This window comes from Salvia hispanica, chromosome 3 (assembly GCF_029641045.1).
Source record: "Salvia hispanica isolate PSC_SH4W2 chromosome 3, Shi_PSC_v1, whole genome shotgun sequence".
NCBI classification, from domain to species: domain Eukaryota; kingdom Viridiplantae; phylum Streptophyta; class Magnoliopsida; order Lamiales; family Lamiaceae; genus Salvia; species Salvia hispanica.
The window spans coordinates 43,397,580-43,680,749 of record NC_142694.1 but is presented as its reverse complement, the minus strand read 5'-3'; the positions used below and the strand labels follow the sequence as shown (position 1 = coordinate 43,680,749).

At 34.6% G+C, this 283,170-nt stretch overlaps 34 protein-coding genes, 3 long non-coding RNA genes, 1 other non-coding gene and 6 pseudogenes across 52 annotated transcripts; 19 read left to right on the top strand and 25 right to left on the bottom strand.

Annotated features, from left to right (window-relative positions):
* Positions 1-16,277: 16,277 nt before the first annotated feature.
* Positions 16,278-19,800, bottom strand: LOC148930886 (uncharacterized; annotated as a pseudogene).
* Positions 19,801-22,712: 2,912 nt separating this feature from the next.
* Positions 22,713-25,787, bottom strand: LOC125211519 (uncharacterized). Of its 3 annotated transcripts, none has more exons than XM_048111348.2 (5): positions 25,577-25,787; positions 24,644-24,800; positions 23,442-24,414; positions 23,164-23,267; positions 22,713-23,079 (listed from the first exon to the last, which is right to left on the bottom strand). In XM_048111348.2, exons 2-5 carry the CDS (start codon positions 24,775-24,777, stop codon positions 22,968-22,970), a joined length of 1,323 nt encoding a protein of 440 aa, XP_047967305.1. In that variant the 5' UTR covers positions 24,778-24,800; positions 25,577-25,787; the 3' UTR covers positions 22,713-22,967. The 3 variants fall into 3 exon arrangements, with proteins under 3 accessions (XP_047967305.1, XP_047967307.1, XP_047967306.1); XM_048111350.2 differs by having other exon boundaries at positions 22,713-23,076; positions 25,577-25,786; XM_048111349.2 differs by lacking the exon at positions 25,577-25,787 and adding an exon at positions 24,880-25,535.
* Positions 25,788-26,399: 612 nt separating this feature from the next.
* Positions 26,400-27,559, top strand: LOC125213648 (TLDc domain protein). Its single transcript, XM_048114303.2, has 2 exons — positions 26,400-26,721; positions 26,977-27,559. The coding sequence occupies exons 1-2, from the start codon at positions 26,538-26,540 to the stop codon at positions 27,498-27,500; spliced, it is 708 nt and encodes a 235-aa protein (XP_047970260.1). The 5' UTR covers positions 26,400-26,537; the 3' UTR covers positions 27,501-27,559.
* SEX4 (dual specificity protein phosphatase (DsPTP1) family protein) lies at positions 27,507-30,859 on the bottom strand. Its single transcript, XM_048114302.2, has 14 exons — positions 30,658-30,859; positions 30,460-30,529; positions 30,285-30,335; positions 30,021-30,120; positions 29,761-29,837; positions 29,598-29,674; positions 29,378-29,458; positions 29,036-29,168; positions 28,766-28,825; positions 28,542-28,598; positions 28,374-28,469; positions 28,148-28,207; positions 27,918-28,025; positions 27,507-27,814 (listed from the first exon to the last, which is right to left on the bottom strand). The coding sequence occupies exons 1-14, from the start codon at positions 30,681-30,683 to the stop codon at positions 27,683-27,685; spliced, it is 1,128 nt and encodes a 375-aa protein (XP_047970259.1). The 5' UTR covers positions 30,684-30,859; the 3' UTR covers positions 27,507-27,682.
* A 602-nt stretch (positions 30,860-31,461) lies between these two features.
* On the bottom strand, positions 31,462-34,908 carry LOC125213646 (SEC12-like protein 1). The gene is made up of 10 exons (XM_048114301.2): positions 34,665-34,908; positions 34,355-34,452; positions 33,931-34,063; positions 33,737-33,828; positions 33,073-33,172; positions 32,924-32,996; positions 32,704-32,824; positions 32,161-32,280; positions 31,880-31,950; positions 31,462-31,784 (listed from the first exon to the last, which is right to left on the bottom strand). Exons 1-10 carry the CDS (start codon positions 34,824-34,826, stop codon positions 31,591-31,593), a joined length of 1,164 nt encoding a protein of 387 aa, XP_047970258.1. The 5' UTR covers positions 34,827-34,908; the 3' UTR covers positions 31,462-31,590.
* Positions 34,909-39,426: 4,518 nt separating this feature from the next.
* LOC125216646 (uncharacterized) lies at positions 39,427-41,273 on the bottom strand. Its single transcript, XR_016137352.1, has 2 exons — positions 40,236-41,273; positions 39,427-39,716 (listed from the first exon to the last, which is right to left on the bottom strand). It is a non-coding gene; the product is annotated as an uncharacterized LOC125216646 (long non-coding RNA).
* A 148-nt stretch (positions 41,274-41,421) lies between these two features.
* On the top strand, positions 41,422-43,701 carry VTE5 (phytol kinase 1 VTE5). Its single transcript, XM_048118402.2, has 6 exons — positions 41,422-41,831; positions 42,614-42,681; positions 42,768-42,899; positions 42,961-43,076; positions 43,151-43,265; positions 43,432-43,701. The coding sequence occupies exons 1-6, from the start codon at positions 41,562-41,564 to the stop codon at positions 43,616-43,618; spliced, it is 888 nt and encodes a 295-aa protein (XP_047974359.2). The 5' UTR covers positions 41,422-41,561; the 3' UTR covers positions 43,619-43,701.
* Positions 43,702-48,594: 4,893 nt separating this feature from the next.
* Positions 48,595-48,697, top strand: LOC125217303 (U6 spliceosomal RNA). The gene has a single exon (XR_007175716.1). It is a non-coding gene; the product is annotated as a U6 spliceosomal RNA (small nuclear RNA).
* A 9,147-nt stretch (positions 48,698-57,844) lies between these two features.
* On the top strand, positions 57,845-62,465 carry LOC125209314 (glucosamine inositolphosphorylceramide transferase 1-like). The gene is made up of 4 exons (XM_048108915.2): positions 57,845-58,517; positions 59,262-59,384; positions 60,378-60,545; positions 60,629-62,465. The coding sequence occupies exons 1-4, from the start codon at positions 58,269-58,271 to the stop codon at positions 62,315-62,317; spliced, it is 2,229 nt and encodes a 742-aa protein (XP_047964872.1). The 5' UTR covers positions 57,845-58,268; the 3' UTR covers positions 62,318-62,465.
* Positions 62,466-63,768: 1,303 nt separating this feature from the next.
* On the top strand, positions 63,769-69,145 carry LOC125212733 (3-phosphoinositide-dependent protein kinase 2-like). Of its 3 annotated transcripts, none has more exons than XM_089067046.1 (12): positions 63,769-64,444; positions 65,551-65,731; positions 65,830-65,882; positions 66,363-66,464; positions 66,528-66,636; positions 66,726-66,804; positions 66,913-67,078; positions 67,514-67,651; positions 67,884-68,020; positions 68,159-68,381; positions 68,681-68,771; positions 68,854-69,145. In XM_089067046.1, the coding sequence occupies exons 1-11, from the start codon at positions 64,274-64,276 to the stop codon at positions 68,762-68,764; spliced, it is 1,443 nt and encodes a 480-aa protein (XP_088923172.1). In that variant the 5' UTR covers positions 63,769-64,273; the 3' UTR covers positions 68,765-68,771; positions 68,854-69,145. The 3 variants fall into 3 exon arrangements, with proteins under 3 accessions (XP_088923172.1, XP_088923173.1, XP_088923171.1); XM_089067047.1 differs by having other exon boundaries at positions 68,850-69,145; XM_089067045.1 differs by having other exon boundaries at positions 63,770-64,444; positions 68,681-69,145.
* A 203-nt stretch (positions 69,146-69,348) lies between these two features.
* On the bottom strand, positions 69,349-70,486 carry LOC148930885 (rust resistance kinase Lr10 pseudogene; annotated as a pseudogene).
* Positions 70,487-70,551: 65 nt separating this feature from the next.
* On the bottom strand, positions 70,552-72,421 carry LOC148930884 (uncharacterized; annotated as a pseudogene).
* An 823-nt stretch (positions 72,422-73,244) lies between these two features.
* LOC125210107 (rust resistance kinase Lr10 pseudogene) lies at positions 73,245-74,239 on the bottom strand (annotated as a pseudogene).
* A 304-nt stretch (positions 74,240-74,543) lies between these two features.
* On the bottom strand, positions 74,544-75,758 carry LOC148930883 (LEAF RUST 10 DISEASE-RESISTANCE LOCUS RECEPTOR-LIKE PROTEIN KINASE-like 2.1). The gene is made up of 4 exons (XM_089066641.1): positions 75,077-75,758; positions 74,831-74,890; positions 74,696-74,748; positions 74,544-74,564 (listed from the first exon to the last, which is right to left on the bottom strand). Exons 1-4 carry the CDS (start codon positions 75,756-75,758, stop codon positions 74,544-74,546), a joined length of 816 nt encoding a protein of 271 aa, XP_088922767.1.
* Positions 75,759-79,545: 3,787 nt separating this feature from the next.
* On the top strand, positions 79,546-81,713 carry LOC125212010 (V-type proton ATPase subunit G 1-like). Its single transcript, XM_048112010.2, has 4 exons — positions 79,546-79,693; positions 80,579-80,685; positions 81,054-81,154; positions 81,335-81,713. Exons 2-4 carry the CDS (start codon positions 80,601-80,603, stop codon positions 81,476-81,478), a joined length of 330 nt encoding a protein of 109 aa, XP_047967967.1. The 5' UTR covers positions 79,546-79,693; positions 80,579-80,600; the 3' UTR covers positions 81,479-81,713.
* A 2,886-nt stretch (positions 81,714-84,599) lies between these two features.
* Positions 84,600-93,000, top strand: LTA3 (Dihydrolipoamide acetyltransferase, long form protein). The gene is made up of 23 exons (XM_048114349.2): positions 84,600-84,816; positions 85,655-85,702; positions 86,481-86,535; positions 86,618-86,651; positions 86,972-87,021; positions 87,112-87,156; positions 87,532-87,605; positions 88,109-88,178; positions 88,635-88,823; positions 88,936-88,980; positions 89,062-89,135; positions 89,817-89,886; positions 90,014-90,394; positions 90,826-90,886; positions 90,973-91,017; positions 91,098-91,181; positions 91,415-91,491; positions 91,578-91,640; positions 91,766-91,836; positions 91,929-91,989; positions 92,239-92,299; positions 92,383-92,463; positions 92,608-93,000. The coding sequence occupies exons 1-23, from the start codon at positions 84,716-84,718 to the stop codon at positions 92,664-92,666; spliced, it is 1,899 nt and encodes a 632-aa protein (XP_047970306.1). The 5' UTR covers positions 84,600-84,715; the 3' UTR covers positions 92,667-93,000.
* Positions 92,927-95,283, bottom strand: LOC125213680 (3-oxoacyl-acyl-carrier synthase-like protein (Protein of unknown function DUF455)). The gene is made up of 4 exons (XM_048114350.2): positions 95,022-95,283; positions 94,816-94,935; positions 93,552-93,782; positions 92,927-93,463 (listed from the first exon to the last, which is right to left on the bottom strand). Exons 1-4 carry the CDS (start codon positions 95,214-95,216, stop codon positions 93,101-93,103), a joined length of 909 nt encoding a protein of 302 aa, XP_047970307.1. The 5' UTR covers positions 95,217-95,283; the 3' UTR covers positions 92,927-93,100.
* A 1,041-nt stretch (positions 95,284-96,324) lies between these two features.
* Positions 96,325-101,180, top strand: LOC125211830 (S-adenosyl-L-methionine-dependent methyltransferases superfamily protein). Its single transcript, XM_048111768.2, has 11 exons — positions 96,325-96,482; positions 96,564-96,642; positions 96,747-96,841; positions 96,912-96,983; positions 97,054-97,163; positions 97,549-97,671; positions 97,763-97,855; positions 98,348-98,416; positions 98,944-99,032; positions 99,109-99,206; positions 100,877-101,180. The coding sequence occupies exons 1-11, from the start codon at positions 96,375-96,377 to the stop codon at positions 101,033-101,035; spliced, it is 1,095 nt and encodes a 364-aa protein (XP_047967725.1). The 5' UTR covers positions 96,325-96,374; the 3' UTR covers positions 101,036-101,180.
* Positions 101,181-104,488: 3,308 nt separating this feature from the next.
* Positions 104,489-105,755, top strand: LOC148930882 (protein ACCELERATED CELL DEATH 6-like). Its single transcript, XM_089066640.1, has 2 exons — positions 104,489-104,548; positions 105,243-105,755. Exons 1-2 carry the CDS (start codon positions 104,489-104,491, stop codon positions 105,753-105,755), a joined length of 573 nt encoding a protein of 190 aa, XP_088922766.1.
* Positions 105,756-117,138: 11,383 nt separating this feature from the next.
* On the bottom strand, positions 117,139-120,252 carry LOC125215367 (protein CHAPERONE-LIKE PROTEIN OF POR1, chloroplastic-like). Of its 3 annotated transcripts, none has more exons than XM_048116765.2 (6): positions 120,118-120,252; positions 119,070-119,137; positions 118,885-118,970; positions 118,154-118,536; positions 117,482-117,558; positions 117,139-117,393 (listed from the first exon to the last, which is right to left on the bottom strand). In XM_048116765.2, the coding sequence occupies exons 2-6, from the start codon at positions 119,126-119,128 to the stop codon at positions 117,243-117,245; spliced, it is 756 nt and encodes a 251-aa protein (XP_047972722.1). In that variant the 5' UTR covers positions 119,129-119,137; positions 120,118-120,252; the 3' UTR covers positions 117,139-117,242. The 3 variants fall into 3 exon arrangements, with proteins under 3 accessions (XP_047972722.1, XP_088924344.1, XP_088924342.1); XM_089068218.1 differs by lacking the exon at positions 120,118-120,252 and adding an exon at positions 119,443-119,636; XM_089068216.1 differs by lacking the exon at positions 120,118-120,252 and adding an exon at positions 119,469-119,635.
* On the bottom strand, positions 119,937-122,905 carry LOC125199771 (type-1 restriction enzyme mjaxp r protein (DUF668)). Of its 2 annotated transcripts, none has more exons than XM_089068215.1 (2): positions 122,721-122,905; positions 119,937-122,189 (listed from the first exon to the last, which is right to left on the bottom strand). In XM_089068215.1, exon 2 carries the CDS (start codon positions 122,093-122,095, stop codon positions 120,320-120,322), a length of 1,776 nt encoding a protein of 591 aa, XP_088924341.1. In that variant the 5' UTR covers positions 122,096-122,189; positions 122,721-122,905; the 3' UTR covers positions 119,937-120,319. The 2 variants fall into 2 exon arrangements, with proteins under 2 accessions (XP_088924341.1, XP_088924340.1); XM_089068214.1 differs by having other exon boundaries at positions 119,937-122,186.
* Positions 122,906-132,102: 9,197 nt separating this feature from the next.
* LOC125213101 (transcriptional activator DEMETER-like) lies at positions 132,103-143,806 on the top strand. 2 transcript variants are annotated; one of them, XM_048113461.2, is made up of 22 exons: positions 132,103-132,246; positions 132,745-133,897; positions 135,009-136,658; positions 136,760-137,107; positions 138,758-138,848; positions 138,942-139,384; positions 139,460-139,921; positions 139,997-140,301; positions 140,391-140,470; positions 140,635-140,719; positions 140,808-140,899; positions 140,972-141,040; positions 141,156-141,192; positions 141,281-141,363; positions 141,505-141,942; positions 142,043-142,079; positions 142,168-142,225; positions 142,483-142,622; positions 142,709-142,774; positions 142,948-143,062; positions 143,140-143,178; positions 143,263-143,806. In XM_048113461.2, exons 2-22 carry the CDS (start codon positions 132,814-132,816, stop codon positions 143,355-143,357), a joined length of 5,817 nt encoding a protein of 1,938 aa, XP_047969418.1. In that variant the 5' UTR covers positions 132,103-132,246; positions 132,745-132,813; the 3' UTR covers positions 143,358-143,806. The 2 variants fall into 2 exon arrangements, with proteins under 2 accessions (XP_047969418.1, XP_047969417.1); XM_048113460.2 differs by having other exon boundaries at positions 138,942-139,921.
* A 1,287-nt stretch (positions 143,807-145,093) lies between these two features.
* Positions 145,094-145,638, bottom strand: LOC125213105 (18 kDa seed maturation protein-like). The gene is made up of 2 exons (XM_048113465.2): positions 145,519-145,638; positions 145,094-145,455 (listed from the first exon to the last, which is right to left on the bottom strand). Exons 1-2 carry the CDS (start codon positions 145,591-145,593, stop codon positions 145,231-145,233), a joined length of 300 nt encoding a protein of 99 aa, XP_047969422.1. The 5' UTR covers positions 145,594-145,638; the 3' UTR covers positions 145,094-145,230.
* A 2,940-nt stretch (positions 145,639-148,578) lies between these two features.
* Positions 148,579-150,242, top strand: LOC125213103 (cytochrome P450 77A1-like). Its single transcript, XM_048113462.2, has one exon. It carries the CDS (start codon positions 148,625-148,627, stop codon positions 150,134-150,136), a length of 1,512 nt encoding a protein of 503 aa, XP_047969419.1. The 5' UTR covers positions 148,579-148,624; the 3' UTR covers positions 150,137-150,242.
* Positions 150,243-150,839: 597 nt separating this feature from the next.
* LOC125213104 (RING-H2 finger protein ATL38-like) lies at positions 150,840-153,722 on the bottom strand. The gene is made up of 3 exons (XM_048113463.2): positions 153,015-153,722; positions 152,490-152,587; positions 150,840-151,366 (listed from the first exon to the last, which is right to left on the bottom strand). Exons 1-3 carry the CDS (start codon positions 153,171-153,173, stop codon positions 150,979-150,981), a joined length of 645 nt encoding a protein of 214 aa, XP_047969420.1. The 5' UTR covers positions 153,174-153,722; the 3' UTR covers positions 150,840-150,978.
* A 3,448-nt stretch (positions 153,723-157,170) lies between these two features.
* On the bottom strand, positions 157,171-162,807 carry LOC148930881 (F-box/LRR-repeat protein At2g42720-like; annotated as a pseudogene).
* Positions 162,808-163,675: 868 nt separating this feature from the next.
* LOC148930880 (uncharacterized) lies at positions 163,676-164,772 on the top strand. Its single transcript, XR_016136498.1, has 2 exons — positions 163,676-163,792; positions 164,397-164,772. It is a non-coding gene; the product is annotated as an uncharacterized LOC148930880 (long non-coding RNA).
* Positions 164,773-170,141: 5,369 nt separating this feature from the next.
* Positions 170,142-171,125, bottom strand: LOC125210103 (F-box/LRR-repeat protein At3g03360-like). Its single transcript, XM_089066639.1, has 3 exons — positions 171,078-171,125; positions 170,896-171,002; positions 170,142-170,682 (listed from the first exon to the last, which is right to left on the bottom strand). Exons 1-3 carry the CDS (start codon positions 171,123-171,125, stop codon positions 170,142-170,144), a joined length of 696 nt encoding a protein of 231 aa, XP_088922765.1.
* Positions 171,126-176,801: 5,676 nt separating this feature from the next.
* LOC125211995 (auxin-responsive protein SAUR32 pseudogene) lies at positions 176,802-177,624 on the bottom strand (annotated as a pseudogene).
* A 12,174-nt stretch (positions 177,625-189,798) lies between these two features.
* On the top strand, positions 189,799-190,709 carry LOC125198793 (homeobox-leucine zipper protein HOX6-like). The gene is made up of 2 exons (XM_048097063.2): positions 189,799-190,193; positions 190,267-190,709. The coding sequence occupies exons 1-2, from the start codon at positions 189,879-189,881 to the stop codon at positions 190,423-190,425; spliced, it is 474 nt and encodes a 157-aa protein (XP_047953020.1). The 5' UTR covers positions 189,799-189,878; the 3' UTR covers positions 190,426-190,709.
* A 1,188-nt stretch (positions 190,710-191,897) lies between these two features.
* PLR1 (NAD(P)-linked oxidoreductase superfamily protein) lies at positions 191,898-194,571 on the top strand. Of its 2 annotated transcripts, none has more exons than XM_089069047.1 (7): positions 191,898-192,113; positions 192,186-192,414; positions 193,321-193,468; positions 193,571-193,694; positions 193,792-194,045; positions 194,120-194,213; positions 194,292-194,571. In XM_089069047.1, the coding sequence occupies exons 1-7, from the start codon at positions 191,994-191,996 to the stop codon at positions 194,475-194,477; spliced, it is 1,155 nt and encodes a 384-aa protein (XP_088925173.1). In that variant the 5' UTR covers positions 191,898-191,993; the 3' UTR covers positions 194,478-194,571. The 2 variants fall into 2 exon arrangements, with proteins under 2 accessions (XP_088925173.1, XP_047968074.1); XM_048112117.2 differs by having other exon boundaries at positions 191,900-192,113; positions 193,375-193,468.
* Positions 194,572-194,878: 307 nt separating this feature from the next.
* LOC125212078 (ubiquitin-ribosomal protein eL40 fusion protein) lies at positions 194,879-196,067 on the bottom strand. Its single transcript, XM_048112118.2, has 5 exons — positions 195,910-196,067; positions 195,686-195,772; positions 195,504-195,606; positions 195,159-195,225; positions 194,879-195,066 (listed from the first exon to the last, which is right to left on the bottom strand). Exons 1-5 carry the CDS (start codon positions 196,010-196,012, stop codon positions 195,040-195,042), a joined length of 387 nt encoding a protein of 128 aa, XP_047968075.1. The 5' UTR covers positions 196,013-196,067; the 3' UTR covers positions 194,879-195,039.
* A 1,695-nt stretch (positions 196,068-197,762) lies between these two features.
* On the bottom strand, positions 197,763-199,991 carry LOC125208902 (F-box protein SKP2A-like). 3 transcript variants are annotated; one of them, XM_089066853.1, is made up of 4 exons: positions 199,843-199,991; positions 199,313-199,552; positions 198,814-198,898; positions 197,763-198,364 (listed from the first exon to the last, which is right to left on the bottom strand). In XM_089066853.1, the coding sequence occupies exons 2-4, from the start codon at positions 199,360-199,362 to the stop codon at positions 198,098-198,100; spliced, it is 402 nt and encodes a 133-aa protein (XP_088922979.1). In that variant the 5' UTR covers positions 199,363-199,552; positions 199,843-199,991; the 3' UTR covers positions 197,763-198,097. The 3 variants fall into 3 exon arrangements, with proteins under 3 accessions (XP_088922979.1, XP_088922980.1, XP_088922981.1); XM_089066854.1 differs by lacking the exon at positions 199,843-199,991 and having other exon boundaries at positions 199,313-199,638; XM_089066855.1 differs by lacking the exons at positions 198,814-198,898; positions 199,313-199,552; positions 199,843-199,991 and adding an exon at positions 198,508-198,799.
* A 13,157-nt stretch (positions 199,992-213,148) lies between these two features.
* On the top strand, positions 213,149-217,938 carry LOC125213566 (rab GTPase-activating protein 22-like). Its single transcript, XM_048114187.2, has 5 exons — positions 213,149-213,872; positions 215,295-215,430; positions 215,587-215,636; positions 216,062-216,115; positions 216,415-217,938. The coding sequence occupies exons 1-5, from the start codon at positions 213,715-213,717 to the stop codon at positions 217,649-217,651; spliced, it is 1,635 nt and encodes a 544-aa protein (XP_047970144.1). The 5' UTR covers positions 213,149-213,714; the 3' UTR covers positions 217,652-217,938.
* Positions 217,939-217,947: 9 nt separating this feature from the next.
* Positions 217,948-219,776, bottom strand: LOC125213568 (cytochrome b5-like). 2 transcript variants are annotated; one of them, XM_048114191.2, is made up of 4 exons: positions 219,644-219,776; positions 219,402-219,507; positions 218,428-218,494; positions 217,948-218,348 (listed from the first exon to the last, which is right to left on the bottom strand). In XM_048114191.2, the coding sequence occupies exons 1-4, from the start codon at positions 219,724-219,726 to the stop codon at positions 218,092-218,094; spliced, it is 513 nt and encodes a 170-aa protein (XP_047970148.1). In that variant the 5' UTR covers positions 219,727-219,776; the 3' UTR covers positions 217,948-218,091. The 2 variants fall into 2 exon arrangements, with proteins under 2 accessions (XP_047970148.1, XP_047970147.1); XM_048114190.2 differs by having other exon boundaries at positions 219,402-219,518; positions 219,644-219,765.
* An 8,388-nt stretch (positions 219,777-228,164) lies between these two features.
* On the top strand, positions 228,165-228,971 carry LOC125213567 (uncharacterized). Its single transcript, XM_048114189.2, has one exon. It carries the CDS (start codon positions 228,219-228,221, stop codon positions 228,834-228,836), a length of 618 nt encoding a protein of 205 aa, XP_047970146.1. The 5' UTR covers positions 228,165-228,218; the 3' UTR covers positions 228,837-228,971.
* Positions 228,972-230,931: 1,960 nt separating this feature from the next.
* On the bottom strand, positions 230,932-233,466 carry LOC125213565 (metal-nicotianamine transporter YSL3-like). The gene is made up of 6 exons (XM_048114186.2): positions 233,109-233,466; positions 232,849-233,021; positions 232,676-232,773; positions 232,456-232,590; positions 232,188-232,377; positions 230,932-232,071 (listed from the first exon to the last, which is right to left on the bottom strand). Exons 1-6 carry the CDS (start codon positions 233,464-233,466, stop codon positions 231,040-231,042), a joined length of 1,986 nt encoding a protein of 661 aa, XP_047970143.1. The 3' UTR covers positions 230,932-231,039.
* A 1,773-nt stretch (positions 233,467-235,239) lies between these two features.
* LOC125214936 (2-hydroxyacyl-CoA lyase-like) lies at positions 235,240-238,262 on the bottom strand. The gene is made up of 2 exons (XM_048116173.2): positions 236,659-238,262; positions 235,240-235,789 (listed from the first exon to the last, which is right to left on the bottom strand). The coding sequence occupies exons 1-2, from the start codon at positions 238,060-238,062 to the stop codon at positions 235,475-235,477; spliced, it is 1,719 nt and encodes a 572-aa protein (XP_047972130.2). The 5' UTR covers positions 238,063-238,262; the 3' UTR covers positions 235,240-235,474.
* Positions 238,263-248,209: 9,947 nt separating this feature from the next.
* On the top strand, positions 248,210-251,577 carry LOC125213473 (uncharacterized). The gene is made up of 8 exons (XM_048114041.2): positions 248,210-248,501; positions 249,048-249,192; positions 249,276-249,444; positions 249,732-250,002; positions 250,272-250,537; positions 250,618-250,836; positions 250,990-251,092; positions 251,176-251,577. The coding sequence occupies exons 1-8, from the start codon at positions 248,351-248,353 to the stop codon at positions 251,238-251,240; spliced, it is 1,389 nt and encodes a 462-aa protein (XP_047969998.1). The 5' UTR covers positions 248,210-248,350; the 3' UTR covers positions 251,241-251,577.
* Positions 251,578-251,878: 301 nt separating this feature from the next.
* LOC125213474 (F-box protein SKIP31-like) lies at positions 251,879-253,446 on the bottom strand. Its single transcript, XM_048114042.2, has 3 exons — positions 253,204-253,446; positions 252,607-252,766; positions 251,879-252,294 (listed from the first exon to the last, which is right to left on the bottom strand). The coding sequence occupies exons 1-3, from the start codon at positions 253,280-253,282 to the stop codon at positions 252,090-252,092; spliced, it is 444 nt and encodes a 147-aa protein (XP_047969999.1). The 5' UTR covers positions 253,283-253,446; the 3' UTR covers positions 251,879-252,089.
* A 4,685-nt stretch (positions 253,447-258,131) lies between these two features.
* LOC125208930 (uncharacterized) lies at positions 258,132-262,121 on the bottom strand. Its single transcript, XR_016136474.1, has 5 exons — positions 262,028-262,121; positions 261,858-261,939; positions 261,318-261,438; positions 261,077-261,202; positions 258,132-258,799 (listed from the first exon to the last, which is right to left on the bottom strand). It is a non-coding gene; the product is annotated as an uncharacterized LOC125208930 (long non-coding RNA).
* Positions 262,122-264,978: 2,857 nt separating this feature from the next.
* LOC125211699 (protein yippee-like At4g27745) lies at positions 264,979-266,887 on the top strand. Of its 3 annotated transcripts, none has more exons than XM_048111603.2 (3): positions 264,979-265,482; positions 265,571-265,678; positions 266,524-266,887. In XM_048111603.2, exons 2-3 carry the CDS (start codon positions 265,586-265,588, stop codon positions 266,752-266,754), a joined length of 324 nt encoding a protein of 107 aa, XP_047967560.1. In that variant the 5' UTR covers positions 264,979-265,482; positions 265,571-265,585; the 3' UTR covers positions 266,755-266,887. The 3 variants fall into 3 exon arrangements, with proteins under 3 accessions (XP_047967560.1, XP_047967562.1, XP_088923377.1); XM_048111605.2 differs by having other exon boundaries at positions 264,980-265,256; XM_089067251.1 differs by having other exon boundaries at positions 264,985-265,678.
* A 2,284-nt stretch (positions 266,888-269,171) lies between these two features.
* Positions 269,172-271,546, top strand: LOC125212545 (uncharacterized). Its single transcript, XM_048112748.2, has 5 exons — positions 269,172-269,613; positions 270,403-270,608; positions 270,787-270,885; positions 271,025-271,098; positions 271,177-271,546. The coding sequence occupies exons 1-5, from the start codon at positions 269,334-269,336 to the stop codon at positions 271,400-271,402; spliced, it is 885 nt and encodes a 294-aa protein (XP_047968705.2). The 5' UTR covers positions 269,172-269,333; the 3' UTR covers positions 271,403-271,546.
* Positions 271,547-273,135: 1,589 nt separating this feature from the next.
* LOC125212382 (dof zinc finger protein DOF3.7-like) lies at positions 273,136-274,230 on the bottom strand. Its single transcript, XM_048112543.2, has 2 exons — positions 274,110-274,230; positions 273,136-273,878 (listed from the first exon to the last, which is right to left on the bottom strand). Exons 1-2 carry the CDS (start codon positions 274,131-274,133, stop codon positions 273,372-273,374), a joined length of 531 nt encoding a protein of 176 aa, XP_047968500.1. The 5' UTR covers positions 274,134-274,230; the 3' UTR covers positions 273,136-273,371.
* Positions 274,231-283,170: the final 8,940 nt, after the last annotated feature.

Genomic DNA, 283,170 nt, shown 5'->3' with positions numbered 1-283,170 from the left:
ATCCATCGAGAAAGGTTGCGATGTCAGTCCGCATATTTCTAAGCCTTACTGAAATAAGATGACATTGGTGTGGTATAGCACTGAACGGATCTAACAGCAAGACTTGTCCTTAGGCTATCTACTGAAAGGCGAGGTCATGATAAATATTTGTTTCTTAATCAATGTAGGTTAGCATTGAGCATACGGTATTGATTATGCATTACTTTGACTTATCAAATTGTGCAGGTTTTTCGTAACCCAATGATCCTGATATATTGGGTAGTGGTGATCAATATCTAGCGGTGCTAGGATTGCTATTATATTGAATCGTGCGCGAGCTGAGTCTCGTTTGATAATGTCCTCAAGAGGAGCGCGAAACAAGGTTTTATTATTCGGAACCTAGCTAGTTGAAGTTTGATTACTCTATGAATAATAAATGAGCGTTTCATGCTAAGTCCACTCTTGGAATTAATAAGAAGTTAATTAATTAAGTCCATAACAGATATTAATTAATTAATGGATATTTTTATCTTAAGCGCGGGAAATGAAAGTTAAACGGAAACCCGGATTACTTATAATTTCGGATTTGGATGGGGAGAGTTCAATATTACTTCTGTAGTGGCTGCTCGTAATATTCCAATTATAACTCATATTAAATTGTGGGTTCAATTTAATTAGTAAAAAGTAAATTGGATGAGCCCATATCCAAAACCTTCCATAGATCCCTGTCTAGGTCCAAAAGGAACTTAATATAGATAAGAGAATAAAGGAGACAGAATGATCACAATTTTATACTTAAAATTTTCGAAAATTTCGACTCCCTCTAGCTGAAGAGGAATTCGAATTCTACTCATATTCCCAAAAGGATTTCTTCTGTCTTCTTTATTTAAGTCCTAGTATTCTGGTGAGATCAGCCCACACTGATATCAGAGTACAGTTCGGGAACCAGAGAGAAGATTTGTGGTCTAGTATTCAAAGCGTCACGTGGAGAAGCAGCTAGCCATCTTCAATTCTTTGGAGAATTAATAAGGTATTTTTCTGCTCCGTAGAAAAGCATGTTTTAGGTTTCAATATTCTTAAAGCATGATCAATTCAAGTTATGAGCATGATACATGTAAGAATTACGCGAATAGATTTTGTCTAAATAATCTGCTAAATAGATCTGATTATTATGTGATTTATTGGTGTGATTAATAATTGTTAAATTATGTTAATCCATGAAACACCGCTTCCGCTGCCAGTTCCTTCACTCAAACCACAATAAAAGACTTTTTTAACATAACTAGTTCTTAATTACTCTAATTAGTATCTATTCTCGTGCAATGCACGATTCAATTAATTTTATAAAAATTATTAAAATATATCACTTTATTTGAATTTGAAAAAAACACTAAGTTTGCAAAACTTAACATCTACAAGATATTTACAATTGGCATATATATAGACTGAGAGTTGATCTGCTGCACACCCATTGTGAGCGACTTATATGGGCGACAGCTGACGTGGAGTTACATTTTTATTCTTTTACTTATAATATTTTTCCCACTGTTTTCAATTTTCATCGCCATCTTCCCCTTCTGCTTCCCCTTCCCTATCTCTCTTAACAATTTATTTCCCTTCCCTATTTCTCCTACCTATTTCCCTCATTAATCTGTAAATTTTAGTTTTATTGGGTCTTTCACAAAATCATTTTCTCAATCTCTATTACTCCACTTCCGATGACAGAATTTGCTTTATCCATAGCTGGTTACGGTGACTATGAAATTTTCTCTGCAATTTAAAAAAAAAAATTAAAATCCCTCTTGCATAATTGAAATATTTGCTAAAGCTGTTTGACTTTCACAAAATTTGAGAAAGCATTTGCAACAGAAACTCATTTGGTGAGAAAAAATATGTGCAGAAACCCATTGATGATGTGCGAAATTACTAATTCTGCAACAATCGTAAGAATAGTTTGATTCATTAAATTGAGGGAAGTGGCGATCTTATGGAGAAAAAATTCATTGATTACATTAATATATTTAGTGAGGAGGAGAAATTTATAGAGAGATTAAAGGTTTGGTGCAATCTATCTACAATGGCGGCGACAAGGTCACAAGAACAAGAATTTGATAATGGAAGAAATAAATATATTATAGAGAAAATTAATGATACGAGACAGTGGAAAATCGAATTTGATAAGGGAAAAAAATTAATTGTGAGATTGTCACGTCAACTGTCGCCCATAAGTCGCTCACAATGGGTGTGCAGCAGATCAACTCTCTATATAGACTACCTATATATTTGCTCTAAAGTGCTCATCCTATTTTTTTTTTCTTCTAGAGTTCTCTACTTTTTTCTTATATATTCTATTTATTCCTGGATATTTCTATGATAAATTATCTTCAATTTTTAATTACAAAAATAAGGTTTATTGTTTATTTGAACACATTCTATACAATGAACATACTAAAATAAGAAGATGATGAAGCGAAACTCATTTGATATCAATCCAATATATAAGGATTTCAAGTTATCACGAAAATAAATAGGGAACCATTATTGATCTTTTTTTGAAAATAAAAATAAAAATGTTAATTAAGTAGGTTTTCAAAAGCTTAAAAATTTAAGAAGGTTAATCTCTCAAATGTATTGCTACCACTTCAAAGTTATAAAGATTGCCTCACTTGCCGCCCCTCCTAGCCCTTATCATCAGCCTTCCTTATTGCTCCACCGCCATACCTTGTCGCATTGCCGCTCGCCTGCCTCGCCAGATCTCCTTCCACATTGCTTGGCTGTTCGCCTGCTTCGTCGGGCTCGTTGTAGTGTACTGCAGCAGTTATTGATATTATTTAGTTCAAGTATCCTGATTTTACTGTTTATGTTCGAATGATTTTATTTCTATTTTAGATTACGTTCCTGCTCATTTTTATATGGTATTTTTAGAGATTTAAAATTTATTTGGGAAGCCATTATCTCTTTAATATATGTATTAGACAATTATCTTGCCCATAAATTTCGGCAATATTTCTTCACAATCATAACTTTTTTCTTACTAATAAATGATTATATCTTACTCTATTTTTAATTAATCTATGTCTAACTCAACTTTTGATAAATCTATGTTTTGATTTTAAACTAAATTTATACAGTATGCTTCAAATATAATAACCAAACTCTTTTAAAAATTTATAATGTTTCCTTCCAAGATATATGTCACGACCGCCCTTTCTAGGGTTAATAAATGCGGGTGGTCGCGACTAATGGGACTTTAAGAAAGGATAATTTTCTAGGGTTTCAATAAAGAGTTTGACAAAGATAATTAATATTCAAATAGCGAGGGAAAATCAGAGTAAATGCTTAGGTTTTAAAACCAAAGTCAACACTTATCATAATTTATAATCCAAGAGTGAAAGGGGGTTCAAAACATAATGGAGAAAAATAGTCATAATTCAGCGGAAGCATCCAAGAGTAAGAGTGACGCCATGTATGAAGACACGATGACCCTCGGAGTTCAAAATAAAATCCAACAATAATTCAGGTTTGACTCAAAACCACCCCAAGCTCGTCGCCGCTCAACCTGCACATAAGGAAAACATATGCATGGTTGAGTACTATAAAATACTCAGTGGACTCATGCCGAAAACAAGTTATCAAAATTATTTATATTCATCATGCCACTGTTAGGTAACCATCGGGGTTTTAGCTTTTGAAAGGCCCGAGGCACCAAAATATTCCATTGTTCAAAATTACGACTGCGTAGTCATTTTCCCATAGACGTTTACCATATCTGCTCATACATGACTTGGAATGTGGCCACAAACCAAGTCACTAGACCAACCAACCAGTACGCTGACACACGGTCTACCATAGGTGTACACTAATCCAAGTAGGGTTTGCGGCCCTACAAGGAGGTGATGAAGCATCACTTAGGGCGGGCTCAACGTCGTATAAAACACCAACACGATAAGCATCGCTCAGAGATGAAGTTTTCTTTGGGGGATTGGGTATACTTGAAGCTCCAACCATATTGCCAAAACACCCTACGCGATAGGCATTTCCAAATATTGAGCCCTCGTTACTTCGGCCCTTTTAAAGTCTTGGATAAATTTGGCGAGGTCGCCTACAAACTTCAACTTCCCGCTGACTGCAAGATCCATCCGATTTTCCTTGTATCTCAACTGAAGAAGAAGCTAGGATTTGTGGATCACTTGCATGGAACTCTTCCATCCTTGGGGAACTCCACCTTCTTAGAACTGGTCCAAATTCTAGAACGTCGCTTGGTGAAGCGCGGTAATCGGCCAGCTACACAGGTCCTAGTTCATTGGTCCAACTCCTTTCCCGAAGATGCAACTTGGGAGTATTTGCATGATCTTCTCGATCGCTTTCCTCATTTTAAACCTTGAGGACAAGGTTTATTTGAAGGGGGGGGGGATTTGATACGTGAAAGAGGCTATCAATAAGTACTCAAGTTGGATTAGTTATAATAAAGTGTGCATGGGTACATGCACACCTGGATTGTAGTGGCGTATCCAGGATTTTTAATCTGGGGATGCAAAAATGAATTATGACTTAAATTTCAAATTTTGACTAATTTTTTTGTTTTCTTTGTTATATTTTTTCAATTGTTATATTTTTTTAAAAATAAAATCATTTTCTTTATTTTTATCTTTTTATCTAAAAACTTAATTTTAAATAAAAAACAAATAAATTTATAGTATCACATAAATTACACATTCCATGTATATTATATATTTGCAATATAAGTATTCATATTTTGTTAGTACCTAGCATATATATATATATGTGGGTGTGAATATAATGATTAAAGCAAAGTTGAATTGTAGTACTTAGTATAGATTAAAGCGAAGTCAAGTTTGGAGAAGAAAAAGTCAAAAGTAAAACTGTCCCTAAGAGTATTCGAACCCAGGTCTCTGCATAGAGAAGGAGCGAATTTACCACCAGGCTACCGATGGATCTTATCAAAATATGACTACATATAGTATTAAACAACAAACTTTTGGGGGTATAGTTGTACCCCCTTGTTCCAGTGTGCATACGCCACCGGTGGATTGTGAGAGGATGAAATCACCATGGACGCGTGATAGAGGATTAGAGAATCAAAGTTGTTAGTTTGTTGCTTGTTAATTGTTATTCCATACGTAAATGCTAGCTATATGAGTGTGATGGTAGAATGTATTAAAATCATTATGATGAATTAATGCAAACTCCTTGTCTCTCGAATCCTCAATCTCCTTCACGTAGTTCCTTTCATATCGGTGCTATTTCGGTCACCATTTCCGACATCGGAGACCCCAATATCGTACCATGTTTCATATTAGTATTCAGGCCCTCCAGCTCAAAGATCACTGCTGTGACCTCCTCATAATTGACATTCATTTGCATCAGCAGTCTAACGCTTCCATCATCCATGGTTGATTGAGCGACAAAGGGGAATTATGGGACTTGGGCAAGATTGAGATTTGAGCGAGGAATTGGGCAAAGATTGAGATTTGAGAGAGGGAATTGGGCAAGATTGATATTTTATTGAGTAGCGAGAGAGATGAATTTTAGGGCTTTTTTTATTTAAGCGATGTAGCTTTAATATACTATGAGAGTTTCCAACGGTCTAATATAACGGGCTTTTTTAATTCAAACGTTGTAGACTGTATTGAATCATTATGATGAATTAATGCAAACTCCTTCTCTCTCGAATCCTCAATCTCCTTCACGTAGTTCCTTTCATATCGGTGCTATTTCGGTCACCATTTCCGACATCGGAGACCCCAATATCGTACCATGTTTCATATTAGTATTCAGGCCCTGCAGCTCAAAGATCGATGTTGTGGCCTCCTCATAATTGGCATCCATTTGCATCAGATGTCTAACGCTTCCATCATCCATGATTGATTGAGCGACAGAGGGAAATCGGTGGAATTGGGCAAGATTGAGATTTGGGCGATGGAATTGAGCAAAGATTGAGATTTGAGCGAGGGAATTAGGCAAGACTGAGATTTAATTGAGTAGCGAGGGAGATGAATTTTAGGGCTATTTTTATTTAAGCGATGTAGCTTTGATATACTATGAGAGTTCCCAACGGTATAATATAACGGTACATTTTTAATATTGACTATACACTAAACCCTAATCCTAATGGTACATTTTTAATATAACGGTACATTTACTTCTTTGTCCCCCAATTTTATTTGTCCCAAATGATTTAGTAATGGAAATAGTAAAAATATGGAGAGTGTTTTCGTCTATTCAGTAAACAATTGAGTTATAAAGCTTACCCAAATCACGCACCATATCTGGCATACGGAATGTTACCACCTTAGCTCGTGGCTTCCCAATCATGGAATCAACTCACAAGCAACACACACAGTAACACTGAATTACGCAGCATAATAAGATGACACAATCAAAGATGAATTGTATTGCGGAAGATAAACGATAATGAAAGATTACAATCGAAATGAACGAGCGATAATTGCCTCAGATCCACAATCCAAAACACATGAACAATCACACAACACACCCAAATGAAAATGGCATGGTCCCCCTTTTATACTTTCTCTTCCCATGCATCCCACACCTCTACTGCCACCTCACTGCCACATCATCATGTCTATTCGGATGAAACACGTGCTCCCTTATTGATCACCAATGGCTTATTTAATTTCATACCCCACACAAGTGCCATCGCATGCATCTTATGTTGCATGCATGTATATAGAGTGATGGATTTCCATGCATGCAACAACACTCTCCCCTTAAGGAAGGAACCACGGAAATATTCCCTTAATCACATCCGCAAATTCCCATGAAGCATCGGTTGGTGATGTCCCTGCACAATGGATCAACCACTTAGTAGCCGTTTGGTTATGTCGCTTGAGCATCTTCCTATCCAATATAGCATGTGGCATTGCATTATTAATAAGAGAAGGTGGAGGAATATCGGCTATGGGTCCAGTAGGAGCTGCTGCAGGCTTCAGCAAGGACACATGGAAAACATCATGTATAGCGGCCGAAGCTGGAAGGCTGAGCTTATAGGTCACCTTGCCTACCTTGTCTACAATCCGATAAGGCCCAAAATATTTAGGTTCAAACTTCTGGTGCTGGCCTCAGATGGATTTCTGCCTATAAGCTTGTAGTTTTAACCAAACCCAATCTCCAATGGTGAAGTCTTTATCCAGCCGCGTGCGATCAGCTTGTTTCTTCATTCTAGCAGCTGCTTTCTGCACATTCCTCTTGAGTACACCAATCATATCCTCTCTATCACATAGAGCTATGTCAACAGCCTCTGCGTTAGAGTCACCAGGTAGGTAGGGAACTGTTAGGTTTGGTATACTGAAAAGCATGTTTCGAGCAAGTTTCGCTGGAATAGAATCTTGCTTGTATACGTAAAACTCTACAATCCACTTTTAACCCGATTCAGTATTATTCGAGCAGTCTCGCACGAATAGAATCACTATTATTATTACATTGTGTTTGCTTGTGCATTTATAAGATGTCTTACAAACATTTAAATGCATAAGAAGTAAACAAAGCCTAAGTCTTTTGCTTAGTAGACCGGTTGTGGGCGTCGTCCACTTTAAGGTAACACGGTCAGATCTATGCAATGCTTTGCAAAAGAAAAAGAAGAATTTCACAACCTAGATAGGCTTTGGCTACCTATCGTGAAAGGTTGCAGTGTCAGTCCGCATATTTCTAAGCCTTACTGAAATAAGATGACATTGGTGTGGTATAGCACTGAACGGATCTAACAGCAAGACGTGTCTTTATGCTATCTACTGAAAGACTAGGTCTTGATAAAATACTATTTCTTAATCTACATATGTTAGCATTGAGCATACGGTATTGATTATGCATTACTTTGACTTATCAAATGGTGCGGGTTTTTCGCAACCCAATAATCCTGATATATTGGGTAGTGGTGATTAATATCTAGCGGTGCTAGGATTGCTATTATGTTGAAACGTGCGCGAGGTGAGTCTCGTTTGATAATTTCCTCAAGAGGAGCTCGAACAAGGTTTTATTATTCGGAAAACTGGCCAGTTGGAGTTTTATTACTCTATTAATAATAAATAACTGTTTCTTGCTAAGTCCACTCTTGGAATTAATAAGATATTAATTAATTAAGTTCATAGCAGACATTAATTAATTAATGGACATTTATATCTTAAGCGTGGGAAATAAATAATAAAAGTGGAAACCCGGATTACTTGTAATTTCGGATTTGGATGGGGAGAGTTCAATATTACTTCTGTAGTGGCTGCTCGTAATATTCTAATATAAGCTTGTATTAAATTGTGGGTTCAATTTAATTAGTAAAAAGCTAATTGGGGGAGCCCATATCCAAAACCTTCCATAGATCCCTGTCTGGGCCCAAAAGGAACTTAATATAAATAGGAGAATAAATGAGACAGAATCATCACAATTTTCATTCTCTAATTTTTCAAAAATTTCGAACTCTCCAGCTGAGGAGAATTTCGAATTCTACTCCCTTTTCTAAAAGGATTTCTTCTGTCTTCTTTATTCGAGTCCTAGTATTTTGATAAGATCAGCCCACCCTGATATCGAGATACAGTTCGGGAACCAGAGAGAAGATCCGTGGTCTAGTATTGAAGATCATCACGTGGAGAAGGCGCGAGCAATCGACGATTCTTTGGAGAATCAAATCGGTAACTCTAAACCATAGAAAACATGTTTAGGATTTATTTTCTATGAGCATGAATTATTTGTGTTCTAGCATGCAATTATCTGTTTAACATGTGAATTGATTAATCGCATAATCGGTCAAATAGATCCGTATCTGATTTATTTGTTTTGTACAAGTCTTCCGCTGTGCAAGGGGCACCAAATCCCAGAAATTGGTATCAGAGCCAATTTTTGGCTCTGATTATATGGATTAATTTTATGTGAATTGCTTGAGTGCATATATTTAATTGCGGCGTGAATCCATTACGTGTACATGTTTTGTGAGATTCAATTATCATGTTGCGTAATCATTACCTGATGTTTAGTTTTACCAATTTATTTGATATCTTTTATCAATTGTTTGGTTTGGTGATACGTAAATTCCATGTAAATACGAAATTGGATTTGCGGGTTTAACCGCAAGAATTCGGTGGACCTTGGCGTGATCGTTGCAACTCCGGCGGTGGGATATCGACGCAGAAGCGTCGGGAATGTCCTGCGGCAGTCACTGAGAGTAAAGGCAATGGCGCAGCAGCCACTGCGAAGGCGCCGTCGCAGCAGCGACGACGACGCAGCAGCTGCGCCGAAGACGCAACAACACTAGGCAGGCTACCGGAGGTGACGCTGCAGCAGCAGCGGCAAACGGGCAGCGACGGTGCGACGACGCTGAGACAGCGGCGACGGAATCTCGCAGTGCAGCGCCGGAGCTGTGACATCGACGCAGCAGCGTCGGAGATGTCCAGCAGTAGCCGCTGTACGTGGAGTTCCGGGCAGCAGCGGCTGTGCTCGACGGCGGAGAGCGCACAGCAGCGCGATGCCTACGGAGGACGAGCATCAACGGCTGTGATTCGAGTGGGAGTCCTTCGCGGGCAGTTTCCCGGATTCGAGTTCTATGTCGCTTGGCCTCGTTCTCGTGACTTCGCTTTCCAAAATTGAATTAGGGTTTTCCTAACCCTTGGAATTAATTTTGGAGATAATTCAAGATTAAATTTAGAAATAAGATTTAAATATATCTTGTGGATTTTATATATTATATAAGATTTGATTTTGTATTAAATCATGGATTAATTATAGATTTTATCCTTATTTTATGGATTTGTAGGGATTTAATTCCTAAACGAATCCTAGTTAAATTTGGATAATGACAATCTAATTTTATTTATATCCTATGGATTAATGTGGATTCATCCCTAGACAAATCCTAGTTGGATTTAAATAATGACTAATATTATTTTATTCTTATCCTATGAGTTTATATGAATTTATTCATAGATAAATTCAAGATGGATTTGGATAGTGATAATATAATATTTTATTCTTATCTTATAGATTTATATGGATTTGTTCCTAGATAAATCTTGGATAGATTTGAATAATTATAATATAATATTATTTAATTCTATGGATTTATATGGATTTACTCCAAGATTAAATCCTAGATGGATTAGAAATAATATTAATATTAATTTATTTTTATCCTATGGATTTGAATAGATTTTATTCTATTAAGACAAATCCTAAATGGATTAAAAATAAATATTAATCCAAGTTATTCTTATCTTTTGGATTTATATCCTAGATAGATTAGGATATTGATAATATATAAGAAAATCCTTATTTAATTGGATTTAGATAAATTTATTTATCTAAGAAATCCTAAGTAATGTTTGATATATCCATGATGTCTATTCTAGATAGAATTGAGATTGATATAAATCTTGGTTGATAGGATTTTATTTTTATCTAATGGATTATGATGGAATTGTTTCTATCTAGTAATATCCTAGTACGATTTAAATAATGATAATCATAGATCAACGTTATCTTGAATTGTAGGATTTGATTTTATCGAAATAAAATCTTGAATAATCCTAAATGGATTTAGATAGTTAACTCTATCTTGATAAATCCTATCAGTAATTGGATAATTATGATCCAATATAAAACTTAATTATTTAATTTATTCTCCCTTGACTAGATTAAATAATTTTCAATAATTATCTGGTGTGTTTAAATGCCATGCATTAAATGGATTTATCTGTTTATTTGGTGTTTATCTATTTTAAGTGGATTATCTGCTTTATCTGCTTATGTGATAATTATGCAAAAACCATATAAAAATATCTAAGTGATGATTACAACAAGTGCGTTGTATACGGTCTCCATCGGTTGAACTGCCAAATTTTGTGAAGCTGATTTTCTAATATTATCGCCACCTACAAAGTAGTGACAATAATCCTACGAAAACAGTAAGTTCATAAGGGCGGACTTCTCACATAATAAATAGAATGAACTAGAAAGTGGTTCCCAATATTATTGCCACCTGCAAAGTGGGGACAATAATCCTAAGGAACTGCGAGTTTCAGGGTTCAATCAGAATTTATGAGATAGCTTGGTTTTGTTATCAGCACATGAACATTGTTATGGAAGTGTGTTGTAGAAATAAAATACAGTAATGCTAAATCTGATGGTCGTGCTTAGGCAGCATTAGGCGTGTTGACCTCCAAAGGAGGAAGATATTGATGCGTCGGTGTTGTGACCAGTAAAATTGTCAAAATTTTAATGCGTATTAACCTCCAAAGGAGGATACAATTTATTAATTTTGCTGTTGTAAGATACATAATTGTTTTGTGGTTATTTGTGATTATGTATTGAGCATGAGTATGTGATAATAAGTTTATTTGCCAAATCTTCATTATGTCATTTAATATTTGTCTGCGATCCTTAAAGAAAGATAACTCGAATGCCTAAATTATGTAGACCGGAAACGAAAATGGATAAAATTCTCATCGCTGAAAGCTTGGAGTTTATACTCAATGATTCATGTCCTCCATTTCCTCGACATAATCCCACGAAGAATGTTCGAGAATGCATTATGCATGTACTTGACAAGCTCTTTGAGGAATAAGGTCAAGCTATTTTCCTTTAAGTGGCTTGACATGTCTTGGTTGATGACGATGAAAGATGGATATCAATAGAATCTGTCAAGATGATTTGATTGGAATATCCTAAAGTGACAGAATGTTTTGAGGATCTTTTGATCACTCAAATAGTTTCTGACACAAGTCATCGCCTAAAGTAACAAGAAATGACTATAAGAAGGTTTAACTGAAAAGTAGAAAATCTTCAGAATAATAGTCGTTGTGTTACTATTAGAGGAAAGTAACATGATAGATGACGAATTCATAAAGGCTGCATTTTTCTTAAGTCCTAGTTCATTTGAACAAAAGACTAGATATGGAAATGGGAGAGCCTGGATTGTCATCGAAGTTTGTTTAAAGCGAGAAAAGATGCTTTGTGAGTTGGATTGACCTATTTTATAGAAGGACAATGACTTACATGACAATGCAACTTCTAAGTAAGAGATCTTGATCCAGTTAGGTTTTTGTTGCAGTGGGAGCTATTAATGCTCAACTATTGTTTTATGGTTGATGCTTAAGGCATCATAGTATTAAAATAATATAAGTGCGATAAGGTTGAGTATTCAACAACACATCAACTTCTTAATCATTGAATGATAAAGTATTTATGGCTCTTAGCCTTAAGGCCAAGAAAATACTTAGAAATTGTTCGAACTGATCTAGAATATCAAGATTTTAACATTTCGTTAAATAGCTTGAGAGTTGAGAAAGTCTATTTGATGCACTATGAGTTACAATCCTTTGATTTTTCAAGAGATTCAGAATACTTATAGAAGTGCAATATAGAAAGACTAGCGAGTCTTAATGGTTTACACCATAAGAAGACGAGCAAAGGATTATGATCAGTAGTGGGAGTCTAATCTCCATTAACGAATCCAAGCATTCATCTAATGAATGGGATAGTTATGTAAGAAGGAATCGAAGTCTTTCTAAGACAAGTTTGATTATGTGATGAGTTGTACTCATTAAAATCTTATCATTGATGGGATAAACATTAAAGAAACTACCAACATCAGTACCTTCTACAAAACACGAGTTGTGGACTAGAGCGTCTCTAGTCTAGCACATCTCAAGGTGTAATGTTGTTCCAACACGTGTTGGAAAAGTGTCCAAGAAATTGGAGATGTGTACTGAGGCATGTTTTAAGGTTTTTCCCAAATGATGTAAGGTTATAAGTTCTGTAATCTTCAAAGATATAATTCTTGTATGAAGATCTAGAGATGAACTACAAGCCTAACAGCGTGATAACTCTCAAAATAAAGAGATAGATATCGGAATTTCCACATTACCAAGAAGTCATACCATTAGAAACTTTTGCACTAATAAAATCAACTTCAGTACCTAAGATTGTAAGGACCATATCGTAGTGGGAGCGTTCTACTGGAACACAACAAGTTCATAGGTCTAAGAGTGTCGTAAGACTCAGTCTTAGATTAACTTGAACATAATCCCTTTAACTACAATGTAGTATTGGTTAATTTGGATAATCATCCTTGAAAAGGTGATAGATTCCATATTACAATATAAGATAGACAACATGTTTTACAAGACTTGCAAAACTACCTATAGGTTGTGTCAGTCAGTGGGAGCTAGTATATTTGCAAGTGTAAATATGGATCTCAAAAGGCTAGACAATGACAATGAGTTATGCCCAAAGAGAATTATCTTCTCGCTATCGTTGTGCCATGATTTATTCGAACTTACATATTGTCTATTAGAACTTACATAAATTAGAATGTATGTATTATGATTATCAAGACAGCCTTCAATAAATAGAAGTCTTGAGGAAATCATCTACTAGAACATTCTAATGGATATGTAATTAAGGGCAAGAAACGCATGATTGGAAGCTTATAAAGATCTTCGTGGTCTTAGGCAAGCATCTAAATCAGAGTATATGTGTTTTTATCAAAATTGTCAAATGTCTGGAATTTGACTTTTGCCCATAGCAGTGCTGTAAGCACCAGGAAGTTGAAAGTGCATTAAATGTGGTATTATTGGTACTCTACGATGATGAAATCTACAAAAGTTGCAAACAACTAAGATTGGCATCTAGCGTAGGAAACTGGTTGTCTACCCAGTTTAAGATAAATGATTTAAGAGAAACTAATTACATTCTTAGCATCTAAGTCCTTTTAAGATTGCTAGAAAGAATGTTGAGATTCTCTTAGGAATCCTATATCTACACATTGCTTGGAACATTTAAGCATTAGAAATTCCATGAAAAGGTTTATACCTCTCAAGATGGAATTGTCTTGTCTCTAGTCAAGTGTCGTTTGACGCTTAGTGAGATCAAGAATTATGAGACTAGTTTCGGAGATAGTTGTCTCATGTATACTATAATGTGTACTAATTTTGATATTAGTTGTGCTTATGCATAGCAAGTATATATCATATTAACCATGGCAAAGGATTTTGATTGAGGTAATGAATATACCCTAGTGCTTGAGAAAGACTAGTAACTATATTCTAATTTACCAGTCATTCATGTAATGTCCTTGGGGTTACACTGTCTTAGTTTTATGACTAATCAGTGATCGAGTAAGTCATCCTCTGAATATGTATTTACCTTAGGAATATCTTCCTAATAGCTTTAATCGTAAGTTTGAGTATGCCTATGAGTATTTTTTTTTTACTACTCTAGTGAAGGCTAACTCAAGGGACACACGAGTTTATTAAGCTAAGCAATCACATATGGGGATGAAATTAATTAAAGATCAAGTACGCAACAAAGACATTATGGTGAAAAAGATATTATCAGAGAACAACCAAGCAGATTTTTCTTTCACTTAGTGAAATGAATGGTAGTTCGATATATCTAGAATCAATACCTGCTTTGTGTATAAGTGGGAGAGTTTTTGGCAGTGGGTATACTCGAAAGCATGTTTTGAGTATAAGTGGGAGATTGTTAGGTTTGGTATACTGAAAAGCATGTTTCGAGCAAGTTTCGCTGGAATAGAATCTTGCTTGTATACGTAAAACTCTACAATCCACTTTTAACCCGATTCAGTATTATTCGAGCAGTCTCGCACGAATAGAATCACTATTATTATTACATTGTGTTTGCTTGTGCATTTATAAGATGTCTTACAAACATTTAAATGCATAAGAAGTAAACAAAGCCTAAGTCTTTTGCTTAGTAGACCGGTTGTGGGCGTCGTCCACTTTAAGGTAACACGGTCAGATCTATGCAATGTTTTGCAAAAGAAAAAGAAGAATTTCACAACCTAGATAGACTTTGGCTACCTATCGTGAAAGGTTGCAGTGTCTGTCCGCATATTTCTAAGCCTTACTGAAATAAGATGACATTGGTGTGGTATAGCACTGAACGGATCTAACAGCAAGACGTGTCTTTATGCTATCTACTGAAAGACTAGGTCTTGATAAAATACTATTTCTTAATCTACATATGTTAGCATTGAGCATACGGTATTGATTATGCATTACTTTGACTTATCAAATGGTGCGGGTTTTTCGCAACCCAATAATCCTGATATATTGGGTAGTGGTGATTAATATCTAGCGGTGCTAGGATTGCTATTATGTTGAAACGTGCGTGAGGTGAGTCTCGTTTGATAATGTCCTCAAGAGGAGCTCGAACAAGGTTTTATTATTCGGAAAACTGGCCAGTTGGAGTTTTATTACTCTATTAATAATAAATAAATGTTTCTTGCTAAGTCCACTCTTGGAATTAATAAGATATTAATTAATTAAGTCCATAGCAGACATTAATTAATTAATGGACATTTATATCTTAAGCGCGGGAAATAAATAATAAAAGTGGAAACCCGGATTACTTGTAATTTCGGATTTGGATGGGGAGAGTTCAATATTACTTCTGTAGTGGCTGCTCGTAATATTCCAATATAAGCTTGTATTAAATTGTGGGTTCAATTTAATTAGTAAAAAGCTAATTGGGGGAGCCCATATCCAAAACCTTCCATAGATCCCTGTCTGGGCCCAAAAGGAACTTAATATAAATAGGAGAATAAAGGAGACAGAATCATCACAATTTTCATTCTCTAATTTTTCAAAAATTTCGAACTCTCCAGCTGAGGAGAATTTCGAATTCTACTCCCTTTTCTAAAAGGATTTCTTCTGTCTTCTTTATTCGAGTCCTAGTATTTTGATAAGATCAGCCCACCCTGATATCGAGATACAGTTCGGGAACCAGAGAGAAGATCCGTGGTCTAGTATTGAAGATCATCACGTGGAGAAGGCGCGAGCAATCGACGATTCTTTGGAGAATCAAATCGGTAACTCTAAACCGTAGAAAACATGTTTAGGATTTATTTTCTATGAGCATGAATTATTTGTGTTCTAGCATGCAATTATCTGTTTAACATGTGAATTGATTAATCGCATAATCGGTCAAATAGATCCGTATCTGATTTATTTGTTTTGTACAAGTCTTCCGCTGTGCAAGGGGCACCAAACCCCAGAAGGAACATGTGATGGGAGGGGGGTGAATCCATACAATGCCTCAAAAGGGGTCATCTTAATACTTGAATGATAGGTTGTGTTGTACCAGTATTCTGCTAAGCCCAACCAATGTATCGAAGAGTGAGGCTTCTCTCTAATCGAGCACTGAAGATAACATTGAAGACATCTATTGACTACCTCGGATTGCCCATCTGTTTCCGGGTGGTAGGCAGTACAATAAAGTAGATCAACACCCAATAATGCAAAAAACTCCTTCTAGAAAGCCCCCACAAAGATGGCTCCTCTTTCACTCACAATCTTAATAGGCATCTCGTGAAGCTTAAAAACAGAGTCTAGAAAGACTTCAACCACCTTTTTTGCTGTAAAAGGGTGAAATAAGGCCATGAAGTGAGCGTACTTACTTAGCCGATCAACCACCACTAAGATAGTATCCTTCCCTTGTGAAGCAGGCAGTGCCTCAATAAATTCCATAGTTAGATTAGTGAATATAGCCGTAGGAGTTGGCAGGGGCTGCAACAAACCTGCAGGTGAAGAGTTCCCCAATTTATATCTCTGGCAAGTAACACAAACGCGCACAAATTCCCTCACATCCTTCACCATTTTAGGCCAATAAAGTAGAGCAGAGACTCTTTTGTATGTAGCTAAGGCTCCAGAATGTCCAGCCAATGCAGAATCATGAAAAGTAGATAAAATTTTGGCCCTCAATGGTATGTCACTTCCCACCACCAATTTACCATAACTCTTGAGTTCTCCATTACTCCAAGTAAAAGAGGGATGTGAAGCAACATCTTGCTGTTTTTCAGAGATCGGTTGTTGTATTTGAGAGTCAGCCTTAATTTAAGTAATTAACTCCAGGGGAATAATAAAAGATGTGAGAGCAAAGGTCATAACCTCAGGAACACGGGATAAGGCATCTGCAGCAGAATTATCAACTCCCTTCTTTTACTTATCTCATAATCAAAGTGCATCAATTTAGACATCCATGCTTGTTGTGTAGGGGTAGTTAGTTTCTGTTCAAGCAAGTACTTCAAGATTTGGTGATCTGTCAGAATAATGAATCTCCTGCACTGAAGATAGTGATACCATTTCTTCACTGTCATGAGTATAGTAAGCAATTCCTTCTCATAGACTGATAGGGACTGATATCTGGGAGATAATGCATTAAAATAGCTCCAATCCCCACCCTTGATGCATCTGTCTCTACTACAAAATCCTTAGAAAAATCAGGCAAGGCAAGTTCTGCTACCATTGCAGCCTTTAACCTCTCAAATGCAGCTTGTGCCTATAGAGTCCATTTGAACACTGACCCCTTTGATCACCTCCACCAAGGGTGATCACCTCCACCAAGGGTCGAGCTATAACTCCATAGTTAGACACAAACCTCCTGTAATAACCAGTTAGGCCCAAGAAGCTCCTAATATGTTTGATAGATCTAGGTTGAGGCCAATTCTTCACTGCATCTATTTTCCCAAAGGTACACTTAGACCTCTTAGCCAATAAACAATGCTCTTTCATTAATTCCAACACCACATACAAATGAAGCTCATGTTCTTATTTGGTGCCACTGTAAATCAAGATATCATCGAAGAAAACAAGTACAAACTTCATGAGCTGCTCTCTAAAGACAGTGTTCATAAGATTTTGGAATGTAGCTGGCGCATTTGTTAAGCCAAATGGTATAACTAGAAACTTATAGTGGTCAGGATGCGTTTTAAAAGCAGTTTTGTATATATCCTCGGGCTTCATTCTCATCTGCCAATACCTTGACCTCAAATCTACCTTTGAAAACTAAGAAGTTGATCCCAATTCATCTAGAAGCTCCTCTATGACAGGAATATGATATTTATCCTTCACAGTAATGGCATTTAATGCTCTGTAGTCCACACACAGCCTCCAGGAGGAATCCTTCTATTTAACCAAGGGACTAGAAAAAGGACTTTCACTATGCCTAATAATCCCAGCCTCCAACATTTCAGCAATCATAGATTCAATAGCATCCTTCTGTTGGGAAGCATACTTGTAAGGCTTGATATTAACTGCCTCATAACTTTCCTTCAATATCATCTTGTGATCATGATCCCTCTGAGGTGGAAGAGATTTGGGCTCCATAAATAATTCTGCATGTTTCTCCAAAATTTCATTAAGGTCGGACCAAATTTCCTCCACACTGATCTCACAACAGATGCTCAACTCAGACTCCACAGCAGGCATTAGTTGGTTCATTTTCCTCTCAGCTTCATCAGCCTCTTGCTGGTTAAAAACATGTAAACAATGGAGCTGCTCAGTTTTTGGGGACCACAATTCTCCCTGCAATTTAATCTCTCTGTCTTCCAGCTCAAACTCCATGCTCAATTTATTGAAATTCCACCTTATTTCCTCCAATGTAGATAGTCATTCTCCTCCCAAAATGAGATCATAAGTTTCTATATTGATGACATAAACCTCAGCTTGAAATGTAGCTCCCTGCATCTCCCACTCCAAGTCACTACACTTTTGCTTACATTGTAATATCTGACCATTGGCCACTTCCACAGACCACAGCCTTGGAGTCCATATGGATCAGCTCACAATTGATTTTCTTAGCCACTCTAGAACTCAAGAAGTTGTGTGTGCTTCCAGTGTCTACTATAATTTTCAGAGCCTTTTTCTGACATAGTCCCCTGATTCTCATCACTTGAGGTCCATCCTTCCCCCAAACGGCATGTAATGATAGTTGTAGATCCAGCTTCTCTTCTTCACAATTCTCACTCTCCTCCTCTGGCTCCTCAGGTTCCAAGGTTCATCCCTTCGTATAAGTTGTATCACAAATGATTTTCTCATGGAACACTTATGATTTGGAGTAAATTTCTCTGTACACCAAAAACATTCCTTCTTTGCCCTCTTCACATCCAGTTCCTTTGGTGTTAAATATGCACTAGCTCTGACTCTCCCAAACTGAGTGTTATCTCTGTTATTTCCACCCCAGTTACTAAAGTTTCCCACCGGCTTATTGGTGTCCGTCACAGCTAAGGGCTTGCTACTTGAGTGATAACTATTACTAGAGTATGTTCCACCTTGATTCCCTTTAGACTTCCCTCCTCCTAACGCCTTGACTGTAAGTTCATGCAATTTAGCCAACGAATAAGCTTCAGCTAACCCCTTCGGTTTGAACATTCCCACAGGCATCTGCAACTCATCTACTAAGCCTGATAGGAAAAAACTTAAGGCCTGATCCTCCCTAATACCAGCCCTCGGGTGTAGCACATCAAAAACATCCATATAAGCTTGCAATGTTCCCCCCTGTTTGAGATTTCGAAGATCTGACAATGGATCTTCAAATGCATTTGCTCCAAAGCGAGCAAACCAGCCCAGCGATGTAACACGCCCAATTTGCATATGTCATATAGCCGTGTAGACTCTCAAAGCCTTTATGCCATTGCATCGCCTTCCCCTCAAGATGGATCGCAACCACTCTTACTCTTTCCTCCTTCGGTACCTTCGCAACCTGAAAAAAATACTCCGCTCGCAACACCCATCCCTCGAATCCATCTTCGTCGAACTTTGAAAATTCATATCGCGTGGATCGCCCCCAATCATTCCCCTCACTCCAACGGTCATTGCCTCTACTACCTCCTTACCCATTCTCCAACGCCAGTTTGTTCTTCTGGTTCTGCAGATTATTCGCTGCGATCGCATCCGTAATCTGATCAAGTTTCCCATTTTGAGCCTGTGTCGTCTTCTCCAGCAACTCACCCACCCGTTTCTCCACCAGATCCATCACTTTCCTTTCCATTTCCATGCTTCGCGTCACCGATCCAACGCTCGGAGATCGAATGCTCTGGATACCACTTGTTACCACCTGAGCTCGTGGCTTCCCAATTATGAAATCAACTCACAAGCATCACACACAATAACACTGAATTACGCAGCAAAATAAGGTGACACAATCAAAGAGGAATTGTATTGCGGAAGATAAACGATAATGAAAGATTACAATCGAAATGAACGAGCAATAATTGCCTTAGATCCACGATCCGAAACACATGAACAATCACACAACACACACAAATGAAAATGGCGTGGTCCCCCTTTTATACTTTCTCTTCCATGCATCCCACACCTCTACTGCCACCTCACCGCCACATCATCATGTCTATTCGGGTGAAACATGTGCTCCCTTATTGATCACCAATGGCTTATTTAATTTCATACCCCACACAAGTCCCATCGCATGCATCTTATGTTGCATGCATGTATATAGAGTGATGGATTTACATGCATGCAACACGGAAGAGGGGATTTAATTCTACTTGGTGAGCCACACCATACTAATTCTTGAATAGTTTTGTAACTGGCAATTTTTGAATATGGAAAAGCGAACGACTCCAATTTGCCGTCCAATTCTCTCGATATAATTCACACCGCTCTCCTCCCCTTCCCCAATTCTCACGGATTCTCCTCCCCCAATTCTCACCGCCTCCCTCTAATTCTCACCGATTCTCTGCAGTTTTCCAGCAGTTTTTACAGCAGATTTCACTGACCTCGTTTCCCTGCTCGATCATCTGCAATAGGCGATTCCTCTATGCTCGACGACGACGCGGTTTTTCCAGCAGAAGACAAAATTTTCGACAGTTTTTCCTCTCACTGACTTCGTTTCCCTGCTCAATCATCTGCAATAGGTGATTCATCTCTTCCTTTTAATGGCTTGCTTACGGAATTCTCCACATTTTTCTGCTTTATTTGTTACAATTTCCGGCAAAGTGTTGGTCAGCATTTGCTTGCTTATTTTCTATTTGCAACTCTTTAACTTGAAAGAGGTTATTGATTCTCTCACCGATTCACCGATTCTCACCGATACATAATAGTTGCTGAATTTGATTTTGCAGATCTTAATCAAACATTCATAGTTCTGTGTGATATTTTTACTTAGGCTACCGATTTAGTTTGAACGCCCTTAGCCTATAGATAAAAAACTAAAAATGCAGCTGGAAATTTATTTCTGAATTACATAAGTCAAAAATATATTATTGTACCTACTATTATTTTGCACAAGAACAATACCATCATCTCTCTATGTGTCTATCTAAAACTAGAACATTTTTGCATTTTTGGTTGTCGCCTTCAAGCAGGGAGAATTCAAAGAGTTTAGGGTTTAGGGTAACATGCTACTATAACTAATCAGAATTATTGGATGAGACAAGCTAACAAGTTATCCATACATTTGCTTATGGAGTATAGTATAAAGGACTACTTACTTAAACCATATTGAAAAAGATAAATCTACATTGGTTGCTCTGGACTATGCGTTTATCTCGCCAATGAACTCTGGACTTTCAAAATAACCCCAGACAATCTTGAACTAAGCGTTTATCTCGAAAAATTATCCATTTTCACTATTTCATGACGAAAATACCATTTTGGGGGTTTGGGCAATTTGGTCTTTTTACATTTAATATCTGATATTATTTCAGTGATGTACTAAATCTGATATTATTTCATAATTATCATTCTTCCTCCATTTTGCCATCCTTCACTTTGTTTCTTTATTTCAATATTAGATTTAATTTTATAAAATTAAAAATTTTAATTTCAATTTTTAAATATCAATAAAAAAATTTCATTATTAAAATTACTACTATTAAATTAACAAATTAATAGTTTTAATCAATATTTGATAGTGTCTAATATTTAATCAATAAAGTACGACGACTCTTTTAAATCAATATTTAATAGTTTTAATCATAAATAGATCATATAAAACGATTTATGCCGAAATAAATATGCATCTAATTTAAGACTAATATAATTTTCGTTTATTAATTTGAAAACAATAAAAGATAACTAGAAATTTTCAACAAAAATTCTCCTATATCAAATTTTTAGTAGTATCAAATTTTTAGTCAACTTCATAATATTTAATAACAAGCAATTATAACAACCGAACGAAGGCTAAATAGCATAGCTCTTATTTTTTCATCATGATTAATCCGTACTTCTTCAATTTAGCTGAATATTATCTTAAATAACAAAAATTAATAGTTTTAGTCAATATTTATAGTGTCCGTGAATTGATAGTTTTAATTAAAAAAAATTATTGATATTTGAAAATCAAAATTTAATTTATAAAATTATATATAATATTGAAATAAAGAAACAAAGTGAAAGATGGCGAAAGGGAAGAAGAATAATAATTTTGAAGTAATATGATATTTAGTTACCACTGAAATAATATCAGATTCAAAATGTAAAAAGACTAAATTACCCAAACCTCCCAACATCCCCCAAAGGGTATTTTCATCACTAAACAGTGAAAATAGACCATTTTCGAGATAAACGCTTAGTCCAGGGTTGTCTGGGGATATTTTGAAAGTCCAGGGTCCATTGACGAGATAAACGCATAGTCCAAGGACTACTTTTGTAGTTCACTCAAAAATAAAAATCAAATAAGATTATAAAATTAATAACATCTTCTCATCTTCTAGCATAAACACTACGCCTTGCATTCGGGATGAAGCCGTTTTCATTTTGTAATTCTGTTTGATTTTTTTATTTTTTGCGATAGTACATACTACTCATAGACTAGGGACATGTATATCCAATCGTTCAATCGTTCAAATTTTTTGAAATGATAAATACTACTAATAAATTTCCAATTTAACCTAGCATCATTTGTTCATAAAAATAATAGTCCATCAAACATAAATATCAATATGATTCGCCAAAAATATAGCATATAACTATTTCCACTTAGAAACACACACCAAGTCTTGTACTCCATATTGAATAACAAACAAACAAACATCTTCTATTTTAACATGGCGGAAAATATTCCCAGTAAAAAAAAGACCATCTTCTTCAATCCAAATCATATAACTACCAACAAAAAACTACTCATGAACCATCAAAACCACTCCGAAGACATCTAAAAGGCGGTACTGCTCAAAGGAGGGCACGAAAAAATGACAATTACTCGGTCCAAAACTTCACAAACGAAGAGATAATCGATTTTACTAATGCCAGGAGTGGATTACTTTCAGGTTGAGGAGATTTCTTCGCTGCGCCATCCCAAGTTTCACTGCTAATAAAACACGAAACAGGGAGATGTCAGAAGCTGAAGGCCATAAGACACTTGCACATTTTGAACTAAAAGATGACAACTTACATATTGATTCGGTCCAGTGTGGGATTGTTTCCCTTTGCATCTGTCGATTTTCCTACAACTGCGGTGGAGTTTTCAGACATCATCGTTTTAGTAGAACTGCTGGCCTGCAGGAGAAAAGGTTGTTGAAATGACATCAGAGGCGTAGTTCCAAGCTTGGGCTAACTTGCCATTTATATTATTCATGGCAAGGATAGAATGTCACGAACATGACATCACTTAATAATTCACCATGTCGTTATGTATACATACGTGAGCTTATTTGAACAATATAAACATACCTTGGCACCATCAGGCAAGGAATCCTCCGATTCAAGCTCTCCAATGCTACCTGCATCGAGCTCACTGGGTTTAGTTGCTGATGTATGTATGGCGTTTTCCATTGAGGGGCCTTGAAGATTTAGCACCACTCTTGCATCCCTATTTTCACCATTCAGTTCCGCTGTTGAATGTGGAAGCTTATTGTCACCTTTCTCACTGACAAAACTCGAAGGGCTCTGCGTAAATGTCTTCTTTTCTTCAGTTTCCCCTTGTCGTTCACCAGATTCTCCCGCCATTTTCTCAATTGTTGTAGGTACAGGCCTCAAAGGAAATGTTTCCACCACTATACCAGAGTTAGTCAGAGATTTAAAAGATGGAGACGGTTCTACATTTCGAGCTTCGAGTTTCTCTTGATTCAGCGTCTTGATTGCTGTAGGCTCAGTATGAATTATTTCCCCAAATTCTTTCTTCCTGTCAACTGTCTCATCATTCTTAATGTAATATTGCTCGTTACTATGCATTCGACTCCCTGACCCCTCGTCAATATCTATGTGATGATCAGCCACCACAAATCCATTCACATTGTTTTCCTCAAAATTGTGGCTGTTCATTTGTGGTAAGTTTGAAACCTCTTCCATGCTTTCATCATGATAATCATTAGGTACATGAAGGCTTTCACTGGTCCGATCAGAACCTCCATCTTTGTCAGCCAACTCATAAGATTCACTGGAAGTGGAAACATTTTCTGTTACCTCATCACCTCTATCTGATACTGACAAGTCGACATTCGATTCCATTGATATAGATCCAAATGGCGCTGTTCTAAGACTCCAGAATAGCCCATTTTCATCAGGACACTCTTTAGGAGGAGCTAAGACTCGATTTTCTTGAATGATCTCTCGAACAATCTCCCTGACTGTATAGAATGAACCACCAACTTCTTTGTGTGTAAGGTTGAGGGATGGGAAATTTCCATCATTCGAAATCTGATATCTGAAAAGCAATCCAAGTTTAATACACAAGCACAATATTAACATTCGACATGAAATGTTAAACAAGTAAGCAATCCAAGTCTATACTCCTAAATTTACACATCAAATATTGGGGGCTGATATTAGTCACTCCGAAGAGTTTTTCAATTGCCCTAAAAATGCCTAAAACATTAAACAACACATAACAATGGAGGGGGTATAAAGGATAAAGAGAGTATTGTGATATTTACTTCTTTATGAAAGATTCAGCTATGGATTTCCTCTCCTCTTTTGACCGTCTAATTCGGGTCTTCTTCCCACCCGAGTCACTGCTGGAGGCAAGAGCAAATGCTTGCCCGGCCAAGCCAACATTGCCAGCTTGCATGACTTAGATATAGACAGCAAAATCTGAAGAAAGTAAAGCGGATGTCTCATTATCTTCACATACAGACACAATGAATACGAACACAATACCGTCAACACTTACAGAAACTACATCATATTCGTTCCACAGGCGGTGCCTTCCAATATACAATACAATAAGTCAAGATGAAAAGGTCTACACATTATAAATACTTGTGTTTCAATCTTCCAATATTTGTTCATGGATTTCCATCCCTAGATGAGTTATCACCTCTACCAAACATGGCCTAAGTATAGCAACTATCTCTCGATAAGGAAAACAGAAACAGTCAGGTTGCTAAGTTTTCGTAAACTGAACTAAAAGAACAGACAAACACACAGTAATTACAATGTTGTTCCAAAACACTTCAAATTCCATACTACAAAATTCGAAACACTTTCACAGAGAGACTACAATCAAGGAACATATACTAAAGCTCAAATCTTGGAAATGGAAATCACAGTAATCCATAAAACTAACCACACCACAGCAGTCATATACACAATGTCAAGAATCTCTACAAATAGCAAAACAGTAAGAAACAGAGGGAATAAGCCAAAAGGCAATATAGAAGTGAAGCTCAATCCAATTCTGAAACTAACATAACAAGAATGTCAAAGTTTGCATCTTTTCTACATAACACGAAAGTGGAAAAGCTAGAAACCATTATTCAGCCAAAGAAATCAAACCCATCAAGAAAATCAGTCGAACAAACAGCACAAGAGCGAAGAAATGAGAAACGCGAAGCTTTGATTAGAAATTGTAAAATAAGAAAGTTTACCTGGTGAGTGTAGATTGCTGGGTTTTGGAAAATTGGGAGACAGAGTGGGTGAGTGAGCAAAGTGAGAGTGTCGAAATATAATAAACCCTACTACTTTTCCACAGAAATTTGTCTAAATTCTGCCCAATGATTGTCCTAGCTTTGTAAATTGTTTGTTTAGAATATCGAAATTGACATTTTCTAAAAATAGTTTATTTTTAATCTAGTGTATTAAATAAAACAAAATAAATTGGCACCCAACATTTTCTGTAATAGAGGGAGAGTGGATTTGTCACATTCTAATATTCATCATTTAAATAGAGGGAGAGAGAATATTCATAACATTCAAATAGAGGGACCGAGAATTGTTCACATTTAAATATTCATATTTATCCGATTAAATTTTTAATATTTGCTTTCTTGGAATCCTGACAGCATAAGATAAAGTTAATGAATTGTTTCTTGAGAATCTCAATTGATAATATTTTCAGTGTTTTTTTATTTTCTCAATTAAGTAAATATTTCAATCGTATAATACATCCGAATTACATGTGCATCATGTAAAGTAGCACAATGATGGAGTTCTTGATTTTATTATTTGAGAATTTTTAGTTAGATGGTGAATATACAAAGCTTGAAATTAATCAAATTGAAGTTAGAGTAAACCCGGAAAAATACAAACAAATGCTGTGAAATGTGGCTTTTAGACTTTAGTTACAACTATAAATTGACTAAACGTAAAGAAGAAGAAATTTTTTTACTAATTATCTATTTATATATCTGATTTTATTTGCATTGCTGTGTGGTGGGACTTCATTCCTGACCATTCATATGAAACATCACCAGCCACAAAACAAAAAATTGTGAATAAAAAGGGAAATACCAATCGGAAATCCTATAAAAATCGATATGGGAAGAACACAAATGAGAGTGAAGATTTAGTTTTTATTTTTGTTGGTATGTTTGACTCTTTATTTCAAAAATGAAGTGTTTGTGTGTGTCAAATTCAGCATTATTATCCTATAGTTATGGAAGGAAGAAGAATGCATTTCCACAGAGCTTATTCAATTGGGATTTTGGTAGAAGCAAAAAAGAAGAGCCCAACTATTATGAAGATATTGACCTCCCATTTTCACCTTCTCTTGTTTCCAAAACATTCTTGAAAGGTACAAACTTGCTACACTCAATTCAAATATAGTTCTTGATTATGATCATATTTACATTCACTTTGTTGTGTAAATGTTGTTAAAATCGAAAAAGTTAGTGTTTACACGGATTTGTTTTACTTTGAGGGATAAGATAGATTGATATAACGTATGTGATTATTTGAAGGATAACTTCATCAAAATGAGCAATAAATTAGCTTGGATTATTTTTATTAATTTTTCATATTTATCAATTAACATAGAATAATTTTTTAGGTAGGGAACTGAAATGTTGCTACAAGGCAAAAACGGATGGATTCAGCGCCACAGACTTCCATGTCAAATGCGACTTTAAAGGGCCATGCGTCATCATTGGCTACACAACTAGCGACTTTAAATTTGGCGCTTTTAACCCTGAGGGCTACCGGAGCACTGACGATTACTATGACTCATTTGATGCATTCCTCTTTTACTGGCCCGACGACGGGGCCAGGGATGACCCCGTCGTCCTGCCGAAGGTCGGGGGCAGCGGCGCGGCCCTCTTCGACTACGCCCGCGGCGGCCCCCAGTTCGGCGCCGACGGGCTGCTGATAGGGCCGCCGCTGGCCCCCGTGATGGGCGGGTTCGCAGGGCCCGATACGAACTCGGGCGTCGGTGATCTGAGGCAGGCGAGGTCGAGGCTGGGGCTGTCGTATGCGAAGAGGGCCGATGGGAAGGAGTCTTTGTTTGGAGATGAGAGTAGAGTCACTCTTGATCAAGTGTTGGTGTTTTGTAGCCCTCAAATTGCTAGCTTGTATTAGCATCTATTGAATGAAATTCATATAATTAAACACCAAAAAAAGGAAATTATGTCACAATATGTTAGATCTACATAGTCATTTATATTGATCTAAAAATAGTCATTGTGAAGAAAACATCCCTTCAAAGCTTTACACTATATTTATGTATTATTACTATAAGAAAGAGGCTCAAGCAGAAATAATCAGTCCTCATCTGCAAAGCTTTCAAGAAACTGTCTAATTTTAGCTCGCTCGTCGCTAGAAAGGTCAGGCTCGTCGCTGGTTAATCTACTCCGAATCGCATGCGCGTTGCTATCAGGGGTATCATCGAACACCTGCAACACACCAGTAGGTTGTTATAGTAGTTGAGTTGTTATAGTGACCAGATGTTATAGGATTTCTCGGAATATGCTCAAGAAATGGTGCGAGTAGACATACCTCGATGTAGTTGTTGACATGACCGTCTTGGTTGGGGCTAGTGATGAGTTCGTGCTCATTGCACATCCATTCGCCATCGACAATGTACTTGTATTCATAGCGTCCTTCCTGTTCGTGAGGAACGCAAAGTGCTCGTATCAAACTTCTTTGTCGAATTTTTGATCGATTTTGAAGTTAATATAATTCTGCCATACAGTTCACTATTACTGACAAAAAGATAATGTACTCACAGGTAGGTCTCTGTGTAGGATCCATAGACCTTCTTCTTCACTATACGACAACGGCATTCTCTGCCAAGAATTTACAGAGTCGATGGCTTTCAGAAAGCTCGAATTTGAAGTGATGGTAAGTAATTCAGTAATGCAAGGTGCACATTTAGCATATTCCAACAGCCAAATCTTGAATAACCGTTGAGAGTTACACAACTGGGAACTGGGGTTTTATTCGAAAAATTACCTGACCCCAGCCGATGTCGAGCCCAGAGATTTCCACTGTCGAACAACCAGTACCATGCCACTTCAACTTTACAGGTTTCCTTGTGGTGCCTGTCAGCTTTGAACGAAGAGGGATATATTAACACAGACTTAAATACCATTACTAGACAAGGAAGAAAATGAGACTCACGATATCAGCAGTTGCACTTTTTATAGCTTCTAACTTCGGGAAGCACGATCGCTTGCTCTGCAGATAAACAAACGAGACGAGTGGTTTTCAGAAAGACGAACTAACTGAACATAGTAAGACATTTTCCCCATAAGGGAAGTGTCAGTTACACAACTTGGATCATACACAAAATAATCTCAACTAAATAAAAGACGTAATAACAAACAGCGATAAGTAATGACTACCAAAAGTAATTCGTGTGCTCCTTTGAGTGTGTAGCCCTGAATCCAATACATGTAAGCCACCTATAGATTCAACCGGAAACATATTAGTACAATCATAAAACAAAATAATAGCAGAACACGTATTTATCACAATAGTAAGACGTGAATGATGTAACGCCGATATTTTAAGTTTTCTACCTCAAGAACAAGCAGAAGTAATAGCAAAACAGAAGAAATCTTAAAATCTCATAAAATCGGTCAAAATGAATCAAAAGTATAAAGTTCACATACAGCAGTTGCAGGTGCTCTTCCGAGCCCAGCGGTACAGTGTATATAGGCCACGCCTCCATTCCGAGTGACAGCCTTGTGCAATTTACTTACGACTGCTGGAAGCCGAAATCGCAGATCAAATGCATCAAAATCCCTGATCCCAGACAACCATTACAAGTTAAAAGTGCAAGCACATGCGATTAGCCTAAAACTACGCTTTAAAGGTTCATTTAACAAGCTATAGGCTTACATATTAAACGAAACAGAAACATTGTCCTTCAACTTAACTTATACACCAGATAATTATAAGAATAATGTTTTACGAAAATGATCACTTTTGTAGAGTACCATTTTGTCACCCACCTAATTTTAGCACGCACGTGTTGGATGTCATCGAAGCTGTTGGCATATTCGCGGATGGCAGTTATATCAACCCCGAAGTACCTAAAAAACTCTATTTAAGGGCTGAAACAATATACATCGCCAGGAGCGTACCAAGGATATAGAAGAACAGACCCCAAAATAATAGGCGAACTTAAAGAAAATGAACTGAATCAACTATTTTACGACCATAGTTGGATACTCAAGATCTGAATTTTCCTGCAAGCAGAATATAGTTTTCACTCCAATGGCACGGAGCTTGTCAACATCAGCCGGAGTCTGCCAAGGGTTCAAAGTAAAGTTAGACTTCAGAAAGAACATACAGCCCTTGAAACAAAAAAAACCAAATGCTTACTACGAGTTACCTGCAGGCATGAGCCAACAATCAGGTCTGGACGAATGAAGTTGTAGTTCATTCCAAGTTCGTGCCGATAGGTTAACACTGTATTCCAATGCAATTACACTAGCCAGATTAGCCAACTTACGATAAAAAATGCTAAGAACCGATAGAAAATGAAACACAAAGTAAAAAAGCAACATAACTTAATATAGCCACTGTCCCACTGCCAATATAGACTAATTGAACATCATAATACAACGAAAATATACAGAGTGTTGAACATACCAGCACCCATAGCTGCAGTCATGTCATGACTGTATGTTTCAGATTTGTCATCGATTTCCGTCGTCTCATCTGCTGTACTTGGAACAGAACCAGATGCTGCCTATATCATTCTCAAAACAAAAACAAAAAAAAAGACACCAAAGCAAAGATTTCACAGATCAAAAGGGCAAATTCATATCAAAACAAGCATAATAGATACATAATCAAGCAATAAGAATCAAGAACCACATCTAATCAAGTGAAGAGCAACACTTTAATTCTGACCTCCGCAAAGACAATGGATCTTCGTGATAAACCAGTTCCTTTCACCATAGCCTGCATCAAAAAGGTTGAAGATAATGAAAAAGGAACAAAAGCATTGTAAAACATCACACACATCAGCATCAGCCATACCATCAAAACGGAGAATTAAAAAAAAAAAACATTCTCCTAAACTTACCAATGAAGTAGCAACGCACGATGGCTTCCCAGAGTAGCCACTCAAGCTCTGCAGAGGAAAAGCCGAGGTTCTGCGAAACAGACCAATCAACAAATAGGTTGTGTGCAATCCACACAAACAATATCAAGATTGCATCTTTAACTAAAACCCATCATGAAAATCGGTGTAACTGATGAAAAATCATGATTGAAGGAGAACCTCGGAAGATGCTGGAGGCAATTCATCTGGGCCGGATAGAAATTCAAGACCACTGAATACAATGAGCTCGAAAGTTTCAGCTGTTGCGAGGGTGGTGAGATATTTTAGCAATGATTTGTGTTTTTTTATGTATAGAGATTGGCGTATAGCTCAATCGATCCACAAAGATATCAACCTTTTGGTAGATTCGACATGATGCCATGTGTGAAAAATGTGAAGCTACCTTTTTAGTTACTCCTATTTTTTGTTTAATTTTATATTGGTTTTTTACCCTTTTTTGTAGGGTAGGTTTCAGCTTCATTCACCTTATTTTTGGATGTCGTGTTTCTGCTACTACATTTTTCAATTAAACATATTTTCGCGTTTTTGAATATTTTGTGATGATATTAAAAGTGACAATTTTAATATAGCATGTAGTTAAGATGGGATTCACCTTATTTTTGTGTTGTTTCTTGATGTTGAGTTAGAAGCAATTTTAGTAGTATATCTTTTGTTTAATGACCGTGCTTTTTTTTTTTTTTGTTACAAGAGAGGGCATAGCCCTTAAGAAGATACTACGGCCTGTCCAACTCGAACATATGAGGTTCCCAAACGATCGTCCAATAACAAGTTTTGTACCCCAATTGGTGGCTCATCATGTAGGTACATACCTGTATCCCGACCTGACGACCAGCTTGCCAAGAAATTTGCAACTGTATTAGCCTCACGATATGCTTTAAGTGACCTACTTCAAATAGTTATGATATTTTTGTAGGCACGAATATTAAAGAATAAATTTTAGTTAGTTAAATTGAAAGAATAAGGTAGAAAAAAAATAAAGTACAACCCTTGCGCAAAGATAGCCAAGAACAAAGTATACAATCTTAGTTAATCTAAATAAAGTAACTGAACACTCCAAAAACAACAGATTACGTAATTTTTGAGTTAATCTCATTAGAATTCAACGTAATCAAGGTCCAAATTTTCGCCAAATGGGTCACTCCCCACGACAGATTCAATGACTGGCCGTGCAGCTTGATCTTGTGCGACTGGAAAGTTCCAGAAGGAATCAGAGTTCTCGAAGATTACATAAAATGCAACGAGTGATGCCAGAAACAGCCCCAACAATAGCATGTAGATTTGCCAATCTGCGAGCAGAAGCAAAACAACGTTAAGACGGTCTATAATCTGAGATCAGTTCGGTTGAGAGAGAAAGAAGTAGAGGAGAATCAGATATAGGGACCTTTCCAATCAGCAGGAACAGTGAGCTTTGTCGCCATAACTCCCCATTCCTTAGAAGTGGTAAGTATTACCCTGCAACGCCAAAAGCAGTCGAATTACTAACTGGAATGAGTGAATCAGATATGTTTGATAGGTTTAGAGAAGATATGTATTGTCATGATTTATGTCTTAATTGAGAATGCCACAGGTATAGACAATACAAGAGATGGATAGAAATTCTGGCTTTTTTAGTAACAATAATCCCTGAAACTTGTGAATTGACTTATTTTTTCTATAGCTTACCTTTCACTAGGACAAAACTCCAATGATGTGATTTCAGAACCCAGGTGTTGCCTCTTACTCCAATGGTGGACCTCCATATTTTTCACTTCGACAACACATATATCTCCATCCTTGCTCCCACTAAGTTAAAAAAGAAGGTGAATTTTCGTAGTAGAATTAGTGACATGGCAGTTTTTAGTTGATAGCAGAAAAGATATCCAGTCATTGTACAAGCAATGGTGAAACTAAAAACTGTGAAGTTCAAATCTCACTAAATTTATAAGCATGTGAAAAATCCATATGAAACAGGTCCCAAATTGAGCAAGTTCCAGGAAAGTGAATAAATCACGAAAGTGTATTGATTGTTCGCCACATTAAGGCTGTGTGCACTAAACTGCCCCTACAACTCATGAAGTGTATATTTCTAACACAAACCAAACTTTCTAGTTTTGAATACTTCTGTCTTTTGGCAAGCATATTAAACCAGTCTAAGCATTTGCTTCCGATGTACATAATGCCAAAAAATTATAAAATAGGAGATATAGAAAGTGGTTAAGCACTTACAGAGAAAGATATTTCCCATCCAAACTAATAGACATTATCGTAGCTGGTTTTCTAAGTAACCTTTTGTGCCCAACTTTTTTCCAAGTGCTTATATCATAAACAGCAGTAAGTGGCTTATTTCCTGCACAAAGAACATTGCTCATCAAGAATCATTCACAGGCCTTCAGCTAAATAAAATCATATAAATGAGTGCTTTCTCTATGGACGAAAGGTATCATACCTCTTTGAACAGAGCAAAATAAAAATGGTTTTGTCCCATCTTTAGAAAACCTGCAGAGTTCAATTTTCTCATCCTGCAACATGAGCCAAATCAGAACCTCAATTGTGTGAGTATTTGATGCCTAGAACTTATGGATAAACAAAACATACAGAATTCCGTGTCAAAGTTGTAACTGGAGTTCCATCACTTGTGTTCCATATTATCGCTGAACCATCAGCTGAGGTTGTAGCTAAAAACTCTGAGTCTAAGCTGTGAAAGAGCAATACGAAGACCCAACATTAAATTAGCCATCAAACATTTTGAATTGCTTGAAATACATCCATATAACCAAAGAAAAAGAACAGAAACAAAGGAAGGGTTATAATCAGACAGTTAAATGCATAGTAAATTAGAATATAAATCGGCGTCAACAGTCACTTCCAATTTCAAGTAAGAGAACCTTTGTTAATTTTTTATGAGCCTCAGTTGATTACTCCTTGTCATGAAAGGTTACTCATTTTCAGATAGCTGTCTGCTAAAAAGGTAACCTAGAATACACAACCTTCCCATCATAAAGATGGACCCAAAAACCGAAAAATGCAGACTAAAAAAAAGGAAAACCACCATGTAGACATGAGAGTCCGAATACATTTGCTATAAGAACGGAATAAAACAAAAGGCAAGTTCAGTACTTGCACATTGAGATTCTAAATTGTTTGTGTTTTGCACATGATCATGTCCCTAGAGTAAAAAATAAGCTAACAATTCTAGAAGATTATTTAAAAGATAGTTTCTCATATCACTGCTAAATATTCAACTCAATACTCTTTATACCTAAAATCCATGTCTTGAAATGATTTATGAGCTCTTGGTTCTTCCACAATGGCTCGCATTTTTGGCCACTCGAATAGCCTAAGGCATCCATCCTTCAATTTGAAAGTAAAGAAGGAAATACAAGATAAATATTCCTCAACAATAATAAGGGCATAAATTCATAGACATAGTATCCTGATAGAAAGAAGGCTTACAACTCCACCAGTGGAAAATCTAGTTCCATCAACACTAAAAGCCAAACATTTCTGTGGGCCAATCCCCTGCAGTAAAAGCTGTTCTTTTGAAGTAAGTTTTATTTTGTCTTCACGGACTTCCAAATCGAACAATCTGCAGATGGCATGAAGTAGTCAGTCAATATGCAGAAAATGAGACACAAAGTTGTGGTAGAAGTGTCATCACTCATCAGGCTTCTCATGCATCGAAAGAGGGAACTCTTCTCAGCTCTTCAATTGCCATGGAAGGATTAACACCAAATACTCAGATTTTCTATCAATTACATAACTCAATAAGTAGATTCAAGTTTTTCATATTCCTTTTCATCAATTACATAACTCAGTAATTACGGAAATTTTCTATCAGTTATATGTATCCCTTGTTCAACAAATTGCAATTTCTTACTTGCAATCACCAGCGCTAGTGGAACAAACTAATTCATCTCCACTAGGATGCACCGCAATAATCACCGGATCATCGCCTTCCCCAATTTCATACTTAGCCTACAAAAAAACGCCAATAACACTCGTATAAACACAGCAGCAACTTACATACGCTCATAATTCAGCTCATGGAAGATTAATCCGCCTCCAAAAAATGCATAAACCGATCACTTTCGAAAATCAGCCTTTGAGATCATTATTTGCATTATATTCCTAATAAATGATTAAATAATTTCTGGAAAAACAGTCCAAAAATATGAAGTAAATTAAACCTTGGGAGAGGAAGAGAGAGAAGTGGTGATAGGATTCCATGAGAAGATCTCGAGTGAGGACGGCTTCGATTTCCCCACCACCACCAAATGCGCGTTCTCCGGCCGCCGAATCCAGGCGGCGCACGTCACTGTCCCCTTCCCCGGAGCATCCACACCCTCCATTACGCAAATTGTGGGTTTGGTCGTTGGGGTTTTTGAGGCAATTTTAGGTAAATCGAGATTTTGTTTATTGAAATCAGTTGCAATTGGAAATTGTTCAATTTCTATATATATATTGTTAAAATGACCAACCCTGTTAAAGTGACACGGTGACGTCACTTACATAATAATATTATAAATGATACATTGCAATATTTTAGACAGCCATCTATAGATTATTGTATAGCGTGTTGGATATTGCTGGACAAGAAAAATTGTTGTATAAAGAGCAACAAATTGTTGCCGGAGTTTTTCAATTTTTACTTCTTTTTTTTTGCCATATATCAGCTTATTATTCGTCCACGTATATAAATGATTAACTATAAATAATGGTATGATGTTATTTTAAAGGGTGGTGGCACCTAACATGCCGATGTACTAGTATTCACGTATGGTTGACTGACTTATTAAAAAGAAAAACATGAATTCATAAAGTCAAATCAACAATGTCATCAAGTGTAAAACAAAATTAATTAATGTAAATAAAACATAAACAATAAATTACAATTGCAAATGAAAATGCTTTATTTCATCTGACGTAATAAGAAATTTCAGATGAATAATTATATTTCTTATTACGTTATACCAGACTCAAGTAAATAATATATAAATTTTGAGTTTTGAATTTTGTTATTTTATGTGCTATTGTGGTGTCTTTTTTGTAATTTTGAGTTTTTAAGTGAAATTTTTAAAAAATTACTAAGATAATATTATGTGGAGTAATAAATGTTGTAAAGTGCTTAGTATTTATTTTTTCAGGCGGTCAAGTGCTTAGTGTTGAAATTAAATTAGATACGACTAGACCTGTCAAATTGGGTACCCGCGGATATCCGATCCAAAATTTTCGGGTACCCGATCCCGAAATTCCCAAAATCCAATACCCGACCCCGACCCGAATTTTATTTCGGGTACCCGGATACCCGACTCGGATATCCAATCCCGAAAAATCGGGTATCCAGTCCCAATTGTGATTTTGATTTTTTTTTTTTATTTAAATTAACTACAAACTTTTAGAATTTATTTAATATTATTTATCCAAATTTTATACAATGTTGAAGTAATAATATTCAAGTAAAAATAACTACAAATTTTTAGAAATACAAAATTGTTATAGTAGCTCGAATTTAAGATAAAATAACTAATTCTTGTAGTAGTTCGAATTTAAAAGATAATAACTACAAACTTTGAAAAATACAAAATTCATAAGTTATACATATTAACATCTCTCATCCATCCACAATTAGTCAATAACCATCAAAATTCATAAGTTCAAACATCCATCCTTTATAAATATCACAATTCAATAATTCATAAGAATCAAGATCTAACAATAATATCATCAAAAAATTCAAAATTACAAATATCACGAGTCAATGAAATTAAAATATAATTAAAAAAGTAAATTACATACCTTATATGCTAACTATTAAGTAGTATTAATTAAATTTTAGTTAAGAAATTTTATTACATTTAATTATAATAAAAATATAATTTATTAATTTTAGAAAATAAATCGGATAATTCGGGTATACCCGATCGGATATCGGGTAATTCGATACCCGATCATCCAAAATTCTCACTACCCGATCCCGATCCGATACCCGAAAAATTGGATTTCGGGTATCCAATTATTCGACTTTTTTGGGTTTGGATATCGGATATCCAATACCCGATACCCATTTTGACAGACCTAGATACGATTATTTTGACAGGCCTAAATACGACTATTCGCCCAAGAATTAAAATCATCATTGGATATAAGTGTTCCTTAAATGACAATATTTTGGAAGTAAATGCAAAAGAGTAATGGTTATTTCAATCGATCGCAAACATTTCTCTCAATTATGAATTATGCCTCAAATATGCACTAATCTACTCATTTAATGAGTTGACAAATAATTAAACACAATAAAAATCGAGGGTTGATTAACTAGTGGTGCAACTTAAAAGTCAATGCTACGCGGATGTATTGACTAAATACAATGACGATAAGAATATGCTCATTTTTATTCCAATTCCATGGATAAACAAGAATATATCGAATGCACGTCCCTTTAAAATATTGCTTCATAATTAAATATATCAGCTCTTGTAGTTGCAGGCACAATAAATTGGATTTTGCGAGATTTCTTTGTTATGGCAAATTATGGATTTTGACATTTTGTCTTGTTTATTCGAAAAGGTTCTATTTTATTATTTTTAGATAAAAAGATGTCACACTTTCGGCTAAGACGCTAAAATGATTGGACATAATTATTTATACACAGAGAGAAATAAGTTTCTAATAAACATAGTGGGGTGAGATATTTATTAATTATTACGTACAATTGTAGTAATAGAATGAGACATTGTAAAACATAATGCTAAAATGATGGTACAAAAGTAATAATTTACCAATACTGTTGATTGTGTAGTTGGGCCCAATTTATTATTGTGCGAGTACCTTTTTTTTTGTATTTTTGTGGTGCAACTTGTATCATTTTGATATTATTTAAATATTTCAAATTTAGAATTAATAATAACTTAGTGTATGAATAAATGAGGCTATGGATTATTATTACTAATCTTTAAAACAAATTACGACCTACCTCACGAATAAGATATTAAGTATTTTTCTTAAATTAATATATGAAGAACAAGTTACATTTTTTTTTACAAAGAAGAGGCATCGCCCTATATTTCTAACATTGGCCACATACGACAATGTGTTATCATTGGCCGGTCATTCAGTAACAAATTTATCGTCTCACTCGGTGCCTCGTCAAATACCACTAGCCCAGGCTATATGCTCACACCAAAATTTATCATGGCGTCTTCAACTTAATTGTTTCCTCTAAACAAATGAGCAATCTTCACATTCCACTATCTTTGCATGATAATTTTATACTTCTAACAAGCGATAAAGCACTAAAATCCAATTCTCTGTCAATAAGCAAGTGAACAATAGCCATAGTATTGCGTTCCACAAGGATATTTTTAAGTCTTCGTTGTCACACCAACTTAAGTCCATCATATCACATATTTTCCACAATTCAATTTGCACAACCGAGCATCTTTCATAATGCTTTGTGTAGCCCAACATCCACTCACCAGTTGAGTCGAGCTATATCCTTCCTGATTCAGTATGCAACTTAATTTACATGATCCACTTGGGGGGAGCATGTCACTGTTCATGCTTAAACACCTTTTGTCGATTAACATGGACCAATCTCGCCCAAATTCTACACTGTGCAAATTATAGCATACGATGACACAAGCTCACCCTAGAAGACTAATTAATTCTTGTTCTCCAACAAATCATACTGAAAATAATGCTACTCCATAACATATTCCACTACAATATGATAACATGCCAAACTATTCACCGACCAATTATCCCGATTCATGGTAAGAAATTATTTGTATCTCATAAAGATAAAACTGTAGGCCCAATTATTTGTTTTAGCAATAACTCCAGCCCAACTTTCTTGTGCCCAAATCATCGACTCTCTCAATATCAAAATCAGTGTTTGTCACTATCAAATCAAATGACATGTCACCAGTCAACACGTGTAGCCAGCTCAATTGAAAATAAAAAATGCGAATATAAAATTTTATTTTTCTATTCACCGTATTTATTACTCTACAATCCCACAAATTTTATTTTTCTATTTACGTGTGTCACCGTATTTATTACTTATATTTGGTGTGAGTACAAATTTTAGATAATGTAAGAAATAGTGGATTGAAAAAATTCTAAAATAATGAATATGAAGCTCATTTTTTATATTAATTTTATAATAGAATATGAGTAAAGTGAGTTGGTGGAATGTGTGACCTACTTATTATATATGGTAATATGTAAAATGTGATTTTTATGATGGGACTGAAATGATAAAATATAATTTTTATTGTAGGAGTTAGGTAGTGAGTATTTAACATGAGTATATAACTAAGAGTATACCATATGTATATACTTTTTCAATTGATATTATGTACTAACTATTTTATTTGAAATCAATACAATACTTTTTTTTTCTATAGGGAGTAGTACTACAATTGCAAACTTTTTAAAAGGTTGAAATTGCAAATTTGAATTGTTACATCGATCAATATAGTACTTGTACCACAAAAATAGGACCATTGGCAAGTTGGTGAACCGCATATGAATATCTTTTATTAGTGGACGAAAATAATGATGATAAATTGTTAATGATAACGATGCTTGATCTAAACCATTTGTGATTGGTCACTTCGTGATCATCCTCAAATTAGACTCATGGACCAATTTTTTTTTTTTAAATCTTATCATTAAATACGGATCCTTCAAAAATCAAATGTTAGGACAATTTTGACATATAAATGATTACAATTATTTCTAATGTTTGTTGATTGTGAAAATTTCATATATCAAGTAATGGTCCTCTGGCATCTCGTAGACTGTTGCTCCCCACGAAATTTATTGTGAATAATAAATATTGGATGTTAAGCTATATGCCAAAATGTTGAGCTTAATCTTTAATTTTTGAAATTAAGAGCTCAAACGATAAAAAGTCGTTTTAGATTAATATTTATCGTACTATAATAAATAAAACAATCATTTATTTTAAGAATTGAAAATTAAGAAAAGTCATCCGCAACTGCTAACACAAATAGCAAAAAATAAAATGTATGGTCTAAAAATGATAACAAAATAAATAAAAAATTAAAAAACTGATTTTTGTAAAACACAATTCCAACATCGCACACGCCACGTGATTGGCCAAACATCACGGGTTAGATTGAGTGGCATGACAGTTCACGACCGTCACCCTCTCCCCAACCTTCTTAGAGCATCCGCAATAAAACGCACGCCCTAGTGACCGGCCTGTCACGCTGCGAAGTGATTCAATCAGAGCGAATGGTGTGTGCTTATGTGCTCATTGAGCTTATTTTCAATCGAGCAATGATAAACAACCAAATTTTGTACAACTAAAATAATATTATATTAGTAATTTTGATGTGTTAATTAAATATTAAATTAATAGATATAGTTAGTTAACAAATTAAAATCAATTTATTAGTCTTTGACCTCATTTTCAATTTTTTATTTTTATATTTGAATTATTTCTTCATTATTTTTCAAATTTATATTAAAGTATGTATTAATTACCTTTTACGGTTCAAAAAAATTTAAAAAATTATACACAAATACCATAATATTATGCACATTCCCTATACTGTGTATATGTCTATATTTTTTAATTAAATGCATAAATAAATTATTTTTTTATTCAAATAAACCAATTTTTGATTGTATAAAATTTGGTTGCATGGACTTATGGTTTTCAATAAGGGATTACAGCCTTTATCTAGATCAAATGTGTTGACTAGAATAGTAGAATGTGTACCAACCATAACAAGCTTTTTATATCTATCTCGGTTGTGGCCAAAAGTAGTGAGGAATCTTCAAACCTGTGGTCTGACAGACTCCAGTAACTTTTATTTATTGCATCGATCATATCGTCGTTGATTAAAAAGTTGATTAACTAGGAGTATCTGGAAACCAAATGAATTTAATGATAAGTTAATAAAAGAAGAGAGAAGTGAAGGGAAAATGGATAAAATATGAGTGATATGAGAAAAAGTAAGAAAGAAAGAAAAAAAAAAGTGAATAAATAAGAGATAAAGTTTACTATATTTTTTAAATAAATCTTTTTTCTAATATTCCAAAAATAGCAAAATTAGGCTATTTTTGTGGACGGGTGTATTATTTATTGATTTTCGAACAAAGAAAATGAATATACAATTGGTATTTACTATACTTGTCTCGATTAGTATCCGTCAACAAAAATAATCTCATTTTATTATTTTAGGAATGTCAACGGAAAATAGTCTCATTTCAAAAATACAAACTCCATTTTATAATTATCCACTTTTTCTATTTTTCTCTTACTTTCTCTTATTTTTTTATTTACTTTTCCATATTTTTCCTAGTTTAAATTTTCATTAGAACTGTATCATTTATAAATGAGATAATTTATTTGGATAGAAGAAGTACTAAATATTAATGCTAAAAGCATTAATACTCCTACTACTACATGGACAAAAGCTGGCTACAAAATAAAACTAGACTCCATAATCCTCCCACGTGACTATTTTTTTTAGGATGTCCAACTATTTTTTTAGGATGTCCTATTTAAATTGACTCTTTCCTAAAATTAAAATATCACACTGTATAATCCCTCTCTTCAATGAAACAGTACTGCACAAAATTTCATACTCCTCCGTTCCATAGTAATATGAGCGTTTTTCCATTTCCGTCCGTTCCATAGTAATAGAGTTATTTCATTTTTTAGTAAAAGTCAACGCATTTTCACACCTACTTTACTCTCTCTTACTTTTTTCTCTCTTCATCTCTACCTTTTTAGTTTTCCACTTTATTTTCTCTTTACTTAATTCATCTAACACAATTTTTCTTAATCTTCGTGATGAAAAGTTTTGCCTTCATTATTATAGAACGGAAGAAATAGTATTTTAGAAAAAATGTTAATACATTAACCTGGTTTAGAGAGTAGAATTAATTAGTGCATATGTGAGAAGTCCCCACCGTGATATAAAATACGTATAAATATAAATTCATTGGTATCAATAAAATCAAACTCATCTCGAACGGGAGAGAACCGCAGGCAGATCTACCGCAGCAGCACACCGAGGCGGACTCCGCGTGACTGAGAGCGCATGGCCTACGGTGCTAACGTGAGCCGGTGTGCTGCTACCTTATCCTCCGCACACTATCTCTGCCGCAGCATCCCCCCTCCCTCCTCCACTCTCCCCCTCCTTCCCGCCGCTCTCTCCGCACGCATTCATGGCAAGCTCCGCCGCCCGGTCGCCACCGCAGCTGGCGGTCAGCTGCTTCACGACGCCGGCGCCACCGCTCTGGTTTTCGGCGGCGCTTATGGCCTAGTCTCCACCTTCGATAACCTCACCCGCCGCAACATCATCGACCAGGTCGCTCCTCTCTCTCTCTCCTCCGTTTCGCTTCACATGTTCATGCATGTCTGTGGATGTATACTAATTTGAGTAATTTCTGTGTACTGTGTGTGAGAGAGAGAGAGAGATTGAGAGAGAAGAGAGCTAGATCGCAAAGCTAGATCTGACATAATTGCACAATTAGAAGTTAGAACAACTGATTGTGCGGTGAAAAATCAAAATTGAAAGGAGATTGCTGCCTTTGTTGGTAACGGATTGCAGGCGGATGAAATCGAGAGAAAACTTTCCATTTTCTAGTTTTGGCAAGAAATTTCAGTAACACAGTTCCGTTGCTATTTTGTCTTACCAAATACATGAAAAGTTTTTTCGAGTGTAGGGAAGCAGATAGGGACATATGACTCACAGTCTATCACTCATCTCCTCGTCCACCTTTTGCTGCTTAACTTTTCTGGCTGCCTTTTTCCCCTCTATTTATTTTTATTTTTATTTTGGTTATATGCACATTTTTGTCGATTGATCTGATACAGTTTACTGCTGATGATCATAAGCTTAGGGAATTTCGTTTATGCAAATGATAGATCAGATTTACTTTGAAGGCATTTGAGAAATTATAAATCTCTAATAGCTGATTACACTAATTAAGATGATTAAGAAGGTTAAAAGACCATTAGTACTGATTGAATACTGTAAATCTAGCATCATTGAATGTAAATTGCAAAAAAATGATTAAATTCTGGATAAATTTGTATAAGATTCTATATAGGAGTATAATGCAATTCTTCATTTTTTGTGCAACACAGAAATTGAGCAGGAAACTGGTTCATATACTCTCGGGGCTGCTCTTTTTAGCATCGTGGCCGATTTTCAGGTTTGGAAACACACTGCACTCTGCCTTTTCCTCTGTTTCGAGTTTTAAAAAACTTGAGCTAATGATGGCTTTTGCTCTTAGATTAGCACCTCCACGGGGGCTCGTTATCTCGCTGCAATTGTGCCTTGTGTGAATTGCTTTCGGCTTGTGATCAACGGACTATCTTTGAGCACGGATGAAGGGCTAATCAAATCTGTTAGTCGAGAAGGGAAGCCCGAGTAAGTGATCCGTGATATAATTTGTTGCTCCTAGCAGCCTAGCTGATGAATGTTTGTACAGGGAATTGCTTGGAGGTCCGCTTTATTACGTTCTCGTGCTGATTTTATGCGCGGTTGTGTTTTGGCGCGATTCCCCCGTTGGAATGATTTCACTGTGTATGATGTGTGCTGGCGACGGTAAGAGCTCCTCCGCCTTTCCCACCCCTTTATGAATATCTTGTTCGACCATTTTAAACCTCGGTGAGATGCAGGCATTGCTGATATCATGGGACGGAGATTCGGATCGACAAAACTTCCTTACAATCCGCTCAAGAGTTGGGCCGGTAGCATCTCGATGTTTCTGTTTGGTTTCCTGGTTTCAATTTGGTATGCACAAATCTTGAAACCCCTTCGTGTTCTTGTCGATTGTATACAACTAGATCACTCCAATATGATACCTATATCCGGATCTAGACACGGGTTTGGAGCGGATATAGGTATTGTTGATCCGTTACACAGTCTGACAATGTCTCGTGTTTTGCTATGAATACAGTATGCTGTATTACTTTTCGGCCCTCGGGTACGTGGAACTGGATTGGATGACGACCGTGGGAAGGGTCGGATTGGTTTCGCTGGTGGCGACGTTCGTGGAGTCGCTCCCGACCAACGAAATTGTGGATGATAATATTTCAGTTCCTTTAGCAAGCATGGTAACTTCATATTTCGTTTTCGGTTGGTAGAACAGAAGCCTGCGCTTAGTTTTAATTTTGTATGAATTTTGTTTAACTTTTTATGTTACCTGAATTTATTCACTGTTTGTCAATTTTTAGAGAGAAGTCCTAGTAATTTTCTCTATGTTAGAAATTATAGTACTTCTTCACTTTATTCAGCTGTAGATGCGATGATTTTAGCACATGTTGCCGATGATTGACATGAGTCACATGACTAAGTGGACCAGACTTATCTAATTCCAAAGATGCTAAAAATTACACATTCCTCCGAAACCGAAAAATAATCATATTGTATAGATTTTTCTTTATGAAGTTAGTCTCATTTTCACAATATTATTTTAATCACTTATTCTGTATGTCTTTCTTCTATTTTTATCAATTTTGATCAAAACATGCGCTATTTACTAATAAGATTACATTTTTGGATGAAGAGAATATATTCTTCTTTTTTATTACTAAACAGGATGGCCCGACAAAATGAATTGCCCCTCCCTATAGTAAGTATCGGCTATCGCATGGGACAGTTTTAATCATGTGTTAATTCCTTATTCTTCATGTCTCACTACAGTGACATATTTTTCTTTTCTTTCGATCCATCAAACTACATATTTATAAGAAAGAAATATTACTCTCTATATTATTCCATCTCAGTTAAGACATTATAAAACATTGTATTAAAATTTGTGTTGATTTGAGTTGTATATACGTAGGAGTAATATTATATATTCTTGAATAATTTTTTGTATAAGTGTGACATGTGTTGTACATTTATTTGTTTTTATCACATGCTATGTTATGTGGAGTACATACATTATCCCTGACAAAGCTGCCGAACTAATAGAAGAGCCCCAAAATAAAGATGGCTTATGATACAAAAATAAAAGTAGAGATAAGATGTACTCCACAGTCCACAGTGAAGGATTTTGTTTCTTTGAATGTATGTGTATATTTAGAGAGTGTTTAGATGGAGAAAAAATTCAGTGGTCTCAGTATATCACCATGGAATGCATATGTGTATGCCCAACCAATAGTATTTTGACAAATAGATATGCTTTTGGGTCCCATCTCCAACTAGAGTCACATTTAGGCACACACATATATGGAAATTTCTCATGTCCATACATAAATCATATAGCTCCATATACACACATATATATGCATTAATTACCATCCCATTTAGCTAACGGCAGAAATTTGATTTTGATATGAAATTTTGCACCTCATATATAATTCATATAACTATCTATCTATATATACACATAATATATTCATATATATGCTGTGAAGGCTCCATCTTTCTACACACTTAAAATCTCCAATTAGTTTTATTTATTTTTATTTTATTTTAATTGTTATTTATTGCAACAATCATTTACTCTATTTTGTTTCTAGAATTTTTTTATGGTATATTGGAGAATTTTTAATATATTAAAAATATTTTTGGATCATGTTATTATTATTAAATACTCTTATCTTTATATCTTTAACATAGAATACAACGCTTATTACGTTAAAGTGCTATAGAAAAATAAAATAAGAATTTTAATACTATATTATCATTCATATTTAATGTGCTACAGAAAAATTAAATAAGAGGTATACTACTATATTAAGTATCAGTCGTATAGATAATTTATTGTGTGCCTTTTTTAATTATGTTAGAGATTTTTAAGAGCATAGCAGTAGCATAGTTATTCCGTGTATATGGAGCTAGTAATTAATGCGTATATATGTGTGTATATGGAGCTATATGATTTATGTATGGACATGAGAAATTTCCATATATGTGTAAGTCTATGTGTGATTCTAGTTGGAGATGAGATCCATAAGAGCACTCCCAATGGCGTCGGCGAAAACTCGGCGACTTTTCGCCGAAAATCGCCGAGTTTTCGCCGACCAATGAAAGGAATTCGGCGAAAAATCGGCGATTTTTCTCCCGATTTAACGCCATCCGGCGATTCATCGCCGAAAAATCGCCGAATCATCGCCGCCCACTGTGGGCGCGATTCGGCGATAATTCGACGTTTTTTTATTTTTAACGGCTAAATTTGTAAAAATGAAATGTTGAGTTAGGGAGAAATAAGGGAGAAATAAGGGAGAAACCATTGGAGCAGTTGGCTAAAAGTTGGCTAAAAACTGGGGATAAATTATGGTGCTGATGTGGCGCTGATGTGGCAGAAATAAGGGAGAAATAAGGGAGTTTTAAGGGAACCCATTGGGAATGCTCTAAGGATATCTATTTGTCAAAGTACTATTGGTTGGACATATCACATATGCATTCCATGGTGGTATACTGAGATCACTGAATTTTTTCTCGTTTAGATGAGTTTATAATATTTAAGACGTTACATAGTATAACTATAAGTTATTGAAACATCTAATTAGTCCAAGAGCTTATAATTAAATTCTCTAAAATAAGCTTAACCAAAGTGATGGGATAGGTCCTTTCTATTGCCAGATTTATTCGTAATCAATTTGAAATAACAATGATGTTTGTGCTTGGATTCTACTAAATTAGATCTAAATTAATTAATCATATTTACTTTTCAAGTTTTGTTTATTGTTTAAACAATTACTGTATTTTTATATAATGACTTGATAATTTTCATTTGTATATATGGCATAGTAAGAACTAGGAGTATCATTTTTGCGGAGGACAATGGAGAATGGACAATGATGTATAATGTTGGGGATTCCTTCAATTGAAAATTTATTTTTCCGCTGTGTTGGTCTAAATTTATTTTTGTATTGTACTATACTTTTAATACAACTGGACTAATAGAAAAGGTTTATTAAGATAATCATTTTATTGTTTTGGGCCTATTTAAGAAGAGAGACTTACGCATAAAATTGGGCCCAGTTTAACACATCCTGCGCCATTTTTTCCCACATCGGAAATACAAACTTAAATTGCAACAACGATGACGCGCATGGCCCCTGTGCAAGGATGACATGCAAGGATGACACGCATAAACCTCAATAATCTCTTCTTCTCACGCACATCAAACAACATGCTATAATAGCTAACATGGTGATGATGATGTGCGTGAAAAGAAGAGATTAGAGCATCTCCAATGCTAAATAGGCCAGCAATAGGCCAGCCATTCTCCCTCCCTGTCACGTCAGCAGTACTAAAAATTCACCTGCCACATCAGATTTAGGCCAGCTGCAATAAAAATAATTCAAAATATACTACATTTACGGAATTAAAATCACGATTAAATTACCGAATTAAATTTACGAGACATATACGGGAAAATTCTTAATTTTGTATGACATGTTTCTGTTTTAGGTCTTAATTTTGTATTGGGCTAGTTGTTGTTGTCCATCGCTAGATGTTGCTCTTGTACAGAAATTTAGAGATAGAGAAAATCGCGTTTATATAGTTTTTCAAAAATTTTAAAAAAAGAATTAAAAAAAAAATTAAAAAAAGAATTAAAAAAAAAATAAAAAATAGCGTTGGCCGATCGGGCCGCCACAATGGCGGCCAGCGCATCGGCCAGCCACACGCAATCGGCTAGCCTTGGCCGGTTTTTTCGCCGAAATTCGGCTAGCCTACTCCAATGGTTCGGCTAGCCGATCAGCTAGCCGGTGACTAGCCTACCATTGGAGATGCTCTTATTGAGGTTTGCAGCTTAAAACTCATTTCCAAGCTCATGTATATATATCTTCGAAGAGAAAGTGAGTGAGCTTTGGCAAAAGGTTGTAAAAAAATTTCTGCAACTTATAATTTCTCTAGAAAATAAACTTCTCAACTCTAACTCATCATTGTAATTTAAAAGGCAACAATTGAACAATCTACTTTACTAAATTCAATATCTACACTCTCAATTACATCTCTTTTTCTAACTTTCTTTTTTCTCATTGTAACTTATAAATGCCCTCCTTTATCTTATACTAGTATTAAGGAGCTACTTGGTATGATGGAATGGAGTAGGGGAATGGAAAAACATTCATACCTCCATTTCATTCATTTACTTGGTATTTTATTTTTATAGGAATGACCATTTCACTTGGAATCACCATTCCATTCTACATGGAAATAGTCATTCCTTCCATTTAGCTAAGGAATGGCCGTTCCATTCCATTCTATTTCACCAACCCTCCCCCCCTCCTCCCAACAACACACAACAACACGACAACACGTACACACTCACACACAGACACAGCAACACACACACACGCAGCAACACACACAGCACACACAACAACACACACACACAACAACAAATACTCTCACACGCACACACACCACCACATATACACACACACATCAACACATACATACACCATATATGCACACACTCATTTACGTGTTTCGTACAAATTTATATGATCCAAAATATTGACAAAAATATTTTTGAATAAATATTTTTTTTTTAGAATCAACATATTAATTATTCATATTTCATCTCATTCCATTCATATATTATTTTGTAGTTACCAAGCATGGAATGAAATCAATCAAGGAATAACAATTTAATTCCATTTGTAAACCTTACATTCACCAAACATATGAATGGAACGAAATCTCCATTCCATTCCCTCCTCATTCCATTCCATCATACCAAGAAGCCCCTAAGCTCAATCATCCAAATACTTTCACAAGCCCTTCTATTGCAACGATTTATTTGTAATATATTTGAAATATCATTATTGTTTGTGTTTTTATTCTAGTATTAAATTAAATCTAAATTAATTAAGCATATTTACTTTTCAAGTTCCTTTTCTCTACAGTTATTATTGTTTTAAAATGTCTTCATAGTTTTCAGTTCCCAATATGGACATTATGGAATATTTTTCATACAGCTAACATACTGCATTCATTAGGCGAAACAATAAAATCTTAAATATATTTGTTTTGGGCCTATTTACATAGTGATATTCATCTGGCCCATTTAACTTGTCCTTTTCCATTTTCTCCCACATCGGAGATACAAACATAATATGTTATCTTTATATTGCCTATGCTTGAAGTAGCTGTTGTCCCTTCGGGGACATCCGATAAAATTGGAACGATACAGAGAAGATTAGCATGGCCCCTGTGCAAGGATGACACGCATAAATCGAGAAATGGTCCAAATTTTTTTTATATCAATGGTCTATGAATATTAAAACTACAAGTTTCATTAAAACATAAAATTTACACAAAAATAAAATACCTAGTTTGTATTAATTTTTTTCACTCGTTATACTTAATTTATTTTGAGAAAAAATGCTACGGTAATTATTTATTTGCAATTTGGACTAATTTCGAACCTTTTATTGCGTAGAACTAAATATATAATCACCAAAATTAATAAAAAATGCAGAATCTCTCTTATAAAATAAAATACCCTCACATGAATTATTGGGAAATTACTTTATGGAGATTTTTTTTTGTTCAATATTCTAGACCATAAATTTTGGCTATATTCTTGAGAAGATAAGTATCGTTGCAATAAGTTCGTCTCTACGTGTTCTGAGATAAGATAAAATCCAATCTCTCTACGGTCGGTTTGATTTTCTAAAATATTGGCCTAAATTGTGACGTGTTTTTTTTTAATGTTAACGTTATTAATTTCATGGTAAGTCTTCTATTCAATAATAATAATAATAATAATAATAATAATAATAATAATAATAATTAGTTAAGCTTATCACATCAATCAACTATTGCTTTTCTCTTTGGCTTCCCTTTTCTCCCTCATTTTCAAACCTTTTCAATATCGCGTTTTATAAGTAATAATTATGCTTATATATTTATTTTGACTACATTTATGCGGAGAAAAGTGCCATTTTATAATGTTGTCATAACTAACAAGAATCAACAAATAACTTTATTGTATGTAGTCACATCACATATATTGAAACATAAATATATTTGAGGTACGACAAACAAAAGTGGGCACAAAAAATCAATCTAGTGCGATACGCTTGTCAAATATATTGTGAGCTATCACAAAAAAAAGTATTATGAATTTCTAAAGAGAATTCTCGAATAATGAAAGTTTATCTGTTTATTTTGGAAAAAATAATAAAACTATAAATAAATATGGATCACAAATTTAATTCACTAATTCAATATATAGAGTTACTAGAGTCGTGGACCCATGAATGAAAACATGACCACCAATGCAATATCAAGAATTCAAGATGACAAGAATATATATCACATTGTTAGAAATGAGTCAAAAACCCATCATTGGATATTCCCAAGAATCATATTTTTAGAAATTATAAAACTGCGTAGTATATAGCAAATTTTATATAAAGATTTTATTATCAAAATTTTATTATCAGACTTTGTAATTGTCAAATAAATTTCCATATATGTGTTAATAGTATAAATCTCCATAATATATTTGAACGTGACAAACACCGTTTGCCACATGTTTCTTTTTTGATTGCGCCACACAAATATTGATACGTCAACCTGTGTCACCTAAATTTTGTAGACAGCCAATATACCAAACTAAAGGAAAAAAAGGTGTTCAACTAATTCCCCTAACAATTTCCCCATATAATTGGGTTTTTTTTTAATTTTTTATTTATTTAGCATATAATAATTCCTAGCATAAGACACCGGAAATATGATCCATTGAAGGAATTTTTGTATACATAGCAAAAAAAATCAAATTTTAATTAGTGGTAATCGGGTCCTATTCCAATGCTTATAGCACCCTAATCCAAAATCAAGACTAAATCTCCGCCCTTGGATTTTAAAATGAATGGATGAGATTAAAGCTCACAGAATCTCAATAAATAGTAGACAAAATATCAACAAAAGGGTAATATCGTCATTATGTTATCATATGATAATTTTCGTTAGTGTTTTTTTATATCAACATTTTGTATTACAAATATCAACAATATGACATTAGAATATCAACACAAGGACAAGAAAATATCAACACATTTTATTGAGATTGGACATGCATAATATTAAGATTTTGCTTACAATATATTGAGATTTTTTGTTGCATTTGTTGAAAATGACTGCTTATCAACATGTACGAAAATTGAAATATAATTTATCAAATTTCATCACTCGAACATCGTCGGAACATATGCAATTGAGATCTCGTTGGAATCCTTATTAAATTATCTTTAATTTGATATATTTTTTGCGAAAAAATAATTTAAATTGAGAGAATTACGTAAATTTAAAGATTTGAGATGATTTTGAGGAGAGAGAAAGTAGTTAGTTATAAATACTACATATAAGATTTGACATTAATACCCTTTTAATTTAATTAATAATTATTTAAATTTAAAATATATTACGCTTGACATTATATTAACCACAACCACAAGATCTTCTAATCTAATTATTGAAAATTGATCTCAATTTGGAATTGATAATTAGTTAGCAATTGATTACATCTCTAGTGGTAATCTATTGGAATTTGTTTGAATTAAATGGCAGATTTGGAACAAATCAATATTTATGTTTTTATCATTTTGATCCGTTTAAATTACACAATAAATTACAAAGTGGCATAAAAAAAAATCTAAGCGTACTTTATTCTTTCACCTTTAAACTTTAAAGATAAGAATAAAAACTTGAAGAATGATTATATCTGATAATCTTGGATAATTGGATATGATTAGCCTATCAATTGCTTTAACTGATTTATGTATCGCATATTCTTCTCTATTCTTTATTTAACGATAAGGAACAAAGTAATGAGCTCTTGGTTTCGTATTTGTGAACACTTTAAATTTTAAACTCAGATTCTTTAAGTAATAAATAAATAAATAAATATGTTTGCTTTCTATGGTTAAATATAAGTAATACCATAGAGCAGTGATAAACGTAGAGAATTTCTACATACATAATTGGATATTTTAGGTATTTTCACTTCAAAATCAGTTTATTATTTTTAATTGTTTTAAAGTAGATTACTATATTACATATCTGTCCTTTAATATAATACATCCGAAAAATTTAAATTTTCAAATTAAAGATTATAGATTTGGAAAAAGATTTGCTTTTCTAATGTATATCTATTTAATTATATCTAAATTAAATGCAAATCATTATGAATCTTACAAATAGATTCCTTCAAAGCATTTCCGTCAATTAAATGTTAGTCATATAGTTGTACAGAGAAAAAGAAAAAAATATTGTTGATATAGCTTTAAAATATTAAAATCAGTCCAAAAAATTAAAAATTATACGGAGTACTATAATTCTTATAATCAAAATCGAAAACTCAATCAATATTCATACACTATCAAATTTTCATTTATTCCCTCCATCTCTAGTAAGTGATACTCCCTCCGTCCCATGCTACTTGCACATTTCATTTTCAGACTGTCCCCAAACTACTTGCACTATTTATATTTTAGTTAAAAAAAATTATGGTATTTAATTAAGATATTCGAGTTAGTTCGTGTTTTCTTTATCAAATGTTGTCTTATTGCACTTAAAATTTTAATTAAATTACACTAATTACTCGTGTTCAAATTTACGCTGTTAAAGTGAAAAGTGTGAGTAGTATGGAACAGAAGGAGTACAATTCTTTTCCTCACGTGTATTTTGAGAAAATGATAATAAATAACTAAAGTACATTATTCTCCCACTTACTTTGTTTTTTCATCATTTAACTACTTATATTAATTTTTCAAAACACTTGCAAAAAAAATGTGTCACTTACCTTAGGATGAGTGGAGGCAAATTATAAAATACTCTATATAGCTTTAAAATATTAAATACATAAGTCCGGAACATGTTATTATTATTTTATCAAAATTTCACTGTAACGTTCTTAAAATTAAGAATTTAATGGAGCTAAAAATTTGGAAAGTGAAAAGTTAAAACAAAATTATGAAATTCTTAAATCAAAATTGTAAACTCAATTGTTGGTATCTTTAAATCATAATTTTCCAATTTTAATTTCTTCTATGATAAACTAAAATGAGTTAGGAAGTCTAATATTTTTACAAAGAAACAGAGAAATATTAAAAATATAAATTTAAGATATTAAAGCTATGCCAAAAATTAAGAGTTTAATTAGAAAACTGAAATTTGGAATGTCAAGTAAATTGAGCTAAGGTATTTAAATAAGAAGATATTTAATATTTATTTTTAAAATAATAATTGGACAAGTTAGGAACATGTAATTATTTTCTAACAGAATTTGCCCGTAAAATTCTAAAAAATAAGAATTGAATAATATTAAAATTGAAAAATAAAGTATTAAAATTAAATAAAGTCAGAAATAGCCAGGGTATGGTTTATTTAGTATGGGATAGTAATTATAGGATAAATAATTAAATACTTAGCTTCAAATATAAAATAAAAGAGTTAAAATATATGATTTTTTTTTTATCAGGGTTCAACTATAGCATCCCAAATATTAATAATTTAATGAAATTAAAATTTTAAAAGATAAAGGTATAACATGAAAGTGTATGAAAATATTTAAAATAGAATGGTATATTCAATTAGGATTTCAATAACATATCTCAAATTTTAATGTGTTACTTCATATAGTAGTTCGAGCTTGAACTCTAATATTTTATGAAGAAAAAGTTAAAATACTAACTATATAACTTTAAAATACTATATTAAATAGATGAGTTATGAACATATGGTTTTTTTTTATCGATGTTCGACTGTATCGTTTCAAAAATTGATAATTTGTAGAAATTAATCTTTTGGAAAGTAACGTATTCAAATCAGAATCACAAAATTTTAAAAAAAATTAAAATTGTAAACTCAGTTAGTAGTATTAAATTTTAATTTTTTTTTGCATATTATAGTAAATTGAACTAAGAAACCTAATACTAACCTAATACTTTATAAAAAAAAAAGAGAAAATATTAAATAGAAGAGTTAAGAACATATTTTCGACTGAGGTTCAACGTTTTGTAAAAATTAAGAAGTTGAAAAATGAAAAATTTGAAAGCAAAGAGTTAAAATTAAAATTCTTAAAATCAAATAGTAAGTATTAAATATTAATATATCTCAAATTTCAGTTTGCTGCATGATAGAGTAGTGAATTGAGCTAGGACCTATAATATTTTATAAAGTAAAAGATAAAATATTAACATATAGCTTTAAATTAATATGGAAGAGAGACGAATTAAGAATATGTGATTTTTTTTTGGGTACAATTGCAACATTTGAAAATTTAGAATTCAAAGAAATTAAAATTTGAAAAATAAAAAATGACTATCAAAAGTATGAAATTCTTAAATATAATAATCATAACCTCAATTAGTATTAATATATTTTATATTAAATTTTAACTTGTTACATGTTATATTGAATTGGGTTAAGAATAATAAAAATTGAAATGTAAACTATATATCTTAAGATAATTTGATAGATGAATTAAGAATGTTGATAATTTTTTTTAGTTGAGGTTAACGTAATGTCCTAAAAATTATGAATTTACATAAAAGAAAAATGTAAAGAATTAAATCAAAATTATAAAATTCTTAAAATCAAAATTGTAAACTTCATTAATAAATAATATATAATATGTATCAAATTTAAAATTATTTGAATTCTTTTTTTTTTGGAACTTTACTTTGAACCCCGATAAAAAATAATCAAATACTTTTTTAATTCATTTAATTAACATTTTATATATATAACTAATATTTTACTATCTTTTTAAAAATAAATTGAAATTTGAAAAGTAAAGGTATATACCTTATTGAAATACTACTCCATGTATTTTGGAAATTAAGATATATTTACAATATTTATTTTTGAAAGTAAACGTATATAGTTAACGTTCCAAAATTAGTACTCTTATAAACAAATAAATTGTTTTATGAATGTAGGAGTAATTAATAAGGTATATGAACAACTTAGAAATTTAATTAAAAATAAAATACGGATATAATATAAAATTACAAAATATCATTTCCCATTCCATTGCTTCAAGATTTTAATTTGTACGTTCATAAGATTGAATAATTGATTTGTTATAGGTAGATTTATAATAGGGATAATTTAGTAAATAAACAATATAATTAATAACAAAAATAATTGAAATAAAACTGATTTTGTCCTATTTAAAAGGTAAGGGTATTATGTATGTAGAAATTTTGTACGTTTATCTTTTCCCGTGGAGTATATGCTGTGAATATTCCTCTACATTATTCAAATTCCACCACATATTAAGTGATTATGTACATATTTTTATCAAATATATTTTTCCAAATACAATAAAAATTAATGACGCCAAATCATGTAAATTTATATTAAGATCCATGATTTTCGATAACATGTAATTTGAAAAAAAAATCAAACGAAAACCCAAATTATTTTTAATTTAATAATGTAAATAAAAAATTAAAATTATTTCCATATATGTATATAGTAAATATTTTAATGTGATTTTCTAATAAATTAAGTTTCTTCGTTCCTGTTTTAGGCCTTGCTAGTTAAGTGTCATTTTCTCTAATGACTCGTTAAAACCCCATTAAAGTAATTGAAGTTTGGAAAAGAATAATGTCATGCTTCAAATTTCTTACAATCATTTACTATCTTTCACCAAGAAATCGAAAAATAGTGATTGATATGTATCATTACAAAATCAAGAAATTTTCATATCATGTCGAGTTGACGACATGAGTCTTATGAATAAACAATAGGAGTATATTTTTATATAGGGATTAGGGAATATGAGTAAGAATAAACAAGTTAAATAGTTAGGTAAACTGTATTGATTATGATAAATATAGTCATTTCTTTTTCCTAAAGAGACCAAATTTACACGCAAAGTTTGTGCAAATGTGGTGTGAAACGTGAACACACGCGTAAATGCACTAAACCCAAACTCAAAAATATGTAACCGAACAAAAGAGAAAAATGATATAATATTACTATATATAATATACTAATAAAATCGATTTCAATGTTTGTACGTTCAGATAGCTAAACAATAATGATAGTGTGACGACATATGTAATTAAAGACATCTTAAATCAATCTCAGATACAGAAAACGAAACTTATAAAGTTGGATACAGTGAAGAAGGTTATCACTGGAGTATGAAGGCAAAGAAATTGCATACAATTATAAAAGAGATAGTCACTAGCGTTAGAAGACAGAGATGGTGTGACGACTATCGATAGCAGTGAATGACAATCAAAAGACGGAAACGACCTCAAATAGTTGGGGCGAAAGTATCGTACCATGGGATTGGTGCAATTCCAAAGGCTAATTTGAGTAGAGTTTTTTTTCAGCCCTTATAACCGGCGATAAGGTGACTCGAACATCAATCCATAAATCTTTCATTGAATTTAAAGTGCACTAAACAATAGGCTATTATTTTAGTTTTAGAACCCAATTTTGTACTACTACTAAATAGGCTATTATTTTAGGTCAATTCTACCAAACATGCGCTGTATGTGCAAGAAATCCCACATCCAATAAATAGTTGAATTATAAGTTATAACCTTCATTTTTCATTTCACCCATTTGAATCCTCAAATTATTTTTAATGATAATTTTAATTACATGCTTACATTAAATAGGAGTACTACTCCACTATACATTATCAACAAGCTTTTATGAGTCTATGATCAAGAGAAAAATATGACCAAATGAAATGAAATTAAATGAGCATGGCTCAAACCTAATTACCATATATCTGAGCTATTAATTTGATCACGAACCAAAGTAAAACTATATTGATTTAGCCAACACTATCCTAATCTATATACAAAAATATAATACTAGTGTGACCACTACTCTATCATCTATTTATCAACATAGACAAATACCTATTTTCACTCCACAAATTCGGCTATGTTATTTGTAGTAAATGAGACTGAACATGAACCTAAAATTTCAAATAAGTCAAAGATATAAGTATAGCTCAAACTAATTAGGCATAGATTCGTGTAATATTCATAAATCATAATATACGCTTTTCGTTTAAAATATTGCTTCTGACTAAATACCTAAGTGCCACAAATTACAAGTAAGAGTCAACGTTTTTTAAGTATAAATACCATTGTATTTAATAGAATACCATACACATTTTAAGCACATAATATTTTCAAAATTTTCTTGCTGATAAAAATAAATTACTATTAATTGACAATAATACCTATAAATATACTAGAGGGGAGTGTAAGCCATCATGTACAAAAATATTATTATTATTATTAATTTATTATTTTAAAAACGTGTCAATTGTCATACTCAAAATTAATAAAAATTAGGTTGCATGAATACTAAAATTACGAGTAAAACGTCCATCATCAAAGATCAAACAAATAAAATATTACTCCATTTATACTACTAATATTTATATAATTAAAATTTCCACACAGCATAAAGTTACACAAAAAGATAATATTACGCACTATCATTTGATATATCATATAAACATAAAATATTGTAATTTCAATTTTGACAATGAAGTGAATACTCTATAATTTAGTTAAATAAAGTCCTAATTTGAAACAACGCATATATATTCTCTGTGTAAATCAAATCTAGTTTCCTATATAAACCTAAAATGAAAAATACCTTATATTTTGTTTGACCCATAAAATTTGAATAAATTTTAGATTTAGAAGTAACAAATTCTTCAAACCTGCAAACGTGTAGGAAATAATGTCTCTTTGAATAATTATTGGAACCAACGTTATTTTTAAAAATAAATTACTACATTCCATTGGAGTATTGCCGGTTTGGAACCGATATACATTTTGTTTGTAGCACATTTACATCATTCTTACCAACCACGCAAAAATAGCAATTAACACTAGAAACAAATAAAGCCTAAAATTTGAATACTCCTACAATTTAATTTATGTCCAAATGTAGTGATCGATTGTGAAGAATGGTTATAAGCAATTTCTTGTTCATCACAAAAGTAAAGGCTAAAATTGATATCGTATTGTTTGGTAAATGCAGTGACAATTGGCCTTCACTATTCACACCTTTTAATATTACATCTTTATACGTGTCAAAATAAAAAAAAGATTGCACTATAATTCCTTATTAATTCAAATATGACGAGCATTAATTAGGTAGCAATCCATTGGAAAAAATAGGAGAACTGCATTTAATTTGATGCCAAAATAAGAATATTTTCCTAGTGTAATTACAATTAAATTACGAAATAAAAAATCCAATTAGCTGAGAATCTAATTAGTCAGCCGTAATCAAGAGATTATGATCTCGCATTTTCACTAATTACATCGTAAATCGCTAAGAATTTCGGCATTGGATAGCAAAAAGCGCTAAAACCGTGTTCTCGCATATTTGCAGAGAGAGAGAGAGATTGAGAGTATATCTAAATTCTGAAACACTGAAAAAAGAGATGGATATGAAATTGGAGAAATAGAGAAGGTGCCAAACCCCCAAATCCAGCAATCCACCACCCTCCAATCCCTACCGCCAACTCATTCAACACTGTCCGTCAATTTCATTACCTTCCCCACTCTCTGTGTCGCATTACCATTTCAATTTTCATCAATCCAAAACTCTCTAATTCGAAATTGAAATCGAAATTGAAATCAAAAAGTAAAAAAAAGGAAAGGAGATTTTTTTTTCAGAATTTCGATAATTAATGCAGGGAATTCGAGTTTTTCCGTTGCATGCAGAGGCGGCGCTCCGGCGGTGAGGATTCTCCGGCGGCTGCGGCGTCGAAAGTTGGTTTAATTTTTGGTTAATTGGAATTAAAAATAGGAGTAAATGGGAGGGTGGCGGTGGCAGGGAGGCGGGAAGAATAGCGAGGCGTGTGCGCTGTCGTCAACTTTTGCGTATTTTTTGTCGTCGTTTGTGGTTTTGGGGGCGATTGGGAGTTTGTATGGGAGGTACATGGTCACGCCTAACGTGCGCCAGGGGATCGCGGCGATTGGTTGTTTGGACGACAGCGAGGGCTCCTGGGCCCTAGGCGTCTTCTATGGGGACTCCCCTTTCTCTCTCAGACCTATTGAATCTGTGAGTTTCTCTCTTTCTTCCCAATTCACGTATGTATATATAAGTGTGTGTATGTTTGTAGAGAGAGAAGCTTTCTTTCTGGATCCTGGGTTTTCGGCTTTCGTTGCAATTCTAATTTCTGGAGTTATTTTTGGTAGAAAATGGGTTTAAAAGTCAATTTTTTTTTTTTGATTTCAGCATCAATGTGTAATGTTTCTCTCTCTACTTCATCAGGGCTGAGCGAAGTTTGACTATTCAAGAGAAAACTAAGTCTAAATTCCTTCTTTTTAGTGTGATTTAGTTGATGTACAAAAATGAAAACTCTTGAATTAGGAGTAGATTGAAAATTAAGCAAAGTTCAATTTTACAGGGGATGCAGATAATTTTCCCCCTATATTAATTTTTTCCCTTTCCTGTAGTGGTTCCACAATTTTGAGGTACTAGTATTATTTAAGATTAGAACTTTATTAGGTACAGTTTTGATGTAAAAGAAAAACATAAACTGAATAGAGTATTGTTTCTCTCAAATTTTCAACACTAGAAAGATGTGTGTGCATGTGATCCATGGCCTTTCTCTTTTGTGTTTTCTGTTTTTGGAATTCTAGATTGACTACCAAGAGTTGTGATTAAGCATGTGAATTACTCTGGCTTAGCATTATTTATGCTATCTAAGACTTTGATTAGTATCATATAAGTGTTGAGTCCATGAGTTTGTGGTAATTGAAATGGTATTCCTCATCACCACTTGTTGAAACTGGGTTGCAGATGAATGTGTGGAAGGATAAGAGTGCAGCATGGCCTGTAGCCAACCCAGTGATGACTTGTGCCTCTCTTACTGATGCTGGATTTCCCAGCAACTTCGTTGCCGACCCCTTTCTTTATATACAGGTAAATTTTATGTTTTGTAGTATTTCTCTCTGTTGAAATTTGAAAAGCAATCTCTGATCGCTTGCTTTGCTTCTCAAGATTTGATACAGTTCTGCTATTGCTCTTTTTGAGACTATATTCTGTTAAATCATTTCTGCAGTTGAATTGGCTATTATGTCTGCTTTCAAATTCTCTAGACGATCATTTTTATCGTTTCAATGGCTTAAAATGAGTTGTATTGTTTCTGATGGTCCCAATGAAATACTCTTGACTGAAAAATATTTCATATTGTTATTAGTGCCCCATGGGATTTTCTATTACTTGTTTTGTCCTGATCTGAAGTGGGAAGGATGCTCTGATGAATAAAGCAGAGTATAAAGGTGTAAACTGGATATCGGATGAGAGGATAAAAAAATTAATTTGTAATGTTAAGTGGATTTAGTTTATATCCTTTGTTTGTTGGACAGCATGTTCCAACTATGGTTGTGAAAAGGAGATGTATTCTAACTAGAAAACTGGCTGGGAAACAAAACAATAATGTAGTGCCTCTCCTTTATTCTCTCAAAGAAATATTTCTCTTATCCTTTATTACATAGTAATTAACATTAATAACTAAAGATTCTTGATGAGGGAATTAATAAACTTCTGTCGAATTGGAGTGGAGCTAAAATAAGAAGTAAGATCATGATTATGTTGCTAAAAGTTAGTATGCTAAACCCTTCACTAAACTAGGATTACCCTTAGCAATTAACACTTCCAGGACAGTTTTAGACTCAACGAGATGGTTAATTAATTGGTCTTCATCATGAGCATGGAATTCTCACTTATCTCTTGTTGTGCTCCTTACCACCTTTTGATGCCTATTATTGCATATATAATCTGGTAGTTTGCTTTCCGAATGTTTGGATTTCCCATTAAACAGTGCTGATTCAGTTCCTGCATATGCTCTTACATGCCTGTCTGTATTCTTTTCCGACATGTTACATTGATGTTCTTTTCGATCGAATGATTCAGGGTGATGTCCTCTACCTCTTTTATGAGACGAAAAATTCAGTTACATGGCATGGAGATATTGGAGTTGCACAGAGTGTAGACAAGGGAGTGACATGGCAGCCGTTGGGTATCGCTCTAGATGAAGAATGGCACCTTTCTTATCCTTATGTCTTTGATTACAGTGGAAACGTAAGATCCCAACTTTGAGCAGCATGCGTATTGTTGATACATTTTCATTTCTCGACTTCTTCAATTTTATTTGTTCCTTGCAGATATATATGGTTCCTGAGGGCAGTGGCAATGGTGACGTCCGTCTGTATCGTGCAACTAGCTTCCCGTTGAAATGGACACTTGAGAAGATAATTTTGAAAAGACCACTTATTGACTCCTCCATCATTGCACATGAGGGTAAATTGTGGCTTTTTGGCTCAGACAATAGTTGGATTGGCACAGAGCAAAACGGCCAGCTCGAGATTTGGTATAGTGACTCGCCTCTTGGCCCTTGGAAGCCTCATAAAAAGAATCCCATATACAACACATACAAGACTATGGGAGCTCGGAATGGAGGCAGGCCTTTTGTGTATAACGGAGATCTATATCGTGTTGGTCAAGACTGTGGCGAGACGTACGGTCGCAAAACTCGTCTGTTCAAAATCGAAGCTTTGACCACTGATGAATTTAAAGAGGTGAATGTTCCCTTCAGTCTTGAAGATTCAAATAAGGGAGTAAATTCTTGGAACGGTGCGCGCAGCCATCACCTAGATGTGCAGCAGCTGAGTTCGGGTGAATGGATTGCTGTCGTTGATGGGGACCGAGTCCCTTCAGGAGATTCCATTCATCGTTTTATTCTGGGATCGGCCTCAGTTGTTTCAGTTGCTGCATTGATTGTACTCGTCGGTATCCTAGTTGGGGCCGTGAGGGGTATTGTACCGTTGAGTTGGTGTCCTCACAACATGGGGAAGAGGAGCGACACAGTCGCTGTCTTGGCTTGGGAGAGGCCAAACTTATCTTCAAAGGTCAGACTTTTTTGCAGTCGTTTGAACAGAGCAAGCTCGACTCTTCGTACCAGAACAAGGTCAAACACCTGCCTTGCTACGTTTGTCCTCGCTTTGATGATCATGGTGGCCGTGACACTGACGTGCACTGCAGTGAAATACATATATGGAGGGAATGGCGCGCAAGAAGCCTATCCGATTAACGATCACTACTCTCAGTTCACTCTCCTAACAATGACCTACGATGCTCGACTATGGAATCTGAACATGTACGTGAAGCACTACTCGAGATGCTCCTCGGTGAGGGAGATCGTCGTGGTGTGGAACAAAGGAGAGCCTCCGCTGCCGAGTGATTTTGACTCGGCGGTCCCGGTGAGGATACGGGTGGAGAAGAAAAACTCGCTGAACAACCGGTTCAGGGTCGACCCGCTCATCAAGACCCGAGCGGTCCTAGAGCTGGACGACGACATCATGATGACATGCAATGATGTGGAGCGCGGATTTCGGGTTTGGCGCGAGCGTCCGGACCGGATCGTCGGTTTCTACCCCCGCCTCGCCAATGGTGCCCCGTTGAAGTACAGAGCCGAGAAGCACGCACGCAAGCACAACGGGTACAACATCATCTTGACGGGGGCCGCCTTCTTCGACAGCCAGGTAGCGTTTGAGAGGTATTGGAGCGAGCGAGCCGCTCCGGGTAGGGCGTTGGTCGATAAGTTTTTCAACTGCGAGGATGTCCTCATGAACTATTTGTATGCGAACGCGAGCTCGGGGTCAACATCGGTGGAGTACGTGAGGCCCGCATGGGCGATCGACACGTCGAAGTTTACGGGAGTGGCGATCAGCAAGAACACTCAGGCTCACTATGGGGTGAGAAGCAAGTGTTTGCAGATGTTTGCTGAAATGTATGGGAGTTTAAGTGATAGGAAGCTGGAGTTTGGTAGGAGAAGTGATGGGTGGGATGTATAGTAAATTTGAATACTTTGAAAATTGTATTTTTATTTTGCTAGTATATTTCTACCTCCTGCTGTGAATTTTTTTTGCTTTGGAGGGACTTTTGCTATGAACAGTTTTGATCAGATACGAACAGCTTTGAAAATTGATTTTTTTTCTAATATTTAGTAATTTGTATTCGGTAAATAAACTAATTATGATAAAAAATTACTAAAAATAGAATGATAATTTTATTTGGTTCGTTATTTGGGACGAACCAAAATGACAAATTGTTAGTGCATAAATCGGGTCTCTAGGTGGGTCGCGATTGGATCTAAGTCTCGAAACATGAACCATAGATCCGGATCATGTTATACAAGGCCCAAATCTTAAAATTAGATCTTTGAGCTATGACTTTGGATAAAGTTTCAAGATCCACTACCATCTCCTCCTTAAATTATGAAATATACTTTGACAAATAAGTTAATATTTTCAATGTATTTTATTAGTATATTTTATAAATGATTAAAATCAAAGTGAAACACAAAATATATAGCAACTTTCATACATGCTCACAAACATGATTTAAACATGTGAGGGTTCATTTGTTTTTCTTTGTTGAAGCTATTTACACCTGCTAAATTACTAACAATTCATTTTTCTAGTATAATTCCATTTATATATGTGCAATTAATAATGATGCGATATACCACGATCTTCAATTTAATACTCAATATAGTATTAAATATGGTTCATATAGTAGATTGGCCCAATGCTTAATCTTAATATTACAAAAGTTAGTCTTGGTACGACGATGACGTTCAGTTTGATGCATTAGATAAGATTGAGTCTTATGAACGTTGTTTTGTCGAATAGATATTATACAATAGAAAATGTAATATACGATTTTAGTCTAGTGAGTCTTCCTTTTCCGTGGCAAAATTAATCTCTATTGAACTAATTCGTAACTATATTATTGTGAACATGTACAAAGTTATTATGCTTATATATATTCCTCAAGACCGACGACAATAATACATCCTAAGAGTCTAGGAATAGTTAATTGATTGGTGCAATTAATATGCAAACCTATTACCGTTTAATCAATTACTACAATTTTGTGAAAATTCTAACAGTAACCGAACCAAACCGATTAGCTATTCGGCTAGCCTACTAATCGATCGATTAGCTAATCGGTTAACCAATTTAAATGGAGACATCAACCAAAAAAATAAATAAATTATATTATCAGTTAAAATAAGCCAAAAACTAAAACACCAAACTTAAATCAAAATAAAAAAGAAATCGGTTACCAGTTAACCGATAAACGACATTAATCCGTTCGAGTGTCGGTTACCGGCTAACCAAATACCAAACCATACAATACTACTATTCATATAGTTATATATATTCCACAAAAATGGACAAGATTGATTATTCGCAATTGTATTATCATATATTTAAACATGCAATATGTGTATATATAGAAATGTGAGAAATAGATGGTGGCCATCATTCAATTTCATGTGCTCGTCGATCTCCATACATGCAGACACACTCTCTTCCCCTCCGAATCCCATTCATCCCACATTCATAGCCTTTCCCTTTTTCGGGCCTCGCAAAAATTCATAAAGCTCCCACCTTTTTCACCCAAGAATAATTAATATTCAGGAAAACCACAATACATCGATTCAATTTCATACATACATTAATTTGTGTATGGAATCATTCGCTTTCTCGGGACTATTCGAGTTGGGGGGAGAGAGAGAGAAAACAGGAATATATGCGTAGCGTAAAAATTCTTGATTTGACGTTTTGATGTGCTGTCGTCTCTCAGGTTTCCGCGATTGATTTCCTGCTGTTCAACGGTCTTCGCTTCCCCCTTTTCACTTTCCCAGATTTTCTTTTTTTCCAAAGCTAGAGAGAGAGAGAGAGATATTTACCATGTTCTCTGCATGTGAGAGTTAGGGGATTTTGGGGGAATTGGCATTGATGGAGGAAGAGGGAGGATCGATGGAGAAGGATTTTGATTCGAAGCTCAAGGTTGAGAGCAGTGATACGCCTCTGAGATCTAAGAGTTTTGCATTCAGAGCCCCACAGGAGAATTTCAGCATCCAAGATTTTCAACTCGAGAAGATTTATGGTGTTGGTTCTTATTCAAAGGTCCAATTTGCTCTCTCCTCTCTCGATTTTTGTTGTGTGCCTCTGTTTCTTGGTGCTATTTTTGGGTCGATTCTTGTTTCTTGTTAGTTTGTTTGATGCCCCTTTTGCTGCTTAGCTTTGTTTTAGCTGGTTTGGTTGTTTTGTTTGAAGCATTTATTTAAAGTTGGTGAGGAAAAGGGGCATATGGTTAGTTGATTTTTTGTGACTTCAATGTGTTTGTTGTTTGTCGCCTCCATTAGTGAGTGCACATTGATGACGGCCAATTATTTGAGTTTTTTGTCTCATTATAGATTAATGGTACATGCTCTCTTTGGTGTTGAGAAAATGAGTTTCGAAAACAAAATTACAACTGTTTAACTACAAAATGGTCTTAGCCTCTTAGGGGTCTTCTGCTGATGAGTTACTGCCATGCTTAATCTGGCGATTCAGCACGAAGGAGAGAAACACCGTAGTTGTGAAGGAACATAACAAATCAGCTTCACTGATGATGATTTATGTCATTAAAAAAAGATAATGAGCAACATATGTTTAGAATAAGGAGCGTACCAGTAATATGAGAGAATTTGTATAATGCACTATGTGGTGGTAAAGGCCCCTAAAGACGTTATTGGAAGACATTATTATGGTATGCAGGATATCTTGTTTGATTATTTTGACGGTTTTGTTTGCTGACGATGGATGCTAGATGTAGTCGAGAGGTGATGGGAGAAAGAGTTATTTGACTTACTATGATTCCCGATTTCTTCTAGTTGGTCCTGTTTTTCAAATTTTAGTGGTAAATAGTGTAATAAGCTGTGTATCTATTCTATGTCGTTGATGTCAAGAGCTCGCCAACTTATTCCAGTATGTTCTAGGATGATCAGCAGGTTTAGACTTTTGTGCTAGATGGTTCGAAGATTTTCCCAATGGTAGATTGCAATGTTTGGTGGAAGAAAGCATATATTTGACAGTGACTAGTTTCCTTTAGACATTCTTAGCATTTCTCTTCTTCATTTCCAGCACTTCTAAATATTTATTCCAAATTGGTTAAAAGAAAAGAGGGAATGTACTAATGTTGGGCGGTGGTTGGAGACCGAGCATTTATCCGTTCTTATTTATGTGTACAGGTTGTTAGAGCAAAAAAGAAAGACACTGGAATGGTTTATGCCATGAAGATCATGGATAAAACGTTCATCACTAAGGAAAATAAAACAGCATATGTGAAATTGGAGCGTATAGTACTGGACCAGCTAGACCATCCTGGTGTAGTGCGGTTGTATTTTACTTTTCAAGACAGTTGCTCCCTCTGTAAGTATTCTCTTTTGACACTAAACGGCGTTTCTTTGCCACTTCGGTTGGTCTTTTCGTGAGGCTAATTTGACATTCTTACATTTAACATTATGAAGACATGGCTCTTGAATCCTGTGATGGCGGTGAGCTTTTTGACCAAATAACCAGGGTAAGTAATCTTTAGACGTTATATAAATAAGGCTTCTTTTTTATTTTATATTTTTCCAAAATGTATCTCAAAATAGTATAAGTAATACTATAATAATCCATAGATAAGAATTCACATGTTTTTTTTGGGAAACAAGAAAGATAAACGACGACTTATGAGATGTGCATGTGGCATTGTTTTCTTTGTTTGTTCCAGAAACAAAATAGGATGAAAACAAGAGTCATATCTATTATCGAATTATACGTTTTGTCAAATGCTCCTGCACATGTCACAGACTATTGATATCGATGTCATCTTCTAGTTTGATATTTTCTATCAGATTGATTAATTTTTTATATTTGTCGTATAGTTGAAGCAGAGTACTTCGGTGGTAATTCTGATAACAAAATTGCTATAAACAAAATGAAATGCCATTTTTTTCCTAGGCAGTCTGTATTGTATATCTGAGTAATGTTGATATTGTTGGTTTTATTGGTGCAGAAAAGTCGTTTGTCTGAGGATGAGGCTCGTTTTTACGCAGCTCAAGTTGTGGATGCTCTTGAATATATACACAGTATGGGATTGATACATCGAGATATTAAGGTACTTCGCAATGAGCCTCATTCCTATTTCTTATCAATATGCTAACATTTCATAAAATACCAGCCGGAGAACCTGTTACTTACTACCGATGGCCATATCAAGATTGCTGATTTTGGTAGTGTAAAGCCCATGGAAGGCAGTCGGGTCACTGTCCTTCCGAATGCAGCATCAGGTACTTCTATCTATATTCTGCTAATTCGTGCAGGAAGTAAAAGTCACGATATAAGACTAATTCGTTTGAACTTTTCTTCTATTTCTCAGATGATAAAGCTTGCACCTTTGTCGGGACAGCTGCTTACGTACCTCCGGAAGTTTTAAATTCTTCCCCAGCCACTTTTGGGTATTTTATTTGTATTTTGTTTTCCAAATTCTTCGTATATGGTCTTCCAATTAGAAGACTTTTCAGTAATTTTCTAGTTTCAAAACTGACTTGAGGCGTTATATCCAGGAATGACCTTTGGGCACTTGGATGCATCGTGTACCAAATGCTTGCAGGAATTTCGCCTTTTAAAGATACGAGCGAATGGCTTATGTTCCAAAGAATTGTAGCTAGAGATCTTAGATTTCCGAATTATTTTTCAGATGAAGCACGGGACCTCATTGATCGGTTATTGGTAACAACTAACACATAACATCACTATATATTCATAACTCCTGATGATATTTAGCTTATAGTACGAATGTAACTCTATCGACTCTTATTTGATTGGGTTCACCAATGTTAATTGTTATGCTTGAGGTTTCCATATATTGTATTTTGGTCAACTATTATATAGTACTCCCTCCGGCCCAAGATAAGCGAAGCGCTTCTTTTGGGCACGGGATTTAATGAATTGGTATTTAAATAGTTAAAGTGGAGAGAGTAAAGTATGAGAGAGAGAAAAGTAGAGGAGTGGAGAGAGAATAAAGTAAGAGAGATGATTATTTGCCAAAACAAAAAAACGAAATGGCTCACTTATAGTGGGACATCCAAAAAAGGACTATGACTCGCTTATCTCGGGACGGAGGGAGTATATTCTTTGCCTAACTATATGTAATGTTTGGTGTAGGACATGGATCCGAGTAGGCGACCAGGTGCAGGAAACGGTGGTTATGCTACACTAAAAAACCATCCTTTTTTCAAGGGTATCAATTGGACTAATTTGAGGGAAGGAACAACCCCACCTACACTTGCTTCAGAACCGGGAGTAAGACTTTTTCATTTTCCCACTCATTATTTTTGTCCAAGCATTCAGTGGAAGTATGAGAAATTAACACTTACATATCAATGAATGGTGAAAAATCAAACCATTGGCACATTCGTTGAGTTTTTTCTATTTAATATTTTGGAGAAATTGGAAAAGGCAAACGGTCATGTCTACATTCCGTTTGTGTAAATAAGTCTCAAAGCTTGTCTCATCTCTGTTCTTTCATGGTCAGTTGACAGGTGAAGACCAAGATTCCTCAATGAACCCAAAGCGTGCTGGGGATGCTTCAGTGAGAACTTATGACGGAAATGGTGGTGAAGCTGTTAACGTAACTAGGCTTGCTTCAATCGATTCATTTGATTCAAAATGGTTGGTGCAAAGAATTATTCTTTACACAACTTTCATCACAAGCTTTTCTGTGCAGCTCATACTCTCCATCACGTTGCACGGACAAACCATCAACTGTTATCCGTGAGTTTGACTCAAGTTTTGTTGCTATTTGTACAGGCAACAATTCTTGGAGCCTGGAGAATCTGTTCTTATGATCTCCTTGGTAAGGAAGCTACAGAAACTGTCGAGCAAGAAGGTGCAGCTCATCCTCACGAACAAACCGCAGTTAATTTATGTCGATCCTGCAAAGTTGGAGGTCCGAGGAAATGTAGCATGGTCCGACAATCCTAATGAGCTCAATGTCCAAGTGATGAGCCCTTCAAATTTCAAGATTTTCACTGTAAGTCATGTTATCTCGATTTTATACAGTTTTAAGAAGAAAACGATGAAAAATATGATAAACAAATAACAGTATTGATCACTAGTCTCGATTTTCATGTGGTGGTCGTGTAGAAATTTTCAAGAATGCATAGTCCTATTCTATCTACATTCTACAATTCATCTAACATTGCGCGTCTGGTTTCCTTCCTCACTTTGTTAAACAACTCTGAGTCCGTTGTTATATTTCATGGCCCGATGGATCTATTTATTTGAAAAGAAATGTGTCGGATCTTATGCTCAAATTATTTGTTGTTACAGCCCAAGAAAATCTTCTTATTTGAGGATTCAAAACAAAGAGCAGGGCAGTGGAAAAAGGCAATTGAGTCTCTCCAAAACCCCTGAGTTCTATGTATGATCTCGACAAATCATTGTTTGTTCGTAAATAGAGCGACATGCTGGTACGTAAACACTACATCTTCTGTTGTAGACAGTCGCTGGAGTTGCATGCTACGGAAAACTAGTTACAGAGATCGTCACAGATTTGATTCTTCTCCCAAGCTTACAAACGAGTCATGTCGTCTGCAGATATCCACCATTTTTGACAGTTTCTTTTATAATCTGTTATTGAACTTGTTTATAGAAGGACCTCATTTTATGTTTTTTAATGTACGTGAAACTTTAGAAAAAAATATCCATCTACAAAGTGAATGAAATGTGTGAAAGTGCACAAAAACAGTATGTATAGAAAGATTTGTGGTTTAATATAGTTAATTTGTTTTCTTATGTTGTGGAGAAAGTTGAAGCTGAAATTTATATTCAATTTGTTTTTGTTTTTTTTTGTAGGCAATGTGAAATCATATGTTGGGAGAATTTGCCTAGTTTTGCATAAAATGTGGTTGTCTCTTTTATGATTGTTTGTTCTTTTCATTTTACAATTTACATGCAAGAGAGAGTCATACAAATAGAGAAGTAGAGACCATCGTATATGTATCTATTAATGGCAAATTGCTAAAAAAATCACACAAATACACAACAAGTTGAACTTGTTTTAGGGAAAAGTAGATGACCACACAAATTCAAGCATTACTAATAATCTCAATAACGATACTACTACCATTGTCATCATGCAACAATGATGTGGAAGCATTTGAATATGCAACACTTTCTTCCTCATTTCCTGCCATATACGATGGATAATTAGGAATCTGCAAATGTTCAACATCACTTTCTAACATATCCAACACCTTATTCATTGATGGGCGATTATCTGGACACATTTGTATGCACCATAACGCAACAATGGTCATCTTCTTACCAATTTTTCCATGGTCATTTTCATCAGCATTTTCAATGTGAATGTCCTTGCCTTGGTTCAAGTGGTCGTATATCCAGTTTGGAAAATACTTACTAGATTCATCATTAATTTGCGCCAAGTCTTTGTTTAAACTCACCATTTCCATCAATAACATCCCAAAACTATACACATCAGCCTTGTAAGAGACTGCACCAATACTTCTATTGATAAGTTCTGGAGCAACATACCCTATGGTTCCTCTAGCTGCCGTCATTGTCACTGTCTCCTTGTTTGTGGAGCATAATTTCGCCAACCCAAAATCTGATATTTTTGGGACGAACTTATCATCAAGAAGTATATTGTGAGGTTTAATGTCAAAATGCAAGATCTGGATGTCACAACCATGGTGCAAATACCTGATCCCTCGGGCCACTTCAACTGCAATCTTAAATTTCATATCCCAATCCAATAGAGAGGCTTTTTCTCGATTGAAGACATACTTATCAAGCGAACCATTTGGCATGAAATCAAAAATGAGGACACGCCTGGATCGTTCAGCACAATAGCCAACGAGTTGGACAACATTTATATGATGGATCCTTCCAATAGTTGCTATCTCGTTAATGAAGTCTTGTCCGTTTGCTCCGGATTTTCCGAGCAATTTGACTGCTATAAGATGGCCACTTCGTAGCTTTCCCTTGTAGACAGAACCAAAGCCCCCTTGGCCTAGTTTATTTTTAAAATTCTCAGTCATCCTCTTTATGTCCGAGTAGGAATACCTAATTGGAGCGAGCTTGTTGTCACTTTGTAGGTATGACTCTACGATCTCAAAAGAGGACAAGTGCCTTAGTTCGAAATTTGTAGATCAAAAACCATAATGCCAAAGGAAAAATGATTATCCTTGGTAGCCAGATGATGATTCCAGTGATGACGACTGAAACAACATGAAAAAAAGACAAAATACATATTGTAATAAGGCCAAAAAACTCGTGATAACATGTAAAACAGTTTCAGAAATTATAATATTGAAATGAGAATTCAACAAGATAAATATAGAGCTCACCAGGGAACAGTTGGTGATAAACTTCAATTGGGAGGTCGATATAATTTTGTTGTACACGTACACTAGCTAGATTTATAATATAAAAAAATAGATTTAAAAAGAGAAGAAGCGATTATCAAATTAACTCATCTTAGAAAAATGTAAAGATTCTTACAGCTGTGGATCATGTAAACAAGTAATAGTAGTATTGCACCTCCAGATCCCGTGATTATCAGAAGGGGATTTAATGCTGCGGTTAAATAAACTGAAGTTTTTTTTGGGGAGACAAAATTAGATGTTGTATGAAAATAAACTGAAGTTTTTGTAAGAAAATTAGATGTTGTCTTCTCCATTGTGATGGTAGTGAGACATAATTAATGAAGTGCGCACCTATAATTGCCAGACATGTCACGACACTCACTGCAGATTTACATACACAAACACAATATATAAGGAGACAGGATTAACATAGCATTGCATAAATTAGAGTTTAAATTAATTAATAGTATAGCATACCAATGAATGCAATGTAATCAGATTCTCCCTGATTGTAGAAGTCTGCAAATTAAAAAGGAACCCTTAGAAATTAAGAGAAACTAAAAAGAGAAATGAAATTGATGATTCTTAATTTCTTACAGTTATTTATCCCTTCCCAAAAGTAAGTAGTATTTGACAGTATATATAGACCTGCAATTCCAATGATGATAGTAACAGGAAGGCTTACCCCTGCAATTATGAAAACTGGAATTTCCTTCACAAAATTAGATCTCTTGGATAAAATTGATGAAGAAGAAGGAAAAAATGTTAAGTGGGCACCTAGAATGGCAAGAGGAATAAGGAGATAGCCTGCATATAAATTATAGTAATCATTAATTAGTATTGTACTCCAATGAAGACATAGAGTTATATATAGAGCATGTTGTTAGAATTCTAAGTTCCTTACGATTAGTTTCTGACAAGTTATATCTGAATTTCTCTGCATTTTTAAGAATCAAAGCGTTAGCATATATAGAAAGAAAGGATTTGTTGAAGAGCAATGATAAGCGCTGTCTTACCCCATATTGTGGATTTTATATAGCAAATACTATAACAGAAGCCGAGTTCAAAGCCATACAAGAGAGATTGATGGATTTGTGAAAGTGAAACATTCTTCACATCCATGGTGCCCGCCTGCGATGTCTTGACTATCACATCTACTCCACAGGTATGTGGTACCTCTGAGGCCATGATGTGCCCAAGATATACATAACTAAATATGGGCTGTGATAAATTAGAGGCACAGTCTTGAGTTATATCTTTAAAGAGGGAAGTATTCTTCGCCGGATTGGGACAGCTAATCAAGTTAACAGACAAATCTCGAATGGGAGAAGGAACGTAGAATGAAGGAGAACGAGCGATGAAGTGGGTGGGATGTGAGGAGCGGATGGGGAAAGAGCAGATGTCATCGTTGTTTATGGAACATAGAATTTTGGTAGTCGATTGCTTTGACATGGTATTTGATATAGTCTAGATAGAGGAATGTGGCATTGTTTTCGCAGGTGAGTTCGAATTCGGGATCACCGCAGTGGCTGGGATCGCCCTTGAGGCGGAAAGGAGAGGTGATATTGCGAACAGCACCGCAGGCAGAAGGATTGCAGTTTGCATCAGCAGCAGCAGCATGGATGAGTGAGAGAATCAAGAGAGATGAAGTGGTGAAGAAGATGTGCTTCTGAGTTGAGTTCATGCTTCAAAGTGATGTTGAACTAATGATGATTTACTCTTCAAAATATATTACTAGTATAAGAATGGAATGGTAGTTATGCTTATTAAGCAATATTCAAAGCTGACTATTTTTAAGACTTTTCGTCATTTTACTTATTCAACGTATCTACATAGAGTCATATTCAAATATGAGCAGCTATGTTAATTAATGCAGGAATTAGTTACGTTGATCATGTTGTTATCAAAGATTTGGCGCAATTTGACATATAACTATGTACTTAATGATGTAAATTCAAAATTAAAGGATGCAATTCAACTACTCCGTATTTACTTGGCATGGCTAGGGATAAAATGCAAATTTTATATATTATACAAACTATAAACTTTTCAACACAAACACTACATCAACACAATATCTACACATTGTAAAATTTCAAGATTTTGATATCAACACAATGTCAATATAATTTTAACACGACGTCAACCGTTGAAACTGTGTTGATATTTTCTGTTGATGTTATTTTGTCATCTGCTAACATTTTCTAATGGTTCAGATCATAATTTGGAGTTTGCACAATATATAAAGTTTCCATTTGATTATATCCCTTCTTGACATTGTGTTGGATAATCAATTATTATAACTACGTGTATTTATAAATCCAAACGAATAATGAATTGTTCAATATAATTCAATAGACCATGAAACCAAATAACCACTCGAATTAATAATATGGTAAATCAGTCCAAGTTACATTTGATTACGTAGAAATCACAAATGCATAACCAATGGAACTTGTTTCAAGGAAAAGTAGATGATCAGACAAATTAAAGCATTACTATTAATCTCAAGTCTCCCCCATAGTGATGCTACTACCATTGTCACCATGCAAAAATGATGTGGAAGCATTTGAATATGTAGCACTTTCTTCCTCATTTCTTGCCATATACCATGGATAATTAGGAATCTGGAGATGTTTAACATCACCTTCTAACATGTCCAACACCTTATTCATTGATGGGCGATTGTCTGGACACATTTGTATGCACCATAACGCAACAATGGTCATCTTCCTACCAATTTTTCCATGGTCATTTTCATCAACATTTCCAATGTGAATGTCCTTGCCTTGGTTTAAGTGGTCGTATATCCAGTTTGGAAAATACTTACTAGATTCATCATTGTTTCGAGCCAAGTCTTTGTTTAAGTTCACCATTTCCATCAACAATATTCCAAAACTATACACATCAACCTTATAAGAGATTGCACCAATACTTCTATTGATAAGTTCTGGAGCAACATACCCTATGGTTCTTCTAGCTGCCGTCATCGTCACTGTCTCCTTGTTTGTGGAGCATAATTTCGCCAACCCAAAATCTGATATTTTTGGGACGAACTTATCATCAAGAAGTATATTGTGAGGTTTAATGTCAAAATACAAGATCTGGATGTCACAACCATGGTGCAAATACCTAATCCCTCGGGCCACTTCAACTGCAATCTTAAATTTCATATCCCAATCCAATGGAGAGGCTTTTTCTCGATTGAAGACATACTTATCAAGCGAACCATTTGGCATGAAATAAAAAATGAGGGCACGCTTGGATCGTTCAGCACAATAGCCAACAAGTTGGACAACATTTATATGATGGATCCTTCCAATAGTTGCTATCTCATTAATGAAGTCTTGCCCGTTTGCTCCGGATTTTCCGAGCAATTTGACTGCTACAAGATGACCACTTCGGAGCTTTCCCTTGTAAACAGAACCGTAGCCTCCTTGGCCTAGTTTAACTTCAAAATTCTTAGTCATCTTCTTTATGTCCGAGTAAGAATATCTGATTGGAGCGAGCTTGTTGTCACTTTGTAGGAATGACTCTACTATCTCGAAAGAGGACAAGTGCCTTCTTCGGAATTTGTAGATCAAAAACCATACTACCAAAGGACAAATGATTATCTTTGGTGTCCACAATATGATTCCAGTGATGAGGGCTGAGATAACTTGGAAAACAGAATGAGTTGTGAGTGTCCTAAGGAGACTGGATTAACATTGCATTGGTAGAGGGACTAATGCAAATTAAAATTTAAAATTGTTATTACAACATACAATTAGAGAGCATACCAATGAATGGAGTGTAATTAGATTCTTTCAGCGTATGATAGTAGAAGTCTGCGAATAAAAAATGAACAAGTGAGAAATTAAAAGAGACAAAAAAAAAGAAAGAAATGAAATTGAAGATTCTTACTGTATTGTATACGTCCCCAAAGGGGAGTAAAATTAAATGATAGTAGTAATCCAACTGCAATTCCTATGATGATTGTCAAAGGAAGACTTACCCCTGCAATTAAGAAAACTAGAATTTGTTTCACAAATTAGATCTCTTCTTGATTGATGTGATAAAATTAATGAGGAAGAATAAAAAGTTAAGTGGGCACCTAGAATGGCAAGAGGAATAAGTAGATAGCCTGCATATATATAAATTATAATCATTAATTAATTAGGTAATTATATAGTATAAGTATGTTGTTAGAAATCAAAGTTGGAATCCTTACGATTAGGTCCTGATAAGAGATCTCTGAGTTTCTCTGCATTTTTCAAAATCATTAGCATATAGTACAAAGAAAGGATTTATTGTAGAGCAGTGATGTGATAACTGATAAGCGTGTCTCATCGCGTCTTACCCCACGCTGTGGTTGTGAATTTGCAACTAGAACAGAAGCCGAGTTCAAAGCCATACAAGAGAGACTGGTGGATTTCCGAGAGTGAAACATTCTTCGCATCCATCAATCCCGGCCACGATGTCTTGATTGTTAGATCTAATCTACACATATGTGGCACCTCTGAGGGCGTGATGCGCCCAACTTTTATTTTTACATAACTAAATCTGTGATGTGATGATAAATTACAGGCAGTGATATCTTTAAAGTGGGAAGTACTGGTATTGTTCATCGGATCGGGACAGCTGATCAAGACAACAGATGATTCTCTACCGGGATAGGAAGAATAGTATGGAGAACGAACGATGAAGTCGTAGGGATATGAGGAAGTGATGGGGAAAGAGCAGATTGTACCGTTGTTTAGGGAAGCATCAACCAGCCTAATGGTGGAGTTTTGGTAGTTGATATCTTTGACATGGTATTTGATAGAGTTTAGATAGGTGAAGGTGGCATTGTTTTCACAGGTGAGTTCGAATTTGGGATGGCCGCAGTTGCTGGGGTCGCTCTTGAGGCGAAAAGGAGAGGTGATATTGCAAATAGCACCGCAGGCACAAGGATTGCACTTTGCATCAGCAGCAGCATGGATGAGTGAGAGAATCAAGAGAGATGAAGTAGTGAAGAAGATGAGCTTCTGAGTTGTGTTCATGCTTGAATGTGAAGTTGAACTAATGATGATTCAGCATTCAAAATACTAATATAAGAATGGTAGGGTAGTTATGCTTATTAAGCAATATTCAAAGCTGACTCATTTTAATGACTTTTCGTAATTTTACTTATTAAATATATCTACGTAGAGTCATATTCAAATATGAGCAGCTATGTTAATTAATGCAGAAATTAGTTATGTTGATGCTGCTGTTATCAAAGATTTGGTGCAGTTCGCGCAATTTGGCATATATATTTCATTATTATAAATTTATAATGATGTAAACTCATTGTTTGTAGTAAAGTACGTAGTATATTCAATTTGTATGTTATTGAATATGTAATGCAACATAGGAGTATCATTTTTTTATAGTTAACATTCCTAAAATATTTCCAAAAAACATTCTACATGGAGTATAACTGATAACTGTATAGATTTTAATTTTAACAAAGGATCTCAACAAAATCCTTGCGTATATTCATTTGTTGAAATTTGCATGGAACGTGTAAAAATATCTCCAATCATGTACACTACACTTAAATACTCCCTCCGTTCCCTCATAGTTGAGGCGAAATTTTTCGGCACGAAGTTTAAGAAAGAAATGTTGAGTGTGTTAAATAAATAGATAAAAAAGTAAGAAAAAGAAAAGGTAGAGAGAATAAAGTAAAAAGTGAATAAAGTAGAGAGAATAAGGTAAGAGAGAGTAAAGTAAGAAAGAGAAAAAACTTACTATAAATGAAAATGACTCAACTATGAGGGAACGGAGGGAGTATATTTTAGTTTTAGTTTAAATACCACAACAAATATAGTGGTTTTACTCCAACTATTTACACTAACTCAATCATTAACTCAAACTTAAATGAATATCTCTATCCACTATCTATGTTTACTCAGAAAAGTTGAAAAAGTGTTTAAGATTTATTTTATGGGTAAATCTAAGGATATGTTATATTTTACTCAAAAATCTGACATGAGATTGATTTTAGAGTACTATTGAAGCTAGCTATTTATTTAATTTTTGGTTTTAGAATCCTATTAGAGTTAATTATTTGTTTAATTTTTAGTTTTATTGAAAATAGTCTAATATGCAAGTACTTATGCCAACTAATGTATGATGACATAAGTTCATTGTGAATTAATTTATCTTCAAATAAGTGTACCATTTTTAAGTTTTCTGGGTATATAATGACGTGTGGAATTGTGAATTACGTAATCTTCGAATAAGTGTACTATTTTAATGTTTTCGGGTCAAATTATATATAATGGTACGGAGAAGTGATCAATTGCTAACTTATTATTTAATTGTTAATTATAATTAATTTAAGGTTATGGGATTTTAGAAAATGTGTGGTCTATAATTTGCCAAGTGTAATTTTTATTTTTATTAATTAAATTGAAAAAGATAAAAAAAAAACTCCAAATTAGGGTATTGGATGAAAATGTCAATATAGTGTTCCAAAAATATCAACTCAATGCTTTGAGAATGTCAACACAATGCTTTAAGAATGTTAACTCATTGCTTATATTGACATTCTACATGTATTATATTGACATATTTTATATAGTATGTTAACATTTCTGCTTGTACGAAAAAATTAAAAAATTTTGATTTTTTTTTCAAATTTTGACGTCGGAACATATGCATGTATGATATCGTTGGAATCCTTATGAAATTATCTTTAATTTGATATATGTTATACAAATTTAAAGTTTTAGGATTTCTTTTAAAAGTTAGTTATAACTAAACATGTAGTTAATTGATATTAATACACCTATTGATATTTTTTTGGAATTAATCATATGGTCTTATTGACGTTTTTTGTTGATCGTATTGACATTTAGGGATTAATGATCTAAGCCCTTAATTTGAAAATCTAATGGTTATTATTTAGTTGTAGTTAGCAATTAAGTTATGAGTTAGCAATATAACACTCCCCACGTGGAATGACATTATACAGGCCTTCAATTTTTTTCATCAAATTTTAATGAGATTCAATCGTAGTTTGAAAATCAATAGGAAAAATATGAGGTCCAACCTGATTGGAAATTCCCCCACGATGCCTGATTTGTGAGAAATCGCAGAAGGAATCACCTCATCCATTGTATACTATATTTCATAATACATTATTAAAAAGTTGACAAATAGATCTTATTTTATGGAAAGTAAAGTTGTTTCCAATATAACATTTCCACTTAATTAAAGAAATTTAAACTACACCAAATATACAAAACGTATATATTTAAATCAATTCCAGTTAATTATGCTTAATTTTAATTAAAAAAAAAGTAACGTTGGATCACATTTTATAGAATGAAAAGTTATTTCAAATAATTTTTCTTGCACTTCGTTTCTACGCTTCTTTTAGTTTCACTAATTCTCAATATATTTTAATAACTAATCTTGTTCTTTTCAAAAGTTATCTCCTCGTAATTTTGTTAGCTGCTATATCAATAATATATTTGTCTATTAATTTTTATGTATTTTATATAAAAAAAAAACATGGCAATTAGTATTAACAACATTAGTCCATACATTAGTAATTTTTGTATCATGAAATAAGTACAAATATAGCAGGAATATAAAAATCAAAATCAAAATATCATAAAAAGAAAAAATTATTGGAAAAACTTCAAGTAACAAGAAAGAAAATAGTAGTACTAAAAAGTAGAAAAATATTTAATATACAAAATTTTAAAGGTTCATAATTTATTTATTACAAACATAGCTTCTGCATATAATATGTTTGTATCAAACGATCACATTTGAGTTCTAAAAAAAACACAATATCAAGATAATAAAATTGATTGGAATTACTTTGTTTTGTTTATTAAAATTAAGCATAATTAACTGAAATTGATTTCAATAAATACGTTTTTGATATTTAGTGTAGTTTAATTTCTTTACTTAAGTGGAGAGGTTATATTGGAAATAACTTTTCTTTCCATAAAATAAGATCCATTTGTCAATTTTTTTAATAGTGTATTATGAAATGTAGTATACAATGCATGAGGTGATCCCTTCCGAAGAAATCGTTGCTGACGTGGCCGGTGGAACGTCAACAAAGCATCCGACCATTTGTTATATATATCGGGGTTGCGTTAGTGTGCTAACTAATTTACAGTAATAACTAATAACTTTCAATTTTATGTATTAAAAATATCAAAAAAAAAACATAATTATATCAATGCAACATGTAAATTTAAATATCAAAACAATCAACATAAGAATATTGATAAATTTATGTATTTGTATTAATATTTTTAATATATAAAATTAATATTAATTATTAGTTATTACTATAAATTATTTAGTACATTATCACACCCCTATATCAAGGGATTGCATCCGGAGACCGAAAGATGCGAAAGAAATACTAGTACCGAGCATGTTTTTTAATCGAAAGATGTAGAAAATGCTCATAACAATGCAAGTTTAGTGAAATATTTAATTATTTTTAATGAATTGACATCTAAACCACTTAGATAGCACATCATTAATTTACAACATGTGGGAGATCATAATAACTTCTTGGGGCGCAATCAAACAATGTTAAACCTTGTAATTTTTCTTAATTTTCATAATTACTATGATAGGGCCAAATTAATTAAATTTTATTATTTTCCGAATGTTTATTTGCAAGTCATAAGTTCTAGTATTATCATAATTCCTAACCCATAAGGTTGTATGATTGCAAAAATCCAACTTAACCCAATCGAATTTTGGATTGGTCTCATTTTTGGTTGCGATTTGATTTATTAGTAAAAAATAATAATAATAATAATAATAATAATAATAATAATAATAATAATAATAATAATAATAATAATAATAATAATAATAATAAAAGGTCATAATTGTGTCGTCGGAATATCAAAGCTGCAGTCTTCACCCAAATCCGTTTTCTCCAGCAGATTCGTAGTTTCTCTATCTACAGGTGCTTACACTACTCCAATCTCTCTGATTTCTTCCTTTTTAACTGTCCCGGTTTTGCTCAACCTTCTCAATTTGCGATCATGGTCGATTTCTGCAATTGTCGGATGGTTAGATCTGTTGTAGTGCTAGAGCAAATTTCTCGTTCCATTGACCGGTATTTGCAGATCGTGTTGTGATATACACGTCTTTCTGTTAATTAGGCTGCCTGTGTTGATTCTCCAGTTTAACCTTGTTTGCTAGGTGTGCGATTTGAGTATGGAATTAGGCAGTGGTGATCGTTTGAATCATTAGTATTGCGATCTTTAAGTTTTTATTGTGTAGTGATCGATTTTTGGCCTAAATGAATCCATGATTTGGAGATCGCATTAGAGTAGAGCTGTTGGCTTCCACTAAATTGAGTAGAGAGGAGGTAATGAGGTGAGGTTTAAATTGGATTAATAAGATTGGGATCTGTTGTGATTCTTAGTTTTCAGATAATGCGTGAATCTGTGTGAGATATCCAGTGGCTCTTGGATTTGCTGTTTACTGAAATTTTTGTATTGAAGGGTTTTCAGTTCAATGAATAAAAAAATGATTATTAAGTTAGTTAGGGTTATTCTGTTCAATGAAAATCTAATGATTAAGTTAGTTGTATTAGTTGAAACTAATTGTTTCCTAACTCAGTTCACTTAATCATAATCGCCTTCTAGATCAGTGTTATGTCTTCTTAATTTGAACAATCATGTGGGGTTTCATAACTTGGAACTTCATGAAGGTTGATTTGTTTTGTAGTATGTGCACGTTTGAAATGAAGTTGTTTACTTTCAGTTTTGTGATTTCCCACTGTTGATGCTTTGGCATCATATTGATGCGAGTTTAATTTGTTTACGTCATTTTATCTCTGCAGCCTCGTTTGAATCACCTTCGACATGGCCTCCAGTAGCCAGAATGGAATTCAACTCTTGCTAGCTGCAGAACAAGAGGCTCAGCACATTGTCAATGCTGCTCGAACTGGTGATGATTTTTTACCCAGGAATTCATGTTTAAATGTGCTTTCTTGTTTTACTTCGTTTGATACCTAGGATAGGAACCCTACGAACCCATAGGCTGTAAAATCTGATGATGATGTGACTCTGCAAAGTCCAATTTAGGATTTATTTCTCTAACAAATAAATAGTTAAATACCCCCCTTCTTGCATCCCTCCCATGGTTGGGGCTTGGGAGGATTGGAGGGATATAGGGGTAGATGACATGGTCCCGGGCAAATGTTCCTTAAGTTTATATGCTGTGCCTTGTCTTAAAAACACATTACATTTGTGTGCTGAACTGCTCATAGAATGAGTCTCACTTTTATCTATGTGTGCTTTGGCTATCATGAGCAGCCAAACAAGCCAGACTTAAACAGGCAAAAGAGGAGGCCGAGAAGGAAATTGCTGAATTCCGTGCTCAAATGGAGGCTGAATATCAAAGTAAAGTCGCTGAGGTAATACTTGAATTGGCATATGACACGATATTGTATTTCATTAGTCCCGTTAATCAATCTTCTTCACTAGGAAGTTGTGCTCAACACATTAGAACTCATGCTTGCATGGTAGCACAGTACTCACATTCAAAGAAAAACTCTTATCTGTTTGGTTGAACTGTTTCTCCTTCATGTGTACAGAGCAGTGGAGACTCGGGTGCTAATGTGAAGCGTCTTGAAGCAGAAACGGATGGAAAGATCCACCACCTGAAGGAAGAAGCTTCCAGAATCTCCCCTGACGTTGTCTCCATGCTTCTGAGGCAAGTGACTACAGTAAAGAACTAGGTATTGGTTGAGCTGCGGCTATGTTGTCCCGTGCTGACCCTGATACCCCGGAATATATGTTGGTTCGACTTGTTATTTACTATTGTTTTATTTGGTGTTCCTCAATTTGATTCCTTGTTATCGAATAAAGCTGTGAGAGTTTGTGCTCAACTGCAAAATTTGTTACTTGACTTTCTTTCCCTTGAGGTATTTCCAGCTTCATGCTAAATTATTATACGTAAACAGATACTTGAAATTTTTGGTATCATTTTTTTTATAATTGAGTTCTTAGATATTTCCACATTGGGTCCTTGGAACTTTAAGTAATTGTGTTATTGAACTTTTATTCTTTGAGGTTAGATCATTGACATTCGGGAAAATACTTTGTTTTCTTGGTATAACCATTTCAATATCCTCACGAGGTTCCAAATTTGGTACTGAAATTATAAAAAATTGACATGACGCATTAAATTAGTTTTATTAATGATGTAAAACATGAAAGCTAGCAATGAACAGACATGTTGTTAGAAACAGGACATGTCATTTGAGCGTGTAAGAGCACTCCCAATGGAGGTGGCGAATTCTCGGCGATAAATCGCCGATTATCGCCGAATTATCGCCGGCCATTGTGGCGAAGTCGGCGATAATTCGGCGATAATGTTACCGTTGCTTCGCCGAGTGGCGATTTATCGCCGGATTATCGCCGAGCGATCGCCGGCCACTGTGGGCGACGCTCGGCGATAATCGGCGATTTTTAAAATTTTTTTTTTTTTTTTTGGCCGAACGGCTATTTTATCCCACCCCTATAAATATTTCATCCTCTTCCTCCATTCATCACCCACAAACTTCATTCACACAAATTTTCAATCTTTTTTCTCTCCATCTTTATTAAATGAGTTCTGATTCATCGTCTCGTGCTCAGTCCGACGAGGAAATATCACATTCTTCTTCCGAAGAAGAGGTACCTCCCGCTCCCACCGGATGGGATGTAGCGGGTTTCGCCAACAACCCAATCAACAACTATATCTCCCGCTGCATACAAAGCGAGATCGCTCGAATGCAGCAGCCACCCCCCCAACGGCCAATCCGCCGGCGGCGCCGATACATCCCTCGCAACCACACTGGTGCGCACGATCGGCTGTTCGCCGATTATTTCGCGGAGGAACCACGTTATCCGGCAGATGTATTTCGTCGCCGGTTCAGAATGCGCCGCTCCCTCTTCCTGCGCATTGTTAATGCGTTGTCCGCGCGTTACCCCGAGTTCCGGCTCCAGCGAGACGCAGCAGGGAAGCCCGGACTATCGCCCCTACAGAAATGCACTGTTGCCATCCGGCAGTTGGCATATGGAGGGTCCGCCGACATGTTCGATGAGTATCTGCAATGCGGCGAGACGACTGGCAACGAGTGCCTGAAGAATTTCTGTCAGGGCGTGCGAGAGATATTTGGGGAGCACTACCTTCGCTCGCCGGACGCAGCTGACTGCCAGTTCCTACTGGATTGGCACTGGAGGACCCACGGCTTTCCGGGGATGCTCGGCAGCATCGACTGTATGCACTGGCAGTGGAAGAACTGCCCAACCGCGTGGCGAGGCCAGTTTACTACCGGCTACAAAGGTACGCATCCCACCATCATTCTTGAAGCCGTTGCCGACCAACGGCTTTGGATTTGGCATGCTTATTTTGGTATAGCCGGGTCGAACAACGACCTAAATGTTCTCAATTCCTCGCCCCTTTTCAACGAGCGGATCAACGGATTAGGCCCCTCCATCGAATTCACGGCCAATGGCAATGTGCATAACATGGGGTACTACCTGGCTGACGGCATCTATCCGCAATGGCCCGTGTTTCTGAAGACGATCAGATGCCCACTCGGAGATAGAAGAAGGTATTTTGCCCGAGCGCAAGAGTCTGCGCGCAAGGATGTGGAGAGGGCATTTGGGGTGCTCCAATCGCGATTTGCACTGGTAAAGGGTCCGACGCGCTTTTTCTACCAGGGGGATATTGCCGATATCATGTATGCGTGCATCATCATGCATAACATGATCATCGAAGATGAACACGAAGGCGTCCTCGACGTCACCAACGACCCAAGTGTTGCATCATCGAGTCACGGTGTCTCAACCGAGTCCGCCCGCCAGGGTGTACCGCACAACGAACATGAACGGTTCCAGGCGTTCATGGACATACACCAGAAGGAGGCCCATCAAGCACTACAACACGATATCATCGAAGAATTGTGGGCAAATAGAAACCGCGCCCACCGCCCTTGAATTTTTTTTTCTTTGAATTTTTTTTTTGATTTTTTATTTCCATTCGTGTACTTTTTTTTTTTTTAATTTTCTTCGTTGTAATGTGTACCCGTGTTTAATACAACGAACTTTATTACTATTTATTTGATTTATCTTTATAAATTAAATAAGCTAGCTTTATTATATATAAAAATAAAACAATTAAATTAGTGATGATGTAAAAATGAAATGTTGAGTTAGGGAGAAATAAGGGAGAAATAAGGGAGAAACCATTGTAGGGGTTGGCTAAAAACTGGGGATAAAATGTGATGCTGATGTGGCGCTGATGTGGCAGGAGTTAGGGAGAAATAAGGGAGAAATAAGGGAACTCCATTGGGAGTGCTCTAACTCCACGGTTCTCTTGGAATAACAGCACAACCATTAAAGAAAAGAGTAGCATGCTAGTTTTCAAAACAAAAATAAAAAACAAAGAGATGAAAAGATTCAAACTCGAGTCCCATGTAAGGAATCATAACACAACTTGCAATCTTCAAGTAATGGACTTTGAGAGTTGCACAAACGATGAAAGTATGATAAATCGGGCATAGACAAAATATGACATTTTTTCTTAGATTTGTTATTATAGCAATAAACTATTATTAATATCATCTGTCACATTATTGTGTATTTCTCCTGAAAAGAGTTGAATGTGATATTGCGAAAATTGCAAACTTCACACTCCTTTATAAATCATTTTTTGATAAAATGAGGGATAAATTAGAATATGACAATTAAACTTGGAATCTGTGGAATGGGCCGTGAGAGCCTAATCTTCAGACGGCCCAAGTGCCATTGGAATTTCTGATATTGAATTGTTAAAGATGAATAATAAATAAATGTAACAATAATTTAAAATGAAAAAGGAAAGCGAGAACGAATTCGTCTTCTTCAGCGTGCGTACGTAGAAATTATTTAATACAGAAAGGGCAGTGGGGAAAGAGCCAGAGGTGAATTTTCTGCGAATTTGATCTATGGCGTTGTCTAGGCTACGGCACCCGGTGATCTCGCGTGCTCCGTCTCTAATCAGAGCTCGCTTCCTTTCTCTATCACCTGCCCATTCATTTCTCAATCGGTAATTCTTAATTTTTGTTTATTCGGTTTAGCGCTGAATTTGGATGAACTTAATTTCGGTTGATTTGATAGTATCGTGATTTTTTATCCGATCGGAACTAGATGCAACGTTGTTTCGGAAAATATTGAGTGGTTCTGTGGTTGGTGAAGCTGTCAAATGCGGCGGCATTGGAATTAATCGATTGGAGAAATAAAATGTGGGGAGCAGTAGTTCTGCTGCATTTTGTTTGTTTTTAATGCCTTAGTATGAAATGAAGAATACAATTATGATGAAATGTCAGCTGGTTTATAGCGTTGACACTGTTTTACAGTATTTTGCGAACGTACAATGACAAGCTCGATCTGCATTTTTTGTTGTAATTGACATTATGAAATTTCGGAAGCTAGGAATGTTTTGTGTCCGTGGGCATTGTTCCAAGCCTGGTTAGGCTGTGGTCGTGCCACAAAGAATGATAATACTCAGATGAGTAGCACTGTTTGATGTCTCAGTTTAGATGAGTTGTTGAAGAGGACCAACGTCTTATTCAGAATCATAAGTAGCTCTTTAGTTCAGCTGCTTGCTTTCTGCATTTATACTTGCAAGCACAGATATTTAAAGGTTGTATTGTATCATTGTATGTGCTTCAGGTTCATATGGTTTTAAGACCTGTTATTTAGCCTGAATGCAATAACTGTGCTTTTCCCAAATGTTCATCCTATGTCTCTCAAATTGAATCTAGATGGTTTGACAGAATACCTGGATCATTTCCTATATTCTTCAATCTTCATACTGAATTTTCTGGTCATGTACCAATTTTTGCATTGTTTATCACTTATTGTCGACATATGGTTTGCTGCAGTTCAAGGGGGTCGAATACTGGTCTTGAATTTTCGGAGACTTTGTTAAGGTATGCGTGTAAAGTCTTATCTTAGTTCCTTCTCTTGTTTTTTCTTCCTCAACTTCAACCTGTACTTCATGTTTTTAATTAAACATACTGGTATTTTGATTTTTAAAATTTATTGTTTGTCTCAGCTTTTTTATTTGTGCCTAACCTCATTCATTCTTATTCTATTATAGCTTATGATCTGACTTAGTGCAAGTAATTTCTTAGCTGTCAGTTTCATCTTTGGACAGATTCCTGGATTTTATTTGTTTGTATACTCTAATTAGACGAGTATAAAAGATTATTGACAGCTTTTTAGTATTAGGCCAATTGCCAAAGGAGATCTGTGCTTCCACAGTTCCACTCGCTATTTGCTTGCAGATATGTAATGGGCCTTGGTGCTTTTATAGTTTAACTAGTTTTAAGTGGCTAGGTTTTGTTTTCCTTATTCTTGGTAGGCTTTCATATGGCTATCAGATGGAATTATTTCCATGCATTACTCTGCCAATATTCCAAGTTTGCAGCTTATGCCAATTTAGTTTCCATAGTTAAACTCAGTAGTAGATGTCAATATTCCATCAGCAACCATTGTTTCTGATTCAGTAGTTCTTGTACATTCATTTTTATTGAATCAAATTTGATAATTGAGCCTTGCCAGTCAAAGCGATCAGCTTACATGGCAGTGAAATGAAGAAAATTGGCAACTTTTACCCTAGCATTGGAAAATGTATTCTAACCTTTCTGTCCTGGCATATCCTCCTCGTGGTCTAAAATTGTTCTCTTTCCTGATAAAATATTGCAGGCCAGCATCGATTCCATTATTTAATGGCATTTATGGCGATTCTTCTAAGATTAAGGTTGGCAGCAAAACTGTATTTTAAATATATCTAACCATCTGCACATTTTCTAACATATTCATGGGATGTTTACACTTTACAGGTCAAAATGGGTATCCGCTCCTTTTCATCTTCCGGTATAACTCTTTTCACTCAACTTGAACTTGCTATTTCAAATTTTAAATGACATTCTGGTGTCTGAACTTAATCTAGATGGCTTGGTTAAACTCAATAGCTAATTTACATGGCTTCATCCATCATGTAGTTTTTCCAAGCTTATCGTATGTATCGTATTCGTCCCAGATGTTAATGTAAAACCTTTTATGCTCAATCTTGAAATATGTTAACTCAAAAAATTGTACTGTTAAATATTATCTTGAAAATATAATCAAAATGTTACTTAGTTGCTTCAATGTCTGCTTTTGTACATAATGGTCAAGTTTTATTATTATTTCAGAGATACCTGAGCATACAGTGCTTCAAATGCCAGCTTTGTCACCTACAATGGTAAATGACTGTATGTAATATATATTCGCCATAACACAAAAATGTTTAGCTCTGTCACTGGTGTTTTTATACGCTTTTCCTTTTTTACAGAGTCAAGGTAATATTGTGAAGTGGCTGAAGAAAGAGGGAGATAAGGTCAGTTACAATTACTGTGTCATTCAGATTTTCTTGACACAGAGCATTGTCACTTGCTATGCACACATTTAATGATTAAATACTATGAAAGTTTTAGTGCAGAAATATGTACTCCCTCCGTCCCACTGAAGATGACCCAGTTTTCTTTTTAGTTTGTCCCATTCAAGATGACCCATTACTTAAAATGGAAACCCCTTTATCTCTACTTTATTCTCTCTCTCTTACTTTACTCTCTCATCTAACACACAAAATAAAACTGCATAAAATCCCGTGCCGCCCAAGGAAGGGGTCATCTTCCTTGGGACGGAGGGAGTATAAAATATCTAAGGTAGATGTAAGTTGATTTGACCTGTTTTCTTCTTCTGGATTCAATAGATTCAAGTGGGGGATGTGCTTTGTGAAATTGAGACGGACAAAGCCACTGTGGAATTTGAATCTCTTGAAGAAGGGTAAATTTCTGTAATTGAATCGCCTGTTGCATGTTGAAGAATTGCAGGCTCTGTCTGAAGTCCATTTATTGTTAAATTCATAGTAATTATTATAAGCTCCATTGCATAAGTACTGAGAATGTTGAAATCACTGTCTTATCTCATGATGAACCAATTTGGACTGAAATGGCTGCCCATCATACATCCTATTATGTTGGTTCTGTTATTCATCATTTATAACCATCTTTTGAGTTAATTGCTTTTTGTGCATGTGTTAGTTTCAAGCATATAGTCATAGTGCTCCTTACTTTATGCAGTGGTTAAGTTATGTTGTTCAGGATAGCTTCCCAGTTCCTTTTGGGTTTGTAACTATCTTTGTTTCAATTCTTGTCAGCATGTCCATCAATTGCTATTATTGTTTGGCTGTATTTTGTATGAACTTTAGTTTTCCTTGTATACTAAGAATCACTTCTGTCTTCCTGAAAATGTTTCTGAGTAAATAACTAAATATTATATACTTGCAGGTTTCTGGCTAAGATTCTGGTGCCTGAAGGTTCAAAAGATGTCCCTGTGGGACAGCCTATAGCAGTTACAGTTATGTGCCATAGGCTTCTATATATTTCTTTCTTATTTCTTTTATTAGTTGGAGTAAGACTGAAGGTTTTTCGAATGCCAAATATAATATATGTGTGGGATTGGTCTGAGTACTGCAAATTGCACACTGAAGCTCAACTCAATGACCAAGCCTTGTCCATGGCTTAACTGGGAATCTGGGTTTATCCTGTGTCTTTTTCGTCCACATTATTCAGGACCATCTGTTAAAATTAACCATAAAGCTAAACCCTTTTTCAGTGACCTGAAATTCAGTGTTAGATACATGTTACTTTGAGCGTACTGCTTAGCATGTTTGATGATATTTATTTGGAAGCTTAGTCTTCCTGAATAGGACATCTGTTTTACTGCTTCTGTTTTTTAGGAGAGAGACCTAGTTTGAATAGTGTTACTGGTATCATCTGGTATCACATGACTGATTTTAATCCGGTTACCCAGGTTGAGGATCAAGATGATATAGGTAGCATCCCTGCAACTGTGAGTGGGACAGGAGCGGCAGATAAAACTTCCACTGAACTAGCAACGAAACATGAAGACAACACGCAGGGAGCGAGCTCTGTGAACATCAACACATCTGATCTTCCTCCTCACATTGTCCTTGAAATGCCAGCACTATCGCCTACCATGGTAAGAGCAGCTTTAGCTATCAAGTTTTGTACTATGTTATACTATCATTTTCAATCTTTTTTCAGTGCTAAAGAATGTTCTCGTCTTTACTTTTCTTCTCTTTTATCCACAGAACCAGGGCAATATTGCAAAATGGACGAAAAAAGAAGGTGATAAGGTCAGAAATTTTCTCTCTCGCCTACATAGATCCCATATATATACTGCTTTCTGGTGACATGCCTTTCTGTGCTTGTTGCAGATTGAGGTTGGTGATGTTATTTGTGAAATTGAAACAGACAAAGCAACACTTGAGTTTGAATGTCTTGAAGAAGGGTAATAGAAATGTTTAACTGTATTGGTTCAATGCATAAGAGTTTAGTATCTTGAAACATTTCTGCTGGTCCATGGAAAACATCTGAAGTACCACATGGTTCTGGCAAAATACTGTGGTGACCTCCTCCAATTTATTGTTCTCCATTTGTCCATGAAAAGTATGCACCATTTACAGATTCTAAGAAATAGTTGTTAGATGTTGGTGGATGCGTTTTAGGTGATATAGGGTATAAATGTATCCCATTATGTAGAGAAAGTGTGTTTTTTTGGTAAATAAGAGGTGTTTGTTAAAGTAGAGTGTGGGCTCGTGTCTTTAAAAAGAAAGGTGCATATTTTTGAGGACACCCAATAGAGAATATGGTTACTTTTCATGGATGAAGGGAGTAAGCTTTATTCCTCATTGATGTTTTGGCTCTTTGATTGATCAGTGGGTCATGTACTGCTAAACGTATTTATGTATAAAATTTGAGAGGTTCCTCTATCCTGATGGGAAGTGTTTATGAAGTTTCTTGTCATTCTTATTGTGGTATGGGCTCTATAATGCTTTCAGCCATCATAGTTGGGTCAAATGCTTTTTCACATTAATTTGCATGGAAGTTGGTGTGATTACTACAATCTTTCTTCAAAATTCTTTAATCATTTATTTATTTTCTAAGCATAGGTTTTGCTTGTTGGTTTCAGGTTCCTGGCAAAGATTTTGGCTCCAGAAGGATCAAGAGATGTGGCTGTGGGTCAGCCCATTGCTATAACTGTAAGTACATAATGCTTAGACTTTCACCAAAATCTTTTTCATTTTCTCTGACTGAAAGAAAAGGTGTATTACTGACAATGCTTGATTAACAAGTGATTATAGTTTATTTGGGGATCTGTGTTGCTAGGTTGAGGATAGTAATGACATTGAAGCTGTAAGAACATCTGTAAGCACTGATGTGAGGACCAAAGATGAAAAGCCAGCTCAACAAGTTGGAAAGAAGGATGTCAAACCTCATAAAACAAGTTTTAATAGGATTAGTCCTGCTGCCAGGATGCTAATTTCTGAACACGGGTTAGATGCATCGTCAATAGCATCATCTGGTCCCCGTGGTACTTTGTTGAAAGGGGATGTTTTGGCTGCAATTAAGTCTGGAAAAGTATCCAAAGTATCTGTACCTAAGGAGAAGACTTCATCACCTCAGGCTTCTTCCTCCCTACCAGCAGGATCAAAATCCACAGTACAGGATGTTGCTTATGAAGATCTGCCAAACAGTCAAATTCGCAAGGTGCTGAGCTATCATTTTTTTATGTATACACATAAACAATTCAAGGAGTAATGTTGTCATATCAACCTGAGTGCCTTTCTATGAGTTTAGTTTATAGATTCTTCACTGCTTTAATGTGGAAAGAATATGATATACACAGAAACGTAAACCATCCATGTGACAGATCCATGTAAACTATCCTAAAGTTATCATGCTTGTTTTATACCCATAACAGAAACTTCTCTGGAAACTGGTAGAAGTCTGCTGATATCTGGCTTAGCAAGACAGATGTCTCATTTGATTATCCGGATATACAGTTTCTAGCTTTATTTGTAGGAATTTTTTTGTAAGATTATATAATCATCATGATTTCATATGCACACTATACTGTTTGTTATTGCTGTTACCCATCTTATTGTGATTATAAACAATGTTCCATTGATTGTTTGCAGGTCATAGCAACACGCTTATTGGAATCAAAACAATCAACTCCTCATTTGTATCTATCAACAGGTATCAAATATTCTTATACTATATTTCTCTTTCAGCATTCCATATTGCGGTACATGTGTGGTCTTATTTTGGATACCTTATACCAGATGTTATATTGGATCCTCTTCTCTTATTCAGAAAGGAGCTTAAAGGTAGTGGTTTCAATCTCTGATGTACCTTGTTGTGAAGAGCTTCATTGTGCTCCCTGATCTCACTTTGTTTTGCTTTGCAGCAAAGTATGATGTCAAAGTCTCAGTAAATGACATCGTGATCAAAGCGGTTGCTATTGCATTGAGAAATGTTCCAGAAGCAAATGGTAAGAGGTTTTCCATTTATCACCTGATTTTGGAAAATGGGTCAACTGAAAAGTAAAAGATGGTAAAATGAGTAGAAACTCAGAGAGAGAGGTAGACGTTCTTGGGTATCCGAAGGCTGAATTTATATTTCTTGACTCAGCTTATGATACAGCTTCAACCTTTTATACAAGTTCACTAATGATCTTCTGAAATTATTCTATTACAGCTCTCTAATTATTAACTAACCATGCAGCTTATTGGGATGCCAGCAAAGGGGAAACAGTATTATGCGATTCAGTTGACATATCTATTGCAGTTGCTACAGAGAAGGTATTCTTTGAGATGCCACTTGTTGTTTCTAAACAGCTAACAGCCATCATCTCATGCTTCTCAACATGACATCTTTCCATATTCAGGGATTGATGACTCCAATTGTAAGGAATGCGGACCAAAAATCCATATCATCAATATCCTTAGAGGTGCAACCCTGTAACTTTTTTTTGTCTAAAACGCCCCGCCATTCTGTGGACCAATTTAATGCTATGCTTTATTTTATTTTATTGCACAAAATTTTCTCCTTGCTCAACTTCTGCCATTTTCAAAGGTGAAAGAACTTGCTGAAAAGGCACGGGCTGGGGAGCTCAAGCCAAACGAGTTCCAAGGCGGCACTTTCAGGTGCTTTATTTTATACTTATGTGGTTTTGTGAATATAATGTATTAGTTGTTCCTTTATCTGAACCACCATAAATGTTCCTTGTGCCATGCAGCATTTCGAACTTGGGGATGTATCCTGTTGATAAATTTTGTGCAATTATAAACCCACCTCAGGTTCTCTCTCTCTCTCTCTCACTCACGCACCTTCTATCACTATGTTGTTTCCAAACGTTTATGCTTCAATTGCAACTAATATAGATTATCATACCAGCCATCTGCTTTTTTAAGCAGATAATTTGGAGAACTTGGTCCCCATGTCCCAAACTAACATTTATGTTATTGATTATTATTGTACCTATTTATATACTCTACTATGGATTTGCACTACGTATCATGATAATTAAAGCAATTTTGTTCATGAAGGCTGGTATTCTTGCTGTTGGCCGAGGCAATCAAGTTGTAGAACCAGCTACCGGAGATGATGGTAATACATAAATACATGCAGTTCAATGCAAGATTCTATCAGCTTCACTCCGTAATTCTTAACTCGAAAATTCCTTATTCCAGGGATTGAGAAGCCAGCTGTTGTTACAAAGATGAATGTAACACTGTCTGCTGACCATCGTGTCTTTGATGGCAAAGTTGGAGGTATGTAATGCCAAAGGAATTAAAACTTTTATCTGTGAAACGATGTCTTAGTTGCACTCCCCTCGATAGATTAGTCAGCTGGCTATCACTTTGATCCGACCCTCCTCTTTCTTTCCTGTATTTGATGTAAAATCGGTTTCTCAGGTGCTTTCGTGGCTGCACTACGATCCAATTTCAATGATATCCGAAGGCTTCTTTTATGAAGACGTAGAAGTTATCTTCTCAGAAAACATAACACCATTGAATGGAGAATATCTTAGATCAGAATGATCAAGATCTTCTCCTCGAGCTCGGGTGCTAATTTCTTCACTTTTTTTTTGCGGGATTTGCTTTTCAACATATAAGAGCCATTTTTGGGGCAAAATTTGTTCAAACATTTGGCATTAACTGCTTCTTAGTTTTTGTCATTTCAACTGCACTACGATCTCTTGAGAGAGTGTTTGTTACCTTGAAAACAAGTAAATGTAAAGAATAATCCGATGGGAATTACTTGTCTCTTGTTTCTGCCAATAAATTTGTATCTCCCTTGTTTCTATCTATATTATTGCAACTTAAATTGAGCAAAGGGTTAAATTGCTCATTTATAGGAAAGTAAAACATAGATTAATCAAAATTGTTTGTCAAAAAGAGAGAAAAACTAGTCTTTGACAGCAAGAGGTTGGTACCACTGAGGTCCAAATCCAGCAGCCTTTCTTGCTACCTCGTTGAACGGTGGCTTGAGCGGCCCTCTGAAGAAAGCCCTCACTATTTCATGGAACTTTGGGATCACTTCAGTATCTACGCGCTCATCAGCTTCATCTCCTTCGAATGCAGATTCACTGGAGTCATCGTCTTCTTTTGATCCTTTGCGGAGAATCAGAAACTTGAACCACTTCACTCCAGCAGCACAGTGAGTTATCTCTTCTGGATAGATCACCGTCTCCAGCAACTCGGCTGTCTTTTCATCGCCTCCTTTGCGGAAACGTGATATCGTTGTTGGCACAACGTCCAGCCCTCGGGCCTAAAAAAACCAAAAATTTGTTACTATCAACTCTTGTAAGCAACCACACATTTAATCTCCAAACTCTTATTGAGATTATTACGGATACCTCGTGAACACAATGCTCGATTGCTAAACGTGCTAACAGGTCGTTGGAAGTAGCAGCAGCTGAATCCCAGAGACCGTCATGAGCAGGCAATGCTCCATAAAAAGATCCAAGTTCTTTCAATCTCTCTGCAAGCAAGGTGAAGTGCCGACCTTCATCTTGTGCCACTTTCACAAAATCTGTGAAAAAATCTCTTGGCATTGCCTCTTGCTTACCAAATCGAGCAATTATGTCCTGCAATTATAAGTAACATTGAGAAAGAAACATAACATACACTTCTAACTTCTAAATTCACATCAAAACAAGGTGCAAAAGTTTCAATATGTTTGATCCAAGTTAATGTAAATCAGAAGGTGAAATAAGGTTGAAAGCAATCCCTTTTATGCTTGTAACACCTACTTTGTATCAAGACTACAATGGAGCAGGTCAATACGTCCAAAAACATCAATAGGTTGAAGATTTGCTCGGGTGTATGTCTTCTAAGTTACATCAAAATAAGGCCCAACCAGTTCCTCTAAACACATACCTAATCCTAGTTAAATGTAAGCAGAAAGGAGAATCAAGGTCGAAAGTAATCCCTTTTATGCTTGGAACACCTATTTTGTATCTTGACTACAATGGAACATATCAATTTATCGATAAACATCAATCAGTGGAAACAATTTGCTTTTGTACGTGTTCGAAGTTTATATCACTAAAACCTCCATCAGTTCCTCTACAGCACTTACATGTCAGTCTAATCCTAGTTAGACTTAAGCAGAGAGGAGAATTAGGTCGAAAGCAATCCCTTTTATGCTTGGAACACCATCTATTTTGTAACAAGACTACAACAGAACAGATCTATACGTCGAGAAAAACCAATAAGTGGAAGTAATTTGCTTGTGTACAGTGTTCTAAGTTTACATCACTATAAGGCTCAATCAGTTCCTCCACAACAAATACATGTCAGAGACAGTCTACTCCTAGTTTAATGTAAGCAGAAAGGCAAACTAAGGTCTAAAGTAATCCCTTTCGTGCTTGCAATACCTTCCATTTTGTTGGTTACAAGCCCCAAAAACTATCATCCAGTACACATATATTAACATATTCAAACTTAAATTTTTTCATACCACGACAATTTTTTACTTCAACCACCATTTATCCAATCTAGTCCCACAATATAAAATCCAGAGTCATATTTGATCTTTTTCCTACAACAACAACAAAATAGACTAGTTCTTCAACTTCATAGAACAAATAAAAGCAATTAAAACCAAGAAACAAGTACCCAAGACAAGTCAATAGCCCAGCTCTCAGTATGAACGAGGCTATGCACAAGAGCCTTTCTACTCTGCAGACTCCCCGCCTTTCCCAGCTTCGGCATCTCACTAGGCGAAACCAGCTTCACCTGCACCCAATCCAAACACATATCACAAAAAACACTCATTGAGGCATTTCATCGAACACTTCAGGCTAACAGAAACAGAGCCTCACATTTGCGCCTCGGGCAGGGCGATCGGGCACTTGGATCTCCTTGGAAGCATCATACGCGACTTCAATGTCTCCTTTCAGCCATTTGGTGGCGATTTCATCGCCGAGCCGAGCTTTCTCAAAGGGATCCGCCGTGTTCAGCACTCTCAGCGCCTCCTCCACCAGAGTCGCCTCCGCAATGCCGCCGCCGCTGCCCATTTCTTAATTTGGGATTGGGATTTGACCAATGTCAATGAGAATGTGAAGGAGAAGGATTGGAGAAGTTGAGCTCTGAAACCTGTTCTTATTGTTTATCACATTTTATGTAATTTTGTATTTTTCCCATGAAGTCTTAGTATTTGTGTTTTCCTCCCCATATAGATTTTTAAATTTTCATTCTCGATACATATTAATATTCGCACCAAGACTTTAAGGCCCGTAGATTTGGAATGAAAGGGGCTGTTCTCCATACAATTTATTTAATAACCACTTTCTATATCACAATTCACAATCGAGACTGAATATTGGTCTTTAAATGTAAATTTTAGACAGTCTTGATTGTAGCATATGACATAGTTGTGTATTCAGTTAGAGGAGGATGTTGGCAATTTATGGAATTTGTGTTGTGTGTGAATGTGATTCATTGTTGTACGGACTACATTTCATTGTTAATTGTGTTGATTCATTTTAGAGGACAACTTAAATTTGAGTGTATTTATGTTCACTCTGAAAATTTTAATATGGCTCCGTTGATTTAATTTTTTTTTCCACGCCATATATCAAATTAAAGATAATTTCAAAATAATTCAAATGAAATCATAACTCCATAGTGTCACGTGAGTAAATTTTTGAAACGAAATATGTAACCATCCCAACATAGTTTCAAAACACAATTATATCATGATTCATTTGTGCTAAGTAATTTATTTTTATGCAAAAATATGATTCATTGTCCTATTAAAATATACTATTAGTTCACTATGGCGCTAAATATATTTGAAATTGCTGATGGAGCTAATTCACTTCCACATGAAGCGAGAAGAACATGAATAATTGATGCGAGAGAAAATGGCAATTGACAGTATTACGTTTTACTAAAATTACTCTATGTTGTTAAACCAACATAAACTATATTGCTATAGCTCGCATCAAATTTCCACGCCCATTTCATATAAATGCAATAATTTTACTACTACTATTGTTCAAAATAAATGTAAAATAAACAAAATGGGTGTAATATATAATTTCTGTACAATAATAGCCGTTATTCAGTAATATCTCATTTTGTGAGGCAGTTATTTATAATATTTGATACTTTAGTCACTGCATTTTCCCTCCGCCATCGCCTTCACGGCTTTGAGGTTTATTGAAAATAGGATGCTGAGTTCATTCCCTCCTCCGCGCCCCACCGACTCAATCCACCACCGTCTAATTCACTTCGTCAAAGCTGCTCTCATCAACATCTTCGTCTCCCCTTACGCTACCGTAACCATTTCTTCCCATTTTTCACCATAATTTACACGCTCCACCTCATATTCTTCTTGATTACCGCTCAATTTTGCGCAGGTTTGTGATTTGTACTGTGGCAAAGTGCCCGATGAGGAAAAGTTGGATGAAGCTCAGATTGGTCACTACATTGGCATTGGTAATTCCCTCACTTTACCCCAATTTTGAGGTTTTGTGATTCTCAATTTAGCTTTCTTGATTTGTAATTCATGTATTTGGTGATATGGAATTTCAATTGTGCAGATGTTGCTACATCTGGGGTGAATGAAGTGAGGGAGGCATGGGAGAGTCGACGGAAGGCTTACACTTCTGAGTTTCTTGAGTTTGATCCTTGCATTGTGAGCTGTTGCTACTTTCTTTCTTTTCTTGACACTGTAGAGTTTCTCATAAATTCTTGCCTTTTTTCAGGAAGATGTGTGCTTGCATTGGAAAGACAAGGAGAACAAGGCTGATATTGTTTTCTGCATGGAACATTTGCCGGTAGGAGATTTAAGCGTTGGTTTCTCGCGAAAGTGTTGGATTTCTAATCTTTATACATGTGTGCTGGCAGTTGTGTGTGGAGAATGAGGAGAAAGTGAGGAGATTGTTGCACAATGTCTCGTCTTTGCTGAAGCCGGGAGGTTATTTTCTTGGTATTACTCCCGACTCATCTACTATATGGTATGGGTCTAAATTTGGGAGGCTATGTCGCGTTGATATGAATATATGAATTCCTCCTACCAGCATATTGTTTACGAACTTCACTAAGTATTTTTTGCACATTCCTTCAGATTTTATGCATATAGTATTTTTTCCAGATCCTTTGTTTTCTTGGTATTACTACCGACTCATCTACTATATGGTATGGGTCTGAATTTGGGAGGCTATGTTATCATGGTTTATCTACTGTTTATGGAAGCTGTTATCATGATTTATCTACTGTTTATTGAAGCTGTTATCATGGTTCATCTACTGTTTACTGAAGCTTACTTCACTAGAGATTAGTCTTAGGTTTTATGAAGCTGTGTACAATTTCTTATACTGAAGTCGAGGATATGATTTGTAGGGCTAAGTACCAGAAAAATGTGGAAGCTTACCACAATAAAGCTGTTGGACTGAAGCCCAACATATTTCCAAATTGTATTAGGTCTGAGAGCTACATGATTACCTTTGAAGTTGAGGAGGAGAAGTATGTGAGCAACAAGGGATCTTGATCAATTTTTCCTTCCATATTTTCTCCTGATGTTTGATCTCTCCTAATGAATTTTAATAATCTCAAGGTTCCCATTTTTTGGAAAGAAGTACCAGCTGAAATTTTCTGGTGACATGTCTGCTGAAACTCATTGCCTAGTCCACTTCCCAAGCCTGATCAGGTTGATATTTTCTCTCGTGAATTGCGTTATCATTTATATAATGGTTATCATTTGTTTCTTCTTAGTGCTCTTTCATTGACACCTTTCATGCAGTCTAATCATGCATTTAGTTCTTCCATCCTAGCTCGTTTTGAGACACAAATATGTCTTGAGTGGGGTAGATTCATGACATCCTTCATGCACAGTAATTTGCACTATATGTTGGAAGTAAGCTGTTTTTGAGTTGGAATTAAAAGCTCACAAGATGGTCAAGTACATGCTAGAATGTGTTCATAGATGCTGGCTGTTTTTTTCATTGGTGATTCCCAAAAATGTATAAATTTAAAGCATTTAACACTGTATTTTCACAACGAGCAGGTTGATCATAGTAATTCTAAGTTTGAAGCTGTTAAGGACATGCAAAACATTTGCAACACAAATCATACCTGAAATTTTCTCTGTTTTTTCATCATAATTAAACACCTTTTATCAGATTCATCATTTTACTCGTAGGTTGGCAAGAGATGCTGGTCTTGAGTATGTTGAGATACAAAATCTTACTGAATTTTATGAGGACTACAGGTGAATTTCTCTTTAACTTCAGTGTTTTGCAATGCTATGTTCTATCTTGTTATTTGTTATGTGTATTTACTTAATTTATGTGATTCCACAACTTTTCACAGACTGATTGGTCATTGTTCTCTTCAAAGGGTCGTAAGATTCATTGAATGTAAATGTTAAACATCAACCATGACATGCATCGATACTGGCTTTTGGGGCCTTATAAACATTTTTCATGTGTGTGTCAGTGAATTAGTGCTGCAATGTTGATCATGTGATATTGATGGTTATATGAATTTGGCAATAGCAGATACTTCATTATCTGTAGTCTGGCATGCTCAGTAGACAGCTCTTTTACAAAGCTTCTATGCTATTGAAGAACTTGATAAGCCATATTTCTTTTGAAATCTTGTACACACATAAATATTGAAAGAGGTGCACTTTTCTTGGTACAAACCTGCTTATATTTCCTTTTAGGAAACTTATAACTTCGTCCTACAGATTTACCGTCAGTTAGAGTGATCAAAAGTTTTTTATTGCCTTTGAAGAGCACAATTAGCAGGAATGCTCATGGACGCTGGCCATAATATTGTTGATCAAAGAGGACGGCTTCTTCAGAGATCATATGATGTCTTAGGTGATTTACCCCTTCATTTTACTCATATTTTTATACTTCAATAATCTGGGTACTTATGTTAGATTATCTACTGCAGGTCTATACACCACATTCATCTTTCGGAAGCCAGATCCAGATATCACCCCTCCTCTCATGACCCCATTATTGGAAGATGGAAACTACAATCACGATGAGGCAAGTATTGCGGGGCATTAAGAATGCTATGTTAACATTGGAACTTTAATTTTGCAGCTATAAGATCTATCTTCAACTAAGTAGTTAGTTGACATAGTTTACAACTCCTAATTGCATCTCTGCTATGAAAGGTTTAATCTACGCTAATTTTTCTTCTCTTTGTTGTTTGACCAAAATGGCTCCTTATCTTACTTCTTGTTCAACAAACATTATAAAAAGTTGTCAAGTTGAAGTACACCCAAGGAAACCCCTTAGCAAGAAGGAAACACAAACTTCGATCCTTCTTTTGTTAAGAGAGAGTTAGCAAACTATAACAGAATGCATAGATATAGTATGCTGTTCATGGTTACGTATGCATTGGTGTTAAGAGAGAGATAGCAAATGGACAAGCTGAAAAGATTTTTAGTATGAGTAGGATAACAGAATAAATAAATGTGATCACTATGAACAATAGGAAATGATCGAGAAAACTTCACAAAAGTCATCAGTTTCAAAAACCGTATACTGTGAGATATGATAGTTGTAGTAATATATATGATGAAATAGTGGGCAGGCCATAACCAATAAAAAAAATTTACTGAAAAGAAAATCTCAAGACTTCAGAAGTTATTATTTTGATGATCAATAATAGCTGGGATATGAAGTTTTCATTGCACGGGAGTAAAATTGATGAATCTTTTTTCTTTAACCACTTTGATGTACATACATATTTTTATAGATGTTGGTTCAAAATCATTGACATGAAATTAGGTTTTGATTCATTTGAAGTAGAAAGTAACTTCCAACATGAAGATAATTTGCATGTGGAATATGTTTAGCTGAACGGTACTCAAACAGCATCCAAGCTTTCTCCTTTCCATTTTGATAGACTTCAGTGTTTTCGTGTATAGACTATAGAGTGCTTGGGTTTGATATATAGTTAAAACACAGTAAAACATTCTTGCTCCTAACAGCATAGGCAGAATTCAGAAAATGTGGGTAACCAAGGAACAAATTGTACCTTGGTTTCCATCTCTCTAAGGTTTCCATGACAAATAGTGTGAAATTTTGTTAACAGAAACAAACCCCAAAAATGGCCTGGAAGAATCATTGTAGAACTTGCTCTTGGTTTTTAGTACATATTAGACCTGGGATTGTCAATACGGGTATTGGATGCACAATATTTCAAACAGTATATTTTCCAAGCTAAATCATTAAGTAACAAAGAGGTTATACATGATCATGCACTGAATGCTCTTTGATGCTTCCATATTAATTTGATGACATCTTTGAACTATTTTTTTTGCTTTACCATGGTACTTTCACTTCACATCATGCAGCAAGTGTTTTGGCATATGATGAAGTATCTTACTGCAATTCTAAGTTTTCTGGTTGCATTTTTAACTGGACTTCTCTCTTTAAGTTATGCTTGCACATCTACCTTGCTTGTAAGATGTTGGTCCCACTTTGCATTATGGTAGAGTGAGTTTACTACACTATGTAACGAGGATCGTGCCATGCTAGCAGAATGTAGGATTAGTTGCTTATGAGGTGCGATCCTCATCACTATGGTCAAATTCTTGTTTCATCTAAAACTTTGACATGTGGGAGATACATGTAACTAATTCAACACGTTCGAATCATTTTGATCATGGAATCATTGTTATTAAGGTAGCTGATGATTATGCCAGGTTCCTCTGGCGGCACAGAGCGAATGGCAAGCAGCTGTCTGGAGAGACGAGGAAAAGATTGTCCCTCCTGAGTCGAGTTCAGGACCGGGTAAGATAAGCGAGCAGAAAGGCATACTAGGTCCTGGTCCAGCAGAACTGCGATTTCCAGAAGCTATTTGAGGAAAGCAAGCAACAGTTGCAGTGGACATTAATTTTATGATATTTGATGGATAGCAAATATGTACATTAGTATATGTGTTGGGATTTCTTTTCTACTTATGTAAACTCGGACTACAACAAAGTTTTACTAGTACTTTTTTAGTTAGTGTGATGCCACTGTCACTGTGAGCTTCTACACAGTTTTTTTTTTTTTTTTTAGAATTTGCCATTTCAATTCATAGAAAAATGAAATAGGTCTTATTTCATACTTTGGAAAATAGCTCACATTATAAAAAATGTTAACACTGTTGGTAAAAAAACACTTGTGGTGTATTTGATTGAACAAGAGCTTTAATTTCAACCAGATTAATAGTTTTTGCTTCTCTTTTGTTTTCTTTTCTGTTTTTTTTTTCACTTTCTCCAAACTAAATAATCAAATTGATCTGCACTGCACCCTTTATTGTGACACACGAGAGGAGCGAGTCCAATGACGAACCAACAATTTAATGAAAACGTATGCAGAAAATGATTGATCCAAAAAAGGAGTCATCTAACAATTGTAACTAGAGTGTTGTACAGAGAAACTACAATTTGAGTATAGGCTTCTATGTATGGGATTGCATCAGTATCAGGGGCCAATCAGGTCAAATGCCAAACATAGGCAAATTCCACTTTACTAATGCTACTTACAAATTAGTAATTGATAGGCTAGTTTTCGTCACTCGGATTTGATCACTTTTTGCACTTATTAATTTGAATATTTGCATGAAAAAGATGCTATTTCGCACTTACAAGGAATGGAAGAAAGTGAAGGAAGAAGGCCAAGAAGACTCAAACTGCCCAAGTTGTTGGACTGGCCAGTGTGTACCCGATGGGAAAACGATTAAAGCCACTTCCACACACTTATCAAGGACAACTCTCACTTGCTACACACGCCCATATCAGCTCTTGGGGAGTAAAAAAAGAAGGAGAAATATCCTTTATTGGATATATGTATTAAAATTACTTAACTTTCCAAGAACCACTTAACCACTTTTTAGCTAGCTTTAGTTAGTTTTATTTTCTATCTCTAAGCTTAGTTTTCTCTCATCCTTGAAGTAAATTTCGAACCATGGGATGAAGCTTGTAGTTATGTAGTGCGTTAATGCTTTGAATGATCTAGTTCCTTGTTTGTACTCATTTTCCGGCATCTTAACTCTCTAGTTAAGGTTGTTGGGCTGATCTTAAAGAGCTTTTGATGTATTTAAATCTCTAGGTGTTTAGCATTTATGTTTAGTTATTGATGTTCTTTAACATTTAGTTAATCTCTTACTTTGGTTTGACTATTTTCGTTCTCTATCTAGCCTTTGTCCTTGTTGATTCCTTTGCTTGTTTATTTGAAGTTTGATATGCTTTTGAAAGGGTCTTGCAGGGACTGATTTTACTTGAAACTTTTGATGGAAGAAAAGCAGAAAGAAGTAAAAAAATTGTGGTGGTTGCTAGTTTAGTTTTACTTGCTTAGCTTGTTTAGATTTTATCTTTTTGCATCTTATTTCTTTGATCTTCTTTAAGTGTTTAGGTCAGCTAGTTAATCTTCTTTTCCATCCTTTTAATTTCAAAATCAGTAAAAAAAAGTGAAGAGAAAACGTTTTGTGTAGTTAAGTTGAAATTTGTTGGTGATTTTCCCTTGCTTAGTAGCTTTGTTCTTGTAGCTAGCTAGTGTGTTTTAGTTGCTGTAATTTCTTTATTTATTTCTATACTCCATTGTTGAATGTTCTTAAGCTTTGTTTATCTTCTCCAAGTTGATAATTCTCAGCTTTTTATTTGGTGTTTTCAAGGCATAATTAGGTAGTTAACTTGTTGATTTGGTGTTTCTCTAGCATGGTTAAGTGTGTGGCAGTCATTTAGTCTTTTATTTACTCAAATTTTCGTGCTTTAGTGTGTTTAGGAACCCAAATAACCGATTTTAAATTGCTAATCCTTTTATCCTTTGTTTAGTTTAGTTGTCTACTACTTTTGACCATTGTATAATAGCCAATAGCAAGCAACTAGTACAATCCCTTTTCACTCTTTGACATGGAGCCTCCAAAATCAGTTTTAAACTCTCTCTCATGCTTGTTATGTCAGCTTAGTCACCGTAGGAAGTCTCCAAACTAGCTAGTTAAGTAGGCTTTTAGAATTACCTTTTTAAGTGTCTCTTTCCTAGTAAATTAGCTTCTCTAGCTTTCATTTAGGTTTTAACACTTAGAATTTAGTTAGCAGCCTTCTACTTAGTTCTTTTTGCTTCTTTTACTTAGTAATTTTCGTGACAAAAGTTGGTTTCTTTCCCCTTGTTCCTTTTATTCTTGAAAGTGCTGCTTTACAAAGTGTTGTTGTTTTTCTTGCCACTGTACTGATTTTATGCCTAGTTTACTTGTCCAGTTTAAGTTGCAGTTTATTTGTTTTATCTTAAGTTCATTGCTTGCTTGCCTTTAACTTTATTTTCAACTTAGTTCCCACCATGTTCATAAGTATAGTTTAATTTTCTTTCCCTCCTAAATTAAAGCGCGGCGGCATTGCCAAACTCTTAAGTGTTGAAATATATAACGGATACGACCGTTCCTCGTGGGTTCGACACCCTAACTTACCATATACTCCCTCCGTCTACGAATAGGAGTCCCGTTTTTCCATTTTGATCCGTCCACGAATAGGAGTCCCGGTTCATAATTACTATAAATGGTAAAGAGACCCCACATTCTACTAACTCATTCCACCCACATATCATTTAAAACTAATATATACAAGTGGGACCCCTATTCCACTAACTTTCTTCCACTCACTTTTCTTAACATTTCTTAAAACCCGTGCCGAATAGAAATGGGACTCCTATTCATAGACGGAGGAAGTACTAATTAATACTAGTATTTTGGAAAGTGAGAACTTATAAGTATTCTTGAATAGGAAGAACACGCGCCTACGACACACGTGCAAAATTCCTTCATTTTCAGTAATCAAGAGAAGAGAAGAGGTAATTAAAAGCAGTATCTCAAGTATTTTGGAAAGTGGGAACTTATAAGTATTGTTGAATAGGAAGAACACGCGCCTACGACACGCGTGCAAAATTCCTTCATTTCAGTAATCAAGAGAAGAGAAGAGAAGAGATAATTAAAAGCAGTATCTCGTATCATCATTAACTCAAATTAGATATGAATCGTACTAGTCATGTACCTCTATTATCTTAAAAAGGGAAATCAAAGATGTTTAATTTTTATGCATTGTGATGATTGAGCTTACTAGAATTAGTAAAAAAAAAAAATTCAAATTACTATAACAGAGTATGTTCCAGTAATGGAAAATTTGAGAAGATGAAGGGGGAAGAAAATGTAATGATTCTACTTACGTCGCCATCTCTGTCTCTATGTCTCTACCAACTCAGAGCAGAGGGATCGGTAATACATAAGTATTACTCCTGTAGAATCTCATATCTCATCTCAAAACATCTTCCGTGCACTTCTCATGAGAAGTTCGTCGGCTGAAGGAGAGGTGATCGTTCCGATCGTTCCTGCTGAAGGAGAGGTGACCGTTCCGGCTGAAGGAAGGAGAAGCGAACGTTCCGGCTGGAAGAGTTCCGATCCTTCCGGCACATGTTACAACTTTTTTTTTTTTTTTTTTAATTTTCACTTTCCTTTCGGCTCTTTATAATCCTGCTCCATTTTGTTTGTTTTGAATATTAATTGGAAAAAATGTGGAGGACGTTTTAATTTAATGATTTACGATAATATTATTAAAAATGAGATGGGTATTTATTGAAAAAATTGTTTTTCCCTTAAAATGTGGAGGACGTTTTAATTTAATGATTTATTTAGCGTGAATTTAAATTTATTCATCTACTCCTACACTAGTCTGTTTTATTGAGAGATGTTTGCAAAATTGAATGACTCTTCATTATACATACAGTGTTGTGTGCGCTTGATACATAATGTAGAATACATACTGTAGAAGAATACATATTGTACTATTTTTAATTTATCAGAATACATGCTGTAGAATTATTAAGATCCCCCATGGTGTTGTGCGCTTAATACGGGAGCCTTTTCCTTCTATCATTGTTTTTCAATCATTATTTTAATAGTGATGAATGATGCTTGTTTTCTTGATATTTAAGATATTTTATTGTGAGATTGATACGGTAATCAAGTATGGGAAGTTTTTTTTTAGTTTAGATTAATAATTTTAATTATGTAAAAGGCATGAAATTGATTTTTTTTAGCGTGGTTTGATTGATGAGTCTAGAGTTAGGCTCAATAGGAAAGCATTGAGTTCGTTCTTAGTTGTGGTGACGCTTTACGCTTCTGTTACTATTGGAGCCACCTTTGCCGTGCCTATAGATGATTTCATCTCCAAGCCGGATATTGGTGTGTGGAAACACTTGGTAGGCCAGGCGTTCATCTTAGGCGATATAGGAGCTATACGTAGTTCAGTGATTGTTGTAGTCTTACTCACTTTAGGCTACATAGGTGATGATCGTTTAGTCACTGTTGCCCTCGAGTTATCAGCAACCTTGATCACCATATGCCTCATGCTGATGACTGTGGCTTTCTCAGCTGGACTTGCCATAGTTGGTAGGAGTGTATCATGGGTGCCATTCATTGTGGCTGTCCTTGGTTTAGGTATCTTCTTCGGGATGGTTGTGCTCATGTTTCCACTATTTGTGCGTCGCACGAGATGGATTTATTCTCTCTCTGTCTCCAGAGCGTATTGGAGGCAGATGATGTCCCCATAGCTAGTTTGTCTTTATTATATCTCTGGCATGTAGGACCACTATCGTTAAAAGATGACCGGTATTTTTTTGCCAAGTTGAGATAAGAACACGATGATTTCGAGTTGGATTGTGTTTAAACTTATTGGGTTGGATCGACCCGATAATGACCCAATTCACACGATTTGCCAACAAGGGCTTTTGAGGTCTGCGTCTCGGTTGGTTGCCGAACATATTTTATGCATGTGATGATTGAGCTGTGGGTATGAACAGACTAGAATTTAAAAAAAAATAAAAATAAATTCAAATTACTATAACAGAGTATGTTCTAGTAATGGAAAATTTGAGATGATGAAGAAGGGGGAAAAAATGCAATAATTTTATGTCGCCATCTCTATCTCTGTGTCTCTACCAACTCAGAGCAGCTCGGATTAGTACTTTATAAGTATTACTCCTATGAAGAATCTCTCAAACATCTCCTCTCTTAAACATCTCCCTTCTCAAACATCTCTTACGTGAGTGTGTGCACTTCTCATGGCAAGCTCGGCGTAGGAGGTGATCGTTCCGTCTGGAGGAGAGGTTACAACTTATATTTTTTTATTGTAAAATTTTCACTTTCCTTTCGGCTCTTTATACTCCTACTCCATTTTGTTTGTCTTGAAAACAAAAACGATAATATTATTAAAAATGAGATGGGTATCAATTGAAAAAAATGTTTATCCCTTAAAATATGGAAGACGTTTTAATTTAATGATTTATATAGTATGAATTTAAATTTATTGATCTTAGCAATTTAGAAAATACTACACTAGTCTAGGGGTGGCGAATTATACCGAAATGTCGAAATACCGGACGTACCCGAAAATATCAATTTTTTGGTATACCGCAGTTTTCGGTACGGTAACGGTATTAGATTTCCTATACCGCGGTATACCGAATCTTTGGTATACCGGTATATACCGGCATACCGAATTGTCGATATATACATACGCTTCGTTATACAGTGATATATCTGTATACCGATTGATTAGTACATATATAAACATAGGAGTGTGATCAAATACAAATCTCCTATAATACAAACTATATAAACTTTAATCCTACCCACTTAATACAATTAATCAACGGTTTGTATTATACACATTTTCGATGTCAACAGATTATGCAATTGATGTCAATAGGGGTGTAAATGGAAATCAAATTGGAGTTCAGTTACAATCGATTCTAATTTCACTCCCACATGCCATATTATTAACAAGAATATAATGAGCATTATCTAGACGTGAAGAGTCAATTTTTCGTCCCTAATTTATCTCCAAACTCCCATACTACCATCAATATAATGAACATTATTTAGACGTGAAGATTCTATATATTGATTATTGAAGTTATCATATACTGTCATTTGTCACATGTAGATGTAGTGCTCCATTAAAATGTAGATCTAGTCATCTAGATGTTGAAGGAAAATAAGCGTACTAACATATGAGAATTAAAATATCTCTACAAATGTAATGGCTTTAAAAATAGACGTTTTTTAAATCAACAATAAAACAATTGAGCTAATTATGAGGGTTATAAAATATGGCTTGCCTCGTAGAAAATAAGAGTTTGCCCAAACATTTCTTTGCAAAACAATGAATGATGTCAAGATCGACAACAATATCTACCACAATTCCAACAAATTGATGTTGTTTCACTTTTGTTGTCAAACTTTTTTTAAGCAAAAAATGTCAATATATTTTCTACTTATGTTGTTTAACTAATTCTTTCTCAGCAAGGATTTGTTTTCATAATAACACCCTCGAAAAAGAATCGACTTGAATATCAATACTTGGCCATAAAGAAACCAATCACTAACATGTCATAGTGCAACCTGTTCATAATGTAATACATTCTACAAATTAAAACAGAGAGAATACCAATATAATGTTTCATAACTTGAAAGAGATTCCTAATGTTGATAATTCTTTTAACAAAAATTACAATATCACAAGCCAAAAAATTCATAAAGTCGGTAACTATCCCACCTCAAAAGTAAATACCAATATCCAAAAACTAACATTAACATTTATCTAACAAAAAGTTAATCCCAAATCAAGTCATTTCAACTTGCTTTTCTTCTTCGCGGGCTTATTGTGTTGCTCGTTGCTGGGAGCCATGTTCAACATGCCATTTCACTTGCTTCACATAATCTGTTCTGAAGTCAGGAGTGATGTTGATATAATTACTCATGTAGGTCGTGAACCTTTCTCTGGCAATGTTGAACGGTGCAAGGAGCATGGTCTTGCAATACCTCCCCCTCAAAATCTACAGAATCCTCACACTAACCCCTTGAAGACCAATAGACATTAAATTAGCTGGATTACCCATGTAAGTCTCCATGTGTCTCATCAGGAATACTGCCTACTCATTAGTCGTCTGGGTTGTCTTCCAGGGCAAGTCCAGCAGGCGCGTTCTACGCTCCTTGATTATGACTTTAGACAGCTTGTGGAGTCCCTTTGACTTGAGATAAAAACCAAGGAAATCTCTTGCAAAAAAGTTCGGGGTAATGTAAGCTCTATTACTCCAGCCTTGATCCCTGTGTAAATGATGAAAAGAAAAAAATCTAATAGCAAGTTGGAATGTCAATGTAAACAAAATTGCAACAAATCAGAGTCTTAGAACAATGTCAACAGAAACATTCAACACCCATTACCAAAGTCACAGCCAAGATGTTACTGTAATTTTCAGATTTAATTCAGAATGTCAGCAACCCACATCTACAAAAAAACAGAGTACAATCTTGATCCATATAAGAAAAAAAAATCTAATGGCAAGCTGGAATGTCAATGTAAACAAAATTGCAACAAATCAGAGTCTTAGAACAATGTCAACAAAAATTTTCAACACCTATCAAATAGCCAAAACTTGACATCATCAACGTAAACACAACAACACACCGACATGTCAATATTATCACGAAAGTATGTTCATTTTGTATTTTGCTTGCAGAATAAATAACCACCCAAAGAAAAAAACAAAACCTCGACATCACCAAACAAATAGCCAAAACTGGACATCATCAATGTAAACACAACAACACACCGGCATGTCAATATCACCAAGAAAAATCCAACATAAATCAACACGAAGATTGCAAAAGAGACTTAGAATATGTCAACAGATACTCATTCTCAACTTCTTGTTGGAGGCCGCATTACTCAATGTAATCAAGGTCAACAACCCAAGCAATGTCACCATACACAACCACCCCAGCAATGTCAATACGTAATGTCAATGAGAACACAAATAAAAATTCCTTACATATGTCAACATAGCTACAAAACACAACACTACACCGCCATGTCAATATCACCATGAAAAATCCACTAGAAATCAACACGAAAAATTGCAAAAAACAGACTTAACAATGTCAACAACCCAAGCAAATTTCAACACCGAGACAATAATATTGACACAATACTATTTACAAACTCATCAGTTCTCACGTTTGTGTCCTTTACTGGCCATGGAACACCACTTTGGATTCATAAGTGATTCACATGTTGAAGCGGCCCACACTTCTTCACTTACATAGGTGGTTCTTTTCCAGGTATCCTGTAATACCCACCTACTCGAGGTTTCTAAGAATCATTAAAAGTCAAAACTTAGCCTCTTACCACATGCAGGTCACAACACTCAATGCTTTCTAAAGAATTGGCGAAGATTAAAAAATCTTCTGAGTGTTACAGCTAGAGTCATATAGCTTCGTTTTTCCATTGAACCAAACCCATGTGATCTCCAATCGTATGGTTGGATTACCACTATAATCATCTTTTAAAATGTGGTTTTCAGTCTCATTCCTTTTAGCAATTTATGCATTTGATCACGGTTTAAACTTTTCGTTAACAGATCCGCTAAGTTATCCACTGACCTCACATAGTCAACTGCGATAACACCACTAGTAATCAATTGTCTTACGGTATTATGTCACCGACGAATATGTCGAGACTTACCATTGTATAAGCAACTATGTGCTCTCCCTATAGCCGCTTGACTGTCACAGTGTATCATTACTGTCGGCACTGGCTTCTTCCAACATGGAATATCTTCTGGGAAGTTTCTAAGCCACTCAACTTCTTCCCCTGCTTTGTCTAAAGCGATAAACTCAGATTCCATGGTGGATCGAGCTATACATGTCTTTTTCGTTGACTTCCACGAAATAGCTCCACCCCCCAAAGTGAACACATACCCACTCGTCGAGAACGAGTCTTTTGAATCAGAGATCCAATTTGCATCACAGTACCCTTCAAGTACTTGGGATATCTTGTATATTGCAGCTCAAAGTTAAGAGTATACTTCATGTATCTCAAAACCCTACGCAGAGCTTTCCAATGTTCCTTGCTTGGGTTGCTCGTATATCGGCTCAGCTTATCTACTGTACACGCAAGATCTGGTCGGGTGCAGTTTGTGATAAACATCAAACTCCCTATGATATTTGCGTATTCTTCTTGAGCTACATGCTCTCCCGTGTGCTTACTCAAATACACATTGGGTTTCAATGGAGTCTTAGCTGGCTCACAATCAAAGGATTGAAACTTCTTAAGCACTTTGTCAATGTAATGAGATTGTGTCAAAGCAATTCCCTCATGATTCCTTTTAATCTTGATTCCGAGAATCACATCAGCTAGACCCATATCTTTCATGTCGAAATTCCTCTTCAACATATTTTTGGTTTCGTTGATAATGATACTATTGCTGCCCATAATCAACATATCATCTACATAAAGACACACAATAACAAAATCGTTATCTGTGTTCTTAATGTAAACACACTTATCACACTCATTGATAGTGAACCCATTTGACAACATCACATTGTCAAACTTCAAGTGTCATTGCAAAGACGCTTGTTTTAATCCATACAAAGACCTTACTAGTTTGCATACCTTCCTTTCTTGGCCAATTACTACAAACCCTTCAGGTTGCTCTATATAAATTTCTTCCTCCAATTCCGCATTAAAAAATGCAGTTTTTACATCCATTTGGTGAATCTCAAGATTGTGCAGAGCAGCAATTGCAAGAAGCACCCGAATATAAGTGATTCTCGTAACGGATGAATATGTGTCGAAGAAGTCATATCCTTCTTGCTGCTTAAAGCCTTTCACAACTAGGCGAGCTTTGTACTCTTTAATAGTACCATCAGTTTTATATTTCCTTCTCAGGATTCACTTGTACCCTAAGGTCTTACAGCCTTCTGGCCAGTCTACTAACACTCATGTTTTATTTCTCATAATTGATTCAATTTCTATTGATCGCTTCTTGCCAGAATGGCGCATCTGGGCCACACAACGCTTCTGCCAACGATTTTGGTTTGTCATCCAACATAAAACTTATGAAATCGGGACTAAATGTCTTAGCAATTTTAACTCTTTTACCACGTCTTGGTTCTACATCCTCAGGACTTGACCTCGTCCTTATTGGAGGATTAGAACTAGTAGATTCATCCATCATTCTTTCACTCGAACGATCCTCTTGCCTCTTGTAAGGGTACACATTCTCAAAGAATATAGCATTCATTGACTCAATTGTTGTTCCTTCAGTCACGCCAGGCACAACTGACCTATGGACAAGGAAACAATAGGCACTACTATTCAGTGTATGGCCAATAAAGATACAATCGGTTGTTTTAGGGCTTATTGCAACTTGTTTTGGAGGTGGCACTTCTACCTTTGCTAAGCACCCCTACACTTTGACGTATGAATACTGAAGACTTAGAAATGTGCAGTGCAATTTTGTGATATCTCTCAATCTAACAGGTCCAGAGGATTCGACTAGGTCTCAAAGGCTAGAAGATCATGAAACTATCAGACAGAGATCGTTGGATGCACTCTATTTCTTCAAAAACCTCAACCCACTATACTACAACTAGCACAGGGAAGTAAAGGATCGATCCCACGAGGTCGAATGTGTTACGAAACTGCATTTGAGGATGTTTTGGGAAAAGGTGGTTGGCTGTTGCCACGCAATTTGTAGGTCGAGTACTAAAACTACTGGGTCTGAGAGACTTAAACTACTTTACTCTACCTACTGGGTCTAAGAAACAAGAGCGTACGGGACATGCATGACTTTGAGAAACGAAATATTTTAAAGTTCTAAGACAACTGTAGTTAACTTAACTAGACGGACTTTCCTAATTTGGACAAACAAAGACAAAGCAAACAGTGGGGACAAGTTTCCTTAAACTATCAGGGTCTGGAAAAGCATGCAGAAAAGTAAAAGAGACATGCAGAAAGTATTGACAGGGTATGGAGAACATGTAGAAAAGCAAGGTACATGCAGAAAGTACTGACAAAAGCAGATCTGGTTCTAACTACCAACAAACTTCATCTTCTTCGAGAATCAAACGAGAATAGCAGATAAAACAGAGCATTAAACACCATGAAAACAGAGCAAACTTCAGATCTAGATTTAAAACGAGAAATTAAAGCCTAAACTAACAGATCTACGCTACTGGACCTAGAAGATGCCGAAACAGAAATTAAATAGTCATAATCATGCAAAATGTAAACAACAAACACCAGATCTACGAAACTCCAACTCAAATCCGCCACGATTCAACAAATCCAGATAGCTCCATACGTAAATCCACAACCTCCGACGAAAAATCAACAGATCTCAACTCCAAACATCCAACAATCAACAAGAATGAAAACGAAAAGCAAGAAATAAACATCAACTCGGCGATATCCAACAAAAACTAACATAAACTTCCATAATAAGCGAAATAGTTCAGATCCAACAAATCAAAGTCAGAAACTAGAGTTACGAAACTTAAAACCAACAAGTACTTGAAACGAAAACAAACTAAACAAAGCAAAGTAAATATTGTTTCTTCGCCTTCACAAGGCGGTGTTACACAGCAGCAAAACAACGATGAACCACCACGGTAGCCGGAATCACTCCATCTCCAAGTGCGCAGCAAGTGAAATGAGGGTTTTGAAGTGCGGAACTAAGGAACGGAACAAGAGCTTGAGCTAAGAGTGTGTGTAGAAGTGGCCAACTTTTACACACCTGATCCCTAGGTTATCCTTCTGGTAATTTGACGCTTTTGCCCTTGAATAAGACTCTTTAAAATAATCTGCTCATGCTTCATTCTGCTCCTATCGCCAACTTTTAATTCTCTCAGGTCCGGGCGACGACTTCTGATTTTTACTTCAATTTCATCTCTTTTGCATCTGCTTGGTCAGGTAACAGCAACTCCTAGGTCTGACAGATTTATTACGCATCTGAACTCATAAACACAGATTAGCGCCCCAAATGCACAAAATTTTAACCCAAAACCAATGCATGAAACGAGCCTTATCAAATACTGAAGAGGCTAATAGAGATGCGTGCAGCTTTGATATCACTCAATCTAACAGGATCAGAGGATTCGACTAGATTTCAGAGGCTAGAAGATCATGAAACTATCAGACAAGGGTCGTTGGATGCACTCTATTTCTTCAAAACCTCAACCCACTATACTACAACTAGCACAGGGAAGTAAATGATCGATCTCATGAGGACGAATGTGTTACGAAACTGCATTTGAGGATGTTTTGGGAAAGGGTGGTTGGCTATTGCCACGCAATTTTGTGGGTCGAGTACTAGAACTACTGGGTCTGAGAGACTTAAACTACTTTACTCTACCTATTGGGTCTAAGAAATGAGAACGTACGGAACATGCATGACTTAGAGAAATGAGATATTTTAAAGTTCTAAGACAACTGGAGTTAACTTAACTAGATAGACTTTCCTAATTTGGACAAACATGTATAAAGCGAAAAGTGGGGACAAGTTTCCTTAAACTACCAGGGTCTGGAAAAGCATGCAGAAAAGTAAAAAAGACAATGCAGACAGTACTGACAGGGCCTGGAGAACATGCAGAAAAAGCAAAGTACATATGCAGAAAGTACTGACAAAAGCAGATCTGGTTCTAACTACCAACAACTTCATCTTCTTCGGGAATCAAACGAGAATAGCAGATAAAACAAAGTATTAAACACCATGAAAACAGAGCAAACTTCAGATCTAAACTTAAAACGAGAAATTAAAGCCTAAACTAATAGATCAATGCTACTGGACCTAGAGGATGCAGAAACAGAAAGTAAACAACCATAATCATGCAAAACGTAAACAACAAACATCAGATTTACGAGACTCCAACTCAAATCCACCACGATTCAACAAATCCAAACCTCTTCATACGTATATCCACAACCTCCATCAACAAACCAACAGATTTCAGCTCCAAACATCCAACAATAAACAAGAACGAAAGCGAAAAGGCAAGAAATAAATATCAACTCAGCGATATCCAACAAAAACTAACATAAACTTCCATAATAACGAGAAATAGGTTCGGATCCAGCAGATCAAAGCAAGAACTAGAGTTACGAAACTTAAAACCAACAAGTACTTGAAACGAAACAAACTAAACAAAGCAAAGTAGATATTTTTTCTTCGCCTTCACAAGGCGGTGTTACACAGCAGCAAAACAACTATGAGAACCACGACGGCGGCCAGGATCACTCCATCTCCAAGTGCGCAGCAAGTGAAATGAGGAATTTTGAAGTGTGGAACTAAGGAATGGAACAAGAGCTTGAGCTAAGAGTGTGTGTAGAAGTGGTTGTCTTGTTCTTCAAGGTTGAGCTCTTTATATATGTGACGCTCTGATCCTTAGGGTATCCTTCTGGTAATTAGACGCTTTTGCCCTTGAATAAGACTCTTTTAAAATAATCTTCTCATGCTCCATTCTGCTCCTGTCGCCAACTTTTAATTCTCCCAGGTCCGAACGACGACTTCTGATTTTTACTTCAATTTAATCTCTTTTGCATCTGCCTGGTCAGGTAACAGCAACTCCTATGTCCGGCAGATTTACTACGCACCTGAACTCAGAAACACAGATTAGCGCCTCAAATGCACAGAATTTTAACCCAAAACCAATGCATGAAACGAGCCTTATCAAATACGAAGGTTTCTTCCCTTTCCACAACTCATAAGGAGTCACATCCCTGTTTTTAGTGGAATCTTGTTCAAGATATAATTCATCGTTAACACAGCCTCCCCCCACATGTTCTGGGGTAAACATGAATTGATCAACAGAGCATTCATCATCTCTTTAAGTGTTCGATTTTTGCGTTCAGCAACACCATTTGACTGAGGAGAATATGGAGTTGTAGTTTGGTGAATTATACCACTTGCATGGCATAATTCTGCAAATGGCACTACATACTCACCACCTCTATCACTTCGAACACACTTAATTCGACAATTAAGTTGATTTTCGACTTCATTTTTGAAGTCTTTAAACGCTTAATTGTCTCATCTTTACTTCTTAATAAGTAAAGGTAACAATACCTTGTGCAATCATCTATAAACGTGATGAAATATTTTTTCCCACCTCTTGTTTGGACAAACTTTAAATCACGTACGTCTGTATGGACCAACTCAAGAGGTTTTGTACTTCGCTCTACCGAATGGAACGGCAGCTTAGCCATTTTGGTTTCAACACACACTTCACATTTTTCTTGTGAGTTAAACTTGTCTACTTTTAGTAAATTAAGATTTATTAATCTTTTTATAGCATTTAGATTTACATGTCCCAATCTTTTATGCCATAAATCAGAGCACTCAAGCAAATAAGAAAATGTGTCATCTTTCTTATTGCTTATTCCTTTTCCACGGTGAATGACCATAACATTCAGCTCAAAAAGCCCATTTACTAGGTGGCCTTCACCTATGAATTTTCCATTCTTGGTCAATATAACCTTTTCGCACTCAAATTCTAGTGAAAATCCATTCATTTGGATTATTACCATGGTCCACGTCGGAGACCATTGCGACCACCTCGTGATCTTTGTTGTTTATAACAACACTTTAAAAAAATTTGCACAATATTGTCTCCAACAATAAGTACATTGTGTTATTGAACCATATGTGCATTGGTATATTCAACACCACATGCATCTCAATTATTACTACTAAGTCTAAATCGGTCTTGTTTGCCAAATGACAAACGATAAACACAATTGTCAAGAGAATAGATCTCAAGGAATTAACTACTTGATTGCGCATCAACATTGCGACTGTTCGTTGCTTCATTCCAGCTTTGGAGCTCAGGTTTCCTCCAACTTCGATTGGTATAATCCTGTCTTAGAAGAGTACACTAATTTGTCTTGCGATTGTTAGAAAATAATGGGAAAAAAGTCCCAAGCCGAGTACAGACGGTACTCTAACTATTACAATTGAAAGGAAAATAACAACAATAACTGGAATGGAAATTACAACGGAAATAATAAAACAAACCAACTATAAGTCGAGTCGAGGGAAGCCCTCTTTCCGCAAGACAAATTACGCCCCGGCTAGTGCTTACGGAATGGTGTATTGCCCCCAAAGATAAAACGACTTCCTCCTAGTGTGTAGAAGCACCTCAAACCTGCCAGGCACCGGCAAACTTGACGGAGTTCCGAGAATTGAGCTATGCAATGCCCCTATATGTGAACTATGATGTAGAGGGGTAGAGAGAAGAGAGAATGATGATTTCTTGTTGTGTTTCTCATCTCTCAAATCCACCTATTTATAGGATAGGAGAGACCACTTCAAAAAGTCTTGGCATTAAGGATCACTATGAACCAATTAGAGGTTATATGTCAATGGACCAACAAATATGTCTCACTTTTATATTTAGAAAAAGTACATCACTAATAATATATCAAATTCTCTCTATCTTCATTGTTATCGTATTACTATCTTCTTCCTTTTAGTTAATAAATTCAATTAAAAAAGGTGAGATATATTTTTTAAAAATTTATTAAAGTAATAGGTTAATACACATTAGAATGTACGAATAGTTGATTTTATATTACTATTTGGGATAATACATATTAAATCATAAAATATGGTCAAATTTTGGTTACTACATCACGTTGAATTGGCAGAGCTGCCTCTCTTGAAATCATGATCTGTTCTAATTAAGAAGACCTCCCTACCACTCCACCACAAGGCTCATTGATCAACTTGAACATTAAATATTTTTATGCATTAACAATTAAACTTTTTATCTACATAAACTAATAATTCATTTTAATTTTAATTTTATATTCTTTAATATAATTGTTAATTATTTATCATACATACTTTACTTACCACTTATATTATTATTACCATATAAGGTTCATTATTTACTATGAATAAATTTTTTATAATATATATTTAATTTATATACCCTAGCTATTGATGAGGCAAGTATTGCAGGGCATTAAGAATGCTATGTTAACATGGAACTTTATTTTCTGCTTTTTATACACTTTCTCCAAACTAAGTAACTAAATTGATTTGAACCCAACATTTGTTACACACGAGAGGACGAAGTCCAATGACAAACCAGAAATTCAATCAAACTGATTTTATCAAAACTTATGCAGAAAATGCTTAATCCAAAAAAAAAAGGAGTTCCTCAACTATAACTAAAGTGTTGTACAGGTTTCACTTGAGGAAACTACAAGCTAGAAACAAGAATACATATACTACCAACGACGTAAGAAGCTCAAGAGTCCAAGTCGGCTGCAACAAAAATGAAGGAATGAGTGGAACCGTCACAGAACCGCAAAGCCACCCAGCCACAAGAGCTCCAAATCTGCAATTATATCATATAGTTTCGTCTTGTAAGTAATCAAGCAGTTGCAAGGAAATAGGCAGACAAACTTCTTGTCCCAACTACTTACCCTATAATGGCAGCTCTAGGCAAGCTCTTGTTCTTGTCATTAAGGAAGTAAATGCAAGCTCCAAGAGACAACGCCACCTGCATAGGAAAGAACATACATTGACTTCTACAGATTAAGAATCAAAACTAGAAAATTGGTTGACGGTATAGGCAGCAGAAAAGATTAATATTTTAACTAGTAACATTTGGTAGTGAAAAGAGGATTAAAAAGTAGAGCAAGTCTCCACAATGACTAATCAAGATAGCTATTTCTTTGTTTTCATGGACTGAGTGTCTGTCTTACATTCTTTTATCCACAAGATTATCAGTGCCGGACTGCCGGGCTTCCCAGAATCCACAATACAAGAAATCAAGGTAGAATTTTGATTCATGGTATCAATGACCATTCTAAGTTATAAACAATACAACACCAAGAAACTTAAATTTCGTTAATCTCGACTCTATTGACGTCTAGTGCTGATCTATAGGCTTTTAGGTATGGGATTGCATCAGTATCCAGGGGCCAATCAGTTCAAACACCAAACATTGAGCTCGTAAGTGAACTCCAAATTTAACTAATACTACAGTGCTAAGATGTAGTTCTCCTCACTAAACCACCAGCTTTAATGTGACATTTATTCTGAATGGAGGCAAAATAGGAGTACAATTTAAAGTGACCATTAATGCAATGTACCTGGAATGCGGGTCCCGCTTCAGCAGAGTTCAGCACGCTCCAGCATGCCATGAAACCGAACAAGAACAACCGTCTCAAAATGATCACAGGGGGAGGAATCTCAACAAAGCTGACCAAGTTCTTCACCCATGGCGGAGATTCCTCAACCTTCTTCTTTAGCCTGCTTTTCAAGTTAATCTTCATTTTCTTCCTGTTCTTGAAGCTGGTCATCAGTAGTCTCTCGAAAGCAGCTTCTATAGATTCAAAACTTCTTTCATGATTGGCATATTGGTCCAGTAAAAAGTTCCGAGCACTCCAAACTTCTTCTTCAGAAGCATCAGTACTTACCCCTAGCCGCTTATAAGGATCCCAGACATGTGCCCGAGGGAATTTCAAAATGCTACCTGTAGACATCCAACGTAAAATATTAATGCTAGCAAAATGATACCCAAATATAATGACAGCACATACTAGTAAGCCAGATCAGAAACAGCTTCAGAATTCATCTTAGTTACACACTACTTATCACAAAAACAATGAAAATCAAGTTATACGAGGACATTATCTTAAGTAGCAGTAAAGATATGGCAGAGTCAGGAACTGCTATTCACCCACAGTTTAGAAAAACAACTAAACATCCTCATAAAGTCGAAGAAAATGAAAAATGTTCAAGGACATACTTCATACTTAGACTACCCTTTTCAAGTTTCCAACCCACTAAGCTGAAAAAATAAATTCAATTTTAACTTTACCCTCATAAGGCGTATCCACCGCGCATTTTGGGGAGATATATCCAAAGCAGTCCGGCTTACTTCTACTCGAATGGCCTCTAATTGAACTGTGACCGAAACACCAATATTTGCACAAAATCAATAAAAATACGTATGGAAAGGGCTTACAGACTGAATGCTGATTGCCAATTGCGAAAAAAACTTACAGACGACGGCCAAGGAAAGGGCTTTTGAGGGTAGGGGCTGAGAGGAGAGCTGCCGCCATCTAAGTGCTCTGCAGAAATATGCAGATCAGCTAATCAGAAACATATTCTAAAACGACTTAAGCTTGCAAAGCTTCCTTCAATTAGGCCTAAAAATCAAACTGAGTTTTCAACTGTATTTCTGAAGCTTGACGGCTCAAATTCAACTGATTTACAAAACTTAGAGCTCAATTTCTAGATGCATAAGTACACAACGTAGAAAGAAAATAAAATCGGCGATCAAGCAAGAACGGAACACACAATTCAATTTGTAATTTGAATAACAGAAAAGCTTGCATCGAATGGAACGGTTAAAAGCGAACAATCAAATAAATACATAGCCGAATTCACGCAGATTCTCACTCTCTTCTCTTTCCTCTTGGAAGGTGGCGACTGGCAACTGTGATGGAGAAGCAATATCAGAAAATAGCAGTTTCGCCGGGGATGAAAGTGAGTCGACGAAGGGCGGCGGAGCAACCGTGTGGATGATAGGATGAGGTAATTAAGTAAGTAGTACTATCATTTCTTTCATATCTTACTATTTTTAATTATTTACTTATATATGTTTTTGTATATAATCAATTAAAATTACCATCCAATCATAAATATGTTTAACTTATATTTGTAGTATCCATCTGTTGACAATTGAAGGCAAATTATCTGTAAAAGTAAAATCACAAGTTTGGTTCATTCTGATTAATCATGTAATTTTCCAAATATCAATTAGTACCATATTGTAATTTTAACATTTTTTTTCACTTGTGCCTCAATTTAAGAGTATAGGACGATTTGAGAAAAATGTCAAAATCATGAAATCGATATTTTCTAAAGTTGAAAAATTAACAGCAAGCACTATTCAATCATTCGTGTAATCTAGCAATACAAACTTTTTTTAGAAGACATGAAAATTTAGATGAAGCTTTGATGAAACAAAACCCTCATTTTCTAACATAAACATGCTATTATCAACCATCATAAGAGAGGAGGAGGCAACATTGGCTGTACAATTTACCACGAATCCAGGAACCACGGGCCTTCCCGGTGCAACCTCAGATTCAAACTCCGTCATTTGATGTTCTTCACCATCACAACCACCAAAATACTCGGACAACGCTGTCTGCAAATCATGATGACTGAAAGGAGCTCCTTACGCCCAAGATAGTGAAAAGGATGATGATATATATATACACAGATACCGAAAAGGCGATGATATATCACTCCTGATATTCATCGAACGTTCTGCCACTGGCGCATTCTGCCAGCGATTTGGCAGTGATTTCTCTCCCGAATCTCCATATGTAGTTCAGACCAACGAGCAGCTCGGTGATCTGTGCTTCTGTCTTTTCTTGATTTGCAAAGTAGAGCGTTTGGACGAGAAGGACGTTTGTCCTAGACACCAAGCTCTGATGCTCAAAGCTTCTCTCCGACTGCCACCTTATCATGTTATGAGCGAGGGGGGCGAGCCATTCGAGTGTTTTTGACATGGCATCGTTCCATTCATTGGCAAGAGCTGTGTCGTAAACTGATGAACTGAGGCTCCTTGCAAAAGGCTTCAGCTTAGCCCTGAGGGATGATCTGATGCTAGCTGGCAGCATATTGTATACATCGTCTCTGGCATCATTCCCGATCAAGTGAGGAGATGCTACCAGTTTCTCGATGAATATGATGAGATTTGCATAGTGAAGAGCTAGGGCCGAAGCACCAAGAGTTTCCGGAGGTGGATTCAACAGCTTGCTCTTTGATGCAACTACAGAGAGGTTTCCATCGATCAAGTTCCCGTAAATCTTTCCATCCATAACTCCGGATTGAGCATCACCAGGTATCAAATGGGCGTTACCCGTCCAAGAACCATTTCCACCCACAACAGAGCCAGTTAAAGGTCCTGACATGGTCATTCCATTCGGTTTTCGCTGAGAGATTTTCTCAGCTTTGTGAGATTTATCACGGAAATGCCACATTCGCAAAGAACTCTTGCTCGTTTTTGAAGTAGGACCGGGTTTGGCTGTTGAACTTGATAAGGGACCTGAATAGTAACCACCAACACCATTATGTTTTCCAGAGATCGAACTAGATGTATTCGTTGAGTTCCCAAGAGGACCTGAGTGGAAATTACCCATGTTGTTCGTTCTCAAAAGAGGGCCAGATGAAGATATGAACTTCCCTTGTGTACCCGTAGAAACTCTAGGGACATAATTTTCGGATGGATAAACAGACGATTGCATGAAGGCAGTTGAGTGGCTATGTCGGTTATTAGAATTATCCACAACTCTCGAGTTAGCCCCTATGTCAGTAATGTGATTAACACCAAAAACATGTCCAATCCTTCCATACGTAGTAAAAAGAGATCTCGCCATCAGAAGAATGGTATAATCATAAGTCCGACTCCAGAGAGAATTTTCCTTGAGATGCTTCACCTCTTGTCGCTTCCACGCAATCTTCTTCTCATATTCAACCAAGGTAATGCTATCCACGCTATCATTGCCCTTCATCCTCTTCAACGCCTGTTCAAGATCCGCGAGCGTCTCCATCTCTTGATACAAATTAGCATTTGCAACTATAAAACGCTCCATCTTTTTTACTTTCCTTTCCATCTTCCTCCACGAGAACTGCCAACCATACGTGTCTGTGCCACCCTTGATCAAATCGTTAAACGCCTGCTCAAAGCTTCTCAGCAGGGGATCGTTGCATCTCTTGGACAACCTAGCCAATGCTCTTGCCACATTCACCAAATTTTCCATCATCTCCGCACATATCAACTTCCCAATATACTCATCACTCTCTGATACAAGCTTCTTTATGCCCAACGAGTCATTTATCTCCTCTCTTAACCTTGCAACCTGCTTATCAGTCATTGATTGCCACAGGTGAAGCAGTTTAGTCATCAAGCTAGCAGCCTCAAAGGCCAAAACCGCAATCTTCGCCTTTTCAGTATGGAACTCATTCTTCTTCAATGGCGTCCACAGACTACGAAACCATGATTGTGTGACCATTTCTATCACCAGACAGCCAAAATTTCCGAACAAATCCGATTGACCGTTTCTTGATTTCAAAGTAAAATCTCTAACAACAGATGGAAGATTTCTGCTAAAAATGGAACAAGTAGCAAATCAGCAAAGATACAGCACAGCTAACAAATCTGCTCCATATTTTACAATTTAAGATATCAAAGAATTCAAAGCTAATTTAACAGGAAAGCTGTGATTCTAAATACAGAAAAAGGAAATAAAGCCTAAAAACATAAAGGCATGATTTGATTGTCAGTTATTACTAACTGTTTCAGCATTTTTTTCCTTTTTTCAGGAGCATCCAGCTGAATTTCCTTTTCATAGTTCTACGATTTTATTGAATTCATCTTTGTTCTCCTTTCAAATTTAATTTACCCTACACTAATTAAGCGAAAAAAGAGCTAGAATGAATGTTTCTCTTCCAGCTCGAACCTACTTCAAATCTACTCATGAAAGAAGATTGAAATGTTTTACTCTTATATTAATTGAACAGCTAAACAAAAATACACATCACTGATTTTTCCGGCCAATGGAAAAGGCAAGCACCGAACAAGCAGAATACAATAAAATAATGGACAAAAATACAAATTAGCACTGAATTTATGCTTACGTATATTTGCTGTTGGAGGAGAGAAAACACAGACTACAAAATTGAATCTATCGGAATCAACACAAATCACGAGGCTGTGGTGAAAGAGAAGAAAATCAGAAGAAGAAAAGGAAATGGAAAGAGAAGGAAAGGTGGGAGAGTTGAGAGGTTCAAGCAGGGAAGAGAGAGAGTGGAATTGTTGAGAGTTGAGAAACCGTGTGGAATTTATGAATACATTTATTGTTTTGCTCACAAACTCCTATTCTTTGCCCTAATTCCCTTTTGACCTTATAGTTTAGTTCCTTCTTTTTTCGTATTTAGATATATGAGTTTTCTTTTAATTTAGATCAACAGATGAAGAAGGTATACAAAGTTGTATATGATCATTGCAATACATAAGCACATACACAATATTATCTTTCGAATCAGTTATTGATCAACATTTATGAATTTGTCATGTATTATATGTCGTGGTCGGGTCAAATAATGTTAATGCAATAACATTATAAATCAATCGTCTATTCTCGAAGAAGTATGCGTTGGTAGGACTTGGATATCAACTTTGCAGTCAACCGACAACTCGATAATATGGATTACTACTTGATTGTGACTAGTTTAAAGTGGTTGTTCTTTGGCAAATCTATTATACTATGAAACATTTGTTGCATGCATGTGGAATCATGCATGACATGGTAATCAAGGACAAATGAGAAAATGCAACTAATTGGCCATTGTTGAAGTTGTATCTAGTTTGGAAATTGTCCATGACAACTATAAGGTGTCCTTAGTTTCAAGAATTTCAAAATCGATATAATTCTCTCGCAATGAATGAATTCATGGTGAACTTAAATAAAATATTGTCGAATAACTTTAAGCATACTAAAATTAATTCGATCATGTACTTTTTCTAACTATGCAAATTTTTTAAAACTCGACTGTAATTTTTGAATTTATAAATAATTAATTTAATTTTTAAAAATTGTGTTTGTATTTGAATTTATAAAAACTAATGTGGTGTTTTCACTAAATAAGAGAAAATGTAGGGGGAATGACAAAATTCGGATAGAACAGACATGTCACAATCATTATAGGAGACCACGCGGAGAAATATGATTTTACATATTTGACCCCCACGTCGATTCTAAGTAACCGGTTCAAATTGACCCCACAGGTCATTTTAAGTCAAAAAAGCCGCCACGGTCGGTCCAACCGGGCGCTTTTGAGTGGCCGACTGATTAATGCTATTCATTTGGTGGCAATTTAATTTGCCACTAATTAACTATATTTAAGATATTTTATTTCCTAATAATGATTATGGACATGTTTTTCCCCAAAATAAGGGTGGACCTAATAATTACTGAGATTGACCAAGTTCTGTCACTAATTAGCCATTCATACTAAAAGTGGGACCAAAATTCCCATTAATAGGATAATTATGATGTTGGTATGAAAAAAAATCAATAATAGTAGTATAGTTCCTTATTTATCCGTATATATTGATTTAAAGTCCCAACATATTATCAATTAACATGTGCTTTAATGTTATTGTTATTGGGGGAAGGTTATAATTTGTGTGTGTGCATCTTATTCTAAATAAATGTATGATATTTATGTTTTGTATGATAATTTGGATTTTGGATTGTAAAACTATGTATGATATTTATGTTTTGGATTTTGTATGATATTTATATTTAATTCCCTAGCTCTTAATTACGGGTGATTACTGAAGATCTTTTGTGACTTGCATGATGTGATGAAGCGAATATGAGCTCTTCTAAGTGCAAATACAAATATGTAAAAATCATGATAAATTTAGGTAGTACTACAATTTAGGTGTATTTTAATGTAACTATAAATTTTCTGGCGATGACATATTTTTGGCTATTATAAGGGGAATCATGTAGTAATTTGGAAGTTAGGTACTTTCCCTAAGTAATTTCGTAGAGTTTATATACTTTTATTGTATTCCATGATTTTATGATGGATGAATGTAAATTGTAGTTAATATTAAGTTTTTAAGTAAAGATAAATAACAAAACATTATACTGAGAAGATTTCATAAAATGGTTTTAAAGGTTGAATATGTAATTGGATTAGTGTAAATATTTCTAAATAACCATAATTGCTTAACTCCAAAAATGATTTTAACCGCACTAATAAAAATACATTACTAATAACAATATTTTATACAAATTGAATATTTTATGCGGTGAGGACATGTTTAGATCTTTTTGTCGTTATTTATAGTTGAAATTTGTGGAAGATAAAATTCAAACTTTAGGATTTTAAACTATCTATATATTGAAATAATAAGAGGATATTTTGGTAAAAGTATCTATTAGCATTATATATATTGGTTAATTCATTTTTTGCCTCTTTAGATTATTTCAATTTGTTTGAGACTTTAGGACTTTTTAGGCGACATGATAAGATTTTGATTTTCTAAAGTTTCTTTTAAAGTGGGATATGCGTTTTTACTTTAAGATAATTATTATTGTGTTTTGTCTTTAATAAAGAAAGCTGTTTTAGTTTGTATACTTAATTTCCAAGAAATTAAGCCCACGTCTCTTGTGGCTGTGTTCACAAATTCAATTATGAGGTGTACGTGTTGATACTTATTTGACCATGTCATCATTTTTCAACTTTTAAAATTACGTGAAAACTATATTTGAACTTTTTTGAACTAAAGTTTGGATCATTTTTTCAACTTTTAAAATTATGTGAAAACTATATTTGAACTTTTCTGAACCAGAGTTTGGAGTTACATTGGAAATCGTGTAATTAAAGTTTTGTTGAGTTGTGATTGAATGTGACAAGGTTGAAATTCGAAACATTTTCATACTATCATAATAATATTAACATAGTAGGTTTTTATTCGTTTAACTTCAGGCATGTGTGTAATAGGAAAATTACAAGTATCTAATTGTATGCACTACTATTGTTTTGGATATGCTTTTTGAAATATGTATTTTTAAGTTTGTACTCCTATATCACTCTAGACTCTAAACTATATTGTTTCATCAAAATGTCTCGAATTATTTAATTAAAACTTAAACTATCGATTCTGTCTATTGTACCGCGTCCAATTTTTTATCGTTGAGATCTTCACATGGCTCACTGGATGTTGTTATTGTTATTATTATTATTATTATTATTATTATTATTATTATTATTATTATTATTATTATTATTATTATTATTATTATTATTATTATTATTATTATTATTATTATTATTACTACTACTACTAACACACACGGGATAATTATAAGTATTGGGGCGCTAAACTATATTGTGGCATCATGTAATTTAAAAATTAAAAAAAAGGTTACATCAAGATTTTGGAGTCAAAATTGTTTTACAAAGTTGATATTTGAGGTTCGAAAAAATATTTCTTATATTTCGAGGCATTTTTAAGGTGAGTATATTTGTACGGTTTAGAGTTTAAATTGATAATTACATTTTTTAAGTTAATTAATCTTGGTGCATAAACTGTAGATTTTCAATAATATGCATGTATAGCTAGGATGTATATCATGAATAATTAAGAGCATTCCCAATGGAGGTGGCGAATTCTCGGCGATAAATCGCCGGTTATCGCCGAATTATCGCCGGCCATTGTGGCGAAGTCGGCGATAATTCGGCGATAATGTTGCCGTTGCTTCGCCGAGTGGCGTTCTAACGCCGGATTATCGCCGAGCGATCGCCGGCCACTGTGGCGACGCTCGGCGATAATCGGCGATAATTAAAATTTTTTTTTTTTTTTTTTGAACCCAACGGCTATTTTACATTCCACCCCTATAAATATTTCCTCCACTTCCTCCATTCATCACCCACAATCTTCATTCTCTCCATTTTCAATCTCTTCTCCCAATCTTCAATTTTCATCAAAATTATGAGCTTTTGGAAGAAAAGTTCCCGATCGGGTAAGGATAAGGGTAAGGGGAAAGAGTCGAGTTCACAAATTCCCAACACGGATGAAGCAAACGAGCAGTGGATGCAGTCGTTGTTGGCGATGGGTTCTCCTCCCGGCCAACTTCCATACGGGGGTCCGTCTCCTTTGCAGACTCCTCCGGCGCGGAGACTTTCTCCGTACTTCAACTCTGCCGGCAGAATGCCCTTTCCAGCCGACGATGTGTATCGGCCCCAGTTCGACACCCCCGGATCAACCCCAGGCGACCAAGAATCTCAGGCCGCGACACTGAGCGCGGAGGACTTCGAGGTGGAAGAAACGCCCACCGAGCCGCCTTCTAGGAGCGGGAGGGGGAAGGCGCCGGCGTCGTCGGCTGCGACTGATACGGGTTCCGATGAGAGGCCGAAGCGGGTAAGGACTACTTACACTCTGCAAGAGTCCGAGCTGATAGCCGACTGCTGGGCGGACACGTCACAGGACGCGGAGCGCAGCAACTACCAGACTGAGATCATATTCTGGGAGCGGATTGCCGCGAAGTACAGGAGCCACAAGACTGCCTCAATGAAGGACCATGGCAGCGAGGCGATCCGTCGGCATTGGGAGCGCCTCATGAGGGACTGCGGGCACTTCAACGGTATTTATTCTAACTTGATGACTCACATGACGAGTGGCCAGAACGAGCACATGGTCCGAGATGAGGCCATCCGGATGTATAGTAGCCAGTACTTGTCGACGAAGGGCTTCAAGTATTGGAACATCTACGATAAGCTGAAGGATCTCCCCAAATTCCGGACGGGAATGCACGACGCGCTGCACGGGAAATCGGTGCGCTCGCGACTTAGCGTTTCGGAGAGCGAGGGGAGCGCGGCCCACATCGACTTGAGTGGGGATGGTCCGCACGAGCGCCCGGAGGGAGTGAAGAAGGCGAAGGGGAGGCGGAAGGGGAAGGGCGCAACGTCGGAAGTCGCGTCGGAATCCGTCATCGACTTAGAAAAAGCCACTTATTCGAGCAATGTCGCCAATCTGACCCAGATGTACACGCTGTACTTCACCGGCGGCGGGACCCCTGAAGAAAAGGCGGCCCTCTGGAAATGCATCCAACACCTGCAGAGTACGCTGGGGCTCGATCCCGACGCCCCTCCGGCCCCTCCGTCTTAGATTTTTTTTTTTTAAATCTTTGTTTATTTGCGTTTTTTATTTGTAGTTTTTTTTTTCTCGTTGTATTATATTTTCCAATGATTAATACAACGATGAATTGTTCATTATTAGTCTATTTATTAAATACATTTGTAGGGAAAATTAAATAATATAAAAAATAATGATGTAAAAATGAAATGTTGAGTTAGGGAGAAATAAGGGAGAAATAAGGGAGAAACCAATGTAGCACTTGGCTAAAAACTGGGGATAAATTTTGGTGCTGATGTGGCGCTGATGTGGCAGGAGTTAGGGAGAAATAAGGGAGTTTTTAGGGAACTCCATTGGGAGTGCTCTAAAGTTGTTGCTGTTACCCTCGTGACTCGTGAGCTGGTTTGTCTTTTAAGAATTTATTTTCCAACTTTGGAATGTTGTAACAACTAACAGCCCACGTTAAAGAATCAAGACTTTGAATGCGTCAATTTCTTACTCATAATATATTAAGAGGGATTAATTAAAAGATCTAAATTACATTCCTGGGCTAGTTTGAAATTCGAACACTTAGAGTAAGGGTGGGTAATTTCTATACCAATAACAGCCTCATTTATAACCCGCACCTGATTAACTCATAACCTAAGTGGATTGATCTGACTGATATTCCTAATAATATGTATTACGGGTTAATAAAAAATATCTAAAATAAAAATATCATCCAAGTTATACAAAGAAAAAAAAATCAAAAAATTAAAATGGAAGAATTGGCTGTTTTTTCGATACAGATTTGTTTTTAATTCCCAATTCGTTTTAATTTTTTATTCAAAACGACTTTAATAAAAATTACTAAGAAATTGAATTATATATACAAGTATTTTTGACATAAATTTGCTTTATTATGTAATAGTCGATAAAATTATAATCACGGTGAGAAAATTATCCAACTGTAATCCTAAAAAAAGACTTCTCGCTCGAAACTTGCTTTGGACACAATTTCATTGTGTGCAATTGCAAGTATATACTATATACTACTATATCAACTTTGTACACTTGTACGTGTCTCATTAAAAATAAAATATTTTTCTTTTTAGATTGTCCTATTAAAAATTAAATGTATTATAAAATAGAAACAACACCATCTCTACTATTTCATCTCCTTTACTTTATTCTCTTTTCATTAACTCACAAAACAACACTACACAAAATCTCATGCCAAAAAACAAATAGTATTTCATTTATAATGGGATGGAAGGATTATTTATTATGCTACCGGTTATGGTTCTGATAGTCCTACTGAGTGCAGTCTATAACTCTATGTCATGTTTGTTCTCATATATATGCATGCTTTCGTTTGTTGTTCTCAGGGTGAGAGGAAGATTAGTTTTTGGGATGATGTGTTATTTAATTAAGAATCGTCTCCTTTGCAACTTTCATCCTGGGAACATTCTGACTTGGACATCAACAATCATTTTCCAGTGTACTATTATGATATTACACGTATTAACAGTCTATTTTGAATTCTAACTTAAAACTTTATGGTAAAATTAATTTTGCACATAAATTTTGAAATTTGAAATAAAATATCCTAAGTTATAATTTTTCTCCTAGTTTTTCATTCAAGCATAGTCGATATTCGATTCTAGTGTGTTGTAATTAAAGCCAACTAAACTAAGATCTAAGGTTATAGTATAAAATTCATATAGATAAACAAAAAGAGTGTTAATTAACTGTCGAAAGTGACTACTAGTATCTGTATCTGCAATTGATACATGAGAATTTGACGACCAATTTTAGTGATATGTAACATAATGTTTGTGATAATTTATGCTTCGACAGTTCGACTAATCAACACTACCTTTTTTCGCGAAAAAAAGAAGATAGTGGTAAAGAGCTTTGGAATAATGAAGCTAAACCACAAATTTGATCGTATTGGCTTGAAAATGTGAATCATTCGAATCTATCTAATGTACTGAATTTGATAAAATAAACGAGATAGTACCGAATTTAGTGATACAAAAAAAAAAAAATTATTTAAGATATATTTTTAACACGATTGTTTATCTTATATAAGTAATCATAGTCAATAGTCAAGTTTGGAGTTAATTAAAGTGAAATAACAATTATTTAATGCATTCATTTGTTTAATTTTCCCCGTTAAAAACTTTGATGTTATATTTTTTTCTTTTTGCCACACTAGTAAAAATATGTTCATTTAATTAAGTTTGTGTTCATTTGATTAATTGAATGGTAACAGAATACTAACTGAATCGAAGTATTAAAAAATTGTTGTAAAAGCAAAATTTGTAAAATAAATAAAAAATCAATTATAAGAAATAAAAAAACAGTTCAACTCTGATTTGACTTTCCCTCAGTACAAAACATGTAGCTAAGAGCACTCCCAATGGAGTTCCCTAAAAACTCCCTTATTTCTCCCTAACTCCTGCCACATCAGCGCCACATCAGCACCAAAATTTATCCCCAGTTTTTAGCCAAGTGCTACATTGGTTTCTCCCTTATTTCTCCCTTATTTCTCCCTAACTCAACATTTCATTTTTACATCATTATTTTTTATATTATTTAATTTTCCCTACAAATGTATTTAATAAATAGACTAATAATGAACAATTCATCGTTGTATTAATCATTGGAAAATATAATACAACGAGAAAAAAAAAACTACAAATAAAAAACGCAAATAAACAAAGATTTAAAAAAAAAAAATCTAAGACGGAGGGGCCGGAGGGGCGTCGGGATCGAGCCCCAGCGTACTCTGCAGGTGTTGGATGCAGGAAGTGGAGGAAATATTTATAGGGGTGGAATGTAAAATAGCCGTTGGGTTCAAAAAAAAAAAAAAAAAATTTTAATTATCGCCGATTATCGCCGAGCGTCGCCACAGTGGCCGGCGATCGCTCGGCGATAATCCGGCGTTAGAACGCCACTCGGCGAAGCAACGGCAACATTATCGCCGAATTATCGCCGACTTCGCCACAATGGCCGGCGATAATTCGGCGATAACCGGCGATTTATCGCCGAGAATTCGCCACCTCCATTGGGAATGCTCTAACATTTATTAAAAGTTCGAACTCATGTGAATACAATATGGAGTATTATAAATCATTTATATATATTTTACTTTTATTGTATTAAACATATTACCATGTGTTAACTTAAATTCAATAGCCTTCTTCCTTCTATACTAAACGAATACTCCATCCCTTATTAAAAAAAAATACTTTCAACCCTCAAATTAATCACAATAATCCAAAGTTCATAGTATTGCAGATTCAAATAGATTCACAATCCAACTAAATTGTCAGCCAACCAATTCTCCAAATGCAAATATTCTGGATCTTGATTTTTAAGAGCAATGCAACCATTATTAATAATATACTGTATCACACAATGTGGACGACTTATAAAAAAATGTTACTATTTCATTTGAAGAACTTTCACCATACACTAACAATGTCTTCTTCATTCTATAAGACTGTCTCAAAGAGAGATCAAATAGTAAGAAGTTCAACAATTACAAGATTCATATACAAATAAAGAAAGCTTATGGAGTATAAACTAACAATGATGAGACATTGTTTGAAGTGTCTAAGGTTGCTGCAAAAAGATAAAGATGGTTCAAACTACAATATTGCCTCTCTAGTACATGCTTTTGGTTACTAATAGTGCACATAAAGAGTGTGTTTACAATATAGCAATGATTATAATCAACATGCTTTTGCTTTTGTACTTTTTAACATGTATACTTATGTGTCACATTTATTGCATAAATAATTAACGCTTACCATATAACAATATTTTTGCCACAATAATCCTAAAAATGCATCATAATTGAGCATTAACCAAGCCAAACCCCACTTTAAACACGAGCCCGGACAGAATCCGACATCACCTCGGCCCCCAACGGGCCTGGCCCCGGCCGACCCGGTCACTCGACAAGTATAGATCCACTTGATACTAGGCTTTTACAAATATAGATCCATTTTCCTACTGGGCTTTTGGCCCATTAACGACAATATGCTCCTGACCCAATCATATTATATTATCCGATTAAAACAATATGATTAACTACATATTGTATTTTTAATATCACCATTATCTAAATGAGATCAGTAAAATCACGTAGCAGGTCAAAACTAGTCGTTTTAATTTTCAGTTGACTCCCGTAAATACCGAAATTTCAACTAACTTTAAATCTCTAGATTTAATAAAACTCTTTAAATCTACACATTAATATTTATAAAACTGATATGATTTTGTAAATTTAATCATTTGAAAGATTGAATTAATGTAATTATTTAGCAATTAGTTAGTGCAAGAGAGAATTTTCGTGCCTAACCATGCACTTCTCTTTTGAAAAAGTTATGATTTCTTTGTTTTTATAGTTGAGTACTTATACTTAGCTCTCCTCTCTCTCTTCTTCTCTCTCCACTATTGTAACGACCGCGGACTTGGCTTTTCCGGCATTGACTCATTTCGGAGCTGATCTCTCAGGTAAGGAATTGTTGCAGAGATCGATGGGTCTAATTATACCTGATTGAATTGTTGTCAATTGTTTCCAATTTAAGTTTATTGGACTCTGCATTTATTCTCTCTTTCCATTAAACTTAATTGGCATGCTTTAATTTGAGTGGTGAAGTATCTGTTGTTTGATTGCATTTCTTCACACGCCAGCGCCTCCATTAAGGCCTTGTAGGTTTCGCCTTACATCTTTGGAATTGAAATCCTCTGATTTGGAATTTGCTGCTGTTATTTCTCAATTTTTTCCTTGTTTCTGATTCATGTCTGGTGTTTTCTGTTTATTTCTAGCTTTTTTAGGAATGTGCATTTGTTAATTGGCTGTTGTTTTATTTATATTTGCTAAATTTGGGAACTTGGCATGCGGAGAGATGCAGATTGTTGAGGAATGGTTGGTTTTTTTTTTATTGAATTTTATGAGCATTAATTGCTTTTTCTAGTCTTGGAGGATTTATTTTGTTGAATTTTCTCCAGGAGTATTGAAATTCAGTTACAAGCGATTGATGGGGTGATTTTTCTCACAAAAAGGGGGTAATTTGTTGGATGATGGAGCAGGGGAGGGGATTTTCGATACCCTGGGAGAAGGGAGCTGCTCAGAATGGAAATGTATGGACTCCATCGACACCTAACAATGCCCGGTCTGGTATATCGCTTGGGCAACAAAATTGGATCAATTTGATGGATATGTATGATGATTTTTGTCGGAGTAAGCAGCCTCGTGGTTTTGATCTAAACAGAAGTGAAGGTCCAAGCTACAAAGATCAGAACACTTGGATGATGGAGCAGGGGAGGGGATCTTCAGTGCCATGGGAGAAGGGAGTTACACTAAATGGAAATATATGGATTCCATCGACACCAGACAAAATGGTTCTGCAGAGTTCTAATAATGCCCGGCCTGAAATGAAACAGAATCAGATTGGCCAACATACTTGGCACAACATGGTAGATGTGTATGAACATCTTTTGCGGGATCAGCAACCTCCTCGTTTCGATCTGAACAGGAGGGAAGGTCCAAGCTACACAGAGTATAACCATGAAGGTGTTCCTCCAGCTGGAAACTATAGCAGGCCGCACCAGAATATGCCTCCAACTACGAATTTGGGGATGAATGGCAAAGTGCAGATTAGTCAAGATGCTGCTCCTGTTGAAGCCTATAATTGGTTTCCATCGAACCCAGTCCAAAATAACTGCATAGGGGTGAATCAGAATGCAGGAGGAAATGGCTCTAATTTGCAGAATATAGGTGAAGTTGTTACCCGTCAGGAGGTTAGTTCATTCGCAGACTTAATGTGCATCATGAATGCTAACGATTCCCCTTCACCGAATGGATTGCCATACAGAAGCTCTGTTTTGGAGGGCAAGCCTGCCATCACTTGTCCAATTTCACAAGTTGAAAGCAATCAGCTTTACGGACCGGTTGGTGCTGGACCTGAGCAAAATTACATTTTCCTGGGGAGCAATCATGTGGGTTGCGCTTCAGTTGGCGTGAGAGCCCAAAGGAATCACGTTTTGCATGAAAGCAATCACGTGGCTTATGCAACGGTTGGTGCCGGATTTCCGCTGAGTCACATTTATTGTGGAAGCCATGATGATGGTGGTGGTTACAACCAACAAGAGATTCCACAAAGTGAGTATATTGCATGCAAGACACGTATTTTCACTTTTGCTTTTTCATGTGACTTTCCCTTTAGATGATGCATTATATATGTTCGCATAACTCTCCGATGATAATTTGATAAAACTTTAAGTTTCGTTGCAAGCACTTCTAAGTTCATATTCCTATTTTATATATCCCTTTTTTATGTGGAGATGGTTTTCAAATGGATATTCAATTGACGAAGAACACTCATCGCGATGAATTGATGTGAGCCACTTGGTCAAACAAATGGTATTTCTCTCTTTTATCCAATTTGGGATGAAATTATATTGTCAAAGCAAGTGTTTAGTAAGAAATACATAGCTTAAACTTTCTTTCAAGTGAGCAATATGTATTTACTTTTGTTGGTAGACAAGCTACTCAGTAAGACTTGGTTTACTAAATTGGCTTTTCCCCAACTACGAGTAGATTGTCTAAGTTTGTTTCCTATTTGCTAGTGAAATCTGGATTAGGGAATTAATGTCAAGTCAATCGTTTAAAATTGTTAGACACCTTTTAAAGAATGATCATTTTCAGAAGAGTAAAGGTCGATCTTGGTCATATGACTGAAATACTAATTTAGTCCAAAACATTCACTTTTTGAAAAACAGGTCCATAACAAATGAAATCCTTGTTGCAGTTGTCCTTTTTTTACGGTTCTGTCAAAAAACTAACGGTCATGCCACTGTGCAATTAGCGTTGACCATTAGTTTTTTGACGGAACCATAAAAAAGGACTACTTCGGCCGCATTTTCATTTGTTATGGACCTGTTTTTCAAAAAAGTGAATATTTTTGACCAAATTCGTATTTTGGTCATATGTTTAGGACCAAAATTGACCTTTACTCTTTTCAGAATGTTAATTTTATATTTTTAGAATGTTGATCACTTGCACTTGTCTCTTGTATATCTGTTCAGCATGATTGACTGTGGCCCTTTCACTTCCCAAGCTTTTTAGTTTTCCATGACATTATGGTGTGACTATGTCTATTAGTGGACCAAGTTTAGATGTATCATGTATATGAAAATGTCTATAATGTAATGAGTGATTTATATGTTGCTGGAATTTCATTGACCATAACTCAAATGCTGTATTTTCGTAGGTAGACCTTCAGTAGCCAAATCAGCGCTCAGATTGACTCAACCTTCAAGCACTTTGGGGTCCTTGCCAATAGGGCTGGTAACACCAGACCAACAAAATCAGTTCAAGACTCACCAGATCGTTCAAGTGCCACATTTGTTGCAAGAAGGCACATTAACTCCGGAAAAATATACCCCCGGAAATTTAGTCGTTTCTTCACAGCCTGAAATTATTGAGGAAGAGCGTGGTGACATTATAGATAAATCTATGGGTAAATCAACTGAAGCAGTTTCAAGATCTCCCCAGGAGATGAAATGTTCTGATGGTGGAAATGGAGGAATTGATCTGAACAAGACACCAGCGCAGAAAACACCAAAAAGAACGAAACACCGGCCAAAGGTAGTGGTTGAAGGGAAACCCAAACGGTCACCAAAGCCTGCTTCTACAAAAAGCAGTACTCCTAATGGCAATCTTTCAGCCAAAAGGAAGTACGGGTCAAACAATGGCACTAAAGACTCAACTCCTCCAATGGCTGATACAGTGAAAGTAGCTGAAGCATCTGGCATGGGGCCTGCGATGAAGTCGACCAAGAGAAAATTAAACTTCAACACGGAGATTGTTGGAGACAATAGAGCACAAGAGGAATGCCAGGGTAGTCAACTTGGCCACCAGGAGCAGAATAATGAGCAGCATAAGCTTCGCATGGATTCAAGTGGACCGTCAACTTCTGCAGCTAAGGCAGGTTGCAGCAACACACTTGAAAGAAAGGGACAACAGACACCGACTCCCTACCATTTTGCTCAGTCACTAAACAGAATACCTTCTCAAGAATTACCCATCCTGGAATCTGGAGCACCTCCGCCTACATCTAGAGACCATAGCTTGAATGCTATAGCGAGAAGTTTCAGTATGCGAAATGCCAGCATATGCCAATTCGACAGCGTTAGTAGGTACAATCAGTTACATCATCACATTAGGGAAGGCCATGGCCATATTGCCTTTCAAGCAAATCCTTCCGAGCAAATCTTTGGCTTCGGAGCACAATCATCTGTGCAGACTATGCCTCAAGTTGTGGAGGATTTGATAGATGTAACTGATAAACAAGGAGCCAAGAGAGCATATAAGCCTACTGTAATTGGGAGTCCACAAAATATGGTCTTCGTGGGTTCCCAACTCCAGTTTCAAGGTTTACATGAACGGCAAACTGGTTCAAGAGCATGTGGTGAAAAAAATGCTGAGGATGATAATGGTAGGTCACTCAGTAGGCATTCTGGCTTTACAACTGCTGAAAGAATTGTTCAAGAAATTGTAAGCAGAAGGAATAAGAGTTTCCTGGCACAAATATCAACAGAGCCTCAAAATGATGAACCAAGAAATTCTGATTGTAGAAGGCAGATCATTAATCCAAATGATAATCCCACCGATGTCATTTTTGATCGGTACATGAACTACTCCGATATCAGGAATAACATTCAGCAACACCATGCTTTATCTCAAGTGCATCTACATTCGGAAATAATGCTACCAAAGACAACTGACAACAATGCTGATAAGCAAATCACCAAATCCATCACTGAAGGGATAAACAGGGAGGAGCCCTTTGTGGACAAAGTTCACCAGAAAGAGCCTAAAAAAAGGAGAAGTTATCGGAAATCCCCCAAGAAGGTTGCAGGTAAACATCTTTCTGCAAGTTATTCTGTTCAATAAAGGTTTAAGATTGATAAAACAAGACTATTCCTCTCTTTCACTCACCATCTCTCTCTATCTCTCCAGGGAACACAGTAGAAGTGTATCCCACTGTGGATGATATAACCAATGGCATGAGGCATCTTCAACTCACTAACAGTGGCAAAGAATTGGTTTGGAAAGAGCAAAGTGCACTTGTTCCATACACAGGAGATGGTGCTGTCGTTCCATATGATCCTGTCAAAAAGAAGACACCAAGGCCTAAAATAGACCTTGATCCAGAGACAAATAGGCTGTGGAACCTTTTAATGGGTAAGGAGGGAGGCGAAGTTCCAGAAACAATGGACACCAATAGAGAAAAATGGTGGGAAGAAGAAAGGAAAGTATTCCGGGGTCGAGTGGACTCATTTATTGCACGAATGCATCTAGTCCAAGGTATTTTCTATCCTAATACTTATATCCGTAAATTAGTAGATATATAAATTACATATCACAGAGTTTTCAATTATGAACACTTGATTGGATTATATAAGACATAAAAATTACACAAAAGAGAAGCTAGCTTGAATTTATGCATTTTTTAAGGAAATTAATGCATTTTATAAAAGCTAATGTTAGTGATAACCAAAAGATTTTATAAATACCAAAATTAGTATAGTTAAAGTAGGTGTCATTTATTTTCACCAAGATCGTCTCTGTTGGAAAACATAATTCAATAGACTTCAGTTGGATATTGGGAGGAAAATGGACCTTAAGTCAGTTCAAAGATCCCTACAGCATTATGATAACAGTAAGAAGATAAGAACTTACTTATTAGAAACACAAAAAAATGCCTTAGATGTTGAGACAACCACACCTTACTGCATGGAGGCACAATCATCAACCCCTCCAAAAGTTATTGCAGTTTACTATCTAATTTTGTGTAGTTTTTCAGTTTACCACTGTAATAGTATAAAGAAAATACTAATATTTTGAATAAAATTACATCTTTCTACATTATTCATTATGAAGACAAGTTCAAATAGGCAACAATCTAACTCCTATCACAATTAGAATTGATATTACTATGTAGTAAGTTCAAATATGGACGGCACGAGGTTAAATAAGAAATTTGTAAAGTAAGAGGGAAAAAGAGAAAAAGTGGACAAAGTAGGAGAGAGAGAGAGTGTGTGAGAAAAAAAACTGGGTAAAGTATGAGAGAAAAACTTTCCATTTTTGGATGAGACTATTTTTTGTGGACAACCCAAAATGGAAAGATGAAGCTATTTTTCGTGGACGGATGGAGTAATAGCATAAACTTTAGGTGGTAAAATGCAACAACTTTATCCTGTGTAATGCACACGACATAAATGTGAGCTTCCCTCAAAGTTCAAGCCGCAACTAACAAGAAAAAAGAGTTTTACATTGCAATGTCAAAAAAACTAAGTATAGGTAGAAAATGTAATTAACCTTAAACATAAAATACTTGGGGGGGGGGGGGGGTTAAGAAAAAGGAGAAAGAAGAAGAAGTTTTGGACTTGAAAAATGATTCTTGTCTGTAGAAACTTCTTTGCATTCTTTCTGTGATTCTGTTGCAGAAAGCCACCATTAATCTGCAATGAGTTCCTCTGTGTTAAGCCTCATACCATGGATTCAAATTGGATCTTCTGTTGAATGCTATCTGTTATATCACATTTTAGCATTTTGGCCTTTGGGTCACTCTGCTAGTGTGTGTTCGCCATTATGTGGGGATAAATCTCCGTGCCAACCTATTTATGTTGGTATCGAAAAGTACATTTTGCAGAGCTTTAAATCTCTGCTGATGAACTTTCTCATCATATGATTATTACAGCAGAAATGTGTCCATCCAACTCCAAGTTACTCATCACAAGGTAACTTTCTGTTAAGGGCGATTTGACAATCTTTCTGAAGCACAATATTCCTACTATATTGAGCTCTGACTATATATACTATGAGTTGGTTGTAAGCATACTAACTTCATTGTATCAATATCCCTGAGACCAAGCTAGATACAAACTTCAGTAAGGGTCAAATTTATAAGGATATCCTACAGCTAAAACCTAAGATCAATTTGTATCTTTGCAGGGGATAGGCGATTCTCCAAGTGGAAAGGGTCAGTGGTCGATTCGGTGATAGGAGTATTTCTCACACAAAATGTTTCAGATCATCTTTCAAGGTAAATTTAATGACCTTGATGTAACATAAAAAAGCATTTTAATTTCTTGGTAGAAGCTAATCAAACTTTTATAATTTCTTTCCTTGCTCGCAGCTCTGCTTTTATGAATCTTGCAGCCAAATTCCCTCTAAAATCAGAAACTGCTAGAGAACCATGTTGTGAAAGTAGTGGAAGTCCAGCAGTTGGAAAGCATGAGGTTCGCATAACATATCCAGATGGAACAACTTATCATCAAAAAATGGCAATGGAACCAGTGTCTGACCATAGTCAAGTAACATCAACCGAAACATCCACACATAGAACCAACAGTCCAGAAAAAAAGACTTCTCCGGTTAGCAATCACTGTACCAGGAGAGCTGAGGAAGATATCATCTCATCACAAAGTTCCTCTGAATCCGTTGTTTTGCAAACTACTGAAGATGTTAGATCCAGCTCTGCCTCAAATTCAGACGCCGAATGTGGGTGGAATATTAGCAAAAATGTTGGCCATCAAAGTGTTTCCCAACAGGATGAAGGAATTGCAGCATTGCAGCAAAGTAAGTCCTACCTCCGAGATAGTTTATATATAAGTAAGACAAATGTGATTGACCATCAGGAATTTGAAAAACCAGAGCACAAGCAAAGTCCAGGGTGGGTTGACATCTCTGAAGCCCAACACCAGCAGAGCTCTCTTCACCCATTGTCCAATTCATGGACAAACATGTTGATGGGGATAGGAAACTGGGAAGCAGAAGATCTTACATTCTTGGGAAGTGAAAACGTATCTAATTTGACTTCAAAAGATTCAAAAGGAACTGATGCACGGTGCATGGATGATTACGTAGGTCAGAGTGCAGAAAGTCCTTTTATGGTCTCAGAAGATGGAAGATCCAAATATCAACCATCATCTGTTAACCATGCAGATCTAAGAAAGAGCCTTGAGTTGCGAAATGATTTTCCAGATGAGTCTTGTAACAGGAATCCTCAACATTCTGTCAAGCATAGTAGGGAAGAGCAAGGTGTTTTTCATTCGAAGGGCACACTTCTGATGGACTCCGGAAGACCTGTGGAGACACCCAGCAAACAACAAAGTGGTACTGTATGAAAACTTTGAAGTGAATTCATTTATAGGAAAAATACTGATTTAGAGATGATTTTTTATGTTGCAGATGATATGAAACGCGTGGAAGTTGAACCTAGTATGGGGCATGGACAATCTTCTAACAAACAATCCAGTAATATCGGTGTCGCTACTCCAAATGCAAGAAAGCGGAAGGCTGAGAAGGAAAAGGCTGTACCATTTAATTGGGATACGTTGAGGAAACAAGTGCAATCCAAGGATGGGACAGCAGGAAGCAGCAGAGAGGCTATGGACTCTCTAGACTATGAAGCAATGCGAAATGCTGATGTTCGTGAGATCTCCGACGCAATCAAGGAAAGGGGTATGAGCAACATTCTAGCAGAGAGAATGAAGGTACGTTTAATGGTTATAAATGATAATTGGTGACTCCTATTATTGCAATGACTCGGAAAAACCCATATATGTTCATCAATTATGTGCAGAGCTTTCTTAACCGCTTGGTTGAAGATCATGAAAGAATTGATCTTGAATGGTTAAGAGATGTCGACCCAGACAGAGCCAAGTAAGTTTCCAAGTTATAGTAATAGTTTCATTTATATCTGTATTGCATATTAAGAAAGGCTCGAGTATATTGGAAAGACAGTCAAAGATATCTAGTAATATCTACCTTATATTTATAAATTAATGTAGAATCAACTCTTCATTTTCGAATAATATCTCTTGCAGGGATTATTTATTAAGTATACGAGGACTAGGACTAAAAAGTGTGGAGTGCATACGGCTTTTAACTCTTCACCATCTTGCTTTCCCTGTAAGCACACATCTCAGAAAAAACATCAAGTGTATGTATTATGTATGTGAAAGAAAGAAAGAAATCTTTGCTGACTATCAGCTGTTAGGTTGACACAAATGTTGGGCGTATTGCTGTTCGACTTGGGTGGGTTCCTCTACAACCCCTTCCCGAGCAACTCCAGTTGCATCTCCTTGAACTGTAAGTATATGCTAACTTATAGTGATATACAATTTTTGAATTGTTGCAGATACTAATATCATTCCCATGCAGTTATCCTATTCTGGAAACAGTTCAGAAATATATTTGGCCAAGACTCTGCAAGCTGGATCAGGAAACACTGTAGGTGTACTAATTCGTATAGTAGTATATATTAACTAGTTACCTACCTTTCAAAATTACATAAACTCTGGGCTAGTCCAAGATATGAACTAATTATTATCCCGTTGTACTGCAGGTATGAGCTACACTATCAAATGATTACATTTGGAAAGGTAGCAGTTCATCTTTAAATCAGCTTATGTAGCAACCATAGTTAACAAACAAAAGAGTTTCTCATTGATTTCCGTATATTGGGTACAGGTTTTCTGCACAAAGAGGGATCCAAACTGTAATGCCTGTCCACTGAGAGGAGAATGTCGACATTTTGCCAGTGCTTTTGCAAGGTTAGCTTGCAATCTATCTAGAAAAAATAACAACTTGTCTAGATTAAAAGCAGGAATCTCGACAGTCAAAGGATATATCTTTCAATATTACGCATGTTAATTTGCTAAAATATTATGAAAATATATATGCATATGGTGCAGCGCAAGGCTTGCTCTTCCAGGGCCGGAAGAGAGACATATAGTACGTTCAGCTGCTCCCATAAGTGATACTAATAATAGCGGTAACGTTATAATAAAGCATATGGCACTGCCACCATCTGAGGATACCATAGATCAAGGAGTGAGGTTGTCAAGGGATTGCGAACCGTTAATCGAGGAACCAGCAACCCCAGAGCCAGAGCCACCTGCCGAAGTTGAAGATATTGAGGATTTTTATGACGATTCGGATTCAGAAGAAATCCCAGTCATAAAGCTCAACATTGAAGAATTCACTACAAATCTACAGAGCTTTTTACAAGGGAAGATTGAAATTGGAGAAGGTGATATGTCCAAAGCTCTAGTTGCCTTAAAACCACAATTTGCTTCCGTACCAGCACCGAAACTAAAGCACGCCAGTCGACTGCGGACAGAGCACCAAGTGTGAGTTTATAACTTCGTCTAAAACTTAAAATTTTTGAAGAAATCCTACCAGGAAAATGAGTACATAACTTCAGTAGCTTATGACTTTATTTTTCTGCAGCTACGAACTTCCGGATTCACATCCTTTACTCAAAGAGGTTAGTTAAGTCTCATATCATTTGAACCTTTTGTAGTTCTATTTTACAGACAACTGGATTTTCACTGACCTATATTTTACATGTTTAGATGGATAGACGAGAGCCTGATGATCCAAGTCCATATCTACTAGCAATATGGACCCCAGGTAGGTTATATTATCTAAAAGCACTTGATATGATCCAAAACGCTGTGGATGGGCAATTATTTTCACGATAGTAACAAGATTTTGCTAAGTTTAGATGCTCTAGTTAAAAGAAAACCAATAATGATCCATTGACTAAACCATGAAGTGCATCTGTACGACATGCATACAAAATAAATTGACAGTAGTAAAAGCATAGAGAAATATTGAAGAGACGACCAAATAGTTTGATGATGCAGCTGACTATGCTCAAACAACAGGTGAGACACCAGATTCTGTTCAACCCCCAGAAGCTAAATGTAGTTCTGCGGTAGCAGGTGGTCTGTGCACCAACAAGACGTGCTTTCCATGCAATAGCACAAGAGAAGCACAGTCTCAGACCGTAAGAGGCACAATTCTGGTAAGAATCGAAGTGATATCAGACAGTACCAACATAGTTTTCCACTTTATTTTACTTGTGTTTGCTGAATTAGAATTCTCCGGCAGATACCTTGCAGAACAGCAATGAGAGGGAGTTTCCCGCTCAATGGCACATATTTCCAAGTCAATGAGGTACTAAGATTTTTATAAATTCAACAATTCTGTTGTAGGTTTCTGCAAAGTTAAGGAGAAGGGGGTGTTACTTTACTTGATAAGCCAGCATAAGAACTGCTATTTCTATGTTTGATGATAGTTTCATTTATTCAACTAACGAAAGTGGGATGTGTGACATTACTCTAATGCAGGTATTCGCCGACCATGAATCTAGTTTGAATCCTATAGATGTGCCAAGAAGTCTGATATGGAACCTTCCAAAAAGGACCGTATTCTTTGGGACATCAGTCTCATCAATTTTCAAAGGTACACAAAAATTTCATCAGTTTATGTATACATAGCAAATGCATCTAACTGACTGAGATACGACTAATTCTTCTTAGGCCTGTCAACCGAAGATATCCAGTTCTGCTTTTGGAAAGGTATCAACTCTCATAGTACTATAATTGGACTTTTTCTGTGATTATCCGAACCGAAATTTCACATAAATTATAATTGCAATGCAGGATTGGTGTGTGTCAGAGGATTTGACCAAAAATCACGAGCACCACGACCTCTGATGGCCAGATTGCATTTCCCAGCAAGTAAGAAGGAAACATAAACTGATAAAAGAGTACATGCCCTCACCGAGAAGTAGGATAACAGTAGCCTGTGCTAACAATTCATTCACATTCATCTCTCCTCTCCTCTTCTCCTATGAGCTGCCAATAACCTATTCTTTCACCGGTTTCATGGATCTTGCCGTGTAACAAGTAAGCATCTCTGCTGCTCAATGTGATAGGCCATTCGTCGATACAAGTGGCATGTACTCTCTATAAAGCTGTAATTCTTTCATAGGTCAGTTCTGTTCATAATTTATGCTCACCTCCTGTCAATGGAGAGGAAGAGCAGTGGAATAAATGTAGTTTACTGGTATATCAGATGTGTCTGGGCATCTGTCACAAAAAACTTGTGTCTTGTTGTAGTGTCAAGAGATACTATTGATGTGTACTTTCTCATATATGTTGTAAACATTCTTTTAATGCATAATAAACTACAGATTTTAGATTATTAATACTCTATAATTCATGCATAGGGTTAAGTGCAATTTGCATAACCTTTTCAGTTAATTTTGCAAACTTTACATTGTATCAAAATTTACATACAAAAAGACAAAATGCTTTCAGAAATCTGTTTCATGTAGCTTAGTGAGGAATTTTTTTGATAATATGTACAAGATTCTTTACAAGACCTATTGCTCATGCAATTTGGGATTCTAACTATCTTATTCGTTTGCAACAAAAATGTTTTCTTTGTGCATTAGTTCAAAAAAGAAAAAAGTAGTATGCTTTTGCGGGAAGAGATACTATTTCACCAATCGAGTCATATGTATCTAACATATTCATACCTAATGATTTTCCACCAAGTGTTGCTGTCACGGGCTTCGCACAATTGATCGGATTGGATAGATATTCCTTCAACACCACGTAGATCATCGAAAGGATTTCGGAGACTCTATGTAATAGCGTGAATACCTAATTTGAGTGTATGTTCCTTTTTCTATTAGGAAACCGATTTGTGATTTTCGAATAGTTTTCAAACATTATGTTTTTTGATTTCATTACCCGCGTTCCAAATTCGGCTTCTTTTTCAAATATTTTAAATAACTGAAAAATTAGTTGAATTAATTTATTAGAATTCTGGATCGTATTTGATAATTAATCGGTTATTGCATTTTCTATAAGTACTTTGTTGTAGTGGTATGTTACGAAAAATATACAATTTGAGTTGTATTTTTTCAAATGAGAAAGAAATCTATCAAATTTAATAAAGCCCAAAGTAATCTAGGGCCCAATAAGCCCATTTCCGAAGATGTCCCGAAAAATTAAATGCTGTTGAATCCATTTTTCTTTTAATTTTTAAGATAAAAAATCTTCTTAATCTGTTAACCATATTTTCTGGACCTGTAATAACTGGATTTATAATTTATAGTAAAATTTAATTTTGAATTTATTATTTTTTATTTTTGTTTCGAAGTACATTAAATAACACAAAAATACATTTCTCCTCTTTTGTAAAATTTAAATTTTGTAGCAGTAGTAGCATAATATATGTGTAATTTTAATTTTGCAAAATTCAAATTTGGAAGCCAACATCTTTAAGGGTTAATAATCATAGTAAATTTTAATCAATCTCACCATATTTTAAAATTAAAATATTTAATCATTATACAAATTTCAATATTTTTTTCAGTAGTCTCTTTCAAAAACAATAAACTACTAGTAATAGACGTGGGATAAATAGTTTGAAGAAGATAATGATGATGCACTTGTTTTTGAAGGATAAAAAAGAGTCAAGTAATCAAAACAAGTAGAAAATTGATTGCCAAATGAAACCAAAGTGGATTACATTACAAGACAATCAAAAGAGTGGGCAACTAAAAAAAAGAAGCATCCACTCAAACTTTTATTTTTGCAAATTACAAAACACACACACTAGTAGGTGCCGCCGGTCCCATAGCCCGTCCCCGTGTAGTCCGTCCCGGTCGTATGCTTGTGCCCACCGACCACATGCTGATCATGCCCGCCACCATGATCAGCCACGGCCGCGTTGTGGCGACGCTCCTCGTGCTTCCGGCGCTCGGCCTCGTGGATCTTCGCCTCCTTCTTCTCCGTAGCCATCTCCTTCTGCAACGGATCGTGCGCCGTCATCCTCTCACCCTGTTCCAATCAAATCACCATATCAACATAGAAACATCAATCAATTGATTCACAAAATTGAACCTTTTCTTGGAGGGTGGCCTTGGTTTTCTCCATGCCGGCCTTGGCTGAAGCTGCGATGTCCTTAGCTGTCTGCATTTTCAAGATTCTGTACAAGTGGATTGAGATGTGGTTTGGAATTTGGGGAAGAAGGCGGGAATTTAAACGGTATGAATGACGGTTAAAGGGCGTTGATTAGCGCACACGTGTCGGCCGCTTGGTTGTTGAATTGTCGTGCAGCTGCCATGTGTCCAATAGGTGTCAACTCAAGACCATTTTTCTACTTTTATTTATCCAATCAAATATACAAACGGATAGGATAGGTATTGCAAATTTCTAATTTGCAACTACTATCTTTTTTTGGGGTGTTTAAAAGTGTAAAATATAGTTTAATGTAAAATTCGATTTTAAATTGTTGAATAGGTGTTACTTTTTGATGATCTTAGTTAACGGGTATTTATTTCCTTCAATTGGAAAACATACACATTATTTTAGGAAATGGTCTATGTGTAGTAATATTTGGTAAAATCATAACGAAGAGACAAGTATCGATTTCAACTTATTTGGACGAATTAATTTGAAATTTCAGTTTCGAGGTTAGGCATGTAAAGAATTGGGATGGAGTGGATGGGCCATTAAATAAGGTGGTTTCAAAACTCGTACTATATTATATCAATATCATATAATTGGAGTGGTTTTCTAAGTTAAATAGCAAAAGGAAAGTAGCTTAATTTGTTGTACAATTGGTCCCGTGAAATTTATCCAAAATTGAACCAAACAAACTCAGAAAGTTTTGGCTCAAATGTTTGCCTGGAAAGTGTGCTAAATAACAAGAGAATACACCGACTAATTAATTTAGGGTCAATTAATCGGTTATGCAGTTATTGATGATCGAAATTTATGGTTTCGATTTGTTACAATTTGTGTGATGAAAAAGTTCCATTATACCGAACAACCAATAAAATAAATAAATTGATCAAATGTTGTTAGTTTTTATTTGTAAGTAAAATGATAACTTAGTGGTTACTATATAGGTCTTCTAATCAATGGTTAGTGGTTTGAATCCTGACGGCTTGGTCTATTTTTTTTTATTTTTTATGCACTTTCATCTCTTTCTTCACTTTGAAATTAGTCATCGATGGAGCAAGCAGCCTTAAACGTATTACTACTATATATGTATAAGCATCTAGATACAATGCGAGTTCACATAGTATTAAAGTAGTGTGGATCACACGAAGTGATAATTTTTTCATTACCTATGCAATCAAAACCTAATTCAACCACAATCAACAAATCATACAATCTATCAATCGATTACAAAGGAATAACAAAATTAAAAAAAATGACATGATCGAACAAACATGTCAAGATGGGCATGCATTTCATCATGAAGAAGATTGAAGCTGATATAGCTAGATTTTTTTAAATCAATTGGCTAATATATTGACAAAAGCACTGAATTGGATTTTTTTTGTTAATGTTCTCGATAATAGGGCATCAGGGATCCCGCCACTCAACTAGGGAGTAGTTCTATGAATAGAAACAATTTGGAACCAATTAGCTAGAAAATATAGATTGCCCTATTCTATAGTACTAATATGTGGCATTCGGTTGTCATGACTAATAATTATGAGACTATCCATCTATGATTAAGTTGTGAGATTATTTTAGTTGGAAGGGGAGGTTATGACTAATTATCATGAGACTATCCATTTATGATTAAGTTGAGGGGGTTAATCTTATGAACTAAACATGATACATATTTAATCATGAGATTTAGTCTTGCCAACCGAACACCCCTGAAATATGAACAATTCATTACAATACGAGTTGTCATTGTGCACACCATGACTTTCTTGACTTCCCAATACTCAACTAGGAGCAAACATTAGTTTCTAGTGGAGGGGATGAAATTGAACTTATTTTTGATAGAGTACTTTCCTATTAAAAGCTCATGTATAAATACATATTTATATTAATTGACAAATACAGCTGTGGCTGTGGGTATGGAAATTTAATGGAGGAGGAGAAGTTGTTGAAATAAATAAAATCTACCTCAGCCAACTGTCTCTCTCTAACTACTCAATATAATTTCTCACATGTCTACCATTTATCTTTGTAAAGCGATCTCACTCATAAATTAATTGCACTAAATATACCCTTTTTCGTATTCTTTGTTAGTATCATTCGGCCTAACTCAACAAATGTCATTATTAACTATACGTCTATACGTAAAGAGGACATAATATGTCACTTGAAAATAATATTTATACACTGAATTTGGTCAAATCAGTCTAAGAGAATGTTTTTTTTTGTTGCACCATGTCAATATAATGTCCATGCTATCATACGCACCTTTACATTGTAAGCCATTTCTTTCATTTCAGATATTTTTTCTTTTCAATATTTTGGAAACTATATGCATTTCTTTCTAACCATTTTATAGTATAATTATACTACATGTTTATTCGATTCGGACATTGAACTTACCATAGTAAGAAATTGAACTGAACCACGTCAAAAAATCCCAACGGACAATAGTACTAATTGAATCACCAATAAATAACTACAATGATTTAAACCCTTGAAGTCCAATAAGTTGCTGACATGATGTCAGAGGCATCAATTGAAGTATACGATCCTATAATCTTTTCTTCATCTTTATTTGAAGTATATGATCCTATAATCTTTTTTTTTTTATCTTTATTCTTTATTCCTATTTGCATGTGGAAGATATGTTCTTGGACTTCATTCAACACATAAAAACTCAATTGACAAAATAAAAGTTCACACAATAAGTAAAATGACTATATCAAAATCAGGCTTTTCATTAATTGTAAAGATATATAGTTAAAGTCCATAATAAAAACTTAATAGAAGACCGCTGTCTTGGTAGTAAATAAGGCATAGTGAAGCTAATAATATAACATAATTATGGAATAAGTACATGATTATGTACATGCATACAATAACCAAACCCTAAACCCTAATTAATTGCATATCATTAAACCCTAAGCTGACTTGTTAGTTGAAAGCCTTCAACTCCCACAATAACTCTTCTTACCTGCAATTTCATACTCTTCTCCATTAATATACCCCTCCCATCTCCCCCAACTTCCCTCAACCAGCCATGGATTCCCTCTCCTCCCTCCTCCTCCTCGTTATCCCACTCGTCCTCGTCTTCCTCCTCTCCCGCTCCTCCTCCTCCTCGAAAAAGAAGCTCAACCTCCCACCGGGGCCCCCAGGCTACCCGGTGGTCGGGAACCTCTTCCAAGTCGCACTCTCTGGGAAGCCCTTCTTCCAGTACATCCGCGACCTAATTCCCGTGTACGGCCGCATTTTCACCCTCAGAATGGGCACTCGCACGATGATCGTCGTCTCTAGCAACGAGCTTGCTTACGAGGCCTTGATCGAGAAGGGGCCGATTTTCGCGACCCGGCCTATGGAGAATCCGACGAGGACGATCTTCAGCGCGAATAAATTCAGCGTCAATGCGGCTTACTACGGCCCCGTGTGGCGGTCGCTCCGTAAGAATATGGTGCAGAACATGCTCTCCAATGCGAGGATTCGCGAGTTTAGGAAAACTAGGGATTTGGCGATGGATAGGCTCGTGGATCGGATCGCGGCGGAGGGCGCGGCCAACGGCGGCGCGGTGTGGGTGCTGAGGAATGCGAGATTTGCTGTGTTTTGCATTTTGCTGGATATGTGCTTCGGCGTTGAGATGGATGAGAAAACGATTCAATCCGTCGATGATATGATGAAATCGGTGTTGATCGTTCTCGATCCGAGGATGGATGATTTTCTCCCAATTTTGAGTCCTTTTTTTGGAAAACAGAGGAAAAAGGTTCAGGAAGTGAGGAAGAGGCAGATCGAAACCCTAGTTCCCCTAATTGAAAAAAGGCGGGAAAATTGGGGGAAATCGGGATCGAATAATTCCAATTCGTTCGCGTATCTGGACACGCTCTTCGATCTGAAGGTGGAGGGGAGGAAATCGGCGCCGACGAATGAGGAATTGGTGACTCTCTGCTCCGAATTCCTCAACGGCGGCACTGATACGACGGCTACCGCCCTAGAATGGGCGGTGGGGAGGCTGATTGAGAATCCTACGATCCAATCGCGGCTGTACGACGAGATCCGGGCGACGGTGGGGGAGGGGAAGAAGGTGGACGAGAAGGACGTGGAGAGGATGCCGTACCTGAACGCGGTGGTGAAGGAGCTCCTGCGGAAGCATCCGCCGACGTACTTCGCGCTGACGCACGCGGCGACGGAGGCGACGAGGCTGGGGGGGTACGACATACCGACGGAGGCGAGCGTGGAGTTTTTCTCGGCGGGGATCGCGGAGGATCCGGAGGTGTGGGCGGATCCGGAGCGGTTCGACCCGGAGCGGTTCTACGGGGGGAAGGAGGAGGCGGATATCACGGGGGTGACGGGGGTGAAGATGATGCCGTTCGGGGTGGGGCGGCGGATCTGCCCGGGGCTGGGGATGGCGACGGTGCACGTGAACCTGATGCTGGCGAGGATGGTGCAGGAGTTTGAGTGGTCGGCGTTTCCCGCCGGAGGGAAGGTGGATTTTACGGAGAAGCTGGAGTTCACGGTGGTGATGAAGAATAGTTTGAGGGCTAGGATTACGCCACGTGGATAGTGTAGTAGCAAGCTCTTTAATGTAATGTTGTTGTGTTTTCATTTTCGACCACTTAATTTGTACTCATATTACTATAAGTCTCTCAATCGACATTGTTTTGCTAAAAGATTGAATTATTTTAGATTTTACTATGTAATAGTTTGAATATTATTTATATTTGATGTTTTATTAACTACTCACTCGTCACAACTTAATTGTCACTCCTTTTCATTTTAATACATTCCAACTTAATTGTCACATTTCATTTTTATCATAAATGGTAACTAGGTCTCACGCTCCACTAACTCACTTCACTCATATTTTATTATAAAACCAATGTAAAAAGATGGATCTCACATTCCACTAACTTTTCCAACTAGCTTTTCTCTATATTTCTTAAAACTCGTGCTAACTCCAAGAGTGACAATTAAGTTGGGACGGAGGGAGAAGTATCTCATATGATATTTTGAAATTTTGATTCTATTAATATGACGACATAGGCGACTAAACGAGATATTATTGAGCTGGAGGCTTGCAGCCCGGTCTCTTAGCCATCTCGTCGGCGGAGCCAGAGATGGAGACGGCTAAGAGCCGGGTTGCGGATGCTCTTATATCCATGTGTAGATCATTTTTTCAAGGATAATCCTTTAATACTAGTTCATGATCATCCATGAAGTTCACTCTTCTTAAAATAAAGTTATGCAATGATTGAAAGAGAGAGTAATGCGACAAGGAGGAACCATGTATGACATTGCTTTCCAAATGAAGTGAAAAGAAAGCTCCTCGTACAAGAAAATAGAAAAGCAAAATCAACAGCATATTTACAGAAAGCCAAGAGTGAAACCAAACCAACACCTGGCTCACTACTGGTTCGGTGGTGGGCTCTCTGGTTTTCCATTCTTTTCATGAACTAAGTCCGTGTTTCTGTGCCCGATGTGGGCTGCACCTCCTGCTGATGGCTCCTCGACGTGCTCATTGGATCTTGGCCTATTCCAGTTTGCCATGCAATGGCAATAGTGCGCGTTAACTGACTGCATCCGGTGCTGAGACCGCACTGCTTGGCTGAACATCGGCTGCATATACCACTTCCTCTCAGGAAGCTCGCGCAGAGAGATCCGACACACAGGACACGTTGATCGCTGCTGCAGCCAGATGCCAATGCACGTTGCGTGGAATAAATGCCTGCACACTGGCAGCACGCACAGCGTGTCTTCCTCGTGGTAGTCGCTCAGGCACACCGTGCATCTCTGGCTGGAATTGGCCAAAAGTTAATCAGTTAAGAATAGCAAAAATTTACAAGTGAACATAGGGTACATATAAAAGCAAGATATGGTTCGGTTAAGCACGGTCCTTGAACCACATTTCTTTGTAGGGGCGCGTTTGCACGCGCATAGACTGTGTGGTTCGAGGAAATTATGAATACACTGCACCTCTGTCTCAATGAAATACTCCAAACAAGGTGATTGACATTTTAACGCACTTCAAATGCGGGGAGGTTCACTGATAAGGCTCGATACATGAGAGAGCGAAATTGGGAAGGAACTTATTTATACCACGTGCATCACTTCATTAGAAGGGTCTCATATAAGGAAGTCTTCATACACATACAAGAATGACTTACACTTAAAAACAATGGCAATCCCACCAAAACATACATTTGTTTTTCAACCCAAAACAACATCCAATTTCGACCTAGGGGTAGATCTGGAGAGCATCTTACTCACTTTACTAGTTTCACGAGTATTAATATTTATACGAGAGAACCAAGCAAATTGATGGCGGAGAGAAAATAATGAAAATTGAATATTCCTTTTTTCCTCTCTTCATATATGTAATTGGTTTTCTTGGGATAGGGCAGGGGGTGATGCTTAGTAGAGGGTTTTTCGATAAGAAAAGTTTTTCAACTACTTCGTACAGACATATTTCAACTATATTACGAAAAAAGTAATAAAGATATCAAGACGCACTTTAAAGCTAACGATTCAGTTCTACCTAAACTAACTTAACCCCAACTCCAAGCATAAGATGACCTCAAACAGAAGCTTGCAGCCGTAAATAACACATAAACTTGACTATCTGCTGAACAACAGAGTAATATAGTGATACAACGATTTGCATCCCAACCAAACTCTATCAACAATCGACAGGAAGCATAACTGGAGCATACTAATAAGTAATCAAGGATTTGCAAAGAGTCGCACAATGTAATCGTGAATAGTTCAAGTGCATTAAATCACGTTTAGGGAAAGCTATAAGCTACTCATTTGATAAGAATCATTGAAGCAGAAAAATGAGAAGGATAAGAGAGAGACTACAAGAATTTAAGACCTTTCTAGTGATGCATTATGCCCGCTCGCACAAACTATCAACTTACCAATCATTTTCTATCGAGGACAAGCATAACTCTCTATACTTCATCATAGGAAAGTTAGCCAGCACTAGAGGCTCGAGACCATGAAAACCCCCCTCCAACTGTTCAACAACAGAGCAGAATTAAACTCCCCATAAATAAAACGAGTTAGAAGAGAACGAAATACAACCATAACAACTTTCTCATTCACAAATGCAAATTCATCAAAAAACATCATTTTGCTTAGCATAGACAGCATTGTTGTATCTGTATATAAAGAAAAGGCATTCCCTCATACATGATCAAACTTACATAAACTACTTGTGCAGAAGCATAGAGCAACACAACTCAAATCCAACCACTAATCAATCGTTTTAAGATGCCTAGAACAGCATAAAATTTCTCCCAAACACCTCCAACACTGTCTAATTCAAATCGCAAAAGATGTAAACTAACTAATTATACACAACTAAATTCAAGATTTCACACAATATGGTAACATGATATCTACAACAAAGTGCAGCAAAGTAGCAAAAGAGGATTGCTTACATTGCTAAGATCAGATCCATTAGCCCGGGCAAGAGACCTCCGCGATGCACTCAATTGTATCCTAGCACAAATCAGCCTCGTGCACACAAACACTATAAACATAATACTCAATCCAAATCCAATAACAGTCGTCACCAAATTTACACCTGGAGTCATCATTTTTACCCTTTTTTGCAATTGTTTGTTGCCTGCCTACAACACCCAAAAAAAGAAAAAAAGGAACCCAAGTTTTCAAATTTCACCTCTCTCTACTTTTTCTACTAATTATTCGAGTGCCCCACAACTGCAAATACCAGAAAATTTCAAATCTTGCACTATTCATAACAGCTAAAACGAAATCCCCTCCAACAATTACAAACCTATGAATCAAGAAATCACAAAAGCTAGAAAAGATTGCATCTTGGAACAACTACTGCGTACCAACTCCAAATCTCCCAAAATAAAAATTCAATCTTTATCAAGCCTAACCCTCTTATAACTCCTACAACTCCTCCCCCTTTGTCTCAAGACTCTTAACTCAGAAATGCCGATGTGTGTGGAAAGAAACAGTTGCTATTTACACCTCACATGGGAACCCATGGAGGAATTTAGCTGGGACCAAGTCAACGGGCCCCATGGTGTGAAATTCAAGCAACCATAAAATAAGAGTAAATTCAAATGGGAGAGAGAGAGAGAAGAGAGAGTGGCAGTGGAAACTGAAAACAAGCAATATAAGAAATGAGAGTTGATATTTAGTAGCAACAGCAATTTGATGGTCAATTTCCAAAGAGAAAATTAGATAGAAGTAACCATCAACGGTCAATAGATAAATAGAGTTTGATAGTGTATCACAAACCAATTTTAATGCAAAATTGATAGTGCAAAATTGATAGTATAACTAAAGAAAGATCGAGATTGGTTTAGGTATTACTAATAATGGAACAATATTGTTAATAAATTTTGACCTTATAAAATATAGGAAAATTTTTGTGTATTTTTAGGAAACTTTTATAACTGCTGGAGCATATCACAATTTAAATTTGATTTAAGCATTAATAGTTTTTTACTCCTTCTGTCTTACAATAAGGTGGTGTTCGGTTTCCAAGATAAAATAGTACTAAGATATAATCTAGTTTAAGTTGTGAGATTATTCCTAGTCATAAAGGGTTTAGCTATGACTAATTATCTCATGATCCATCTAGGATTGAGTTGTGAAATTGAATCTCTTGAATCAAACACACTACAAATTTAATCTCGGATACAATCTTGCAAACCGAACACCCTAAGAGTCTTATTTTATAATTTTAGTCTGTTCCAAGTAAGAATTTTATTTCATTTTTACTATAAATGATAAGTAAGTCTCACATTCTGTCAACTTATTCCACTCACATTTTCTTATAAAACTAATACTCCATATATAGGTGAGACCCAAATTTCACTAACTTAACTCATTTTTTTTTATATTTCTTAAAACTCGTGCCATAATTAAATAGGACTTCTATTGCGGAACATGGAGAATGATTTTACATTGTTCCCTTAATTGCGTAATATACTAGCTATTATATATATGAGTGACAGAGTATATTTACATGTGATATTGATAAGACAACTTAATTATCCCAATTTTAAGAAATTATTCTAGTATAGAGTGAGTAGTAAGAAATAGCAAGACAAAAATAAAATAGGGCCAATTGTTTACAAGTGATTCGCGGCAAATATTTTATAGTAGTATGAATATATATTAACATTAGCTACAAAAGTTGCGATATTTAACGTTGGAATCTAATCTTGTAAAGATATGCATGTGTAAGGTGTAAAATTAAAGTTTGAGTCAATTCAAATTATTTATTGATTATAATAGTCATATATGTGAATCATCACATAGTACTGATATGTATAGTATATAATACTAAACTTGTGTAGATTTCATGCGGTTGTATATGATTACTTTGGATATTATAATTTATATTAGATGATTCGTTTTTCAAATTTCCAATTGAGTTAATTATATTATACTATTATATTAAACTTTCATACTATTATGATTGTATATTTTATGTGCTCCAACAACTATTTTCCAAAATACGTTATGCATACATATATACATGATACATACATAGTCCATACTATAATAGAGTAATTTATTGGCAAAACACATTCGGTCCTTATACTTTAGTCAAAATGTTCATTAGATCTTTGTACAATTTTTTCGTTTTAATAGGTTCTTATATCTTTCTCATAAATTTCACCATATCCTCGTACAATTTTTTTGTTTTAGTAGGTCCTTGTACTTTGATTATAACTTTTATTAGGTCCTTATACAATTTTTTATTTTAAGATATTCTTTTACTTTTATCTTAAATAATAATTTATATTTAATTAAATTTAGTAAACCTTTTAATTTTATTATTTAACTTATCTTATAATTATAAATATTTAGAAAAATGTATCTTTCAATATAAATATAAATAATTAATTGAAAATTCAGATAGTTATTCTAAAAAAACACTTCGATTTTAATCTTCAATCATCACGGTTAATCTTTTTATTATTCTCTACAACTTCTTTAAATTATATTGGATGACAAGATGATATTATCTATATAGACTATGCTAAGTTAAATAATGGAATATTAGAAAGTGCATTAAGTTTAATTAAATTTAGATTATTATCCAAGATAAATGTAAAAAAGTCCCTAAAATAAAAGATTGTACAAGGACTTAATGAAAGTTATGATAAAAGTATAAGGACCTACTAAAACGAAAAATTGTACGAGGACCTGATAAAAATATTGTGAAAAGTATAAGGACTTATTAAAATGAAAAAAATGTACAAGGACCTAATGAACATTTTAATTAAAGTATAAGGATCTAAGATTGTGTTTTGCCTAATTTATTTTAAGGAATTGTTAAATGGTTAGCTTAATTAAGTTAGCCTTATTGTAAAAAAAATGCCTAGTACACATGCGGTTTGATATTAAAACATAAGTATAACCTATAGCTAGCTCATTACCATGTGCTTATAGATTCAAATAAATCCTATTATACCTTTATTTTGTCTGTTTCTACTTTTTTTCATGTTTCTTTCATATGGGCTAACTAGCGGCGAAGCAATAATTCAAATGCACATAGATATATGATTTGAATTTTTAAATCATGTCAAGTATGTATTCAATTTCAAGCTATATTCATGTTACACGTCATAGCTTTTATTTTATCAAGTTAGAGGGTGGTAGCGAACTACTACAAAAGTTGGGTATTAGCACATACACAAATGTAGTTAGAATAATTGTTATACTATTACGTAGTCAAAATATAACTGCTGTCACAGACTCATGGTAGATTTTTTTTAGGATGGACTATGTATGTATCATGTAAAGTATGGACTATGTATGTAAGGACTAAGCAACATTCAGATGTAATGTAACATTAAAATGGAAAATTTCCCCCTATCCAAATAAAAAGAAATATCGAAACCTTCGATCGAGAATATTAAATTAACTATAACAGACTGAAAAATAATAAATCTTGCTTTTGTTTTGATTTGCAAAACATATTGGGCTGATTTCGGATATTCAGTTGGGCCTTAGATTTGTCACACTCTTGAATCTGAGGGGATATGATTAACAATATTTTACTCTCCAGTTAATGACTGATTTTTTTGTTATCTTTGTTTGTGGTTTTGGGATGTGTTATTTTTATTTCCTTGCTATTGACTTTGTAACTTGAGAAGATGTTTTTAATTTTATAATCTTATTTGATTTTTTATTTTTTATAGTAACTCTTAAAATTATACTATCACTAAATTATCCTTTACCTATGACTAATACTCAAAGTTCAATGAACTAAGTCAAATCCTAATTTGCAATTAATAATCTAATTTGCAACTAACATTATATCATAATTTTATTTTATTTTCAAATAAAAATGACAAATCCTAGTCTAAAGAAATTAAGAAACAGACCTTTTTACACTTTACCCTATAGTTAATGCTCAAAAATCAATGAACTTAGTCGAATCCTAATTTACAATTAATACAACTAATTTGCAACTCACAATACATCATATAGTTAATACTCAAAATATACTCTATAATAAAACAAATGAACGTTTATAATTTATTGTGGTCAAAATCTAAATTTGATTTTCATTCCCAAATAAAAATGACAAAGCCTAGTCTAAAGAATGGTGACATTTATTCTCGAGTCTTTAAATTGGTCTCTTGCACGATTCGTTACAAATATTTCATCTTCCATGAGGTTTCGATAAATGCAATCCCGGGGCATATGCCACCTGTGCTTGAAAGATCGTGGATCAACAATAACCTTGTCTAGGGCAGTAACATATTTGACAAACTGATTAATCATTTGGAATTGATTAGACACTCCACAATATCCAATAGCTCTGCTTCCTTGATATAAAAATAAGAGTTACGAATTTTATCTCAGTCCCATAGCCAAACATTCCCATCACCGTCACCATCACCATCATCATTAGGATCACCATCACCGATGAAGAAGGGATGATGAAAATCACAACACCTGTAATAATTTTTGCTATTCTCCTGGTGTGATACCTATTAATCAACATTAGGAGAAACAATTCATCAGTATAAAACCAACCATGTTTAGTAACTATTGAAAATATCAAAGTAGTACTATCTCCGTATTTGAAAAATAAAAACTTTTGAAACACCACGGGTTTTAAATTTGAATGATCCTCTACATTTTGTACAAATTCAAAATTCTTTAATATAGTTTCATCATAGTTTCAACACAATGTTAATATAGTGTAAAAATTTCAAGATTTTGATGTCTATATAAGGTCAACACAACATCCATCGTTGATATTGTGTTGACATTTTTTGTTGCATTATTTTGTCATCTGTTGACATTTTCTAACGGTCCAGATCATAGTTTGAAGTTTATACTATATTTAGAGTTTGCATATGATTACATCTCATGCCTATATAAGGTACATAAGGAAATTTGAAGTTATTTTGTTAAAACAAATACTACAATTAATTGCGTGTGCAAAATTTATTTGAGAAAATAGGTGGTACTAATATTATGTCCTAAAATTATAGTACTTTTGTACGCTTCGCTAGTATTATACCAATCATGATTATTACTACTACTTAAGAGAAAATTATAATGAGTTTAAAATTTTAAAAGTGATATTTACAAAAGAACAGAGAGTGGATGGTAATTGATGGTGAACCCACATCTCCAACCTCATTGGTCCAAGATAAGTGACTTGTATTCCTTTTTGGGGTGTCCCATTATAAGTGACCTATTTCCATTTTTAGTAAAAAGTCATATCTCTTACTTTATTATCCACCTAATTTATTCTTTCTTCTCTCCTCTACTTTTTCCTCTCTCATACTTTACTCTCTCCACTTTAACTTATTTAAATACCATTCCTTAAATCACGTGCCCAAAAGAAATAGGTCACTTATCTTGGGACGGAGGGAGTATATTTTTTCAAACAATCATATCTCTTGTCTTCCATATCCATAAAACAATAGAAAATTTCACATAAAAGTCATTTAAAAAAATGGTTATTTATAACTTTAAAAATCACCAAATTTTGATTTGCTAACAATCAATTCTAATAAAATTGTATAGTACTATTTAATCTATGTAATTTCAAAATTTGATCAAACTTCAAAATTAAAAATATCAAATCAACGAAAACAGGGTACACAGAGACACTACCTTTAGTTGGAAATCCAAGAATCAACCTATTAATCTATTATCACATTATCAACCATGAAACATATGGTTGTAACCTTCAATGTTTGCCATGCGATTTGACTCAGAAGTTTATCTATAGAGCTTGGATGGCTACAAAATGAGCCGATTTTAGACCAAATTCAAGCCAAGAATGATCACTCATATCTAAATGTGGTCTTTATTACAAGTTGGCAATTGCACTATCTAAAATTCAATGTTTCATAAACGAAGCAAGCATAGACACTCACTCCCCCTACATTAGAAAATGTGTTGCAAATCAAAAAGTTCAAGTCAATTACGTAAAATCGCAAAAAATAAATTGCAGTATTTTTTTTAAAATCACTCATGTACGAAGTTTTTTTTCAATATCAGTAGGTTGCGAATGACAATCAAATTTAAGAAGTATTGAAAATAAAATAAAATAAACTTGATTTTTAAATTAGAAAATATGTAGATTCTTATTATAGAAATATCTAAACATTATCTAAATCTAAATGTTATGTAGTAGACTAGTAGTCATATATAGTAGAATATTTAGATAATTAATACTAACAAATTATTTATATATAGTAGAATATTTAGATAATTAATACTAACAAATTATTTATATATATTATTTATCTAGATTTTTATAGCAAAAAAACTTAGATATATAAAATATAAAAGAATAGATTAGAGAATTCTAGAATATGTAATGAATGCATGTATACATCTATGGTGTTTTGTATCATTTTACATAAATTTTTTTAAAAAAGTAAAGTGTTTCTAAAGAACAAGAGTTATTTATAACAATAAATCTAATCGTCACTTAAAAAAAGCTGTCAGTTCTTCAATAGAAATATGAGATGATAAAGGAGGGAATTCTGAAAAATACAAGAATGAGGTAAAATGCAGCAAGGTCTATGTCAGGTCTCAAGAAAATCCAACATAATGTCGATCACTAATATTTAATAGACTGGCAATAGAAGTTTTTATTAACTTTTCGATTCATCTCTCAGTCTCTCAATTACTATCATCATGAGATGATGGTAGAATCACTCACCTGCAAAATGTGAAGGCATACTATTTAGAGGCTACAAGGTTCATCGGAGATCTAGAGACTAATAGTCCTGATCTAAAACATGAAATAACTTGCACCGGCTTGAGATGAATGAAAGATTTTTGGAATGATCTCGTGGAGATAAATAAAGGCTTTAGAAAATATAATGCGGAAAGTAATATACTAATCTAAAAAATAAAAGACGAAAGAATTTTAGTGACTACAGTGTATTATGCTTGTTGTTGTCTTATCATGAGTTCTTTATATTGAAAATATAATACTAATTCTGATCTAATTCTATGTGTAATCTTATTTGATATAGATATATGTAAATAAATATATTCCTTTCAGCTATTAGAGCTAGCATAATGACAAAAGGCGGCAAGGTGTCTCAATTTCTCGCAAATAAGTTAAGAGTTTAAAAGTGCAAATTTCTCATATCTAATCTATTTCTATTTTGGCAAGCCCATGCACTGAACCCAGAAGGCAAAATGGTAGAGTATTTCCTTGAAGAATGAGAAAGTAAGTAACAAGCGAAAACAAACTACAACCAACACATCTCCCGCCAGCAAAAAGCAACAAAAGGGGCAACTAACAACATAACCACCAAAAGCCGAGAGCTATCCAAACCACATGCAGAGAGGGCGAAAAAAGTTAGAGAAGCGAGGTGAAGTTCACCTTTGTGTCGCTCGGCAAGTAGTATTGATTCTTTGATAACTTCTAGACCACCTCCTGACTTTGACCAAGTTGTCACGTAGTTCTCATGGTAGAAAAGGAAAGTTCGGGCACCACCCTTTAATCCATAAGCTGAGTCTCCAAAAGCATGAGTCTTCTTTCAACATCCCAATTTGCTTCAAATTTTTGGAAGACTACTTTGTTTCTAAGCCGCCATATGGACCACGAAATTACATAAAAGAAGGATGTCCACATCTTCTTATCAAATTTGGTTCAATGTGGTTCAATGTTTTGATGTTGAATAATTTATTTAAATTTTGTTATGAATTGGAATATACCGTTGAAGTGACCTGATTAACAATCAAAACTCTAATTTGCAACTCACAGTATAATTAATACTCTAAATATATGTAAATGGTCGTTTATAATTTAGTTTGATCTAAATCTAAATTTGATTTTCATTACCACATAAAAATGACAAATCCTAGTCTACAGAATGATGACATTTATTTTTGAGTCTTTAAATTGGTCTCTTGCACGATTCCTTGCAAATATTTCATCCTCCATGTGGTTTCGATAAATGCGATCCCACGGCATACGCCACCTATGCTCGAATGACCGTGGATCGACAATTACCTTATCTAGTGCAGTACCGTATTTGACAAACTGTTTAATCGTTTGAAATTGATTAAACACGCCGCGATAACCAAGAAACTCTACTTCCTTGATCAGAGAGATCTGAGAATTAGAGTTGCAAATTTTATCATCTCTGCCCCATAGCCAACATCCATATCACCATCACGATCACAATCACCAGTCAAGAAGGGAAGAATATTTTTAGAGCAATTGTAACACGTTTTGCTCGTATCATAGTGTGCTGCCTATGAATCAACAATAGTAGAAGTAATTCATCAATATAATATATTAGTACAACCAAACTTAGTAATAAGTTATTGAAAATTAAGTAGATTGTTAATTACCTCTACGACAAATCTTTGCAAACAAGGTGCATATACCACACTAAACCATGACATGAGAGAGCATTTGTCACAGTAGTTACTTCCAAGAAGAACCACCACAAATTGCTTAAGACTGGGCATCAACTTCCCTACAGAGTGTATCTGTACAATATATGTATATGATCTTAATTAATTTAGCAACTTAGATAATTAATTGGAAAATAAAACAATCACAAATATATATAGTATACCCCATAGCTAGTTATGGAGGTGGAGTATATCTTGAGTGTGTGTAGTTGTGGAAGCACAGAATCAAACATGTGTAAAATGTCATTCAAATCCGGCAAACACGGCTCCGCCTGAATCCAGAGCTAGCTGAGTAAGGAGAGGAACGTTTAAGAGCACGAAACGACAACGTATGCCCATGATGAACTTGATGCAAACGAGCCCCGATTCACGAACTACAACTGATGTGAGGCTCTGGCACCGGCTTATTTCTAGGCATTTGAACATCGGAGATGTCCCAACGACCTCAAGTGACGAAAGCGCGCCCATTTCATGCAACGAGAGTTGCTCGAGGAGACGACAATTCCCCAATATAAATGCCACAGCCTCACCACTCACATTCACATAATGCAAACGGAGTTTCTTCAACAACTTCAAATTGGCGGGAAAATTACCTTCTTTGTATGGGAAAGAGTAAGCGACCGAGCTCAAATCAAGACGCTCAACCTTTCTACTCACAGCGTATCTAAGCCATTCATCGATCCGTGGTGCAAAAGACGAAGATAAATCTGACGAAAATCTGAATTCGACAAGATTAGTAGAGGGTTTCACTACTTGTAGTCTGGTAAATAGGCGATCACCATTTAACATAAATACTTTGTATTCCTAATTTGTGTCTCTCATAACTTCTCATCCAATAAAATGTTTTAAAAAAATACATGTGTAGATCTAGTTTGGATGTAAACATCCACAAATTCTTCCATCGAGACGAAAGCAAGCTAGTCGCCATAGCTTCTTTCAAACTCAATGAAGACAATATTATCACTAATATTTCATCTGGAAGCATACTAATTCGATCATCCTGGTTGAAAATCAAATAATAAGCAATCAACAAAATTTTTATTAGTATAAATGAAGGAATGTAATCAAGTGCAAACTCTAAATAGTGTACAAACTTCAAACTATGAAATGTCAACCGATAACAAAATAGTGGCAACAGAAAATGCGTGTCAGTTGATGTTGTGTTGATAATGTAAACATATTTTCTATTGCTACTATTTTGTATTGTTCATATTTTTTAATTATCACTACCCTATAAATCAATATGAATATATAAATAAATGGGAAAGAAGAATTTACCGTGTAGTCATCGTTGAGCCGCCTCCGCTTAGCTCTCGCCATTGTTATTTAACTCTTCAAACCCTATTTTTGTAACTATTAAGTACACAATTTGAGAGGGTTATTTTTTGTTTTTGATACCAAATCTTTTATTTTGCAGGAAAATAATCAATAACGATGAAGGAAATCTTCTTTTAGACTATCGGTTGCAGAAATGTAATCTATATATTCAGAAAGGGGATAATTAAATACGATGGTCTTGAGAAATTTATTGTAACTACTTAAAAAGGAAGAGAATATACTAAATCTTTTTACGAAAATATTTAGTAAAATGATCTTTTTATTTTTTATTCACAATCATATATACGTATATTTTAATTAATATATACCAATACAGAGTATGTACAATGCACATCATAGGCTCATAACTTTTGCTACTACATTTTATCAAGTTAGAATGGGGTAGAAAATCATATTTCTTATGGTTTGACTTAAAAGTTTAATTGCACTAAATTAGTCATGAGCTACTACAAAAGTTGGCTATTTGCACATACACAGATATAACTGCTGTCACAATCATGACTCATGCATATATATATATATATATATATATATATAAATTTAGATAGATTTTATCATCCATTATATAGGGAATTGCTAGAATGACAACGCTAGTTTCAGTGACACTGTGCCACCAATCTTAAGCGTTAGATTTGGCGTGAGATTCAATTTTAAAGTGACATCTGGCAGTTTAGATTTATTATTAAAATGAATAAAAATATTGCTAAAGGCTATTTCTGGAATTCACAATTGCAGCGGTTTCTTCTGAAACGCAATTCACGGTATTTCTTCCTTCTCTCTTTCTTCTATTTTCGGCATTTATCTCAGAAATCTATAGAAAAAAACGCCATAGCTATATTCAGTGTGTGCGATTATTTTAATTTAAGCGCTATTTCCATTCTCTTCTCTAAAACTTTTCCTTCAATATTAAGTCAATCTATGAAGAATGATGTTCCCGCTGATATTCATTTCACTGATTTTGAAGACGGTAAGAGGCACTTTCCTTATTTTTCTTCAATTTAGGAGGATACTGATTTTTTTTGTTACTTCTATCTATCTTCCGTCGTTAGTCAATCCATGGAGAATGATGTTCCCGTTGACACGAATATGACCTATTTTGCAGGTGGTTCTAATCGTGTAATTGTGTTTTTAGATTTTGTTGGTTATCTATATGATTCAACTTTAAGTAATTGTAGAGTGTGTTTTTTTATACGTGAACTCAAATTCTGACAGATTGTGTAGGATGTTGCAAAGCAGATTGCGCTGTTATTAATTTGTTGTGTTGCTTTCTGATGGTGATCCATTTGCATTGCTTAGTTGATAAAATATATTTGCTTTGTTAAATATGTTTTGTTGCTAAATTAGTTGGCTCCATTTGCTTTTGCTACTGTTACAATATCTCATATTGCTTGCTTAAAATTATTAATTGACAAACAATTGAGAGACAAATATACTGTATTGCTTCTTTGTTTGAATGGCAATGCTTGTTGTGCTTTAATTCAACTGTGAGTTTGCCTCTCCAGTTTGCTTGATGTAATACCATTTGTTGCTTGGTTCTTTTGATATTATTGCTTTTTTTATATCCTACGCAGCTGCTTGTGTCCCCGAGTGCCCTGACAAACTAAAACCATTCGTTGGCAAGAAATTCAACAATTTGGATGCCGGAATTGCTTTCTACGATGCTTATGCTCGTGAAGCTGGCTTCGACACCCCGAAACGTAGAATCAAATCTTCACGTGAGTGTGTTACTTGGCAATATTTTGTGCAACAGGCAAGGGTTGAAGAATGGGATTGAAATGGATCACATTCATGCCCGTGAAGGATTTATTAACAAGCGCAGAAGAACCTCTAAAAGATGTGACTGTAAGGCTAGAATCTCATTGAGGCTAGAAGGATTGTAATTACTATCCATTGTATCTCAGTTGCAGAACTTATTATCAATTGATGGAATATATTTATTTTACTGTTTGATTAAGTTTATGGATTTGCTTAGATTGCTTGGACACATTCAATTTATTGCTAGTTAATGTTTATGATTTTGCTTGGATTTAATATAAGCAATTGCTTGCATATATAGGATTGCTTGTTAATATCGCTTTAGTTGCGGGTAAATCCAAATGAATACTTTTGTTAGTAGAATGTTGTAGACAGTACTTATAACCAAATGCTTGGTTACATTAAATTTAATGCTTGATTATGTTTATGGATTTGCTTGGTTGATATTGCATTACTTTATTTTGCTTTCCTAATTAGTGCTCAAACATATTTCACTTTATTGCTTGTTAATGTTTATGGTTTTGCTTGGATTTACTATAAGCATCTGCTTGCATATACATGCTTGCATGTTAATATCTATTTAGTTGCTGATAGATGCGAATGAATACTTTTGTTAGTAGAATGTTGTAGACTGTACTTATAACCAAATGCTTGGTTACATTAAATTTAATGCTTGATTATGTTTATGGATTTGCTTGTTTGGTATTGCATTAATTTATTTTGTTTTCCTAATTTCAACTATTCGAACATATTTCGCCATAAAGAAATAAACAGAAAAATGAATAACAAAATTTTAAAACAAAAAAAAAAACCCTTAAACCAAAACTAATCAATATTCAAAACAAATTCTAATCAGAACAAAGTAAGTAATTGTCACTTTTTAAAATCAATGTAATTCATCATTTAAGGTTTTGGGAAATTTGCCACCATCTTTTCAACATCAACGGTTCCTTTACTTTGTGCCTCTTTCATGTGGCTTGTTGCTGTTCTCATCATGTAATCAATGACCTTGTTTTCGTTACTATAAACCATAGCTGTAACGAATTTCGCACGGAGCGATTGGAATGCCTTCGATGACTTGTTGGTAAGGTCGCACTTCCAATCTTTAACCTTTAAAGCAAGCAAATATGCAACCATTAATAAACAAAAATGTAAAATGAACTTACACCTAAGCAAACAACAGCAAAGAACCAAGCAACAAACAAAATAAGAACAAACAATTCTTAATGCCCACAAAAATGTAATTAAAATGTATGAAAGAGGGTCTATCATCATACTAAACATTTTTTAACTCTAGAAAAAGCAAAGAATCAATCTTCAATAAGCAACCAAATACATTTTTAAAAGCACCTAACATTTTCCTAACTCTACAATAAGCAGAAAATCAATATTCAATAAGAGGATACATACATTTTAATGACACCCAAGCGAACAACATCAAAGAATAAAGCAACAAAAACACTTAAAACAAGCTACTCTAAATGACCAAAAAAACTTAACTAAAACGTTTGAAACAGGGTTTGTTATGAGACCAAGCATTTTCTAATTTTAGAATAAGCAAAGAATGAATATTCAATAAGCAAACAAATACTTTTTAATGACACCCAGCATTACATTTCCTAACATTAGAATAAGCAAAATATCAATCTTCAATAAGCAAACAAATTGATTTTAATGACACCCAAGCAAACTACAACATAGTACAAAGCAACAACAACACTTAAAACAAGCAATTCTAAATGTGTATTTAAATCAAACGTGTACTTGTCTATCATCATACCAAGCATTTTTTTAACTGTAGAAAAAGCAAAGAACCAATCTTTAATAAACAACCAAATACATTTTTAAAAGCTCCAAGCATTTTCCTAATTCTACAATAAGCAAAAAATCAATATTCAATAAGAGGATACATACATTTTAATGACACCCAAGCAAACAACATCAAAGAATAAAGCAACAAAAATACTTAAAACAAGCTATTCTAAATGACCAAAAAAACTTAACAAAAACGTTTGAAACAGGGTCGGTCATGAGACCAAGCATTTTCTAACTTTAGAATAAGCAAAGAATGAATATTCTTTAAGCAAACAAATACTTTTTAATGACACCCAACACTTCCTAACATTAGAATAAGCAAAATATCAATCTTCAATAAGCAAACAAATTGGTTTTAATGACACCCAAGCAAACTACAACATAGTACAAAGCAACAACAACACTTCAAACAAGGAAATCTAAATGTGTATTTAAATCAAACGTGTACTTAAATTTTTGTTACAAAACAACCAACAAAATCAAATTATCATGCTCCAGATTAAGCAAAAAATCCAATTCTATGAACAAAACAACAGACACAGCATTATCTAACTCCAGATTAAGCAAAAAATCCATTTTTTGATTTTTTGTTTTGTTCAATTTAACGCAGCCGATTAAGCAAAAAATCCATCTTTGGATTTTTTGTTTTGTTCAATCTAACTCTAGAATAAGCAAAAAAATCCTTCTCTATGCTACAACATCAACCAAGAATATAGAAAAAAAGCAAACAAGAACATAGAACAAAGCATCAAACAAGCCCTAGGAATCAAGGTTTACACATGCAGTTCAGAAACTAAGTGAAAACATGTACGACAACTTACCGATAATGACCCAGAAATACCTGGAGAGCGCCGATTTCAAGCTTCAATCGCCAATTTAAAACTTCAACGGTCGTTTACGGGAGAACTACAAACCGCTGGGGTGAGGATTTCAAACTCCAACCGCCGATTTTCAAGCTTCTGATTGGGCAATTGCACACGGAAAAGAAGAGAATCACAAATCGCTGGGGGAGGATTTCGGTGAGAGCAAGCAGTCTAGGTTTTGCTTAAATAGATGAAGAAACACGGTGGATGATCGGATTGGGAGATTGAGAGATTTGGAGAGAGAAACGATTCAGTTTCTCATGTAGTGGGCATACGTTATAGCTTGGTGGTAGAGAGAGGATGAATCAGCGCCCAAAAAAACCGCGATTTGCCATTCCCTATTCAAATTTAATTGCAAGCAGAAAGACAAAATTACCATGCAAAGCGACCCATTATTCACGACCAAGCAATCCGTGCTCTATTTCTAAAATCCAATCTAAACCATCTATATAGGAGATCTGACAGTTAATAACAGTGTTACATTGTCACTTTAATATAGGTGGCACCCTATCCATTATATATTTATAGTATTTAAATATCTAATTGGCAAGATATAATGGATCGAAATGTTTAATAATTTCGCGGTTGATTTCTTGCTAAGCAACATTCAGATGTAAAGTAACACTAAAAATGGAAAATTTCCCCGTATTATTAGGAATTAGTACTTTTTTTTTTTATCATAATTGATTACACGCAGTTGTCCATAACCATTATTTTTAATTAATCTTGAATGCTCCTGTGCTTGGAGTTCGGTAGATAGAATGTAGAGAGTCTTATTGATTTTTTAGCTGAGGTGATTTAATTAACAATATTTTACTCTCCCGTTAATATGTTATAGGACTGATTTTTTTTGTTATCTTTGTTTATGGTTTTGGGATGTGAAATTTTTATTTCCTTGCTATAGTGACTTTGTAACTTGAGAAGATGTTTTTAATTTTATAATCTTATCTGATTTTTTTATTTTTTATAACTCTTAAAATTATAGTACTATCACTAGAATTTTTGCATGTAGACTAGGGACGTGTATTTTCAATTTTGCCACAACGATATTTCAATCGACGAAAATATTTTGCCGAACATTTTATTTCTAAAATTAAGATGATGGGTACTAAATTATAATTACTTAAATGGCGTGACTTTTTTGGATAAATTCCTAAAATAATGAGACATTTTCGACCCTCTACCTATGACTAATACTCAAAGTTCAATGAACTAAGTCAAATCCTAATTTGCAATTAATAATCTAATTTGCAACTAACATTATATCATAATTTTATTTTATTTTCAAATAAAAATGACAAATCCTAGTCTAAAGAAATTAAGAAACAGAACTTTTTACACTTTACCCTATAGTTAATGCTCAAAAATCAATGAACTTAGTCGAATCATAATTTACAATTAATACAACTAATTCGCAACTCACAATACATCATATAGTTAATACTCAAAATATACTCCATAATAAAACAAATGAACGTTTATAATTTATTGTGGTCAAAATCTAAATTTGATTTTCATTCCAAAAAAAAAATGACAAACTCTAGTCTAAAGAATGGTGACATTTATTCTCGAGTCTTTAAATTGGTCTCTTGCACGATTCCTTACAAATGTTTCATCTTCCATGTGGTTTCGATAAATGCGATCCCACGGCATATGCCACCTGTGCTTGAAAGATCGTGGATCAACAATTACCTTGTCTAAGGCAGTACCATATTCGACAAACTGATTAATCATTTGGAATTGATTAGACACTCCACGATAACCAACAAACTCTATTTTCTTGATACGAAAATAAGAATTATGAATTTTATCTCGGTCCCATAGCCAAACATCACCATTAGGATCACCATCACAACACCTTTAATAATTTTTGCTCTTCTCCTGGTGTGATGCCTATTAATCAACATTAGTAGAAACAATTCATCAGTATACAACCAACCATGTGATAACAATGGTAGAAGCAATTCATCAATATACAACCAACCATGTTTAGTAATTATTGAAAATATTAAAGTAGTACTACATCCCTCCTTTAAAAAAAGTAGAAACTTTTGAAACGACACGAATTTTTAAGCATTATCGGTAAAGTAAGACTGTAAGAGGGATAAAAGATAAATAGGTAAAGTAAGAGAGGAGAGAGAAAAAAATAGTGGATTGTGGGTCCACGTCCTAAAATATAAAGTTTAGAAAGTTTCTATTTTTAAGGAACGGTCCAAAATGAAAATAGGTTTTTCAAGGGACGAAGGTAGTAGATAGTTACCTCTACCACAACTCTTTCCAAGCAAGGTGCAGATATCACACTAAACCATGGCATTAGAGAACACTCGTCACAATAATCACTTCCAGCAAGAACCACCACAAATTGCTTGAGATTGGGCATCATCTTCGCTTCAAAGGGCATCTGTACAACATATGTATGTGATCTTATTTAATATAGCAACTTAGATAATTAATTGGAAAATAAACAATAAAATTTACTAATATATATAGTGTACCTTATACCTGATGGGAAAAGATAAACGTACATAATTGTACATGTACATAATATTTTAAAAAAATTTAGATTTAAGTGAATTTAATTAAAAATTAATTTTGTTATTTATTGTAATATATGTAGCAATAACAAAGAAGTGATATAGAAATTTTATGTCGAATCGTAGCATGATTTCGACTATGATTTGAATTAATATACAATATTTAGTAGAAAATATATATTTTATTAAATATACAAATATTTAAGTATAAATTTTAAATCTTTCTTGAAGTGTTGCAAAATGATTAGTATGAAATTTATTTTAAATCAATTAATGTTTATAAAATGATTTTCAATGTAAAATGTTTAAAAAAGTTCGGTTATGTACGTACGTATACGTACGTTTATCACTAGCTGATTATGGAGGTGGAGTACATCTTGAGTGTGTGTAGTTGTGGTAACACATGATCAAACATGTCTAACATGGCAATCAAATCTGGGAAATACGGCTCTGCCTGAATCCAGAGCTGAGTAAGGAGAGGAACATTTACGAGCACGAAACGACAACTAGCTAGATTTCCCACACCTTTGTACTTGATGCAAACAAGCTCCGATCCACGAACCACAACTGATTTGAGGCTCATGCACTCGCTGATTTCTAGGCATTTGAACAACGGAGATGTCCCAACGACCTCAAGAGACGAAAGCACGCCCGTTTCATGCAACGAGAGTTGCTCGAGGAGACGACAACTCCCCAATATAAATGCCACAGCCTCACCACTCACATTAACATAATGCAAACGGAGTTTCTTCAACAACTTCAAATTGGCGGGAAAATTCCCTTCTTTGTACGGGAAAGAGTAACGCCTTTCGCCTTGGTAAGCGACCAAGATTAAATCAAGACGCTCAGCCTTTCTACTCACAGCGTATCTAAGCCAATCATTGATCCATGGTGCGAAATACGGAAAAGTTAAATCGAACGACAATCTGAATTCGACAACATTAGTAGAGGGTTTCACGGCTCGTAGTCGGGTAAATATGTGGTCAACCCATTTAACATAAATGCATTGTATTCCAAATTTGTATCTATCATTGTAATTCCTCCTTTCAATTGTTTCTAAAAAATCAATGTGAAAATCTAGTTTGGATGTCAACATCCACAAGTTCTTCCATCGAGAGGAAAGTGAACTAGTCGCCATAGCTTCTTTAAAACTCAATGAAGACAATATTAACACTAGTATATCATTCGGAAGCATACTAATTCGATCATCCTGGTTGAAAATCAAATAATAAACATAAACAATAAAAAAATTATTATAAGATTATAAATAAATAAAGAATTTTACCGTGTAGTCATCTTTGAGCCGCCTCCGTTGCACTCTCGCCATTTTCATTTTGAGAGTAACTCTTAATTCAATCCCTATTTTTGTGACAATATAAGTACACAATTTGAGAGAGTTATTTTTTACAAAGTATTTGTTTTGATACCAAATCTCTTAGGTTGCAGGGAAAAAAAATCTATAACGATAAAGGGAATCTTCTTATTTAGACGAATATAATCAACTTGAGAGGGTTGGGGAAAAATATAATCTTATTTGCCAATTATATATCTTGAATCATTTCATTTTCTTTATATACATATGGATATCACAATTAATTAAGTTAACTAATTACAACCCTGATTAGTGTAAATGTTCGGTTTTTTTATATTTGTAGACTATACACACTTAAATTGCATTTAAGGTGTAAATTCCTGTGATATTATTGATTGTATGTTAAAATTTGAAACATATGACAAATTAAATGATAGTATTTCAAAAGGACTAGTGCATGATATATTTCTTTCTATGTATCCTAAATCTTAAATTGTTATTAGTACTATTATTCTCATGTTTTAATCACAACTAGTATTATACATGTGCGATGCACAGATTAAAATATTTTTAATCGAAATCAATTAAACAAAATTAGAAATCATATCATTATATAAAAATTATAAATAATCAATGTGTATACACTGAATTATTGGTGAAGAAATTTATGAACTGATAATTTTGTATGAATGATTTACACCAAATCTTCAAACCAAAATGCACTTTCTTTACTTTTTTAGTTTTACATATGTATTTTATATAAATTACTCCATCCGTCCCCCAAATTTTGACACAGTTTACCCTTTCGGTACGTCCCTGAAAATTTGACACACTTCACTTTTATCATTTTTGGTAGTTGACCACATATTCCACTAACTCATTTCTACTCACATTTTATTATAAAACTAATACTTTAAAAGTAAGACCCACATCCCACCAACTTTTTCAACTCATTTTCCATTACATTTTTTTAAACCCGTGCCGGATCAAAGTGTGTCGAAATTTGGAGGACGGAGGGAGTACTATATATCAACCAAGGCAACTTATACTTTGTGTTATGCAATCTTCTAATCAACATGAGTGTTCCTATTACTTTAATTATTATTTTAATTAAAAAAATATCAAATTTCTTTCTTTTTTATTTCTCATTTTATTAGTTTATACTATTATACATCAAAATTTATTTATTTAAATTGATAAATTTTCAAAAAACACATATATTCTTATTGAAGACATTAACTAATTTATTAAGATTAAAATAATACGGTGTATAAATTAAATATAAAAAATTAAGAAATCTCATAATAACGTAACTAATTAATAAATTAATAAAGTATATAAATCAAGAGCAATAATATACTTGTGTAAATAATATATTCCATTTACAATTTTAGTAATCGGTTGATGAAAATCATGTGTTGAAATACTCCTATATAACTAAACAAAGCCCTAACAAATTAAACCTAAGCGACGTCTTCTTCTAGAATTTTGTCACCGCGCTTGGTCATTTATATATTTATACATGATGAGAAAATATGTTAAATAAATGGCTATATTCAAACCCCAAAAATATATGATTCCCTGGAAAAAAAAATGAAACTGACCACCTTAAAAATAACATTACATGTACAAAGTAAATCATGAATAACAAAAGACCATCAAGTAGCGAAACAAATATGTATGAATATGTGTCTGTAACCTCTATTTATAATGACAAGAAAAAAAAAATGGCAATACTTAATTAATTTCGTTTTTAATTTGATTTTGTTCATTTTGGCTTATTGTCATGAATTGTGGAGGCTGAAGAGATGCATGCACAAAAAAAAACAGTTTTTTATACAATAATTATGACCAACAGACATTTACCTTCTCAATACAACAAAAAAAGCACAATTTAACAAATAAAACCAAATTACCAAAACAGTCACCTAAGTTTGTCCAACATTCAAATCATTAGCCTCAAATTTAGAAGGCATATAACACATTATTCTGCACAAGAAACTCATAGAAGCACTCTCACCAAATCGGCCTCTCACCAGGCAAGTACGAAGGTGGTCGCCCTCGAATTGCATGAATGTGTGGAAGAAGAAAGGGCTATGGGAATTCAATTTTCTCAATAAAACTGACAAAAAAAAAATTACTATCAAAGTTTAATAATTCAATAGTATTAGTATAATAGTATTATAATCATAAATTTCTCAATTGAATGCACAGAGTGAAAAGCCATGAAGTCGATTGAAGTTTTTTTAGCTATCTAATTTCAAAGGCTCACTTACCGTTATATTTCTATGGGAAAAGAAAGGCGGTGGGACTGGGAGTATTAAATTAAATATCAAGATAACCTCTCACTCACTCCGCTTAATCACACTTTTAAAGTCTTTGATTATATATTTTTAATTTAATATAATTTTTTAAATTAAATGACAATCTTGTAAATTTTTCCAAAATTCTCCTTACATATTGTGTAGATGATTCAATTACAATAAGCTAGTGGGGAAATAAACAAAAGTTGGAATTATGTGAATTGGGCTATATATGTTCGGTTTCTGAGATGTGGCCTATAATTCATCACACTTTAATTGGGCCCATTATTTTTAATTAATCTTGCTTAATAATCGTTGACAACTAACGACTTATTTTTTGAGTTTAGATGCATAATTCCTCTTTATGATTATATTAATGGGTGAAAGTTAGCGGGCTGGTTTAGTGTGTGTTGTTTAATAAGATAATTATGAGAGGCCTAACGAATAAATAAATATGATTAAAGATAGATATTTCATACTACAATTTGTTTTTTTGATATTATATATGTCATGCTGTAGTATGTGAATCCTCCTTTCTTCTTTTTTTTTAGTCGAATGGCTTGGACTATAACAAATAGAAATTTAATATCCAATTATTATTCCCCGAATTAGGTAAATTTTTTTAATTTAATGGATGAGGTGAATAAAATAAATAGGATTGGGGTGATTAATAATCTACCAATTTTGGAGTGATAGATAATCGCCCAATTGAATTGTTATAGCGTGCGATACTATTCATCATAATACATTCACTGGCCAAGTCAATAAAAAACATTTTATATAATTAATTCCACATTTATACAAAAGTTGAGTATTAGATAATGGAGTGCAAAAACGATAATTATATGTATATATTTCTGGGGCCGAAAGGAAATTCACCCTATAAATAATAACCACTACTTTTAGAACATGGGATTTGAAATCAATTTAAAGTAGTGTATTTAATGGAATCCTATTGAAATGGTTCCCACTTTAATCAAAGTCCTCTGCTTTGTCTATTTTATTTAAATTTCATTTTTAGTGGAGAATAATTATGGAAGACTTCAAAAAGAGAATGCAAGAGCTGCAAGATAGCAGCTGTACACTCCCCAAAAATAAATAAATAAATATTATACAAAAAAAAAGATAGCATTCCAAGACATCTTATGTTTATAACTATTTGTACTAATTCTACTTTTCATCCGTTTGCGATTAGGAGTTTCAATTTTTTATTTTTTATATTTATAATTATTTGTACTAATTTTAATTTTTCCCTTTGTAATCAGGAGTTTCGATTTTTCATTTTGATTTACCTACAATTAAGAATCCTTCAACTAGCAAATGGTCTTAGGAATTGAATATTTAATTCATTTTAATCATTTTTTATATTAATAATAGTAACGTGCCTTAGGGATGCACAGAAGGAAATGACATTGAAATTCACTATAAATAGTTTCCTTTATTTGTTGGGTTTGATATTATATACCCAAATTTGACTTCTGCGAAGTGAATGGAGCTAAGTCAATATAAATTTTTGGTGTGGGCCATTTTTAAGTGATGTTTTATTTTTAAAACTGAGTACTCTTTGTACTTTTTTATAATCTTTTGCCTATATAAATCACATAAATTTGATTTTTATTGTATAAACTACTTCGTGTGCAAAAATAATTTAGAAAATTGCAAAGACTATATTACGTTAAAGTTTGAGGATATATTATACAATACTCATAATTAATAGAATAAGATTTATGTTTACACAAATAATAAGTGCTGAGATTTTGTGGTAAAATGTTACTTTTGTACGCTTCTCAGTACTATACCAATCATGATTATTCACCACCTTAAAATTATATAATAAATGTAAAGCATACAAATTTAAAAGTGATGCTTAGAAAAGAACAAAAAAAGGTGGATGGTACTTGATGGTGAACCCACATCCCCAAACCTCATTGGTCCAATATAGTGCACCTAATCATCTTTAATTCTTTCTCATCTCTAAATTTTCTAAAACAATCCTACTCCTCCATCCCCAAATGCTATAAACTTTGGGTTCGGCACATAAATAAGGGAAAAAGTAAAATATGAAAAAAGAAATGATAGTGGAAATAATATTAATGAAGAGTGGTATTCATATTATTATAATAGTATAAATTGTAAATAAAATGATGTGTAGTAATTGTTTGAATTTTTTAAAATTAGAAAGTTCATACTCTTTGGGACAGACGAAAAAGGAAATAGTTCATACTCTTTGAGGACGAAGAGAGTATCTCAATTCTTCCACATCCATAAAATAATACTCCCTCCTTTTCAGAAAAAACAATACGTTTACAAAAAAAACAATACAGATTTTAATACACAATTGATTAAGTGAAGAAGATTAAAAACGAAGTGATTATATTATTAATTGCCAATTGAACAATACTTTTAAAAAAAAAACAATACAGAAATGCACAGTTGATTAAGTGAAGAAGATTAAAAACAAAGTGATTATATTATTAACTGTCGTTTAATTGACAAAACTCATTATCATATAATTATCTATCTACCATCTAGAATTCAGTTATGAATACTTCTACAAAAACAATACAGATTTTAATGCACATTGATTAAGTGAAGAAGATTAAAAACAAAGTGATTATATTATTAATTGTCGTTCAATTGACATAACTCATTATCATATAATTATCCATCTAGAATTCAGTTATGCATACTTTTACAAAAAAACAATATAGATTTTAATGCACAGTAGATTAAGTGAAGAAGATTAAAAACAAAGTGATTATATTATTAATTGTCGTTCAATTGACAGAACTAATTATCATATAATTATGAATTATCCATCTAGAATTCAGTTACGAGACTCAATCTTATGAACTGAACATAATACATTTAATCATAGATAAATTCTTGCAAACTGAACAACTCGTTTATGGATAATAAGCCCCATTTCATTCGAGATAAAAAAAAAGTTCAAAATAAAATATTTCTATTTTTATAGGATTGACCAAAATAAAAATATTTTCTATATTTAAAAGACGGAGTGTAAAAATTTCACATAAAATCAAAAAATTTGGTTATTTATATGCTCCATTTAAAAATCACTAAATTTTAATTAGCTTATAATTGATTAATGATAAATTTTATATAAGTGTAGTACTATATTTGATTTATGTGATGTTTAATTTGATCAAACTTAAAATATCAAATATCAAATCAACTAAAAACGTATTACTTGGATTTTACATTACACTTTATCATCATATTTTGAATCGTTAAACTTAAACCTTATAAACTTACTTTACGTTTTGTGGAGTATAATTCTAAGCTAGAAATCATCCAAAATTATTGGTAAATTTGCTAGAAATTCCGTAATAGTTTTTTGATTCATCGATCAAAACATAAAACAATAAAAACATCACGCAAATTCAAGTCAAATTAAAAGCAAGAGCCAAATAAAACGAGTTTTGATTTTACAAAAGCATCAAATTTAAAAATCACCTAACAATAACTCCAACCGCCATTAATTTCATCACGCCTTGAAGCACAAAAACTGGTGGTGGTGGCCGTGGCCGTGGCCGTGGAGGTGGTGGTGGCCGTGGTGCTCCGCAGTCTCCTTGTCGATCAGGCATCGGACGTGGCGGAACTCCTCCACGTGGCAGGGGATGTTGATCGGACCTTTCTGATCGAAGCCGTACTCCTCCTCCGACGCCTTGAGCAGCTGCATGAACAGCGGGTGGTTCACATACATCACCGGAATCACAAACCGCTGCTGCTCCCCGCCCTGCCCCACCATCACCGCCAGATACCCCTTCGGAATGCTCCGCCGCCCCTGGTGGTGGTGGAAGTGAATGTGCGGCATGTTTTCGGGATCCAATTTAACCAAATCGATGTGAAATTGATTCAATTTTAACCAAATCGATGCGCGAAATTAGATGCAGAGACGAATCGACGGATGCTAGATAGAGAAAGGCCAGGGATCGGAAGCGGAGACGGCGAGTTTGAAGGTGGTTAGGGCGGAATCGGTGAGAGATCTAGGGATGTTGCTCATGGTAGATGATTGCGCTTGAACTGAAACGCATGAATTGGATTGAGAATTTTAAGCTTCAATTTCGCTTATATAGATGGAGAGAGAGAGAGAGAGATTGTGTAGGGTTTGTTTCTGGTTTTGGATTCTGAGTTTATACGCCAAGAATCATGCTGTTGTTTCTCTCTCTCTCTCTATCAAAGTAATATTTGCTGGTTTTTTCTAGAGAAGATAGGCGTGAAGAAGAAGGTGGGGAGGGCATATTTGGAATTTCGTGTCAATTTTTTATTTGTTCAGGGATTAATTTTTTTCCTTTTTAAGTTTTAAGTCAAACAAATCAATTTAAGATTATCTGGTTATCTATTCTATTATCCGCTCTATAATTAAATACAGTACTGTTTAATATTTTCTGTATTTCCCCCTTTTTTATTTTATTAAATGGCTATATAAGTATCTAGCCCATTAATTGTTTTGATACAGATTATTAAATGGGAAATATACATATGCCGATATGATTGCTGATTTTCCATATATGATTAATGACTATATTATAATAACACTGCACTATCTAAAATCTAAATCCTGAAACACTAAATATAGTCTATCTTTACAAAAATTAAAATTTCTGAATGTAAAAAAACCTTATGGAGTTTCTGAAGAAATCAGCGATAATGATGGGTTAACAATATTTTGGATTATATTTTTCTAAATTAAGCATAGATTAGACCAATAAAATCTTCATTAGTTATGGTAGTAATATCATACTAAACGTAAATTATTACTCCGTAGTATATTTTTTAAATTATTGATATATGTATATTTGAGAGAGCTGCAAAATTTAAGGTGCTGACGATGGACTTCCAAATTTACTCAATCGAAATGGACAAATTGAAACTTTAAAAAATCTTGTAATTAATTTTACAAATTTTGTAATAAGATGATAATTAAATCGAATTCATTATATCGTGTGTAAATTTAACAAGAATATAAATAATATATATAGGCCATTTGACTAAGCTAAATGACTACGCATCTCGTTTTCTTTCAATTTTCCTTTTATTTTATTTTTTGAAGTGCGTAGAATTAATGCAAAAAATTTAAAATAAAAAATCGTGGCAAACACTAGGACCACTTTGTCCCAGGCAAAAATATTTAAGTTAAACAGTGTGATAGAGGCGTTTCACCTGTGATTTATTTCTAATTAATGCTAAAAGTCAGAGTTTATATTGTTGGTCGAATTTAATAAATAATTTTTATACTTTTATATTTAACTCATCGAGCTGAGTTGGATGAAAAAATATATTTGAAACAATAAATTAAGTAGAACCTAAATTTTGTCATGACGGCTGACAGATATGTTTGTAAGGAATCTATTATTCAGCTTTTAATTGGTGGATTATAGTATTATAGAATATTTTATTTATGTAAAACAAAAATTAATATTCGATCCGAAATAGAGATCACGTTTTAACTTATTAAATTAAATCAACGGATGCATATTTCAAAGCCACGAAGTAATTTTTATAATTATAATGATTTTATTCCCTGTCTACTGGGGTAATTCTAGTAATTCATGGATCTATCATCTATGTAATTAACCTTACTTTAAACCCATATTATAATTGTGATGTATACTAATTTAATTCCATATTTGACCCATAAGTATGACCATGTTAAATAATATTCTTCAAAAATAAGTTATGTTAAGATTTAAACCCATATTATAATTGTGTTGTACAATAATTGAATTCCATGTTTGCCACCAAAGGAAATTACATTTATAACATATTTCTAAGTTTACATGTCATACTAAATTTAACCCCAAGTGATGTAATTGTAGGTGTTGACACTATTAGACATGGTGACATGGATTTGATTAAATTATTAGTGAGAGAAAATCCCAAAATGATTAGTATACTAAATTTGAACTTTGCTTTTGCGGCAAATCTAATCAGGCCACGCTCCTCAATCCTCAGTCAATCACGCCCGTTTATTTTCCTCACTTTGCAACGGTTGTGTCCCTAAAGATTACACCATTTTAAAATGTGATTTACCTCCGGGCTAAGATGATACTCCGGGAGTACGTTTCTTAATCGGTACGGGATTTAGGAGTTACTCCCTCCATCGGCGAATAAGAGTCTCATTTTTCTATTTTAATCCGTTCGCGAATAGGAGACCTGATACATTTTTACCATAAATGATAATAGAGTCTCACATTCCACTAATTCATTCTACTCATATATCATTTCAAATTAATATATACAAATGAAACTCATATTCCACTAACTTTTTTCCACTCACTTTTCTTAACATTTCATAAAACGCGTGCCGCCATGAAATGAGATTCCTAATAACGGACAAAGGGAGTATTAGTTAATGTGTTTGATTGAAGAGATAAAATGTGGGTGTATGTATTAAATAGAGAGATGAGAGTTGAATATTTTAATTAGAGTGAAAAAATTGATTGGATGTACTAAATGAAGAAAAAAAATATATAAATATAAATACATCATCTTATTTAGAACTTAGCTGGAACAGAGGGAGGAAGTAATAACTACATCAACTCATATTTATTATATAATTTAAAGTTCGTAATATAAGGCCAAACATATTATAGTTTAGTGGTAGTACTTTTTCTATTCTCAAGGTTAAACTCCACTAGCTTAAAGTATATTTACTTTTATTGAATTAGGAGAATAAGAATGGTGGTGATGAATTAAATCAATTTTGTCTTTATCAATAATTATTTAAAAATTTAAGATTTGATTAAATTAGGAGTATGTTAATTCAAGAAGTTGAGATGACTTGTAAAGTTATTTTTACATCACTGAGAATGATATTCTTTGAATAAAAGTCATTTGAGGTACATTGACAAGTACCAAATCCAAGTACAAACGCATGGAATTCCTCCACTATTTCAACTAACATAGAAAAGGATAATCTACCTTGTGTTAGGTGGGAATTTACATTAAAAAAATTTGTGCAATGGACACACGCTTTCAATATAAAATGTGACGTCTTCATAATTATAAATCTAGAGGCTGAACACATACGTTGTCCATTCGTGACTTGCGACACATCTAATTATTTCTAAATCTTGTATTATAGTAGTATAAGTAAATATAAATAAATGACGTTGACATCAAGTTTACGTATAAATGATGTTAATTTCCACGTGTGTGTTTTTTATTTAATTATTATTGTATCAAATCGAATCAAATCAAAAATTTTAATCAAATTTTGTACTCGGTTGTTAGCTATAATAAGCCCGGATCATTAAATTTGTATAAATATACTGCTATTGTCATAAAAAATTAAGCTTTCATAGTGTGTATGTGTAAAGAGCTAACTAATTAGCCTATGAATTAAATTAGGGTGTTCGGTTTGCAAGATTGTATCCGAAATTAATTTTGTACTTTGTAGTGTGTTTAGACCATGAGATTCAATCCCACAACTCAATCCTAGATGAATAATCATGGGATAATTAGTCATAGCTAACCCCCTATGACTAAAATAATCTCACAACTCAATTCTAACTAGATTGTATCTTGTTATTATTGTATTTTGGAAACTGAACAACATCGTAATGTATTAAATACATATAACATAAAATAAACAAGCTAGAACATTTACCTATAGGAATTCTAAAACTATATATGAATTCGTTTATAAAAATATTATGATATGATATTAGGGATTTCAAAGCATCGAATCCTTCTATATATGTGTGTTTATCCGATGGTGTGGAGGAATAAATAAGGATAGAATCTTGTAATGATAGATTATAGATAAGCAAAAACACTAATTTTAATTAGTGGATATCTAGCTATCAGTCTAGACTTGTGATTTACTTTTTGTCTTCGTTGGTTATTGTTATTTTTTTTTACTACAAAAATACTTGTTCATTGTCGAATTCACTACAAAAAAAGTCAATTTACCGACAGTATTACCGTAGGAAAATTTTCGCTACGAATTACCGACAGAATTACCGACGGAATATTTTCGCTACAAATTACCGACGGATCTACCGACGGAAATTTCTGCAGGTGAAAATTTTCCTTTTTTAATTAATGTATTTTCGTCGGTAATTCCGTCGGAATTGTTTTTTTTACCGACGAGCTCTTTACCGACGGAAAATTTACCCAAGACCCTAATCCGTCGGTAAAGAGTTCGTCGGTAATTTTGCTTTTACCGATGTAATTACCGACGGAAGTTACATCAATTAAAAAAGGAAATATTTTCACCCGCGGAATGTTCCGTCGGTAATTCGTAGCGAAAATTTTATAAACTGACATTTTTTTGTAGTGATTGAAGTCAGGCTCATTACCTATGGTAGTTTAAAACTTTTAGTTTACATTAAAAAAAGCAGACACTAATAATGATAAACCAATATCATCATGTAACACTTAATTTCTTGCAAAAATTACATTTTTTTTTATGTTCTACACTTCTCATTGATTCCAAACAATTTTTTTTTTAACATGTCATATTCAAAATTAAAGAAAGAAGTTAGATTCATTGTAGGAAAACACCTGGCACCACCATACACCATTCGTTTTATGCTACTATGTAATTCCAAATATAAAGGAAGATTTGATTCTATTTTTTTCCTTTTTTCTTTAATTTTATAGAAAATTTTAGCATTCGTTGTCAATATTTTGTAAAGCTTACAAGTTTATGTTCTCTGTTTATATTCTCAACATCAGAAAATAATTATTTACTAGTATTTCAATTCAAATAAAGTCACAATTTAGTAATTAATTTACTTGAATTCTAAAATAATAGTAACCTAAATTTAATGTATATCATCTATGTTAGGATGACTAGCTGTAATGGAGAATAGCTGGAATCTTGTGATAAAATGCAAGTGCTTTGTCATTTCACATTCACGTAGTGGAATGTCCGCCTAAATTAAATTCCATTACTATGATGTTCTACAAAATTCAAGATGCAATAACATTACATAAATAATGTTTACAAATCAATTTATATCTGATTTTTAAAAAATCACATTTTTGATACTCCTACTTAATTAGATTATTTTCTAAGGAAATTTAATAATGACTTAATTCATTGAATATATTAGATTAAGGATACAAGTTTTTTTTTTTTAACTAAACGTATAGTACGAATAAAGATTAAAAATAATCATTTTAATTAAACATGTACATAATAAAGAATAAAAATAATTATAAACTCTAATTAGATAAGTAAACCTACTTAATAACTATATAATTAATCAAACTAAATCACAACTAGTTAAAATCAAATTATAAAAGAAAACTAGAATTTGATATAATAGGATACAGAATGAGATACCAAAGTTAGAACAACGAATCCCCATTGATTATATTACTAAAGTAAGGTGAAATAAAATATTATTTCCATCACCACATTTTTATTTTTATTTTTATTTAAAATGTGTATCATCTCCAATCGAAATTAAAGCTCCGATAAAAGCGGAAGTTTGGAGTTGACTTAAAAACCTTGATTTGTCACAGTGCTGCAAGTTAGTGCTCACATCCCAAACATTTTATATTCCAATTTTGTTCTTTTATTATGCTATTTTTGGGCTCTTATTTTCATATAGTACTATATTATAAATATACTTTAGGATTGAGATCGTGTCAATCTATTTGTGGCTTTCTATAAGTGCAGCGGAATGATTTCATCTATTTTGTGAAATAGTAGCAAATTTCATCCCCACACAAATGGGTAAAGGTTTTATTCCTTGACAACACGAGCTTTTTTCCCAATTCGACTCTGAAAATATACTCCATCCGTCCCAACAAAATAATATTTAGTGTGTTTAAGTTGAGAGAAAAAAAGGTTATTGGATGATTTAATAAAGAGAAAATAGAAAATTGCTTTAAACGCAGTAGTAGAAAATGCAAAGGAAATGAAAAAAAAAAAAAAAAAAAAAAAACAATTCATATACAATGGGAATAATACTGGAATCTAAGCAATCACTATCAGCATGAAGCAAAGACATAAAAATTTATGTGGAATTGAAGATCAACAAATGGGGTGTGTGGGCTCTAACAAAATGAGGCCCAAAATCAATGCTCAATTTTCCCATTAAAAGATCTTAATATGTGTCACGTCCTACAAAAAATAAGTACCCTCTTAATTATTCTTATACTACTCCACATAATAATAGTATACTAATTATTTACAGTTTAGTATCTACATTTGATTTATTTTACAATTATTGCACAAACAAAAAAATTGCAAAAACATTTACGATATCTAGTTTTTTTGCACATATCTATACAATACTCATTTCCAAATCTGCAAGTATGATAAGTTGAGTTGGATTTTTTTACTTGAAATTTTCCCTAAAAACATTTACTTAGTTGTTTTCTTGTGAGGATATTTGTTTAGATTTGTGGAGGAAAAGGGCTTGACTTTTCGCAGGGAGATTCGTGTTTGATTTTTATTAAATGAATAATAACATAAAGAAGTAGCCATAAAATATTCAACAACTTACATCCTCTGATCAATCATTTTCTCCACATAAAGTGATAAATCCCATTCATTCATGCAGTAGTATTCCTCATACAACTTATCGATCGATATTACGTAGTTTTCTTGATAAGATAAATTCTTCCAGGTACACGAATATGTGTTATAACACGCAATAAAAAATTATTCTTCAACAAAATAACAAATTCATTAAAGTTAATTCCAATTTTAAAATCGAAAAGGTGTGTAGTGGACTAGTGGAGTAGTACAATTTTAGGTCCAAAAGAATATAGACTGATTAGCCCATTTAGCAATTATATTTGAATTCATGGAAGCCTATTTCGATCCAACAACCCTAATCCGTGCCCTTTTAGCAATTATTAAAATTTAAGGAAACCTATTTGGATCCAACTGCAGAGGCAACTTAATTGCATGGAAAATTATTCAAAGGCCTATTGATAATGAAAATTTACAAAAAAATAATTGTGATCTCTAAGCTCCATACACAGTACTAAAACACTATTGCTAATCTCCAAAGGATTGAAAAGAGAAGTCTATTAGGCCCATGGGGTCGGATTCTAAACTTCTCACATTTTAGTAAAGAAGTACAGGAAGTGGCAAAGCATGGACTCAAAATGACAGTGGGCGATAGAGTTAACACTGGATTTTTGGCTTGACAATTGGATCGGGAATGATATCTTTCCAATTTCTAAGTAACAAAATAACCTTATTGAAGAAATGGGTATGAAGGAGAGAAAATGGGTTTGGAACTTTACCTAGAAAAGAAGACTTTTTGCTTGGGAGAGGACTTGGAAAAAGGATCTCTATCTAGCTGTGGAGCACAAATCCCTGAGTGAGAGTGATAGTGTGAGAGATGCGAGGATGTAGGCTTATAACAAGTCAGCTTCTTTCTCTGTTTTTTAATTTTAGTTGCAGGTTACTCGTATCTTGGGATAAGAGAGGAACCACTTCATTCTTGGAAAGTTGGCATAGAGAAATGTAGCCCCACTGCATGCACAACTTTTGATTTGGTTAATCTTGCAGGGCAAACTAAACACCAGACAAAGACTCTTTAGATTTGGCTTCTCTGGAATTGAAGATGAGTTATGCATCTTGTGTCGGGAGGAACCTGAAACAGTTGACTACATCATTTTTAGTTACAAATTTTTTAGTAGCCTGTGACATTTTAGATGCAATTGTTGGAATCTCAACTTATGCGTTCCCAAAGATCCAGGAATTGTCCATCTTGAAATAAAACTGTTGAGGTCTCCATTTCATTCTTCAAGCCCAAAATACAAAATAAAATGGAGTAATGCATGTTCTTCGGTAAATTAAATATGTGTGGAACTAGGCCAAATTTTGGATGGACGATTTAAATTTAAATATTAAACTATGAACCAGAGAAAGTTTAAAACGAAAGTTTAATAAAACTTTAATAACAACAATTCCATAATAAGGTTATTATTATTTTTATTTACGTCGTTCGAACAATTTGTCACCCTTGAAATCTATTTTCACATACGTATATGGGCTCTATCCATACATAGATACATCACATGATTCACATCACATTAAGTTCATTAATTATGGCCTTGTAAATTAAATAATTGCAGTCGAAACCTAAGTGGTTATTTCTAGAGACTTAATAATCATCTTTTCCACCATCGTCAACTAAACTCAATTATTTGATGTGACCATAGAATAAATATTAAGTTGCCATTTCAAATATCAATCTATACATTTTATTTACTACTTACGCCGCTCGTTATTCATTGTTGAACGCTTTGTAACAATTTCAAAAAAAAATTGTTTCACACACAAATGCAATTTGAAATTTGAGCAAATCGTTTATAAGACGTAATGTACGAATGTGTGTTGAAATATGTAAAGAAGTCGTAAATGAATTTGGACCGTTGATTTATACTATGATGTAACTTTGCCCTAATCTTAAACAACATTTATATATCTACACGGAACTTCCTTATCTTAGGTCACACATATATAAAAGATTATGATTTTTTAATACATAAACTATATTTTAAAATATAACACTATTTTTAGCTAAAAAAATGTAAATAAGATGCGTCACTAATTACAAATTAAGGAATGATTTTTAAAATATAAATATCATATTTAATGGATAAATAAGTTTAAATGTAGCTTTCGTTCGGTAACGACAATATTAAGTTGGTGGCTAAACTCAACTCAAGCAATGAAAATGATTTTTAAATAGTAAGTGTTCTATAATTATAATATTAATATTTGAAATTGCACCATGATAAGCTCGAGTATAAGTAATTTGTTGTAATAAGCTTATTAGTAGGATAACCGAGTGAGTGATACTAACATAAAGTGTTGATAATAATGACAAATTTGTTGAAATAAGCCTCTTCAAATGATGAAGATATGTTAATCATAGCCGTGTAAAACAAATTAGCTAGAAACGTCATTATCATCAGTTTACTAATTTTAATTAATATTTGTGCAATAATCTGCCCTTTTTTACTTTTCATTCCCTTTTTTTCTTTTGTTTTCCGGCTAAAGTGTATTTTCGATATCAATTATTTTATCTCAATTGTAAATTAAACACAAACATTTTAAAACGTGCATGCGAAAAGGGATCGATTTTTATTCAATTTTATCTCAAAGCATGCATATGTGATATGTATTATGGAAGAAATGTTAAATAAAATATTTTATTTAAAACCCGAAATTCCAAAACAAATTTTAACATTTCAATTATGTGAAGTCAGTGGCGGAGCCAGGATTTTAGTCCTGGGGGACCCAAATTAATATATTAAAATTTTTGTAGTGTTTCTTTGTCAACGACGCGGAAATGACCCTGACATAAGTAGTAGAGTATTGCGCGCTAGAGATAGACAATGAGATAAATAATTAGAGGATTAGTAATAGAAAATTTAGAGATACTGTAAAAACGTCGACCATCGAAAAAAGTTAAAGAATAATATTTTTATAATAAAGATCATAGTACTATTGAAACTGGTTTTACCAATAATATATAGTAGTATAGTACTTATATATTTACAAAATTATAGAATTACTTTCTTCTATTCTATATTGTATATAATTATAAATAAAATTATTTATACAAAATTAATAGCTAATAAGTTTATACAAGATAAATTATTATGAAAAATTGTTTACAGCATAAAATAAATTTATAAGATTATACTCCCTCCGTCCCAAGATAAGTGACTTGTATTCCTTTTTGGAGTGTCCCACTATAAGTGACCTATTTCCATTTTTAGCAAAAAGTTATATCTCTTACTTTATTCTCCACCTACTTTATTCTCTCTTCTCTCCTCTACTTTTCCTCTCTCATACTTTACTCTCTCCACTTTAACTTATTTAAATATCATTCCTTAAATCCCGTGCCCAAAAAAAGTAGGTCACTTATCTTGGGACGGAGGGAGTATAAAATTGGTAGAGAAATTAAAGTCCAAAAGCGGCATAAAAAAATAAGATTATATTAAATTGGTAGGGAAATTAAAGTCCAAAAAGAGGCATAAAAAATACTCAAAATCATATTGCTAGAAGGAAGGATCGAACCCTGCCCATTTCAATTAGTGACAGGTTTTCAAGCCAACTGCACCAATTCGTCATTTTTAATTTTTTCGTACATATAGCATATATAGCGATAACTGAAATGGCTGGGGGGCCCAAGGGCCCCCCTGGCCCCACCGTGGCTCCGCCAGTGTGTGAAGTCGATCATGATGATTTGATTGGTCTAGTGCAAATAGCCAAAGAAATATGCTTAATAAAAGCTAAGTAAAGATTATGCTTTTAATATATAATTAATGAATCATATTCAAATAAAAAATTATGTTTAATAAATTGTTACGATATGGGGACTGTGGAGTAAATCACGTTTTTAAAATGGAAACTTCTCAATTTTTGTCGATTTCAACATTTTTTTATACATATTTTGTTGTTAAGCTATACATATGTTGTTGTTAAGCATAAGTAGTTAAGTAGTCATGTTTCACTGGACGTGGACACGCACATATTGTTGAACCACAAAATTCCAAGGCATTATCAAACCTTTTAGTTGGTTTATCATAGTATGATGTTGTTAATTAATTATTAATGCAATATCTCTCTTTTGTCCCCTTCAACTTAAATGTAACATTGTATGTCAAAATAACATCAATTTTATTTTTCAGATTGTAAAAAGTTAAAACTGTAATATAGATTCATCTTCTTGACGATTGTAAAAAGTTAAAACTGTATAGATTCATCTTCTTGACGATTAAATGCAAGTCATATACTATTTGAATTTCAAACAACGAATTTTACAACGAACAAGACAAAACTAAAAAAATATCTCAACTGCTCTACTACAAGAATCATAGAACTGAGTCACCCATATAACAAAATCTAATAAAAAAACAAGCCGTAAATTAAACTACACACTCTACTGAGCACAACAAAGACACAAAAATCAAAACAACATTATATAAGAAGGCAAAACAAAATACCAACAAATAAACTTTACACTTAAACTAACTATACTTTTGTGGTCTTATAAATTTTGTTTTCTATGAAATTCGGACCTAGAGCCACGTTATATACATCAAGCTAAGTACATACTAATGTGTGGTGTGGAGTGTGTGACAATAGAGGTACTATCTAATTCTACCCAATGAATAAGAAAGTTGTCACGTCCTGAAATTATGAGAGAAGCCTAATGGTATTTAAGACGTGGATTTAGACTTGTAATAGGTCCACCCACTTATAGTTATCTCAGACACTAAAATGACCACCAAAATTTACAAATTGGCCTTCCATTTTGTCGTTATTAGGCAACAACCGACATTGCTTAGAACTCTTTGCATGTTGTTTTTTATGAGATTAATTAGTAATGATTTTTTGTTTATTACTATGTAATTCTAGTGACTTAAATAGTGATTGTTTCGGGGGAAAAGTAAGATTCCATTTTTAATAGCGCAGTTGTTTAAAATAAAACACACAAATTTAAATTTTTTTATTTTAACCAAGTTTTCTAATTTTTTTTGGAATAATAGTAGTACTATATAACTTTTGAAATCTAACAAAATAGCTAGGTCCAAAATTTTCTGAAAATAAAATATAACATCTAATTTTGACGTAAAATAGTGTTCATTCTTGCAGAAGGTTGAAACCCCAATCCCAAGGACCTCCCACATCCTAGTCTGACAGTATTGTGAGGACTGAGGAGTATTCAATCAGGATATGCAGTGATCCGCTAAGAGGGAGAGTCGTAACTCACTGTCCTGCCAGAAGCCCATCTCCCAAAATCTCATGTAAAATAGTGTTCATGTATAACATAATAGTGGAGTAGCTACTTTTAAGCCAAATTTTACCATAGATTTACAACGTTATAAATTAAGTTTTAAGATCAACATTGATTCGATGTACTCCCCCCGTCCCACGTTACTTGAATAGTTTTTTTCGGCACGGGATTTAAGAAAATTTTGTTTAGCGTGTTACATAAAATAGAAGAGAGAATAAAGTAAGAGAGAGAAGAGATAGTAAAGTAAAATGAAGAATAAAGTAAGTGTGGTTAGATGTTTTGTTTATAGCAAAAGGGAAATGACTCAAGTAACTTGGGACACTCCAAAATGAAATACGACTCAAGTAACTTGGGATGGAGAGAGTATTTTTATGCCACAAAATAAAAAATGTGTTATTCATAAATTGTTTAATAATTAATCGTGATCTATTTCTCTATCATATGCAATCTCTCATTTCACAAACAAACACGTCGCAAATATAATAGTATAATACGAGATTTCCAAACCTAATTTTCTATTGAATTTTAAAATTATGTAGATTTTGTGTAAATTATTATGAAAAAGCGTGATTATAAATTTTAGAAAATAAAGTCCTACCTATATAGCCGTCAAAAACCATAAGACATAACCTCACGAGAGTCTCCTATTTAATACACATTACACCATATCATCTTATCTCAATTGTGTCTAAGACTCATTCGTCATAAACATGGAATCATCCCAACAAACACCAACAAAAAACAAAAGCAAGAATCAGCATCCAAAAAGGTTCACCAATGAGCAAATCAAAGCCCTAGAGTCCATTTTCGAGCAAGAAACGAAGCTCGAGCCAACGAAGAAGATGCAGATTGCAAGAGACCTCTCCCTGCACCCTCGGCAGGTAGCCATATGGTTCCAAAACAAACGAGCTCGTTGGAAATCCAAGCGACTCGAGCAAGAGTTCACGAAGCTCAAATCCAGCTACGATGCTCTCTCCATCATGTTTGATGACTTGAAGAAGGAGAAACACTCTCTTCAAATCCAGGTTTTCATCACTTTTCATATCTTATTCTAATTATCAAATTATAATAATTAATCTAAACTTAATTCAACCCTAGTTGCACGAGCTGAATGATCGGTTGAAGAAAAATCGCGATGGAGATGTTGGTGTAAACGATGACGACGAAAAATTTATTACAAGTTGCTTCGGAGAAAATGAGGATCAAGAATTTATATTCGACGAGCTGTCTGAGATTCCCAATTGGTGGGAGAGTTAGATATGTATACGCGTATATAGAGATGTAATCAAATAATACATTACGTGTATAGTTTGATATTTTTATATCACTAATTTGTGGAATTTGGGAGTGACGTGTGTTAAATGATTAGTGATGAGTGTTCTTCTTTTTTTTTCAACCTTTTGTGTTAATGGAGAAGATAAAAGTTCAATTCCAAAATGTTGAGACTGACATTTAGCATATCATTCTGTACTTATATAACATATGATTTTGTGGTTCTTACATTCATTATAGCAATAAATATCTATTTGATTGATCAGCTACACTAGTTTGTAACATGTATAAATTTAAGATCCATTTTCCAGCTTTTGATGATCATAGAATTTTCAATACTTGTCCAATTTGTTTGGTTTGATTTATTTCTTTTTCTCTATTTTGGCTAAGGAATGGAGTAAATATTAATGACAATAATACCTTTTTGCTTTTGGAATCCATAAAGTTTGCGGCTGTTGACTATTTTGTTGGTTAAAATGATGGCAATTCAAGGCATGTTATTTTCATATTTTAGGATAAGCCCAACTATACTTTCATACGATTTAATTAGTCAATTTACTGATCTCGTCATAAACTCTTTTTGCTGTTGCATCTCATCGACGTGTCGCATTGAGCATGTTGCTAAAAAAAACATTTGCTTCCATTGTTGGAAGTCATATAATTAAGTTGATAACTTATATTATACGATAATTTAGCCACTAAATTAAAAATAAAAATAATAAAAAACAGTATCCTAATAATACTAATAAAAACACCCAACAATTTTTAAAAAATAGAAGTATATCAATTAAATCGGCAAGGTCATGCATGTAGTTAATAATATGATCCGAGTATAGTCGTTGTTTTGCTCAGCGCAGTGCATGGGCGGATTCAGCAGCTAAGCTGCTTGGGCAAATGCCCCCTCTACCCATATGATATTTCACCATTATACTCTATTGTGATTTCCAATTATATGGAGTACCACATACTCCATAATTATGTCCCATTAAAAATAAAATATTTTTCCTTTTAATTGTCCATTAAAAATAAAATATTTTTTAAAATAGAAATAATTTTATTTTTATTTTTCTCTCACTTCTTTAACTCACAAAATAACGGTAAATAAAATCATGTGTCAAAACAAATTTACTGGGAATGATCTACTGTACTAAATGCTCTGTCAAGTACATAAAAAAATTCCACCTATATATTTTCTCCTCTTCAAGCAAAATCTTTGGGCACCGCGTTGTAAACCATTTGCAAAAATTTAAAGGGAAATGACACGATCATTGCAAAAAATTTCATCTTTTATAATTTATTTTTAAAATTTTAAAAATGTGGAACAGAATTTTACCCTTTTTGTTAAGTATCAGTAGTACTCCTATTTAACAATTTGTTCTTACTAACATGAGCTATTTTGAAAAAAATAAAATTGGCATAATGATAATAGTACTAATAATTTATTTTGGCTCTCTTGGTGGTGGAGTTGAGAGTCTTATCCATAGACAAAAAAAATCAGATCTTTTCCTTTTCTTCAAATTTTTGTTAGAAGAAGCAGCGATCTGCATAAAATAATGGCTCTCTCAATTTTATATCCCACGCCCACCGCGCATTTTCGCTGCTCCACCTCAATCCCCTCTCCTCCTCCCCTGCTCAAAAATCTCAAGCTCCCTCGTTTCTGGCCATGGCAAAAGGTAGCTAGCTGCCATTCAACTCCCTCTTGCTTGAATTTTGCCTAAATTCCGAAATTTGAACCTAATTTGCAGGTAAAGGTGGGATCTTTGAGTGTATCTCCAATGGGGTTTGGGACGTGGGCTTGGGGCAATCAGTTTTTGTGGGGTTATGAAGAATCCATGGATGGTGAGCTTCAGCAGGTTTTCAATCTTGCTGTTGAGAATGGGATCAATCTGTTTGACACAGCTGATTCCTATGGCACCGGCAGATTGAATGGGCAGAGCGAGAAGCTTCTTGGCAACTTTATTCGTCAATTTCCAGGTTCATTTCTTCACTCTGATTTTGGGGGTTTTGGGGAAACATGGATTTTGTTGTTTTAAGAGCATTAGCAATGGGGCGGACGATGCCACGCCCCAAGCACACGGATTTGGGGGGTTTATGCACAAAAAAAAAATACAGAATAGGTAGGACTATAGAATGTTGACGTGGTGAACTATAAATTGCTAAAGGGATCTGAATGGATAGAATTTCTTGTAGCTTTGGTTTTATAGATGAAAATCTTGATGTGTGCTATGCTAGTAGTGGAGATCAGTTTTGGGTGTTGATAATAGATCAGCATTTTCTTGATTTAGTCTTGCAAATGCTTGATGATGATATTGTAGATTCTTGAATTTTAGAGAGGGAAGATGGATTTTGTTGTTAATGGGTTAAATTTGTTGTCTTTTTAGTTCTACATGAGAATCTTGAGGTATGGTATGCTAGTAGTATGCATCATTTAAGAGTGCTTATAATTGATCAGTATATCTTGATGTTGTCTTGCAAATGCTTGATGACGATAATTGTAGATTCTTGAATGTTTGTGAGGGAACATGGATTTTGTTGTTAATGGATAGAATTTCTTGTCTATGTAGCTTTAGACATGAAATTTTGGAGGTATGCTATTGTAGTCGTCGACTTCATTTTTTAGTGCTTAAAATGGATGAGCATATGTTGATGCAATCTTGCAGATGCTTGATGATAATATTGTGGATTCTTGAATGTTTGCACAAACACTATTCTCCAAAGTGTATGTTGAGGATCGATTAAATTGGCAATGTGGTCTTTTGTTGCCTTTGTTTTCGAATGTAAGAGCGGTTGTTTGAGCTTAGTTTTGAGTTCAAACAGTGTGCATAAACATCATGTTTGCCAACAAATTGAGGATGTTTGTCTTGGCATTACAAAGAGCAGGAACAATTTTCGCTGTTTTGCTGATCCGGTATCTAATTGCATGTACATGGCAAGGGAATAAGCAGGTGCGGGATAACATAGTGATTGCAACTAAATTCGCTGCATATCCATGGCGCCTTACACCTAACCAGTTCGTGGAGGCTTGCAGGTGCGCGTTTACATTTTCTTGAAATGAGGAGATGAGTGAGTGAGATTAGCCTTGATTTCTCACCTACAATGATGTTTATTACTAGGATTCATTTATGTTCAGGTCCTCATTAGATAGGATCCAACTAGATCAAATCGGAATAGGACAACTGCACTGGTCGACCGCGAATTATGCCCCTCTCCAGGAACGAGCTCTTTGGGATGGTTTAGTGGCAATGTATGACAAGGTTACTGCGAACTCATCTTAGATATTGGCTAAACAGAAATCATGTGTCCGCTTTTCCTATAGACGATTAACCCTCGGATTGGTAACTTTTTCGACAGGGTTTAGTACGAGCAGTTGGTGTGAGCAATTACGGACCAAAGCAGTTACTGAAAATATATGATTACCTTGAAGCTCGTGGGGTTCCACTTGTATCAGCTCAGGTGCAATTCTCACTGCTGAGTATGGGAGAAGATCAGCTAGAGATGAAGAGCACGTGTGATGCTCTCGGGATTCGAGTTATTGCTTACAGTCCTTTGGGACTCGGCATGCTTACTGGAAAATATAACACTTCCAATCTTCCAACTGGACCACGGTACTCACCTTCTTCCATTTCCGTATTTCTCGTTTGATCATCCTGCTATTTTCTCACTGGTGCTTAATCTATAGGGGGTTCCTATTTCGGCAAATACTACCAGGACTCGAGCCTCTCTTGGAATCTCTTAAACAGATTGCACAAACAAGGCGAAAAACCGTATCCCAGGTAGTACTATACTTGTGAATTTCCAACCAATGAAACGAGCATTTGTTTGTTGTCGAAACTAAAGATATGAACTTGCAGGTGGCTATAAATTGGTGCATCACGAAAGGTACAATACCGATTCCCGGGGTTAAGTCGATCAAACAAGTGGAGGAAAACTTAGGCGCTCTCGGTTGGAAACTTAGTTCCGATGAAATGCAACTGTTAGAATCTGCAGCTTTAGAATCTCCCAGAAAGATGGTACAGAACATCTTCCAAACTAGATAAAATACATCTTGTACATTTTGCATCATGGTAATATACATGTTAAACGAAGTTAAGCCTATTGATTTATGAAATAATGATGAATCATACGACACCAGCTGCGACTGTAAACAATTAGGTGATTTTCAAAGGTTACATATTTCATGTTTACTCATGCGAATGAAAATTTAGGCATTGTGCAACAAATATAGAAGAAATGACAATTTCTGGATGCTAATTCCCACAGTAAGTGATAGGATCTCCAAAGAAGAAACTGAGGTTATTTCAATTTATCAACAAATTTGTAAACATTAATCATCACTAGGCACCACATCATAATAATAAATGTAATGTAACGAGAAAGGAAAAAACCATCGAACCATTTAAGAAGGAAAAAAATCTTAAACAGCAATGACAGGAATAAGTATGAAAAATCAAATTCATTCAACAATATAAAACTGCAAATCAATGAAGTGCAGTGAGTCATAAAGCTCCAATGTCTAACATCAAAACTCTTTAGTTTCATTGTGAATAACTAAAGTAGAGGGGACAAATTGGCAACAAGATAAACAACGAATCCAGTAGTCTACTTGATCTTCTTCTTCGGCCTCAACTGCACAAAAGCAAGTTTGAAACATTTGAACATCATTGCTAGATTGGAACTGAATAGCATAAACTCAGCCAAGCATAAACCACAATACAAACCTGATTGCTGTGTCCACACTTCTTCTTGCGGCAGTTCACAGCACGAGGGTGCAGACGGGCGTAGCATCTACAAGATAATTAAAGATTTAATATCAAATCCATAAGCTGAATTTACATCACATTTACAAATTAGCATCATCATGCATACACATTTAATCTAAGTAATTTCCATACTCAAATACACCGTCTAAAAGCAAACTAAAGATACAATTAAGTGTATGAACACATAAACTACAAAAATTGTGTGCTAATACTGAACCAAATATAAACAAAAAACGAATTGTACAATCATCAACGATGTCAAGCTGAATTAATCGAGGAATTGAGCTAAACCAGTAAACTTACTTGCGGCAGATCATCTTGTCTTGATTGTATTTCCTGGCCAACGCCATAAGCGACGGCTCAATGATACCTCCCCTCAGCCTCAGAACCAAATGCAGAGTCGATTCTGCAGAATTATTTATAATCAGCTCATAGAATACAGAAATTGAAAGCAAAACTAAATCAAGCTAGTGAAAAAAATTTACCTTTCTGGATGTTGTAGTCAGCGAGGGTACGGCCATCTTCAAGCTGCTTTCCGGCGAAAATCAAACGCTGCTGATCCGGTGGGATTCCTATACGTAATTCCACAAAATATCACATCAATTTACAATGAATTCGATCATTTTCCCTGTTTTTATTCAAATTAAAATCGGAAACCCTAGAAATACTCGATTCAATCTGAAACCAAAAAAGCGAGATATCGGAGTACCTTCCTTGTCCTGGATCTTGGCCTTGACATTGTCGATGGTGTCGCTCGATTCGACCTCGAGCGTGATGGTTTTGCCGGTGAGCGTCTTGACGAAGATCTGCATTTTGCCGCCGCTCACTACACGAAATTAGAGTGATGCGAAGCGCTGCTGTGTTGTTTTTATATCAGGATCCATTTAGGGTTTAGGGTTTTCTTCCGCCTCTCTGCGACGTCGTTTACATGGTTTACTGATTATGTGGTTTAGTTAATTTTTAGTATTTTTTTATTATTATAATTTGACTTCGATTCAAATTTCAATTTATTTTGTTTTCATATTTGAACATTTCCATACAACATCTTCGAGTACTGTATATATTGCGATTTTTAAATATAATTTCGTAAAATGATTCCTTCCCACTTGCGGGAATTTTTAAAACTGACCAAAATTTAGAGTGCAATAAAAAAGTTGAGGATAAATTTTTCATTTACATCTTAATCTTAAAAAATCGCAATTTAAAGATTCAACTCCAATAATATATATTCCCTTTCTCAGTTCTTAAAAAATAATCATGTTTTTCTAGGTATTGAAAATAGACTCATTTTCTAAAATTGAAAAAAAAATTCTCTCATACTTTCCTCATTTTTTCTCTTTTTCATATTTTACATTTTTTTCTTATATTACTAAATTCTCATTAAAACACATATCGTTCACATATGCCCTATTTTTCGTTGACAGAATATATAACAAAATAAGAGAATCATTAGTGGGCCAATCAATTTCGGCCTATAAGTATACTCATATTTTGGGCCTGTAAATAGTGGTCCAATCAATTTTGAAAATCCATTAATTTTTTATTATTACTATTATTATTACTTTTTGCATGGCCATGATTTAAAATATCTGAAAGAGAAAATTGCGGAATATCTTTGTATATGGTAATTAACAGTTAAACACTCGGATATAATTAAAAAAATATTTTTAACATTGGCATGTTTCCAAATTATTATGCCGATTATATACAAATAAATTTTCATCACTTTGCAATGAATTTTTACTTGCCTCAAAAGCTAAAATTTAAAGAGTGATAAAATTAATGAATAGTGTAATCATCCAGCAAAGTTATTAATTACATTCATTACGTTTGTTTCAACCTAGTTATATACTCCAACAATTCTGCATTAAAAGAAAAAAAATACTCTTTGTTAAATTCAAGCTTCTATTATATTTCAACGTAGGTACCCAATATATAGACCGGCATTAAAAATTCAACCAATTAATTGAATTATACGTAGTTCTTATTAAATGTATTAATTTTATTAATAGTCCATTAATGCAGGCCATTCGAAATCTTAATTCTTACTAGTATATGATTTTATATTTTCAATTTATTAATTTGATTATTCTCCTTTTTTGTGCAGATTGGCCGTACAGGTACAGTCACATCTATTTGATTTATTGTACTCGTATATAACTCCATGATTAGTCCACTTAATTAGCATTCGAAGGGAAATGGATGCCATTTTAGAGCAAAAATCACTTAAATAAGAATTAATGTTAATTTTGATTTCTTAACTGATCACATTTTAATATTTTTATCAACGCACTGTTAAACTTAAAACATTAAATTAAAGCATAAAACTAAATTGCAGTGAATGCTTGAATTGTTGTTGGTTAATCGTGCGGTGTAAGTTGTCGACGAGAGTGACGTGTGATTCGTCGATCGGAATATTTGGGTGTTCGTTTACAAGTACTTGAAATAACACACTACAAAAAAAATTACAGACAAAGACGCTTTTTTATTCAATCAAAGACGCTATTTTGCGTTGCTAAATATATCACCTACGCTTTAAAAAGCGTCTTAATCTGTGGCGTACCAAATTAGAATAAGGACGCAATGAGAGAGCGTCGGTTATTTAATCTTGAGACACTTTTTAAAAGCATCTCTATTAATCTTGAGACACTTTTTAAAAAGCGTCCCTATATGCTAATTTAGAGACACTATTGGAAAGCGTCTCAAAGTGCAATTTAGAGACACAACTAAAAAGCGTCTCAAAATGCAATTTGGAGACATAATTAAAAAGTGTCCCAGAGTGCAACTTTCAGACATAATTAAAAAAGCGTCTCTATGTTGCACTTAGAGACAAAAAAAAAGGTGTTGCAAAGTAACTTTGAGACACAATATATTCAAATCAGGCTACAAGAAGAGTTCTAGCAGCCACAACTGGCACAGGCACAGTGGACGAATGTTAAGTTGAGGCAGCCGTTGATTATGAGGGAATGTCGGCCGGGGCACTTGTGCGAATCAGGGAAAGAGTCGCATAGTGCCTGTACAGCAGGTGGTGTGAGGGTCGTGCACTGGCTGATGAGGTTAGTAAGCCCTTCCTCGTCGTACCTGCTCTTCATGGATGCCCCAACATCGTGCTTATTCTTCACCCGGCTTTGTGCTAGAGCGTACATTGCCATGTCCGTAATATTCTGGCAGAAGTCAAATATAATAGCCAAAGATGAAATAACTTCAAAGAAAGCAGCTGAAACAATGAGTTTAACCTCACAACATCAATTCGTGATCTTAACTAACGAATTTCAAGCATCACCCTAGTGAAGCTAAATGCACTAACCATAACAAGTCCATAAGAACTATAGATCCCGCTGCCATGCCCATATTTCGTCTCTCTCACCATGTTCAAGAAAACCATTAGAAGTCCCATGGGTTTATCTCATGTAAAGAAACAAGTATTTGAAGTTCTGTGATTTACCATACGCTCAATGCACTCGATCCTAAAGCCAAACAGTGCATTGATGTCTGCAGCTTCATGATTGCCACGAATTAAGTGTATTTAATTGGGATACTCAACCGATATATTTGTGGAGGCAAATTGTCAATATGTATAGGATGAATTGAAAGTTGACAAATTGACCAGTACCTTCATTGCCAAGAGAAGAGGTATAGTTTCCAAACTATGTTGGCCACGATCAACATAATCTCCCAAAAACAGATAGTCGATATATCTGATAATAGACTTTACATAGTCAGTAGCTTAGTATCAGATGGTACAAAAGTTACACGGATGAAAGATTTGCAAGTGACGTGTTTAGTGTGCATATGCCAGAATTTATGCATTTAGTGCAAAAAACCAAGGTTGCTGCATTATATATACACACACATATATGCGTTTTGTGTGTGTGTGAGGGAGAGAGGGGGAGTGGAGGTTCCCATCTCGAATGTAAATGGAATCTTTATATTAACTCAAAAGGAATGTACATGCAGCAGATGTTGTACAATGGTGAAGAGTGTTAACACTGATGATAATAGTTCCAAATCAAAAAGGCATATTTACAGGATACGCAAGTACATGTTCCAAGACCAAAAATCAGTCAGGATACTCAAACAGAATATTAAAATTATAGAGTATAAGATCATACGCTATGTTTCCAGCAGTCGAAGGTGATCCGTACTCATCGAAAAGTCGCATCAGATCCCCAAATTGACCATGTAAATCACCGAATATTTTAATAGGGGCCTTCAGCTGCAGTACACTAGGTTCACTTGCAAATATGCTTTCAGCACTATCACAAAGATCTGCAATCTCATTGCAATCCAAGAAAAATTATCTACGAACCGGAGGTTTCTAGCCACGAGGTTTTAAAAGATGAAGCAATCACCTGGTCCAATAGACTTCAACTTTAAAAAACTTTTATCAAAATAGAATATATGATAAAACTATTAGGAATTAAAAAATGTAAATATCTAGTTTATCTTGTTAACCTCGACAGTTCAAGAAATATGTTGTCACTAATGCTGTTACATTTGTGTATTTTTTTGGTTACACTTGGTTACATGTCAAGAAACTATAACCATTGTATTAACATCAAAACTCATCCCATGTATATTCCTTATATCAGCCAGATAGCATACACCAAAGCATATTTTTACAGTGTTACGGAAAATATACCTTCTTTGGTACACTGTTAATTGACATTTGCAGAACCAAAAGTTTTCTCGCTGCTATTGCACTTTCTGGAGTTCCATAACCGACACGCCTGCCTTCATTTTCAAACTGGTCAATTGAAAGTTGTCTGACCATACCACCCAAAGCACCACCAGTCTCTGAGAATTATCAATAGCAGGTACTTAAAAACATAAATCAGAGGTAAAAGAAACCTGAATTCATTGTGACAAAGTTTGAGCTTCTGAATTGATCTACACCCATTGGCAAGTTACTCCAACTCCAAATCTTTCAAGTTAATCAGGTTTGAAATGTTTAGCGAACGCAACACATCAAAAGTTTTACCAATGATTTTGAGAGAGTTATCAATCAGTTCGCCGCAATCAATGTGAAATAGACGGCTGTTAACACGAAATAGAGAAAAACTCACATTAAGCTTCATCAAAAACTCACTCACATTAATCTCAACAAGTGTAGCACTTTCCTTATTAAGCCTATGCTTAACATTTATACACATTATATTAAATGCACTTAAATGATCAACAATCAACAATTCATTGAGAGAGTAGAAAGCTGGTAATTAACCTTAGCAAGAAACTCTTATTAGCATCAATTACATTAGCAACCACGTTTGCAATCATCAACATAACGACAAAATGACAAAAGCTGATATGAACCCTAGCATTCAATTAAAATTGAAATTGGGGAACACTTGAATATAAACCCTAGCTTTCAATTAAAGCTGAAATTGTACAATTAAGAGGTGCAAGGAGATTGCTTTTCTCGCCAGAATCCGGTACCAACAGCGCCGACGGCGCCAGAATCCGGCAACGACGGCGATCTATGTGTGTGCCCGGTGTGTAGAGAATGGTGTTAGAGGATAGAGAAAGAGAGGAGGAGGTGCCTAAAGTGTGGTGGTCGTCGGAGGTGCAGCACTCGCCGGAGGGAGGAGTTGTGTGTGAGAGTAACAACATGTGTGTAGAGAAAAGATTGGTTTTGGTAAGGAAAAAGAATATGTGCACCGTAAATCTGAACGAGAGAGATGAATTTAATTCTTTTCATTTTTTTCTTTTTTCTTAATTTAATTTAATAATTTAGAAACACATTTATGAAAAGTGTCTCTATTTTAAATACTTAGAGACACATTTATGAAAAGTGTCCCTAATTATATAATTAAAGACACATGTATTTAATAGGTTTCTAATTTACTCACTTAGGGACACATGTATTTAACGTCTCTCTAATTTAAATATTTAGGGACACATTTAATTAATGCGTCTTTAATTTTAGCACGCTTTATTTTGCGTCTCAAATTTTGGATATTTATAAAAATTTTCCAACACAAATGATTGCGTCCTTAGATGATTTATTTGTTGTAGTGACACCAAAGTACTAAAATAAAACACCACAATTTAATCAATATAGTAAATCAAATATTTGGGCCTATCACTTTTACCTATGTTGTTCTAGCCATTTTATTTCTTGTTTAGTTAAGTTTAAGTAATTAATGTTGGGCAATTTTCTTGACGATGAGTTAAATCCAGAAAATACGAGGGCTACATATATATGTTTTCCTATGAAAGAACAAAGGATAATTTGAGCACACACGTACGATGGACGCATTGATAATTAAGTATTATTTTGCAAAGTCTAATTTTTGCATACCATGCTATTTTCAAAAGGGTGAACTTTTGCACGTCATTTGTAGTGGGAGCAGAAAGTTGTTTGGGAAGTTGAGAGAATGAGGTGGGCTTTCTTTTTAAATAAGGACTATGTCCTAAATACATGTTGTTGTGAAAAAAAGGTGAAAATGTTAATCTTGCCATGCTTTTGTGTTTTGATGAACCTATCTGAAGTGGCTTTGCCATATATGTTTAATCGAATTCAGGTCCCAGTAGGGCCGCAAATCTGCTCGAACTAGTGTACACCCCGTAGATAGTGGGCTATTGGCCGGTCTATTGACTTGGTTCGTGGCCACGTTCCTTGTCATGTATGTTCAGATATGGTGATGGTGGATGTGGAAGGAAAATGGTTGCGCAACCGAACTTTACGTGAAAATTTTTTTTAGTGTACTTGAGTTTTCTTAAAGTAAAAACCCCCAAGGTCACTCAATTATGGCTTAACAAACTAAATTTGGGCATGTGTCGACAAAGTGCATCAAGTACTCAGCCCTACATATTGTTTTTAATGTGCAGATTGAGCGGCGACGGACGTGGTGGATGTTGAGCTGGGCCTTTAAAGATTAGGTCTTGTTTAGCATTATTGGTGGTGTCGTGTCTTCATACTTGGCACTATTCCATGTCTTGAATGCTTCCGCTGAGATTCTATTTTTTGTTACGGGTTTGACTATCTTTGAGTCTTTGTTCTTCAAATTATTGAGACATCACTTTGTTCTTCGGTCCACATACCATTGATAGAGTTCGTTGCGCACTTCGACACCCTTTGAAAGGATGCTCACGAGTTTGGAGTGACGGAGCATGAGGGTATAGAGAAGCTGGTCGAGCTACTCCCCAACAGTTGGAAGGAATGAACCTCAAAGACGGCGGAACGTTACACTTGGTACCAGTATGCGACCGATGACATGGAGCGTGACATGGATTGTTTCCGAAAGGCGATGTATTGCGCCTTAGTTCACTACGGCCTCGTGCTCGATTACTTGCTTATCCACAATACATCACCTTTCGGAAACAATCCATGTCACCCTTCATGTCATCGGTCGCGTACTGGTACCAAGTGTAATGTTCCGCCGTCTTTGAGGCTCATTCCTTCCAACTGTTGGGGAGTAGCTCGACCAGCTTTTCTATACCCTCATACTCCGTCACTCCAAACTCGTGAGCATCCTTTCAAAGGGTATCGAAGTGCGCAACGAACTCTATCAATAGTATGTGGGCTGAAGAACAAAGTGTTGTCTCAATAATTTGAAGAACAAATACTCAAAGATAGTCAAACCCCTAAAAAAATAGAATCTCAGCGGAAGCGTTCAAAACATGAAATAGTATCGAGTATGAAGACACGACACCACCAATAATGCTAAACAAGACTTAATCTTAAAGACCTTGCTGAACATCTACCACGTTCGTCGCCGTTCAATCTGCACATTAAAAACAATATGCAGGGTTGAGTATTTGATGCACTCAATGATACATGCCAAAATTTAGTTAAGCCATAATCGAGTGACCTTGAGGGTTTTTACTTTAAGAAAACTCAAGTACACTAAAATTCATTTCACGTAAAGTTCGGTTGTGCACCCATTTTCCATCCACATCCACCATCACCATATCTGAACATACATGACAAGGAACGTGACCACGAACCAAGTCACTAGACCGACCAACTCTAAAGAGATAGCACACGATCTACGAGATGTACACTAATCCGAGCAGCATTGTGGCCCTATTGGGACCGGAATTCGATTAAACATACACGGCAAAGCCACTTCAGATAGGTTCATCAAAACACAACAAGTCAACAAGCATGGCAAGATTAACATTTTCACTTCCTTTTCACAACAAAAGATATTTAGGGCATAGTCCTTATATAAAAAGAAAGCCCACCTCGTCCGCTTAACTTCTCAAACAACTTTCTGCTCCCACTACAAACGACGTGCAAAAGTTCACCCTTTTCAAAATAGCATGGTATGCAAAAATTAGACTTTGCAAAATAATACTTAGTTAACAATGTATGTATCCTACGTGTATGCTCAAATTTTGCTTCGTTCTTTCATAAGAAAACATATATATTAAGCCCTCGTATTTTTCGGATTTAATTCATCATCAAGAAAACTACCCAACATTAATTACTTAAACCTAACTAAACAAGAAAGAAGGTAGCCTAACTGTAACACCCCCTACTCGACTAACACCCCACCGAATAGGTGACGTTATGAAGAGGTACCATCAGTTATGGTGAATTAAAATTTCATATTTATGAACCATTCGAAAACCAATTATTTAAACTATTAACATTTACAGTCACAACGGAAATTATTTAATATAGAATTTAATGCTAACATGCCACAATCAACAATTTCAAAGATCTATACCACTAACAGAGCTCAGTGACCCGCCAAGGATGCAGCGTTGAAACGAACACGAGAAAATATCGACCGGTACACTCCAATGCCGATTAACCTGTAGCACACCCGACACTTCAGCCATAATTCTCTACAAAGAAAGTGTATTTTTATAAAATCCTTATCTCAGGTATTAAGCCTTGACCTTATTTATCAACTCTTAACATATTAACATATTATTACCATTTTATTTATTTCTAACATGAATCAGACAGTATCTCCCCTATAACCATCACATGCCCAGAAACCAACAATGAGTAATATCAATCTCAAAACATATCAACAAACATCATCCTCTATCTCATGGAATTTACCAAATTCATAATCATATATCACTTTGTAAACCAATAGGATAAAATACAAACTAAAATGCATATCACCAATTATTATTCACACACCAACACAAATATAGATCACCAACACTTTCACAAAATCAAACACATATAGCCCCATTAAGTGCTCAGTGACAGACTAGGGTACACGGACCAGATAATCAGAATATCAGAATCAGATGCAGACGCGGATTTTGTCCTCGAGAGGACTCCGCACAGACCACCCATTTAGGGTGCAGACAGATCAGATGAACCTCGCTTCGATTATCCAGAAGACGAGTGATCCCAGATGATGCAGCGCTGCTGTCCTATGGCATGCCAATTGTACCCACATAATACACTCAAGCACGGAGCGCAGACATAGTAAATTATACTTTATTTCCGACAGTCTCAACGTAACACATCATCATAGACAGATCGGACATATCTCAGACACATCAGACATTATCACAATAGATCAGACGTCATCACAAACAGATCAGACATATACACCTCATCAACATCAATAATAGTATATCATATTCACTTTAAAAATCATTTTCATACTTATCACGTCATATTTACATTCACAATTGCATTCTACTCTTTTCATTGCTCATTACCAAATTATTCAACAATTAATCTTATTTTCATATTTTAATTCATAAATCTTTTATCACATACTTAATAATAATTTATCAAGACAATAGGTCACAGAATAATCACAGTAAAGCACACAAGAGAATTAGGCCATTTAAGAGCGGAGCATGCTACTTGGATAGCGTCTAACTCCAAACCTTTCTTTTCGACGTCTCTTTTTCTTCCGACCCCTTACTCCTTGACATGACTAATAATTTGGCGTAGCTACCTTATAACATTATAATACGCATTAATCCACAGAGGAATATAATTTTACATATAAATTAAACTCTCTCATTTATTCTCAATTTATATTCTACATGTAAAATGTGAAGTATTTCTATAATTCTTCATCTAACTTCAACATAACTACTGCACTGAACTGATTTATTATTAACGTTCTACCTTCGTTCGGAATGACTTAGAGACTTATCTTTAATATTTCTAAATACCCAAAGAAGTCTAGTTTACAATCCAACAAGATTTATTCAAAAATTCCTAATGGTTTAAGAGATATAACCATTAGTTTACAATCCAACAAGATTTATTCAAAAATTCCTGATGGTTTAAGAGATATAACCATTTTACCACAGACTACTAAAAATCAGACAATTTCTGGCAGTATTTTCTAAACAATTTTTATAAATAGTATCTATACTCTTTAATTCATCATAAGATTCTGAGAACACCGAGACACCATATGAATAATATAAAAATTATTCATTTGATTTTACTCTAGCTCAAGTACCCAGGAATAATCCGAATAAAATATACGAAAATAGGGCAGTTTACCAGAATTTCGACAGTTTATGGAGGTATTGTTCAAACAATTTAACATATAGTAAAAGAACTCCTATATTCTCCATAAAAATCAGGTCTCTTCTAGACTCATTAAGGTCGTTTTTAAAATTGTTAAAACAAGGTTTCTGTCTACCTAAATGTGCCAAAGAATTCGGATCATGGGACTGAAAAACAGAGGACTTAATCCTCTTCATAATTTTGTATCAAAGGTCTATTTCCATTCATGTTTAGTCCACTCATTTAACATACACCTATATCTAATTACACAATGTTTCGTGAATCTATCAAGACTCGGTTTCGAAACTAATTCAGTAGCCAAGTTGAAATTGCAAAAACTTGGATCAAGTATCAAAAACATGCATATTTTATCATAAGAACTCATTTCCACCAACTATTTCATGATTTACTTTATCTTTTAAAGCTCAAGTTATGAGATCTAAAAATTACACTCAAATGGATTGAACCTAAAATATATGCTTCAAAATCAGGATATAACGGTAGACCTTCGAGATATGCAGGGGAGAAATAGTGGAAGAAAGATGTAGTTTTTGGGATATAAGATTGTCTCCAAATAATATTTTAATATGTGGTATAAAGGTAAGACAAATGGCATAATTTTATTTAGCCTCCATTTTCTATACTTCTCAAGATTTCTCTACTAATTGCATGACATAAATTGAAGTGTATAAACTCATAATATAGCACAAATTTCGGTACTACCCATTCTAATAGAGAGGTTAATTCAAATAGTCTGAAATTACCATTCTGCACTTCTATTAATTCACTATACAAACATTAATTAAATTCTACTTTCTTGATCTTAAATCACATTACACTTCTAGTAATCATTTACAAAGATACTCCACAATAGTTCTCGTCAACTATAACACTTATTTTAATTTATTCGATCTTTTCTAGTTTCGATTCAATAATAGTACATAATCTTTATTTTTCCTCAACTAAAAGTCCTTACCAATTATTACTATTTTCAATATCAATTTTATTCACCAAAAAGCCATGCTTCGTCGATTTCTTATCCGAAACAATGAATTTCGTCTAGGGTCATTTTTGGGGCGTTACACTAGCAATTAAATTACTTCTGGCCCAACGAATTAAAGTGGCCCAAATTATAAAAGTATAAAAGTCCTAACGTACTTCCGGCCCAACGAATTAAAGTGGCCCAAATTATAAAAGTATAAAAGTCCTAACATATTAAACTAATGAAAAGAAAAGAAAAAGAAAAAAAGAGTCAGTACATACCACCATACACGTCTTCTTCATCAATTCAACACATTGCAAAACAATTAGTAAAATGGTTCACTCATTTAAACCCCAAAAGGAAGAAATTAAATATACGCCCAACCATGGAATCGCGATCCTCTCGGGTTCAAGCTGTGATATCACTTAGAAATTGGCCATGGAATCAATACATGGAGATTTTCATATTCATGGGGTTGAGGAGAAAATTACCTCTGCAGAAGAGAAGAGGAATGTGTTGAGACTCTAAGATTTTGAACGTGGAATTTTTGGAATGGAGTTGAATAATATATAGTATAAGAATATCGTTGGAGATTTTCAAGGGAAGATAGAGATATGGTAGAAACTAGAAACCTTATGGTGATATATTTTGACCATAAAATTTGACTTTAGGATTATAATTAATAATTAATATTTTAGTCTTCTTGATATAGTCCCAAATAAAAAAAATAAAATGGTTAGCATAACATAGATAAAAGTGATAGGCTCAAATATTTGATTTAGAACATTGATTAAATAGTGGTGTTATTCCAAATACTTGTAAATGAACGCCCAAATTTTCTCATCGACGAATCACACGTCATTCTCGTCGACTACTTACACCACACAATTAACGAGCAACAATTCAAGCATTCCCTATTTCCATTCGCAACAAAACAAAACAAAGACGGTATCTTACTCAAGGTCCATCACTTGTTCGTTCTCAAAACAAAATCTTAACGTAAAGAAAAAGTAATAATAAAAGCGGGCATTACACCAACATTAAAAATACAACCAAAATAGCACTAAATTATAATTATACTTATTATAATGGGTTTAGGGTTATTACCTTAAATTTGGACGTGCTGTCTAATTTATTTTGAAAAATATTCATTTGTTATTTCTCTCTTTTAACCCGTTTTAAATAAAATTAAAAGTGTGTAAATATAATATATTGATTAATCTCTATACCATACGATTCTTACGTAAATACAGTCACCAACTACTTCAATTCACCTTACAAGTGATAAGTAGGAGTATATTGCATTGCATAAAAGTAGAATTGAACCATTAGCAATTGAAGCACTAACTATTTGTTTATTTATAGTACTCCATTTCATTACTTTTTGAAAGTTTATTTTAAATTTTAATAAAGAAAAACATTATTATATAAATCACGTAATCCTCATGTATAATATATTCTCCAACCAACTAGAAAATTATGATCCAACAAATTGGTGGATCAAATTCACGCATATTGTTTTTTTATTTGTTTCATTTAATTCTACCATTCAAAATACTAACCACCGCCCAATATTCTACTGAATTTGTAAGCATATCATCCGCCACGTGCTGGTCACATGGTGTATGAATAATAAATTTTCTTTAATTTCTTAGCCTTTTTAAATAAATGTTTGATTTATAACCTATCCAACCACCATAAAATAAAATGCTATTCTTGTATCATTGTATGTATGTATATCTACATAGCTACGATAGCGTAACGCGCTATATGAAATTTATTTTGTTCACCTATGAAAAAAACGGTGTCTAATGCTATATTTATTCTGATTTCTTATTTTCGAAACGATGATGTATTCAACGATTTCGGACATGCACATATTTGCTTAAACATGACCGTGTAACTATGCACATCCCCTAAATAATGCTTTTTATAAATAATGTTGACCAATACAAAGTTTGGTAATCACTAATAAAGTGAGTTACACACTATAATGTAATTTTGTTTGAATTTTTTTTATCAAGTCCTACAAATTATAGTTACAATCAAGTCATTTTATTAGGGCATGGTTTGATGAATCATGAATGGATCAAGTCGACCAAGTTAAATTCAATAATCCAAGTTAAATTCAATAATCCAAGTTTTTGACCAATCGAAGATACACTACTTCATACTACTATCTTTTTTTGTTTTTTTTTTCAAAATTCGAGTCTAGTGACTAATATGTTTGCTTATGTTGATACTCCCTCCGTCCCACTTTAGGAGTTCCGGTTGAGTTCGGCACGAGTATTAAGAAATATAAAGGAAAGTTGATGAAAAAAGATAATGGAATGTGGGTCCTACCTTTTAATATTAATTTTGTAATAAAATGTGAGTGAAAAAAAGTTAGTAGAATGTGGGGCCTAATACCATTTATGGAATATTCTAACCGAGACTCTTAAAGTGGGACACCTAAAAATGGTAAACTGGGACTTCTAAATTGGGATGGAAGGAGTAGCATTTTAAAAGACAACTCGTCTATTAATTCTTTAAGAGTAATAATTATTACTTTGATTTCATTTTGCTTTCTAAAAAGAAGTGTACCTAAAATTCTGCATAGCTCCATCCCACTTCTTGTGTAGCTGGTACTTTATCAACTTTCCATTCTACAACTTGTTCTAAAATTGATAGTTTTGAGGTTTATTTAATCTTGGACACTTCAAAATTCATGCATTTTATTAAAGTTCTCGATTGTCTCATTTGGGTGGTAGGGTACCTAAATGTATATTCATTTCAACATTCACTTATAACTTAAGCAATTGGTGACTCCAATATAGTTATAACATTTTTATGCTGCCCAATATATTCTGTGTCCCTATCAATAAATTATAATTTTAAAATGTATATATTGTTTATTGTCCACCTTCAACAATATTAATTGTCTTGAAATATGTTTTTTTGGTTGTCTTTGTTGTCTATAATCCAAATGTGTGTATCATGGTCACATCACTTCGATCTATTGGATTTTATTTATAAAACGATATAAGAAATATATGTATCCGATATATATGCATTTAACAAAATTGGATATCGACTTTTAAATAGTGCAAGTACAATTTGATGTAATCGAACTTCAAATCTTCTTAATGTTATACGTAAATGATATGGTGTGAAATTATTAAGCTACACTGTGCAAATGAAATGATTGTTTTCTTAATATATATCTTGATTTATGTATTGTTTGTGTTTTCAATATCAAATGTTGAAATTTATGGATGTGGTACTATGCTTTTATTTTATACTAGTTTCTAAATTAGTTTTAAAAAATAGTAACTAATGGTAACTTGTCATTTTTACTGTAACAATTTCTGATGCATGTTGAAAAGTGTAGTAAATGGAGTATAATAAAATAAATTCCAATGATTGTGTTTGCCGGCACCTGTTTACTTGGATTTTCTCTAATTAAATATATTTAAGGACATCATTAGTGTGTTTTAATGATTATCAAACAGGAATAATGCAAAATCACAATTATATTCATCACAACATAGTCCCATATTTCTGGCCTTCGTGATCCACCATAAGTAAATTGTCATCATTCATGTTGTTTGGCCATTTTGCAAAAAATTCATAAAATTGGGGTCCATTTTATTAGATCTAATTAATTCAAGCAAACTTTTGTCGAACCAATAAAATGCAGACAAATATCACAGACCTCTCTATCTCTCTCAATATTATTGTCAAATTTACACCACGTTCTATCATTTCAATTAAATGATTGTAGTACTACTATATAATTGCATTAAATGCACTACCTATATTGACTCGTGCAAGTTTAGTTATACACACTGTGGATATATCTAGTAGGAGTGGTATTAGATTAATTGTTGTTGTTGTTTTTTTTTACCATGTGTGTTTCGAATCCGTCTTTAGTGGACCGGGTCTGCGTAATAAAGCTGAAAGTTTTTAGCGGGCCGCGGGTTTGAGCCGTGAATTGTTGTCAATTATTTGTATTATGATTAAAGTCTTTGACATAATTAATTTGGTTGTTAGTACTTAGGTTTGAGTGAAATTACTCAGTTTTGATCTAATATTAAGCAAATGGACATTTTTTTCGGACCATTTTCCACACATACATTTCCTTCATTACAGATCAACACCTACACACACCATCAAGTTTAATATCTATACCTAATCAGTTTCCCTCATTAATTGTCACACACATATACTAATTATACATAACTTCATATTCTCTTAATTTGTTTTAATTTAATATCATTCATATAATGATATAATTATCATAAAGTGTTGCTGGGGCAAAATATATACCTAAAATATAGGAGTACAGTTTTAATTCATAACACTTGATATAGTACTATATCACAAGTAAATCAACATGACAAGTTGCAATTTCATAATATTATTAAATATAATATCTCAAATCCAACCAATCGCATGCTCATATCACGTGCGTTCTCTCTCATCATATGCGCTTATTGTAATTATTACATTTTTTAGAACAACTTTTATTTAGCATAATGTTTTCACTTATATAGTAGTACTAAGTTAATGTCTAATGTCTTTATACATGCTAACCCCTAACCTTATGCTGATGTATTTTCAAATCATTAACTAAATAAATTATCATATAGTCATGTCTTTTTTGAGACATCCAAGCGATTAAACTTTAATCTATAACAAAACAAACTATCATAATCATAATTCATAACTTAATGGTTAGATTAGTAGAACATTGATACTATTAGAGGATTAAACAGCAAAGAACACTAAATTCAGGAAATAGTAGAAAAGCCAAGAATAATCATTAAATCGCTGAATTTGAAGAGAATGGTCAACTTAATCAGGCGCATTCAAAAAAGAAAGTAGGAAATAAAACGAATAAAGTAAGTTTAGATAAGAAGACTTTTTGATTTAGGTGGTAGAGTAGAGAGGACCCTTTATCCAAATATAAATAAATAAAAATACTACTAAAAGGAGTACTAATACTCCCTCCATCCCCACTATAATATTTTATTTTGCGTAAACGTAAATTTTGAAAATACTACTATCAATTATATTCTTATATGGAGTATTAATTTTATAGTATATTTTTGATGGAATACTTTAATAAGATGCAATTATAAAAAACATGAAAAATCAAATGAGTTTTTTAATATAGTAACTTAGTTTTACAAATATATCTTTTGTTAGTAATAGAATGTGATTATAAACACCATTTTTCTATGGTAGTCTCTATATAGAAAGAGCAATAAACGTAAAATACACTAATTTGCCACTCGCCTTCGATAAAAATGAAATGAGTTTATTTTTATCCATATACAACGATTTACCGATTAAATATTCACTATTCAATATCCATTCAAAAGTTTATTGCAAATAATAAATTTATAAGTACAATCTTTATTAAATAGTGGGTTGTTAATTGTGCTGTGCACAAATATAATTTGGTTGGTCCAACAAATTATTATTCTCAACTTTTTAAAATTAATACCTATAGAAATCTAGCGTTTCAAATGTCAAAAAAATTTTAAAATCCTCCAAAAATATATACTAATAAAGTAATAATCAATACACCAAATTATTATGCACTTGCGTCAATACCAAGTAATTAATTGCGTGTGGTGGAACATTTGCAAATTTACCCAAATGATTTTGTCCCATAAAGTCACAAACAAATTAGTCAGAATTTTGGTAATCTTTGAAGATATAATTTTATTAATTTAATTTCAGTGCTATATATATTTGATTAGAAAATGGGAATTGCTATTTTGCTATTATCCCGCATGCAAAAATCATATGAAATGAAAATTGCGTGCAGACGTTCGAATCAGATTTTGTTCACTAAATATTTTTTAAATTAAATTTTAGTAATTTATACAGCTAGTTATGAAATCACATTTGGAGATATATTAATCATCGATTAGATTATAATGATAATAGTCAATTGAGTGCGGTACACTAATCTTTTAAATTTTGTAAAGTTAATTAATTAGCCGCATGTTTATATATTCTTTAGATTATCGGACAATTTGTCAAATTCTACTCTATCTTGTAATTTTAAAATCCATTAATTTTATTATGAAAAATATAATAGAGTATAAGACTAGACTAAATTATTTTAGCTTTCAAATTATACACATTTTCTTATCAAATTTAAATCAATTAGAAAATTAAGAAAAATGTCAAAGTTAAGGCAATTGACAATTTTTCAATCCAATGTAAATTCATGTAACTATTTGAATTCTGATATCGGATAAACTTCAATTTGCGCAAATGTGTATTTAATCATATCTGAAACAATTATAACTCGTATATTTTGCTACCAACTTTTAATCCTTTAATTAATTAAGAGAATAGAAAATCGAATTTGAATAGTTATTCAGTGAATCCGTAAATAAGTTCATGCAATTCGATAGAAATAATTAAACTAAAAATATGCGACGACGTCGTTTCATTCGTCGAAAACCGAGCTCGTATAAATATCGGAGCAGAGAAAGTCTTCCATCAGTTTACTCCCTTCTCTTAACCCAAAAATCTAGAGAGAGAAAATCCATGGATATTACAGACATCTTAGAGAGAGAAAAAGAGGAAAAACAATAAATAGGCCAAACAAAAAGTGAAAAAAAGGAAAGCAAAGCAAAAAAGAAAAAAAAGAAAAAAAAAAGAGCAGAGTGGAGACATTAAAGCAGTTGCTGGTGTATTCATTTGGTTGATGTTGGATAATCAACAAGGCTCCTTCTCCTTGCTTCTTCCCAAGGTCAGATTCGTGTTTTCCCCCTCCGCCCCATGCTAATCGCCGCCGCCGCCGCGTTCCAATCAATCGGGAGCAGAATCGGCAACTGTGTCGCCGTCGGCGGATTCTGGAGGGATGCGGCGGCGAACGGCGGCGTGAACCTCGCCAATCACGGCGTTTGCTGGCCTCGCGTTAGCCGCCGCAGTGTTCTACACCACTAGGTGAAGAGATAGCGGAGGAATCTTCGACGGACTGAGAAATCCGGTGTTGTAACCCTAGGGAGACTTAATTTAATTAGTTAGGCGAAAAATTGGGGGAAAATTTAGTGATAAAGTGTTCATAGATGAGAGCTCTAAGACGAAGTCAGACTTCGTCAAAATCTTCGTCGCCGTCGTCGTCGTCTCCGCCGACTTCGTCGTGGATTCATTTGAGATCGGCTTTGTACATAGTAGCTTCCTCAAATTCATCACCAGCCTCTTGTTCTTCTTCCTCTTCTGATCGGTGAGTCTCTTCTCTCTCTCTCTCTCTAAATTAAACTCTCTGAAAGTGTTTTGTAATTGGTTGTTTTCCTAATCTTAAGTTCAGATCTCGAGTTTTTACTTCAAATATCATATCTGTTCCCTTTACTCTTTGAGTTCAATCCGCCGTTTCTTTCCAGCTCGGCGCAGAACTATCCATTTGGCCGCCGTAGGTGTACGCTTCAGTTAGTTTAGTTGGTAGGAATCGATGTGTAAGAGAAATGTTGATTTGACTTGGTCTATGGTATTCTTTTTTGATTTGCTAGTCAAAATACTTTGAAAGATCGTTGGTGTTGAATATCTAGTGCTTGATATATAGAAAGACTCATTCTTGCCGTTAATATTGGATTTTGTGAAATTAAAGTGTAATCTATTGAAGGTCACCTACGCTGGACTTCTGGAATTAGAAAATTTGAGATCTTGTGAGAAATATGTTTACATTTATAGTTTAGTCTATCTATGAAATGGACATAGATGATATGAGAAATAAAATCTCGCTTGATGTAGAAATTGTCGATTGACCTGCTTTTGCTGATGCAGTACATCAATTTTCTCTGAATCTTCTTTGAAGTCTTGAACGAGATGGACAATATGCCTGGTGTGAGATTTAGTATGCGCCTGTGCGGCCATAAATATCGAATATTTCTTAATAAACTGAACACACTAGCTATCTTTCATCATATTTCAAGGTGTTGATTTATCTGATTTTTACATGGCTGTAAAAGATATACAGTATCATTTTGTTCTCATTTGGGCTATATACTAGAGTTGTTTAACATTGTGCATTTTAGATGAGTTACGGTTTCCTGCATACAATTATGTTTTAACCTTATGTTATTCTGTATAATGATTTCTGGTCTATAGGCCTTTTACATTAGCAGTCAATGACAAATTGTACAACCTCAATCACAAAGTCGGCCAATCTCCTTATAATTAGCACTTGTTCTGTTGTTCATCTGTGTTATGACCTTAGCAGCAGTGAATATTCTGCTACCTCAAATATTAGTTCACACTGCTGATTTCTCAGTAGCTATATTTGTTCCAATTTCTTTCTTTAATGACAACATAATACATCTTTTTTTAGATATTCCACAGAACCAGGAATTAGCACTTCAAAAGAGTAGAATTATGGAATATTAGAACCAGTTGATATTTACTCGGACTCTTCCATGCCTAAATGCGAACTATGGCCGCTGTATTAGTTCCCTGAGATGTATTTCGGTTGTTTAATCTAGGATGCAAGATGAAGAACCTTTCTGGTAGCTTGGCTAGCTATTCAGTTGTGGTTACTTGAGTTAGCTACTTTGTTCAAATATCAGCTGACTATTAAGTTACTTTTTTGGTTTAATTAACATTGTCTCTCTCATTTATCAAATGAATAAATAGCAATATTGCTCATTTTCAGTGGTCGCCTCAAATCCCCATGGTCTCGGAGAAAAAGGAAACATATACTCTCACCTCAGCAGTGGAGAAGTTTGTTCACTCCTGATGGAAAACTCCGTGACAATGGAGTTAAATTCCTGAAGAAAGTTCGAAGCGGAGTGAGTTGTGATTTCATACAGCTGCAAATTCCCATTTTCCTTCTTTTACTTTGAATTATTCCTTCTGAATTGTTGCTTGCCGAAGTTCACCTTTAATGACTTTGTTGTTGTACTTGGGAACTGCCTGAATTTGATTTCATACCTTGCGTTATGCAGGGTGTTGATCCTAGTATCAGGGGAGAGGTTTGGCCATTTCTTCTAGGAGTGTAAGTTGAATATGCTATGTGAATGTCAATTTTTTTTTTTCATTTCTTTCTTGTATATGAACACCCCATCAATAGTTTAGTTTCTTCAGTTTCTTAGATTTAACCTTGCTAAGAAATTCTTATGAAGTAAATAAATGAAGAATAAGGATTGGTCAGGTTACAGCTAGTGTTTCACAAAACCTATATGCTTCTTGGTGTTTGTGTTTGCTTGTAATAATGCCATTTTGATTATTCACGTCTCTGAATATAAGTCGTCAGCTTCCTCTTTTGGTCCAACAATGTTTCTATCATCAAGTCCTTAACTTTAGTCTTTAAGACGCACCAACCTTAGTTCCCCTTGTTGAGGTAGTGTTTCTCTGTTATCAACATGTACTTCAAGAATATGCATATGGCTTTGTCATAACGATCTTGAAATCTTTCTGCAGCTATGACCTGAGAAGTACCAAAGAAGAAAGAGATACTACTAAAGCCAAGAACAGGTAGAGTCACAAACACGAGCTCTCATTTATTAACCCTTGAAATACCACTACTACCTTGGCATAAATTCACAAATGCCAGTGAAATAAGACAAGGAAGATAAGACGTGCCATGTTAAGTTAGCATGGTCTTTATTTTTGGTTTTTCTTATCTATCCTCAAATCTTCCCTTTTCTTTCTTATCTTCTTTTTTTCTTCTTCTCTAATCTCCACTTCTTCTATATGTTTAAATATTAAGTTGATAAGTTTGGCTTCACGTTTGTTTTGAAATAACCTTTTAGTGGCTGTGTTACTATATGCAGAAAGGAATATGAAAAACTGCGGAGGCAGTCTCGACGACTCCTTAAGCATGTTAGTGAACCTTCTAAGTTAAGTGAAAATGGTGAAACAAGTAATACAGGTGATGGAAGTATCACTGAAGGGATTGATTCTCCTGGCTCTGAAGAGGTGGTGAGTGCCAGACAATCCCTTTCGAGTGAGGAAGCATTCGATAATGAGGATGAATTCTGTGCCACCAGCTCAATTATGAATGGGTATGAGGGTTCAAAAAGAATTGTAGATTCCATCCTCTCCGAGTCAGAGTCCTCAGATTCTGAATCCTCAGATGATCCTGAATTGAGTCAAACTTTCGACTTTACAGAAAACACACAGGACCAGGCCCCTGAAAATGACCTGTCCTTAAAGGAGGATTCATCTCCTTCAAGCATGGATGTTCGGTCTCAACCATTCAGTAGGGAGGATTATGCCACCTGGCAGCGAATAATCCGCCTAGATGCTATCCGGGCCAATGAGGATTGGATATCGTACTCCCCGACACAGGCCACAGTGACAGATGCAAAAGCCCGACGTGCTGCTGAGGCAGTGAGGCTGAAGGATTACGACCACCTTATTCCTAGCAGGATCTACCATGCTTCTCGTTTGGTAGCCATTCTTGAAGCTTATGCACTTTATGATCCTGAAATCGGCTATTGCCAGGGAATGAGTGATCTACTTTCTCCCATAATAGCTGTGATGACGGAGGACCACGAAGCTTTCTGGTGCTTTGTGGGTTTCATGAAGAAGGCTCGTCACAATTTTCGACTCGATGAAGTGGGTATCAGAAGGCAGCTGAACATTGTCTCTAAAATCATCAAGTACAAGGACTCACACCTCTACAGGCATCTCGAGGAGCTCCAGGCCGAGGATTGCTTCTTCGTTTACAGGATGGTGGTCGTGCTCTTTAGAAGGGAACTAACTTTTGAGCAAACTCTATGCCTCTGGGAAGTCGTGTGGGCCGATCAGGTTGCCATCAGGGCTGGTATCGGGAAGTCTGCTTGGAGCAGGATTAGGCAGCGGGCCCCTCCAACCGATGATCTTTTGCTCTATGCTATAGCAGCCTCTGTCCTTCAAAGGAGGAAGCAAATCGTAGAGAAATACAGCAGCATGGACGAGATTCTAAGGGAGTGCAATTCGATGGCCGGGCATCTCGATGTGTGGAAGCTTCTGGATGATGCGCACCACTTGGTCGTCAACCTCCATGACAAGATGAAGACTTCCTGAGTATGTAACTTACACCCTAATTATCGCAAAGTCTATCATTGAAGAATTTTCTCCATTAGGTTTCTTGGAAAACCGCAAACTTGGTGCTTGTTTCGGGTGAAGGTAGCAAAGCTCCTAAGCAACGGGGCTGCTACGACTGTTCTTAGGTCTTTTCATATAGGCAGTTTCCAATTAGAAATCTTTGATTCCATCTGTAATTCTGTACCTCTACACTTGAAAATTTTCAGCTGAAGCTTATTTCATTTTGTGAACAATGAATTACTAATATCAAACGTTTATTGCAACAAGTGTCAAACTTGCAAAATATATTCAATTAGATTGAATTTATTCATTGTTAAAAAACACATTCAAACTCAAAAATATTCAACTGAAATACAGAGAGTATGTTAAAGTTCACATCCTCCTTGGGCAAGAGGAGCTAAGAAGCAACGGTGTGTCGCTTAAGACAACTTCTCTTTGGTGTAATGTCGGACAGCAAAGGCCAGACCCAAAATCAAGAGAGGCACGAGGAACTGCAGGATCTTGATCCCAAACTCGGATGTCTTGTTCGCATTGTAAGCAACGTGTGACGGAGGGGGGTAAGTGCGTTTCAAGGGAACTGTTGCCGGGTCTATCTCCCCGATGTAGTACTGGTCCATCATCTTGTGAGCTTCATCGCTGTGCCCAATATCCTCAAAGTCATTGGTTGCGTCTTTACCTGTGATGCGCCAATAACTTCAAGAACCGATCTTTGTATTTCATGAGAACGATACGTGGCTGTGGAAAGATTAGATTACCTGTAGCTGCTAGTAGAACTTCATCACCTCCAGGATGATCATCCATGAATGGAGTCACATCATAAACCTGCATTTCGAATCAGCATTAACTTGAATAATTATGCAACCAAACAATTTATCAGATTTCAAGAGTATACACAAAATTAAGATTACAAACTTGAAATCACTGTGAACAATCTCCCTACCCCCCCTCTCCTTCTCTCATTCACACACACACACACACAACAAAACTCAACTTTTGCTTACTATTATTATCTCTCTCTCTCTCTCCCTCTCTAAATTTACTTGACAGCTAAAAATAGCACAACCAATTAACTAAGCATGTATAGTTTGATCGTTATGATATGCATATCCAGTATTAAATCTACATAGTAGTAACAACACAAATTTCCAGATCATCCTGAAAAAAATTGAGCACCTCTCACAAAATTTTCACTCCTTCACCATTCACCAACATGAGTTATACTTCCTCCATTCCATAATAATAGAGTCATTTTGCCATTTCGATACGTTACATAGTAATAGAGTCTCAACACATTTCTCCACACCAACTATACTCTCTCTTACTATATTATCTCTTCATTTGTCCACCTTTCTCATTTTCCACTTTATTCTCCATTTACTTAATTCACCTAACACAATTTCCTTAATCTTCGTGCCGAAAAGGAAAGCTTTCATTACTATAGAGCGGAGGGAGTATTGAATTAACAAAATCAACAACACAACTTCACATATTATCAGCCTGAGCAAACTAAAAATAGCTCAATTGACCAATTTCTCTACGTAGTTATTCACAATAGCATCTTTCACCGTAGGAAAGGTGAAAACCGAAAGCATCACCCAATTAATCAACGGTAAAAACTTATAAAATTCGGAAAACAGAGTTTCATTGATAAAATTAAGAAAAAATTAACAACGAGAACGAACTTGGGAAATGAATCCAACATTTTTTCCTGAAAAAAACGAAATCGAACCTTTCCACTGATAACGAGCCAACAATCCTTAGTCTTATTATGCTTCACAACTTCCTCAAACAAGTGAACTTTTGCACCGGACGCCATTGTTAATTTCCTCACGCAGCTGCAGAAAATCTCGCAACCAAAATCAAAATTCTCCACGATCAGCGCACAGCAGACAAGGAAAACCGAAGATCCGAAGCAATTAGGCAGAAAAAACGAAGGAATCTCAGAATTGAAATCGAAAGAGAGGAGCTTACTCGAGAGAGAAGGTTTGACCAACTGGCAGGATTGACTCTCTCCAACAGCAGCCTGAGAAATGACTGTTTAGTATTGAAATCATCGATGGTGTTTATATTCATTATATGGTTGTGAAGAATTTGACAATTGGCCCCAAAAGTTGTCGAAAATTCACATTTAGGTTACTCTCTAGAAACTTCTAATATTGATTATGAAAACTGAATTACCGGTGAGTAATTATCTCTTATTTTCTTTTTTACTCAATATGTGAATAATTATCTGATTATCTTTATAAATTTTTGTAATGAATTCTATATTCGATTAACTCTTTCGGTTTCCATTTTATTATAAAAATAAGACGTAATAAATTAAATTTTTTTAATATTCTTAAAATAAGTGATAAGCGAATATAACAATTAATGTAGGCAGAATTATGTCAGTTCTCGTTTGTATCATTAACAAATTGAGTTGATCGGGCCTACTTTTTTTTTCAAATGCTATTCAATAAATGTAGGCAGAAAATTTGGAAAATTTTGTACTATTTTATTTTATATAATTTGGTGTTGGACAATATGAGGATTATAGTAATTGAGATGAATTTCTTCCTCCTCACAACCAAATTATATCACTTCACATGAGACGAGATACAATTGTTGGAGATCGAAAATATTATGCGAACAACTAATTTTGAATTTGATTAAATGTTACAAAATCGATAAAATGGAAGAAATTCAAGTGAATGGAAATAGAAGGATTCTCCACTGTCGAGCTTGCTTCATTTCGAATCAAGATATAGTAGATAAATAAACACATTCCATTTCATTGATCGGCCAGGACATTCCTATGGCTAAACACCTAGGAAGACATAGAATGAACGAGAGTTGTTGAAAATAGGATATGGGATGACTTTTTGAAATTTTAATATTTTACTCTTGAATTTAAATAAGGAAATTTATGTCTTCGCCCTATAAAAGAAAGAATAAATCAAACTGAATACTGCACATATTCCCACCAAATATTTATATTGTGATGGTGTGAAATAAATACTGCAATGTGGTGATAGGAGGCATGCAATGAGGCATGTGTGTATAAAATTATTTAAGTTGTAAACATAGACAACATTTAAGAGGGCTTCATCTATAAATTTATTTATATTTGCATCATATGTGGTACATTATACAACAATTTTTTTTGGACAGGTATCCAACACGCTAGACAGCAATCTATATCGCTGTCTAACAACAATCTATATTGCTGCCTAACGTATTGAATATTGTTGTGTAACGTTTATAATATTGTTGTATAAGTAGTGTCACAGTGTCATTTTAAGAGGGATTGTCATTTTAATACAAACATGCATCATATTCTATATATTTAGGTTGCGCATAAGTTTGATTAGTTAAAATGTAGTATGTTTTAAATAAGTTAGTGTTTGATTTGTTAAATAAATGAGGAAGATATCTCAACTTTGTGTTTTATCATTTTGAGACAATAAGTTGTAAAGTCTGGATAATTAGATTTTTCAATTTGACAATACGACATATTTGTTGTATGTTGACATCAAATATGAAAATCTAAATGTCTAGATTTTAGTTTGTGCAATTTGAAATTGATTACACCTCATAAGTTGCAATGTATTTAAACTAGTATCAACCCCGTGCGTTGCACGACCTACTGAATTTTAAATTAAAAAGTCAATTAAATAAATGAAATGAGAAAATATAAAATTATACATGGTTTATAGATCCCAAATAAAATTATACAAAATTTATAAAATATATAATATGTATGAAATAAAAATTAAATAGTGACACAACATAAAAGAGTTTATTGACTATGCAATTGTACACATACAGTGATTGACCAGTGTTCAACCTATTATCAATCCAACCTTCCATCGAGGTGAACTCAACTATATAAAATATAATATTTTTCAAATAACAAAAACATTAAAAATCTTTATAGAATATTAAATCTCGAAAGACAACATGAGGAGCATACATCATAGAAAGCTTAATATTCCACTCATACAACAATAATTTGAAAATTTTGATTTTTTTGTTCTAGATGATTTCCCCAACGGTTCTTCATGCCAAAAAAATGCATCCCAATAGGAACAATAAGAACTTATCCATGAAGCATCACCAATATTCTGATATTCTGCAAAATAATATACACAAACTATATTGACACAACTTTAGATGAATCAACACTCACCATAAATCAACAATTATCACGTTTAATAATCTTGCTAGGGTCAACAATTGCGCCAATAATATCTAAAAAAACATAGAAGTAGCAACAATGTTAAAAAAACAAATAACAATATTATAGTTGAGAGTAATATTTAAAAATGTCAAATAGTGTCTCCTCAACTACATTATCAATCAGCGTGATATATTCAAATGTCTTAAACGTTAAATTGGAGTAGAAAATAAAAACAAAATGACGATCAACACTCACTGCGAATCACAATTTTAATCTCAATGAGTCGAAAATTAGATTATATAATAACCTTGCCAGGGTCAATGATAACACCAATGGTATAAAAAAAAATATAAGCTGAGACAATGTTAATAATAATAATAATAATAATAATAATAAACAATGTGTATAATAGATTCATATAAATGTACTACTATCGATAAAGAGTAATAATCATATTGGAAGTAAAAATATCTTTGTACTACTATCGATAAAGAGTAATAATCATGTTGGAAGTAAAAATATCTTTTTGCAGAAAATTCGTAATGCAATGAGAAAAGACAAAAAGGAATGAATTTTATCTAACCAATGATACGTATTTATAGGTAAAAAGTATGAAGAAACAATCATAAATTGATGGAATTATAACATTATTGACCGCCTTAAATTTACATTGAAAACTGATTGATTTGTTTAAATGTCATTTTTATTGCCTTTACGCCTTACTTTCTTTAGTGGGATTAATTGATATTTATAACTTTTAAAAAATAAGATTAAAATGAAGGTTATAAATCTTTATAATTATAAGAGGGCATGTATTAAAAGCCGTATATGGAGCCATATTAATAATTAATACTAATATGTAAATGTAAAGTAGAATAATTCTCATGTTATAAATATATTAAAAAAAATTAAATATGCCACTATTTTTATATTATGTTTACCTTTATTATTCTTAATAACTCATAATCATAGAGATTTGTAACCTCCATTTTAATCCTATTACTTAAAAATTATAAATATCTAAATTCATCCCACAACTTATGGATATTTCAAAATAAGGCCAAAACTCGCCTTTATATTAGTATAGATTATAATTGAACACAATTCACCTTATTAAAAACCATTTTTAACTAGGAAATGAGAAATGTGAGGGTGTATACGTAAATTGATGTTGACATGTTGTTAACTAATAACTGGGTTGAAATTTCAATACCAATAACTTAATCCAACAATTTGATTGGTAAGAAAAACTCTTGCAAATAAAAAACCAACATGAATTCTTCTATACTAGGAACAAAACAAATAAATGCAGATAATTAAACTCACGAATCAAATCTATATCTATACATGTATAAAAGGCGAGTTTTGACCTTATTTAGAATATTTATAAAATTATGGGATGAATTTGAATATTTATAAGCTATGTCACAATCAATATAGAGAAGTGAAGGTTAGAAAAAATGGTTGGCTTGCCTATAACATATTCATATTGCATGTTCAATTATAGTACTTTGTAACGCCTAACTTGATTTGACTCCAACCTATTGCATCGGTCAATTCGTCAATGATATAGTAATTTGTAACGCCTAACTTGATTTCAATGTAAAGAGACAAGTAAAAGGTGATCGTTTATATTTATGGTGTGGTGTGTTTGAATGCGGACCAATAACTAGCCTTGATATTAGTCAGTTTTTGTATTTATAGATATGAAAGACGAGTTTTGGCCTTATTTAGAAATATTTATAAGTTATGGGATGAATTTGAATATTTATAAACTATGTCACAATCAATGTAGAGAAGTGAAGGTTAGAAAAAATGGTTCATCCATTGGCTTGCCTATAACATATTGCATCGTTCAATGATAGTCCTTTGTAATGCCTAAATTGATTTGCCTCCAACCTATTGCATCGGTCAATCCGTCAATGATGTAGTAATTTGTAATGCCTAACTTGATTTCAATGTAAAGAGTCAAGTAAAAGGTGATCGTTTATATTTATAGTGTGGTGTGTTTGAATGCGGACTAATAATTAGCCTTGATATTAGTCCGTCTTTGTATTTATGTAATCGAGTAATGGTCATATTTTAGCCGTTTTTCATTTTTATTCCGATTGAATAATTATATTTGTTGTCTCTCTCTTAGTACCAATGCTATACATATTCACGCACTAATATTAGTATTTTTGCAAGGTGGATTGCTGGGTTGGTGGATTATTGGGGGAAACATATTACTTCTAATGTTTCATTTAGGATTAGTAGAAACAATTAGAAGATCTTGTATATGTTTATAGGATATATTCTTAGTTGTTCTGATGAAAATAAAATGGATCGTGCATCGCACGGGCGCACGGGTGTGATACTACTAGTAAAAAAGTCAAGTTTGTCCCAATTGTGAATGAAATCTTGATTCCAACCTCCAGAAATGCTCAACAATTAAAATTTCATTTATTGCGAGGCCATTTCTACATAATATATGGACATTATTTAATAGCGTAAATGTAAGAAATACTCCACTGCTATAACAAGAGACGTGTACAAATATAGCTTGAAGAGCTTACGTTACGTGACAAATAAAGATACACAAATATATGTAATCAAATGTGTTACTTACTTAGCTTGCTGAATTCAACTTGTTTTTAGTTTTGCATCGTATCTGAACTCTGGCATTGAACAATCATCGTGACTCACGATATTCAATGTAAAAGAAAATGTGTTGCACATAAAATAAATAAATAAATTTGATATAATGCATCATATAAACAAATACTACAACATTATCTATCAAAATTACGGTTCACAAATGTTCTATCCATTTATATTTTACCAGACAAATGTAACTTATAAACTGGATCGAATTATCTTTCAATGCTACTGGAAGAATTTTAGAGCTCTCAAATGACCGATTCAGTGTGAGTCTTCCAAGCCAAAATAATCATAAAAACCAAGGTCCAATTTTAGAATTCTTGAACGACCGACTCTAGTGCTACTAGAGGCCAATTATAATCATAAAAACATGCACATGTTTCATCTTTCTTGGTTACTAGACGCTCTTGTAAAATAGTTTAGCTTACATAAAAATGTGCTACAAATTGAAATTTCAAATAAAATATTTTCTTAATTTATATATATGCCGGTGAACATGGGCCAGCCCATATACAGTTGGGCCGATTAAGGGCCGGAGAACATCACTTCCTTCTTCAAATATAAATAAATTTAGTAATTATACTTGGGCAATATTATTTGTTACAAATAATGAATATCATAAATTAAATAAATAATATGGGAACGTTTCCATTACATGATCCAGTTAATCTAAATTGCGAGGCATACTATATAGAGCTCGTCGGGTAGCGGTGCGGATCACCTCCAACATTTAATAAAACATCACCTAATACACCAACAAGAAATTGACATGTGGATATTATTTATAAATTGATAAAAATACTGCCACTCCAGATTTACTCACGCCAAACACCCTTACTGCACTGTAAATCTCTCCCTTCCCTCACAAATTGGCAACCACCATTAAATCTCTCTTTTCCCTCTTAATTTTCAAGCATTGCTTCCTATCTGAAACTATATTAATGGTTTATGATTAAATTCATGGTTATACAATGAACAAGAGAACAAATATGTAAAAAGAAAAGAGACGGAAAATTTTCAACATTGTTTTGCAAAGCTTTTGCATTATCTTCTTCAGGAGTGCATGTGGCAGTACTTTCAGTTTTGGTTTTACGCAGAGATCTTGAATAAAATTTGTAAATCTCTCTGCCTCTGTTCTTTGTATTCAATTTTATTGCTTGAATTCAGATTCGTCACCATCATCGGCTTCCCGCAATGGAGGTCGTCGACTCTTTGAATTCCAGCAACGGAGATCATTGCCGGCGAAATTGAAGACGCCGGAATTTGAAGTTGTCCAGTTTAAATTGCTAGAATGCAAGTTTGAGTGGGGATGAGAGGTAGAGAGAGAATTGAATAGATTCGTCACCATCATCGGCTTCCCGCGGCGGAGGTCGTCGGCTCTTTGGAGAAGGAATCTGGAGAGGCAGTATTTTTATCAATTTATAAATAATATCCACATGTCAATTTCTTGTTGGTGTATTAGGTGATGTTTTATTAAATGTTGGAGGTGATCCGCACCGGTCTGGTAGTATTGCAAATAATTAATATGGATGTATGGTTAAAAAGCTTTCATGACTTTATGGGCAGAATTAGATGTTGTTTGGTTCAACCCAAGCAATTTGTTAAGTTCATTTCTATTATTTGGCTGAATTGGAGTAGGCCTGAAACATAAAAGGGCCATAACTTTAATACCCCTCTTCATTTCCAAATTCCAAAGTAAGCTAAACTCAAAATGCAACAAAAAGTGAGAGCTGAAGCAAGAAGGTAGTTTCTTGATTTGGGAAGGGAGTATATGTACAAAATGTGAACAGAATATCATGGACAACATTACTCCATTCACAATTGAAAATCAAAGACCACAAACATCAATGTTTAGAGAAACAGAGTTCAAAATCGAATCACTGCACATATTAAGCAGATGCACCAATCGGGTAGAAATTGTCAAACAAATAATTCAGCATATGCACTCGAATTTCGCAAAAAATTCGCTGAGTCAAGTAAGCCAGGCAACCATGTCGTGTTTCAGCAAAATTTTCACAAATTTTTTTCCCCCAATGCCCAAATCAATCACAGCATGCACCAACGAAATCGGAGTTTGTAAACCAAATTACCAAAATAGAATCGAACAAGAACCCATAAAACGCCGAAAATCGGTCCCTAAAACCGTCTGAAATTGACAATTCAAAAAAAAAAATCAGACATTTGAATTGGAATTTACCCGGAATTTGGTCAGCCGCTCGATGAAAAATTGGACCTCCAACGGTAACAATTTGAAGATTTCGAAGAGCAAATTCGAACAATTGCTACGTTTTCAGCCAAATCCTGAAATGCCCGTCACTTATACCAGCTCCACACTCTGTTGGAGTTGACACACCATCGCCGATAGTTGTAGATGTAGGTGGGAAATCCGCTTGGAGTATACCGGGTCGCTCGAAAAGTTTGCTTGCTACCAAACACCGGAAACAAAGTGAGGAGGAGGGTGTTTCGAGCTGTTTCGGGCGTACCAGACGAGCCCATACAGTGATCAAGTCACAAAATACAATTTAGTCGATAAAATATACATATTTTAATAGAATAATAGGTCGGGAATTTAAGTCGATCAATATACGAATGTTTGTATGTATAAATTGAACATACTATTATTTATGAAGTTTGTTTTAATATATGATAATGATTTATTAAAGATATGAGAAGATTGCGATCTCTTGAGGTGGCCAAAAACCAACCTAACAATTCCTCACATCACTTTCATGATTCCCCTATTTCAATCACAGCCTCACACACTATTGTTCGCACAAACAAAACCAAAATCACATAGTAGTAGTATTTCAAGATTAAAATATAATGGACACAACAACTATCTTCGTATTATAAATATGTGATTCAGCACCAATATAATAATATACATATAATGATGCCCAAGATGATGTAACAATACTTTTTTTTATCAGTACTTAAATAAATAAAAAGAATCATAACTTTAAGATGGATGTAACAATACTTTTTTAGTACTACTAGTACTTAAATAAATAAAAGAGAATCATACCTTTTCATTGATATCTGATAAACTATACTATAATTCTTTAAATTAAATTATAAATTAATACGAGTAGTAACTTTTATTCTACTTAATCGTCCAATAATATTCAAATTTAAAATTAATATAATAAAATCAAGTTTAACAATAAAATGACATTGCTTTTTTTATTAAATGTCACCATACTCTATGCTAATATATCTATCTAAAACGATGCGAATTTTTTTTTTTTTTTTTTAATTATTATTATTATTATTATTATTATTAGTATTATTATTATTATTATTATTATTTCATAGTATTAGTTTCAATTCCAATCATCACAGGATAATTATGAAATAGGAGTATTAAAATGTTCCAATTTTATATTTTGGTTTAAAAATTATGAGATCGACTCGAAATCAAGAAAAAAATATGACTCGAATGACAATTTTCTCTTAAATAAAAACTACTCCATATTTATTCATCTAAAAATGAATAAGTAAGAGGAAAACAGAAAAAAAAAAAATTGGAAAAAAGTATTAGAAAAAGTGGAAAACAGTTAATAATGAGAAATTCTATTAAAAAATAAAAATGTACACACAAGCGTATAAAAAATAGTGATCATTATTTTATTTAATTTTATTTTTCAGTGTGTATTGTCATTTAATAAAATGATTCATTATTTTAAAAATGAAAAGAGTCTGAAAAAGAGAGGCAGAGAGAGATATAATCATTGTTGAGAGGCAGCAATGGAGGAGTTGTTGGAAGACAGACGGTCAACCGCCATGTCCACCGGCAACCCCTCCTCTCCCTCCACTCTCCGCTTCCTCGCCTTCTCCGCCCCACCCGAATCCGACCCGCTCGAGCTCCACGAGAGCGACGTCGTCTGGTCCTTCTCCGTCTCCCCCGCCGCCGCTCCCCCTCCTCCGCCGCCGCAGCACCACCACCACCGCCGCCACAATTTCAATCCGGCGACCTCCGGCCTCTCCGCCGCCCTCTCCGACGACCACCGCCACCTCATCCGCCGCAAATCCACCGTGATGCTCGCGCCGGCATCGAGGAAGGAGGAGATTCCCAATCCTCCGTCGAGGCTCCACCAATCGGCGCCGATGAACGTGCCGCAGTGGCCGAAGGAGCTCCGCCGCAGATGCGTGAACACCGATTTCGACGGGATCGACGAGGCGGAGGACAACGACGGCGGCGATGACGAGGAGGAACAGGAGGAGGAGATTGTGCCTCCGCACGTGATCGTGGCGAGGTCGCACGTGACGTTCTCGGTGTTTGAAGGCGCCGGGAGGACGCTCAAGGGGCGCGATCTGCGCCGCGTCCGCAACGCTGTGTTTCAGAAAACAGGTTTTATCGATTGAAAATTGGGGGAAAAATTGAACGAAAATAAGCTAAAATAAATTATTAGCTGCGATTTTGACGATGAATTTCTGTTGTAATTTGTAATTTATTTATATATTATGAATGCTATGAACATGTTCGTGTTGGGGACACAATTACAGCCTCTTTTTAGCTAATACAGCTTATTACTGTTGAGAGATTTTTGGATTATTATTTAAATTATCATATCATGTTATTGGATTTTTGTTTCTCTCTGTAATTGTACTGATTTATTGTTTAGACAGATTGTGATTTTGTAGGAGGAGGAGCCTTTAACCATTAGTTTGATGTTTAACCACTTAGCCTTGAAATTCATCATTCATATTAGAAAAATCTCTTGTATAGTTAAATTCTGGAGTAGTATTGAAGGTTTGAGCAGTTTTGGAATGCTCTTGAATGTGTTGTATCCATGGATATTTGTTATGTTTGTGATTGGAAACGCCTGCGCTAAATTCTTGAAAGCAAACTGATGGATGCATACGAAGTTAGATCTATGGCTGTGGAGATGTTTCATGGTGCGTTTGTCGTTGCAAGAAGAGCTTAGATTGCGCTGGTAAGCTCTCCACTTCACTTTGAGAAGCATGGTTATTTGAGATTAGTGAATTTAATTTTGACTTTTTTGGTTTTTTTGTTTCCTTGATGAGGCGCGGTATAAGAAGTTTGCTGTGGTTTCTATAGTTTTGGAGATGATTTGGTTTCATATTATAAATGGTATTGTGTTGATCATCTGTAGCATATATCTCCGCCTATCAAAGAAGGCTGATGCTTCTCATTAAGGAGAAAGTAAATTACACGACTGGCTATGGTATTTGATGATGATTGAAGGCATCTCATTTCCGTGCAGTTAGCTTATGTTTCAGTGTTATCATTGATCGGATAAAGAAACGCACATTAAAATCTCGTCTTATCCTAGTCCTGCTATACATGTTCTTCATTTTCCTAGCAGAGCACAAGTTCGTGCCAACTGCCAACTAAGGCACGAGTCTGAACTATAAGGTTCAGATCATCACCCTTGATCTCAAAGGTATCTCCGAATTCTCTGTATCATAGAATTTGTCCCCCCTCTTCTGGATTTTCGGATTATGATTGAAATCAGATAGGTGAACTGTGTTTATTCTGTCGAGAATTGGGTTCTATCGTGTGTATTCGTGGCTCCTTACTTCAAATTTCGAAATCAGTTGAGGTAAAGCTTATTCATGGGGAGAAATAAGAGCCAATTCAACAGATAAAATGTTGTACATAACATTTATTTGTGGTTGCTATTCTTAGGTATGAAATAAGATGCTTTTCTGTTTTGATATCTTGAGTTTGACTCTAATTTGCCTTTTCCCATCACATCTTAGCCGCTCTTTGTCTCCTTTCCAACATGTATAAGAATATTAGGTTGAAAAAGACATTTATGGATATGCATGAATCTGAGATTCTCAGTGCTACACTGAGAGGCATCATTGGTGAGTTGATGCCACGAGCGGGAGGACACGACGTGTCATGGAGCCGTGTCCTCGTTGGGTGTCCGGGTCTTTGAGATGCTACACCGAGTGAATCGTCCATCATCCATCATCCGTCGATGGATTTTCGACTGAGTGAGAGTATAGTAAATAAAACCAATGCATAGTCATAATAATTTGTTTAAATTATATTCCATTTTCTTATGTACTATACAATACTCATGTGTTATTAGGATATTTTTCTATGAGCAAAATTGAAGCACTTAATAGTAGCCTGATTTTTGAAATTGAAAGATTCTGTCTCTTTGAGTTGTTGCTTGCACATGGTTGTGGGTATCTCACCATTGATAGTGTGCTTTCTTAATATCAATTTTCCACTTTGCATCATGGAATATGTATGTTAAATTAATCTTATCCACTCCCATCTCATTCAAAGTAAAACACTTTTTGGCTCCACTTGGTCTCATTCAAAGTTAGAACACTTTTTTTTGCGTGTGATTTTACGCAGTATTGTTTAATGATATGGTAGACTGTAGCGCGACTTAAACTAAGAGAATGGTGTTTCTACTTTTAGAAATATGTCACTTTGAGCCAAGTAACTCAAAATGAAAATATATCGCTTGTGTGAAACAAAAGTAGATAACTAAAAAGGAACTTCATATTCTAAAATTTTCTTTTTATTACACTCACTCTCATTTTGCAACTACAAAACTATCACCTAACAATCCTAAATAAGTCATGATGTTGTCCCAGGAAAGAAACTCATACAAATTGGTGGATTAATCTTTGCCAAAGCAAGAATACAAGAAGGCAAAATCCACAACCCATCACCACAAATCAAACCTGATGCAACCGCAGGAACCATCAATCCAGCCTCCTTCCTATCTATTCTATTCCAAACATACACCCCCAAGCTCCCTATACACATGTCGATGGCGAACGACGCCCCGACGAGGAACGGCACCGCCATGGCCATCGGGAGAGGCACGAATCTCCCGAGCCGCGCCGGTGCCGCGTCCCTCACCAGGTTCGCCAACACGGCGAACCCAAAAAACCCGTAGCACAACCGCAGGCAATGGCGAGGCAAAGAGGAGAAGCCCTCCACGCCAAGAATCGCCATGTTTCGATATATGAGCGCGTAGGGCGCCTTGTAGGTGCTATCCGGGCTCCCGACATCGAACGCCTTGTAGAAGAGGAAGAACGTGAGTGGCGCGACAACGCACCCGATGGCCGTCCCGACCGCCTGGCTAAGGAGCATCGCGCGCGGGGAGGTTAGCGTTAAATGCCCGGTTTTCATGTCTTGCATTAGGTCCGACGATATGGAGACCATCGACTTCACTAAACCGCACCCGATCAGCCCGGCAACGACGCCATTCTCCTCCCCGCCAAGAGCCGCGAGGACAAACAGGGCGACCTTGCCGTAGTTAAACGACATGTTCATGTCCGTTAGGCCGGTCCCGTATGCGTTGCAAAAGCTCAGAGACGGCGCGAAGACGTACACGACGGCGATGTGGTACCACTTGAGCTGAGGGAACATGATTGGGATTATTATGACCGAGATGACCGAGAAAAAAATGTAGCCGGAACATGACACCCAGAGCGGAATGCTCTCCCTCTTGAATACCTCGTTCCTCCGAACATCGGCCACAGATTGGTCCTTGTCGTCCGACTCTGTCATCACGGTCCGCATGCTACGGAACGTGAAGAACAGTGTCTTAACGAAGTTATAGAGGCCATCACCAAGAATTAGAGAGATTGAAATGAAAACCTATGAAGAACACACATGTTAGGCTATCTTAGGTCAGATAACTCATTCATAAAACTATAAAAGAGTTATCTATCTTAGCAAACGGAAAAATAACAAGATAGTACATAGATGCATACTTTGTAACCATTGAGACTCTTCATGCTACTTTCTTTGATGTCTTTAGGGAACCAATCCCCCTTGCGTCGGCCTATCAACGGCCACATTACGCCCCACGACAGGACGGCTCCGAGAAGCAACGACACGTTCACTAGGTACGAACAGATCATTCCGGCCCCAACATAGGTCATGCTGAAGTCGAAGAAAAATCTGTAGAAATCTCAACGTTTCAAACTAGCTTCCAAACGTAAACTCACGAGACCGAAAAAGGTGTAGTTTGTACCGTACGTTTGCTTCCACGCTCTCAACCCAAACGTCGGGAAGTTGGCAAATCCGCAGTGCTCGCCACCCGAGTAGAACCACTGGAAGAAGCTCCACACGAAGCTGAACGAGGAGAACTTCACGAAGCCACGAACCTGTTTCCTGAGTGAAATCGAAAGCCATTTATCTAAAACGCGCACACACAAGGGTCGTAGTCTATGGCAAGAAAAGAGGAGAGAAGGCCTACTTGGCCATCTTGTCTCCTTTTGGAGTGTGGAATCCATTGATGAGAAGAGCAGTTGCAGTTCCACTGGGGTAGGGCAATTTGTAGTCTATGATCATCATCTGTCACAACACCAAAATGCCAAAATATTTAGATGATCATTATTTTTTCTTCCAATGTTAAAAAAATTAGCATACCTTTCTCAGAGGAACCAATGCTAATAGCCCAACAAAGCTAACAACAAACAAGAATCCCATCATCCAATCGAGCTCGGGTTCCTTCAAATTCGTAGGCGAATTCCCCTCTGTATCGACTCCCGCCTGCTCGTATATCTTCCTACTTAATGACAACAGGAAGGATGCACAGCCACCTAATGCCAAAAAAAGCATAGCGTATGAATTAAACACAAAATCAAATGTTCACAAGAAAAAAGGCATTGTTCCAAGATGCTGCAAACCTCCGTAAGAGAGGCCATAGCAAGCGACTGCACACGTCTGGATCACCGTGTTCTCCTGCCTAGTGAACGGTGTGGTAGTGAAATTGGATTTTTCGAGAAGTTTAGTCCATGTTCGCATGAAGACGAATGCAAGAAGCGCAGCTGAGACGTTGAGGTTTGGCACTATCCCGATTGTGAGATTGAGTTTCATCAACACGACACTGTAAATTGTTCCGATGAATAAACCAGCAATCATTCCTCGAATAGTGATCTGTTTCTTCCACGGCGGAATCCTCTTCATGTCATCCGGCAGCTCATCATTCTCATCCAAACTCAGAGTCTCAATCTCTGTGTTTTCACCTTTTTCACCATTCTCCATTTCTATATCGAATTCAACCACAATCACAATCAAAAACTGAACTAAGTTAAGTTTTTACTTAACAACAAATGGCAATCAACATTAGATGAAGATTTATAGGGAAAAAAATGGTTTTGGAAGAAAAAGACAGGTCTTTTTTCTTCTTTCATAATCAAGAATTCAAGAATTCAACCTGAATGAATGCTAAAATGATTTAATTAGTTTTGCAAGAAAAAGATTGTTTTTTTCTTCTATCATAATCAAGAACCCAAGAATTCAACATGAATAAATACAAAAATGATCATTTGCATGTAAAAATTGGTTTTGCAAGAAAAAGACTGTTTTTTTTTCTTCTGTAATAATCAAGAACTCAAGAATTCAACATGAATAAATACATAAATGATCATTTGCATATAAAAATTGGTTTAGCAAGAAAAAGACTGCTTTTTCTTCTTCTACTATAATCAAGAATTCAATCTGAATAAATACGAAAATGATCATTTTCATGTAAAAATTGTACAAATTGCCAGAAACCAACCTGAATTTGAAGCTTTCAAGTAGTACAAATGTAGTACAAATTCAGTAGAAATAGATATTAGATAGACTTAGCTCTAAATAAAGATAATTGAGTTTGATGGATTCGATATTTAAGGATTATGTTGTAATAATGACATAAAAAATGATGGTATTCTAAGAGTTTTTGAGGATACAAATAGTGGAAAAATTGGTTATGAGAACATGCATATTTGTGTTCAAATACATATAGATTTCGGTGCGAAATTGTCGTTTATATATATGGAGCGTGCAAAACGTTTTCATTCCCCTTGTAAGCACGAGCTAAATGCGTCTGTTGTTGACGTGGAAATGCCACGTGAATGAAGAAATTAAATTTCATTATTTCTATTTATAGATTATAAATCTCCTTCATTCATTCATGTCATCATGAAATTATAGTTGAAGTTTGAATTAATTGAAATTATAGTCCAACACTTTATAACATTACTATTATTTGGAAATTGACTAGAAAATTGTACATTTATTTGAGATGAATGGGGCCATGAATCATTATTTATTTAAAATTTTAGGTAGATAAATAACACAAATAAATTCTCACTGAAATTTGATAAAAGAAAACTTCAAACCTTTTTTAGATTAACAGCACAATACAATGATGTGATTGTGACTCCGAAATAATTAAAATCGTCTCGTACTACTTGAGTCGAATTCCATTTCGATCAACTGTTCATAACACATAAACCAAATGTTCAAAGCAAAAGGAGGATAATCTGAATCAAAACCAAATCAGTGTTTGAACAAAATATATTGTTCAAGAAAGAGCAAAATATATGGAACCAAAACCAAATCAGTGTTTGAACAAACAAATGAGCAAAGCATGACACAAGACCAAGCCAAATGTGTACAGGGCATTCTTCGAAGATGTATCTGACATAGCAACAAATGTCGATTAACATTAAAAAATGATTTTGCAATAAAGGACTAGTTTTAACTATCGTAATCAACACAATCAAGAACTGAAAGAAATCATTATAACTAAAAACAAAAAATGATCGATTGCATGCATAAGTTTTACAAAAAAAATCATAATTGTTGGTTTTGGACTTTGGTTGCGGGTTTGGCCTAATATATTGATTTATATTTTATTTTCTTTTCTTTTCTTATTTCTCGATTATTATTTATTACCACGTGAACAAAATATCATCAGATCTAGATGATGTATCCACATACCAGAACGTGCAAAACCGTTGTCATAATCTAAATAGATTGCGTTAGGTATTTTGTAATGCAAAATAATTTGTTTTTATAAAGAACTCACAAAAATTACATTTAGTATTCTAGTATACAATTTCTTTCCAATGAAACCAATTCTCTCTTATTCAAATTTATATTTCTAAACCAAAATATTGTCGTTGTAAAAAGGCTCAGTTCAAAACTTAAAAAAAGAGCAACTCTAGTAACCATTCAAAACTACAAGTAGAAGACCTTGATAAGTGGAATCAACAGATCAACCTCAGTTCATGTGCTGCATCCTCCCGCTCTCCGCGCCGGCATACGGATCGATCGTGACGTTTATGACAGCTGGCTTCCTTGCTGAGAAGGTATCAGCAAGCGCAGATTTCAGCTCATCGGGAGTTCCAGCAAGATAGCCCTTTCCCCCGAATGCTTCGATGAGGATGTGGTATGCTGCACCGGGAACAAAGGATGTTGGGGCAGGATCATCCTTGTAAGGCCCTGTTATCTCCTCTGGGTTTCTCCGGTCACCGCCATAAACTCCACCATTGTTGAAGACGATTATCACCACGGGCAGTTGATATCTAACAAGCGTCTGCCAAGGCCAAATAAAACGTACACTGCATTAGTACTCGAGAAAAATTGCAGGTTCAGACTATTGGAGCCAAAATGATAATCGGATAGGCGGATAGCCATGCTATCACACACAACGGACAACTTTCACGTTTCCACAAAACATAAACAGTCACATAAATTCATGAAGTGTATGTAAATGTGTCTGGAAATTTCTCCGTGGGAGCTAAAAGCATCCTTTTGTCAAATTTCATGGCTAGAATCCTGATGAAAAGATTTGATTGTTTGAGCTATACTACATCTAGCTAGAGATTTCAATTATCGTACACGCCCGGATCTAATGTGTTAACAGTTTTCCTCTGCTAGAGTGCAATTAGCAGTATTATGAACAACTTAAAATCACTTCATAGTGCACGATTCTCGTCCTTCGTGCAATTGCAGAAACATCGAAGAACGAACGAAAGAAAAAGCATCTTGCTAATTGTTTCTAAGATTCAAACTTGAAGAAATTACTTGGAAATTGGTGGCAAGAATGAGACTTAGAGAACAGGGCATACATGATATACGCGACTAATATCCATCGACACCCCCAATTCGCAACATAGAATCATAAACATAGGAGCAACATATTTCACAAATTTATGCATTCAGTCTAGTCTAAACTCAAAGAAGATTAAGATCATGTTGAAATTGCAATTCAAGAAAAAGTTACAAGCAATTCATCACTATAACAAGTTAAGCAAATGAATAGTAAAAAATGCACTCAACTAGTTCACTAAATATCTATGTTCTTCAATTCTCAAACATAAGCCATATCTATACATTACCTCAAAACACATCAAGAAATTTGAAGCTGAATTAAACACTAAGTGAAATGAAAATAAAATGTACCTCGACTTCCATAGCACTGAATCCGAATCCAGAGTCCCCTTCAACAGCCACCACTAAGCGATCAGGCGAAGCCACAGCAGCAGCAATGCAATATCCAAGGCCGACGCCCATAGTCCCCCACGTCCCAGCATCCAACCTCGTCCTCGGCTCTGTCTGCACAAGCACGGATCGCCCCACATCCATAGTATTAGCCCCTTCCGAGACCACCACAGGCGCGGGACTCCCCACCCCCAAAATTGCATCCCTGATGATCTTCATCGGGGTCAAGAAATTGAACGGCACCACAACCTTCGACAACTGCACCTCCATCTTCGCCACATTGTCGTTGGCCTTGCTCCTCACCGCCTCAATCCATGGATGATTCTTCCCCAAACAGAAGGGATCATCCTTGATTTGCTTATGAATCAATCCCAAAACCTCTTTAGCATCTCCCAAAATCCCTAAAAACGGCTTCCTCAGCTCAATCTCCTCCTCACACACGTCGACGATGATGAATTTCACGTCTTTCGACCACTTAGGCGGCTGGCCGAAGTGCAGCAGCCAGTTGAGGCGCGCGCCAACGACTAATGCGACGTCGCATTTCCCGATCGCGAGTGATCTGGCGGCCGTGGCCGCCAGCTCGTGCTTATCGGAAATCAGCCCCTTCCCCATCGGGGTCGGTAGAAATGGAATTCCGGTGCTCTCCACCAGCTTCGTCAGCTCAATTTCGGATTTCGCATAAGCCGCCCCCTTTCCAAACACGATCAACGGCCTCTGCGCTGACCTAAGCAGCTCCACCGCCTTCTCAATTTTCGAATTGTCGATTCTAGGGTTTCCGATTAGAGATTTATCTCGAGAATTTAGGGCTTCTGCGATCAATCGCTCCGCCTCGGCCTCATCAACACTCTGGTGAAGCACATCGGTGGGGAGATCGAGATAAGTCCCCCCGGGGCGGCCGGCGACGGCCCAATCGACGGCGCTGAAGACGGATTTGGGGATTTCGGTGATATCGGTGGCTTTAGCGGAGAATTTGGCGAACGGTTTAACGGCGGCGATTTGATCGAGCTCCTGGAAATCGCCGCGGCCGGCAAGGCTCTGATCGGAGGAACCGGAGATGAGGAGCATCGGCCAGGCGTTGGCGGAGGCGTTGGAGAGGCCGGCGAGGGCGTGGACGCAGCCGGGGCCGGAGACGGTGAGGAGGACGCCGGGGCGGCCGGTGAGGTAGCCGTAGGCGGAGGCGGCGTAGCCCGCGGACTGCTCGTTGTGGAAGGCGATGAAGCGGACGCCGAGGGCGACGGCGCGGTTGGCGAGGGAGGTGACGGGGATGCCGACGACGCCGAACATCCTGTCGATGCCGGCGCGTGACAGGCACATCGACACCAGCGCGTTGCCGTCGATCATCTTTTTGACGTCAGCTTCCGCCATTAGAGTGAGAATTTGGGATGAAATGAAATACTAATCCTACGAGTTTAAAAATAATTGTATATGCACCAAGATTCAATTTTGATTCTTGCACGTGAAGGCAAATGAAACATTGGTCACGTTTTTGGATGATATTTTGGTACGTTGATCTCTACCTCTTTCATCAAATATTTTGAAGAATTTGGAGAAGATTTTCGAATTCAATGTTAATTTCATTTGTCTAACCTTATGATTTGATAAAATATCTTTAGTAGAATGGGGTATGACAAAATGCTGACCTAAAATGGACTAATGTCTCTTAAAAATAAAAAGTGAAAATATACATAATTCAAGTCCATGAAAACTCAAATAATTGTTCCATTATGTCCAATTTTTTATCAGGTCGAATTTAAAAATTGTTTAATTTTATAAAAGAAAGCAGTAAAAAAGAAGTTAATAGAATATGAATATGTATTTATACCAAAATTTTTGGTAATATTTTTGGTAATAGTAAATAGGGTCTTGTTTTGAGCCTAATTAAGAATTGAGATGCAATCACAGTCACTCATTCATAATTTTCGCACAATGTCAATAGCATGTAGTTTATGTCAACAAGGGGGTATTTTTGTCATTTCAGTTCTAAAATGTTTAAATTATATTCAAAACCCTCTCGAACGTTTCCAATTACTCTTATACAATTCTGCAAATCTTCAATTACTCTTATACAACAATTCAAATCTTCAAAAATCAATCAAAATTGTTATTCATCTCCTAACCCGCGACTGTCGTTTCTTCACCGATCTGCTCTTCGATTTCGAGCAATCGCCACCGGCGGAATCCTCCCCTTCAGCAGCCGCCGAAATCCGGCGGCTAACCACGTAGTACAACAGCACCACTGCCCCCACCGCCGTTTCTACCTCTGATTTCAATTCCAAATCCAAGGTCTCTACTCGCGGAACAGATCGGAGTCTGGTTCTTCGATTAATTGGAAAAAATGGAGATCAGTGGGTTCAGCGACAGCTCTCTCGCCGAATTCCGGCCGAGTTCAGCGACCATCCGGAGGCCGACCGCCTTCGCATCACCTCTCACCGCGCCTCCAATTCTTCACGGAAGGTATATTAATTTTTAAAACTCATGAATATGTTTTTGTTTGAGATTTTACTTCATATCCTTCATTTTTGAAGCTAGAGTCATGATTCCGTAATTATTTTTGAAAAAAAAGTTGTGGTTCTTAGGTTTGCAGCGATGCTTTATGTTTTGGTTGAACTCGATTGTGATGCAAATGCTTAATCGTGAAAGAGAAGTTGTTTCCAGTTACTAATGTAACATGTTTCCATAGTATTTCATGTTTATAATTTGATTTTTACAAAGTAAAGGGTAAAATAAAGGAAATTGGTGATCTAAACTCTATTGTAATTGTAAACATAATGTATTTCTCTGAAATAGAAGATAGTAGAGCCTAAAGTTGAATCTTCACAAGATAAAAGGTCTCTAGGCAAGTCTACAGTGATAAGAAATTGTTAGTTTCTATCACAATTTGTTTAGGATGGTCATAATCTCTTAGCACTCAACGAAAGCACATTTAGGAAATGAGATATTTGCAGAATGAATGCAGGTATTAAATTCACAGTAGGTTTCATAATCGGGTAATCGGGTCATATTCTGTGAAGTTTTCAGATGAGAAAACAAAATGTTGTTGGTATAGTGAGTCAGATTGTGAACAAAGAAATGCTGGACAAGGTGATACTAGTCGTGGATCTGAGTCACGAAGCAGTTAATCGCGAGAATCGGCGGATCCGAGTCGTGGATTCCACCCCAAAACAACGGATAGTTTGATCCAATGGCAGAGCTTCATTGCTGCTGAACTAACATTGTTGCTCCGCCGCTGCCTTCCTCACGTCGTTGCTGTCACTATATGCCGTGAGATCGTGATCCACCGTCATGCTGCTCCACCGCGGCGCTAACATTGTTAAGGATTTTTTAGGTTTTCTGTATTGAGATTTGAGGTTTTTCTATCTATCCAATTGTCAATTGAATTTATTCAGTATGCACTAATCAAATTGTTGAGTTTTTAAGTTTTATTGTTAAGAAATTGAGTTCTCTCTGTCGGTATCTCTATCTCTATCTTTATCCCTATCTCTATCTCTATGGTTGTCAATTGGATTAATTCAGCATGCACTGATCAAAATGTTTAGGATTTGAGATTTTCTTTGCTAAGGAATTGAGATCTGTCTATCTCCGATTGCCAATTGAATAATTCAATATTCACTGATCCAATTGTCAAAGGTTTTGAGATTTTATTGGATTAATTCAGCTTGCACTGATCAAATTGTTCAGGATTTGAGGTTTTCTTTGTTAAGGATTTGAGTCTCTCTCTCCAGTTGGATGTTTAGATTGAACTTGTTAGATTTTCTTAGTTTGTGCAGCTTCTATCATTGACATTAATCGAGGCAGTAATCGATTGGAGAAGTAAGCTTAATCATAATGTACTCTAGGCATTTGGTGATATTCCCCAATTGAGAATTAATTGCTAAGAGTTAGATTCAAGATTTAACCATCTCCCTTTTTTAATGTCAATTAGGCACATATAATATCAACTACATATACAATTCATGTCAACTACACACATATAATGTCAACTACATATACAATTCATGTCAACTACACACATATAATTTCAACTATGTGTACAATTCATGTCAACTACATATACAATTCATGTCAACTGCACACATATAATGTCAACTACATATACAATTCATGCCATCTATACACATATAATGTCAACTATAAGTTGTTGACATTTTATGCAGACTATTGACATTTGATGTGCATGCTATTGACGATAATACCCTGAGTTGTCATAATCTACCCGCGGTTGAAATTTCGAAAATGTTGTGGATTATGTCAACTATACACATATAGTGTCAACCATAAGTTGTTAACATTTGATGCAAGCTATTGACGATAATACCCCTTAGTTGACATAAACTACACGTTGTTGACATCGCGCGAAAATTTTGAATGAGTGGCTGCATCAAATGTCAACAACTTATAATCGACATTATATGTGTATAGTTGACATGATTATGTCAACTAGGGGGTATTATCGTCATTTCATTTCTAAAATGACGGAATATCAAATGTCAACAACTCGTATTAAAATGTCAACAACTAAAAAATAACACTTATAATTCACATATCAATAGCCAGAATATCAAATGTCAACAACTTATAGCAAAATGTCAACAGCTTTCACTGACGACGACTTCCATTCATGCAATCAACGATTTCTCGGTCAACAACTTATAGCAAAATGTCAACAACTTATATATCAAATGTTAACAGCTTGTCAACAACTTCTATATAGTGTCAACAACTCAAAAACAATTCTTGCAGTTAAAAACTAACAACTATTTTATCTTAATTTTTTTATTTGACACAAGTTCCGGCATCATGATCATACAACACATGTCAATAGCCTGCATATTAAATGTCAACAACTTACAGCAAAATGTCAACAGCTTATCAACAATAAATCTAGAACTTTCCAACAATCTCACATTTCCGAATCAAAAGCAAAATCGTTCAATTTCACAGCCACGAAGCTTGAATCAGAGAGATATGAAGCAGAAGCTACTCTTGGCGCTCAAATTCGTCACTCTAAGCGGCGCGTACATGTTCACGCGCTCCTGAACTCCGGTGCACAAGCTTCCACCTCAAGTGAAGAAAATTTTTGACCTTTCATCATGTAAGCACTCGATTCCATATGCCAAGTACTCTGAGGCCTTGTAATATGATATCCTTCTGAATGATCTGGTCAAGCATCTTCACACCTCTATCATATTGACCAGCCTTGCAACAATTTTCAATTAGAACACCGTAATGTCCTGCTTCCGCTGGAATACTCAGCTTAATCATCGCCTTCAACACATCAATACATCAAGCAAAATTTCATTTTTCATTTATTTAAGGGAGGAAATTTGAAATTAATACCTGCCACAATAATGTTCTACAAATTCAGACAGAAAAGCTATTTGCTAGAAGAAGCTACAAAGCATCAGCTCCTTTACCCCTAAACCTATCCAAGAAAAATAATTTCAATTCAATCCATACTAAAACATCAGTTCTTGAACACACGTACTCACACAATCACACTAAAATTTTCAATTCAATCCATAGTTGACATTATATGTGTTGTTGACATCAAATGTCAACAACTTATAGCAAAATGTCAATAGCATGTCAATAGCTATATAAAATGTCAATAGATCTACATTTACTCCATCCTAATAATCAACATTCTCGAGATTGCAAACAGATTACAAAATAATCATTTTTTTTTCAAATAAAGCAATTTTCTTCAAATAAAAACAAATGATTCACAAAAACAAATCTGAATTCAATTCTAACACATGATTACACTAAAATTTCCCCACAATTTTGGATTAATGCAACAAAATCATAGCACAATGAAAAGTCAACAAATCGATCGAATCAGAAACACCACCTGCAAAATTCTTCTCTATATCTTCCGGAACAACTTGCTTTTGTTATACTTGAGTTTAATCCAATTGACGCTGACGCTTGCCCCCTCCTTCACGAAACTCTCGCTAACTTCTTTGACAACTTTGGAGCTCAGAACAATGACCAACGTCAGAAAAATTTAATATCAGAATTCTAACAAACAAGTAATGAGCAACAAATTACAAATTGCATTTTATCATCACAGCAACTGAGTTCTGAACACCACCGCATTACACAACATAAATTTTCAACGAATTAGGAAATCAATTAGCGTAGCAAAACTCAATCTAGTAAAAGAGCAAACTATCATAATTCATCAAATACGAATGCGTGATTGCATGATTCCTCAAAAAAACAACCAAAATCGCCACCAAAAATTGCGTTTAATACTCGGATTATAAAACAAAAAGATTAGTTTTTCGTTACCTCTCGCAAAATTTGTACAATAACTGCAGATGTATTGAGCTGAAATGTCTTAGATTCATGAAAATATTACTGATATAAATAGGAAAAAAAAAAGCAGTGGGAAAAACATATGGTTTCCACAATGAGTGGAAATTGATCGCAGTTGACGCTTGCTATTGGTTTCCCCTCTTCCTCTTCGTTGGCGGAGAGGAACTGACAAGCCGCTTCTTCTTCAATTTTTGTTGTTTTTGTTAAAATACTATTCTGCCCTTTCATATTAAATTAATCTAAAAATATTTATTGTGTGGCAAAATCTGGACCACTCATTTAATAAAAATGAGTGGCTGATATTGCATCTCATTTCTCAATTAGCCTAAATAATCTCAATTGATCACAACCCATAGTAAATATATGATTTATTCTTGTAACGAATTTTTATGGTATTCTTATTTAGGATATGCATATCAAATTTAAGTCTTACTTAAGGGATATATGGCATTCTTTCACGCCAATTAAATTTTGAAATTTAGTTATTTGGTACTGACTAATTGAATCGAGAAATTTAATTATATTAGGACTGAGGAGTGATATAGGGTAACTATTCAAGTGTATATAACTAGAGAACAAATTTCAACCACAGAATTAAAAAATCAAGGCTGAAATTCTGTTTAAGATTTTGAAATTGATCCATAAAATTACTTCACTATAAACAAGAATTAGTTCACTATAAGTAGACGGGGGTAAAATAGTCATGTAACAAACAAAGCTGGGTAAAACATGAATTTCTCTCATTTAGATAATTTTTCTTCAGCCCGTCATCTCTTCTACTCAAATTCTCCATCGATTCTCTACCGATTCTCCTCTTTCGCTCAAATTCTTCATCGATTCTCTACCGGTTCTTCTATTTTGCTCGAATTCTCCACCAATTCTCACTCATAAGCAGTGATTCTCTACCGCCGTCGTCGCCTTCTTCACCGTGCCTAAAGTTCATTTGATTCACTCCGCCGTCGCTTCCATTGGTTGCTCATTCCGTCGCCGCCTCCATCTGGTTGCTCATTTTGTCGCCGCCTTCGATTCAACATACCTAATGCCTTCAATTCATAAACGTAAGTTCATCGGCTTATTTTTTCGAGGAACGATTCATTTAACCGATTTTCATTGCATTTCACTTTAACGATGGAGTCATATTATGCTTATAGTGATGTAGTCAGTTAACAATGGAATCGCATTATGCCTATTCATTTCAGTTTACAATGAACTAGAATGTAGAAATGTAAGTGTACTGTTTTGACATATGAGTAAAGTATATTAACTCTACATAGAGTCATATTATGATTATAGCGATGTATATAATACTTATAGTGAACTATACTATTGTGCTTACAGTGATTGTACGGTTTTGGTCTTACACTCACTATTTTGGCCTTTGAGTGAAGTAAATTATGGCTATAGTGATGTATATGTTGTTTACTGTGATGTATATGCAATTTATCGTGAAGTATACAATGCTTATAGTGAAGTATTCCATGTTTAGAGTGAAGTGTTTGTGATGCATGCTTATAGTGCACTATATTTTCATTTCAGTGAAGTAAACGTGCTTAGAGTGAAGTATTATATGGTTAGAGTGAAGTGTTTGTGATCCATGCTTATAGTGCACTATTTTTTCATCTCAATGAAGTAAAATGTGCTTTGAGTGAAGTATTTCATGCTTAAGTGTAGTGTTTGTGATTCATGCCTATAGTGATCTGTTCTATCACTTTAGTGAAGTAAAATGTGCTTAAAGTGAAATTCCATGGTTAGAGCGAAATGTTTGTGATGCATGTTATTAGTAATCTGTTTTATCACTTTAGTGAAATAAAATGTGCTTAGAGTGAAGTATTCCATGGTTAGAGTGGAGTGTTTGTGATGCATGCTTATAGTGCACTATTTTATCATTTCAGTGAAGTAAAATGGGCTTAGAGTGAAGTATTCATTGCATAGAGTGAAGTGTTTGTGATGCATGCTTATAATGCATTGTTTTTTCATTTCAGTGAAGTAAAACGTGCTTAGAGTGAAGTATTTCATGCATAGAGTGAAGTGTTTGTGATTCATTCTTATAGTGCACTGATTTTTCAATTTAAGTGAAGTAAAATGTGCTTAGAGTGAAGTATTTCTTGCTTAGAGTGAAGTGTTTGTGATCCATGCTTATAGTGCACTATTTTATCATTTCAGTGAAGTAAAACGTGCTTAGAGTGAAGTATTTCATGCATAGAGTGAAGTGTTTGTGATCCATTCTTATAGTGCACTGATTTTTCAATTTAAGTGAAGTAAAATATGCTTAGAGTGAAGTGTTTGTGATCCATGCTTATAGTACACTATTTTATCATTTCAGTGAAGTAAAATGTGCTAGGAGTGAAGTATTTAATGCATAAAGTGAAGTGTATGTAATGCATGTTATTAGTGATCTATTTTATCACTTTAGTGAAGTAAAATTTACTTAGAGTGAGGTGTTTGTGATGCATGTTACTAGGACTAAATAAATAAAAAACTTAATTAGTTGAGTATTATTTAAAACTTAAACCAAACTATTTAAACAAAGGATCCTAAAGCATATTTGGATATTACTCTCAGCACATTAAAATAAAACAGCCCAAGCGAGAAAAACATGCCCAAATATAAATAAATTCTTAGCCCATCATAATTGGAAAAAAAATCGACCCACATATTGGAGGAATTTCTCGGCCCAGATTAATTTAAACAACCTTTGATAAAAACAAAATTTCCCTATCATAAGGATATCCACAACCATATTGCATAGATTTCTGATAAAAGTATCCGATTTAGGCTCTTTGATATTTCAGTTATAAAAATTCTTGAATCTATAACTCTATAAGATAAACGACCTTTGATAAAAACAAAATTTCCCTATCAAATCAGCCGAAACATCGGTGTCTGTCACATATTTCCAAACAAATTTAGTGTGAAAAGTGGAGTACTGCTTAAACCTTTTAATCGTTAATGAAGAGGATCGTCGATACTTTAAGAAACATGAGATCAATCTGCAGTAGCATTAAGGTATTGCAACAACCCGTTGTACTTCCCAAGGTTCGATCGATCTTGTCATGCTTAATCGTGTGTGCTTTGAGCTTTGAATAATAAAACTTTATATCTGAGTTTCTATTTAAGGGTATTTACTTTATGTTTATAGTTGATGTTATAATGTTATTTAATTTTGATTAAATTATACTATGAGTCGAGTTTGAGCTTGCAAAAATTGGACTAAACTAGTTTTTGTATTACTCAGAATAATACTAGGAGGCTGATTTGGCCTAATTTGTGGTTTCATTGAAAGTTTTAAATTCAAAATCTGTCGACTCGATTTAACCTCAAAGTTTGGTCACGTATTAGCACTAATGAACTAAAATATATTTTATTTATTTATTAGGGGTCCCCTAATTTTATAAGAGAACATGCTACCAATTGACTGTTTATTAGGCCTTTGACTGAAAGATATATGAACATTTGACTTCGTGTTTTATCGCACATGGTTAAGATATTTATTTTTGATAAATTAATAAAAACATTTTATAATAATTTTAATTTCATAATTGAAGCTGAATGAACTTTGTCATGTATAGTGGTTGATAACCATATTGTTGCATATCGCACATGGTTAAGAGATTTTTTATATTCGATTTTTAAAAAAATAATCCACCATCTCTACGTGTGTTTATTCGATAAATTTAAATTTCATGTATTTAAAATTAGTTTGTTAAATAAAATAATAGTGAAAATATAAATTGAAACTAGAATAATTTGAAATTAAATTAGCTATATTGATAATAATCTCGATATTGTGAATATAGATCAAGATAGATGTTACGAACTAAACTTTTAAGGAAAAACGATCGATTTTCAACCACAATAATCATAATAGTCGAATGACCCCTAAATTTTAACTTATTAGTTATGAAGTCTATACGAATGGATCTAAATACTCATTATACTTGCTCCCTTAGTAGTTAGTCCTCTAATAAGTCATAAAAATTGATAATAACATTACCATAATCAGAATAAATTTTGGAGATAGGTCTAATTTTTTATAAAATGGAAACATTATAAAGTGGTGTCGGTTTATGATAGGAAATAGTAATACAACCAACCAAGGGGGAATTATTAATTCCTAGATCTATAACTTGTTGACACTGTACGCAAATCCATACCATTTTTCATGGGACATTATTTATTGCCACTACAATCAATTGACTTTTTATAGCGTGACAAAAATTGATATGTCAAAATTGACAGTACTTAAATATAGTGACAACTATAACCTAGTGATTATAACTAAACTGAATTACATGTACTTAATTACTATAAACAAGGATGATATTTTTCACAATCATCAGCAATTCTAACAAAAGTATTTTTTTCTCAAAATGAAAATAAATGAGGATTGATATTTTTGTTCTTTAGATACACAAAACTTTATTATAGTAATGAAAAAATGAGGAATGAAAAAAATGAACACTATTTTGACTTATATTTTACTATTTTTTTAAGATTCTGGTCCTAATAGTACTATTATTGTTTTTTATACTGTTTCTGTTTATTAAATCACCATAAAGATTAGCATCTATTTACCAAACCTACGATCTAAAATTAAATGTCGTCAATCCCCAAATGTATTTGTGATTTCCTCACAAAATTCAATGCAATTTATTTACAAGCTGGTAAATAACTATTTCATCACTACTGTAAATATTTTATGAGAAATGAAATATTTATTTGAACTAAAGATTATGTCTACTATGACGGTGTGTTTACGACGCAATAGAAATGAAATATTTATTTGAATCGACAAGTCGAAAGATGCACATGGATGATCATAAATTGAAGAAATTATTAAAGTTGAAGTTCCCTTTAATTGCACAAAAATTAAACACTGATTTAGTAAAGCGTAACGCAATATTTCACTCCTGTGTTAATTATTTTCCCACCTAATTAATTCCGTTGAAAATCGTATTAATTCCACTCCCATGAAAGGGATAAGACCCAAAAAGCCCGCCAAATGACGGGCCCCACACATCGCATCCGACGGTCACAATCCACAGATCTCAAAATCGACGGCCTAGAATCCTCGGTCATTTGCAGGCCAAAAACTACCGACACTCATCGACGGTCATGATCCCTCCACGTGGCGAGAGAGATGGAGATGATGAGATTATAGTGAATAAATCGTCATAGAGTGGCAAAGCCGCGTAGCTACTTTTTCACACAGAAGCACACTCTAGTGTGTGTGAATGTGCATATACATCTAACCTCACTCAGGAAATTTCGAAAAATTCCTCGATCTTCTTCCATTTTTCGTCGATTTTTTTTCTGTTTGAGGTGAGAGAGAATGGAGATTTTTTACTATATGGTGTTCGGCGGGCTGGCCGCGGTGGTGGCGGCGCTGGAGCTGAGCAAGAGCAACAAGGATCGGGTGAATACGTCTTCAGCTTTCAATTCGTTCAAAAACAATTACCTGCTCGTCTACTCGCTCATGATGGGTAAGTGGATTCTGTTTCCCGATCTCGGATCTTAGGCCTTTTCGATACCGCATTTGGTCGCAATTTGATTCGATCTAGCTCGATTTGAGTGAGCCGGAATGTTGTGATGTTGCGTTTGGATGAGTAAGTCTGCATGATTTGGATTGAGTCTTAGGCCTTTTCGGTATCGCATATGGTCGCAATTTGTTTTGATCTAGCTCGATTTGAGTGAGAGGAGAGTGTTTGCGAACATCATGTTATGTTCTTCACTCGTGTGCCTTTGGATGTGCATTTCTAAGTGTATCAGTTTATGCTGTGTTGTACATTGAAAGCATCTATGTGTGATCTGACGATTGATCATGGATCTGATTTGTGTGAATGTGATTGGATTTTTGTGTTAGGGAGATTTGATTGTTGTATCTTGTGGATCTGGAGATTGCTTGAATTTGAGTTAGTTCAGTATGGTTAGGGAGAATGTTTATTGAACTTGTCGTTTCTACTTCTCTGATTTAGCTGGATCATTGATTGATGTGACTGCTTTCTGATGTGCTTTACATGTGGAAACAGCTGGTGACTGGTTGCAGGGACCGTATGTTTACTACCTCTACAGTACATACGGTTTTGGGAAGGGTGAAATTGGACAGCTCTTTATTGCTGGATTTGGCTCTTCCATGTTGTTTGGAACAATTGTTGGATCTCTAGCAGATAAACAGTGAGATAGACTTCTGAAATGGTGCTAATTTGATTTATTGTGATATATATTCTCTGTTTGACGCATATGTAATGATATTGTAGGGGGCGAAAGAGAGCCTGCGTGACTTACTGCATCACGTATATACTGAGCTGCATTACTAAGCATTCTCCTCAGTACAAAATACTGATGGTTGGACGTATTTTGGGTGGTATTGCCACATCTCTCTTGTTTTCTGCATTTGAGTCGTGGCTTGTGGCAGAACACTTCAAGGTGATTTGTTATTTAGATATAACCCTGCTGAATTTCTGGTTATGAGTGTGCTTTTGTTTGCTAGCTCACAGTTATCTTGATTGACCTCATCATGCATAAACTTATCTTATAATGTAGTAATAGATTTAGAGCTGCTTTGTTCTATGCTCTCTGTTCTTGCTGTGATGAACTTGCATTTTCATTGTTTGATTTGATCAAGATTGCTTCTATCTGCAAATGGTCCTTTGATACAAATTTAATTACAGCAAATGCATTATGTATTGATTGCTTTCTATAATTTCTTTCAGAGAGGCTTTGAACAGCAATGGCTCTCTGTAACTTTCTCCAAGGCAATATTCCTTGGCAATGGTCTTGTTGCTATTGTAGCAGGCTTGTTTGGAAATTTTCTGGTTGATTCTATGAATTTGGGGCCTGTATCTCCATTCGATGCTGCTGCCATATTTCTAGCTATTGGAATGGCTGTAATATTATCATCATGGAGTGAGAACTATGGCGACCCTTCAGAGAGCAAGGACTTGCTCACTCAATTTAAGGGTGCAGCTGTAGCAATTGCTTCAGGTATTTATAGTTCTCTTAACCAAAATATATTCACCAACCGTATGAAATTTGTAGATATCTTTTTCACAGCAAGTTGTAGTATAAGGTTCAGTGTTAGGTCCCATCTACATCTTTTGTCACCTAGAAAGTAGAAATGCAAGGGAAGAATACGCCAATCTACACACCTCTATAAAATGGATTTAATTGAATTTGTTTTACCACTACCTCTTCAACGTTTCATTTTCTCAACTCCCTTCTCATGAAACTGACTAAATACTTTTCATGGTCAGATGAGAAGATAGCATTGCTTGGTGCTATACAATCTCTGTTTGAAGGTTCGATGTATACATTTGTGTTCCTCTGGACACCTGCCCTGAGCCCGAATGATGAAGATATTCCACATGGTTTTATCTTTGCTACTTTCATGTTGGCTTCAATGTTGGGAAGCTCAATTGCATCTCGCTTGTTGGCGCGCAACACAGTTAAAGTGGAGAGCTATATGCAGATTGTTTTCGTCATTTCTTCTGCCTCTCTGTTACTTCCCATACTGACAAATGTATGTCCAAGTTTCTGTTCTTATGCTTGATATATCTTCGCTGATAGGCCAATGTCTAACTTCTACTTACTCTATGACAGTTCTTAGTACCAGCAGATCCAAAGAAGAAAGGCGGCAGCATTTCATTTGCAGGCTGTCTCCAGCTTCTTGGCTTTTGCACTTTTGAAGGCTGTGTTGGTCTTTTCTGGCCGTCCATTATGAAGATGAGATCTCAATACATACCTGAGGAGGCTCGAAGCACCATCATGAACTTCTTCCGGATCCCACTCAACATCTTTGTCTGTATTGTTCTATATAATGTGAGTCTTCAGTTCTTCCCCTTAATTGCTATTCATGTTTGGTAATAGGCACACACATGTTTACAGAGATTAGTAATTTTGCGCCATGATAGATCTCAGGTGAACATAATCTCCGGTTTAAGGATTACTTTTTAATCTTCTATTTTATTGCAGGTGAACGCGTTCCCCATCACGGTTATGTTTGGCATGTGCTCCATCTTCCTCTTTGTGGCCTCCATCTTGCAGCGACGACTTGCAGCAATTGGAGAGAAGCCAAGTAAGTAACCGTTGCCTGGAACTACTCACTGTAGTGTCGATTTGTGTGCCATTGTCTCATTTTTGCTGTTTGAATTTCTGCAGAAACCGAAGATTGGGCTATGATGAAGGAAAGAACCAGCGAGGCCGAGCCACTAAACGAAGCTTGATTGACTTATAGTTAAATCTGGGATATGATCATTTATTTTCTGCCATGAATAGCAGACAATAGTTTGTAGTCGAGCTTATTATAAAAATTTATTGCTCTATCAGAGAAGCTGCATAAAAAAAGATGGTTGTGGGAAGGAGGAGAGAGAATGGGAACAAATTGCAGATTTACAATTTTTAGATTTGTGTCACTTCTCCCATAATTTCCACTTATATTATTATTTTTTTTTTTCTACGATTTTAAGAATCCACATTGCCCCAGTTTTGTATCAGCCCGTTCTCTTTGTTGTTTCTAATGTAACCGAACAATTCTCTTGCAAATTTGATTTCCTTTGATAACTTTGTCTTGATTTTGCACAACTCCCAAATGCCATTATAACATGGTTTTTAAATTTATTTAAATACACAACATTCAACCTTTTGAAATCATATCATTCTGAATTATTTTTAATGAATACCAACGATTATTCTTTGATGAATTATTGGTTGTTACTAGAAAAGACGGCTTAGTGTATGCCGATCTTAATTTGAACTTGATTCTAAGCCTAATTAACTTAATCTAGATAAGTTGAAGGAGATTAGAGATACAATGGATTAGTTTGATAAAAAGAAATGAGGCTTCAACCAAATACCATGTCAATAATAATAAAACAAAAAGAATACTTGTATTGCAATTCATAGGTAAGTTACATCAACTTATTCCTACTTGAAATGAATAATACTACATAAAAAAGAGATGTGGTTTGTCAAAATATTAGCCTACTCCATATGCATGTACAGCACAATGAATTATTCCTTTTTGTCAAGAAAATATATGCAAACAAGATGAGTATGAGTTGAGGGAGAATCATTTACATGAGACGGTTGCGTTTTGCATTCATAGTAGCAACTTCCAGGTCCCCGACGAAGAAGAGAATTTTGTCCAAGATACCTGCACTTGGTACCTCTTCATCTACGCCTCTCATATCAGCTTCTCGTTTTGATCCCAGACCCCGTTCAATTCGACCTTGATGGACTAAGTAATAATCTTCCCCTTCCCTTATTATCTTCAATCCCCTGCATATAAATCGCTATAACTTAGTCCTAAACCATTGAATTAGGAATGATCCAAGATTTTTTTCCATGTGAAGCCTTTGATAAAGCAGAAACAGATAGTCATACTACTTCAACACTTTAACACACAAAAGATCACAATTCGAGAACATACGAAAAATCCTATTGGCCCGAAAAACTGATCACTGATGTGAATTCAGGCGTTTCAAAATGAGAGTTATCGATTCTAACTTGCAAATATCTCTTGCAAAGTTGCAATAACTTAATTGCAGAAAACACTCAAATTTCCAGAAAAATAATGCAGTTTTGACTTACAATCCAACACGATCACATCGATCTTGAACAACGTAGACATCTTTCCACGAATCAGGAGCTGCAGGCGCGTAAAATGTGGCTCGGTCTATCCCCCATCTCTCCTTAAAGAGATTAGACCATAGCCCCTCATCCGAGGCCAAGTCTCTCCATTTCCTACACACTTGGATCACAAACCAACCATGTTTTAGCATTATTCAAACATAAAGAATCATCCATCTTCACTCTCTACATCTAAATCAAAGTTTGCAACCAACAATTGTGAATTTTGATAGAATGTAATCCCTAAAGATCACATTTTTCTAGCCATAATCCTCAAGAATTTCCCAAATCAAAACCCTAGCTAGCAATTTAAAACAGAGTTGAATAAAAGATTAACTCAGAAATCAAAATTGTGAGATCTTCTTAATCATCATCCAATCTTAATGTTCACAATCTTGACATACAGAATACATATATATCGAGCTAAAATTAAAAGAATGTATTCCTACAAAATAAGACTGTTCATCTCAAGAAACCCAAATCAGATCCCTACAAAATTCCCAAAATAATTCAAAATTCTCGAATTGAAACGATCAAGAACGCAACTTTTTTACTAACCCAGTTGAGCAGCTGCGAGATTTTGAGGATCCAACAAATAAAAAATCTTGAGATGAAGATCCGTTGGTAATTTCTCCATAACTTGATCACACCAGCTTCTGGGGAAGAAAAGAATCGAGAATTCTGATTGAATCTATGAGAGAGTTTGGAGGATTTCTCTCTCTATTTTGAGTAAATGAAATTATATGCATGGTGATATCAAGATTGGCATCTTGTCAACGGCTTATCCCTAAACTTTTGTAACAGAAATTCCAATCACAATAAAACAGATAATACTGAGCAATTATATTTATGAGCAAAATAGAGAATCTTAATTTTAATCCCACTATAAAACCTAAATCAAAGATATAATATGAAATAAATTTACCCTAAATTATTTCCTTCAAAACTCCATAATTAACAATTCATTAAAAGATAAAAAAGGAAAAATAGAGTTTTTATATTTATTTACAAAAATCAAGGAAGAGGTGAGTATATATGTTGCTTATTCAAGTTAAAACTTAAAAGGCATGAGATTTTATATCTTTTTAGTTAAAAATATTGCTCCACGTATTAATGTATACCCATTTAAACAGAGGAGATACATATTTTTTTCTTAATGAAAAAAATGAATAAAATTAAAACCGTAAAAATTAATTTTCCACTTATAATTTATGAATTTCATCTTGTTTAACCTTATTAAACTAAAACTTTAGGACAGTGATAAATGTACATAATTGCATGTACATATTCAAACTTTTTTTAACATTTTACATTAAAAATCGATTTATATACATTAATTAATTTAAAATTAATTTCATACTAATCATATTGCAGTACTTCAAAAAAAAAATTTAACTTTAAAATTTATATATTTAAAAATTATTTTTTATTAAATATTGTATAATTAATTCGAACTAAGCTTGAAATCATGCCTATAATTTAATAAAAAAAAATTATATCACTTCTTTATTATTATAATCCTGTCTGAAATTAAATATTTAGACTAGTTCATCTAGTATGGCCTTGAAGGGTCATATTCTAATACTTATAGCACCCTAATCCAAAATCAAGACCAAATCTCCATCCTTAGATTTTAAAATGAGTGGATGAGATTAAATCTTACGAATCTCAATAAATAGTAGACAAAATATCAACAAAAGGGTAATATCGTCATTATGTTATCATATGATAATTTTCGTGAATGTTTTTTTATATCAACATAGTGTATTACAAATATGAACAATATGACATAATAATATCAACACTAGTATAAGGAAATATCAACACATATTTATTGAGATTTTTACATGGTTTTATTGAGATTTTTACATGGTTTTATTAAGATTTTTTGATGTATTTGTTGATAAAAATCTGGTTATCAACATTTACGAAAACTAAAATAAAAAAATATCAAATTTCATCATTCGAACGTCGTCAGAATATATGCAATTGAGATCTCGTTGGAATCCTTATATAATTATCTTTAATTTGATATAATTTTTTGCGGAAAAATAATTTAAATCGAGAGAGTTACGTAAATTTAAAATTTTAAGATGATTTTAATGAGAGAGAATTGACATTAATACCCTCTAATTTTATTTATTAATTTTTTTAATTAAAAATATAATCCATGTAACATTATTTCAACCAGATCTTCTAATCTAATGATTAAAATTTAATTTTAATTTGGGATTGCTAATTAGTTAGCAATCGATCCCTCCCAGTCCTTTTAGTATCAGTTTGCCTTATGCATTTTGAATTTGCTAGACCAAAAATATAAGTTCTTATATTGAATTTTGTGATGGGACATACTCTCTCATATTTGTGCTGTGCAATTTGCCAATTATTCGATAAATATTCAACCTTTTTAGTTACACTATTGTTATTTGACCGACTTATAATATATAGATTGGACATTGGAGACAGGGATACATTTTATTTATATTATTTATTTTTGAAGGGGGTATTGATGCAAGATAAATTTTGATTAAGCAACATGATTAGTGACATCCACTGAATTAAGGGGGAATTAATTATCTCTAAATCACCTTTTGCAAATCTATATTTTCATCCACTCGCTGCCACTTTTCTCAGACCTTTTCTTTAAATAGGTGTAGTTAGTGGAAGAACAATTTCCTATTATGCAGTTTTCTACTTTGATCTTGATCTTCTTAACTTTGTAGTATGATTTTATCATTTCATAATTTTAAATCTATTGATGAAGACCAATTATTTTAGTAATTAATTTCTAATACTCATACATTGAATGCAATATTTTCACATTGTAATGGAAGTTATAGTTTCATGATTATACAACGATCAACTATATATATTGTTTAATTTTAGCACTAATCTCGATCTTTTTAGTCACATTAAAGAAAAATATTTTTAATTCAAGAGGCGTGGTCGAGTGACGTAAGATTCATCTATTCTTTATTAAATGATCAGATGATTGATCCTGATATATGGAGCAACTTTTAATCATTAAGCCAACTGATATTTTATTATAAACACAAAAAATAGTATTTTGTACTTATTACTATAAAGCTAGAAATTTGTTCAATTATTTTAGGTCTGTACCATTTTCACGTGGCATTTCCATTTGAAATCCCACTTGCATAAATAATATAGTGGATTCTTAATTAATTAGATCTTGAAATCGTGATGATAATATTGTTTAATTTATCCATAATGCTCCAAATCGGACTAGCTAGGGTCCTTGTTTGCAGGAACCAATTACCACAGATTTAAGATTAATAAAGTAATAGAAGCCTCAATTCTCCCTATATAATGAAGATGAGGGGCTCTCACCATTTCATAAATCCATAGAGATTAAAAACACCACTTTTTTTTTTTAAGAAGTAGACATGGTGTGATATTGTTTCGGTTCAACACCAAAACAATAAAGTTTTTGGTGATGAGCCGAACCAATATCACTCTTGTATACTTTTCATCAACATCAACAATATTAATTTTCTTATATCATTTTCTCTCAGGTAATGTATGTGTCTTTATTTTTTGTCTATGTATAGTTAATCACCTTTTTTCTAATGAATTACTGTGACGATTTGCTATAATGCTCAGGTAATTAAATCCATTTACTTTTCGAAACCCTACTTTAATTTAGTTTTACTCTCTCCCTCTCTCTCATGCACCTTCTTGCAGGTCTCTAGCTCAGATCTAAATTTTTTGCAAAGGTATGTACACACTTTTTTTTAATACCAAAAGAGTTGCTAACCCGAAACACTATGCAGATACACAATTGACGCATTCTCTCCAAATATAAAACGATTTTCTCTTAACGTGTAGAAGTACCTCAAACTCTCTATGTATTAACGAAGTTGATGGGATTATGAGAACGGAGCAAACAATGGCCCTAGAAATGTTGATGAAAATTCCGAGAATGGAGCAAACAATTTCCCTGAAAATGTTGCTAAGTGATTTGTGAGTAGAGGAAGAAATGAGATTTGTGAGAGAAATGTGTACAAAAAGTGTTGTCATAATTTCCAACATTGGATACTATCGATTGTGTCAAATAATCCAAGAGGATTTGCTCCACCTTTACACGTATAGTAATTACTTTCTATTTTGCTTACGATTAACAAAATTATTGAAAGCATAATTAATTTAGAAAGGGCGAATTTGTTTCTTTCTTCATGAGTTGAAATGGTCTCAAATCATATAGCATCATTTGTCACTTGGAAGTTTTATAGTAGTAATACTTATGTTACATATAATTCATTATTCAGGGATATTGACAAAACAACATTTATTAAACATAAAAATTAAACGACCCTTATATTTGATAAATTGGTCTTAGATTAATTTAAGCAGCTCCGTGTATTCATTTCTCTAATCAGACAAACCTATTGTTTCATTTAATATTTTAAGGAAGGACAGTTGTTTGAAACTCTAAACGTTGTTACCTCAAAAATTCAGGAAAACAAAAAACAAACAAAACATACAAACTTCAAATGTTGTTTTTCTCGATTGTCTATCAAGAAGATTCTGTCACTCAAATTTAATGGATTCTTGCTTCACTCGTTCTGAACTATATACAGAGATCAAATTGGTGGGATGTTTATGCTTTATGGAGTATAATAGTTTACCAAAATGATAGAGACGTGCAGATCAGGTCTAGAAGTAGTAGTGGAACCATTTCATATATATTTTGTAAATCGTAAATTGTAGTATATAATACGAGTTCTTGTAATGAACTATGTATCTATTGATAATTTGTAATTTTGGGATTTGATTTTGAGAATTGGTTAACTAATTGATTAAAAGTTGGATTTGATGTAAATAACGTTTGAAAACCTGGATGTCTCTACTAAAACATCTTTTCTAATAAGAAAAACCCATTTATAGTATAAATTTAAAATTGAAAATAAAAGGAGCAAAAATGAAATTAGGTTTGTATTTAAGAATTAATTATACGCACATTGACAAGTTCACAAATTAAAAGAAAATAATAAGTGACAACTGATAAAGGTCTTCACTCCTCCCATGCACATTCAATTCAGTTTTTTTTGCAACAAGTTATTCAGTAATCAATTGTCACTTTATTTTAATCACGTTGTTACATTTATTCATAAAAAGAGTCATTTTAATTCTCAAGAACTCACTTTTTTTTATTAGAAAGTCACTTTTAACACAATCACTCTTGATAACTTTTATGTTGAACTCACATAAATTATTTGTAACTGATAAAAATACAAACCTTTCATGAAAAGTCAACTGTGAAAAAAAAATCAACAGATTAAAAGAGAATTAATTCAATATTCTTCAGGCAGTTTTCCATCTATGGACTACATCCAATATAAGTATTCCCTTCCCTATTTTCCCAGAGAAAAACAAACATTATATTCTGATAAATTAGTTGACAGCTAATTCTACTCAATAAAAGGAACACAGCGTGACAGTAAGTATAAAAAGGAAACAAGATATAATTGCTAATTTACATCCACTAATAAATACAAAATGTAAACATACATGTGTATACACATCAATTGCAAAATAAGCAACCGAGACACCTATTTACAGCCACCAACAATACAAAATGTCAGCTACAAATTTACACCTACCTAACTAGAACCTTCACATATTGCTGCATCTCCCGGAAAACGGAGGCGGCCAGCCGGAAGCCTTCTAAACTACTTACAAAGAGATAGCAAGCGTATACACACTGGTTATGTACACGTGCCACTTCTTTTTAGCTTAAACAGCAATGTGGCTTTAGAAATGGTGCTAGTGACAACATTGCATCATTCAGTTACTAGTCTCGTGGAGTATATATCAATAAATCGAATGCGCTTCAGCAAAGAAAAGTGTATCAGAGCACAAGTGTTGATCCTCAAAAGTCAAAAGGAACCTTTTTCACCTTACTTTGTCCCCTCATTTATCTGCTCAGAAATAGCTGTTTTCTTTACCTGCATTTGACTGCATCCACCTAGAGCTTCAACCTTTTGTAATGTATCTTTTCTGCGAGCGGAGAAGAGTGGAGACACCATTTTGTTTACCAGCTTCTCCGGTGGAAATGCCGTTGGAGAGCGCATCATTCTGCCACAGCCAAGCATCATAGTCTCCAACCAAATGGCACGCTTCATGCACAACACTGCACAAGCCAAAATTACTCCAGTAAAGCAATTTTCAAGAGAAATAAAAAGAAAGCTGGAACTCAATATATGCAATCAAATAGCACATGCACAGCGACACAGTTGACTGTGCACCGAACATAAAACAAAACGGAAGGTACATTACAGATAGAGTCAATATCTGTAGACTACTAGAAAACATAATCTCGGGGTATAGCACAAAACAAAGTTTGACATCAAGTATAGTGACGCCAAGGTATATGCATGGCAATTTTTCCTATTGTGGGGCCTATAATTATAATAAATGCACGTAAATCATAACAAACTGGCATATATACATACAAACGAGAATCTATGCTGATAAGGACAACAAAAATAAGTGGCATTACACATTCAGACCTGTCGTGTGAAAGGTATAGTGAAATACAGTACACTGAGGTCCAATTGCTAACTTAAGATGGAATCTTACTGATGAAACGGCTATCCATAAATGGCAACTAAAATTTGAAATTTCCAAACAGTGGCCAAGAGGCGTTATCAACACAACTAAGAAAACCTAGATAAGGACAAAATTCGCCAATCCAACACATCAGCAATCTTCAAGATTTTTTTTTTTCCTGATTCAATCATTGTATTAAATGTTTATACCATTTTACAAGATTTGACAAGAGTGTCCTTCAAAAAGAAAAAAAAAATGGGGCATTTTGACATGGAAATACAGGTCAGTAAAAATTAATTTAAGAATCATAGAGCGGTGGAAATTCAATAAGGATTATCACACAACATTTACATTTGAAACAAAACTGATACATGTAGATGATTAGCAGAGGAGCTTAGAAATTAAAAATGCAAGCAGTAGGAATTAGTTTAGAGAATCTGATACCTAACAGGTAGATGTAAATATTTGAGTCAGGTACCAAATGAGAAGACATAGTTAAAATACAATTAAATGAAGTAAGCCATTCTAACAGAAGGAAACCACCAACGAAATCTCCAATGAAATTATTCTAAAACATATTTCATGGACAATCCATCACCCTAAATTTTCTAAAACATCAAGGTGAAGAATATTGAAGTTTCTTGAGCAAATGGAAGAGGCAAAGTCAAAGGGAGTGTCAACTCTTTCAACTGTTGTTTAGAGCCTTACCATCAACTAGTAGACAATAGTGCATAATGACTTAATTAGCACAGTGGATGCAAGCACGTACATAAGTTATTTCGGGTTAGTTGCATTTGTCTCTATTACAGTAGATGACGAATAATGTTAAAAGGCAGGATATATTTTACATTATTACACCGCATTTATTATAAATGATGTTCATAAATGTGTACAGCGCTAAAAGATGAAATCATATAATTTGAATATAATGATTAGAGATTGACAGATAATACTTGAAAATTAAACTCGTTTTCTGAAAGAAATGTAGTTACCAAAACTGAAACTATAGGTAGAGTTATATTGTAAACTTGTATCGATGCATTTTGTCATGTATCACCCCTATTCTTTTTGCAAGACGGGTCTTTATGTTTGTTGCTGAAACTCAATCTCTCACCCACTCCTACCATGAAAAAAAAATACCCCCAAATTCTGCAATCCTAAATTCCTAATTCCTAAAGCCCATTGTAAAATGATTAGCTTTTCCACATGCCCTATTTAGACCAATGGTAAGTTTGTTATGATGCCAGTTCAGGATACTGGTACATCTGTAGAAAGAAGAGTGGGACAATAACTTGACTTTATTTTTGTCTCCGGGTGGGGTGGAGGAAGAGGAGATTATAGGAAGCACTGGAGTTTCAATTAAGAAAGAGATATGGCTGAGGATGAGCATCTTGTTTGTGCTCTGATGGAAAACCCACATTTTGTTTTCGATTTCTTTTTTTTTCGCAGCCCAGAGGGAAACAGTTCAAACAGAGTTTTAAACCTCTAATGCTTTGTTAAGGAAAGATAAGTAATCTAAGCCTACACAGAAAGGCAGGTCCTTTTATTAGAATTTTCATGATATTTTTTAGTATGATGCCATTGACACATCCAAATTGCTCAAAAAAAATCTCAAAACACATGCTAAGGCAACAAATGGTAGTGGTCTTTGCCTATTACGTTTAATCAAATCAAACTTAACAGGAAGGTAATGTAGCAGAATTTTCATTCATAAACCAAGGTGTCTGTAGCATAATGAAGCAATAATCTCACAGCAGGAGTTGGTGAAACCAGCATTCCTAGTCACTATATGTTATTACAGTTGATGATTATTATCTGCCAGTTAAGGGAATTAAGAGAGAAGGGAGGTTAGGCCAACCAGTCTTCCCTCCAATAGACACACTTGATATAAACCCAGTGATCCTAAACAAAGCCTCCGCAAGTATGTCGCAACACTCCGAAGCTGTGATACTCACAAACTGTAAACCTGCACAATCAGTGGGTCCTACACAGAAGCGTATGTCCACATTTAGAGCAATTAAATGACGGTCGTGCGTTCTCTTCATGCCAACAGGTCCATTGACAAGTAACAACAGAGGTCAAACATTTATAAATCTCACCTGTCAAATCAATCTCAATGATTGCCACGATGCCCACCACCTACCCTTGTACTAGGAGGATTGCGAGCAAACTGAACCCTTAAGTGAGCAGAATCCCGCTCGTGCTCATCAAACAAATAACCTGCAAGATTAGCTTGAGTATTTATGACACAACTAGCTAACATTGTTGAGCATGAAATACCAGTTCCGTACATAAGTGGACTTTATGACGCAACTAGCTCACACTGCACATATTGCACACACATTGTGCACTTTCTACACACAACGAATGCACACACATACGCAATAAGCACACACATTGCACAAACTGTGCGCGAACACTGCGCACACATTGCACAGGTGGCGGTTATTAACTAGATGTACTTTCTATCTTTACACAGTTGTTACGAAAGTGCCATATTAGTTTTTGGTAAAAATGACAATCATGCAGCAATTCAAAACACATACACATCATATCTAACAAGAAAAACAAATCAACAACAAGATACAGACCTCGGCTGCAAAGAATTTTATATAGTAAATCCATCAAAGCACACTGACCTTGTATGGCATCCATTGCTGTTGCCGCATGAGCTGGACTCACAAAATCAACAAAGGAAAGAACCACAGGATCCCCCCCAGGCTACATGGATCAGAATAGAAACATTAGCAAAACTACACATAGAATCTTTTGTTCTTATTTTTCTTCAAGAAGAAAAAAGGACGCTTACATGTCTCGGTGCCTTTGTCACAAGCCTCACTCCCTTATAGCCCACAAATGGACGGAATATATCTAATAATCAAAAGTAAAGGAATAGACCAGGTATGAAGATGCAGTTCGTGATCATTCTTTAGATGGTATTTGCACCAAGAACCTTAAAGAGATTTCCTTAGCTAGCCAACACGTCAAATTTCAATAAGCTACAATGAATCATGGAAAAACAAGTAGAGATTTACAAATCACCCAAAAATTAAGATTCCAGCACCTACATTTCAACAGATCAAAGACACAACTAAAGCCACAAACCCCATCGCCAATCAACACACATTCAACCAATGCAGATCCGGGATCAGAACTTCACCATTTTCAATAGACGCGCCATAATCATAAATTCACGCTCACCGAATCTAATCATAACTATACACATTAAAGCCAGAAAGTAAAAAATCTAACCCTAACGCAAACAGAAGAAATCATGAGAAATTCACACCGTGCACGTGCTGAGAAAATGATCAAATCGTGCGAGCAAACAAAGGAAAACATGAGAAATTCACACTGTGCACGTGCTGAGAAAATGATGAATCGTGCGATTGAGATAGAGAGAGGGAGATACCAAACTCGGAACGAGTCCGTTTCGCCACAAGCTGAGCTGGAACCGACGCTGCCGGCTGCCTGTTGTCACCATACCTCCAGAAAGCGTCCGCCATTGTTGATTGGTAGTGAGGAAGGAAAGGGGGCAAAGCAAATTCAAATCAATTGAAAAACTAGGGCTCTAAAAGATTCTCTCTTATCAAACAAAGGAGGTAGCGCTGCCTTCTTCACTGTGAAATTCGAGTATATTTATATGGTGAATAACCAGAATCTTTCATTTGCTTCATCATTTTCATTCATACTCTGTATTTATTTACTAACTTTATTTGTTCGAATTTTTATTTGGATTATTTGGGCGGAAAAAAAAAAACAATCTTCATGATATTAAAAAATAACTTAAAATGTTGATATTTATATTGACCATAGTTCCACTTATTTGTAAGTGATATATAAATTGAAAAGACGATCATACGATGCATATATTTCGGTGAGATGATGAATATTCAAATTTTCTATCATAACTGTCTGGTCGGTCGTTACAGATTAAACTTATGGTGTGTCGCATCGGTTAATAATTATGCTAAATGATTGGTTGACAATGTCGTCAAGTCGGAAACTGTCAATTTTGGTTTCGAAGTAGATGTTACTATTCATCGGCCGATAAGAGATATAGTGGTAGCGGATTTTAGATCGAAAGTGCATGGTAGCAGTTTCTATTTTGAACTTGAACCGAATGGCAGTTGTTTCTGTTCAAAATTGGCGAATTTTGGCGGTATCGAATAGATTTGAATTTTTATTTAAGAAATAGAATATCAAATGAGACCAACGTGATTAAGTTCAAAGCAATATTATCATGTTACCAAATTATTGAGTTAAAGGTCGTTTAAGTTGTCATTTTTTACAAATCACAACTCTAATTTTAAATTTTCATATTTCAGACTAACCTTCAGCCAATCCGACCATAAAAATTATGAATTTTTTAAATTAATATATATTTCTTGATAATTTAATATTTATAGTACATTTTTATATGACTGTTGTTTGAATTTGAAATTACTAATAGTTTTTGCTCTTGGAGAGATAAAATTTACTATATTTTTCTTAAATATTTATTGCTTTTTAGTTTTTACATCTAAATATTCATTGTAAAGCGTTAGATTAAAATACTAAAAAAGTAAAATATGAGTATAATTTTCCAATTCCTAATATATTTTCATGTTGTATTTATGAAAATTTGCTTATCCTAACTTTAATTGTTGATTGAATTACCTTTCCAATTCTATTTTTTTGCAAAAAGAAATAAATTTTTTCTTTCGTGTTTCAATCTCTATTTTACTTTATTATCTCTAGGTCTGTTAAAATGAATATCGATCTTAATTATTGATTGAGTTATCTTTCCAATTCTATTTTTTTGGCAAAAAGAAATAAATTTTCTCTTTTGTATTTTGATCTCTATTTTACTTTATTATCTTAAGGTCTGTCAAAATAGATATTAAGTGTCTTAATTGTTGATTGAGTTATCTTTCCAATTCTTTTTTTTGGCAAAAGGTAATAAATTTCTCTTTCGTATTTCAGTCTCTATTTTACTTTATTATCTTGTTATCTCTTCTACTTTATTCTTTTTAACGTGCTAAACTCTCTTTCTTAATTTATGTGTCAGAAAATAAACGACTATATTTTAAAAGTTATTTAACGTGAACTCACCTAATTTGGGTGAACTCTAGTACTCTACACAGCACATGTTATTATTTATTGAGCTGTTAGGAATTTTTTTACCGAACTATCAACTAAGCCTAATCTTCACGATAGTATTCATTATTAAGCTTAGTCTTATCAAATTTGAAAAATACAATTGAATGTAATAAGTTTATTAACTAGCCTTTTAATAGTTTGTACTAGAATATAGTTATAATATACTCCTTCCTTCCCAACTAATTAGTTGAATCATATTATTTTTGCGATTTTCCAACTAAATTGAGTCATTTCATTTTTTGACAAAAAATAAAACATCCAATCATTTTTATTTTATTCATCACATACTTTAATCTTTTGAAGTATTTCCTAATTTTTTATCTTTCTTACTTTTATTTAACACAATTTTTTAATCTCTATAATCAATTTTTTTTTTTACTAAAATTACCGTCGATGTAGTATGCGTCAATTTAATGCAGTGGTCATTCATAAAAAAAAATGGCTTCTTTCATTTATAGTGTATAGCATAGCTGGATTCACCTATTCCACCGTTTGATGACCTGTTTCACTCTCTTGACATAAAATTTTCCAAAAAATTATCATAATTAATTGATTAAAGTTAGTAAAAATTCATCCTGTTAGTCTCACTATGAGTTATTTTTGTAACTGATAATTTAGCACCTATAATTAAATAAATTTTTTATGTGAACACTGTACATTCTCTACAGAAGTGGATTGTCTTGTGTTACAAACTCTTCTCACAGATTTCTTCTCAATCATCTTTCTGTTTTTCTTCTGATTTTTGCGTGTATTTCACTCTTGAATTTTGATCCACCACTGCCTTTTTCGGAGCTGCTTGATTTTCCATTTCGATTATAATTCCTCTTTTTTTTTTTTTTTTTTTATTGTTCTGCAAAGTATCGCAATCCGATTCGGTTAATCTTACTGATTTTAGGGTAATCATCTTATTTTTTTTATAATAAACGTTGTATGATTTTGGTTGGATTATGCTTTTACTTTTACCTCATCGATTGTTCTGTTTGAATTGGGGATTTTGAATATATTGATCTGTTTATGCGTTTTATATTGGAATTTGACACCTTATTGCTTGATTTTGTATCTGGAATTCGTGTTTATTGATGCATATATCCCTTTATTTGCTACTGAGGTGAAGAATTTGAGGTTGTTATTCCTGTTATTGATTCAAATACTTAAGTAGTTTTAAAAAATTGCAACCTTTTAAATTGTGAATTATGATTATTTGGTATAGAAATTGTGTAGTTGAATGGATGAATTAGTCGGGCCTCGTGTCTACAGCTGCTACAAATGCCGGAATCACGTCTGCCTCCACGATGACATAATCTCAAAGGCATTTCAGGTGAAGCATTTGATCTGTTGTGAACATTTGCCCTTGTAAATGTCAAGGTATACTGATTCCTGGCTATGTGTCATGTTTCCAGCTGCTTTCTTAGTCGTTTTACGATTCGTTTTGATGTAGAACTAAATTGCATCATCATCATTTTTTGTCTTTGTATGATGTATTTGGACGTAGGACTACGTTACAGAGCTATATATGTTGGTTTCCATCATCCTTTTTAGTCTTTATGTGATGCATTTTGGCTTAGAACTACGTTGCCTCTGAATCATGTTGCCATTGGGTTTTTCAGTCGTGAACGATGCATTTTGATGTATAACAAAGTTGCATAGCTGCATCATGTTGCACACGACTTTCTAGTCTTGGTTTGATGCATTTTGATGTAGTCAGTCAGTCGAACTAAGTTCCAGAATCGATTTTTTTTTTTTTGTCATCGTATGACACCTTTTTAAATGATGATTAATAATGGTTCCTCATTCATTCTGTGGCCGTGGTGACTCGAACCCTGTTTGAGGGGAAGCGTCTTACCAACTAAGCTGCCCTTCATCGTCTGTGTATGATGTATTTTGATAGAGAACTAAGTTGCAAAGCTGTGTCATGTCACCATTGGCCTTTTGGTCTTTTGTACGATGCATTTTTATGCAGCATAAGTTGCAGAGTCGAGCACACTTCACGACCAAGAAAACAAGGCCGTAGAATATAGATAGTATCAAACCTAAATAGATATTTCTTAAATTTGTATCCAAAAAGATCTGCAAATTCGAACTAATTAATACGCATTAATGAGGCTGTATCTCGTGTTGCATTTGTCATTGGATATGTAACATCACTCGTAATTTCTATGCCAGGGAAGACACGGACGAGCCTTTCTGATCTCCCACGCCATGAACATTGCTGTCGGGCCCAAAGAGGACAGAAATCTCATGACTGGTCTCCACACAGTTGCTGATATCTCGTGTGCAGACTGCAGCGAGGTGCTGGGGTGGAAATACGAACGGGCTTTTCACGCGTCACAGCTATACAAGGAGGGTAAATTCATATTCGAGAAATCGAAGATTGTGAAGGAGAACTGGTGGTAGCCCTATTTAGTAAGTTTGATGCTTACGTCAATGTGCCTGAAAAACTCACATGAATTCATTCCGTACATATAATTTTATTTGTTTATAAACAAGTTGTCTTCCTTTGATTTATAGTAAGCAGAGTTTAAGCTTAGTCATAAATTGACATTTTGTTTATCCTCCACTTTTCTTTTGCCCCTGTTTATCAAAGGGAATAATCATAATTCAAAGAAGGAAACAAGAACAATTTGAAACCATGACTAGCAATTAAATTTCAGTTTTGAACAAATCGCAAAAAAATGGGAGAATCGTGAAAAAAACATTGAAAATCCAGACATAAATATGCTAAAACCGTACAAAAGCCACCTAACTGGAACAATCTTTCGCATGACGGAGGATCCTTGCCCTTGCATAGGTTGGGGAACCATAACCATCTATTATAGACAGAATGAAACTGGCATATCGATTTGGTTTCATAATTAAAAACGTAGCGATTAAACGTCGTTTTTTAAATAAATTGCAAAAAGTTTGGGAAATCGTGAAAGACATTGAAAATAAAAAATAAAAATGCTAAAATCAAGTAAAAACCACTTAAACGAAACCGAAACCACCTTTTACCCTCTTTGGTAATTGTGAATTTACTTGGCGGGCTTGCGGTATAATTTGAAATAATTTTCAAAAAATAAAGAAAGAACTTGCCTCTAATATTGAATTTAGGATATCTTTTAATAATTTTAGCAATTAAAATTTATAGTATACATGAAAAATCGAAGCACCTTAAGTTCATTATATTAGCTAATATTAGGATCGCAAAAATGCTTTAAAATATATTTGTTTATTTATTTCTACTCTCACCTATTGTTTTAGTTGACCGGTAATCGGGATAATTACACTTTACATACGAAATGTTTCACCAATGTTTCAATTGAGTACAAATTGTTTTAAGTTAATAAATATCATACAAAAAGTTTGATTATTGTTGCAAATTAGTACATTCTGTCTAAAAATCACTAACATCGTTACTTTTTCTTATTTTTCATCCTTTCGACTCTAAAATTAGCTACAAATATTAGCCGAAAGTTAAATGTGAATTCATTGTTAAATAAAATGCCCATATGACAATGCATAAGGTATTATTTAGAGAAATAATATCATGTTTTTTAGGGCACAATTTTGGTGGAAAATAAGAAAAAGTAATAGTGTTATTGATTTTTAGATGCAATGTACTCATCCGTAACACTAATCAAACTTTTTGTATGATATTTGTTAACTTAAAATATTTTGTACTCAATTAAAACATTAGATGAAACATTTTGTATGTAGATTGTAATTAGCCCCCGTTAATCAGCATAAATAATGAGAGATTTCGGAAAAAGGGTTTAATTTCGCAAGCCTTTCGAAATTTAGGATTAAATTCACTAACCTTTCGATATATGGGATCGTGGCATGCAAATTTTTCGGAAGAAGGGATTTTCGATTTTTTATCCATTTTTTTCTTCTCATTTCTTATTTTTCCTTTTATAATATTTATAAATAGACTAAATTACCCCTAATATTTATACTCCAATTTTCTTTTGAATTCCTGTGTACACCTCCATTTCTCCATTTTGCATCAGATTGCAGAACTCAGCAACTCCAATTATGTTTTAACAAAATCAGGCCATCCATAACATCTTAAAAAATAGGAAAAAATAGGAACTGATAGGCAAATCACAAATCCAATTAGAGATTCAGTATAACCCAATCACATTCCACATTCAACCAACAGTGGAGAAGAGGCGGAGAAATTTATGGGACTGTTGAAGGAGGAACTGGCGGCGCGAAGCACGCACAACAGCAGCTAGGCGGGGACAATGCAAATTCGGCAAGAGCCTTGAGCGCGACCAACGACGGCCTTGGGCGAGCTCAACTCAACCTCGATTTGGTCGGCGCCACAGTACAGCCAGTCGGTGGATTCGCGAGTCTGAAATGTTGGACGATGGTTGCATCGCAGTTAGGGATTTGAGGGACAGAGGCGGAAAGTGAAGGCTGGTGAATACAGAGAGGACGACGGCGGCCGCAGCAGCGGTGAACCATCGGTATTTCAGGCGGACTGGCGACGGCGAAGATGAGTATAAATGTATAATCTAGGAGGAGGGTGGAGGGAGAATGGGAGGAGGAGGATGATGGTGGACTAGCGGTGATTAGCCGTGATTTTTTTAAATCTGGTGGAAATAAAATTATTGGAGCAAAAAATGTGAAAATTGGAGCAAAAATATTAGGGGTAATTTAGTCTATTTATAAATATTATAAGAGCAAAAATAAGAAGAAAAAATGGATAAAAAATCGAAAATCCTTTCTTCTGAAATATTCGCATGTCACGATCCTATATATCGAAAGGTTAGCGAATTTAATCCTAAATTTCGAAAGGCTTGCGAAATTAAACCCTTTTTCCGAAATTTCTCATAAATAATTAGGCATTTCCTGCAATTTTTTTGGTTGGATTACACTTTCATTGTGATTAAATCGAAGATTGCAAATCTGTTTGATTCAAAAGTGACATAATTTTGTGTTATTTGAATTTCTGGCCATTTATTTGCCGTAGAAATTACTGGCATTCGATGTACCTGAAAAAACCGTTTTGGAGCGAGGCCGTGAAGGCGGAGGCGGAGGCGGAGCAGCAGTCGCCGGTTGTAGAGCTGGTGAAATCTCTCGACAAGCAGCGGCTGTATCGCGAAATCACCCTCGCCCTCCGCACCGGCTTACGCGAGGCGAGATCTGAGTTCTCCTTCCTCCGAATCCGCGGTCTCCGCAGCATTCTCAAGTTCCTCCGATCCGTTGCTCACTCCGATGACACCATCAATCTCTTTTGCCACTCTCAATCCGTTTCCGCACTCCAAGGTTCTTACCCAACAGATTTAGCTCTTCAATTCATCGATGCTCTGTCCTGTGCTTAGATTTGCGATCCAGAGTAGTTATTAGGGTTTGATGATCAATTTTGTGTTTTACTCATTAATTGCTGGCAAAACTCGTATAGATTGTGTTTATGTGGATTCGCAATCTACTTATTAGGTTTTGATGATCAATTTTGCGTTTCTCATTAATTGCCAGTAAACATTGTTCAATGTATTTAAGCAATCTCGTATAGATTGTGTTTATGTGGATTTGCAATCTACTTATCAGCGTTTGATGATCAATTTTGCGTTTTACTCATTGATTGCTAGCATGTTCAATGTGTTTAAGGCTTTAAGCAATCTCGTAGTCGTATAGATTGTGTTTATGTCAATTTGCAATCTACTTATCAGGTTTAATGATCTAATCTGCGTTCTACTCATTAATTGCTAGCAAACATTGTTCGATGCGTTGAAGCAAACTCATGTAGACTGTGTTTATGTGGATTAGCAATGTAGTCAGGATCGAGTTTGATGCTGAATTCGGCTCTGTTCTATGTTTTACACTTTTATTGCTAGCAACCACTGTTTAATGTGTTTAAGCAAACTTGAACTTAATATCCAGTGGAGCAATATGTCATAAACATTTTGCTTCTTCTTACATTCATTGGACTTTATACTTAGTATCATCTTGTATCTCTTCAATGTTTTCACTGAATGCCATGTACAAGTATCCCAACTCGATCCTGTCTTTCTCTTGTAAACTAGATATGGTGACAGTTGAGTTTTCGTGTAACAGTGGTGCCGGTTCTGTTCCAACACAGCCTTAAAGAGGTTGAGGACCAGTCGGTAGCTAATTTGAATCATATCTTCTCCGTGGAACCCATGAAGATAAGTAGCCCGGCTACGGATGCTGAAGTGGCTATTGCACTACGAGTTCTTGAAGGTTGCTGCCTTCTTCATCGTGAGAGCACAATCTTGGCTCATAAACACAAGGCAATCGCTGTATGTTATATGGAAATCCATCTTTAAATAATGCCAACTTGTCAGTGTCACCGTGTTGACAGTTTTTGTATGCCATTTAAAGATTCTGCAATCTACTAGCAACTTTTGATCCTTGTATGGAGTATATTTCTTGTTGCTTTTGCTAATGCAGAGTTCTACTTCCATTCATGTTTGGTAGGTCCTGATGAATATCTTGTCAACTCGTGGAGTACTCAAGCAAGGTGCATGCCTTGACGCCTTGGTTGCAATCATGGTGGATTCATCTTCTAATCAAATGGTAATCTCTTACTGCCTCGTATAAGCTTGGAATGTGAATCACAGTAAATCTTTTCCTCTCTGCCTCACATCGTCTTTGGTAATATACATTTGGTAGCGCGTTTCTGAACCTCGAGTGTTTCATACGATTTACATGGCAGGATTTTGAAGAATGCAATGGCATAGAGGAAGTTGCCCTTCTTATAAAAGATACACAAGTAGAGGAAAATCTAAGGTATCCTTATGTCTATCACCAATCTCCCAATTTGATCATATTGTTTCAGTTGCATGATTTCTATCGTTATACGATCAGGTTGAAATGCGGTGAATTTCTGTTGCTACTTATCGGGCATGTCAACGGTAGGGACACACCCCCGATGATGACCATTCACGACGAAATAAGGCAATACCTAGGCGAAAAATCCGCCTCTTTAATATGGGCACTGACTCAGCTCGGAACAACTCCGGACCTAGAGCAAAGACTTACAGCATTGCAGCATCAAGCCCGAAGGGTACTCGAATCAATCGATCTTCATTGATCACAAAATTCAAACAATTGGACATCTTTTTTTACATTATACTTAGTAGTTTGTACCATATGATTTACATTAAAATGATGTAATATCATCTGAAACCACTACATCTACATCAGTCTACATGGAAAAGAAAAATATTCCATTTGATTTATGGTAGTAGTTTATATATGGTTAATTGATCCACATGCATAAACTTTGCTTGTGTATTTTACATTTGTTTGCAAATACTCAAGGCTTCTAATCAGCTTAGTTTTAGGTAATGATATTTTTATCAGTTTATTGTATACGCATCATTTTATGGTAATAACTATAATCAATTCTAAAGAGGAAAATAGAGAGTATTTTATTCAAAAGTTTTGCCAAAGCTAATGTCGTTTGCCGACAAACATGGTGACGTGGCAAAACTAAAACTTGGAGTTTGTATAATGGAGAAAAGTGGAGCCCACTACAAACATTCTCTTCCGACATGCGTGCTCTACAAGGATGATCCATCCCATCGTCTTCTGATTTTCAACATTTTTATGTTATTTAATTCTATAAAAATTAAAAGTGTGTTTGATGACTATGTTAGAGTAATTTAAGAGATTTTATATGAACTTAATCGTATGTTAGGTATGTATCAATGTTATTGTTATGGTATGATTAAGTTTGTCTTGAAGTCTATGCATTAGTTTAAAAATTAATCTATTAAGTATTTTAGATGAAATTACAATATTCGTTCTATATTTTTCTTCTCTTTGAGTAGATATATATTATTAAGTTTGTCAGAATTTGAATAAGTGGCCACTGTAAATATAATATAAGCACATTAATTAGTACTTAGCTAATAATCCACCCACGAAATTATAAATGCGCAATTTCAATTTGATAGTGATATGGCCATGGGGCCCACTACCTCAGACCAAATTAAGTGCCCAACACTATATATGATTATATAATTCATATTCTCATCTAATTCTGCTCATGCAAATATATTGTACCCATTTCCTTCACTATTAATTAGTGTTCACCATGTGCTCCAAACACCTAATACTTCTATTTTATGCCCATCCCAAAACACTTTCCTATTTTAAGTTTTGAATACTTTCAGTTTTAATCTAATGATACAGGTTTTTTGGTGATAACATGTTGATAAGACTAGTTATAATAATTTCATTATTCCTTATATTAGAGTTAGGACTGCATGCCACCCATTTAATTTAATTTTTGATTTATTAGTGTAATCAATCATCAATCCCACTACAACATCTCTTTCATTCATAATTCCCTCTCCCTCTCCTTAAATCTCTAGTACTGATTTAATTCAATTATTATAGAATAATAGTACACCCCCAAAAATCATTCTTGGACAACTACAATCCAAGATTTTCATAGCTGGGTCATCTATATATGGTTGAGCCAAAAATACAAAATCTGAAAAACTACAATACACAAATTAGGGTTTATTGAAAAAGACACATTGAAAATAGGAACAAATTTGGGGATGCTACAAAAACAACCTCCCCACATTTGGTCGGTTCCATTTCAAAATCCAATACACAACAAAAACACACAATTAATGTCAATATCAAACTACGAGATATACAAACATGCATTATTGGCGACAAATTTGCAGTTGCAAACATAGGAGGAATGAATAATTTGCAGTAGGCCAATGTGCAATGCCACAGATTCAAATCTTACATCACCATTTATAGATACAAATCACATATACAATACAACCAACCCAATATCAATAAAAAAAAAAAAAACTTAAATTAAACCAAAATGAGCTCACATATGAATATTTCCAACAACGTCAACAAGCAAATTAGGGTTAGCTTCTCATCATTCATATCATAGTCTTTTCAAATCAAATTTTCATACAAACTTAATGCATACATACATTAAATACATATTATGATATAGTATATATAAAAAAGGAATAATTAAGAGTAAAGATTCAAACTTTATCATAATTTCTTCATCATCTTCACCAAGACCAGTAGACATTGCTGTGATCACCTTGCACTCCTCCTCTCTCCGGCTCAAACCCACCGTGACTCGAAACCGCCTTCAATTCCTCAAAAGGAACCATCTGCGGTGGAAATCCGGCGGCGGGGATCGGCGGCGGCGGCATGAGCAGCTCCATCAGCGGCAAATTGGGGTCGAAATTAGGGTTTCTTAGGGTTTGATGCAGCAGCAGGGGATTGGCCAAATTGAGGGCGCCGATCTTAGGGATTTGGGGCGGATCGGGGCGCTTGGTCTTGCGGGAGCCGCCGCCGACGGGGACGTTGCGGAGGGAGCCGCCGTCGGTCCAGTAGCGGCGGCAGGTCTTGCAGAAGTAGCGAGGCTGGGAGAGGCTGTAGTTGTTGTAGTAGCAGAATTTGGTGTTGGTGGAGTTGCAGCGGGGGCAGTTCAGAGCTTGCTCCTTCTCCGGCCGCGGCTTCTTCTCCTTCTCTCCTCCGCCGCCATTGCTAGGTTTTGAGACTCCAATAGCCTGAAAATAAATTGATTTGATTTTTTTTCAATTTGAGGAATATGTAAAGGATAAAAAGTGATGAATTGAGATTAGTGGGGTTTGAATTTGCATCAGCTTTAGAAATGGTCAAAAAGGGGGAGATTTGGAATGTGAGAGAGTAAAGAAAATTGGAGAGGAAGAAAACAAGAAGCAAGAAATGGCAAAAAGTGATGATTATGGTAGGGAGAAAAACATGTTGTATGGCTTTACCTGTGGCCACTGAGCAGTATCCATAGCAGAAAAGAAAAGATGAGAGAGAGAGAGAGAGAAAAGCAACTACTTTTGAGGATAGGAGATGGTGGAAAAGCAAGAAAGCTACTTGAAGAGGTTGTCTTTCCCTTTGGCGGTTGTGTGTGTTTGCTTTCTGCAACCTTCAATGCTAAACGAGGGCTATTTTCGTCATTTCACTTTCCATAATTTATAACGAGGTGACTTCCACTCTCCATTAGCTAGTACTTCCTCCGTCCCATAAAAGTTGAGACAAAACTTTTGGGCATGGAGATTAAGAACTTATATTAAATAAATAGGAGAGATGAAAAAAGTAGGAAAGATAAGAGAGAGTAAAGTAAATGATGGAATAAAATAAGAGTGATTAGATGTTTTGTCTTTAGTTAAAAAATGAAATGACTCAACTTTGTTGGGACGGACTAAAAAGGAATACGACTCAACTTTTATGGGACGGAGGGAGTACTCCATTGGTTTTATAGCAGTGGAATTATTTTGCCATTTTGGTATGTTCTATAGTAGTGAAGTCATTTTTTTTTAGTACTCCCTCCGTTCCTAAGAGTATCCACAACCTTGGTCCAGATTCAGGCCCCAAGTCTCATTCACGTCATCATTCTCCTAAATTTGAGTTCCAGGCCACAACTCCTCTAATCCTGCAAGCCCCATCCAGGTCCCAACTATTAAAGTGCATTATTCACAAACATATTTTACTTGTAAAAATTGAAAATGTTGAACAATTATAACACGAGAAATTTATTTTTAATTAAAAAAACAATAAATTATAAACTAAAAAAAGTTAAAAATTCCTCCATCTGTCCCATTAAAAATGAAAAGTTTTCCTTTTTTGGTTGTTCCATTAAAAATGAAACGTTTCCTAAAATAGAAACAACTCTATCTCTACTTTTTCATCTCTCTTACTTTACTCTCTCTCCATTAACTCACAAAACAACACTACATAAAATCTTGTGTCAATTCCCAAATGTTGCATTTTAAGTGGGACGGAGGTGGTAGAACATAAAACAAATGCAAAAAAAAAAATAAAAATGCAAAAGAATTAAAAATTGGAAAATCAAAGTGGTCAAAACCATCGCCCCTCTCCCCCTCCCTCTTCTTCATCTTCCAAATGGCAAAAAAAAAAAAAAACAGAAATTGGTGTTCGGGACCGGCTCAAACCCCCTCCAACGCCAAGCCGGGACGCACTGGGTCACGGCCCCGGAAGCTCCATCGCTGGCCAGGCCGGACCCTGGGCGTGGCCCCGGGACGCTACTGCGTCACCGAGCGCGGCCTAGGCCGCAACGAACCATGCTCCAACGTCGCCAAGCCTAACCGGACCCTAGGTGCGGTCTGGCCCAATTTTTCCTCCGCGTTACGTGTGCTCTAAAGAGTATGGACTTTGGTTCGACACGAGTTTTAATACATTATTGGTATAGTAAGAGAGAGATAGATAGATAAAGTTTTTTAAATATTTTTAGTGGAGAATGAGTCACACTTTATTAAAGAGAAGAGAGTTTTCTAAAATGGGAATGTTCATACTTTCTGGGGAAAGATGAAAAAAGAAATACTAATGCATACTCTTCAGGGATGGAGGGAGTAAGAGCATCCTCATTCGTGCTCTTAAATAAGAGCACGGAGGTGGGCCCAGACCCACTTTTACTCCTTGTCCTTAGACAAGAGCACAACACTCACATTCGTGCTCTTCCGCAAGGACAAGCTCAAAGGTCCCACCATTCTATTATTCAATTTAAATACTTCAATTACTAAAAACATTTCTACAATATAAAAATACATTAAAAAAATAAAAGTTACATAATTAAAATCCTAAAAAATAAAATTTACATAAATAAAATCCTAAAATATAATTAAAAGTGAATTTTGGCGGAAAAAATTGAAAAATAATTAAAAGTGTGTAGAAATCGGATATAATTTATTGGGAAGTGAGAAAATATTTTTTTTATTTAAAAATAATTTTTTAAATTAAATTCAAATTTAAAAAAAAGAATAAAAAAATGAATTTTCCAATGGCTAAGTCGTTGGCCAAACACAGCCCGCCACGTCGAGCTGCTCAGCGGAACGGACGTGCTCTTAGCTAAGAGCGCCGCCCTACCGCTGGCAAGGACGGACAAGCTGCATTGGCGGACGAGCGGTGTCCCTGCCGCTGGCATGGACGGACGGGGCACCAATGTGGATGCTCTAAAACTGAACACATTTCTTCTCACCTACTTTATTCTTTCTTACTTTATTCACTCTTTATCTCTCTACCTTTTTCATTTTCTACTTTATTCTTCATTTACTTAACTCACTTAACACAATTTTTCTTATTTCACATGCCGAAAAGAAACGGCTTCACTACTATGGAGTATGGAATGGAGGGAGTAGTAATTTTTTTTTCTTTCTTGATCTCTTTTACTTTATTAATTACTATCAAAATCTATATTTTTCTAAAAAAGTGGTTGAGTGTATTAATTGGAGAGAGAAAGTTAAAAAAAAAAAAAATTGTCATCTTAGTTGGGACAAACTAAAAAGGAAAACGTGCTATCTTGAGCGGGACGGAAGGAGTATGTATCAAAATCTATATTTTTCTAATTATTTTTATTTTTATGAAATAGAGGGAATAGTATAATTAGAAGGATTTTTATAGCACAGATATATATGCCGTGACAAATAACTTTTTATCACAAAGTACTTTAATGATTTTTATTAGGAGAATTGTAACAGAAATAAATGAACCACAGTTGAAGTAGCGGTTCTCCCATAAAAAAAGACAGAGTAATAAAGAGCACATATAGACAAAGGTATTTTGGTCCAAATTTTAAATGAATCGGGAATTTGCATCATGTTGCATCAATTGTTAGATTTTGCGAGACTAGCTACATTTATTGAAAGGTATATACGTAAAAAAAAATACTAACTGGAGTATATATTACTAATAAAATTATATTCTAAACTTAATTGTTAATTTATAGATGGACTGACACTTAAATTACATTACTAAATGTTATATAATCGATCTCTTTTAATTGGCCCAGCTACATGATAAGTTGGGAGGTCTGGGCCCAAAAATTTTGAAAATTCGTTTAATAATTTTAATGAGATAAATATAGTACTTTGAAAAAAATATACTACTACTACTATTATTGAAATGGCTAGATTTGAGGATTTGAATTTTTATCTCCTATTAAAACTTTTCACATAACCAAGTCTTTTGTCGAGTTACAATAGAAATAATATTCTTCAGGCCTGTTAAAGTGACACTAAATTAATTCACTTTTATTTGTGTTTTGATTTTAAGAATATTTTATAAAAAAATTACTATAAATTATAAATACTCCAGTATCTTTTGGATCCAACCACGTGAAATATCCTAGCACTGATTTCACAGATATATATTCAAAAGATGATATTAAGTGTTCATGTGAAACATCACTTAAAATTTAGATTTAATATCAATATTTTTGTATATATAGTTTTTGTAATTGTGACAATTCAAATTCATTTCGTCATATGTTGCACATTAAATACAAACCATTTTCATCAACTTCAGTCCTAAAATCAAAGAATCCGAAAATGACCAAACATATCACAATTTTCTCGTTCTGAAAAAGTGACTCTATCCATGAAGGATGCAATTATACAACACAAGTAAATATCAATAACTTTTAATTTGACAAAATAAAAAGCATTGTTTATTCTTTTAAAAAATAGAAAGAAGGAAAGATGAAGAGAGGGGCAGGTATTCACTTTTACAAAACAAGCAATGCTTTTTACCAAATTACATGGTGCTTCAAAAAGAGATTATTTCATGACATATGAGGAATTTACAAAATATTTGCAGAGGGCCCACTAGTTTTGGAAGAAAATCTCAGTGACCACACATTAATATATGGTTTTATTTTAATAAATACTAATACAACTATCAATGTCTACTTTATCCCACCTCATCCCAACATCTTGTGTTAAATACAATTAATTAATGTTGACTATAAGAAAAACAGGTAAAATAAGTCATAATTTATGTTTCGTTAAGCAAATTCAGCACTGTTTGTTACTCCTATTAATATGTACATTTTATATTTATATTTTATACATCCTTTAATTTGCAAATGGAATTCCTTAAAGAGAAAGATCGACTTTTTCTTGTCAAAATGAAATTACAATATGGATCATGGATGGTGATTTATTTGTCAATTTTTGTGGAAAAAACTACAAAATCAAATAAAAGAGACCATACTCTAGACTCTCTACACTAGTACTCATATCCACCATAAATAAAGATGTATTCCAAAACCAACCATATCTCGTGATTTGGAACTGAACATTATTATGGTCATCAAAAATCAAAATCAACTAGTCATCACATCCACAACATGTAAAGAGGTATCCCAAAATCGACCATAATTCGTAATTTGGAACTGAATATTATTATAGATCATCAAATAAAACAGTTGCCATATGCACCATAAATAACGAAATATCCAAAATGGACCATATTTATTGATTTGGAATTGAAAATTCTTATGAATCATCTAAAGAAAATAATCGTCATATCCACCACAAATAATTAGATATCCCAAAATTGATCATATTTCGTAATTTGGTATCATCACAATGGGAGATGATCAAAATAAGAATGTATTTAAATCCAGAAATGTAGCCCAAATCTTGGCCCTGGAATTAGATGATCTAATGGTCAATAATTAACCTAAAACACGAAAGATCATAATTAAGTATTTTTAGGTCATATTATAAGATTTGAGTTTATATCATGTTAAAAATATTTTAGGTAATGCTTTGTTAGCATGACCTAAAAATAAACTAACTATGACATAAAAATGCCCTACGTATGACTTTGTTCTGCGTTTCTGTATTTAAATGTAGTCTTTATAGATCAAAACCCTCGTCTAAATAAAGTAATCACCACACCCATCATAAATAATGAAATTATCCCAAAATCAACCATATTTCATGATTTAGAATTTAATATTAGTAATTAGTATCATAGATATTAAGCGGATTATGATTATAAAAATAAAATTAAAATTATTGGACTAGAAGTATGTGACGGTGTGAGGTTAATTGAGTTTTTGCCACACATAAGTATTGAAAAGAATAACAACGTTGCAGAAGAAGTGTCTGTATTAATAAGTATGAATTGGCGTATAAGTCTTCATTTTTTCTTAAAAATCAGTAAAATATTAGTAGTGGAAACTAAAGTGTACCGGGTCACATATTCGGCAAAATAGGATGTCAAATTTATGTCAACTCTCAATTAGTGACAGAGCCAAAAAGAGTGTAGCACTATATATGTCCAAAAATTCTTCCATTGGTACCACTTAGAAAAATACAAATAATATTACTAATAAATTTAAAATATCATGATAAAATTAAAAATAGGGAAGAAGAGAAATTTAAAGCCCATTAGATCCTTGGGCCTAGTAGCCCAAAATGATACATATATTAGAGGTATTAGGAGGTAGCACAGTTATATTCTTGAAAATACGTATGATTTTTAATATGGTCCATTTTGGATATTTTAAAATTCAAATATTGAAAAGGATTTAAAATATATATATAACCACAAATCCACCCTTAAAGACCGAACAAGAGACTAAATTAGGGCCATTCATTTTTCTTAATCTTATGGTTATGATTAATTTACAATTAATTTAATATTTTATTAAATAAAAACGTTTTTTTTTTATTTTTTAGATTTTTTTAATTTTTTTAAATTTTTTTTCTAATTTTTTTTAATTTTTTTTATTCGATAAAAACTTATTACTTAATTCTATTAATTTATTACTTCATTCCGTTAGTTTATTACTTCATCCAGTCATGCTATTACTTCATTCCATTACTTTTTACTTGATAATGTGTTATGACATAATTATCTCAGTTGGGTTTAGGGTTATTACTTCATTCCGTTAGTTTATTACTTCATTCAGTCATGTTATTATTATGAGCTTATTATTTCATTCAGTCGTGCTATTACTTCATTCCGTTAGTTTATTACTTCATTTATCCATGCTAGTACTTCATTTTGTTAGTTTATTACTTCATTTGTTCATGCTAGTACTTCATTCTGTTAGTTTATTACTTCATTCCGTTAGTTTATTACTTCATTCAGTCATGTTATTACTTCATTCCATTAGTTTATTACTACATAATGTGTTATGACATAATAATCTTTCAGTTGGATTTAGGGTTATTACTTCATTCCGATAGTTTATCACTTCATTCATTCATATTATTACTTCATTTTATTAGTTTAGTACTTCATTCCGTTAGTTTATTACTTCATTCAGTCATGCTATTACTTCATGCTATTAGTTTAGTACCGCTCTAATAATATATCTTTATATTGTATAGATATACTTTTTATTTTCTGTACAAATCAATCTTGAAACAGCATTGTATATGTATATATTTGATATTATAGTATGATCTTATTGTTATTTTGTCTTTATAATTACATATTTCGCTCCTTTTCCTTTTCATTTTTTAATTATGTTTTTCATTCCTTTCCATTTTCTTAACTATATTTTTCGTTTCTTTCACCATATTCATTTATCAATTTTGATAAAACATTATATATATTTTTAATATTATATGAACTTATTGATAATTTTTCTTTTTAGTTATATTTTCGTTTCTTCCTTCTGCATTTATTTATTAATTGCTATGTTTATACTCCCTCTGTCCCCCATTACTTGACACAGTTTGTCATTTTGGTCCGTCCCATTACTTGACACACTTCACTTTTTCCATTTTTGGTAGTGGGCCCCATATTCCACTAACTCATTCCTACTCACATTTATTATAAAACTATTACTTTAAAAGTAGGACTCACATCCCACCAACTTGTTCAACACACTTTCCATTACATTTCTTAAAACCCGTGCCGGGTCAAACCGTGTCAAGTAATGGGGGACGGAGGGAGTATCTTTTAGATGATGTTACCACTATTTTTTTCTTTTATATTTTAATCATAATAATATTTTTAAAATATTATTTTAAAAATAATAATAAATAATAGTACATGAATCTTTACTCTTAAGCTATTATTCTTCATTAAGAAATGTATGACATATGAAAATTTAAAATTAGAGTTGTGATTGGTAAAAAAACGACAACTTAAACGAGCATTAACTCAATAATCTGGTAACCTGTCAATATTGGTTGGAACTTAATCACGTTTGTCTAATTGATGTTCTTTTATATTTTACTCAGTACATGAATCTTTACTCTTAAGCTATTATTCTTCATGAAGAAATGTATGACATATGAAAATTTAAAATTAGAGTTGTGATTGGTAAAAAAACGACAACTTAAACGACCATTAACTCAATAATCTGGTAACCTGTCAATATTGGTCGGAACTTAATCACGTTTGTCTAATTGATGTTCTATTTATTAAATAAAAAATTCAAATCTATTCGATACCGCCAAAATTCATCGATTTTGAACAGAAACAACCGTCATTCGATTTGGATTCAATTAGAAACTACTACCATGCAGTTTCGATCTAGAAATCGCTACTACCATATCTCTTATCGGCCGATGAGTAGTAACGTCCACTTCGAAACCAAAACTGACAGTTTCCGACTCGACGACACTGTCAGCCAATCATTTAGCATAATTATTAACTGATGTGACACACCATGAGTTTAATCTGTAACGACCGACCAGAGTTTTGGTCTCAGAAAAATATTACGTATTTATAGATTATTTTATAGAATAATAGTACACCCCCCAAAAATCGACACAACACTGAGCCAAATCTGTTGGATGAATACCTTGAATGATTTTAGTCTTCGTGGCCGTTAGTTTATTACTTCATTCAGTCATGCTATTACTTCATTCCGTTAGTTTATTACTTTATTTCATTAGTTTACTACTTCATTTCATTAGTTTATTATTTCATTTTATTAGTTTATTACTTCATAATGTGTTATGACATAATTATCTTTTAGTTGAAGTAAATTCAGTATATAATGAATGCGACAAAATTACTTCATAACATACATTCATTTAGTTCATTATGTAGTGAATATAGTTAATTATTTACTCCAACAAGTTTTTATCGAAAAAAAAAAAATTTAAAAAAAATTTCTAATTTTTTTTTAAAATTTTAAAAAATTTTAAATAAAATATTAAATTAATTCTAAATTAATAATAATCATAAGATAAAGAAAAATGAGTGGCCCAAATTTGGTCTCTAGTTCGGTCTTTAAGAAGGGTTCGACATTGATCACAACTCTAATAATATATTTTTATATTGTATAGATATACTTTTTATTTTCTGTAGAAATCAATCTTGAAACAGCATTGTATATGTATATATTTGATATTATAGTATGATCTTATTGTTATTTTTTCTTTATAATTACATTTTTCGCTCCTTTTCATTTTTTAATTATGTTTTTCATTCCTTTCCATTTTCTTAACTATATTTTTCGTATCTTTCACCATATTCATTTATCAATTTTGATAAAACATTATATATATTTTTAATATTATATGAACTTATTGATAATTTTTCTTTTTAATTATATTTTCGTTTCTTCCTTCTGCTTTTATTTATTAATTGCTATGTTTATATCTTTTAGATGATGTTACCACAATTTTTTTCTTTTATATTTTAATCATAATAATATTTTTAATAGTAATTATTAGATTTTTAGTCTATTTATGTTAGTACTTTATAATTGATCCATGTTATAAAATTTATGTTGAAACTATAACCGGCCAATTTCTAGGTTGAGTTGTACGAAAATATTACTGTTATTGGTAAAATTGAATGTAATTTGTTTTTAGTTTTAATTTAATTTTATTGAAAATTATACAAATTGTCAAAACTTGCTATGCATATTGGTGATTGATTATAATTTTGTTCCTTTTTAAAGTTATGGTAGTATTTAATTGTAGTTTCAGGTGAGATGAATGACTTTAAACAAGGGAAACGAATTATTTTACCTTTGAGTTCTACTAGAGAGTGACGAGTTGTGAAGAATGAAAGGTTTTAGTTTGTAATGACGAGGTTGATGGTTCT

Bases quoted from the DNA above. Each gene is read 5' to 3' on its own strand.
- LOC125213565 (XM_048114186.2), bottom strand. From the start codon at position 233,466: ATGGAGAATGGTGAAAAAGGTGAAAACACAGAGATTGAGACTCTGAGT. The intron at 232,774-232,848 runs GTATGCTAATTT...GTGTTGTGACAG, and splicing joins CATTGGTTCCTCTGAGAAAG to ATGATGATCATAGACTACAA. The intron at 232,591-232,675 runs GTAGGCCTTCTC...GATTTCACTCAG, and splicing joins AAAGGAGACAAGATGGCCAA to GAAACAGGTTCGTGGCTTCG.
- LOC125213104 (XM_048113463.2), bottom strand. From the start codon at position 153,173: ATGATGACTCCAGGTGTAAATTTGGTGACGACTGTTATTGGATTTGGA. The intron at 152,588-153,014 runs GTAAGCAATCCT...GTTGTTGAACAG, and splicing joins ATGGATCTGATCTTAGCAAT to TTGGAGGGGGGTTTTCATGG. The intron at 151,367-152,489 runs GTAAGTTGATAG...GGCCAATTCCAG, and splicing joins TCCTCGATAGAAAATGATTG to CCAGAGATGCACGGTGTGCC.
- LOC125208902 (XM_089066853.1), bottom strand. From the start codon at position 199,362: ATGCGACTTTTCGATGAGTACGGATCACCTTCGACTGCTGGAAACATA. The intron at 198,899-199,312 runs GTATGATCTTAT...GTCTATTATCAG, and splicing joins TCGACTGCTGGAAACATAGC to ATATATCGACTATCTGTTTT. The intron at 198,365-198,813 runs GTACTGGTCAAT...GACTTCTGCCAG, and splicing joins CTCTTCTCTTGGCAATGAAG to AATATTACGGACATGGCAAT.
- LOC125211830 (XM_048111768.2), top strand. From the start codon at position 96,375: ATGCTGAGTTCATTCCCTCCTCCGCGCCCCACCGACTCAATCCACCAC. The intron at 98,417-98,943 runs GTGAATTTCTCT...TTGCCTTTGAAG, and splicing joins GAATTTTATGAGGACTACAG to AGCACAATTAGCAGGAATGC. The intron at 99,207-100,876 runs GCAAGTATTGCG...TGATTATGCCAG, and splicing joins GAAACTACAATCACGATGAG to GTTCCTCTGGCGGCACAGAG.
- LOC125214936 (XM_048116173.2), bottom strand. From the start codon at position 238,062: ATGGCGGAAGCTGACGTCAAAAAGATGATCGACGGCAACGCGCTGGTG. The intron at 235,790-236,658 runs GTACATTTTATT...TGGCCTTGGCAG, and splicing joins TCAGTGCTATGGAAGTCGAG to ACGCTTGTTAGATATCAACT.
- LOC125213646 (XM_048114301.2), bottom strand. From the start codon at position 34,826: ATGGAGGGTGTGGATGCTCCGGGGAAGGGGACAGTGACGTGCGCCGCC. The intron at 34,453-34,664 runs GTTTAATTTACT...GTTTTTTTGTAG, and splicing joins CTCTCTCTTCCTCTCCCAAG to GCTAAGTATGAAATTGGGGA. The intron at 32,825-32,923 runs GTATGATACCTT...TTCTTTGTGCAG, and splicing joins ATTTTGCTCTGTTCAAAGAG to GAAATAAGCCACTTACTGCT.
- LOC125213473 (XM_048114041.2), top strand. From the start codon at position 248,351: ATGGAGATTTTTTACTATATGGTGTTCGGCGGGCTGGCCGCGGTGGTG. The intron at 250,003-250,271 runs GTATTTATAGTT...TTTCATGGTCAG, and splicing joins AGCTGTAGCAATTGCTTCAG to ATGAGAAGATAGCATTGCTT. The intron at 250,538-250,617 runs GTATGTCCAAGT...ACTCTATGACAG, and splicing joins TACTTCCCATACTGACAAAT to TTCTTAGTACCAGCAGATCC.
- LOC125213103 (XM_048113462.2), top strand. From the start codon at position 148,625: ATGGATTCCCTCTCCTCCCTCCTCCTCCTCGTTATCCCACTCGTCCTC.
- LOC125212382 (XM_048112543.2), bottom strand. From the start codon at position 274,133: ATGGATACTGCTCAGTGGCCACAG. The intron at 273,879-274,109 runs GTAAAGCCATAC...ATTTATTTTCAG, and splicing joins ATACTGCTCAGTGGCCACAG to GCTATTGGAGTCTCAAAACC.
- VTE5 (XM_048118402.2), top strand. From the start codon at position 41,562: ATGGCCTACGGTGCTAACGTGAGCCGGTGTGCTGCTACCTTATCCTCC. The intron at 42,682-42,767 runs GTTTGGAAACAC...CTCTTAGATTAG, and splicing joins GCATCGTGGCCGATTTTCAG to CACCTCCACGGGGGCTCGTT. The intron at 43,266-43,431 runs GTATGCACAAAT...CTATGAATACAG, and splicing joins GGTTTCCTGGTTTCAATTTG to TATGCTGTATTACTTTTCGG.
- LOC148930883 (XM_089066641.1), bottom strand. From the start codon at position 75,758: ATGAACACAACTCAGAAGCTCATCTTCTTCACTACTTCATCTCTCTTG. The intron at 74,891-75,076 runs GTAAGACGCGAT...AATTACCTAATT, and splicing joins ATTCACAACCACAGCGTGGG to AATTAATGATTATAATTTAT. The intron at 74,749-74,830 runs GTGCCCACTTAA...AACAAATTCTAG, and splicing joins TATTCCTCTTGCCATTCTAG to TTTTCTTAATTGCAGGGGTA.
- LOC125213105 (XM_048113465.2), bottom strand. From the start codon at position 145,593: ATGCAGACAGCTAAGGACATCGCAGCTTCAGCCAAGGCCGGCATGGAG. The intron at 145,456-145,518 runs GTTCAATTTTGT...TGATTGGAACAG, and splicing joins AGGCCACCCTCCAAGAAAAG to GGTGAGAGGATGACGGCGCA.
- LOC125213568 (XM_048114190.2), bottom strand. From the start codon at position 219,745: ATGAATATAAACACCATCGATGATTTCAATACTAAACAGTCATTTCTC. The intron at 219,519-219,643 runs GTAAGCTCCTCT...TTTGGTTGCGAG, and splicing joins GGTCAAACCTTCTCTCTCGA to ATTTTCTGCAGCTGCGTGAG. The intron at 218,349-218,427 runs GTAATCTAATCT...GGCGCATCACAG, and splicing joins AGTTCTACTAGCAGCTACAG to GTAAAGACGCAACCAATGAC.
- LOC125213101 (XM_048113460.2), top strand. From the start codon at position 132,814: ATGATGGAGCAGGGGAGGGGATTTTCGATACCCTGGGAGAAGGGAGCT. The intron at 140,302-140,390 runs GTACGTTTAATG...AATTATGTGCAG, and splicing joins TTCTAGCAGAGAGAATGAAG to AGCTTTCTTAACCGCTTGGT. The intron at 142,623-142,708 runs GTAAGAATCGAA...ATTCTCCGGCAG, and splicing joins CCGTAAGAGGCACAATTCTG to ATACCTTGCAGAACAGCAAT.
- LOC125198793 (XM_048097063.2), top strand. From the start codon at position 189,879: ATGGAATCATCCCAACAAACACCAACAAAAAACAAAAGCAAGAATCAG. The intron at 190,194-190,266 runs GTTTTCATCACT...ATTCAACCCTAG, and splicing joins AACACTCTCTTCAAATCCAG to TTGCACGAGCTGAATGATCG.
- LOC125213474 (XM_048114042.2), bottom strand. From the start codon at position 253,282: ATGGAGAAATTACCAACGGATCTTCATCTCAAGATTTTTTATTTGTTG. The intron at 252,767-253,203 runs GTTAGTAAAAAA...TTGTGATCCAAG, and splicing joins TCTCGCAGCTGCTCAACTGG to TGTGTAGGAAATGGAGAGAC. The intron at 252,295-252,606 runs GTAAGTCAAAAC...ATTTATATGCAG, and splicing joins CGATGTGATCGTGTTGGATT to GGGATTGAAGATAATAAGGG.
- SEX4 (XM_048114302.2), bottom strand. From the start codon at position 30,683: ATGAATTGCCTCCAGCATCTTCCGAG. The intron at 29,459-29,597 runs GTATCCAACTAT...AGAGTTTTTTAG, and splicing joins CAGGAAAATTCAGATCTTGA to GTACTTCGGGGTTGATATAA. The intron at 28,470-28,541 runs GTGAGTCTCATT...CTTCGTTCAAAG, and splicing joins AAAGTGCAACTGCTGATATC to CTGACAGGCACCACAAGGAA.
- LOC125199771 (XM_089068215.1), bottom strand. From the start codon at position 122,095: ATGGTCACACAATCATGGTTTCGTAGTCTGTGGACGCCATTGAAGAAG.
- LOC125211519 (XM_048111348.2), bottom strand. From the start codon at position 24,777: ATGCAAGCTGGCAATGTTGGCTTGGCCGGGCAAGCATTTGCTCTTGCC. The intron at 24,415-24,643 runs GTAAATATCACA...ATTGCTTTTCAG, and splicing joins GCTGAATCTTTCATAAAGAA to ATATCAGATTTCGAATGATG. The intron at 23,080-23,163 runs GTAAGTTGTCAT...GTGTTTTATTAG, and splicing joins ACACTGGACCGAATCAATAT to CAGTGAAACTTGGGATGGCG.
- LOC125213567 (XM_048114189.2), top strand. From the start codon at position 228,219: ATGGAGGAGTTGTTGGAAGACAGACGGTCAACCGCCATGTCCACCGGC.
- LOC125213566 (XM_048114187.2), top strand. From the start codon at position 213,715: ATGAGAGCTCTAAGACGAAGTCAGACTTCGTCAAAATCTTCGTCGCCG. The intron at 215,431-215,586 runs GTGAGTTGTGAT...TGCGTTATGCAG, and splicing joins TGAAGAAAGTTCGAAGCGGA to GGTGTTGATCCTAGTATCAG. The intron at 216,116-216,414 runs GTAGAGTCACAA...TACTATATGCAG, and splicing joins ACTACTAAAGCCAAGAACAG to AAAGGAATATGAAAAACTGC.
- LOC125212733 (XM_089067046.1), top strand. From the start codon at position 64,274: ATGGAGGAAGAGGGAGGATCGATGGAGAAGGATTTTGATTCGAAGCTC. The intron at 65,732-65,829 runs GTAAGTATTCTC...AACATTATGAAG, and splicing joins TCAAGACAGTTGCTCCCTCT to ACATGGCTCTTGAATCCTGT. The intron at 68,382-68,680 runs GTAAGTCATGTT...TTGTTGTTACAG, and splicing joins CAAATTTCAAGATTTTCACT to CCCAAGAAAATCTTCTTATT.
- LOC148930882 (XM_089066640.1), top strand. From the start codon at position 104,489: ATGAGAAGTTCGTCGGCTGAAGGAGAGGTGATCGTTCCGATCGTTCCT. The intron at 104,549-105,242 runs GTGACCGTTCCG...GATTTTTTTTAG, and splicing joins TCGTTCCTGCTGAAGGAGAG to CGTGGTTTGATTGATGAGTC.
- LOC125212545 (XM_048112748.2), top strand. From the start codon at position 269,334: ATGTACCTGAAAAAACCGTTTTGGAGCGAGGCCGTGAAGGCGGAGGCG. The intron at 269,614-270,402 runs GTTCTTACCCAA...TTCGTGTAACAG, and splicing joins ATCCGTTTCCGCACTCCAAG to TGGTGCCGGTTCTGTTCCAA. The intron at 270,609-270,786 runs GTATGTTATATG...CATGTTTGGTAG, and splicing joins ATAAACACAAGGCAATCGCT to GTCCTGATGAATATCTTGTC.
- LOC125211699 (XM_048111603.2), top strand. From the start codon at position 265,586: ATGGATGAATTAGTCGGGCCTCGTGTCTACAGCTGCTACAAATGCCGG. The intron at 265,679-266,523 runs GTGAAGCATTTG...TTTCTATGCCAG, and splicing joins TAATCTCAAAGGCATTTCAG to GGAAGACACGGACGAGCCTT.
- LOC125212078 (XM_048112118.2), bottom strand. From the start codon at position 196,012: ATGCAGATCTTCGTCAAGACGCTCACCGGCAAAACCATCACGCTCGAG. The intron at 195,226-195,503 runs GTAAGTTTACTG...ATTATCTTGTAG, and splicing joins GACAAGATGATCTGCCGCAA to ATGCTACGCCCGTCTGCACC. The intron at 195,067-195,158 runs GTTTGTATTGTG...GCTTTTGTGCAG, and splicing joins AGTGTGGACACAGCAATCAG to TTGAGGCCGAAGAAGAAGAT.
- LOC125212010 (XM_048112010.2), top strand. From the start codon at position 80,601: ATGGCCTCCAGTAGCCAGAATGGAATTCAACTCTTGCTAGCTGCAGAA. The intron at 80,686-81,053 runs GTGATGATTTTT...TATCATGAGCAG, and splicing joins TGTCAATGCTGCTCGAACTG to CCAAACAAGCCAGACTTAAA. The intron at 81,155-81,334 runs GTAATACTTGAA...TCATGTGTACAG, and splicing joins ATCAAAGTAAAGTCGCTGAG to AGCAGTGGAGACTCGGGTGC.
- LOC125215367 (XM_048116765.2), bottom strand. From the start codon at position 119,128: ATGGCGGCAGCTCTCCTCTCAGCCCCTACCCTCAAAAGCCCTTTCCTT. The intron at 118,971-119,069 runs GTAAGTTTTTTT...TTTCGGTCACAG, and splicing joins CCTTTCCTTGGCCGTCGTCT to TTCAATTAGAGGCCATTCGA. The intron at 117,559-118,153 runs GTACATTGCATT...TTTCCTATGCAG, and splicing joins AAGCGGGACCCGCATTCCAG to GTGGCGTTGTCTCTTGGAGC.
- LOC125210103 (XM_089066639.1), bottom strand. From the start codon at position 171,125: ATGAAAATGGCGAGAGTGCAACGGAGGCGGCTCAAAGATGACTACACG. The intron at 171,003-171,077 runs GTAAAATTCTTT...ATTTTCAACCAG, and splicing joins GGCTCAAAGATGACTACACG to GATGATCGAATTAGTATGCT. The intron at 170,683-170,895 runs CTTGTGGATGTT...GTATTTCGCACC, and splicing joins CTTTCCTCTCGATGGAAGAA to ATGGATCAATGATTGGCTTA.
- LOC125213648 (XM_048114303.2), top strand. From the start codon at position 26,538: ATGAAGTGTTTGTGTGTGTCAAATTCAGCATTATTATCCTATAGTTAT. The intron at 26,722-26,976 runs GTACAAACTTGC...ATAATTTTTTAG, and splicing joins TTCCAAAACATTCTTGAAAG to GTAGGGAACTGAAATGTTGC.
- PLR1 (XM_089069047.1), top strand. From the start codon at position 191,994: ATGGCTCTCTCAATTTTATATCCCACGCCCACCGCGCATTTTCGCTGC. The intron at 192,114-192,185 runs GTAGCTAGCTGC...CCTAATTTGCAG, and splicing joins GTTTCTGGCCATGGCAAAAG to GTAAAGGTGGGATCTTTGAG. The intron at 192,415-193,320 runs GTTCATTTCTTC...TACAAAGAGCAG, and splicing joins CTTTATTCGTCAATTTCCAG to GAACAATTTTCGCTGTTTTG.
- LOC125209314 (XM_048108915.2), top strand. From the start codon at position 58,269: ATGGGAGGGTGGCGGTGGCAGGGAGGCGGGAAGAATAGCGAGGCGTGT. The intron at 58,518-59,261 runs GTGAGTTTCTCT...ACTGGGTTGCAG, and splicing joins CTCTCAGACCTATTGAATCT to ATGAATGTGTGGAAGGATAA. The intron at 59,385-60,377 runs GTAAATTTTATG...CGAATGATTCAG, and splicing joins ACCCCTTTCTTTATATACAG to GGTGATGTCCTCTACCTCTT.
- LOC125213680 (XM_048114350.2), bottom strand. From the start codon at position 95,216: ATGGGCAGCGGCGGCGGCATTGCGGAGGCGACTCTGGTGGAGGAGGCG. The intron at 94,936-95,021 runs GTGAGGCTCTGT...GATTGGGTGCAG, and splicing joins GCCCTGCCCGAGGCGCAAAT to GTGAAGCTGGTTTCGCCTAG. The intron at 93,783-94,815 runs GTACTTGTTTCT...TTATAATTGCAG, and splicing joins GGGCTATTGACTTGTCTTGG to GACATAATTGCTCGATTTGG.
- LTA3 (XM_048114349.2), top strand. From the start codon at position 84,716: ATGGCGTTGTCTAGGCTACGGCACCCGGTGATCTCGCGTGCTCCGTCT. The intron at 87,022-87,111 runs GTAAATGACTGT...CCTTTTTTACAG, and splicing joins CAGCTTTGTCACCTACAATG to AGTCAAGGTAATATTGTGAA. The intron at 91,182-91,414 runs GTAAGAGGTTTT...CTAACCATGCAG, and splicing joins AAATGTTCCAGAAGCAAATG to CTTATTGGGATGCCAGCAAA.